Source organism: Pseudorca crassidens, chromosome 3 (assembly GCF_039906515.1).
Source record: "Pseudorca crassidens isolate mPseCra1 chromosome 3, mPseCra1.hap1, whole genome shotgun sequence".
Classification (NCBI taxonomy): domain Eukaryota; kingdom Metazoa; phylum Chordata; class Mammalia; order Artiodactyla; family Delphinidae; genus Pseudorca; species Pseudorca crassidens.
In genome coordinates this window covers 35,904,249-36,163,390 of record NC_090298.1, presented here as the reverse complement: position 1 = coordinate 36,163,390, position 259,142 = coordinate 35,904,249, and the positions used below count along the sequence as shown (strand labels likewise).

Genomic DNA, 259,142 nt, shown 5'->3' with positions numbered 1-259,142 from the left:
ATTATTCCCTCCATAGTGTTTCATAGCTGTATCTAATTGATAACTATTATTTCAGAGGACACAGTTACTGCTCTAATATGGGTGGTCTACCAAACTCCCAACCAGTTAATGATCTAGCTCTTCTTAGGTGAATTCATACATTGACATTTGCTCCTCAGCAGATAATTAGCTATTGTTTTGTCTCTAAAGTATATTTGAGTTACCCAGTGGAAGCAAAATTATTCAATTATTGTGATTTTCCAGTTTCTAATTTCTTATTCTCTAACATTTCATGTCTTTGTGGCATTTTCATTTCAGAAACATTATAAAGGCAATTCATTACTGAGAATACGTAGAACGCTCTTGAAACAAAAAAATCCAAGACTGTTGTCTTAGTCCAGTCCATTACGTGAATAGTAAACATGAACAACAAGTAACAAGATATTTTGAGTAGCACCTGACTACGCTACAAAAAAAGAAGAGGCCCTCAAAACAAGTTAGTGCCACTGGCTAGTCATTTGTGCTTCCTTTAAGTACTCTGTGTCAGCCATTCTCCAGGTGTGGTTCCAGGACTAAACCCAGTGTATTACCTGGGAAGGTTAGGAATGCAAATTCTTGGGTCCTTACCCAGACCAATCGAATTGTGCGTTTTAACAAAATGCTGATGCACGCTGTTGTTGCAGAACCATTGCCTAGATGGTGTGGTCTCAAGGCAAGGAGACTGGCAAGGAGCTACCAAAAGGCAATTTGCTCCATGTGTTTTGCCACCTTTTCCCATCTCCTGTTCCCCCACCCCAACCCCATCAAGGGCTGATGTAAATTACAAAAGGAAAATGGGTGTTTGACTTATGCTCTGTGCAATCCAATATCGTCAGCCACAAACAGATCTCATACAGAGGTAACTGTATTTTAGTGATCAAGGGTGTAGTCTGTGGAGTCTAACTCCCTGGTTTCAAATATTGGCTCCACTTTCACCAGCTATTTCTCATCTCCTCCTCTTAGTTTCCTCTATTTGTAAAATGATAGCTAATAATGTTAATTACCTCATGAGGTCGTTGAGATGATTAAATGTAAAGTGCTTGGCATATAATAAGTGATTCATAAATGACGCTATTGTTACAAGATTTTTCTCTCCTAGGCTGTATTTTGGTACAAATATCAAGGTGGGCATCACTTCAGTTGTATGTGTCATATTTAGTGTCGTATTAGGTTGTGGGAAAGTTGAGGAGAAAAAAATTATGAATTCACATGCTGCCTTCCTACGTACCATGTCAACAGAATTAATGAAGTAACATTTATAGAACATGTAGTAGTTTTAAGATATTCTGTAAATTCAGCATACATTTATGATAATGACAGCCTCTACATTTATGGTTTTAAAGCAATACACTTCTAGGCCTCCAAATATAATGGATCTCAGTAATTGGTGGTGATAGTTTTAATTCCTTCTGCTTCTCACTTGAATCCTTTATGACAAATTCTTTAAGAGCCATGGCACAGCTCAGCACATTACACATGAAAAACATTCAGCTTAGGTTTCTCTCTCCTGATATAACAAACACAGTGGTTAGTGTTAATAAATTCAAAGCTATTACGTTACCTCCAACAAAATCAGGCTAAACTTTTAAGAGGTCATTTACTTGTAATTTTACATGACAGTTATAAAACTGTTTCCATGTGAACACTTTAAAGACCATTTGTTTGGTCTTTAATTGTTCATTTGTTCGTTTAGAACAATCAACCCATGTTGAAGATGTGCATTAAAATCCACTTGATTTACTGGTTGACACTTTATCTACATCTAGGCCTCAGTCAATACTGTTTGCTTATTCAAAGTATAAAGTGGGTAATTAGAAGACTCTCATGGACTTCTTTAATCTTGAAATATTACTTCAAAACTGAATGTAGTTGGAGAAGCACTTACCTTTCCATGAAAATATTTCTACTTTCAATAGCAGGATGAGGATGGCAGCCTTTTTAAATGGTAAGACTGTAAGATCCTTCTGTTTTTGTACATATCCAAAAGATTTCTAGATTTTAAATGTATTGACATGAAGGTTCAGTTAGTTTTCCTTTGAATCTCAGATGATACATACAGTATAATAAAAAAGTATGTATTCAGTCTTTGTCCCTGGTTCCTGGCACTAAGCTCCTAGAACCCTGGCAATTTCCTGAGTTACGTCTTTTGTTATTCCTAACAAGCCCATACCTGAGTTTATGTAATGAGGTGACTTTAGGCTCTGGTCACCAGAGGAATCAACCATATGAATCAGAGGGCTAGAACTATCAGCCTCACCCCCAAGATCTCCAGGGAAGTAGGAGGGGCTGGAGAGAGTTCAATAATCAATGGCCAATAACTTAATCATGTCTAGGTAATGAAACTTAAGTAAACAATGTTAAAGGAGCATCTGGGTAAACACACCCATGTGCTGGGAGGGTGCAGCACCAGGACAGGACAGGGAAGTGCTGTACACTTCTCCCCCCACTTTGCCCTATGCATGTCCTTCCTCCCATCTGTTCCTGGTTTGTATCCTTTATAACAAAACCACACTCCTAAGTACAGTGCTTTCCTGAATTCTGGGTCATTCTAGCACATTATTGAACCTGGGAAGGGGTGGGAACACCTAATTTGTAGTTGGCCAGGCAGAAGTGTGGGTACCCTGGGGACTCTATTGTCGGCTGGTGTCTGAAGTGGGGGCAATCTTGTGGTACTTCTAATTTCTGGAATCTACATTAACTCTTGGTACTGTCAGAATTGAAGGAAACCCAGTTGGTGTCAGATAATCAAAGAACTGCTGTTGAACAGTGGAGTAGGGGAGATAGAAGAGGCTCTCCTATCGTTCTCCAGTGCTCTTGGGATTCCTATGATGACCAATGTCTGGCACTACTGCCCAGGTGTCACACTGTAGACCTAGCTAAAAACTCCAGTAGGAGTAAAGTGAGAGGAACAAAATACCCAGTTCAGTACAATATACATCATGGTTTTTAATAGCTGTTACTGTAAAATGCTTTATGAACTGCCAAGTCCTAGTCAACCTAAGGTTTACCACCAGTGGGTAGCTTTCTCTCTTCTGCAATCACATTTACTGGCATTTGGAGCACGCTGATACAGCCTTCACTTTTGGGAAAAGTAAAATGAACTATACCTGTCCCTCGAACCTGTTCTGAAAGGCCTTGCCAAATCTAAAAACTCAAATGATAATTTTAATGCTTTTCTGTGCCTTTGTCCCTGATCTCTACCTTGTGGTCAGGGCTCTAGAAAGATTATGTTTAAAAATAAACCTTGTTTCATACCTTGGCTTAAGGGCACAGCATGAGCTATTTTCAGCATTCAAAATTCACTAGATACTAACTAATAATTTATATACTTGAGACCACTGTTATGTCAGGAATGTAAACATTTCTTTAAACTACAACTAACTCAGGAACGTGGACATCTTAAGGCAAACTGAAAAATTCAATATGATATAATTCTATCATTAGTATTTTTTGACTTCAAAAAAAGAAAAATATATATATATATATATAAATAAAAATATAAGCTTTGTAGCAGATACCCAACTGCCAAAGAGAACAGACTTGGAAATGTTCATACACTTTGATCCTAAAATAAAAACCACCTTCTAATTCCTATTATCTTTAAATCCATGACTTCTCCAGTTGTGTGAAGCCATCCTCTTCAGTAATTTCATAAATGTGATACCATTTAACATCAGCATTACTAAAAGTCATGTTGAATTGATCTTTTAAATTTAACACACTAGTAAGTGGAGAAAGTATTTTTAAAATAGGCTGTACTAAAATCCCATTGGCTATTGTGCTCCACCATACAGAAGAGCAAATATCAACCTCTTCCTCCTTCCTTTCTTTTGAACTGATTTTTGGGGACTGGAGATGTGTACTGAGAATTTTATATCTCAATTCGTGTTATCAGTCATGTTAATACAGATGAGAAGACATCTCTGACCACGAACCAACTTCCACACTGGTAAGGTGAAAAAAGAGTCATGAACACATAATTTTAAAGTTTACTTTAAAAATGTAAATATCTCCCAATATTTAACAGGTAAAGAAAATAGCATATTGGTGTATGTGGTTGTTATATTTTATTTTCCAAGTAATACTGATTAAAAATATTTACACACCTACTTTTAAGTCCACAGTTTAGCACTCTTATTTGTATGGCTTTAAAAGTTATAGCACAAGATCTTTACATTAAGGATTGGGGAAAAAGATTCATTCAAAACAAAGCCTAATATATTATATACATGTTTTTTCTCTGTACTTTTAAATACATTAATTTTTAAGTGATGCTCATCTTTTTTTTCATCTGGTGGTAAAATACTAGTGCAACTTTTCATCAAAATAAAGTTTACCACAGATATAAGTGAATTTTCCCAATTGAAAATGGCCCTTCAGCCGCCACTGAATGAAATTTCTCAATCTAACTGAAGTGAAAAAGAACCGGTAGCTGTCACTGTAAGGAAAATACCGAGTGCTATAGCATGACCTACATTGCTCCTTGCAACACAAACTCTGAAAGACCCAGAGGCGCTTTACAGAAGTTTAGTTGAATTTGAAAAGGCACATGGGTGTGGTTGGTTTTTAAACATTCTAGAAATTTGCCGCCACCACCACCGTTTCTGTTGCAGAGATGACATCTGTGACTGTCAGGGTAGACAAGAGTGTTGTTCAAGCTAAAGAAAGCCAGAAGCCAAAATTTAACTGCACAGTAACAATGCACTTTTCTTCATGCAGCCTTGTGTTTCCTATATATTCAAATATTCTAACATGCATTAGAATACATAAACTTGTATTCTAATGATTTTATGTTTGATTTTACAATATGGGGGGAAAAAAACTTGAGGAAGGACATGACTGGGCAAAGAGAGAAGGGAGAACCCTTACCACAATGAAAATAGATACATTCGTACCCAACTATATAATAAGAATATAATCCATTTCAGTTTTCCAGAAATATACTTCTCAAAGCTTCCCATTCACTTATGGGAAAGATCCCTCCTCTGTGGCATCAAGTGGGGGAAAATCAGTTTGTTTCAATAGAAACAGTTCAACACAACAGGAAAGAGCTTAACTTTGGTCCACATGTCTGTTAGCTTAAGGACAGTCACACTGCCCATCATCAGTTCAAAAACTCAACACATAAATTTAAAAATATATTCATTTGTTATTTCATTCTAAAACTGGCATAGGTGTTCTGTTCTCATTTTCTGACTTTTCAACTTGGGAATCCACTGTTGATTTGGTCTCTAAACCCTCAGCATCTTCGTGATCTTCTCTGGCCGCCTCAGCAGCATCTGCTTGGGTAGGCTCTCTCTCCTCTTGGTTCATGATTTCAGGGGTCACTTGATCCAAGTCTGCTTCTAGAAGCTCAGTTTGTACTTCCATTGGCATCTGATTTACCCGTTCAACGTGCAGCTCCTCTACATGTACTTCGGTACCTTCTTCAGTCTGAATTCGACCCACTTCTAGATAACTTACCTGGACCTGTTCTGGAAGCTCGTTCATATGTGAATCGTGCACTTGGCTGTCCTGGAGCAGATCTGGGTGGACCTGTTCCACAGTCACTTGTGCCGAATCCACTTGAACCTGAAGCAATGGTAACACGTGCACCTTCCCAACTTGTTCTATAATAGTCATTGATGTCACAGGTTCAGTTTGCACACGTGTTTCTACTGAAAGAACTTCTTCAGTTACTAGACGCTCTGAAATATTATGAGCATCACTGAGATGCCTCCTTAATTCATTTCCTTGCATAAACCACAAGTCACACAAAGTACAATGGTTGGGTTTATCTCCAGTGTGTATTACCAAGTGATCTTTGAACTGGTCCCAGCTGTTAAACACACTATTACAGACCTGAAATAACCAAACATTTGGTGTTAACATTTATATTCAAACTGAAGGAAATATGGATGCATTTATTCTCTATAAGAAAAAAGTTGAAGATTTTTCTGAAAATGTTATAAATATGACATGTGTAACATAGTCTAAGGGAATTTCATAATTCTTTTGTTTATTTGATCTTTTACCTGATTAGCTAACAACTTAAATCCTTTTGGGGAAACATTTTAATATTGCCTATATTAAAGGACTATAAAGTAACACTATTATAATTTCTTCCGTGATATCAACATTAAGAACAATTTCACCATGTGGGATAAATACACACTAATCATGGAAGAGCCGCCAATTATAGCTGGTCTGCCTCCTCCACCCCACTCCTGAATTCTAATGATTGTTCTATGGTTAAGAATAACCATAGTTTCAGACTATGTTACTTAGGACATAGTTTTATTGACATTGGTATCATCTAGGGTTGGATAAAAACAACAACTACTACTATTACTATTCCCCCTTATGAAAGCAGGACAATGATGTTCTTTACTCTCATTTCTTTCTGAAGTTGTCAGCTCTATACCTTTGCTCTAGTCCGTCACCCTTCACCTCTAATGATTTCAAACGCAGACTCCTTTGCTAAGGACGGAATACACCCACACATACCTGACATTCATAAAGCTTCTTTCTTCCCTTTTTTGCCCCCACTCCAGTTTGGCATGCAGTCAGGTGACATTTGAGGGTGCTATTTCTAGCAAATCGTTCATGACAATTTGGACATTCAAAAGGTTTTTCACCTGTTAGAATAGAAAAAAAATCATATTGACAAATTAAGAAAAACAGAAAATGCAAAAAGTTTTTTCTTTTTGGTTAATTCTAATAGCACCTTCTTGAAAGAAGGATCAGAACTTATAACTCAGATGTTTCCACCACATCCGAAAGACTATTCTAAGAGGTGGAAATAGTAAGTTTTTAATGATTCTTGTGATTATATCTGTGCTCTGGCAAAGAAATAAAATTTGGATCTGAATATTGTTCCATGTTTTTGCATTTCTTAAAAAATTGTATATTTTCCCTTAGATAAAAATCAAGGTCAATTTCCTTTTTGGGGACATGCACCCCTCTCCATTCCACAAGCATTTTTTGAGCAATTATTGTGTTGCCAGGCCACATGCCAGGTAATGAAGATAAACTGTCCTTGTTTTTAAAAACTTCATATCATAGGCCAGAGTATTTCAGGAAGGTAAAATACATGAACATAAACAAATGCAATGCACCACAGAAGGCCTGTTACAGAGAAGAGGGCAATGGGAAATGGGACTGCAGCAGTACAGAGGAGGAGAGTGATGAATTCTGCCTGGAATGGAATGAGCGAAGGACAGGAAAGAAGTAGGTTATTCTAGGCAGAGGCACAGAAGTGTAAAACAGCATGGCAGGTGAGGGGTAAGGAGGGAGGTGTCATACTGACTCCCAGATCTCTGGCTTAGAATACCAACCAGAATAAAGAACAGAGGAGTCCCAGTAGGTTTGGAGTGGGATGTGCTAGGGAAGATTATAAATTCATTTTTGAGTCAGTGAGTCTGAGGTACTCAAAGCAAAGTGGAAAATCTGGTAGACAGTTACATAGACAAATCTGGAGCTAAACAGAGGGTGGACTGACATACAGATACAGAATCCAATAAAACATCCAGTTAAAACAGCAGGTAGATGAAGCAAGCAAAGAAAACAAAAAGAATAGCCAAAAGTAGAAGGAAAGAACACTGAGGAAAATTAAGAAAGAAATTTCAGGAAGATGAGGTAATAAACAGCGTCTAAGTGAACAGAAAGATCAGGTAGGATAACAACAGGGGATTGGAATAACTCTAGCAAGAACACTGTGAGTGGTATGGTGGAATCAGAAGCCACACTACAGTGGGATAAGGGAGCATGAGTGAGGCAAGTTAATGGAAACTGTCAGTACAGAAATTCTTTCAAGAAGGCTTGGAAGTAAAGAGGAGACATGGCTAGAGAGGGACATGTCAATAAGAGGTTCTCTAAGCCAGAAGAGAGTCATTACTTATTTGCTGAAGGAGAAGGAGAGAGTAGTAGGAATGACAGATGAAACATGGTCTTGGAGGAGACATCAAGGTGTGGGATTCAGGATTGGCCTTGAAGAAAAGGGAAATATCTTTCTCTGTAATAAAACAGAAGGAGACAACGAGGAACCACATAGTTTACAACACAGCTAGGTTGGGGGTAGGAAGTCAGACAAACATGTCATCTGCTGGGGTGGGGTGTGGGCAGAGGTCTTGAGTGCTGCACTGAAGGTCTAGAATGCCAATTAGGAAAGGAAAGATATAAATCAGACACCAAAACGCCTAACTTAAGGTCTGATAAGAATTTTTTCCAGCAGTGCTCAGCAGGGAGCAGAAGTAAATGACTGCAATAATTAGTTCCAGGATGTAGGGTTCAAAAGCCAAAGGGAGCTGGGCCTCGGTCCTCCACCCGCACCTGCTGGAGCCTGTTCGCGTTGACTGACCAGAGTCCGCGAATTCAACGCTCCGAGCCCGTTCGGACGGCCCCGACCCCCAGCTTTCTGTCCTTTGAAGGCACTAAGAATAATGTCCCTGCGTCAGTTTTTTACTAGAGCCAATCACCTGTCATGCCTGGAACAGGGATCGTACCCAGATTGCCCTTAGCCCCAAAAACCACGAAGTCCACATCTATGAGAAGAACGGGAGCCAGTGGGCGAAAGCTCATGAACTCAAGGAGCACAGCAGACACATCACAGGTACAGACTGGGCTCCCAAGAGTGACGGCGTCGTCACTTGTGGGGCTGACTGCAATGCCTACGTGTGGAGTCAGAAAGATGGTGTCTGGAAGCCGACCCTGGTGATCCTGAGAATTAACCGTGCAGCCACTTTTGTCAAGTGGTCCCCGCTACAGAACAAATTTGCTGTGGGCAGCGGAGCACGACTCATTTCTGTTACTTTGAGTCCGAAAATGACCGGTGGGTAAGCAAGCACATTTAAAAACCCATTCGCTCCACGGTCCTCAGCTTGGATTGGCATCCCAACAACGTCTTGCTGGCAGCAGGATCCTGTGATTTCAAAGGCAGAGTGTTTTTTGCCTACATTAAAGAAGTGGATGAGAAGCCAGCCAGTACGCCCTGGGGCAGCAAGATGCCTTTTGGTCAGCTGATGTCAGAGTTTGGTGGCAGTGGCACTGGCGGCTGGGTGCACGGGGTCAGCTTCTCTGCCAGCGGGAGCCGCCTGGCCTGGGTCAGCCACGACAGCACCGTGTCCGTTGCCGATGCCTCAAAAAGTGTGCAGGTCTCAACTCTGAAGACAGAGTTCCTGCCCCTCCTGAGTGTGCGCTTCGTCTCGGAAAACAGCGTCGTGGCCGCCGGCCGTGACTGCTGCCCCATGCTCTTTAGCTGCGCCGACCGCGGCTGCTTGACCTTCGTCTCCAAGCTAGACATCCCGAAACAGAGCATCCAACGCAACATGTCGGCCATGGAGCGCTTCCGCAACATAGGCAGGCGGGCCACGACCGAGGACCGCAACACGGCCCTGGAGACGCTGCACCAGAACAGCATCACTCAAGTGTCTATTTATGAGGTGGACAAGCAAGATTGTCGCAAATTTTGCACTACTGGCATCGATGGAGCCATGACCATTTGGGATTTCAAGACCTTAGAGTCTTCTATCCAGGGCCTTCGGATAATGTGAAGCTGAGCGAGCCTCCCAGATCCAGCATGAGGACGGACACGCTGCGCCGGGCAGCTGCGCCATTTGCATCATGGGTAGGAGAGCCGGCCGCCAGGAAACACTGAAGACACATATGGCGCAAACCTTGTTGTGTGTTTTGTTTGAGGATAATTGGTGAAAGCGTTGGTTTTTTAAAAGCAGCAGTGATTTGGGTTTTGTTTTGCTATTTCATTCCATTTTTTTTTTTTTTTTTTTGCGGTAGGCGGGCCTCTCACTGTTGTGGCCTCTCCCGTTGCGGAGCACAGGCTCCGGACACGCAGGCTCAGCAGCCATGGCTCACGGGCCCAGCCACTCCGTGGCATGTGGGATTTTCCCGGACCGGGGCACGAACCCATGTCCCCTGCATCGGCAGGCGGACTCTCAACCACTGCGCCACCAGGGAAGCCCTCATTCCATTCTTGACCAAAGCTTCTCTTTAAGTAGTTTATTATGGAAAATTGTCACACTAACTTAAAGGAAGGGGGGGGAGGTATGTAAATTGTCCGCTAAAAAATTAAATAAAAATACTGAATGTGGGGGGGGGGGGGAAGCCAAAGGGAATATGCTTAGAGTACAAGAAAAAGTGACTCAAGATATATACAATGAGGACAAGATAACGTCAGAAACGGGGCAATAAACTAGGTAGAAAGGGGTATGGAAAGACAGGAAGGCTAAATGAGGTAGACTCCCACAGTCAAAGTAAGGAAAGCAGTGAGAATTCAAGAGACAAGATGATGCTTGTAGAGAACAGGACTAAGATTTCAGAGGTGGAACCTCAGTGATGATCTGGTCCTAGACATGACCCTCATACTCACGTGGAACAGACACAGTCAAGTAACTCTGAGCTGTGTTTTATCCCTGACAAAACAATTATAGCTTATTTTTTATATAATTTTCATGAGATGAAAAAATTAATTTGAGAGAGAAGACCTAATCACCTAGAATTATTGTTGGTATAGAAACTCCTTTACAACTCCCCAAATGTTGGGAGATACTGCTAACTAGAATAGTTTTAATAGTGTATAATTTTTTACTATAAATGAAGCCTACAGATGAAAACTGTCATAACCTCTTTAAAGGGCAATTTGATAATATTTGCCAAGATTTACAATGCACATATTCTGTGACTTGGCAATTCTGCTGTCAAAAATTAAGTTATTTGAACATGTACACAAAGATTATGTACAGGTGTGTTTATTGCAGCACAGTGTGTAATAGTAAAAGACTAGCAACAACCTAAAAGTGTATCCACAGGAGTAAGTAAATTATGGCATACCCAAACACTGAAATACCATGCAGCCACAGTGAAAAAAATTAAGTAGATTCATGAATGTTTCACACATTAAAAAGAGTTCAAGATAAATTAAATGGCGTAACACTGTATTGCATGCTCCTGTTTGTTTGTTTCAAAACTTGTGTGTGTGTCTGTTTATGGTTACTTGAAAATGCAAAGAATATATCTGGAAGGACAAATAAGGAAACGATGTCAGTAACTGCTTCTGGGGATATCTATTTAAGTAGGAAAGAGATTCACTTTTCAGTGCACATCTTTTGAGCTTCTGCTATTTAAAAATTTAGTTTAATAAGCCCAATAAAATCTAGGAATTGTAAGAGATTGATTATACTTTAGATGTGTAGAAAGTACAGTCTTCCAAGTGCTTTTATCATTTTCTCTTATTTGTCACAACCCTGTAAAGTAGGCATCATTATTCTTATTTACACAGACAAGGAAAGAGGCCCAAAGATAAAGTTCATCAAGCTGACAGATGTCAGAACTGGAGCCTGGGAATTCCCTGGCGGTCCAGTGGTTAGGACTTGGCAATTTCACTGCCAGGGCCAGGGTTCAATCCCTGGTCAGGGAACTAAGATCCCGCGAGCTGCGCAGTGTGGCCAAAAAAAAAAACCAAAAAACAAAAAATAAAAAAAACCTGGAGCCTCAATCTAATTATGGTTTCCGGACCCAGATTTTTTCCTACAATTCCACACTACCTCTCTGGGCAACTAGGGAACAATTACTTGAAAACATGGTTACAGGTCATCTTTGGATTCTTTCACATGCGATGTTCCACAGGCATATCTGTCAATATATCTGGCTCTCTCCCCCCACCCACAAATCTTACCCTTCTATATTTTTCTTTCTAAATTAATAAACTTCCAATCATGTAGCCACCCAAATCAGAAAGCTGGGAGTCACCTTCTCTTTTACCCCTACATCTCACCAATCACCAAACCCTGTTGATTCTGCCTACTTAATGTTGTATCTCCAACCCTTTTTCACTATTACCGCCTTTATTCAATCCCCCATTCTTGTTTAGATTACTCCAACAGCCTTCGAATTAGACGCAGTAGGCTTCACCCACTCCAATCTATCCTGCCAGTTCTCTCTCTCTAAAGCATAAATTTAATCAGAAAACTCCCTGGCTTAAATTTCTTTAAAGTGACCCAGAGTCTTTCAAGATAAAAATCCAAACTCATTTACAGCACTTAAATGAAAATAACTACATGATCTTAGCCTCATCTCCCATCACTTTCTCTCTCGTCCTTGAACCACTGGGAGATCGTCCATGATGCCTAAGTGCACGCCACATGGTCAGCCCTCCAAACTCTTTAGCTGCATCTCCTGGCATTCGGACCCAATCCTCCAGTCATAACAACCTGCTAGCAAGTACTCCAAATGAGTGACTTATCTCTCCTCTATGTCTGTGTACACTTAATTTCTTTTGTCTGGAATGTTTATCTCCTGGCTAACTCCTTTTCCTTTGGGAGTCATAGGGTAAACCCTCTAGGAAGCCATCCTTGTCTCTTTCATCATAAACAGCACAAGCAGGCATTCCCATAAGACTCTGTGCTTACCTCTATCAGCACTTAGCTGATTGTGCCTGCTTGTCTCCCCTAACGTAACTTTGAACTCCTTGAAGGCAGGGACTCTAAAATTTATCTCCATGACCTAGCAGGCTGGCATTATCATCACTATTTTCCAAATGGAAACAAAGTAATTCAGGACAAGTAACAGCCAAAATTTTGCAAATCAAGCGTGGATTACTGTGCATGCTTTAAGAACATACAAGAAACCAAAGCACTAAACTAATGAAAGTATACAAAATATGAAATTGAGGGGGGTATATTATGTATATGTTGAGAGTAGGAAACAGGAACGGGACCATTTATCTTTACACTTAGTTTGTTATAAGTGAAAAATGATCCACCCTTTATTAACACAAACACAATTAAAAACTGTTTACTGGGGGCTTCCCTGGTGGCGCAGTGGTTGAGAATCTGCCTGCCAATGCAGGGGACAAGGGTTCGAGCCCTGGTCTGGGAAGATCCCACATGCCGCAGAGCAACTGGGCCCGTGAGCCATAACTACTGAGCCTGCGTGTCTGGAGGCTGTGCTCCGCAACAAGAGAGGCCGTGATAGTGAGAGGCCTGCGCACCGTGATGAAGAGTGGCCCCCGCTCGCCAACTAGAGAAAGCCCTCGCACAGAAACGAAGACCCAACACAGCCAAAAATAAATAAATTTATAAAAAAAAAACCTGTTTACTTATGTTCCTCTTGAATTTACTAAATCACTGATCACATATGCTGTCTTGTGACTAATTACTAGTACAATAATTGATCGAGGTTAAAAAAGACAATAAAAGTTCAGTTTGCTTTACATACTAAACTGTTCCTTCAAAGGGCATCTGGTTCTGTAATTTGTAACAACTACTTAACTAAGTTACTTAAGTTATCTCACATCATTTTGAAGGGAAACACAGACATAAAACATAATGTGGGGCTTCCCTGGTGGCACAGTGGTTAAAAATCCGCCTGCCAATGCAGGGGACACGGGTTCAAGTCCTGGTCCAGGAAGATGCCACATGCCGTGGAGCAACTAAGCCCGTGCACCACAACTACTGAGCCTGCGCTCTAGAGCCTGTAAGTCACAACTACTGAGCCCGTGTGCTGCAACTACTGAAGCCCGTGCGCCTAGAGTCCCTGCTCTGCAACAAGAGAAGCCACCGCAATGAGAAGCCTGCGCACCACAACGAAGAGTAGCCCCCGCTCGCCACAACTAGAGAAAGCCCGTGTGCAGCAACGAAGACCCAACGCAGCCAAAAATGGATAAAATAAATAAATTTAAAAAAAAACCCATAATGTGATTTAGCTCTATACTTTTCTGCTCAATCCAAGATACAATGTGCAGGGCTTGGAAAGCATATTTAAAAACTTCCAAAATGGTTTGCGTTGTCCTATTTTCAAACAGGTAAGTCACTAGGTAATGTTTTGGGTAAAAGAGACAATTGTTTCTACTTTCACACTGATAGGAAATAATATAGAAGTGATTATCTGTTGGGGTACTGGAAACTCCTATCAAAGTGTGCTAGTCACCAAGTAACATTTATTTACTAAGTTGTGCTGCAGGTACACCAATGCTTTTGCAAAACTAATCCACAGTTACCACAAACATGTTCATCAGAAGACCATTAACATAGGTGCTTATTTGTTTTTTAAGGACTAAAAACTATACCTTTAGGCAGTTTCCAAATATACCACAGGTCTTTACATATAATGTTTGTAAAACCAGAAAGCATTTTCCCCAAAGATTTCATGAATGCCTATTAGTTACCCCAAATTAGTTACCTTAAAGCCTTCTAAATTCATAGTGAGCCTTTAAGTAAATTAGGAGATTCCCTTGCTGTTCACTTATTTATCCAGTTCTTGAGTATTACTAACAAGGGTTTGAATAGTGAGGGATCCCACACTATTTGAATCTATGTTTTCTCAGTTTCAAGCAGTATGTAGCAAGCAACTCTGGACAGCAAGGGATCTACGAAAAAATTTCATCCAAAGTTCTCCAAACTCTAGCATCAAAGAGAAAGATTCTGAATAGTGTGGGATAACTATATTGTATTCACTGTATTAATAGTCTCAACAGCCTTAACCATCTCACAGAGTAAGAACTTGGGAACAAATGTCCAGAAGTCTGACACTTAGCACTCTGCAGCAAGTGCTTTCCCCACACCTTTGTCACAGGGGGTTTAGGGACTCCCCAAGATTCCAAGTCATTCGTGGTGGTAACTCCTGTGTATGGCACAGAAGACCTAGCAGAGAAAGCCTGGGGTGTGGGACCAAGGACAGGGACTCTGACAGGGAGAAAAATAGGCTCAGGGATGGATGCAGAACTAGAAGGGCCAGAGGTTCTAAGGCAGACTCCCTGGACATCTCCCTCACGTCTGGGATGGCTCTTAGGAGAGTACAGAGACCTTACACTTTTCATCTCCCTGGCTGTGCACCAGTCCTGACATGTTTGCCCTTGGAGAGATGAAGGAGATGGACAAATACTGCCTTCCTATCTGCCAGGTCAAAACAGATAACGAAATGTATGCAAAGGTATAAACATATTTGGGATTGTTTGCAAATGTACCCATCTATGTAATCTGTTAACATAAGGCAGGGAAAGTAAAAACAGTTAACAGTGAAGTTTCACTGTAATTAAAATCTCATAATCTATAACCGTTAATAAAGAATCACAACCGTTTTATGTATTTTTTTTTAAATTATAAAAATTGCCAAGATGTAAGAATGAAAATTACTTTCAAAGTTAGTACTGATTTTGCTTTGAAAGCGTAAATATTTCAACGAATATTATAAAAACACTGTGTGCTCAGCCGGCACATTAGGGAACACAGGAAGTGGTTCCTGTGGTGCTAATTAAAATAAGAAAAAAGGATTTAGACACTTAGCTTCAAGTGAATGTGGAAAATCTATACTTTTAACATAAAGTATTTGCTAATTACCTGTATGCTTTCGAAGATGCTCTTTAAAATGTCCAAAGTGGTCAAACTGTTTCTCACAGTACTGACATATGTGAATTTTTTTCCCAGTTCTTTGCTTCTTACTGACTCCACCTTCTTCAAGGTGGTAACAATTGAGGTGCTGTTTCCATGCGCTCTCCCGAAGATACCTTTTATTGCATATTTCACACTTGAAACTCTCAGTGGAGTGTGATTTCATGTGTTCCTTAAAATGGTAAAACAATTTAAATGAACGGTTACATTTCTCACAATGGAACAAGTCCTTCACATGTGACAGCTGAAGTTCCACAATTTCAATACCTTCTACCTGTTTGCTTGTGGGGTCAGAGGCACAGCCATCTTCATCTTTAATCTGCCCTTTTCTATCACCTTGACGGTACTTGCTGGTGATATCTGCCAATAATGCCAGAGCGGAATCATCAGAGGAACCTGTGCTCTGAATATACTTTATGGACTGCCTGGCAGTAGCCACATCCTCTAACGTTTCAATGCCTTCATCTTCCACTTCGATTGTGCCTTCAGCAATCTCCACCTCGATTTCAACAGGTTCAGATTCTGCAGACGGCAATGACTCAGTGATAACATTTGAAGTTTCTGCAATCTTTCTTTTTTTTGCTTCACTTTTTCCTGTGGTAGTTTCCTCTAGTGGAGCTGAGTTTTCTTTGTTCCTGAAATACACAATGTATGGATTAAAAAAATCTATAAGATCAATCAAAATCCTACCAGGCTTTTTGGAAGAATTGATAAGCTGATAATAAAATTTGTATGGAAAGGCAGAAAACAAGACTGTAAGACTTATACTACCCGATTTCAAGACTTACTATAAAGCTACAAAATTAAGACAATGTGAAATTGGTGAAAGAATACACATGGAGATTAATGGAAGAGGATAAAGTCCAGAAATAGATCTACATATATATAGTCAGCTGACTTCTGAAAAAAGGTTCCAAAGTAATTTAATGGAGAAAATACAAAACAGTGGTGTTGGAACAACTGGTATCTATATGGGAAAAATAAACCTTGACCCTTACTCTCATATTATACACAAAAAAATTAAAAATGAATCATAGACTTAAATGTAAGAACTGAAACTATTACACTTCTAGAAGAAAACAGGATAAAAATCTTTGCAACATTGAAAGATTTCTTAAATAGCACACAGAAAGCAGAGACTTTCAGCAAACATTGATAAAATGGATTTCATCAAAATTAAAAACTTGGTCCTTTGAAATACACAGTTAACAGAAAGGCACACCATAGACCAGGAGAAAATATTTGTAAACATGTATCTGTCAAAGGTCTTATATAGAGAATACAAAAAGAATTCGTACAATTCAATAAACTCAACGGCTTAAGACAACTGTTGGGAGACAATTCCCCGTGAGTCCCTTGTGTTTCTGTGTATCTTGTGAATTGACAGCTTTGGTTCTGGACTAGTTTTCAAGGATGTTTGCTGAAGAGCCAACAGCCTGGGAAGACAGAGTGGCTGCTACTGGAGAAGAGGACACCTTTACTTACTGTCCAATATAATAATGTTCCCCACTGTGGGATAAAGGTCAGGCAGGTTTGTTTGCAGCCCATTCTAAAAGATTTTGGTTTCCTAAGCTGGAGATCCTTCAGCTGTGATGAAAACGACCACATGCAGAGCACTCACCTGGGCCACTCTATGTTACCCCTGTGGGACTTAAGGAAGGGAAAAGTGGCACAAATAGAAAACTCATGCTGCCTGCTGTGCAGAGAATAATAAAGTCCTTCTTTCTGACCTGCGAGACCCGTTATCTTCTATCAGCATCCATGAAACCATGGCAGGATAATTTCTTGGCTTGCAAGTAGGATAAACACTCAGATCTCTCACAGATCTTGCCAAAGTTTGGCAACCAAGAACAGGATGCTGAAAAAGACAAGGCTTTCTGGAACAGGAAGGATGAGACCTCACAGAGCAAATGGAATTTGAAGAAGCCTACTAGAGCTGGCAGTAAACCTGTTTACCAAATTGTATGGTCAACTGGGCAATAAATGGTCCTCTACTTATTTGCCTATTGCTCTGAGTTCAACTGTGTGCCCCCAAAAGATATGATGAAGTCCTGACCCCTGATACCTGTGAATGCAACCTTATTTAGAATTGTCTTCACAGACGCAATCAAGTTAAGATGAGGTCATTAGAGCAGGCCCTACTCTAACTAAGTCTTTATAAGAAGAGGGACATGTGGACCCAAAGAAGAGAAGGCCATATGAAAACACTGAAGGAAGACGGCAATGTGAAGATACAGGAAGAGATTGGAGATATGCTGCCACAAGCCAAGGAACACCTGGGGCTACCAGAAACTAGAAAGGGCAAGGAAGGATTCTCCCCTAGAGGCTTTTGAGGGAACATGGCCCTACCAACACTTTGATTTAGGACTTCTAGCCTCGAAAACTGTGAGAGAATACATTCGTGTTGTTTTAAGACATGCAGTTCATGGTACTTTGTTATGGTAGCCCGAGGAAACGAAGACGCCTATTAATGAGGAAAAACTGAGAAGGTGGTTACAGGATGAGTACTGGGCAGTAAGTTTAAGGACAGCTGCTGGAATTGTGTCCCAGTTGCTGCAAACTTGCTAGGGGTGGGGGAGGCAGCGGAGGACTTCCCTGCCAATTGGGTGGTCAGCCTGAAGTCTGCCCACAGTAACAATTAACACTAAGATTCAAAGGGAGTAGGAGGGTGGAGACAGAGGTTCTGCCCCTTTATAGACAAGTTACTGCCACATGTACCTAAACCAAGTGTGCCAGGAGGGAAATTCACAACTGCTACAAGCAGAAACCAGTTGAGTCATTAGAACTTTGGCTGGTCCACATGGGAGATGAGGGGGCAACATAATGCTTGTAGAGCAAGGAAGAATTGCAACACCTGGGCCATCTCAGGGCTCAGCTCCTCCTGCGGTTTGTCATGTCCACCTGAGATCTATTTGGAGATGACTGTAAAAGGCTTGAGTTTTTTTTGCAGTGGGTCCTGGCTGCCACAGGGTGCTGTGGATGCTCTTGGAGAGACTTCTCTGAAGCAAATTCCTACGATGAGGCATTGACTAGCAAGAGTCTTCCTGCCCAACTGGGTTTATAATGCTGATGAAGATGAGTCACTGGGGAATGAAAAAAGGATCCAAAGTAATATAAAATTCTTTGGTCAGGCCTGCTGAAAAGCCCCCTTTTATGTTAGACCAGGAAAAAGTGTAAGAGATGTTATCATGACAGTGGGGCAGCAAATATCCAAGATTAAGCTACACTCTTGAAAAAAAGCCACCACTGCGGAAGTCAAGTCTGAGTCATCTAAAAGGCATAAATGACATGGCCCCAACTAGAAATCAATGTGGATGGGGCTACTGAATCAAGGGGTCCCCCAAACTGACACTGATAGTGTCAGTAGTGATGACTTTGCTGCCGGATAGAGGGCTTCGAGTGGGCTGAAAACACTGGAGGTTTGTTTGGCTGAGCCACGTGCAGCTCCAGTGCTGCTTGAAACCAAAATGTACCTTGCTCACTGGCAGAGAATCACTTTCTCCCTCCATACCACTTCCCCCCTTCTACCTTCCTGTTGCCTCTAACTTGACCTCACCAGCTTGGAAAAGGTAATTAGGGTTGGAGCCAAGGTCTCCTTGTTCCCAGGGGTGAACAGTGAAGACACCATGTATGCATCCAAGTATGCTGAGGAAAACTCAAGAATGGGAGAGGCTCAAACTTCCATGGCTCTGTTTTATCCAGCAGGTGTCCCACTCACCATCCCACCTGGTTCCACAGACAGGAGGCGCTTACATTCAACTGATGGGGCTTGGGCAAGGTTCACAGCAGGAAAGGGAGGCTGTCCTGACCCCATGGGTGGGCCTGATTCTACATACTGTTGTTGCTTTGACATCTGAATGCACAGCAGGGATTGGTATGGCATGTGCATTTACCACTTCTCATCCCGTAAGTACCAGATATGGAACATCCCAATTGAGAAGAGCCAGATGTAGAGAAGAGCTACTGGAACAAACTCCCCTAACGTTAGCCACCAGTAGCTGGGTCAGGATTTAGCACAAGTGTCTTATCTTTTGATATCTAAAATTTGTACTATACTGTTGATATCCTACTGACTGGCAAGCCAGAAGTCTCAGTCTCAAAGGCCCTGACCGTAGTGTTATGACACCTCTACCAGCAGAGGTTGCTGATAAATCCCAACAAAATTCAGAGGACTGCTCACCAGGTAAAGTTTCTTGGGACTAGACAGGCAGATGCACAACACTCAATCCCCTGCAGCAGTAAAAGAAAACCTGTTTTTTCACCTCCTCCCTCTTCCCACCAAAAATGAAACCCAGCATCTTACTGGACTTTTTAGGTACTAGAGACAATATGTGCCTCACCTGCGCATTCTACTTTCTTCGTTATATCAGTCAATATGCAAAACAGCATCTTTTAAGTGGGGCTCCAACCAACAGGCTGAATTGGAAGTTTCCATCAAGCTGTGGCACAGTCTCTACCTTCGGGCCCCAAAACCCTAACGACCTCTTTGAGCTGTTAGTCTCTGAGACTGACGCTTTTTGCAGATTAGAGCTTCTGGCAAAGGGAGGTGGTCTCCACCCCAAGGTATTCCCTGGATTTTGGACTTGCCAATTCCCTGACATGGCTACAAGGTACACTCCCTTTGACAAGAAAGGATTAGCTTGTTATTGCACTCTTGTTAAAAGTGAAGCCTGATCCATGGAAACTTGGAGGCTCTCTAGCCTGATACTGCCGTTTGGGAGTGTGTTAACTAAGACTTCATGACTAGCAAGGTAAGACGTGCCCAACAAGTCTCACTGGTCATAAAGAAACAGTGACAGTCAAGAAAGCAGCTGGTCTCTCGGCTTTACATGAGAAAGTGGTAGCTCCCCCACGCTGCTGCCCAAAGAAAGCTACTAGATCGATGGGGTCTTTGATTCACTGATGGTCTGGCTAAGCTGAAGGCTGATGGTATTCACTGGGCTGCTGCGGATGCTCAGCCTTAGCACCAACTTTGCAAAACCAAAAGTGGACATGGCTGCTCTGCTCAGAAGGCAGAACTCAAGGCTGTCTTTGTCGCTCTGGATGACACTCTCCACTATGAGCCTTGTTGTATTTTTACTGACTCTTGGGCTGTTGCAATGGCCAAGCTGTCTGGGAGACCTGCAAGTCTTGGCAGATTAGACACCCATCTTTCCATAACTGTGGAAATGAAGAGCAGCTATTGATTCAACTCTCTGGATAACTGATTAGACGCTCATGGTAAAAGCCTGTTCTCTGATACCAACTGGAATCAAGTTGCTTATCAACCTACACTGCCCAGACTTCCATCACTGCCACCTAGGCCCAACATTATTCTGAACATGGTGACACATCCACCATCAGAAAGTCAAAGACCCTATGCTTCTGATGGAGAAGTTGCTACCGCATGTCAGACTTGTGACACCTGCCAAAGTTGGCCTGTTTGTTTCATGGTGAATGAGGCCAAATCATACAGGGCATTGTGTCCAACTGTACCTGGCAGACTAACTACACTAGACCTTTCACCCCATCTCAGGGCTATCCCTGATGCCTCACAACTACTGACACTTTTTCAGGTTACACTGTTGCTGTTCCAGTCTGAGCAGTTGGTTCTGGCCACACCAGATGGCTCTTGAAACGAAGCTGTGTCATATGTTTAGCTTTCCGGACCATCTGCAGTCTGATAATGATGCACCAAAAGCTATTCAATTGGCTGTTAGTCAAGGTATTGTTAAAACTTCCAAGCTCCCTGCCATCCACAGATATTGATATTGTAGAGAATTACAATAGTTTCCTCAATTACTGACTCAAAAAGATTTCAGACTCTACTTCCCTCACTTCCTCCTTGTCCAAAAGTCCTAGTAAGGCAGTTTGGTCATCAAACTGAGCTCTACCCGGAAAAGGATCATCTGTTTTTAGCTGCCTCCTGGGTAATGATCAAGCCTAATGGGGTGTGAAGTTACATAAACCTAAATGGAAGTTCAGGATCTGTCCCGACCATTCTCAGACACGATCTTTTTCCTTCTGCCTAATGGCAACCCTGGGACAGCCTGGTTGGTACCACTTCCAGGTGACAGCCTGGTCAAAAGTGGGCCTAGCAGATTCAAACCTAGTTCAAGTTCAGCCATCTGGATTCTCTTACTGAATGGACATCATCTTAGATCCTAAGAATAATGACCACTTGGTTGAATATACTGCTTGCCAAGTACAATCAGATTGGCCCTTGTGAGCCAAAGTGGGAGACATAACGGGTCTCTTAAGTTTTATAAAATGTTCTTGTCCCTGACCATTCCAGATGAAAGGTCTGGGTAAGGGGAGGAGATGACTGGAAAAGGGATTGAGTTACAGCTACTAGAATAGGATACACTGATTTTGTGGAGGTGGAGGGAGAACCACCACCCTGGAACCTGGAGAGAAACCTCTTAGACTCCAGGAGGTATGGGGGAAGAAGGGACATTAAAAATCTTTGTTCTTCAGAACCGCTCTTAGAGCCTTCCTCAGGTAGGAAGAGGCTCTCATGCAGCTCTCCCCAACTGTTGCAACGTGCTGGATCTGCCATCCCACGCCAGAGGGCTCTGACAACTGGATCACCATCTCCCTTAACTTTACCGAGAAGTATTTTGCAAACAGCAGGGGATGGCCAAGCGTCCTGCATGCTCCATGCAAAACAAGAGACGTTGGCCCACTACCATTCCCAAAGCTGAGGCTCAGTTCGCGAGGTGGCTGACTGCCGTTCAGCTGGCATCCAGGTGCTCAGGATAAACAGAACAGACCGAACTGGCTGCCCTCAGACATTCAGTCCAAAAACAAGGCCTAGACCCAATCATTCTGAGCTGGGAAAGAGGGAGACAACGTTGGTGACAATGTCAACCTGTGCCCCTGACTGATGAAGGTCCCCCTTTGGGGGCACAAACAACTATACTTCCTGTATGGAAGCCAGGTACTAACTTCCTTCCCTCCCAAAAATATGCCTTGCAACTCTGAGGTGGGAAGAAGGGACCATCCAGTGTTTAGGGAAACACCACTGGTAGATCACTTTAGTTCTCAGATGACCATGGAGGTCTCTCCAAAATGAGCCTACCCTTGGGACTTCCCTGGCAGTCCAGTGGTTAAGACTCCGCACTTCCAATGCAGGGGGCGCGGGTTCAATCCCTGGTCGGGGAGCTAAGATCCCACATGCCGCCTGGGTGGCCAAAAGTGAGGCTACCCTTGGTTACTTGGGGGAGTGTCCTGGAGGAATAACTGACTTATTTATGCAAGCCCTACGGGCAGTTTTCTCTACAATGGGAGTCATCCAAATAAAAAGGTGGGGACTTGAGAGTCCGCCTGCCAATGCAGGGGACACGGGTTCGTGCCCCGGTCCCAGAAGATCCCACATGCTGCAGAGCGGCTAGGCCCGTGAGCCACGGCCGCTGAGCCTGCGCGTCCGGAGCCTGTGCTCCGCAACAGGAGAGGCCACAACAGTGAGAGGCCCGCATACCATGCAAAAAAAAAAAAAAAAAAAAAAAGGTGGTACAAAATTTGTGCCTGACTCAAGACAATGTGATCAATGACACTACTTGGGCTCTGGAAGGTATTCATGTCAGCCTCAAATCACTGGCCACGGTTATTATGGAGGCTAGACTTGCCCTAGACTTCCCCCTGTGGACCAATGCTCAGACTGTGCAATTGCTAAAACATCTTGCTATACTTAGATTAATGTTTAGGGCTAAGTGGAAAAGTCAATACACAAACTAAAGGAGAAAGCCACCTGGCTTTCTAGGGATTTGTTCAGTTGGTTGAGTGCAGGACCTTAGCCGGGGTAGGTGCACGCTTAAGCTTAGCACTGCAGGGTGGCCACATCCTGCTACTTGGAGTGCTGCTGATAGTTGTCTTAATTAAATCCAGTGTAAGAAAAACTGAATGGATTAGGTCCCAGTCCCCTATTTGTCACATTAATCAGAGTGGTCACGGAGTACTGTGCTCATGGGAAAATTCACCAGAAGCTAAAACAGTGTAGAAGAAAACGCTCCATGGATCCCTCATGTTTCTGCATATCTTATACACAAACACACTGGCAGTCTTTTGTTCTATCTTTCAAGGTTGTCTGTACAGCAAATTGCCTTAGAAAATAGAGCCTGTCTTCCACCAGAGTGGAGGGCAGGTTCATTTATTATACAGAATAATAAAGATAACAGCCCCTCTGGGGCAGAAGCTGGGCAGGTTTGCTTACAGCTCATTATAAAATATTTGGGTTTCCTAAAGCCCAGAGTTCCTCAACTGTGATGTAAACCACTGTGAGCACGGTACACACCGAGGCCACTGCATCGTTCCCCACTGGACTCAGGGCGGGGCGGGGGGGGAGCAGCATGAGCTTCATGTTGATATGAACATGAAACTCATGCTGCTCCATATGCTGTGAGAGAAATAAAGTCCTTTCTGACTCATGAGTTTCATGTTTTCTGCCAGCATCCATAAAAATGTGGCAGGCCAACTTATTAGCTTGCAAATAGGATAAAGTCTTCCACCTGTCAGTTCTTGACAATATCCCAATTTTAAAAACGGGCAAAAGATACTTCACCAAAAAAGATAAACAGATGGCAAAAAAGCACATGAAAAAATGCTCAACATCATTAGTCATTAGGGAAATGCAAATTAAAACCACTATATACCTACCAACTTGGCTAAAATGAAAAAGTATGATCATACCAAGTATTAGCGAGGCTGTGGAGCAGTTGCAACTCTCATACACTGAAAGTTGGAATGTATCACTTTGGAAAACAGTTTGGCAGTTTCTTAAAAAAAAATTAAATACATCTACCATACAACCCAGCTATTCCAATACTAGGTATTTACTGAGAGAAATAAAACCATATGTCCAAAGACCTATACACAAACATTCGTAGCCGCTTTATTTGTAATAGTCAAAAACTGGAAACAACCTAAATGTCCGTAACAGATGGTATATCCATACAATGGAATAATAATCGGCAATAAAAAGGAACCCACAACAACATGGACAAACCTCTGAAATATGACGCTAAGTGAAGAAAGTCAAAGACGAAAGACTACACGTCTTAGGAATCCATTTATATGACATTCTAAATAAGATAAAGCCACAGTGATAAAAATCAGATCACTGGTTGCCTGGGGCTGGGGATCAGGGTCAACTGCACGGTCATAAGAAAACTTAGGGTGATGGGAATGTTTTTATGTCTTGATTGTGGTGGTGGTTACACTACTGTGTACAATTAACAAAATTCAAACTCTACATTAAGATGGGTGAATTGTATTATATGTAAATTACATCTTAAAAGGCTGGGGAGGAAAAAATCTGTAAGGCAAATGCTTCTTCCTAACAAATAACAGGAACCTTCTCCTACAGTTTTAAATAAACAATGATGGAATTTCAGCAAAATAAGGTCCTAGTATTTTTTTTCAGTGCCATTCAAAAAGTGTACACTATATTCCAAAAATACTTGCATATTGCAAATGTGAGAAGAGCCTTATTCACCTTCCATACCTGCAAAACAGTTATACAGTAGTCTACTCAGTATAGAATTGCCTTCACCGGTTGATTTAAACACAACTACATTATGTAATTTTTATTCCTAAATTGTATAACATTATACACAGCCAATTATAAACAGCCAATATGTAATACTGCTATCTTTCTGAAGAATTCTTCAGAGTATACTGCATGCCTAACTGGTTCATGAAACAATTCAACATGCTACTATATTTATATTGTAAAGCGCTGACAGTTATAATTATTTTAAGGATCCCAGTCTTATAATAATAAACTTTCTAAAAGGTTCTAAATAGGCATAGTAAAACAGCTGTATCCAGCTGTTCTTACCCAATGACTAGACACATGAACTCAATTAAATGCCTACCAAATCCAACCTGGGCCGTTGTCACAGAATATATTCCAATGTTCTGTTACTCAGGACTTTCCCTGTAGTAAGATGCTACTCGCTACCATGAGCAGCAAAGGGACCACACAGAACATGTTTCCAAAAAGTTCTCATACAGGATTTAACCACAAATCTGATGTTGCCCCATGCATATATATTCCCCTAGTCTACCTCCACATTGAGAAGGTATGACCTAATCAGGTATATATCCTCAACACACCTCTATTTTGCTATCCGTGTCTTAGCTCTCTCTGCAGGAGAATACTGGCTTGGTTTTAATGGGCATGCACCCATCCATCCATTCATAAATGTTTACTGGACACCTACTATGTGCCAAGCACTAGTCATCAGAGAAAATATACACACCACGCTCTTGTCAGAAAAGTCTAATCTTGAACTCTGTCACCAAACTAATTAAAAGCTCATTAGGAGAAATAGTATTTTTGGATGACTACAGTTCAATTATTTCTTAGTTATTCTAAGTTATATCTTTTGACTGAACCACATCAGTGAGTCAGACTAGATCATTCTGTCCCATGTGAAACTGATTTTACCAAACTGCACATTAGTGTTATACCAATGACCTATATTGAGGGTCACAAGAAACAAAGCCAGGAGATAATAACAACTCCCATGCCAGACTCCATGCTAACCACTTTACATTCATTCATTCAACCCTCACAAATAATCCTATGTAGAAAGTACCATTTTTATCCCCATTTGACAGATAAGGAAACTGAGTAGCTGATAGCAGACCGAGGCAGTCTGACTCCAGAGCTCTTGTTCTTAGACACTACCATGCCACTATTCATTATGTAAGATGCTGAGGTCTTTATTCATTATATCACTTAATGTTTTCCTAATAACTTCCTATGAGAAATTGTGTCTTTTAATACCAAGAATGGCTCCTAAGCAATTGATTTGTTCTCATCTTATTATAAATAATGTAACTGAGGTGTTTTTTTCCCCTTTTTCTTTTCGCTTCGTACTTCAGAACTCAGAGCTAGACTCAGCCCATCTAGCAAGTGTACAGACTTAAACAGCATGCATTTTTGCCATCACATTTCTAACTTCACTGATTATCACTTCCACCTGGCCTATTTCTTATATCTTCACCGATTTCCTCACTTTTTTTTTTTTTTTTTTTTTGCAGTACACGGGCCTCTCACTGTTGTGGCCTCTCCCGTTGCGGAGCACAGGCTCCGGACGCGCAGGCTCAGTGGCCATGGCTCACGGGCCCAGCCGCTCCGCGGCATGTGGGATCTTCCCGGACCGGGGCACGAACCCATGTCCCCTGCATCGGCAAGCGGACCCCCAACCACGGCGCCACCAGGAAAGCCCCTCCTCACTTATTTTTAAACAGTACCATATTAATCTTTGTAAGCCAAACCACTTTTAGAGTAAGTCTTGGTACAATTAACAACCTGAATCCACAGAATAGATTATAGGAACCCAGAGAACCCCTAAAAAGATGCCTAGTCCTCCTTATTTTATTAGAAACAAAAGATGCTACTTGAGTTAATATTAGCACAGTTTTTACATAAGGACAAGAAATCAAGCGTGAAGGAAAGAACAATCATAACCAGTAGAACTTTATAGATCCTTAAATACATATTCTTAATTTCAAAACATCAGTTCTTTACAGCATGATACGTACAATACATTCTTGACTAACAGGGTGAACATGACTGAATATAACTATCTCTGCCTCACTAAGGAAATCAATCCCTTATGGCATGACATAATAAATTCTTGACTAACAGTCAGGGTGGACATGACTGAATATAACTATTCGTTCCCTATTAAGGAAATAAGTAATTACCTGACTTCAAGGGCTTTGATAGCTTCTAGCATTTGTAGAAACTCTGCTGCTTTCCATACATCGTTGGCTTCTTCTTCTCCTTGTATCATTAATTTTGCTGTATATGTGAACTCAATCAAATGACGAAAGGCCATTTTACTAACACCTGTAAAAAAAAAAAAAGACATGCATTAAAATGTATTCACATTGATTCAAATCTTGTAACATTTAGTAAAGAAAAAAATAGAAGCCCAATGTTTGGAAAATGATTAGTATTTGTCACTTTGGAAGATAATTTCCTGGCAGAATTCTCATTTACAGTATAATAATTTTGTAGCCAAGTTCAGCACTAACTAGCAAACTACTTTAAGATCTTTCCCAAAGACTTCCTAAGGCTCTTACAGAACAGTAAAATCTATCACTCAAATACACGAATGGCCTATTACATCAGACATGCTATGTTACCTGCCAGGGAGCTCTGTGTCAACTCAGCTCCAAAATCATCAACAGCTTTCAAAAGCTTAGCAAATAAAGTTCAGTACCATTCTGCCTTTATTTCAAGGTCCTTCACATTATTTTTCTACTTACCACTATTTTTCCTTCCAAATTTTAAACTATATCAAACCTACACTATATACTGATCCTCAAACAAACCCTTCACTTTCTAAGAATTTCCTTCCCTTCCTTAACACCCTCCATCCTGAATGCTTTATCACCTTACCTCGACAAATCCTACCACCCTTGAAGGACCAATTTTAATGCCACATCTTTAATGAACCTCTTTAATAGTTCCCTCAGGCTGAACTCTGTACCTGGTCTTATAGTTAAAATTCATGGACAACTCTTGACTGTAAGCTACTTCACGGAAATTTGCCTCTACACCCACCTCACAGTACCTAACACAATGCTTCCTAAAATGCAGGCACACAAAGTAGGTATAAATGGATAAAGGCCAAAGTCACTTTCAGAATTAAGCTTCCACAATTCCAAGCTTTCTTTGCAAGTTTGTTTAAATTTTGGCCCAAAATGATACTCTACTTCTTTGTGCTCTTCAATGCTATATAATATTGTTTCAGTGTGCTAATGCAAGGCTATGAAAAGCTATTGACAGGAACAAAGAGGAAACTCGTTTTTATAGATTTTTTTTTATGCTAAAAAAATGCCCAAGACCAAGCTGCACACAATATGCACAATTACAAATACAAAACAGGAATTTCCTGGTAGTCCAGTGGTTAGGACCCCACGCTTTCACTGCCAAGGGCGCTGGTTCAATCCCTGGTTGGGGAACTAAGATTCCACAAGCCGCCCTGGGTGGCCAAAAAAGAAAAAAAAATAGGAAAAGAAAAAATATTTTTATGTTCTTCCCATGTACTTTATACACCTGAATGTGGCCTTCAGGACAACAGTAAGAATACTGGTGGAATATCCACCATCTTCTATATGTGTTAGGAAAAAATATCGTTCAGGAAGCCAACTTTCAAGTTTCAGTTCAGTCTCTCCATGACTTGTGCAATCTGGGGCAAGTCAGAACCTCTGATCCTCAGAAAACTCATCTTCAAAATGCCTGAAAACAATCTGAATATTGAGAAGCACCATAAAATATAATGTAATATGACCAAGTTACATGCTACCAAATAAGCAAACTAAAAATGACTGGATTCATTAATGGCTAATTTATTGGGTCCCCTAATCTTTTTTCTCTTGGTTGTCTTATTTATTTATTTAGTTTTTTGCGGTACGTGGGCCTCTCACTGCTGTGGCCTCTCCCGTTGCGGAGCACAGGCTCCGGATGCACAGGTTCAGTGGCCATGGCTCACGGGCCCAGCCGCTCCGCGGCATGTGGGATCTTCCCGGACCGGGGCACGAACCCATGTCCCCTGAATCGGCAGGCGGACTCTCAACCACTGTGCCACCAGGGAAGCCCCTCCTGGTTGTCTTTTAACCATGTTCTTTATTATATGAGAGTAGCCTGAGAAACAGACAACTAGATTTTGCTGGGGTTTTTTTTAAGGTGTTTTGACCAAATATTTAAAAGTGCAACAGAAATCTTTCCTAAAAACAATGTGTAAATTTTTCCTGAAGCAGAATGAGATTTTGATTTTTAATCAAACACACATATGTATGCCTACTATACATATCAGACAGGACTCTAAACACTTTACAAATCATCAACTGACTTAATCCTCCCGACAACCCTATGAAGTACTATTATAATCCCCATTTTACAGATGAGGAAATTGAGGCACAGAGAAGTAACTTGCGAAAGTCACATAGTTATTAAGTGATAATACTAGAAGCAAACCCAGATGGCCTGACTCCAAAGTCCATGATGAAGATTTTTAAATACGATGATGGTAGGAAACATTCCTGCTTGGAAGCGTCTGAATACCCATGTCTCATTCACTACAAGACTGCAATCTTTTACTCCTATTTCCAAAGTCCCCCAAATCTCTTAAAACCAGAAGTTTTCCCATAAATTTGGCAGCAAAATTTGACCTGAACTGACATGAGGCTATTTATAATCTTTATCCCACTTAGAGTAAATATTAATAAGCTATGCTGCTTATTAATAATACACTGGATTATTATGTGCTTATAGGATATTGCCCCAGACCCCAGTGGGAGTATTATGTAATACACACAGTGGATTACCATAGAAAATTCTAAAAATTAGTAATTTCAAGAACCAACTGGCCTCCAAGAACTTGTGGACTTAGTTCTCAATCTTGGTTAATCAGAATCACCTGTAGACTTAAGCATGGGTCCCTGATCTCCAGAATCAAAACTGGGAGAGGGAACTCCTTTTTATAAGCACCCTGAGTGCTTCTTTTTTTAAATAAATTTATTTGTTTGTTTTATTTTGGGCTGCGCTGGGTCTTCATTGCTGCACACAGGCTTTCTCTAATTGTGGCGGGCGGGGGCTACTCTCCGTGGCAGTGCACGGGCTTCTCATTGCGGTGGCTTCTCTTGTTGCAGAGCACAAGCTCTAGACGCACGGGCTCAGTAGTTGTGGCTCGCAGGCTCTAGAGCGCAGGCTCAGTAGTTGTAGCGCACAGGCTTAGTTGCTCTGCGGCATTGGGGATCTTCCCAGATCAGGGATCAATCCCTGTCCCCTGCATTGGCAGGCGGATTCTTAACCGCTGAGCCACCAGGGAAGCCCACCCTAAGTGCTTCTTATGTGGCCAGTCCAACACTGGTCCTAGGAATAAGCCACTGACTTAATTAGCTAACAGGAACCAAACTTACAACACCTGCCCAGGTAAGTGAAGGGTTGGTAGATGATGTACAGCTGCAAAAATATTTTATACTCTATTAGGACTAGTTTAGTAACTTTCAAATTTCAGTCCATTTTCTCAATTCCTTACTCCTTTCATAATATACAATTTTTCTAAGGAAGTATCTAAGAAAAATGTTAATATAAACACCTTGACCTGAGTCATTTTTTCCCCTTAGGAAGAGGCAAAAGTGGGGGGTGGGCATTCTGGAATTTCTCTAGTCTTACAGAATTCCTCAACTGGTGGAAAACTCCTACTCAAATAGGATGTATGAATATGTGCTTGGATGCTCTGTCCTTGATATTAGGGGCTAAGATTTTGGACGCGATGGTAGAGTTGCTGTTTGAGAGAAACTAGGTGCTTATGGATCTGTGGTTTCAGAAGTAAAGAATGGATTTGGAAAATTGAAGGCTCGGGTTAGGAGAAGGCTGTTGTGTTCTGAACAAGGGAGTGAATGTCTGCTGAAGATTTTATATGGTGTGAATCCAAGTCACAAAGCTGCGGTGGGATGCAACTGGCTTCAAGGACAACAATTTTGACTTAAATCAAAGGTGAACCTGCAGTCCTAATCAAAGATAACTTACTTCACCAGGGATCCAGAAAACAGGGAGAGAGCTGGCTCAGCTTGCATCTAATGACAGTTTATACTCATAGAGCATATTTCAATTTAAATTCTCTTTACATACATTTGCTTTTACAAAACCCTATAAGGCAGTGGTTCTCAACACTGGCTGCATACTGGACTTGTCTTAGGGCAGTGCTGCCCTAACTTTGCTGTACAAAGGAATCATCTGAGGATTCTGTTCTGATTCAGTAGGTCTAGGGTGGAGCCTGAGAGTCTACAGTTCTAACAAGCTCACAGGTGATGCCCACGCATTACTGATCCTCAGACCACACCTTGAATAACAAGGACCTAGAGAACTTTTAAATACAGATGCTTGGATCTCACCCCTCAAAGACCGATTTAATTGATCTGGAGAAAAAGCCTGGGTATTAGTACTTGCAAAAGCTCCCCTGGTGTTTCTAGTGAGCGGCTAAAGACAAGAACCATTCCTATTTTACAGATGGGAGTTCTAGTTCTAGCTAAGATGAAGAATGCATACGCCACCCTATCTTGTCCATTGATTATAACTAAAAATTCTGAAAAGAATACATAAAGCAAATATACAAGGACTCCGAAGAAAAAACAGAAGCAAAGAGACTGGGGAGAGAAATCAAAACTCAAAGAACAGCAGTAAGTTTCCTGGTTTTATATTTTTCCTCCCACATAACCCAGCTTGAGGACAGCCCAACTCCCGTAACTGGGTAGCAGGTGCAGACAGAAAAAGCTACAGGAGAAACTCTTTCCGGCTAGAGAACCAGCAAAGGGGATGGAGAGTGTGTGGGGGTGGGGAAAAATAGCTGGTTTTTATTTTTCTCTCAGCCCTCCCTCAAGACAAGCCCCAGTCTGACGCTGCACATCTATGGCTAGTTGCCACCAAGCAGGCAACTCAACCCTAAGAAAAAGTTCTCTCTGGCTGAGAACTAGGAAAGAGATTATCATCTGAAGAGCATGGAGAGAATTCTTGTTATTTTCTTCTCTCACCATGTTATTATCCAGGAAATGGATTCCACTGCAGAAAATGTACGACAGCACAGGGAAGCTAACCTCCTAGTCTTCCAGCCAGAGGACCAGGAAAGGGAGCTCAGGGGAGCTAAGTACAGAGGCCATCAGGAGGGAGCTGGAGAGAGGTCCTTTAAATCTGCGTATGCAGTCTTGAGCTCACCACCCAGCTGCACGTGTGCAAAAATGACGTGAGGCAGCACAGCAAAGGCTTTGAGAATTACACTGTGGTGTGGACTACCACCCAGGTCGGCACACCTGGGACCTGAACAGAACAACAAAGGTTTTGAAAACTAAATTGGAATTGGATCCACAGTCTACACAAGGCAGTCTGAACCTAATCAGGTTGATTGCTAAAACAAAACAAAATCAAAACAACAACAAAAACCAAAAGCATTCTCCAGATGATTCTAACAGCACACAGAGGGTCAAAACATAATATTCAAAATGCCCATGACAGGGACTTCCCTGGTGGTCCAGTGGTAAAGAATCCACCTTCCAATGCAGGGGATGCCGGTTCGATCCCTGGTTGGGGAACTGAGATCCCACATGCTGCGGGGCAACTAAGCCCACCTGCCACAAGCTACAGAGCCCATGTGCCACAACTAGACAGAGAAAAACCCACATGCCACAACTAGAGAGAAGCCCAAACACGCAACAAAGAAACCTTGCACCGTAACGAAAGATCCCGCATGCCTCAACAACCTGACACAGACCAAAAAAAAAAAAAGGAAAAAAATAATGCCCATGACATAATCCAAAATTACTTGACATTTTCTGCAGATTAAAAGAGAAAAAAGGAAGCTAAGATGTCCAATGTTACACAACTGACAAACAGTAAAGCTGGGACTACAAGTCAGGTTTTCTAAATGCATGCCCAGGGCTTTCTCTACAGCCAGGTGACCTAGCCAGATAGTGCAGCAATTCCAAAGTTAAGGGCTTAAGAAGACATTGAGCCAAATTGATTCTTTAAACCTGAATCTGGCAAATAACAAAAACAGAAAGAATGTTTTTACATTTTTCTTTCTTACTTTCTACAGTTTAAATACTGAAAGTTGTGTGTCCTGTACTATAATGGACAGAGCACATCAGAAGTACAAGAGATAATCCCAAGGTGATTAGTCTTTAGAAGAAAAGACCCTACTTCTCCAGGTAGGTCAGTACTCCACACTCCACCAGCAATGCATATTCTAGCCTGGGCCACTTATTTTTTGACTTAAGATTCTGCCCAGAAGTTGACTCATCTTTGAAATCCTCCTTCTCTCTAAAGTAAACTAAACCACTCATCCTCCCTCCTTAGTGACACCATTCTGCAACAAAATTCTCTGCAACATTTTTTGCACTCCTTAACTGTTGCTTATCCATGATTAAATTTGCAAATTCTCTAAAGGCTGTCTTATTAATCAATTTCTCATTTCCTGGGTCTGGCATGGTATATTATAATAGGTATTAAATCTGATAAACAGCCCCAATCTATTAAGCTTTGACAGTGCACCAAACACTACGCCAGGCACTCTGCAGATGCCATTTCAATTAATCATTAGCACAACAGTACAAGCCTATTAACCCACTTTTCAGATGAAGAGGCAAATATGCAATTGAGATAAAGTAACCTGCCTGGGGTCTCAGTACCTCAGGTGAATAAATGCACAAAACTTTGGCTTGTAACAGAAACACCGTCTAGGCTGATGGATTCTCACTTTAGTAAGCTTTGAGGATTTCCATCATGCCTGTGCTCTCTCCATCACAGATAATCAAAGATAATCTATCTATGGATATCAGCCAGAATGCTAGGTAAGCTGGAACTATCAAAATAAGAGAATACTCTTAACTCTACGTTTTCTTTACTCCCCTAGACACCAAATTTTTCCAAGGGAATACTGTTTCTAGGCAACCCATTCATAACAGAGAATATATACACACTGAGAGAGATACAAAACCCAAACTCAAAAACCCTGTATTTATGTAGGTAAGCTGACTTATTTCCCACAGTTTTGGATTGAGGGGTAGAGGGCTAGGTATTGTAGCAGCAGAATTAATAGAACAAACTGAATCCCCTGCTAGCTGGGCAACCTCAGACAAGTAACCTTTTAGAGCCTACTCCCTGATACGTAAATTGGAAGTAAAACCACTTACTTCAAAGCACTGCTGTGAACCTCAGAAAATGCACACAAACTACACAGCATAATACCTGGCACTTGGTGGGCTATTATTACAAAAAGTCAAACAAGTATAAAAATTTCTATTTTAAGACAGTATCTAGTAGATGACCCCCTTCCATCCTAGACTTTCTATAGCCACTAGAACTTCTTCTGAATGCTACTTCAGTTAATCTTTCCTAGCCTTTTCCATATTATGACAGCCCATTTCACACTGTGCGTGTCATGCTGCTAATACAGAGGCCTGCAGCATCTGGACCAGTCTGAAACATAAGCCCACTAAATAAGATGGAAATTCACTTTTAATACATGTTTTCAAAAGACAGTGATCACTGGTATTAGCAATGAAAAAGACTCCTTTAAGAGACCAACCATTTAACGTAAGAGTTTTTCCTGGAAGATCATTTTACGAAGCACGTTACTAAAAGTAAGAATTCTCAGGTGTCAAAAGAACAATTTATCCAGTCACCGAATAGAAACCATTGATGCCTGTTTCCCATGGTATCTTGCTAAATTAACTGCCTAAAACTTCTTCATCAAATTATAATGCTTGCTAAATATTGTATTTAAAACAAGCATTTACCTTCTATCTCCACCAAAGGTTCCTGAGTAAACTCCTGAAAGAATTTGTAAAAGAACTTGCTGCAAGCAGCCAAAACAGCCTTGTGGGCCTTAAAATGGTGTCCTAGAGAAAAAACAAAATAAAATCATCATATTCACAAAACTCAAATATAAAACTATAAAACAAGTTAAGAAATTAAAGTAAAATAGGTCTTTTGTAATATAATTATAAAACTATATTCTGGACAGCTATCTTGACAAATTTAAATCTCAATTTGACATGAAGCAGGATCTTTACCTCAAGGGCCTTATTAAGTCAGCTTTATAAAGGCCACCTTACAACATTTCAGGAGGTACCACTTAAGTCAAAGGCATATCCTATTCAGTTGAAACTGCTAAATATAAACACAACCCAAAAGGTTATACGTCATTTGAAAAGAGAAGAAAAAGCCACAGAATAAGCACCAAGCTGGATGTGTTTGCTATGGAAAACATTTTAGTATGCCTAATATTTGGAAACTCAACCTACAGCAGACCAGCTGTAGGCTATAATAAAGTATAGCTTGCCTCAAGAAGTCTATTTTCACTAAACAGAAAAGATACCCAAGCTGGGTTTGCATCCATTATAATGACTACTCCTAAGACTGGTAAAGACCGCATTATATTTTGGGGGTTACCAAAGGGGGTACCAGTGCTGCAAAGGAATCTCTCACATTTTCCCTCCAAGACCATTTGGGAAACTAGAAAGAACACTTCCCAAATGACTCCTGTGAAAGACTGCTCAAAGCAGCTTAGCAGCAGAAGTCTACTAACCAAACATTTAGAGACATCCTCCCTATCCCCGCCACCTTGCACTCAAGTGTACAATGCGAACACTTGAAAAGGCTGCAAGAAGTTAAAATGCCATGATTATGTTGAAAGCGTGACTATCCTTCTGCAGCATGGTCTACGTGAAGGGACACTGATAAGTGTCCTCGGGTTCCAGAGCACACAGTCCGCAGACTTTCGATAGGGAGTCCACAGAAGGTGGATAAAAAAGGCGGATGGGGGAAGGGGAGAGAAGATCTGAAGCCACAAATTCGCTCCTCGGCCCACCACGCTACCCACCGTCGACAATCAGGGTGATGTCAGTAAACCGGTCCTGCTCTCGCTGTTCATTCAATCGGTCCAGGATCATTTTATGATGTTCAGGGAACTCCTGAAGGCATTCCATCGTCTCTTCGGCCTCCATGGCCATCGGGTTGTTCTACAAAAGAGGAGCATGATAATGTACACCCATGAGCTCGGGCTGAGGAACAAAACCCCTAAAGCATAAAACAACAAAAAACAAAACCCCAGCAACGCGAAAAGAAGGGGGGAGGGTGAGACAAGAGGAGAGGAAGGCGAGGGAAGAAAGAAAGGCGAGCCGGGCGGCCGCCGCGCGTTGGGGGCCGGAGCCGCGGCCGCGGGACTCCGAGCCTGACCTAATTGGAGTCGGGAGACGCGAGCTGGAGCGGGGTGGGCACAGCGCCGGAGGCTCCGGGCTCCGGGGCGCGCAAGTCCGGCAAGGGAGGAGACCCGACAGCCGCCGCGGCCCTCTAACGGCCCGCCAAGCCCTTCGGCCCGGCCCTGGCTCCCGCCGCCCCGGGACCCGGTCCGGCCCGCGGCCCACTACGACTCCCGGGTCGCCTCTCCCTCCCCCGCCCGCCCTCTTCTCCCCCGCCCAGACCGGGCCGGCACTCACTCAAGGAAGGAGGAGCGGCCCGGGCCTGCGCGTCACTTACGTCGACGTGCCGCGTCAACGCGTTGGGGTCCGGCTGACGCGGACGCCGACAGAGCGCAGACGAGGGAGTGGGCGGGCCACGCCCCCACCCGCCCTCCTCTAGTGGCGGGGCGGAGCTAGCTGAGGGGATTTGGCGCTCGAGAAGGGCAGGCCGCCCGCGCTGGGAGGAGGAAGTCGAGCTGTGGTGGGGTTGGGCCGGTTGCGGGCCTGCCTTTGTCTGGGTGGGGCTCCACCTTCCACCCACCCGCGCCAGACTCCAGGTGTGAGCACTTCCGACCCGGACCTTAGAATAAACTCGCAGCCAGATTCAGGTGTACCTTTATGCCGCTGCCCCCCCCCCGCCCCCTTTCCTCCCAAAGCCTAGGTCGGGACGCCTTACCTAGCTCACGATCCTTCCTCTCTCCTTTCCGTCCCGAAAGCCTTACCTTCTCTACTCTCCCCTCTCGGGGCGTAACTCGCCCCACACTTTTCCCTAACCCTGAACAGCGCCTCGCCCGCCATTTCCTCGCGAGTGCCCGGGCGCTCCCTCTGCTTGGGTCCGGCCGGCGCACGTGGGCTCGCTCCGAGACCCGAACGGCCGCGGCGCGGGCGGCGGCGGCCACGGGCGCGAGCACGTTCCGGCCGCCTAGGATCTTCCTCCCGGGTGCCCGCCCTCTCCGTGCTCGGCGGGCAGCACGTGTTTGCTGGGCTTAGGACCTGTAGCTGCAAGATTATTTACGCATGGTGCTATTACTGCAGCTCTCCATTCCCCAACCCCCGCGCTTAGAATGGCCAGTGACCCATAATCAGCCTCACGTGACTGGGTCATTCATTCATTCCTCTGAAATTGGCTTTGTGAGAATGAGATAGTCAAGACTTACTTATTCTATTCTCTCAAAAGAAACATTAGGATTAGGGAATTTTTTTTTACATCTTTATTGGAGTATAATTGCTTTACAATGGTGTGTTAGTTTCTGCTTTATAACAAAGTGAATCAGTTATACATATGTTCCCATATCTCTTCCCTCTTGCGTCTCCCTCCCTCCCACCCTCCCTATCCCACCCCTCCAGGCAGTCACAAAGCACCGAGCCAATATCCCTGTGCCATGCGGCTGCTTCCCACTAGCTATCTACCTTACGTTTGTTAGTGTGTATATGTCCATGACTCTCTCTCGCCCTGTCACAGCTCACCCTTCCCCCTCCCCATAACCTCAAGTCCGTTCTCTAGGAGGTCTGCATCTTTATTCCTGCTTTACCCCTAGGTTCTTCATGACATTTTTTTTTCTTAAATTCCATATATATGTGTTAGCATACGGTATTTGTCTTTCTCTTTCTGACTTACTTCACTCTGTATGACAGACTCTAGGTCTATCCACCTCATTACAAATAGCTCAATTTCGTTTCTTTTTATGGCTGAGTAATATTCCATTGTATATATGTGCCACATCTTCTTTATCCATTCATCCGATGATGGGCACTTAGGTTGTTTCCATCTCCGGGCTATTGTAAATAGAGCTGCAATGAACATTTTGGTACATGACTCTTTTTGAATTTTGGTTTTCTCAGGGTATATGCCCAGTAGTGGGATTGCTGGGTCATATGGTAGTTCTATTTGTAGTTTTTTAAGGAACCTCCATACTGTTCTCCATAGTGGCTGAACCAATTCACATTCCCACCAACAGTGCAAGAGTGTTCCCTTTTCTCCACACCCTCTCCAGCATTTATTGTTTCTAGATTTTTTGATGATGGCCATTCTGACTGGTGTGAGATGATATCTCATTGTAGTTTTGATTTGCATTTCTCTAATGATTAATGATGTTGAGCATTCTTTCATGTGTTTGTTGGCAGTCTGTATATCTTCTTTGGAGAAATGTCTATTTAGGTCTTCTGCCCATTTTTGGATTGGGTTGTTTGTTTTCTTGTTATTGAGTTGCATGAGCTGCTTGTAAATTTTGGAGATTAATCCTTTGTCGGTTGCTTCATTTGCAAATATTTTCTCCCATTCTGAGGGTTGTCTTTTGGTCTTGTTTATGGTTTCCTTTGCTGTGCAAAAGCTTTGAAGTTTCATTAGGTCCCATTTGTTTATTTTTGTTTTTATTTCCATTACTCTAGGAGGTGGGTCAGAAAGGATCTTGCTGTGATTTATGTCATAGAGTGTTCTGCCTATGTTTTCCTCTAAGAGTTTGATAGTTTCTGGCCTTACATTTAGGTCTTTAATCCATTTTGAGCTTATTTTTGTGTATGGTGTTAGGGAGTGATCTAATCTCATACTTTTACATGTACCTGTCCAGTTTTCCCAGCACCACTTATTGAAGAGGCTGTCCTTTCTCCACTGTACATTACTGCCACCTTTATCAAAGATAAGGTGTCCATATGTGCATGGGTTTATCTCTGGGCTTTCTATCCTGTTCCATTGATCTATCTTTCTGTTTTTGTGCCAGTACCATACCGTCTTGATAACTAGCTTTGTAGTATAGTCTGAAGTCAGGGAGCCTGATTCCTCCAGTTCCTTCTTTCGTTCTCAAGATTGCTTTGGCTATTCGGGGTCTTTTGTGTTTCCATACAAATTGTGAAATTTTTTGTTCTAGTTCTGTGAAAAATGCCAGTGGTAGTTTGATAGGGATTGCATTGAATCTATAGATTGCTTTGGGTAGTAGAGTCATTTTCACAATGTTGATTCTTCCAATCCAAGAACATGGTATATCTCTCCTTCTATTTGTATCATCTTTAATTTCTTTCATCAGTGTCTTATAATTTTCTGCATACAGGTCTTTTGTCTCCTTAGGTAGGTTTATTCCTAGATATTTTATTCTTTTTGTTGCAATGGTAAATGGGAGTGTTTTCTTGATTTCACTTTCAGATTTTTCATCATTAGTATATAGGAATGCCAGAGATTTCTGTGCATTAATTTTGTATCCTGCCACTTTACCAAATTCATTGATTAGCTCTAGTAGATTTCTGGTAGCATCTTTAGGGTTCTCTATGTATAGGATCATGTCATCTGCAAACAGTGACAGCTTTACTTCTTCTTTTCCGATTTGGATTCCTTTTATTTCCTTTTCTTCTCTGATTGCTGTGGCTAAAACTTCCAAAACTATGTTGAATAATAGTGGTGAGAGTGGGCACCCTTGTCTTGTTCCTGATCTTAGTGGAAATGCTTTCAGTTTTTCACCATTGAGGACTATATTGGCTGTGGGTTTGTCATATATGGCCTTTATTATGTTGAGGAAAGTTCCCTCTATGCCTACTTTCTGCAGGGTTTTTTATCATAAATGGGTGTTGAATTTTGTCGAAAGCTTCCTCTGCATCTATTGAGATGATCATATGGTTTTTCTCCTTCAATTTGTTAATATGGTGTATCACGTTGACTGATTTGCATATATTGACGAATACTTGCATTCCTGGAATAAACCCCACTTGATCATGGTGTATGATCCGTTTAATGTGCTGTTGGCTTCTGTTTGCTAGTATTTTGTTGAGGATTTTTGCATCTATGTTCATCAGTGATATTGGCCTGTAGTTTTCTTTCTTTGTGACATCATTGTCTGGTTTTGGTATCAGGGTGATGGTGGCCTCGTAGAATGAGTTTGGGAGTGTTCCTCCCTCTGCTATAGTTTGGAAGAGTTTGAGAAGGATAGGTGTTAGCTCTTCTCTAAATGTTTGATAGAATTCGCCTGTGAAGCCATCTGGTCCTGGGCTTTTGTTTGTTGGAAGATTTTTAATCACAGTTTCAATTTCAGTGCTTGTGATTGGCCTGTTCATATTTTCTGTTTCTTCCTGATTCAGTCTTGGCAGGTTGTGCATTTCTAAGAATTTGTCCATTTCTTCCAGGTTGTCCATTTTATTGGCATAGAGTTGCTTGTAGTAATCTCTCATGATCTTTTGTATTTCTGCAGTGTCAGCTGTTACTTCTCCTTTTTCATTTCTAATTCTATTGATTTGAGTCTTCTCCCTTTTTTTCTTGATGAGTCTGGCTAATGGTTTATCAATTTTGTTTCTCTTCTCAAAGAACCAGCTTTTAGTTTTATTGATCTTTGCTATTGTTTGCTTCATTTCTTTTTCATTTATTTCTGATCTGATTTTTATGATTTCTTTCCTTCTGCTAACTTTGGGGGTTTTTTGTTCTTCTTTCTCTAATTGCTTTATGTGCAAGGTTAGGTTGTTTATTCAAGATGTTCTCTGTTTCTTAAGGTAGGATTGTATTGCTATAAACTTCCCTCTTAGAACTGCTTTTGCTGCATCCCATAGATTTTGGGTCGTCATGTCTCCATTGTCATTTGTTTCTAGGTATGTTTTGATTTCCTCTTTGATTTCTTCAGTGATCACTTCGTTATTAAGTAGTGTATTGTTTAGCCTCCATGTGTTTGTATTTTTTACAGAGCTTTTCCTGTAATTGATATCTAGTCTAATAGCGTTGTGCTCAGAAAATATACTTGATACAATTTCAATTTTCTTAAATTTACCAAGGCTTGATTTGTGACCCAAGATATGATCTATCCTGGAGAATGTTCCATGAGCACTTGAGAAAAATGTGTATTCTGCTGTTTTTGGATGGAATGTCCTATAAATATCAAGTCTATCTTGTTTAATGTATCATTTAAAGCTTGTGTTTCCTTATTTAGTTTCATTTTGGATGATCTGTCCATTGGTGAAAGTGGGGTGTTAAAGTCCCCTACTATGAATGTGTTACTGTCGATTTTCCCTTTTATGGCTGTTAGTATTAGCCTTCTGTATTGAGGTGCTCCTATGTTGGGTGCATAAATATTTACAATTGTTATATCTTCTTCTTGGATCAGTCCCTTGATCATTATGTAGTGTCCTTCTTTGTCTCTTCTAATAGTCTTTATTTTAAAATCTATTTTGTCTGATATGAGAATTGCTACTCCAGCTTTCTTTTGGTTTCCATTTGCATGAAATATCTTTTTCCATTCCCTTACTTTCAGTCTGTATGTGTCTCTAGGTCTGAAGTGGGTCTCTTGTAGACAGCTTATATATGGGTCTTGTTTTTGTATCCATTCAGCCAATCTGTGTCTTTTGGTGGGAGCATTTAGTCCATTTACATTTAAGGTAATTATCGATATGTATATTCCTATTCCCATTTTCTTAATTGTTTTGGGTTCGTTATTATAGGTCTTTTCCTTCTCTTGTGTTTCTTGCTTAGAGAAGTTTCTTTAGCAGTTGTTGTAAAGCTGGTTTGGTGGTGCTGAACTCTCTCAGCTTTTACTTGTCTGTAAAGGTTTTAATTTCTCCATCAAATCTGAATGAGATCCTTGCTGGGTGGAGTAATCTTGGTTGCAGGTTTTTCTCCTTCATCACTTTAAATATGTCCTGCCAGTCCCTTCTGGCTTGCAGAGTTTCTGCTGAAAGATCAGCGGTTAACCTTATGGGGATTCCCTTGTGTGTTATTTGTTGTTTTTCCCTTGCTGCTTTTAATGTTTTCTTTGTACTTAATTTTTGACAGTTTGATTAATATGTGTCTTGGCGTATTTCTCCTTGGATTTATCCTGTATGGGACTCTCTGTGCTTCCTGGACTTGATTAACTATTTCCTTTTCCATATTAGGGAAGTTTTCAACTATAATCTCTTCAAATATTTTCTCAGTCCCTTTCTTTTTCTCTTCTTCTTCTGGAACCTCTATAATTTGAATGTTGGTGTGTTTGATGTTGTCCCAGAGGTCCCTGAGACTGTCCTCAGTTCTATTCATTCTTTTTTCTTTATTCTGCTCTGCAGTAGTTATTTCCACTATTTTATCTTCCAGGTCACTTAGCCGTTCTTCTGCCTCAGTTATTCTGCTATTGATCCCTTCTAGAGTATTTTTAATTTCATTTATTGTGTTGTTCATCATTGTTTGTTTCATCTTTAGTTCTTCTAGGTCCTTGTTAAATGTTTCTTGCATTTTCTCTATTTCCAAGATTTTGGATCATATTTACTATCATTATTCTGAATTCTCTTTCAGGTAGACTGCCTATTTCCTCTTCATTTATTAGGTCTGGTGGGTTTTTATCTTGCTCCTTCATCTGCTGTGTGTTTTTCTGTCTTCTCATTTTGCTTATCTTACCGTGTTTGGGGTCTCCTTTTTGCAGGCCGCAGGTTCGTACTTCCCGTTGTTTTTGGTGTCTGTCCCCAGTGGCTAAGTTTGGTTCAGTGGGTTGTGTAGGCTTCCTGGTGGAGGGGACTAGTGCCTGTGTTCTGGCGGATGAGGCTGGATCTTATCTTTCTGGTGGGCAGGTCCATGTCTGGTGGTGTGTTTTGGGGTGTCTGTGGCCTTATTATGATTTTAGGCAGCCTCTCTGCTAATGGGTGATGTTGTGTTCCTGTCTTGCTAGTTGTTTGGCATAGGATGTCCAGCACTGTAGCTTGCTGGTCGTTGAGTGAAGCTGGGTGCTGGTGTTGAGATGGAGATCTCTGAGAGATTTTCGCCGTTTGATATTATGTGGAGCTGGGAGGTCTCTTGTGGACCAGTGTCCTGAAGTTGGCTCTCCCACCTCAGAGGCACAGCAGTGACTCCTGGCTGCAGCACCAAGAGCCTTTCATCCACATGGCTCAGAATAAAAGGGAGAAAAAGTAGAAAGAAAGAATCAATAGAAGAAAGAAAGAAAGAAAGAAAGAAAGAAAGAAAGAAAGAAAGAAAGAAAGAAAGAAAGAAAGAAAAGAAAGAAAGAAAAGAAAGAAAGGAGGGAGGGAGGAAGGAAAAAAGAAAATAAAGTAAAATAAAATAAAGTAAGATAAAATATAATAAAGTTATTAATATAAAAAATAATTATTAAGAAAAAAATTAAAAAAAAAAAACAAAAACGGACGGATAGAACCCTAGGACCAATGGTGGAAGCAAAGCTATACAAACAAAATCTCACACAGAAGCATACACATACACACTCACAAAAAGAGGAAAAGGGGAAAAAAATCACAAATTTTGCTCTCAAAGTCCACCTCCTTAATTTGGGATGATTTGTTGTCTATTCAGGTATTCCACAGATGCAGGGTACATCAAGTTGATTGTGGAGCTTTAATCCACTGCTTCTGAGGCTGCTGGGAGAGATTTCCCTTTCTCTTCTTTGTTCGCACAGCTCCCAGGGGCTCAGCTTTGGATTTGGCCCCGCCTCTGTGTATAGGTCCCTGGAGGGCGTCTGTTCTTCCCTCAGACAGGAAGGGGTTAAAGGAGCCGCTGATTCGGGGACTGTGGCTCACTCAGGACGAGCCTGCGGCAGCAGAGGCCAGCATGACATTGCACCAGCCTGAGGCACGCCATGCGTTCCCCCGGGGGAGTTGTCCCTGAATCCAGGGACCCTGGCAGTGGCGGGCTGCACAGGCTCCCCGGAAGCGGGGTGTGGATAGTGACCTGTGCTCGCACACAGGCTTCTTGGTGGCGGCAGCAGCAGCCTTAGCGTCTCATGTCCCTCTCTGGGGTCCGCGCTGTTAGCCGCGGCTCGTGCCCGTCTCTGGAGCTCCTTTAAGCAGCGCTCTTAATCCCCTCTCCTCGCGCGCCAGGAAACAAAGAGGGAAGAAGTCTCCTGCCTCTTCGGCAGGTCCAGACTTTTCCCCGGACTCCCTCCTGGCTAGCCGTGGCGCACTAACCCCCTGCAGGCTGTGTTCACTCCGCCAACCCCAGTCCTCTCCCTGCGCTCCAACCGAAGCCTGAGCCTCAGCTCCCAGCCCCGCCCACCCCGGCGGGTGAGCAGACAAGCCTCTCAGGCTGGTGAGTGCTGGTCGGCACCGATCCTCTGTGCGGGAATCTCTCCGCTTTGCCCTCCGCACCCTGTTGCTGTGCTCTCCTCCGCGGCTTCGAATCTCCCCCCTCCGCCACCCGCAGTCTCCGCCCGCGAAGGGGCTTCCTAGTGTGTGGAAACCTTTCCTCCTTCACAGCTCCCTCCCACTGGTGCAGGTCCCGTCCCTATCCTTTTGTCTCTGTTTATTCTTTTTTCTTTTGCCCTACCCAGGTACGTGGGGGGGGGGGGTTCTTGCCTTTTGGGAGGTCTGAGGTTTTCTGCCAGCGTTCAGTAGGTGTTCTGTAGGAGTTGTTCCACGTGTAGATGTATTTCTGGTCTATCTGTGGGGAGGAAGGTGATCTCCGCGTCTTACTCTTCCGCCATCTTCCCGGAATCCCAGGATTAGGGATTAGGGAAGGATTTAAATAGCTGTCTGCAAGAGTAAATGTAATCATTATTTCAACCGACATTTATTGAGAGCCAGCGTTGTGCTAGGCGCTGTTTAAGGGACTGGGAATTCCGATGGTGAGCAAGGCCTATGTGGTTTCTGCCTTCCCAATCTTAGTATGATGGAGTAAATAGACATTCTGAACAGTGAATTGACTCGGTGCTGAGTGCTGAGTGTTATAAGATGTGAAGAACAGGACAATCTGGAGGTCAAGGAAAACTAGTGACCTATAAGAAGCAATATGAAGTCTGAGTGTTCTTAGCCAAGAACCTGCAGAGACACCAAGATTATAGCATTCCGAGAACTGAAGGAATGTTGCTGGGCAGACCCACAGGGGCCTTGGAAACAGTGTTAAAGATGTTAGATTTTCTTATCACAAAGGAAAGTCTTGGAGGTTGAACAGGATAGTGACATAGTAAATTTTACTTTTTAAAGAGAATTCTACGGATAATAGATTAAATGGGACAAAATAGAAGTAGAGACCAGTTGGGAGGCTGTTAGTAATCTAGATGAAACCATGGTGGCGAATGGGATTAGAAAAGTGATAGAGGGAATTGCCTGGTGGTCCAGTGGTTAGGACTCTGTGCTTCTGCTGCAGGGGTTCAGTCCCTGGTCCAGGGAACTAAGATCCTACAAGCCGTGTGGTGCAGTCAAAAAAAAAAAAAAAGGCAACTATATATGGATCCGTATAGAGCATGGAGGAGAGAGTCAACCTTAGAGATTTGGAAAAATTTAGCATAAAGTGGATATTGAAGCCATGGAAATAGATGAGATTGTTTTAGGAGAATCTGCAGGGATGAGAGACTAGCAGCTTGTAGGTTAAATTGGACTGCTGGTGGTTTAATATTATCATTATTATTCACAGAGTGTTTTTAAGACTAAGAAATTGCACCTAGAAATAGGCATTTTAGAAATTCCAGTCTAGACGGCTACTTGCCTATAAAATAACAATTGGATTAAGCCAAATAGAGATTGCCGTCTCTAAATGGGATTTGAACTATCTAGTTCACCATAGCCCCCATCACTTTTTAGTGTCTTACACCCAGTACATATCATTCATTTTTACTTGCCTTTTTCTGAAAGCATTTGAATTTGGACTCTCTTGGCCTTACAGGGTCAGAATGGAAGAAGGTGTAGAACTTTATCCCTGAGAAGTATCAACGTTTATGGGTTTAGTAGGAAAAAAAGAACCTGAAAGGACAGTATGGCAGCTGGAGAAAGGAGGAAAACCAGAGGAGTATGACTTCAAGGAGGTCAATGTTTCAAAAGACAGGGTATGATCAGCAGTGCGAAATGCTCCAAAGTGCTCAAGTTAAATAAGGATTAGGAATGTTCCATGGGGGGTGGGGGAGTCTAGGAATAAATAAGTAGGTTAAGGAATAATTAGGAAAATAAGTTGAGTTGACAATGACAGAACTCTCATTAAAAAATAAGGGAGGAAAGAAAGGAGTACTTGTAGAGGGTGATAGGTCAAGCCAGTTTTAGTTTTTGTGTTTTGGTATGGGAGAGACTTAAACAACTTAAATGCTGATAGAGAAGAATCCAGCAGTGGAAGATGATAAAAATACAGGAGGAAAAGGGGATAATTGTGCAAGAGAGGAAGAGACTGAAGAAGATGAAGTTGAGAGGATAGGTGAATGAATCAGCTTTAGATAAGAAGAAGAACATCTGTTAACACTGGAAGGATTAATAGATTTGGTGTTCTTAGGAGTGTAGATTTGCTTCCAGGAGGTTGAGAAAATTCCCGTCTAACTGAAAACCTCTATTTTCTCTATGAAATAGGTGGCCAGGTCATCTGCTAAAAGCCAAGATTAGGAGAAGAAAGGGGTGTGTGTGTGTGTGTGTGTGTGTATGTGTGTGTGTGTGTGTTGGGGAGGAAAAGTTTGAGATTGGGAGATGTATTAGTTATTTAAGGCTGTGTAACAAATTGCCCCAAAATGTAGTGGCTTAAAACAATATTGTTATTTCACAATTTCTGTGGGTCTGAGGATATCACTTAGCTGGATTTTCAGGGTCTCTCACAAGTTTCTAATCAAGATGTTTGCTGGGGCTGCTCTCATCTCAACTCTTGGCTAGGGCAGAATCTGCTTCCAAGTTCTCTTAAGTGGTTGTTGACAGAGGTCAGTTTCCCCTGGGCTATTAGACAGAGGACTTCAATTTTCTTTATACCACCTCCCTCCATTTGGGTCTCACAATAGGGACTGACAGCTAGATTCCATCAGAGCAAGAGAGAACAAGCAAGACAGAAGCCAAAGTCTTTTTTTTTTAATAGATTAAAAAAAATATGTATTTATTTATTTTTGGCTGCATTAGGTCTTCATTGCTGCAGGCGGGCTTTCTCTAGTAGCGCCGAGCAGGGGCTACTCTTCATGGTGCTGTGCGGGCTTCTCATTGCAGTGGCTTTTCTGGTTGCGGAGCACGGGCTCTAGGCACGCAGGCTTCAGTAGTTGTGGCACGTGGGCTCAGTAGTTGTGGCTTGCGGGCTCTAGAGTGCAGGCTCAGTAGTTGTGGTGCACAGGCTTAGTTGCTCTGTGGCATGTGGGATCTTCCCGGACCACGGCTCGAACCCACGTCCCCTGCATTGGCAAGTGGATTCTTAACCACTGTGCCACCAGGGAAGCCTGAAGCCAAAGTCTTTTTGTAACCTAATCTCAGAAGTGACATTCCATCACTTTTCTGTATCCTATTTGTTAGAAGCAAGTCACCAGGTGCAGCCCACAGTCAAAGGAAAGTAATCATACAGTGGTGGAACTACAGGCACACCTCGGAGATATTGCAGATTCAGTTCTAGACTACCGCAATTAAGTGAATATCACAGTAAAGTGAGTCACATGAATTTTTTGCTTTCCCAATGCAAACAAAAGTTATGTTTACACTATACTGTAGTCTACTAAGTGCGCAATAGCATTATGTCTAAGAAAACAATGTACATACCTTAATTTTAAAATAACTTTATTGCTTTAAAAATACTAACCATCATCTGACAACACAGGGTTGCCACAAACCCTCAAGTTATTTAAAAAACACAGTATCTGCGAAGTGCAGTAAAACAAAGTGCAGGGCTTCCCTGGTGGCACAGTGGTTAAGAATCCGCCTGCCAATGCAGGGGACATGGGTTTGAGCCCTGGTCTGGGAAGATCCCACATGCCACGGAGCAACTAAGCCCGTGAGTCACAACTACTGAGCCTGCGCTCTAGAGCCCATGAGCCACAACTACTGAGCCCGCATGCCACAGCTACTGAAGCCTGCACACCTAGAGCCTGTGCTCCGCAACAAGAAAAGTCACCACAGTGAGAAGCCTGCGCACTGCCACAAAGACCCAACGCAGCCAAAAATAAATAAATAAAAATAAATAAATTTTTAAAAAGTGCAGTATGCTTGTCCTAGCATGATCTTTGGCATGATCTTTGGGAGAAATCTTAGAAGCTGCCTACCACAGAATGGAAAGGGTTCAAATGGATCTTGAACATAATAATATCACAGTAGCATCAACAGGATCTGGTAGAAGTTGGTGACCTCGAATTTCTGTGATAGCAGTCTGTCAGACATCGTGATTTCCTCCAGAAGCATTTAGTAATCAGGTACCTAGAAGAATAATAAGGATGAGGACATAAGAATGAAGTTAGTGTTAAAACACAGTTCTCTGTGGTGCAGATTTTGTGTCAGTTAATAATAACCAGGTTTATAGATGTTCTCTGGAGTTAAAATGGATTCTTCAAACTTGAGGAGAGTTGACAAACAAAGGGTACTTCTGGCTACCATATTCCTGTATATGTTTTTTTTGTTGTTGTTGTTGTTTTGTTTTTGTTTTTGTTTTTTTTGCGGTACGCGGGCCTCTCACTGTTGTGGCCTCTCCCGTTGCGGAGCACAGGCTCTGGATGCGCAGGCTCAGTGGCCATGGCTCACGGGCCCAGCCGCTCGACGGCATGTGGGATCCTCCCGGACCGGGGCAGGAACCCGTGTCCCCTGCATCGGCAGGCGGACTCTCAACCACTGCGCCACCAGGGAAGCCCCATCCTGTATATGTTTTAAGGCAACATTGGGAAGGAGATAGCCTTGTGGTTAAGAGTTTGGTTTGAAAGATAGCCTGGGCTGAAGTCTTAGTTCAACTTAATAGTGGGGTGACTTTGGGCAAATGGTTTAATTTCATTTACCTTCCATTTCATCATCTTTAAAATAGTGTTGTTAGGGGAAGCAAATGAGATAATACATGGGGAGCACCTACATTAGTACCTGGTACGTAGTAAGCTTTCATTACATGGTCTTCATTGTTATGCCCCAGTATAAGGTTTATATTCTGTTTGCTATCTGCTAAAATTTTTAAAAAGTTATTTATGGGTCAAAAAATGAAATCTTTGGGAATTCCCTGGTGGTCCAGTGGTTAGGACTCAGTGCTTTCACTGCTGGGCCCTGGGTTCAATCCCTGATCGGGGAACTAAGATCCCACAAGCTGTGTGGCATGGCAAAAAAAAAAAAAAAAAAAGGAAAGAAAAAGAAAAAAATCTTCTTGTGGTTGCCCAAAGGAACTAAAAATCCAGGATGTCCCCAGTGAGCCCACAGATACAGCAAGCTGATAAAAGGATCATAACAAGCCCAGATTTTTCAGAGCGGCACATATTTTACATATGCCACAAATAAGAAACTGATCAAATTATTAGGGTTATTTCCTCCTTTTCTTCCTTCAGGCAACATGCTGGAACCAGGATGTCAGTATGTGCTTGAGGACAGTTACTTAGTTGCTTCCCAACTTGTAGATGGTGACCTTTATTCTTATACTAGTCAAACTTTAATGTTGGCTTGGAAACTCCAAATTAGGAGAGTACTCAATCATTACTGTGGAGCTGAGGAAGGCAGGACAGCAGCCGGATAGCAAAAATCACAGAAGACAGCAAGTTAAGCAGGGGATGACACACCAGACCTAGAAGTTTCTTTTCAGCATTGTTGCCTGAAGTGGCTGCTAAATCTTGAGTGTTCAAGTTCAGCTCTGGTCCCATCTTGGCATAAAAACAATATGAAATGAAATAACACCCAGGTGTGGAAGTGGTTACTATTCTCCTGGAAGTTGGAGAAACTCATGAATGCTGATATTGTCAAAGGGTCCTTTAGGATCCATGCACTGTGCTTTTATTGTTAAATTTTTATTGCAAGCATGAAACTCACTGAACTCTCCTTGGTCTCTCTGGATATTCCTGTTTTCCTTAACTTCTCAATGTTCATGTGCCCCCCCCCATTAATTTTATTGTAATTCTAATATATTTGAGATTAAATCTATTTTGTTAACATTTGTTTTCTGTTTGTCTTACTGTTCTGTGTTATTTCTCCCTCATTTCTTGCCTTATTTTGGATCTTTTTTTTTTTTTTTTTGGCTTCTAAGATGACTTCTAAATAGGACTGGAACTAGGGTAAGGTGAGGGAGACACTTGCCTGAGTTGCCAAATTTAAGAGGGGGTCAAAACTCAGAAATCAAGATAAATAGTATTCTCATATGATGTTTTTAGAAACAAAATGAATGCAAGACCTCTACTGCCAGGAAGATAGAGTAGATGTACTTTTCACTATTTCACTCACTAAGCACAACTAAAAACCTGACACTTTATGTAAAAAACAAACATAAGAAGACTCTGAAAGATTAGAAGAAAGAAGACTGACTAGGGACCTCAGAACCCGAGGAACAACACAGTGGTAACTTCCTTGAGTTTTCTTTTGGCTTATGTATCCCAGATTCGTAGGCAAAGAAGCCAGCAAGTCAGAGGTGCCAATGAACACACGAAAAAAAAACAACAACCCTACAATAGCCTGCTCTCTCTAGTCAAAGGACCAAGAAAGGGGAAGCCTCACAAGACATAAAACTTTTAGACAGAAACTGCTCTACTGAGGCCAAACACCACAGAGAAGAATGTGGTCCCACCGCTACCCATGGCAGCAAAGCTGAGTGAGGAGCCTAAACGTTTGCCTTCTCCAGGTTGTAGTGACGCATCCCAATTCCCCTCCTCTCCTGGGATGGTGTCACAGAAGGCCAAGTAGGAACCCAGATTTTAATCCAGACCCAGCAGTAACAAGGTTCCCCTCTCTCTCCTCCTGGGGTGATGTTACAGGAGGCCTAGTGGAGCATCAGGACTCTCACCATTATTCAGCAGTAAGAGGCCAATTCCACTGCAGTGTCAGTGAAGACCATGTGGGAAGCCACAACATCCGCTCCTGCCCAGTAATGACAAGGGTCAACCTCTTCCTTGGGTGTCAATGGAGGCCAAGTGGGGAACCTGGAGTTCTTCCTCCATCAGGCAGTAATAAGATGCTTCTTTCCTCTGCAGGAGCAGTGTCATAAAAACCAGTCAAAACAGAAGGTTTAAATAAAATCCAGAGTCTCATAACATGTGAAATATCCAAGTTTCAACTTAAAAAGTCATTCATCCTAAGGGGGAAAAAAAAATCACCTATCCTACCAAGCAAGAACCAAAAGATCTCAAACTATTTTCAATCAATAGATGCCAAAAAGATGGCAGAGATGTGAGAATGAGTAGACAGTTATTATCCATGATAAAAATGCTTCAAGGAGCAATTATGAACATGCTTGAAACAAATGAAAAAGAATACAAAGCCTCAGCAAAGTGATAGAAGATATAAAGAAGGACTGAATGGAAATTTGAGAACTAAAAATTCAGTAACTGAAATAAAAAGCTCTGTGGATGGGTTCAGCAGAAGAATGAAGGGTACAGAGGGAAGAATCAGAGAACTGGAAGATGGAAGAATCAAAAGACCTAGCATTAATGGAAGCTGAGGAGCAGACTTAGGGGAGGGAGGGAGGCAGTATTGGGAGAAGAGACTGTTAGACTTGGAATATTTAACTCAGGTTTTAGCATTGTTAGAATAATAAGACTTTATATACTAATGAAGTGGGGCTAAAATGACTATAAAAAGCAAAAGCATCTGTAGACATAGACATTTGTCCACCCACAGGCATATAACCACACATACTCAGAGAATAGTGAACAGATCTTTGAGTTACCACTCATTTTGCAAGACTTAAAACCAAAAGAACATATTTTCAGATGGTTAAATAAAGTATTATTCTGAAAAAAAAACTCAATTTGAAGAACAGAGAGAAAAATAGACTTTAAAAAAGAGAGAGAGAGAGAGAGAAAGAGAACAGAGCCTCAGGAATCTATGAGACTATAACAAAAGATTTAACATTCATGTCATCAAAGACCCAAAAGGAAAGGAGAAAGAGTGAGGCTGAAAAAGTATTTGAAGTAATAATGGCTGAAAACTTCCCAAGTTTGATAAGAGATTAAACCTATGGATTCAAGATGATGAGCAAACTCCAAACAGGATAAGTCACAAGAAATCAAAATCAAGACACATCATAATTAAACTTATGAAGCCTAAAGACAAATTCTTTTTTTTTTTTTTTTTTTTTGCGGTATGCGGGCCTCTCACTGTTGTGGCCTCTCCCGTTGCAGAGCACAGGCTCCGGACTCGCAGGCTCAGCGGCCGTGGCTCACGGGCCTAGCCGCTCCACGGCATGTGGGATCTTCCCGGACCAGGACACGAACCCGTGTCCCCTGCATCGGCAGGCGGACTCTCAACCACTGCGCCACCAGGGAAGCCCAAGACAAATTCTTGAAAGCAGCCAGAAAAAATAAATAAATAAATAAAATTAAAACTTACCTATAGGGGAAATACAATTCAAATGACTGTAGGTTTCTCATCAGAAACCAGAATGTCAGAGGAATGTGGCATAATATTTTTCATATTCCTTCTGTTCCATTTGCTATCTGCTTTTGAGATTCCAAATACCTGTGTATTAGACTTTCTACTTGCATTCTCTATGTCTTTGCCATCTCTTGCCTTTTCTCCTTGCTTTCACATGGACATTTTCTTCTGATCTTGAAGCTCACCGATTCTCTCCTCAGGTGTGTCTAATCTGTTACTTTATTGAGTTCTTAATTTGACTGCTATATATTTTAGTTATTTTTACCTTTTTGTTATCATTTCAAATTCTCTGAGTTTCTCAATTTTGTCTTTAATTTTCTTGTGCACATTAACAGTGGTTATTTTACAGTCTATGTCTCATTATCTGGAGACTCTGTGTTTCTTTGTTGCTTCTCGATTTTTTTATCATGTTGTTTTGTCTCCTTCTTAATTTTTTTATTGAATTCTGGACATTATTTGTGAAAATTTTTATAAATAATTTGAGGCCTAGGATGACTTTATCTTCCTCCATAAAGGATTTTTTAAAAAATCTATTTATTTATTTGGCTGTCAGGTCTTAGTTACAGCACAAGGGATCTTTTGTTGCGACACGTGGGCTCTTGGGTGGCGCGCGGGCTCTCTAATTGTGGCATGCGAGCTCCAGAGTGCACGGGCTCAGTAGTTGCGCTGCACAGGCTGTCTAGTTGTGATTCATGGCGTGCCTCCACAGAATATTTATTTTTGCTTTTGGCAGGCAGCTAGGGACATTGGTAACTGGGATAACCTTATCCAATGTCAGAAATAGAGGTGATTCAAAGATTAACTTCTTGCCCTTTGAGGAACAATCTACTTCTTGTTCTCCTTTAATCCTAGGGTATAGGTTCTTAACCCACATCAAAGCCTCTTCTTTGTCAATATTGTTTGGATTTTTTCTCATTGTCTGTTTCTGGAATGTTATAATATTCCATAATTGTCTATGCTGGTAATCAATATTTTGTACTTACTTGGGCCAGACAGAGTTAAAGGGGAAGTAGTGCCATGCCCTGGCTAGCATGAGGTGATAGTGATAAATAAGAGTTTTTCAGGTCTAAGGAAAACCACTGAGATAGAGTGAGGGCACATGGGTTTAGTGTGAGGATCCCTCTCTCACCACCAGGAGGTACTCCCTTTTGTGTAAGCTTTAGAGCCCAGAACATTATTTTTATTGACGAAGGTAGCACCTTCTTATATGTTCACTGGTTTCTTCTGAATCTTTTAAACTCCTGTTTTGTTTTGTTTTTTCCTCTGAGGATCAGGCAAACAGAGTCCTGCAGTTGATGTCAGTCAAAAAAGAAAAATAACATTATAGTGGGTATAAAGGAAGACATTGAGGATTGTGCTGTATGAACAGTCTGTTTATAACCTGTAGTGGGGAGGAGACCTGGGATGGTCTTAGTGCAGACTCTTAATTTGGATAGACTTCCAACCAAATAACTTGTCTTCCCTTGAAATAGATATAGCTCATAATCTCACTTCATAAGATGACATTAACTAGATGAAAAGAGGCAAAGTAACTTGTTCAATACATTTTGAACCTTTATTGAAATGAAATGATAGGAATAGCAGAATGGGACATGGAATTAGTTGAAAATTGAAGAATAAATGGAGTGAAATAATTTAGCATTTCCCCCCTCACCACTAAGTACTTCAATTTAGTATCTGTTTCTGGCCAAACCGTTGTTATTGTTGTTGATACTGGTTTGTCTTGAAAGATTCTCGCATAGGGCTTAAGAAAGCTTCAGGTTCACACAAAACTGAAATGGCCTGTTAATGTGTGTCTCTCTCCCCTTAGATTGCAAGTTTCTTGAGGGTTGAGACTATGTCTTGTTTGTGGTCTCTCAGGGGTCTCTCTCATTTTTGGAAGTTCCTCACATATTAAAACACCGAGAAATCCTGAAACAATTTTCCAAAAATTGTAGCCTGTTTAGAAATTCTGATTTAATAAATTTCTGCTTTTTCACAAATTAAGGTATAATATAATATAGTTATGCTTTTCCAAAAAAAATGACAGGATTTTTAAAAAGAAGATACTTAATAGTGCCAAACAGGGACAAAAAGTTAAAGTTGTAAAATTACCACCTTGCATTCCTGTCACTGTAGCTCTGTTTCTGAGGCCTTTCAAGTATATGACGTCTTAATTCAAATGGGCCTCCTGCCTCCTCTGGCTCCAACTCTTGCATTGGCCCTGGTCTTATTCATCTTTGTACCAGGAGCCTAGCACAGTTGCTGGTTCATAGCAGACATTCAACAAATGTTTGTTGAAATTTGTTTTTATTTATTCTTAATTTATTTTATTTTATTTTTCTGGGTCTTATAATGGTTTTTATTTAAATTTTTACTGGAGTATACTTGATTTACAATGTTGTGTTAGTTTCAGGTGTACAGTAAAGTGAATCAATTATACATATACATATATCCACTCTTCTTTAGATTCTTTTCCCATATAGGCCATTACAGAGTATTGAGTAGAGTTCTCTGTGCTATACAGTAGGTCCTTATTAGTTATCTATTTTATATATAGTAGTGTGTATATGTCAATTCCAATCTCCCAATTTGTCCCTCCCCCACACCCCCTGGTAGCCATAAGTTTGTTTTCTACGTCTGTAACTCTATTTCTGTTTTGTAGATAAGTTCATTTGTACCCTTTTTTTAGATTCCACATGTAAGCAATATCATATGATATTTGTCTTTCTCTGTCTGACTTACTTCACTCAGTATGACAATCTTTAGGCCCATCCATGTTGCTGCAAATGGCATTATTTTATTCTTTTTTATGGCTGAGCAATTTGTATGGAAACACAAAAGACCACGAATAGCCAAAGCAATCTTGAGAAAGAAAAACGGAGCTGGAGGCATCAGGCTCCCTGACTTCAGACAATACTACAAAGCTATAGTAATCAAAATAATATGGTACCGGCACAAAAACAGAAATATAGATCAATGGAACAGGATAAAAAGTCCAGATATAAACCTACACACCTGTGGGTGACAAAGGAGGCAAGAATATACAATGGAGAAAATACAGTCTCTTCAATAAGTGGTGCTGGGAAAACCGGACAGCTACATGTAAACAAATGAAATTAGAACACTCCCTAACACCATATACAAAAATAAACTCAAAATGGATTAAAGACCTAAATGTAAGGCTGGATACTATGAAACTCTTAGAGGAAAACATAGGCAGAACAGACTTTGACATAAATCACATCAAAATCTTTTTTGATCCACCTCCTAAAGCAAATAAAAACAAAAATAAACAAATGGGACCTAATTAAACTTAAAAGCTTTTGCACAGCAAAGGAAACCATAAGACGAAAAGACAACCGTCAGAATGGGAGAAAATATTTGCAAATGAAGCAACCAACAAGGGATTAATCCCCCAAATATACAAACAGTTCATGCAGCTCAATATCAAAAAAACGAACAGCCCAATCAAAAAATGGGCAGAAAAGGGCTTCCCTGGTGGCACAGTGGTTGAGAGTCCGCCTGCCGATGCAGGGGACATGAGTTTGTGCCCCGGTTCGGGAAGATCCCACATGCTGCGGAGCGGCTAGGCCCGTGAGCCATGGCCGCTGAGCCTGCGTGTCCGGAGCCTGTGCTCTGCAACAGGAGAGGCCACAACAGTGAGAGGCCCGCGTACCGCAAAAAAAAAAAAAAAAAAAATGGGCAGAAGACCTTGGGACCTCCCTGGTGGCACAGTTGTTAAGAATCTGCCTGCCACTGCAGGGGACATGGGTTCGATCCCTGGTCTGGGAAGATCCCACATGCCGAGGAACAACTAAGCCTGTATGCTACAACTACTGAGCTTGCCCTCTAGAGCCCACAAGCCACAACTACTGAGCCCTCGTGCCACAACTACTGAAACCCGCGTGCCTAGAGCCCGTGGTCCACAACAAGAGAAGTCACCACAATGAGAAGCACACACACCGCAACAAAGAGTAGCCCCCACTCACCACAACTAGAGAAAGCCTGTGTGCAGCAACGAAGACCCAATGCAGCCAAAAGTAAATAAATAAAATAAATAAATTTCTAAAAAAACATATGGGCAGAAGATCTAAATAAACATTTCTCCAAAGAAGACATACAGATTGCCAACAAACACATGAAAAGATGCTCAACATCACTCACCTCACACTGGTCAGAATGGCCATCATCAAAAAATCTACAAACAATAAATGCTGGAGAGGGTGTGGAGAAAAAGGAACCCTCCTACACTGTTGGTGGGAATGTAAATTGGCAGAGCCCCTATGGAGAACAGTATGGAGGTTCATTAAAAAAACAAAAAATAGGGGCTTCCCTGGTGGCGCAGTGGTTGAGAGTCCACCTGCCAATGCAGGGGACACGAGTTCGTGCCCCGGTCCGGGAAGATCCCACATGCCGCGGAGCAGCTAGGCCCATGAGCCATGGCCGCGGAGCCTGTGCTCCGCAACGGGAGAGGCTGCAACAGTGAGAGGCCCGTGTATTGCAAAAAAAAAAGTTAAAACTCACTTTTTTTAAAATAAAAATAAATGAATTTTTAAAAATGTCCTTTCAGTTTTAATTTTTCCACAGTCTTATCCCATTCCCAGACTGAAACATTTAAATTTAAAATTTTTTAAATTTTACTTATTTTGCTGATTATGTCCATATCACTAAATAATGTGTTTTTCCAGAAACTTATCAACTCATCTTCTGTGGAGGATAATTGTGCTAGATAATTCCATTTTCTAGTCTCCTAACTATCTGGAATTTTTTTTTAACATCTTCATTGGAGTATAATTGCTTTACAATGGTGTGTTAGTTTCTGCTTTACAACAAAGTGAATCATCTCTACATATACATATATCCCCATATCTCTTCCCTCTTGCATCTCCCTGCCTCCCACCCTCCCTATCCCACCCCTCTAGGTGGTCACAAAGCAGCGAGCTGATCTCCCTGTGCTATGCGGCTGCTTCCCACTAGCTATCTATTTTACATTTGGTAGTGTGTATATGTCCATGCCACTCTCTCACTTTGTCCCAGCTTACCCTTCCCCCTCCCCGTGTCCTCAAGTACATTCTCTAAAAACTCACTATCTTTTGTTGGTGGAGTAATAGTCTGTTTTTCTTTTCTTCCTTACAAAGTTCGGTATTTTCTAAATGTTTTACACCAAGCATGTACTATTATTAAATGTAAGCTCCATGAAGACAGATACATTTTTTTGTTTCCTTATGTATCTGAAGTGCCCAGAACAGTGTCTCACACATAGTAGATGCTTAATAAATAATTTAAAATTAATCTTTATAATGTAAAAAATAAAATGAAAAGGGATAAATGTATTAGAATTCCATTTCCTGCTCTTCCTGGATTGTGTCTTATTTTAATATAATCTTCATCCCTTCCTTTAGAGCACCTTTGGCTAAAAGGGTCAGCAGTGGCCATACCTGCACAAGTCATCCCTAGCTCTTGATTTTTCTTCCGCTCAACTTTACAAAGGTTTGCCTTCTATTCTTTCCTTTCACCTCTCCCAGCAGATATTTTTAGGAAGAGTGGTACAAAAGGAGTTTTCAGAAAAGTGGCATCAGCATCGTGGTGGAATACGATGTCCCTTGTTTTTGTCTTCCCCGTCAACAACATTAATTTGTCATCTGTTCACGGACAGAGGTGGCTTTGTGGGAGCTGTGGGATCTCATACCATATGCCAAGGGACCCAGGAGAAGTCTTGCCCACCTGTGCACCAGGTAATATGCATTTAGACCTTGATCCTGCCTATGGACACTACGGTGGTCTGTGATCTATCTCCAGCTTCCCTTGGTTGTGGCCCAGGAGCCCCTGGAAAGCACCGTTTTAGAAAATCACCAATGGATGACAAGACCCTTTTGTGGAAGTCCAGGTTTCCAGAGAAGTTCTAGCACATCACTGGAGGGAAAAATACACACACACACACACACACACACACACACACACACGAGTTTAGATGCATCAAAGGGTGTAAGAAAACAGCTTGACTTTACTTGCATCACCCCTCCCCCAAAGCAGCACAGTAAGGCCAAGAGAGGTTTTCTTGGTCTATGATCATCCTTATATTAAAATAAGATACACTGCTTCCCCAGCTCTGCAAGATGCTGACAAAGAGGCCCTCTCCCACTGTGGTAGCAGGAGTGAGCTTTGGTATATGGCTAGTGAGCATGTGCATAAAACCTGCCCAACTCTGCAAGCCAGAGTGTGCCCAAACTTGAGACTGAGCGCCACCTTTGGGAAAACAAAAGAGAGGCAGTCATCCCTAGGCCAGGTTCATTGCAGAATCCAGAGAAGGCATACAAGCTAAGAATTCTGCCACAAGACAGAGCAAGAAGAGTGGAGGAGGTGTACCTATAGCCAGTCTGAGAATCCCTAGAAGGACTGACAGAAGACATTTCTCTCCCAAAGGCAGTTAGTAAAGCCTGAAGGAGGTGAGTGCTATTTCAAATGAGAAGACAATGATGCAAAACTTCAAGGAACATGGAAAGTCAAGGAGTAACATGAAAACATGAAAGCATACAACACACTGGGAAAGGTAAGTATATAGTCAAATACTCTAACACTGTAATATGGTGGTGTGTTAACCACTTAACTCTAGTATAAATGTTAAAGGATAAGAGTGTTAAAAATAACTATAGCTACAATAATTTGTATGAATACATAGTATAAAAAGAGGTAAATTGTGACATCAAAAAGATGTAGTAAAAGGGTAGTTTTTGTATGCAATCAGTTATGTGATTATCAGCATAAAATACTGTTCTATCTATAAAATGTTTTATGTAAGCCATCTGTTAATCACAAAGCAAAAACCTACAGTAGATTCTCAAAAGATAAAGAGAAGTGAATCAATGCATACCACTACAGAAAATCACCAATTCACAAAGCAAGGCAGCAAGAGAGGAAGAAAGGAACAAGGGAACTATAAAACAGCCATAAAACAATTAATAAGATTGCATTAGCAAGTTCTTACCTATTAATAATTCTCTATTTGGAAACAGATTAAATTCTCCAATCAAAAGGCATAGAGTGGGGGCTTCCTTGGTGGTGTAGTGGTTGAGAGTCCGCCTGCCGATGCAGGGGACACGGGTTCGTGCCCCGGTCCGGGAGGATCCCACATGCCGCAGAGCAGCTGGGCCTGTGAGCCATGGCCGTTGAGCCTGCGCGTCTGGAGGCTGTGCTCCACGACGGGAGAGGCCACAACAGTGAGAGGCCCGCGTACCACAAAAAAAAAAAAAAAAAGGCATAGAGTGGCTGGATAGATTAAAAAAACAAGAACCAACTATATGCTGCCTACAAGAGACTCACTTCAGATAAAATAACACACATAAGCTCAAAGTGAAGGATGGAAAAAGATATTTGAAACAAGTGGAAACCGAAAGAGAGCAAGGCTAGCTATACTTGTAGCAAACAAAATAGACGTTAAACCATAAATGATAACGAGAGACAAAGAGGGCCGTTATGTAATCATAAAGAAGTCAATTAATGAAGAAGATATAATAATCAACATATACCCACCTAAACATGTTATTCAAATACTAACATATCTGAAAGGAGAAATGGACAACAATTCAGTAATAGTAGAAGTCTTCAATACTTCACTTTCAACAATGGAGAGATCCTCCAGAGAGAAAATCAGCAAAGAAACAGTAGACTTGAACTATACTTTATACTGAATGAAGCTAACAGACATATACAGAACACTCCATCCAACACATCCTTCTATCTGGGACATTCTCCAGGACAGACCACATCATAGGTCACAGCACAAGTGTTAACAAATTGAAGAAGACTGACATCATACCAAGTATCTCCTGACCACAGTGGTATAAAACTAGATATCAATAACAGGATGACAAATGACCAATTAAAAATATGTGGAAACATATTTTTAACATAAGTAACACACTCCTGAACAACATAAGCAACATAAGAAACATAAGCAACATAAGAAACAACATAAGAAACATAAGCAACATAAGAAACAACATAAGAAACCTAAGCAACACACTCCTGAACAAAAAATGTGTCAGCTTCCCTGATGGCGCAGTGGTTGGGAGTCTGCCTGCCGATGCAGGGGAAGCAGGTTCGTGCCCCGGTCCGGGAGGATCCCACATGCCGCGGAGCCGCTGGGCCCGTGAGCCATGGCCGCTGGGCCTGAGCATCTGGAGCCTGTAGTCTGCAACAGGAGAGTCCACAGTGGTGAGAGGCATGCGTAACGCGAAAAAAAAAAAGTGTCAAAGAAGAAATAAAAGGAGAAATAAAAAATATCTTGAAACAAACCAAAATGGAAACACAATATACCAAAATATATGGGATACAGCAAAAGCAGTTCTAAGAGGAAAGTTTATAGTGATAAATGCCTATATTAAGAAAAAACATCTCAAATGAGCAATCTAACTTTAAAGCTTAAGGAACTAGAAAAAAAAGAAGAAACTAAGCCCAAAGTTAGCAAAGAAAGGAAATAAAGAACAGAGCAGAAAGAATGAAAGAAAGACCACAAAAACAATAGAAAAGATCAAGGGAAATAGGAGCTGTTTTTTTGAAGAGATAAACAAAATTGACAGACTTTTAATCAGACTAAGAAAAAAGTGACAGAATAATAAAATAAGAAACATCAGAAATGGAAGAGGAGACATTACAACTGATACCACAGAAATACAAATGATCATAAGAAATTACTATGAACACCAAAAAACTGGATATCCTAGAAGAAATAGAAAATTCCTAGAAACATACAACCTACCAAGAATGAATCATGAAAAAATAGAAAATCTGAACAGATCAATAATTAGTAAGAAGATTAAATCAGTAATCAAAAACCTGCCCCAAAAGAAAAGCATAGGACCAGATGGTTTTACTCGTGAGTTCTACCAAATACTTAAAGAATAATTAACACAAATCCTTCATAACTCTTCCAAAAAAATTGAAGAGAAGGAAACACTCTCGAACTCATTTTATGAGGTCAGTTTTACCCTGATACCCAAGCCAGATACGGACACTGTAAGAAAAGAAAACTATAGGCCAATATTTCTGATGAATGCAAATGCAAAAATTCTCAACAAAATTCTAGCAAACTGAATTCAACAGCACATTAAAAGGATCCTACACTATGATCACATAGGTTTTAACCCTGGGATACAAGGATGGTTCAACATACACAAATAAAAAAATAACACACCACATTAAAAGAAGAAATGATTAAAATTATTAGATAATTTAATAGATTCATAAAAGTAATTTGACAAAATACAAAATATTTTTGTGATAAAAACTTTCAACAAGTTTGGTATAGAAGGAGCATACATCAGCATAATAAAGGTCATATATGACAAGCCATGCTAATACCATCCTTAATGGTGAAAGGCAGAAAGCTTTTCCTGTAAGATTAGGAACAAGACAAGGTGCCAACTTTCACCACTCCTATAAACATAGTGCTGGAAGTCCTATAGCCACAACAATCACGCAAAACAAACCAAAACAACAACAGCAAAAAACATCCACCAGGAACACTAGAAGTAATATTGTCTTTGCAGATGGTATGATTTTATATAATCCCAAAGACTCCACCAAAAAATTGATAGAACTAACCTACAAATTCAGCAAAGTCACAGGATTAAAAATCAACATACAGAAATCAGTTGTGTTTCTATATATTAACAACAGGTTATCTGAAAAAGAAAAAGAAAGAAGGAAAAAAAAAAGAAAGAAGGAAAAAAAAGAAATAAAGGAAACAAACCCATTAACTGTAACATCAAAAACAATAAAATATTTAGGAATAAATTTAACTAAGGCTGTGAAAGATCTGTACACTGAAAATTATAAGATACTGATGAAATAAATTGAAAAAGACACAAATAAATGTAAAATAGCCCATGTCATGCATCAGAAGAATTAATATAGTTAAAATGTCCACACTATCTAAAGCCTTCTATAGATTCAGTGCAACCCCTAACAAAATTCATTGACATTTTTCACAGAAATAGAAAAATAATCCTAAAATTTGTATGGAATCATAAAAGACCCAAATATCAAAGCAATCCTGAGAAAGAAGAACAAAGCTGGAGGTATTACACCTCCGGATTTCAAACTATACTACAAAAGATATAGCAATCAGAACAACATGGTACTGGCATAAAAGTAGACAAGTCGAACAGAATTGAGAGTGCAGAAATAAACTCAGGCATGTACAGTCAACAAATATGTGACAAGGGAGCCAAAAATACTCCATGGGGAAAGGATAGTCTCTTCAATAAATGGTGTTGGGAAAACAAGATAACCACTCTAAGAAAAGTGAAATTGGATCCTTATCTTACACCACTCTCAAAAATTAACTTGACATGGATTAAAGACTTAAACATAAAACCTGAAACCTTAAAATTTCTAGAGGAAACATAGGAGAAATCTCCTTAACATTGGTCTTGCCAAAGATTTTTTGGATACGACACAAAAGCCCAAGCAACAAAAGCAAAAATTAATATGTGGGGTTATATTAAATAAAACGCTTCTGTATAACAAAGGAAACAACAAAATGGAAAGGTAACCTATAGAATGTGAGAAAATATTTGTAAATCATACAGCTTATAAATGGCTAATATCCAAATACATAAAGAATTCATAACACAAAAGCAAAAAAAAAAAAAAAAAAAAAAAACCTAAGAAATGGTCAGAGGAACTGAATAGACATTCTTTTCTAAAGAAGACATACAAATGGCCAACAGGTACAAAAAAAGATACCAACATCACTAATCATGAGGGAAATGTAAACCAAAACCAAAATGGGATAAAACTTCATGCTTGTTAGAATGGCTATCACCAAAAAGACAAGAAGTAACAAGTGTTGGTGAGAATGTGGATGTACACTGTTGATGGGAATGTAAATTGGTGCAGCCATTATGGAAAATAGTATGGAGGTTCCTCAAAAAATTAAAAATGGAATGATCATATGATCCATCCATCCCATTTCTGGGTATGTATCCAAAGAAAATGAAATCAAGATCTTGATGAGTTATCTGCATTCCTATGTTCACTGCAGTATTATTCACAATAGCCAAGACATGGAAACAACCTAAGTGTCAGTCGACAGACGAATGGCTAAAGAAGATGTGGTATATATACTAAATGGAATACTACTCAGCCATGATAAAGAAAGAAATCCTGCCATTTGCAACAACATGGATGGACCTTGAGGGCATTATGCTAACTGAAATAAGTCAGACAGAGAAAGGCAAATACCATAGTCTCACTTACAGGTGGGGTCTAAAAAAGCTGAACTCGTAGAAACAGAGAGTAGAATGATAGTTGCCAGGGCTGGGATGCAGGGGAAATGGAGAGATCTCAAAGGGCACAAACTCCAGTTAGAAGGTGAATAAGTTCTGGGGGATCTAATGTACAGCATGGAAACTATGGTCAACAATACTGCATTGTATACTTTAAAGTTGTGAAGAGAGTAGATAAATACTCTCATCAGAAAAAGAAATGATAATTATGTGAGGTGATGAAGGTGTTAACTAATGCTACAGTAGTCATTCTTTCACAATATATGTGTATTAAATCAACACATTGTACACCTTAAACTTACACAATATGATATGTCAGTTACATATCAAAAAAACGGGGGGGGGGAGAAAAAAAAACCAAAATGTTTTTTGAAGAAAGCAGCACCGCCCCCTGGTGGCTGAATTTAAAACGGTAACGTTGATCCATCGTCTCAGACCAAGTGTGCAGATTTAGGCCACTGCAGGTTCCAGGTTTGCCCCTGAACCACAGTGTCACGGTAGAGCCTGGCGTGCTGCTGCCCCCTATGGTGAGTGGGCGGCAAAGGCCCCACTGCTTTTCTTCCAGCCTGAGGGGGCCCCAAACTTCCAGCCTGGAGGTTAACAAAGGTTGAAACTGGCTGGACTATTGAAACCACCCACAGTTCATCTCCTCCCCTCAAACCTCCCCAAATAATTGAGTCAGTCAGCAGGAATCGTCAGGTCCAGCACTGGGAGGGTGGGCTGAGATGGAGTCCCTCAACTGAGGTGCAGGACAGGAGCCCTTACCCAGTCAGCCCTATTGCCCTGCTTGCAGGGGTGCAAAACGAACACGACATAGAAAGTGGACAGAGTGGATCTTCTGGCAGGGACCCAGATCTAAACTGTCTGGGCTTTTTTGTTTCAGTTTTTTTTGTTTTGTTTTGCTTAGCTTTTGCAAATGAATTTTGGTGACCGTTGGTTTCGGAGGGGGCGACTCTAGCAGACAAAACTTTACGTCTGCATCGCAGTTTGGTTTCCCTCTCAATTCTACAGGATTTTTGACCCAAAGTTTCCTTCCCTCTCACTTTTCTTCTTTCTTCCAACTTATTTTTCTCCCTAGATTCCCCTGCTCTGATAACTCGGAGCCTCTGCACCATCGTCATCTTTTCCAAGCCTAAAACCAAGACCGTTGTGGCCTTGGAGGGGTGTGGCATAAATGCAGATGTGTTTAAAATGAGCCCCAGTTCTCCCTTATTATCCTCATCATTTGTCTCTGCCTCTCACAGATGCACTCGAGTCCACTGTCACAGAAGAGTCAGTGAAACAAATGCCTTATAAGGGATAGACCGACGGACCAATGGGACACAACATTGAGACTTAAAACAACTCTGCACAATATGGAAGCCTCAGTATCTCATAGAATATAAACACCACCGTCTGTGAGACATGCCCTGACTCTCCATATGTTAAAATAAAATTTTAAAAAGTCTTACAGTCCCTCTGCATGTAACCAATGTCCAGTGTTCTCTGGCACTCCCACACCCTCCCAAACCCCTGGACCTAAAGCCTATTGTTCCCCTGGAATGGGTGCTCTTCTCTCCCAGTGTGCAGGGAGCCTTTGCAACGCCCCCCCCCATTATCCCCACCTCCTGGTCTTTGTGTCCTCTTATAGTCTCCTTCTCTCCAGTGTGGCCTGGACCTGGTGATTTCCTTCCAAATGTAGAAAGGTGATTCCCTGCACTTTCTAGATTCTTTGTGTCCCTGTTGAGCAGGATGTCAGAGTTCCTCTTTCCAGGAGCTGAGGCTGAGGGGTTGGTGCTCCAGAGTGGTCATTTTTATGTGAAGTGCCTACAAAGGCCCCTGTGCAGGAGGAAGGGTGTTGGTGTATGTGTGAGTTGTGGAGGGAGTGGGAAGGGGGAAGGGTTGACTTAAGACTTCGGGGGAAAATTCCATGATCTGAGGTCTCTAAAATTTTCTGGGAGCCAAACACTACTTTTTGATTTTCTTCCCCTTGTACTATCTCCTATTCCCCTTTCTGCCTCCTTCCATTTTTAGGAGACCCACTGCCCTCCCTGCCCCTTGCCCCCTGCTTTTTTTTTTTTTTAATGTCTTTATTGGAGTATAATTGCTTTACAATGGTGTGTTAGTTTCTGCTTTATAACAAAGTGAATCAGTTATACATATACATATATCCCCATATCTCTTCCCTCCTGTGTCTCCCTCCCTCCCCCCCTCCCTATCCCACCCCTCTAGGTGGTCACAAAGCCCTGAGCTGATCTCCTTGTGCTATGCAGCTGCTTCCCACTAAGCTATCTATTTTACATTTGGTAGTGTATATATGTCCATGTCACTCTCTCACTTTGTCCCAGCTTACCCTTCCGCCTCCCCATATGCTCAAGTCCATGCTCTAGTAGGTCTGCATCTTTATTCCCATCTTGCCCCTAGGTTCCTCAGAACCTTTTTTTTTTTTAGATTCCATATATATGTGTTAGCATACAGTATTTGTTTTTCTCTTTCTGACTTACTTCACTCTGTATGACACTCTCTAGGTCCATCCACCTCACTACAAATAACTCAATTTCGTTTCTTTTTATGGGTGAGTAATATTTCATTGTATATATGTGCCACATCTTCTTTATCCATTCATCTGTTGTTGGACAGTTAGGTTGCTTCCATGTCCTGGCTATTGTAAATAGAGCTGCAATGAACATTGTGGTACATGACTCTTTTTGAATTATGGTTTTCTCAGGGTATATGCCCAGTAGTGTTGCCCCCTGCTTTTGAAGTCCTGACAAGGTAGAAAACTGGATGAGTTTTTTTTTTTTTTTTTTTGGTACGCGGGCCTCTCACTGTTGTGGCCTCTCCCGTTGCGGAGCACAGGCTCCAGACGCGCAGGCTCAGCGGCCATGGCTCACGGGCCCAGCTGCTCCACGGCATGTGGGATCTTCCCGGACCGGGGCATGAACTCGTGTCCCCCGCATTGGCAGGCGGACTCTCAACCACTGCACCACCAGGGAAGCCCGTTGGTTGAGTTTTTTTAAAGCTTTATTGAGATGTAATTGACACCATAATGCATACATATAAAGTGTATAATTTACAGTATATAATTTAAGGTGTACAATTTGTGAAATTATCACCACAATCAAGTTGTCTTGTGCCATTTTGTACTCCCTCCACACTGTCCCCTGCCCCCTCCCCCAGGCTACCACTGACCTGCTTCTGTCCATATAGATTAGTTTGAATTTTCTAGATTTAAAAAAAAAAAATGGTGTTTTTAAAAATTTATGGATTTGGGCTTATCTGGTGGTGCAGTGGTTAAGAATCCACCTGCCAATGCAGGGAACACGGGTTCGAGCCCTGGTCCGGGAAGATCCCACATGCCACGGAGCAACTAAGCCCGTGCGCCACAACTACTGAGCCTGCGCTCTAGAGCCCGTGCTCCGCAACAAGCCACCGCAATGAGAAGCCCGCACACCGCAACAAAGAGTGGCCCCTGCTCCCTGCAACTACAGAAAGCCTGTGCGCAGCAATGAAGACCCAACGCAGCCAAAAATAAATTAATTAAAAAATATATATTTTAAAAATTTATGGATTGGAAAATGAAGCCGTCTCTTTACTTTTTGCACAATTCCTCATCTACCTTTTCCTGCCAAGATCAATTTGTAGGATAATATGGAGTAGCCTTCAGGGAATTAATGAAATTGATGTATGGAAATATGTGAGTTATTAAAGTATTTTTCTCTGGACCCCGAACCCATTTTTCTGTGCTCTTGTATTGTAGTGCTGAGCTGGGACTCAGCAAGTCACATTTCCGCTTTGTCACCTAGCTCCAGAGTAGGTTCCCTGTTCGTAAGAAGCTGGAGGGAGACGGCTAGGCTGGAGGAGAGAGAAAGCACTTGCTTCTTCCTGGCTGCTTCCTGAGGATTTCCTGTTGGTTCCCACAAAGCAGCATTTTTCTCTCTAGAGGTGTAGTGAGCCTTTTCAAAGCAACAGCTGAACCCAATCTGCTGTTTTTCCTAACATATAGCTTCATGTTGTCCCCCTGGAAACACCACATCAGCTCACCCTTTCCTCGAAGATCTGGGCCCGAGCCGCACAGCCCCTGTGAGCTCAGAGAAACAGCGGCAGCTCAGTGCTGCCCCTGCCTTTCCAGTCTGGATTCAGCTCAGCAACACCTGTTCTTTACACTTCAAAGTTTAATAATCCAGTCTCTTGCTTCTGTTTCCCCAGCTGCCCTTGCAGTTGCTATCTCTGTGATATCTTAGATTTCTCTTTTTACTCTTTCAGTTACATAATTGATAGCTTTCTACCTGGTTTCCAATTCTATATTTTAATTTCTGCTCAAATAACTGGTGTGGTTTCTGTCACCTGCCTGGATTCTGAATATTATAGGAATAGACAGATGTGTTTATTTGATGTTCCTTTTAAAGAAAATACACAGAAGAAATTGTATACATAAAGATATGACATAGTGTTTGTAGGGGATTGAATGGTTGCCTCCCAAAAGCTACGTCCTTGTCTTAATCCCCAGAACCTATGAAATTAACCTTATTTGGGAAAAGTCTTTGCAAATATAATTAAATTAAGGATCTTGAGATGAGGAGATTGTCCTGGACTCTCCAGGTGGGTCTCAAACCCAATGACTAGTGCCCTTTTAGGAGTGAGGCAGTGAGAGGTTTTGACACAGAGGTGGAAGCAATGGACCATGGTGGCAGAAATTGGAGTAGTGCAGCCACAAGTCAAGGGATGCTGACAGCCACCAGAAGCTGCAGGAGACAAAGAAAGATTTCTCCCCTAGAGCTTTCAGAGGGAGTAATTACTGCTGACACCTTGATTTCAGACTTTTAGCCTCCAGAACTAAGACAGAATAAATTTCTGTTGTTTTAAGTGACCCAGTTAGTGGTAATTTGTTACAGCAGGTGCAGGGAACTAATATAAGCTATAAACTGCCAGGGAGAATTTAAAGTGGTGGAAGCTCAACTTTATGGCTTAGTGGATCTAATAAACCTATGCATAGTCACTTGGTGCCCAGTATTGGATATATTGAGTCATAAGGCCTAAGTGGCAAGTTGGCTATTTCTGCTGCCTTGTCCTCCTTTGGACATGATCCCTCTCTTCCTCTGGGCCCCATTCAGCATTCAGAGCCTTCTGAGTCACTGACTAAATGGGTTGGAGTACTATTGTCAAGAGTGTCCTATGCTGTCTTCAAAATTGAAAGAGGCCACAAGTGCTGTGCAGCAGAAAAAGCTAACATTTATTTATCTATAATGATTTTAAGCCTCTCTTCACACACTCTTTAGCCAATTTGTATTATATTATTATTTTTGAAAAATATTTATTTATTTATTTTGGCTGCGCCAGGTCTCAGTTGCGGCACGCAGGATCTTCATTGCAGCATGTGGACTTCTTAGTTGCAGCATGCGGACTCTTAGTTGCAGACGTGCATGCGGGACCTAGTTCCCTGACCAGGGATCGAACCTGGGCTCCCAGCACTGGGAGCGGAGTCTTACCTGCTGGACCACCAGGGAAGTCCTTGTATTATACTATTCTTTTGTGAATTGCCTATTCATATCTTCTGAACATTTTCCTTTGGGTTTCCTGCCTTATCATTTAATTTACCGAGGTTATATGTATATAGATGTAATAACTTGTGAATTTTAGACTTTGAAAATTTCTTTTCCTAGTTGTCATCCATCAGCTTTACCCATGTGTCCTTCATGGTATAGAAATACTTCTTTCTATATACTATGTTTGTCATCCCCTTTTGGAGAGTGTGCTGTGTCATTATTTCCAGGGCATACAACAATGACATACTTTTAGCAACTGTTGTCCCATTGTTTAATTTTTCTACATAATTCATAAAAGGAAGCTTATACTGAAGCATGATTCTTACCTGGAAGCTTCTCTAATAATTTCTGTATTTTCTTACCCTGGAGTTCTTTTATGCTCAGAGCAATCTGTAACTTTAAACTTGAAGGTAAGAATAAATTCCTGATTTTTTTCCTAAAAAATTGTGCTTTCTAGATTTATCTACTTGAAAGTACTAGGTGCAATTATCAACAAAATAGTATTGAGCACATCAATTTAAAAATTGTGGTTTTCACATACCAGTTACCAATGAAAGGAACCTAGTTTCCTTGGAGAAAAGACTGATTGCAGGTCTGGGGCAAGGAAAGTAAAAGTTGCACCTGGGACAATTCATTGCACCAGAAAACAAGGAAACTGTAAAAGACTATGAGATCATATGCCAGCAAAGAAAAAAGAGTGAGATTACAGGGCTGTCATTGACCAAAGATAACAACACTTGAATATCAAATAAAATAATGAGTAGAATTTATTTAAACACTCTCTCTGGTCAGGTTCTAGAGGACGCAGGGACGGAGTTAGGCATGCAAATGTTTATTGAAGAGTAATACCTATGAAAGGAAAAAAGAATGAAGGAAAGCTGTCAGACCGCTATGCAGATCAGACAGTTTCTGCCAGGCAAAGGGGTAGACTAATTCTAATATGAATGTGCTGGTGTTCTTACGCATCAGGATTCTGTCTGAACTTCAGAGCTTTAGATAAACCAAAGGGAGATGTTGCACACTCAACTATGGGGGCCAAAATACCTCTTTGTTCCTGCCGTGCTATTATAGTCATATATTGTGCAGCTTGTTGGTGACTGATGCCAAGCATCTGCAGACGGACCCCACTCTGGATCTCACCGAAGCGACTTCTTCCTTGTGCACCCACATCACTTGCTTGCGGTGCCCCCCCTCCTCCTTGAATTTCAGCTGTGACTGGGTTCAAACAATTCTGAGCTGGCCTCGACCTCAACCACTCAGGCAGAGCTCTTCTATTCTGGGTATCTTTGTGGGAATCTTCACCTCAGCTGTGAGTGTCCTAAATTGCCCCCGTAAACCTTGCAACTAGTTGAGCTTTCAATCACCTGCCATCTTTACTGTCCTGTTGTTTGATTTTTCTGTTTTGTTATTTATCATTTATTATTTTACCATGCTCTTCCCTCCTCCCTGCAGTTAAGCAAACAATAAAAATCTGGCTTTGAAGGGAGGCATCACATTTAGAACGTTTCTTTCTGGTCAGCAAATCAGCTATGGCAATGCTCATGGACTTGGCTGTATTCTGAATGGTCTCTTGACTGCCGCTTCGCTCTCTCACTAAGATGTAAGGACTGAAAGCTGTAGCCAGATTTTCATCTTTTTGTGTGTGGCTCCAATCACAGCACCTGTAACACGGAAGGACATCAAAATGTACTTCCTAAGTGTTGGGAATGACTGTACTTTATCACAGTAAAATAAATGTCTAGTCAAGGACATCAATAATGTAGCCACTGATGCTTTTGTCAACAGGTTGACACAGATGAAGGATATATTACAATGCAATACACCATGGATATGTTATGTTAAGGAAAAAAATCCATTTAGAGGGAAAAAAACCTCCCCTCAAAAGGCAGTGTTTAACATTTGTTCTCATTAAATTATCATTCTATCCATGATGATATTGATAATAATACTTGAGCACGTTAATTTCTGCCAGGTAATCCTAAATATTCATTTTTATTATTGAATGCATTCATGAAAGCTGCCTTGTTTATTTGCTTTCCATTTCAGAGGTGACAAAAGGAGGCCTAGAGGGAGGAGATAATCTGCTGAGGGTCACTCATCCAGAGACGGGTGGAACTGCCCCTGCACCCAAGCAGTTCAGTTTCTGGAGCTTCTTGTCGTGACTCTGGTCCAAACACAATTTGAAGTTCTTTGAATTGAGCAATTCACTAGGAGAGGACAAAACTGGGAAAGTCAGAAAGTCCAATTTGAGAATTAGGTCACCACCCTTGGCCCTCCTTTACATCACAAACCTTCCTTTGGCATTCCCCCACCCCTGCAAGCATTCCTTTGCTTGGAGATCTGGGTTTCCAAGTCTGTTCCAACACTAGCAGTATGATTTGGGGCCTTCTACACCCCATTGTCCCCCCAAACAGTTTTTTCCCCTTCGGGTGTACTAGTACTTTTCCTTTTCAACCCTAATCCCATCTATCATGAACAGATTTGACCATGAATCATTTTATCCAAGATGATTGGTTTTTGTATTAATATTATCAGGTCTTCTGATGCAATTATCTTGTAGGATTAATGTCACCACCCAAACTCCCGCTATCTGGCCAGGAGGCCAGAAGAGCATAAAAACTCGCGGGCTGGGGGCTTCCGAATCCCAGACACTCGGTATCGCCCGGTGTGAGACCCACGCGATGGCGCAGCCCTTTCCCGACTGTGAGCGCCGGGGCCCCAGACGCCGCCAGCCCCGAGCTCAGCCGACTCTGAGTCCTGGACACTCCCTTTCTACCCCGCCCCGTGCGAGCTCTCCTGGGACGGCCCAGACTTCGACTGGGAGATGCTTTCCAGTCCCTGCGGCGGGCTTCTGCGCTGGGACCGTTCGCGAAACGGACAGTTTGCTGGAGGCCGAAGCCCTCGCGACGGGACGCAGAGCCACCTGCCCCGGACCAGACGCGCGCGACGCACCCGGACCCAGAGACGCCCCAGGAGAGGCGGCCGCCGCCTCCGCAGCCTCCCTCGGCGGGTGGCACCGCTTCCCGGACGGACGAGCGGAGCCCAAGAACGCTGACGGCGGGGACCCTATGGAGCGTCGCCCGGCTCCTGCCCCCGGGACCCGCCGCACGTCCCAAGGCTGGTGGCAGCGGATCCGACGCTCAGTGGCCCGGAAGACCCAGGGCTGCCAGGAGCCCCGAGATTTGCGCTGAGTCCCTCACTAAGTACAGTCCCATTGGCAGTTTATGAAATGCGTATTACCCTGCAATGTGAAGATCATTGATAAAATCAATGTACAATGTCTTCTGAATTTGTATAACAAGATGAAAGATACATGCTATTGTTTTAATTTCTGTATTTTTTCATTTGTAGGAATGTGAACCTCGTTAAATAAACTTTAAAGAAAAGAAATTTATGCAAGATGATTGGTGTTTTGCTTTCAACAAAACTGTACAACTGAATTTTACCTGTTTGGGATGAGATTCCTTGCTGACACAGCTTAGGAGCTGCCCATAGTTCCTTGTCAAGTGGGCCTCTACAGGGGGCAGGGAGCCACAAGTTATCCTGCTTCAGTAAAGCAAGCAGGAGAGAAGAGCCAGACAGGGAGTGCCAGCAGGACACAGTCATAGCGTTTAAAATCTCCTCTTGAAAGTGACACTCCATGACATTTGCTATCCTAAGTGACATCTTCTTTTCCTCTGTGAGCTCTATCGCATATGCCCTGCTGTTTAATGGTTTGTTTCAAGTAACTGGGCTGGAGAATGGTAAGGAGAAACTCTCATCCTTAGTGACCCTTAGGTGAGACTAGCATGGACTTAGAGAAAAACTTTCCCTCCCTATGGCGGGCAGTGGGCAGGGTGAGGTGTTTCCAGAAGGCTAATGGCAAAAGAACTCTATTACTTGGTCTCAAGCAAAGTCAGCCTTTAAGTCTTGGGAGTGTGATTAGGGTGAGGAAGGAGCCAGATTAAGCATGAAGTCTTTCTCGCAGATAATTTTCCCTCTTGGTCTAGCTAAGGAGCTGCACTTTGCTCTTTAGTTTCAGGGGTTTTTCAACCCTCCACACTCACTCTACCACTAGGCTCAGCCCCTCACCACGAGACTCCAGATGCCCCAGTCTCTGGGCTACTTCAGTCTCTGGGCTACTTCAATGCCCAGCAGGGATTAGAGAAGCTCCTTGCTCCTGTCCCAGGAGCCCTATGTTAAAAAGGTTAACACATACAAAAGACATTCAAATGTCTTTATTAGAATGGTTTATTTAATTCATGATGGAAGGACGTGTGAGAAAGGAAAGATGTAAAACTTCAAGATAAAATATTGAGGGAGAATTTTCATCTTTTAACCGTATGGTCTCATCTAAAAACCATGATGAATATAAAACAACCATTCTCAAAACATCCTGAAGAGCAAAAGAAAAATGTGAACATTTACATATGTTATTAAGGACATCTAGATTCATTCTTCTAAGATTTCTAAGAGAAAAAGATTGTAATCAGTAAATATAATGTTGACTGTGATGTCCCTGTTGTATTTCTTTTTGTGGTTTTTAGGAACAGAAATGGAATAACTCAAACAGTTTAAGCATAAAATAATTTATTGGGGGATAAAAAAAATAACTTGTGGGGCCTCCACCGGGCCCCGCACAGCGGCCGCAGTGGCCCTCGGCGTGCGCGTGGCGCCTGTGATAGCGGCGCCGCTCTGCTCACGACCCCGGCCCCGCGCCGGTGCCGACCTCCTTGGCGCGGCGGCGTCGCCCGGTAGGGTGGACGGCGAGGCGGGGTCCGCGGCGGGGGTGGGCTCCGAGGGCCGCTGTGCGAGGACAGGCGCAAGGGCTGCGACTCGAGCGGCGAGGCTGTGGTTGGGCACGTGCTGCTGGAGGTTGCCGAGCCGGTGACCCTGAGCGCGCAGCGCCTGGAGGCCCAGGGCCGCGCCACCGTCGCCTGGGGCCGGAGCGCCGGCGCCGCGGACCCCGCCGCCGCCTCGGGGATGGAGAACCTGACAGTGCGCCTGAGCCTGCGCGAGCCCCCGGCCGGCGACGGCATCGTCTTACTACAGCCTGGAAAACATGAATTCCCATTCAGCTTTCAACGTCCATCGGAACTTTTGGTAACCTCATTCACCTGGAGATATGGAAGTGTTCAGTACTGTGTGAGAACGGTTTGGGAACGACCTGATCAGAAGGTTAAGCGGGAACTCCAGGTCGTCGGTCACATCGATGTCAACCCACCAGCATTACTAACCCCTGTATTGAAAACTCAACAGAAGATGGTTGGCTGTTGATTTTTCACTTCTGGTCCAGTCTCGCTGAGTGCCAAAACTGAAAGAAAGGGATACTGTAATGAAGAAGCTAAATCTATGCAGAAATAGGGAATTGTTCCACTCGTCTGATTGTTCCCAAAGCTGCCATTTTCCAGTCGCAGACGTATGTGGCCAACGTGCGCGGGAACCACATCGCCTCCGGGAGCACCGGCACCTGGAACGGGAAGACCCTCAAGATCTTCAGCACGGGACGCCGTGCTGCATCATCCGAGTGGATTACTCCTTAGCTGTGTATATTCACATTCCTGCTGCTAAAAAATTGGTGCTTGAGCTGCCCTTTAGCTTTGTGTCCTGGCAAGAATCTATCATCTCAGAGTCTCAACTCTGAAACCAGGTAATCCTCTCTAATAAGCTAAATTACTAGACATTTGTCAGCCTTGCCTGACGAGTAGAGAGTTTTTTTTCCCCAGTGAATGGAAAAGACAAGGACTGGACCTGTCTCCCCAGGGACCTGCCTCTCCTCCCATCCCCCTCCCTAAACACCATCACCAAACCCCTCCCAGCAAGATGCAGTTTTCTCCTTAATCTCGCGAGGCTCCGAGGCAATTTGCAAGGCAAATGAGTGTCTATCTCCACTTATCTGGGCTTGGATTTCCGATCTCCCGTACTAGACAGACCCTATAAAAGGCACACTCAGCATGGGGCTGAATCATTCGCCCCTTTGCTTAGACCCGCCACGCGTCTGGCCTGGGAGGAGGCTGAAGCCATGGAACCGCACGCGTACTACACCTGGGAAGAGCTGTCCTGGAGGAGGGCGCATCCAGAGCCCCACATGCCACCGGGCCTCAACCGAGAACAGGCCTGGGCCTGGGCTCTGGATAACTTCCCTGCGCTGAGCCGCCCCTCCTGCCAAAGCCCCCAGTTCTGCGGGGACGCCCACTACTGTGCATGTGGGCTGCCGCGGCGCGCTTGCCCCGGACACGCAGACGGTCGCCAGGCGGAGAGCGGCCACAAACGCTGGCGAGACCCACAAGCCCAGGAGCCAACGGCTGACCCGGGGTGGAACGACAGTCCCGTCAAGAAGAAGCCGAAGCCACACACCGCAGGGCACAATCGGGCCTGAACAGCCAGGAGATGCCCGCAGCAGCGGAGGCCGACAGACACGCGGCCACATGGCCTCCAGGAGCCCAGGACGATCCCCATCCCCTACCCCGAAGCTGCGGAAACCCTGTGGAGGCTTGAAACCCTGTGGAGCTCGGCAAGGAAAGGAGTCGCATTCTTCTGTCCGGCCCACGGTGCCCCTTCAACCCATGCCCTGGCCTGGACTTCTCCCCTGGGCCCCGCCTTGCTCTGGGATGAGCCTGGAGGACTCTGTGGGGCAGACCAGTCCTTAGTTGTCCCTCTTTTCCTGGATTACTGACAGCTCTCTCAATTAGAAATCTCTCTTCAGGGGATCCATACTGTCTTAAGGAGCTTTCTTGCAGTTGTACTCAGAATTGTCATGTTTCTTATGTTGATTCCAGTTATGAGCAATGATTAAAACTTGCTTCCCTATTCTCTGCCTGTGGATTGATTTGGGTGGGTAGAGTCAGGCCTGGAAGCGGTATAGGGGCTTCTGTGGCTGAAAGGGGAGCTGGGACCAGGGCCAGGGCTCCTTAAGATCAAAGAAATGTAAAGTGAAACCATGACATATAACTTTGACTACCACAGTGGTCTGTATTAATCTTTTCCATTTGTTCTAATATTGCTAAACTAGTAACTCCCCAAAGCAGCTTTTGAGAAATGAATTTGAAAGGGTCTTTGGAAAGCCAACGTGACAATATGCATTAAGCATTTCAATATGAATACCCTTGGGGACTTCCCTTGTGGTCCAGTGGTTAAGACTCCGAGCTCCCAACGCAGGGGGCCCCCAGGTTTGATCTCTGGTCAGGGAACTACATCCCGCATGCCATAACTAAGCCCACTCGCTGCAACTAGAGAAACCTGCACACACCAATCAAGAGCTTGCACACCAAAATGAAGACCCAGTGCAGCCTAAATAAATAAATAAATCTCAAATATATATATATATGAATACTCTTGACCCAGAATTCCAGTTCTGCAAGCCAGAAATTGTGGTTAACAGGCGATTTTCCAATATAAGATTAAAAATAAATGATAGTCATAATTGCACAGTTCCAAACTATGCTGCTCTTAGAGGTAGAATGGAAGGCATGCCTTTGAAAAGATACCCAGAGGCTGAATGTACCAGGCTGAGCCCTGGACAGGTTGTGACTGTAGCAACTAAGGGTGGTTCTAAGCAAGTTGGAAGGGAAAGCACTAAGGCACAGCCACCCATTAGGCTGAGAGAGGGCAGGGTTTCCAGAGCCTTGCCTATGTAAACGCTCTGCTGCAGTTCCTTCCACAAGTGCCTACCTTGGGAATTTGCAACTGAGACTTAGAATTTGATCATAATATGTACGTCAAGCATCAAGATGCCTCCCAATTTCTTGTTACCTGTCTCAAGTCTATGTGTAAAGGGATTTTCTCATGTCTCTTCCTGGATTGACACACAGCCACACAGTCCCCACTGCAGTCCACCCGGATATTCCCAGCTCCTCTATAAGAAAACTTTGCATCACTGCTGGTCTTCCCCTGGATGCCAGGACATGGTCACCAATAGCACACTGTTGTCTGGGCGCTGGTTCCAGAAAAAGGGTGCTCTGTTTCAGGATGCATTTCTTCTAGTGCCCATTCTTTAATCCCACCAAGTATCATCACACAAGGTTGAACAGCTGTACCAGTTTTTATCGAAGGATTGGGATAACTGAAGGAAATTACACAGCAGAAGGGAAAAATTTAAACTAAATATTGAATTTTTTTAAAGTTATCATTACTGAGAATACCTTATGACCTACTATAGAAAATGAACCTCTTTAGAATTCGTTTCCTTACAGGGCACGATAATGGTTCCAAGGAGAATCAGAATGTTTACTGACCCTGTGCACTAAACAGTGCCAACCAGGTTTCCCAGACTCTCCAGACCACAGTTCTCCCTTAAAAATTGTGGACCCGTGGCTGTCACCTAATTGTGCTGCTAGGGCTGAGAGATAGCACTGTGGTTTTCCTCTTAGGAGCCTGCGTTTTGTTTCACTTCTTTCTCAAAAGCAAAAAGATTAGCAATAAGAAGACAATCCAGGGCTTCCCTGGTGGTGCAGTGGTTAAGAATCCTCCTGCCAATGCAGGGGACATGGGTTCGAGCCCTAGTCCGGGAAGATCCCACATGCCGCAGAGCACCTAAGCCCGTGCGCCACAACTACTGAGCCTGCGCTCTAGAGCCCAGAGCCACAACTACTGAGCCAGCGTGCTGCAACTATTGACGCCCACACGCCTAGAGCCCATGCTCCGCAACCAGAGAAGCCACCGCAATGAGAAGCCCGCACACCACAACAAAGAGCAGCCCCCACTCGCCACAACTAGAGAAAGCCCGCGCGCAGCAATGAAGACCCAACACAGCTAAAAATAAATAAAATAAAATAAATTTATTTTAAAAAAATAAGAAGACAATCCATAGGCAAGACCTCCTCACCCCAAAACTGGAATCACAACCTGCAGGAAAAGGAACCCATTTTTTGAACCATATAGTTAGGATCCCTGAGAATATTTTCCCCACACTAAGACTGTCCCTGACTCTCTCACCAGAAGGCAATCCCTGCCTATACATGTCCTTGTTAACTCTTCTCACAGATCTATCTATATTCTTTCATGACACCCTTTTCCCTAACAATAGACCAAAACTTATTTTTGGTATAGGTGGAAAAAGAAATGGACTTATTTTATTCTAAAATCCATCTACTTTATTTCACATCCATTTCAATGATTATTTGTGGAATCTATAAAATACTCTTTCTGCCTTCCCTTCTTGAAATCACCTCATTCCTGTCTTGAGAAAATAGCTACCTGGTAGATATCTTGCTATTTCACATGCCCAATATTGAAGGATGAGTTTGCTCCGTGCTGGTCTATACGGTCAGTGGAACTTTCCTATTTTTGATGCTCAGAAAGGTTGTTTATGAGTGAAACTTTAAAAAAATAGGTGAGACATTGTACTTGACATACGCTTTTCTTCAAAAAATAAAAAGGAAAAAAAATAAAAGAGTTGGGGAAATTCTACAGATTAAAAGAAGTATTAAGACCTCCCAACTACATGTAATGGGTAGACTTTATCTGAAATCAGTTGTTCCCCCCTTTGTTGGTGACTGGTATTGGTCATCTGCAGTCTGACCGCATTGCTGGTTCTCACTGTAGTGGCTTCTTTCTGCTGCGTGTATAACACAGGCTAGCTGCTCCTAACCTCTGTGGGGAAAACCAAATGCCACTGGTGTTCAAACAACTTTCTGAGAAGGTTCTACACCACCAGGGCCTATTAGCACCATGTTGAGCCTTCAAAGGAAACAGTGTTGTTGTCCTTGCCTTAAACCCGGCCAAGCAGAGCTTTGTGTCTTGAATATCTGTATTAGATTCCCCCAAGTCAGTTACAGTCACTGCATGCTGGTCTAATGAACCCCTTCAACTCACCACTATTGGCTGCCTTGCCCAGAACTTCCAACTCTCTGCCTCTTGCATTGTCTATACTTTCATCTTCTTTAGTTCCTTATTTCTCATTTTTGGTTTTGATTCTCTTCCCTCTTTTCTCTGTTTCCTTATTTCTCTTTTTTTTTTTTACAGTTACTGCTTTAAAAAATTAATTAATTAATTAATTTTGGCTGCATTTGGTCTTCGTTGCTGTGTACGGGCTTTCTCTAGTTACGGCAAGCAGGGCCTACTCTTCGTTGTGATGCGTGGGCTTCTCATTGTAATGGCTTCTCTTGTTGCTGAGCACGGGCTCTAGGCACATGGGCTTCAGTAGTTGTGGCATGTAGGCTCAGTAGCTGTGGCTCGTGGGCTCTAGAGCGTGGGCTCTGTAGTTGTGGTGCACCGGCTTAGTTGCTCCACGGCATGTGGGACCTTCCTGGACCAGGACTCGAACACATGTCCCCTGCATCGGCAGGTGGATTCTTAACCACTGTATCACCATGGAAGTCCCCTTATTTCTCATTTTTATTGATACCATTTCTTTTTACCTCAGCTCATGGAAAACACAGGCTTTGCTGGGAGTCATCTTAAACGTTAGAGTTTTCCTTCCTGTCAGAGAATCAACTTCCATAAGGAAAAAGTTTTAGCTGTGTCCTCATGGTCTCTTAACTGTGACTTTGCTCTCCCCTTAAAATTCAGCTCTGCCAAAGCAGGACCCAGTTCTACAGCTCTGTGCAGCACCATCACAGCAGCTTGCCCATGGCAGGTTGTCAAAACATGCTTGTTAAAAACTCTGAATTTAACTGACTTTGTTACATTGAAGATGAAATACTGATCAAGGAAGTCTAGGCTTAGAGGCACTGACATGTTTGCAAACAGAACGTCTGAAACAGCTCAGGAAGGATGTAAGGGAATACGATTTCACTATAGATCTGACACAAGAAGGAAAAAACAATCCATTCAGATTAAACACACACAAAAAGACAACATTTTGAGTTTGTTATTCATTGATGTTATGTTTAATATCCATGATCATGTCACTAAGAATGACAATGAAAATAATAATAATTGTAATTCAACAACTTATTTTCTGCCTGGGAATATCTAATTACATGACCTTTGTTATTGAATTTAATCATAAAAGTTACCTTGTAAAATGTTAAATTTTAGCTACCATCCAGGCAAAAACATGAGGATAAGAGAGGTTAGGTAACTAGCTGAGTCATATAGAAATAATAGACAGAACTTGTACCCAAACAGTCTGCATCTAGATCTCTAGACTTTGAGCCCTCCCCTCCTACATGTTGGCTGGAAGTCTGAAGCAATTTTAACTTAGAATTGAAGATCAGAGTGTCAGTCTGACCAGCAGTGTGATTTCATGCAAAGATGACTAACTTTTCATTCTGATCATCTGGGTAAAATCTGATGGTACTTTCCAAGCAGAAGGGCTCTGAGAATCAATGGACATACAGTTAACTAAAAGTGTCGGGCACATAGGATACTTTTCATAAAGGAGTAACCTTCCAAAGAGCTCGTCTTGGCAGAGTCGCTGTACCTGTAATTCTTTAAAAAAAAAAAAAAAAAAACCAAACAACAACAAAAATTTAATTCTATCAAATCAACAAAATCGATTCAACTTCGAATAACTCCATCCAAGATGATTGGATTTTCCCCTAATCTCCTCAGGGCCCGCCTTCTGAAGCAATTTGAAACCTGAGAAAAACGACACCACCCATCCTAATATCCTCTGGTTGGACAGCTAAAAAGTTGGACGGGAAGGTATAAATTCGCAGGGAAGGGATCCCTGAAAACTTCTCCTCCTCTCAGGGGCTGAAGCGATGGAGCCGAACTTCCCCCGCTGCATGCGCGAGGCCTGGGATTCCGCAGAGGAGTCCCAGGAACCAGAGATGCTGCAAATCTTGAGCTTAGCGGACCCTGAGGAATGGCAGCTCCCTTTCTATCCTACGCTGGGCCAGCTCTCTGGGGACGACGAGGACTTCAATGGGGAACAACTGTCTACCGCCTGCGGGCGTCTGCACCCACACTGCCCGAAACACCGACCCCGAGCGCAGAGCACCTGCAGGCTGAGCGCTGGGCCGCCCGCCCCGGACAAGACGCCCACGACCCGCCAGGAGCCACAATCGTCCTCAGGAGGTGGGGCCGCCGCCCACCCGCAAAGCTTCCCTGGGCGGGTCTTGCGGCATCGGGAACCCAACATCTGGAACCCGCGACCTCTGACCGCGGGGACCCTTCCGGAGCATCGCCCTCCTCCTGGCCTGGAGAGACACCACCGGACGTCCCAAGGCTGGTGCCCGCGGACCTACACGCAGTGGCCGGGAAGACCCTAGGCTGCCTCTCCCGCCGCCTTTGGACCCAGGAGCCCTCATCTCCGCTGAGACCCTTCATTGGATGATCCCTTGCGACAGATGTTATTACAATAACACCTCTCCGTTCAGCAATCATGGAAGAATTCGTCTTCAGAGACATTTGTGAAGTTTTCTTTCGCTTACTTAATAAATTATACCAAATTCCAACGCCTTTCTCTCTCTTACTTTGGCTTTTGGGGAAGGACCCGACGCAGGGGCGGGGTGGCCGGTGCCACTTCTCACCAGGGACCCTCAGTCCCCTGATTTGCTGGGCGGGGGGAGGCCGGTGGGGTCTCTTGGGCACACCGGGTGGCCAGGGGTCCAGCATAGGCGTTGCCAAACTGGGTCACACGTGCTGGGCTCCGAGACATCCAGCAAAGAGCGGCCAGCAGCCCTGAGAACTCCGCTTTGCCCGACGAACGCTCCTGCGCCCTCGCCCTGACCCTGGCCCTTCCAGTCCATCTGTGGGGCCGTCCAGTCACCTTCACGTTGCTCCACGGCCCCCAGCGCCTGTCGCCGCTCCAAACGCATCTAGAAGCATTGGCCTCGGGTAGCGCAGAGCCTCCCGTCTCCCTCAGGCACTCTCCTGGGCGTGTCCCTTCTTCCTGCTCGCCCCAAAGCCGACTTCCAGCCCCCACCTCAGAGTTGACCTACAGCCAGAGCGCTGGGGCCCCCGGACAGGAGAAAACTAGGGATTGTCTTTTGCGGCGGGGCGTTTCTGCGGCCAGATTCTCGAGCGGTTAGGCTCGCGTCACTTCCCAACTCCAACCTGGCGACTTCCCAAGGCGCCTGACTTCTCATTACCATTCGGAGTTGAACTAGAGTGTCCACCCAGTCCGGGGTTTGAAACGGGGCCTGAGAGAGCAATGGCAGGCAAAGTGTAAGTGCTTAATAAATGTCAATACAATTATACTGAGAATTTCTCAACTGCTGTGATTTTTCTGGGGGCAAAATCCTTCACTGGGATTAATCTCACAGGAGTCTGAATGTGGGGACTCCCTGCCTCGGGAGCAGTTTCCTGGAAACCCTTCACCTCATCGCTCTGGTTTCTGGCATCCCACCCAATCTCACCCTTTCTCTCCTTTCCCTGCCAGGATTCCATGGGCCACCTGTGCAGCCTGGATGCTGTGGCTCAACCAGTATGTAACCCTGGCCGGTCCCCAGGGAATGCAAAAAATTATCCTTTCCACCCATCTGTTAGACCACAGGGTGATAGTTTACTTTTTTAGACCCAAACGGAACTTTTCCATTGAGGCCTGAGCATGGGAAATATACAGCTCATAACAAGAGGATGCAATGACATGGGTGTGTGTTGTAGACACTGCTATGTCTTTATTAATGTACTTTAATTTCCTACTTTGTCTTTTATTTCTTAAAGAGTGTATATGAGAAATGAAATCAGTGAGAACCGGAAATAAAGAAATCACTTTTAAGTTTCATCCTCCCTTCTTCAGTAGTCATTTCAAATACTTAATCTCTTAAGCAAATAAATGAAATAGCCCTTGAATTCATGGAAAGACACAATTGTCTATAAGCCCACTTGTCAGGAGTCACCAGCAGTATTTGGAGTACAATTCTACAGTTCCTTTAGCGATTCTAAAATCCAAAATTTTATGCAACCTACAATTTGGTGTGTAAATTTTGGTACAAAACTCATTTGACAGCAAAATATGGCATAGACTGATGTGAGGCCGTAGTGTACTCTATCCAAAGTAGCGTGAGTATTCATAGGAATGACTGATTACTGGGACTGTCCTAGACCATGCAGACAGGTACACTCTACCAGGCAAGCTCTTATTGTCACTTTATAATTCCTTACATTTTAAATTATAACACACATCTAGACCCCAGTATTTTAATAAATATATTAGAGTATCTTTAATATTAAATAATGTATTAGCAATATCTAAAAATACAATTATAGGTTGTTTTTGGTTGTAAAGTTGACTAGTAGTGCTGAATACTGTAGAAGTGCCCTTTGCTGGTAGAAAGCTGGAGTCATTGCAGTATTTGATCATCCGTAACATTGTCAAAGAAAATTCTGTTCTGGAATAGATTGCTTCTGCCATTGCCTGTAACTATTTCTAGTAATGGGGTTTGCATGCTCCATTTTTTCTTTTCTTTTTACTTAAAAATTTTTTTTAAATTGACTTGTATTAGTCACCTCTACCCCTGCCCTTTGTACTTCCCAACAGCTAAAACAATGACTCACAGTATAAAGAGAATTTTTTTAAGCTGTTAGGTTTTATTATCAAAAAAGATTGTTTTTTCTTAAAGAAATGTTTTTGTGTAATTTTTAAGTAAGGGAAAGGAATTTTCACAAATGTACACAATGTCAAAATTTCTTACATGATTGCTAATTCATGCAATTCAATATGGGGCATGTGGAGCGCAAGGTACCTATATGTAGCTATTTCCTCAAGTCTAGAAATGGATAATTTCAAGAAGGGAAGGCAGGCAGGGGACACAAAAGCACGAATAAACTAATGGGACTACATCAAACTAAAAGGTTTCTGCACAGCAAAAGAAACTATCATCAAATTGAGAAGGCAACCTACTGAATGAGGGAAGATATATCTAATCACATATTTGACAAGGGGTTAATACCCAAAATATACAGAGAACTCTTACATCCTCTTAAGGTTTTAACTCAAGTTATACAACTCAATTTATATGATTTAAACTCCAAAGAAAGCAAACAACCTCCTTGAATAATGGGCAGAGGACCTCAACAGACATTTTTCCAAAGAAGACACACAGATGGCCAACAGACCCATGAAAGATGCTCAGCATCACTAATTATCAGGGACATGCACATCAAAACCACAATGAGATATCATCTCCCACCTGTCAGAATGGCTATTCTCCAGAAGACAGTAAATGACAAGTGTTGGAGAGAATGTGGAGAAAAGGGAACACTCATATACTGTTGGTGGGAATCTAAGTTGGTGCAACTACTATGGAAAACAGTAAGGATCTAAAAATCTAAAAATAGAAATCTAAAATCTAAATCTAAAATCTAAAAATAGAAATACCATAGGATCCAGCTTTCCACTCCTGGGTATACGTCCAGAAAAAACGAAAGCATGAGTTCAAAAAGATACATGCACCTATTTATAATATCCAATACATGGAAGCAACCCAAGTGCCTAAAAAAGGATGACTGAATTAAGATGTGGTAAGTATATACAGTGGAATATTGCTCAACCATAAAAAGAATGAAATTTTGCCATTTGCAGCAACATGGATGGACCTAGAGAATATTATGCTTAGTGAAATAAGCCAGACAGAGAAAGACAAATAGTGCATGATATCACTTATATGTGGCATCTAAAAATAATACAAATGAATGTGTATGCAAAACAGAAACAGACTCACAGATATAGAAAACAAACTTGTGGTTACCAGAGGGGAGAGGGAAGAGTGAGGGACAAATTAGGGGTATGGGATTAACATATACAAACTACTATGTATAAAATAGATAAGCAATGAGGATATACTGTATAGCACAACAAGGATTACAGCCATTATCTTATAATAACCTATAATGGAATATAATCTGCAAATATACTGAATCACTATGTTGTATACCTGAAACTAACATAATATTGTAAATCAACTGTACTTCAATTTAAAAGAAGATGTGGTATATATACACAATGGAATACTACTCAGTCATAAAAAGAATGAAATCCTGCCATCTGCAACAACATGTGGACCTTGGGGGTATTACTTTAAGTGAAATAAATCAAAAGATAAAAGACAAAAACTATATGATTTCACTTATATGTGGAATCTAAAGAAACCCCAAACCAACCCCCCCCCCAAAAAAAACTGAAACAAAAAAACTGAACAAACAAAACAAGAGAACAGATTGGTATTTACCATAGGGATGGGGGTTGGGGGCTGGTTGGAATGGGTGATGGGGGTCAAGTGTATGGTAATGGACGGTAACTAGATTTTGAGGATGATCACTTTGTAATGAACACATGTGTTCATAATGCTGTACACCTGAAACTTCTATACCAATTTTACCTCAATAAAAAAGAAGGAAAGACAAAAAGAATATTTTATAGATTTCATAAGTGATCACTGATATTGATGTGAAATAAATGTAGATGGATTTTAGAATAAAATAAGCTTCCTTTCTTTATCCACTATTCCTACCTACAGGATATATCCAAAGTCATATACCTAATGAATGCCTACACAATCTATTCAATTTACTTTTCTTCAGGAAGGAAAGATAAAAATAATATACATTTCCTGGAAGATTTGGGGGAAATAATGTGGCTTCAAAAGAGTCCCTGTCCAGCAACAAATCCAGAGAAATGAGCCTGCACCCTGCACTGCAATATCCAATCTAGACAAAGAACAGATAAATACTATTTATTCTAGTAAATAGAGAGCCTTATTTAGAAACTAGAATGGAAACTCCTGAAACCAGAAATTTCAAGCGTCTCTGTAAGTGGACTCTAGGTGTCTAGATGGTGGATCCTGAGAGCAGGAGCAGCTTCGAATGGCAAGTGATTATTGGGGGAACTTCAGAAGTGGTCCCAGGAAGCTGACTGCAGCTTTGCTGTGCTAAGTAGCAGAGATATGTCTGTTCAGGTGTGAACAGTGAATGGATGTTTGCATTGTAGAGAAAGGAAGGTGCCTGGATGGCTGTAACACACAGAGGAGTGAGGTTTCCCAATGGGGAGGCCGATTCCCTAGACAAACACCTACTGAGCAGCCCTCCAGCTGACATCTCTCTCCCTCCAAACTGTGCAAATCATGGCATTAGTTCCTTTCAACTTCCCTAGACAGAAGCTGCTCACTAAGAGGGGAGATGATGTATTAGGGGATCTTCAATTTACACACTCCAGATTACACTGTTATACTATTTAAATCAAATTTTACTGTTCTCTAGTGTCTTGGAAAAGCTTCTTGAATAATCACAATATTTTTCTCTTCCACTTTATTTTGTATCTACCCTGGAAAATACAGTGTCATAACAGAGAAACTAAATAAACTAAATATGGGGTCATATAATCTGAGAGAGTGAAGAAGAAATTGTGAACACACCTTCAAATACCATCAGTTAGGTCTTCCCTATCAATTCCTTGGCTACATCTATGGTCAATCTGATAACTGATTAGGTCAATATCATATATTTGAGTAGTCAAAGTCAGCAATTAAACTATTCGATCAAATCTAACACAAAATTTAAATCTTTCATCATAATTACCTATTAAGTATGATTGGATGCTAGCAGAGACAGAAGACTCTGAGATTGCTGTGGTACAGATATATCTCACTAGGGCCACAGAAAGCCAGTATCTGCCTTCCCTCCATCAATGACCTTATTAATCTTTTTCTAGGCTGAGCCTGTGAATTGGATGTTCTCTCTCGATGATGAGATTTTCCTTCCTCTAGATTTTCCATCACACTACTGAGATCTAAGTTGAAAGGACATGCTCATATCTCTAATTATGCTATTTTGACTCTTCAAGGTAAGTATAGTACCCTCCCAGTTACCTTCTTTCAATTAACTTAGAAAACATTCTTTATAGCACTTATACTAAAAGAGTTCTGTTTGCTTATTTATTGGCATGTTTACTGTCTGTCCCTCCCATGAAACTCAGACACTTTAGGACTTCCCTGGTGGCGCAGTGGTTAAGAATCCGCCTGCCATTGCAGGGGACACGGGTTCGAGCCCTGGTCCGGGAAGATCCCACATGCCGCGGAGCAACCAAGCCTGTGTGCCACAACTACTGAGCCTACGTGCCTAGAGCCTGTGCTCCGCAACAAGAGAAGCCACCGCAATGAGAAGCCCACGCACCGCAATGAAGAGTAGCCCCTGCTCACCGCGACTAGAGAAAGCCCACGCGCAGCAACGAAGACCCAATGCAGCCAGAAATAAATAAAAAATTAAATTAAAAAAAAAAGAAAGTTAGACACTTTATGGCAGGTCCCATGTCTGCTGGTTGATGGCTTTAGCTCCAGGATCATGTATACATGTAGTATAATATTGGTGCTTAGTAAGGCTTTGGGAATGAAAAAGGAATGAATATAGAAAAAAATATTCTCCAGCCACAGGCTGAACAGAGGAAGATCAGATATCACTGAAAAGGAGAAAAATAACTCTTGGGAGGATTTATTTGTTTGTGTTTCCTTGCTGCTTCTCAGAAATGCTGGTAAACATGCTGTGAGCATCAAATGCTGGGATGACCCAACCAATCAGATCTGACCAAAGCCACATTCAGCTCGGTTTTATTGGATGTCATTCAGAAGAGTATATTAATTTGCTTCTTCTCGGGGGTCTGGTATCCTGAAGCAATGTGCACTGAAGGTTAACACCAACGTCTGTGTTTCAGCATCTTAATTCTGATGTCTTAGATCTCCTAGGCTAGAGGACATCTGCTTCCTGCTTCTCTCTCTTGGCCCAGTCATGCTGTTTCACGGTGTAAGAGAGTGAAGGTTTGGAACTTCATCTGTCTTGCTGTGAGGGTTCGGTTGTCTACAAGCAAGAGGCAGGAACCTGGCTACTGCCTTCCCTGCTCTGGGTAGTAGCCTGGGTCTGGATAACCTCCAGGGACTGAGCAGAGGCTCAGGGGAATGCTCCACTTCTGGTAGGATAGGACCTACAGTGTGGGAGAGACATAATGAGGACTCAGAGACTTTCTCTGTGCCATGAGTAGTTTGGAAGCTCCCAAAAAGGCCTGCCTGGGAGTAGACACTTGGGTTCCTGCCTGGTCCAACTTCAGCCCCAGAGAAGCCGAATATGGCAGATCAGGTGGCTGCCTGGATCCGGAAAAGCTACAAAACCCCGGTACAGGTAGTCACGGGGTGCCCACAGGGCACGGACCTGGAATTCTGCCCTCTCTAAGCCTACCTGGTTGGCTATCTCAGCGCTTTCCCCTCTAACTTGGTTAGAACCATCCCCTTGAATTCAAGTCCCATTGCTACAATCGCCTCCTGCCCAGTGTTCTAGTTCCCCTACTGTACATTTGTTCTCTGGGATATCTTTTCAAAATCATGCCTCCCATTTTATTTCTGGGGCTGCTTAGTTTGGGATTGTGCAAATATGCCTATTGTTTATATATTTTTTTATCCTGTATTGGAAAACACGTCCATTTTTTAACCACAATTTCAGGCTTGTAGAACTGGAATTCTGGGTCAAGAGTATTCTTTTTTTTTGAGAATTATTTATTTATTTAGGCTGCACTGGGTCTTCGTTTGGTGCGCAGGTTCTTGATTGGTGTGTGCAGGTTTCTCTAGTTGCAGCAAGCGGGATTAGTTGTGGTATGTGGGATCTTAGTTCCCCGGCCAGGGATCGAACTTGGGGGCCCCCTGCGTTGGGAGCTCGGAGTCTTAACCACTGGACCACCAGGGAAGTCCCCAAGGGTATTCATATTGAAATGCTTAATGCATATTGTCACGTTGGCTTTCCAAAGACCCTTTCAAATTCATTTCTCAAAAGCTGCTTTGGGGAGTTACTACTTTAGCAATATTAGAACAAATGGAAAAGATTAATACAGACCACTGTGGTAGTCAAAGTTATATGTCATGGTTTCACTTTACATTTCTTTGATCTTAAGGAGCCCTGGCCCTGGTCCCAGCTCCCCTTTCAGCCACAGAAGCCCCTATACCGCTTCCAGGCCTGACTCTACCCACCCAAATCAATCCACAGGCAGAGAATAGGGAAGCAAGTTTTAATCATTGCTCATAATTGGAATCACCATAAGAAACATAACAATTCTGAGTACAACTGCAAGATAGCTCCTTAAGACAGTATGGATCCCCTGGAGAGAGATTTCTAATTGAGAGAGCTGTCAGTAATCCAGGAAAGGAGGGACAAATAAGGAGTGGTCTGCCCCACAGAGTCCTCCAGGCTCATCCCAGAGCAAGGCGGGGCCCAGGGGAGAAGTCCAGCCAGGCAGAAGAAGGCCTCCACTGGGGTGACTCAGGCTCCAGGCCAGGGCATGGGTTGAAGGGGCGCCGTGGGCCGGACAGAAGGCTGCGACTCCTTTCCTTGCCGAGCTCCACAGGGTTTCAAGCCTCCACAGGGTTTCCGCAGCTTCGGGGTAGGGGATGGGGATCGTCCTGGGCTCCTGGAGGCCATGTGGCCGCGTGTCTGTCGGCCTCCGCTGCTGCGGGCATCTCCTGGCTGTTCAGGCCCGATTGTGCCCTGCGGTGTGTGGCTTCGGCCTCTTCTTGACGGGACTGTCGTTCCACCCCGGGTTAGTCGTTGGCTCCTGGGCTTGTGGGTCTCGCCAGCGTTTGTGGCCGCTCTCCGCCTGGCGACCGTCTGCGTGTCCGGGGCAAGCGCGCCGCGGCAGCCCACATGCACAGTAGTGCGCGTCCTCGCAGAACTGGGGGCTTTGGCAGGAGGGGCGGCTCAGCGCAGGGAAGTTATCCAGAGCCCAGGCCCAGGCCTGTTCTCGGTTGAGGCCCGGTGGCATGTGGGGCTCTGGATGCGCCCTCCTCCAGGACAGCTCTTCCCAGGTGTAGTGCGCGTGCGGTTCCATGGCTTCAGTCTCCTCCCAGGCCAGACGCGTGGCGGGTCTAAGCAAAGGGGCGAATGATTCAGCCCCATGCTGAGTGTGCCTTTTATAGGGTCTGTCTAGTACGGAAGATCGGAAACCCAAGTCCAGATAAGTGGGGATAGACACTCATTTGCCTTGCAAATTGCCTCGGAGCCTCGCGAGATTAAGGAGAAAACTGCATCTTGCTGGGAGGGGTTTGGAAATTCCGAGTGGTTTTGGTGATTGAGTTAAAGGAGGGGGATGGGAGGGGACGAGGGTCCCTGGCAGCTTCCATTCACTGGAAGAAGCCTCACTACTTGGAAGGAACAGCTATGCATATCACACCTCAGGTTCTCTTCTTTTAGCACAACAGAGTGGATGGACCAGTGTTAAGAGGTGAAACAGCCAGGTTCCATCTTTGCCAGAACACAAAGGTAGTTCATGCTGCAGCTGGACTGAGATTCCAGGTTCTCCTACTCCCTCATCAGGTGGGGAGATGAGGAACGGAGTGATTAGGTAGGGGCGGGAAAAGGAGAGTCCCATGCCTACTTAGAATTCTAATACTTCTATTTTGGTCTCCACTAGCTCAGCCGAATCAAAGGGACACCTCAAGTTTGCCCTGATTTTCAAAGCTACAGGGCACGTTGAATTGAGTGAACACCATGTTTTTAATCGTGTTTGTTGGTAGGGCCCCTTTCCTGTTTTATGTAATTATGGACATTCTATCATTAGTGATTCTCATTTCTCTGCTCCCCTTAGGTGTAATTTTTCCTATTAATAGCTATTGTATTTTTAATGTGTATTTGGTATTTTTCAGTGTTGTACTATATATAATACTGTTTTGCGTGCCCACGTATTCAATTCATGTAAAGGAAATGTGTTCTATTCTGATTTTATTCATTACTTTCCATCCGTTTGCTAATTTACAAGATCTTTATATGCAAATTTCATCTGCTGCTTCCAACTCATGCCTATTCCCCTCTGATGAGCTTCTGCCACACTTTACCCCTCCACTGTACCCCAGGGGACCTTCAGATTGCTACTGAGTTACCATTACCGTATGGAATCATCTCTTATGGATCAGAGAGACACTTTCTCTAGGATAGGTACCCATAAGCACAATTGTGGCACAGAAAATGTATAAGCCCAATTTAAGAGAGTACTACTACCAGATCATTCTTTGGGATGACTGTGTTACAGCAGGCAGGTAGATAGAGGAGCAGAGGAATGGGGGCAGGCGCCGGGTGGCAGGAAATTACGCAGCTTGTAAACAGCAGGGGTCCATGGGCAGACAAAGAAAAGCAGGAACCTCCAGACTGACAGGAAACCACAAGTTTGGCGTGATATGTGTCCTGGAAGCAAAGAAAGGTGAGGAAAGGTGGGAATGTCCTGCACCTGAATGTAACCTGTTGCTCATTATGCTCTCATTACAATAAAATTATCCTTGCAGATAAGAAGTACCCATCATCTTTTCAATTATGTTCGCAGCCACCTGTGCGATGCCGTTCGCTCTCCAACTCTAGCACCTTCTCTAGCTCCCCAAGCTCCAGCTGAAGGTGAAGGGGGGTAAGTAAGAAGGTCTCCATACCATGGCTCTTACAAAGCAGACTGCCACAAATCGACCGGTGGAAAAGCACCAAGGAAGCAACTGGCTACCAAAGCCACTGGCAAGAGTGCGCTCTCTATTGGAGGGGTGTAGAAACCTCATCGTTACAGGCCTGGTACGGGGCATGCCCTGAAATTAGATGTTATCAGAAGTCCACTGAACTTCTGATTCGCAAACATCCCTTCCAGCATCTGGTGCAGGAAATTGCTCAGGACTTCAAACCAGATCTCCGCTTCCGGAGTGCAGCTATTGGTCCTTTGCAGGAGGCAAATGAGGCCTATCTGGTTGGCCTTTTTTTAAAACAATAAATTTTATTTATTTATTTATTTGGCTGCGTTCGGTCTTCGTTTCTGTGCGAGGGCTTTCTCTAGTTGCGTCGAGCGGAGGCCACTCTTCATTGCGGTGCGCGGGCCTCTCACTGTCGCGGCCTCTCTTGTGGCGGAGCACAGGCTCCAGATGCGCAGGCTCAGTAGTTGTGGCTCACGGGCTTAGTTGCTCAGTAGTTGTGGTTCACGGGCCCAGTTGCTCCGCGGCATGTGGGATCTTTCCAGACCAGGGCTCGAACCCGTGTCCCCTGCATTGGCAGGCAGATTCTCAACCACTGGGCCACCAGGGAAGTCCTGGTTGGCCTTTTTGAAGACACCAACCTGTGTGCTATCCATGCCAAACGTGTAACAGTCATGCCAAAAAGACATCTAGCTAGCGCGCCGCGTATGTGGAGAACATGCTTAAGAATCCACTAAGATGGGAAACATTTCATTCTTAAAAAAAAATTCTCTTCTTCCTGTTATTGGTAGTTCTGAACGTTAGATATTTTTTCCCCCACGGGGTCAACAGGTACCTAAGTATATGATTGCAAGTGGAAAGATAGGGGACAGAAATAAAATATTGGCAGTTTTTCCATTTTCATTTGTGTGTGAATTCTTAACATAAATGCGGGGTCATAAAGCATTAATGCAAGTCAAAATGTTTCAGTGGGGCTTCCCTGGTGGCGCAGTTGTTGAGAGTCTGCCTGCCGATGCAGGGCACACGGGTTCGTGCCCCAGTCCGGGAAGATCCCACATGCCGCAGAGCGGCTAGGCCAGTGAGCCATGGCCACTGAGCCTGCGCATCCGGAGCCTGTGCTCCGCAGCGGGAGAGGCCACAACAGTGAGAGTCTCGCATATCATTAAAAAAAAAAAAAAAAAGTTTCAGTGAAGAAGTTCCAGCAGTTCAACTTTATAACAATTATAAATAAACCTGTTAAATTTTTCTGGACAATGCCAGCATTTGGATTTTTTTAAAACAAGTAAATTTCTTACTGACTGAAACTAAACGGTGTTTGTAGCATTTTTATCATACAGTAGATTCCATCCATTCACTATACTTTTCTGAGTTGTCCTACATGCAAATACATGTTTTTATTGTTGTCTGTCTTCTGTGCTGCTCCTGTAAGTTTGCTATTAAAATACATTAAACTATATTAAAAAAAAAAGGTACCCATCATGCACCGACGCCATGACACTTCTGATCTAAGCTAAATAAAGACAAAAAGGCCTCCTCCCCTCGGGAAGATGGAGCTGGGATGAAAATCAGGGAATATGACCCCCAAACTCCTCCTTCCCTAGTGAATATTCTGCCCCTTCATTTGTATGCCCCTCATAACTGGCTTGCCAAAGAAGCCCAGGGCAGCAACTCCTCACCTGTCTGCCTGCTCTCCTTCTGAGAGTGTATTCTTGCTTAAATAAAATCTCACTTTACTTTCTTAACCTCCCTGCTTCATCTCCGAATTCTTTTGCGACGAGACAAGAACCTTAAATTCACTGGGACCAAATGCAGCCTTGACAGACAATAGTGCAGGAGGATTACAGATTATGCATACATTCCCCACATGTTTGGTATGACCCAGCATTCTACCTCATGCCATGAGCTGCATGGTTCCAAATAGAGCAGCTATGGTGGGTGTTCTGATTCAACATTTTTCTTTTTTGATTTCTGACAGTGTCTCTCTTGAGGGGCCAGTTTACAGTTTGGTTCTCAGAGTCTTTTCCCAAGGAATGTTCAGTCTGATGTCTGCGTCTTCCTTTTCCATCAAATTTCAGTTATCTTCTTCCTCTAATAAATCGCATGTGTAAACAATTCCAGGGTTCTGTTTGTTTCCTAAAAAGCATAAAATAAATAAAACAGTGACAACACACTCATCTTCATCCTTACTAACTTATTACAATCTTCTTTCTTTAATTAACCTCTTAGAAACGAATCTATGGGCTACCCTGGTGGCGCAGTGGTTGAGGGTCCGCCTGCCGATGCAGGGGACACAGGTTCGTGCCCCGGTCCAGGAGGATCCCACATGCCGCGGAGCGGCTGGGCCCGTGAGCCATGGCCGCTGAGCCAGCGCGTCTGGAGCCTGTGCTCCGCAGCGGGAGAGGCCACAGCAGTGAGAGGCCCGCGTACCGGAAAAAAAAAAAAAAAATCTAGGTGCCCTGAATGAAATATGTATTTTTGAAGTTTACTTTCTGCGTTCAGGGTATTTTGAGGATGTTTGTTTTGTTATGATCATGATTTTTCAATGAGAAAAAAGGAAAAAGAAGAAAAATTCCTCACAATATTTCATCTTGAACTTTGACAGTTTTCCCTTTGTACGTGTATTTCCATCAAGAAATAAATAAAATATTTAAATAATGACGTTTTGTTTCTTTTCTATGTGTTACTTTAATTAATGTAGGATCCCAGGACAAAGCCAGGAGCTCTTCTGATCTTTGCTGGTCACTAAACTAGCCCAGGGATTGGGGCATCAGGAGTCTGAATATGGGGAGGGGCCAGGAGTGGTGGTAGATGAGGGGCGCAGGGAATGGAGAGGAATTGAAACTGAAGATGGAAGAGCAGCTCCTTAGCTAGACCCAGAAGGAAAATTATCCAATAGGAAGGCTTCTAGCTGAACCAGGATCCAGAGCCACATTCGTCTTGGTCCCAGATTTGAAGGCTGACTTTGAGACCAACAATTGGAACTCCTTTGCCACTGGCCACTCTGGACACCCATCTCATACACACACCAAGCCTAGGGCTAGGAAGGGCACCTGCCCACACACCAAGAGGAGGAAAGAGCTTCTGGAAGTCCATGCTAGCATGACGCTCGCAAAAGTCAGGATCAGAGATCTGTCCCCTACCCCTTTTCATTTGCAGACTACTAATTGGATGCAAATCATTAAGAAGCCAGAGGAATGAGGTAGAGATGCCAGAGCACCTGGAAGATCTCAGAAAGGCCCCTGAGGAGGGCTAGGACCCTAGGAGGTACAGGAAGACTTAGTTGGGGTAGATCCCAGACCCAGTGACGTTCTCAGAGATCCTGTCTGCCGGATCTCCTAGACGACCAGTGCACGTCTGCAAATTTGACAAGCAGCCACCTGGCCACCTCCGTGTGCACAGGGGACTCCACCACCCTCCTCACGCCCAGGAAAGTGAGAGCACCAGCCATCTCCACCCCTGCACCTCTTCCATCGCCAGCAGTCAAAGTAGGAATAGACCTGAGAAAGAAGAATTTCGCATTTATGGACAATTTTATTAAAAGAGCAGAAAAAATGGGTACACATTGTTTGAAGACACAATGTCGCTCATCGTGTGAGCAAACGGAGGGATGTTGCTGCAACTTCCATAGCCGAGGACCACCCAATGAAGGGTTTCAGCGGAAATCTCACGCTCCTAAGCGCCGAAGATGGAGGCAGCCCGTATTCTTACAGGTCTCAGCTCGTCGGAGCCGCTGCTACCAGCACTGGGACGTGCGGTGGTGGCTCCCGGGGCAGGAGCCAGGCGATGCTTCGAGGGGTCCCCGCCGTCAGGGTGCTAGGGCTCCACTCGTTCATCCTAGGAAGCAGCGTCACCTGCTGAGGGAGGCTGCCTGGCTGTGGCTGCGGAGCTCCTCGTCATCGGCGGCCACCTCTCCCGGGGGCTCCTCTGGCTCCTGGTGGGTCGCGGGCATCCCGTCCTGGGCTGGCGGCTCTGCGCTCCGCCTGGAGATGGTCTGGTTTCTGAACCCTAACGCAGAGGCTCGCAGAGACTGGAAAGCAGTTTGCAGTTTAAATCCAGGTGATCCCAAGAGAGGTGGCTCGGGCGGGGTGCAGAATCTGTCGATTTTTAGGCTGGGGGCGTCTTTGGCGCTGGCGACTCTTTTGCGCAACCCCAGGCCCGCTGCTCACCACCGGGAAGTTCTATTCCAGCACGTAGCTCTCAGACCAGCTGACACAGAGCACCATGCTAGCAGTGCTGGAGTAGAGACTGAAGCGCAGGTCCCTCTGCCCAGGGGAATGGCCGTGGAGGGGACGCCTAAAGGATGGTCTGGGATGTGGGAACCAGGAGGATTGGGGTTTCGGCTTCTGATCCTATCCCACGGTGAGCCGGCTCTCTTGGGACCTCCAGTGAGAATTGCTTTCCAGTCTCTGGGCTTGTGCATTGCAACTGTCGGCGACACAGACCCAGATCGCAGCGCATCCAGTGGCGGGGCGCAGAGACGGCCTGGGACCGACCCCTGCGACCCGTAAGGATCCATAAGAGGCGACCCCAGGAGAGGCGCACGCCGCGGAGACCCGTTGATGACGGATCTCAGAACCTTTCCAGGCGGGGTCGCCCGGCTCCGGGGGCTGAGCACTGGAGCCTGAGATCTCTCCTGGTGTGGACCCTTCCAAGCCTCATAGCTCAGCTCCTGCCCGCAAAGAGCCACCATCACCCGGCCCAGTGCTGCTGGAATTGGAGCCTGCGCCTCCGCCGTCTGCGCTCCTAGGAGCCCTGAGACTTCCGCTGAGACCATTCATTGGACAATGCCTCTGGTTTTACTCACACGGGATGGGAGGGCTCAACAGAATAGGCTTGTGGAATAGATAGAAACAGCGGACAAAGAGAAACCAGAAGGCTGCTAAACTTTGGAATCCTAGGAACAAGAACAAGCTAGCACAAAGAAAAGAAAATTCCAGGAAAAAAATTTTAAATTTAAGATCAGAGTATCGGAAGGTTTGAGAATATGAAAGAGAAGGGTTGAGAGTAAATAGTGTAGAACAGGGAGAAGGCAAGAAAAAAATAGCATGTAAATGGAGCTTGTAGACTGAAAAAAATGCACAACATAAAAGTTGAGAATTATGTTTTATTCAGTGGACTTTCTGAGGACTTCAAGCTGGAGAGGCAGCCTCTCAAATAGCTCTGAGGGACCGCTCCAGAGAAGTAAGGAAAGAGCCGGGATATATGAGTTTTGCAACGAAAACCAGGTAGTCGGAACATCACAAGATTACTGTTAATTTTTAGAAAACCGATTTCTCAAGTTAGTGAATTTAGCGCTTTTCTATGTATGGAAGATGCAAGAGTCGGGGCTCATTGGAAACATTTCTTTGACGTGCACCTTAGCTATCTAAGGCCAGTATCCTGTTCTTTCCCATCTTGAGTTCCCTCAGGACTCACCGTCTGGGGTGGCTGTAGTGCCTGATGGCTTGATGGCCCCAGCATCCTTTGTTTGCTGTTAGGGTAGGCAACATTTTTCATCCACAGGCTGTGATGAAAGAAATTGAACAATAGGAACCGAATATCATGTGTCTCTGATGTGGTAACTGTTGAAAATTAGACTGTGTCAATTCATAATTTTTTTTGAGTGGTAGATTTGTCAGTTTAATGCATTATTGTAAACAAGTAATAAATGTAAATGTATGCACCATTTGGGAAAATGTGTCTTTAACAAAAGATTAGGATTACTCTGTTGCTCAATATCATGTTTCTAATGGGGGAAAAAAAGGAAAACCTCTAAGTATTCTGTAACATTTAAAAAATTTTATTTATTTTATTTTATTTATTTTTGGCTGCTTTGGGTCTTCATTGCTGTGCGCAGGCTTTCTCTAGTTGCGGTGCTCGGGCTTCTCATTGTGGTGGCTTCTCTTGTTGCGGAGCACGGGCTCTAGGCCCATGGGCTTCAGTAGCTGTGGCACATGGGCTCAGTAGTTGTGGCACATGGGCTTAGTTGCTCCGTGGCATGTGGGATCTTCCCAGACCAGGGATCGAACCCGTGTCCCCTGCATTGGCAGGCATATTCGTAACCACTGCGCCACCAGGGAAGTCCCTTCTGTAATACTTTTACTCTGAAAACATTATGGGTCAAGGAAAAAAAAATGTGAATGGAGGGAGAATTTGGCAACTGTGTGTTTGGCAGGCGACACTGCAGTCATTTAAGGATGTTTTATTCTATTTCCTCACATCTTACTTTCTTGCAACTTTGTAAAGATAGATGAGGCAACTCTCTGAGCCATAGTTTCCCACTGAGGATGTGAAGTACTTTGCACAGCTCCTACCTCAGGAGTTCAAAGTTAATGATATGGTTTTCTTATTCTTTAGCATTTTACCACTTGTTGTCCTTGCCCTGGGCTTCTGTTCCCAGTTGTCCAAACAAAACTGAATGTAAATTCAGAGCGTAAAAAGAAAAAGATGAACACAAATGTTAATTTTTGCTCTCTCTCCCCTTAAAAAAAAAAAAAAACCCTAATAAAAGTTAAAAGATCAAGAAGTGGGGGAATAATTTAAAATTTTTACAAAAGGTTAAATTCCATAAATAGAAAAAGTTCTTTCAAACAAATAAGAGAGATGTGACTGGGTTCATTAAATTTTTAAAAAATGCAAATTAAAACAATGAGATATAATTTAGACTAATATATGCTAATATGTGAAACTTTTCATTATAACCAACGTTGGTGAACTAGTAACTCCCAAACACTACTGGTAGGAATGAATTTGATAGGATCTTTAGAATCGTAATATGGCAACATGCATTAAACATTTCAACATCAATACTCTTTTGACTGGAAATTTCTTTTCTTGTATAAGCAAGAAATTATATTTAAAAACAAACGTGTTTTTCAGTAAAGGACTGAGAAAAATAAATCATGATGCATCCGCACAGTCTAAACGTATGCAGTCCTTAGAAATAGAATGGATGCATTATTTTGAACATACATCCCAGAGGTTATCATTATAGTATGGGGTCCTCAGCTCTGGACAGGCTGGTGGCCGTAGTACCAGGGTTTGGAAGGCACGGTCTGAGTGGGAGGGGAAATCACTGGGGTTCCCATACCCAGCTACGAATAGAGAAGAACAGAATTCCAGGACCCCTGCCTCCGTGAGCACTGTCTCTCGGTTCTGAGTCCAAATGGGAAATTCTGGCATTTCTCCATCACATGCAGCTACTTTGTATGCAGCACTCTCCTGTACTGGAGCTGAATTAGGCTCAGACGGGAGCGCCAAGACAAGACTCGGTCCCAGAGCCCCGAGCACCTTGGAACCAAGCCCAGCCCAGCTGACCCCCGCAGGAGAGAGGGACCCGGCCGAGGAACTCGACGGCCCCAGTGCTCCAGCAGCTTCCCTTGGCCAGGCCTGCCAGACCCGGCGGCGACAGACAGCAGGACATCGAGACTCCCGACAGCCGGCCCCCTTCTGAGAGCCGCCCTCCTCCGGTCCCCGCTTGGTGGAGCCACGAGCGTCTTCTCTCGGGCTGCTTGGAGCGGTTTGGTCGGACCCTGCGCACCTTGAGCTGCGGCTGCTGCAGGTCCATCTTCGGCGCCTAGGAACCCTGAGATTGCAGCCGGAGTTTTGGGCACTTGCCCCGTGAAAAGATTCTGGGTTACAAAACCTGACCTCTTGCATGGAATAAAAATGCAGTAAGACCTAACTTCCGAGTTCGTTATCAGTGTTTGCTTCTCTTTCCCCTTGAGTTTCTCGTTGCAGTTCTGGTCGCTCAGCACTTGCAACTTGCTTGTTGGACAGCGAGCGTAGGGAAAAAAAAATACTGATGTATCCGCTATTTCGCCCAGCTGGTCGTTTGCCCGTGGCAGTACCGCCCGTGTTGCGGAGCCGGAGATCGCTCGCCGGCTGGCAACAGCGGTAGTCGCCTCCTGCGGGCGCTCGCGCCTTCCCGGTACTTTTAAGCGTCCTGGGACTGTTTTCTGGGTCGAGCCTCTGATTGGTGCACCGGGAGGGCGGTTTCCCCGTCCATCCGGAAGTGTTTCCGAAGGAGCGCGCCAAACCCGGTCGTGTTTCTGGGCCACAGGCGGGTTGACTCTTTCTCGCCGGCGGCACAGCTACTTGAGCAGCCCCGGGTGTTTTCCTTGGCAAAAGCGGTAAGCTGCACCGAAACCGCTGGTTTCTCGCCCTCTAGTTCCATCGGAGTGCGGGGCGTGGCGAAGCTCTCCGCTGCAGAACCCCTAAATTCGGCCAGGAGCTAACTGGGTCCTAGCATCGCCGCAGCCCCGCCTTCCCACGCCTCATAGTAGTATCCCTTGGGGGTGGCACGGAGCCCCTGTTCCCGTTGGCACTTTCCGCGGTTGTTCTGAGCCCGAGGGTTTTCTCTCACAGAACGCGTTTGCCTAGATGTGATTACGGTGAAAATAAGGACCTTTTTTTAACCTTTGAAATTTTGGTAATTACTTTGGGGGTGTCCAGACTGCACGGTTTGATTATAAGTGATTACCTTGTTCCATTTCCAAAGAATGACATTCTTTAATTCCTATCAGAGGCATTTTCAAGAAATAACATAAATTTAAGTGTTGCTTATGTTTATGAGATAACGTAGATTTAATTTTGCTTAGGCGGCCTAAACGGTTTGGTTGGCTCTAGTTATTTTGAAGCATGGTGGATTGTACATTCATTTACCGTTCTTCATTAAAGGTACTGAAGTTTTAAATTTTTGTATTGTTTTATGTACACCTTTAAGTAATTAATTTTCAGTATATTAGCTTATTTGGAAATGATTTAGATATTCAAGGAACATCCATCATTTAACTTTGTATAAACATTTATGTTACTTATAGCTACTTACATTGCTGTGTATTATGTATATGTTTGGATTTGATATTAGACATTTAACTGTCATCTTAGATTATTTTTCTTGCTGACAAATTTTGTTAGATAGAGATAGTATGAGCTTATTTGACCAGTAAGCTCATGTAGATAAAGTTTTATGTTTGCTTTATAGTAATCTTTACAATTCTGAAGACATGGGCATTTTATTGAAACCTAAAAACTTAAAGTAGCCTATATTGACCAAAGATTATTCCAGGACATATGAGCTTGAAAAACCTTTTGGGTTAGTTTCTATAATTCTGAGAGTTCATGACATAATTTATATAATTACTTATTTTTCTTTTGCCAATTAGAGATCTTTAAACATATCACACATACATAACATACATACTTACATATACATAAACCTTTAGATACACAGTAACAGATTTACACAAACAGACATACACAGATTGTAGATTTGTAGATATTGTAGATTTTATTTTAAATTTTTAACTATGTGTCAGGTGCAATAATACAAAACTCAAAAGATTAGCTGATTCAAAACTGTGATGCTGGGAGATGGATTAAGTTAATGTTACCCATTTAGATGGCTAAAGCTTTCTACTCATGTTTTTTTTTTTTCCATTATAAAGATTCTTTTAGTGAAGCTATTTATGGAATCATTTTGTCTTTTAGTAGCTTCTGCATACAAATGAAAGAATGAATTCTATTGCCTCCAGAGTTTTTGGGATTCTCTCTGTTTTTCTGGGAACCCTGAAAGTGGTCTCATGTAAAAGTTCCCCGAAGTGGCCACAGTAATTACAATTGTTGATGAAAATTCAGTTAACAATTAAGTTAAGAAGAAAAAAGGCAATTTTATTTGAGTCAAACTGAGGATCATAACGTGGGAGACAGGCTGTCTGAAGCTCTGATAACTGGTCCTGCTGTTAGCAAAGACACAGTCATTTACATTTTTGAAACCAAGGATCCTTCATCAAAATGACATACTGACGTTTTACATAAAGTCTACCAAAGATACACAGTCTAGGTAAACACAAATGAATTGAGCAGTAAGTCTCAATGACCACCTACAGAGTTGGAAAGAATGCTAATCTTTAAGAAGTCACATTGCTAGCATCGGAAGAAAGGAACAAATTGATCTTTGCTGTGGAGCAGCAGGCATTCCCATCTTTGAGGAGGTCTGGTTAATATGTGATGCAGATGCATTAGGGAGGGAGGAGGCTGAAGTGAAGAGAGAAGAGAGAATTTTATGCTTTTCTTTACCTGTCTTAAAATATAATTTCCTTTTTCACTTTCCCCTTTTGATCATTAATCTTTAGATAGCATTAGGTGATCAAATATTTGTTCCCCCAATAACAGGGTCTTTGCTTATTTGCTCTGGATCCATCATGTCCCTCAGTCTTATTACCCCAGTTCTTTCTTTCCTTTTTAGGAGTTATGCTAGTAGAATGCCTGGCAAAGGCTGATAGACAATCGTGCTCCAACAGACGCTTACAGCTTTTTTTTTAAAAAAAAATTAGGTCCAAACCATATTTGTGTGGTGGGGTCAAAATTCTCCGTTTTTGTTACCGTATCTGTCTTCTTTAGTAGCAATTTCTTGAGCTTATAGATGACATCTTTTACTGGATTAGCACGGTTAACAGAGAGCAGTGGACAGAAAATTTCAAGGCTTTATGGCGTGAGTATTTAAAGCTGCGTGTTTGGCTGCAGCATCAGCAAGCTGATTTCCTTTAGCTTCCATAGTGTCGGTTTGGAATGTCCTAGTGTCAATAATTGCTAACTGTTTTTTTGGCAGTTGTATAGCAGTTAATAATTGCAATCTGTTTTTCATTTTTTAGGTTGTCCTGAAAAGGTTAAAAACCTCATTGTTCCCATAGCATTCCAAAGTTGTGTGCCACTCCAGAAGGCATTGCAACTGTCAGTATAAATATTTGCTAGCTGGTCTTTAGCAAGTTGAAAAGCTAAGGTTAGGGCAATTAATTCAGCTTGTTGTGCTGACTTTTTCTGGTAAATAAGAGCTTTCACTTATGTTCACTGTGAATGTTATTGCATATCCAACTCTATAATGCCCCTGCTTATCCTTTAAGTAGAACCCATCTGTAAATCAAATTAGATTAGCCTTATGAATAGGAGCTTCTTGTCATTCCTGGGAACAAGATGATAATCTGTTAATAAATGCAGTCGTGATTGTCTTCTTCCTGTAGTTCTGGAAGCAAAGTTGCAGGCTTAAGGTTATTACAGAAAGCAACAATACTGCATAAGAAACTAGTCGGTTTACAGAAGTGCTGAGTGTGGTGAGAGTTTAGAAGGACTCAACTGAGTGTGGAGCATAAATAAAGAATACCCCCATTGCTATTTCTTCAATAGTCTTATGTAAGAGTGAAATAGCCCCCATACAAGGTGGAAGTCCTTTTGCTACGGAATCAAATTTAGTTTCAGAGCATAAAAGCAAGTCATCTACAAACATTTTTGTAAAAGCATCAGAGTAAGACAACTCTATAAGTGACAAAACACTTAAAAAACATGGCTAAAGACCTGATTACAATGCAGTTGTTAAGGAAATTTGGCTATTTCTGTGACATACAACACTTTAAAATAATAACTAGAAATATGACTGAGAACATACCACAACATTTCAAATTTTAGGGAGTTCATATAATTTCTAGAACATTAGAACCTTCTAAGAAGGTTTATCATTACTTATTTGACAATATTTCCCATGTAATTTAACATAGCAAAAAAGGCTAATTAGTTTAATATCTCTCTTTGAGGTGTTCAGGGACCCTCTGAAACATTCCGAAGTTAACTAGAGGTCAAAAGAACATTTAGAATTTGATTTGAGGAAGTTTGTCAAAGACACCAAAAGGTTTTTGTTTCGTTTTTTTACATCTTTATTGGAGTATAATTGCTTTACAATGGTGTGTTAGTTTCTGCTGTATAGCAAAGTGAATCAGTTATACATATGTTCCTATATATCTTCCCTCTTGCGTCTCCCTCCCTCCCACCCTCCCTATCCCACCCCTCTGGGTGGTCACAGAGCACGGAGCTGATCTCCCTGTGCTATGCGGCTGCTTCCCACTAGCTATCTGTTTTACGTTTGGTAGTGTATATATGTCCATGCCACTCTCTCACTTTGTCACAGTTTACCCTTCCCCCTCCTCATATCCTCAAGTCCATTCTCTAGTAGGTCTGCGTCTATTCCTGTCTTACCCCTAGGTTCTTCGTGACATTTTTTTTCTTAAATTCCATATATATGGTTTAGCATACAGTATTTGTCTTTCTCTTTCTGACTTACTTCACTCTGCATGACAGACTCTAGGTCCATACATCTCATTACAATTAGCTCAATTTCGTTTCTTTTTATGGGTGAGTAATATTCCATTGTATATATGTGCCACATCTTCTTTATCCATTCATCTGATGATGGACACTTAGGTTGTTTCCATCTCCTGGCTATTGTAAATAGAGCTGCAATGAACATTGTGGTACATGACTCTTTTTGAATTATGGTTTTCTCAGGGTATACGCCCAGTAGTGGGATTGCTGGGTCATATGGTAGTTCTATTTGTAGTTTTCACAGCAAGATCCTTTTAGACCCACCTCCTAGAGAAATGGAAATAAAAACAAAAATAAACAAATGGGACCTAATGAAACTTCAAAGCTTTTGCACAGCAAAGGAAACCATAAACAAGACCAAAAGACAACCCTCAGAATGGGAGAAAATATTTGCAAATGAAGCAACTGACAAAGGATTAATCTCCAAAATATACAAGCAGCTCATGGGGCTCAGTATCAAAAATACAAACAACCGAATCCAAAAATGGGCAGAAGACCTAAATAGACATTTCTCCAAAGAAGATATACAGACTGCCAACAAACACATGAAAGAATGCTCAACATCATTAATCATTAGAGAAATGCAAATCAAAACTACAATGAGATATCATCTCACACCAGTCAGAATGGCCATCATCAAAAAATCTAGAAACAATAAATGCTGGAGAGGGTGTGGAGAAAAGGGAACAGTCTTGCACTGCTGGTGGGAATGTGAATTGGTTCAGCCACTATGGAGAACAGTATGGAGGTTCCTTAAAAAACCAAAAGGTAAAAAACAAACAAACAAACAAAAAACCCAAAAGGTTTTAAACGTTTGGCTAAGTAGGATCATAGTCGCTGTGAAACAATAGTCATTTAACCAAAGTGACAATAAAAAATTTCAAAGGCAAATACAGAAAGTTACAACAGATTGCTTAAGAGTTAGTAAAGAAACTTTACAAGCTATTTATCAAAAGATTGATATTTCAAGAAAACTTTTTTCTCTTAACAGAGTAAGGAAACAATTTCTAGTTTTGTACAACTTTACTATCAAAATTCATTCACTTGATTAAATTCAGTCTATTCTTAGTCTTTCCTGACCATGCATAAAACTCTTTTTACAGGGTTCCTTTTTAAAAATTTCTTTTATTAAATTTTTTTTTCTGATCCATGCATCCTTCATTCCATCACCAACGGCTGTGCTGCATCCAAGCAACAGTACACAAACTGGCAACCAACTGCAATTCACCTGTACAACGATCGGAGGCTTACAGTACATTTAATGCTTTTAAATTTGGAAACAAATTTTGTTAATAAAACCAAAGAACCCTCAAACCCAAACCCCCAACCAATCAAGTAGTGTAGCAATTTTAAGCATCTTACACTTCTGATGCTTACTGGAGCAACTCCAGTGTGAAAACCCAAATAACTCCTAAACTAGAAAGATTAGTTTAGTGAAATTTTAATTACATAAATTTTTCAAAGCATAAACTTGTAATTTTTTGTCTTGGAAGTGTTATTAAATTTTTAATAGAAAACATAGGAATAAAAACATATTAACAGGGTCTTCCCTGGTGGCGCAGTGGTTAAGAATCTGCCTGCCAGTGCAGCAGACGCAGGTTCGAGCCCTGGTCCAGGAAGACCCCACATGCCGTGAAGCAGCTAAGCCCGTGTGCCACAACTGCTGCGCCTGTGCTCTAGAGCCTGTGAGCCACAACTACTGAGCCCACATGCCACAACTACTGAAGCCTGTGCACTTAGAGCCCATGCTCTGCAACAAGAGAAGCCACCACTATGAGAAGCCCATGCACCGCAACAAATAGCCCCCGCTGTCTGCAACTAGAGAAAGCCCACACGCAGCAACGAAGACACAATGCAGCCAAAAGATAAAAAAATAAAAATAAAAAAATGAAAACATATTAACAAAATGTAGGCAATCATTTACATTACAAACAAGGAATTTGCAGTTTGTTGTTGTAGACTGACAAAAGAAAAGTACCCATTAAGAATCTATGCACAATGTAATTGCAAATATGTACAGTACTTTAAAAAAGCCTACAAGGAGGACTTTACAGAAGGACAGTCGGCTAGGTTCTTTGTTAGACCAACCAGACAAACGAAATATAAAACTCTGTGGACTAGTAATAAGTTTACTCTTAAAAAAAAACCCAGGGCTTCCCTGGAAGCACAGTGGTTAAGAATCTTCCTGCCAATGCAGGGGACACGGGTTCGAGCCCTGGTCTGGGAAGATCCCACATGCTGCGGAGCAACTAAGCCCGTGTGCCACTATTGAGCTTGCGTTCTAACTAAGCCCGTGTGCTCCAACAACTGAGCTTGCGCTTTACAGCCCACGAGCCACAACTACTGAGCCTGTGTGCCGCAACTACTGAAGCCTGCACGCCTAGAGCCTGTGCTCCGCAACAAGAGAAGCCACCACAATGAGAAGCCCACGCACCGCAACAAAGAGTACCCCCGAGGGGCTTCCCTGGTGGCGCAGTGGTTGGGAGTCCACCTGCCGATGCAGGGGACACAGGTTTGTGCCCTGGTCCGGGAGGATCCCACATGCCGCGGAGCGGCTGGGCCCGTGAGCCATGGCCTCTGAGCCTGGGCGTCCGGAGCCTGTGCTCCGCAACGGGAGAGGCCACAACAGTGAGAGGCCCGTGTACCGCAAAAAAAAAAAAAAAAAAAAAAAAGAGTACCCCCGCTCGCCACAACTAGAGAAAGCCTGTGTGCAGCAACAAAGACCCAACGCAGCCAAGAATAAATAAATAAATATATTTTTAAAAAACCCAACCAGTTTCCTTTTGTTTAAGAATATTCCAAAAAAAAGAATATTCCAGAATATTCTTAAGAATATAATTTATAATAATTATAATGTTTATATGGTTCCAGTTGATGAAGCTGTTCACAACAGTTTCAGTAAATTACCCTTTAATTGATTGGGGGAGAGATCAGCATGTTAACAAAAATTAACGAAGGAATTTTCATCACAATGGTTTCCAGTTACACTATCACAGTTTCACAAGTGGATTGGGCCCCTGAATCCAGGGGCTGAAAGAGAGCTGCAGGTCAAATACTGAGAATGAGGATGGAGAGAGGTTGAGTCCTGCATAAATGAATCCTACTGTGATGGGTTAGGTAGAGAAAGGGATGTGAGCATCCTTTTTACAGCATGAGAAAACGGTGCCCCCACTCAGCTCTCATTCCCATTCTGCAAAGCAATGAAGCTGGAAATCACAATCAGTTTAACATGTGTGAGTTGGCAGAACCTCTAGATACAAAAGACCAAGATGTCCTCAGCTCTCTCACTGATTAGGATGCCTGAAAAGCTGGGCACTTCCTCGTGATTACCACGCCATGACAGCTATCCAGTTAAAGGATGTGCAAAACAGAGGACTCTTGTAGATGAGATAAAATCAAGTCATCCTGAGGAATTAGGAAGTTCGTGAGATATGAACTGTTTTAGTCTTTCTAGGTATTGTGCATAAAGCTCTATGTCATTATGTCTTTGACCCAGAGGGGCTCCACGGCCCGGGAACAGCGTTCATACATGGCCAGGCCATGGGAGAAATCGATGACCTCGTCCTTTGTACCGTGAATGACCAACACGGGAGAGGTGACTTTAGATATCTTGTAAATGCTGGGGAAAACATCAAAGCACTATGTTTTCCTGGTATTGGGAAAAGCCACACGCAATCCAGGCATCAGAGGCGAACGGAGAATTACGGCTGCACACTCATACCCGGAGGCCAGGTGTACAGTGGGGACGGTCCCAATGCTCTGACCATACAGGATGATGTTCTCAGCACTTACGCCATACCAGGTGCGCAGCGCCTGCCACGTGGCGTCGATATCAGCGTAGAGGTTCTTTTCAGAGGGCTTGCCCGAGCTGACGCGCCGTAGCCGGAGTAGTCGTAGGAGAAGATGTTGCAGTTGATGCGCGAGCGGAGGCCGATGTATCACAAGGAGCTACACGTCTGGCCCAGGTCCACGGCACTGCCGTGGGAGAAGAGCTGCGTGTAGCCGCTGGAGGGCGCGCAGCGCACGAACATGCAGCCGAACCGGTTGTCCCGGGCCGTGCGTGAGAAGACCTCGACGGCGTCCAGCTTGCGCCGCGAGTACTGCCAGTCGGCGCGCTAGCTCAGGTGCAGGCTGCAAGCGCCGGGCCCCGTGCCCTCCTCGGGCCGCTGCTGCGCGGGCTAGGCTGCTGCGCCGGCTGGGGGCCGCGCTGCTCGGGCGCCAGCACCGTGTAGGTGGGCTCGGGCTGCAGGAAGGCCAGCTTGGCGGCGATGCGGCTCGGGCAGGGCGGGCAGCAGAAGAGCCAGCACAGCTCTCCTGGCGAGAAGCCGTTCATCCTGACGCCTGGTTCGGGCATCGGGGCGGCCTCGAGCGGCCAAGCAAGGCGGCTGCAGTCCGTCGGCCCTGCGGCAGGAGGAGGAGGAGGAGCGGAAGAAGAGGCGCAGGAAGGGCGAGGCGGGGCTGGCCTGGCCGGCGTAGCGCTTCGAGCCGCGGCGGGTCAGCTGCGGCCCGGGTGGCCGGACGAGGCGCAGGCGGCCGGGGCCCGCGCGCAGCACAGAAAGCCGCGGGCCACGACTGCTGCTGACACGCCGGCTCCAGCGCGCCGCCCCCAACCCCCCTCACGCCCGCCGCCTCCACTTTCGGGTTATCCAGGGTTCCTGTTCTTAGATTTAAATTAATTTCTACAAACACACCACTTCATAACACAATCTTACAATAAAGCAGAAAAGATATTTATTAATAGTCTGGAACATATTCTGTGTCTCGGTAATAAGAGGTCAAAAGTAGGTAAACATAAATTCCTTTAGCAATTAATGTTCAGTATTTTATCTTATTAAAAAATGATCTAGAGGGAATTCCCTGGCGGTCCAGTGGTTAAGACTCCGGCTTTCACTGCCATGGACCCAGGTTGGATCCCTGGTGTGGAAACCAAGATCCCACAAGCAGGGAAGCGAGGCCAAAAAAAAAAAGATCTAGACATTCAATGAATTTCCATCATTTAACTTAATTTAGCAGAACTCTAAAGCTTCAAGTTACCAAATACCTGGAGAAACTGTTTTTAGGCAGATATAAAACGTAATTATTTCTAAAGAGCTCACCCAAAAACTTTTATTTATCTCTATTTCATTACTTATGAAAATATCATACCAAGTTAATTTTATTGTTGACCAATTTTATAACAGAGATAACATGAGCTTACTGATTTTCAGTAAACCTAGGTTTAGTATAGTATATTGTATGGTACATTAAAAGTACTATACTTAATGTTGATGACTCTAAGTACATGTCTGTATCAATTAAACCATCAACTTAATCTTATTTTTATTCATTAAAAATCCTAGATCATGTGATTCTTTAAAAATTTTGGGCTAGTTTATGTTATATTTAGAAATATTTGATTTGTAAGTGCTTAGTTTTAAGTCAGCTCTTTAACAAATTAATTTCGATAACACCATCCGAAGGTAGACACATATTATATATATAACATACACACAAACATATGAATATCCAGAAAGACACAGAGATCTCATAGTTTTCCTGCTTGAGTTTAGAAAGGTTTCTTTTCCCTTTTATTCTCTCAGTTTTAAGTTCTAATTTAGCCGGAGCTGTAGTCTCAGGCGATGAGCACTGTGTTTAAATTTCAAGGGCATGGTTAAGTATTATAAATCCAAGCTTTCCCCTAGAAATACTTTTATTCTCTGAGTCAGAATTTTGGAAACATGTTTTATCAAGCTGGCTTTCTCTGCTTATGAAAAAAACAGTTTTGGAATGTCAGAAGAGCTCTATCCTGGCCATTTAAGAGTTAAGATAATGCTTACAAGTGTTGGCTTCGTTCCAATTGTACACGAAGCCAGCTGGCATTCCAGTGCCTGGCTGTCCATCAGGGAGCTGTAGAGCCTTTGAAGCATGTTTTCCCATTACTAATTTGGTAGTCTAATTTAGATATGATCTGAACAAATTTCTCAGGGCAGTGTGATGAATGCCATGTGTGCTGCTTCTGAGCCTAGCTCCCCAAGGAGTTACCCTGGGGTCGGTTCCACTCTTCTGTGTGTCTCGGTTTCTCCCTCTGACAGTCTAAAACTGCCGTGAGTGCTTGGAGCACTGGGTGATCAGCCGTAATTATTGTGCATCCCCATGAGCAGAAGTTACTTAATGGTTGTAGTGGGATCCCCTGTGGGACCACTGCTAGTCATGAGGATTGACCCTCAGACATCTGCTGGGTTCCCAGTTGCCTGAGAATGCCTTGTGGCCGCAGGAGCAAGGGTCCCTTTTCTTTTGAGCTGCAGGCTAAGTCTCTCAGTTCACTAGCAAACATATATACAACATATACACCATATACACATATACACCACATATACACAATATTTCCAACTTAAGCCAAAAACTTAAAAAGCCAGCCAAGCCAGTTCACTCTAAAATTCCCCCTAGGTCCTTGCCTAGGAAATGTCAGTACATCCCTGGGACTCCAAGTCCCAAGAAAAATAGCTTGAGTAAAATTTAGGATGTCACTTAAAGCAGTGATGTCCAGACATCAGGAGAACTCACCGAAGCACCTGAGGAATACCTAGAAGCCTGTGGGGCTCAAAGGGCCGGCGCTGGTACCAAGCACCGGTTCGGGGTAGACTCCAGGTTTCTACTGGTGGGTGTCTCTGATATCCTGCCAACTATGCCAAGCAAATGTTTACAGAAATTCAATTAACAATGAAGATAAGAAGCAAAAGAGAATTTTAATTCAAGTCAAACTGGGGATTATAACGCAGGAGACAGACACTGAGAAGCTCTGAGAACTGTTCCTCCTGTTAGTAGAAGGCACAGTCATATACATTTTTGAGACAAAGGATCCTACAACCAAATGACATGCTGACATTTTACATAAAGTTCACCAAAAATACATTGTCCAGGTAAACACATACAAAGCAAGCAGTATGTCACTATGACCCCCTATAGAGTTGTGAAAGAATGATAATCTTTAAGAAGTTGCATTGCTAGCGTCAGGAAAAGAAAAAAAAACTTTGCTATGGAGCAGGCATTACTGTCTTTGAGGAGGTCTGGTTGATGTGTGATACAGATGCACATTAGGGAGGGAAGAAGGAGGCCAAAAGGGGTGCAGGAAGGGAGAGAGAGAGAGAGTTTTATGTTTAAATTTAATCATCCGATAGTTCACCCATTTTCCCAAAAGGCACAAGATTGTATTTCCCGTTTTGGACCAAGTGGAACCCATCTTTGCCTTTAGATTCCCTAAGGCAACTTAACTCTGCCCGTTTTTCAACAGCGGTTCAAAAAACGTGGAATCACGAGTTTTCCCCCTTTTGAACAGAGCAGGGTGACTTACCAAGAAGCTTCCACAAAGGTCCCTCAACAGAATTGGAGGGCACAACACAAAGGGAGTAGAGCTGGGTTCCCAGATCAGTCACAAATCAGTGAGCACAGTGGGTTCCAGCATCAGTTACTCACCAGCCTCCGGATTCTTAATGGGTCGTCTTTCCATCCTACTTTTAACGACAGTAATTAAAAGAAAACTCAGAGTTTTACTGGATATTGAGGAAGAAACAAACTGTTCGCAAAAATGAAGATTTCAAACTGAAAACTCGTATGAAGCTCTAAGGCTTGACATCTCCGGGAAGCTTATAAAATAAACAAGAGGAAGTTGTTTGACCTTTACAATGATTGGCTATTAAATACAATGGAGGTTTCCAGAGGTCAGGGGATTGGTTAAAGTGATTATCTTATTCCGTTACAGGAAGACAAGGGTTTTTTGTTTTTGTTTTTAAATGATTTTCAAAGGTATTTACAAGAAATAGCTTGAGTTAAATTACCCTTATGTTTTGAAATAAACTCGATTTAGTTTTGTTTACGTGGCTTATTCGGTTTTGTTTGCTGGGGGGGGGTTTCAAACCTGGTTTCTATTTTATTTCATTTCACCCCACTTCATTCACCTCATCACCAGCAGCTCCCATCTTTCTCGGTGTGAGCACGGCTCAGTTCTCAGTGTCCGCAGTTTCTAGGTGGCAGCACCCTCGAAAGCGCCAAAACGGACATTTGACTTTGGCCACAACGCCGCTATCTGCGCTGTGCCTCCCTTGCTGGGCCCCGGCACCCTTAGGCGCTCTGTGTCAGTGTTTGGTCGGTCGCGGTCCCGGCAAGTGCACTAGGCCGGCGTTTTCTCAGAAGTAGTTTCCACTAGAGTGCAGCCGGAGCTTTCTCAGGGTCGCAGCCCCGCGGCCTTCCCCATCCCTCGCAGCGGGTGGCTGGCAGCAACGCAGTTGCTTTGAGCCATTTTCAAATAGCGAGTTCCGCATTAGCTATGCTGCACATTTCACTCATGCTAGTCGGAGTGTGCCCGGGAATGCGCTTTGGAGCGTGGCAAACACCGATTTAGCGAGAGTGACAGCGATCATCTAATCCTAGGACTGCCCCTTTCAACGGTGTTTTGCTGTTTGTTTCTCGTAGGGCTAGTTTCTCTGAACGACTGGCTTGTAAAAATTCTTTTCCGGTGTGTTTTGCTCTGTTGTTTTGTTTTCACATGTATCTTCATTTTAGGATTTCTTATGCATTTGTAGCATTTTAATTTACATGTAGTTTTCTACCGAGTTCCTGAGTGTGTCTGCGCTCAGCGGCAGCTCCCTGGGCCGCCTGCGCCCGGGAGCGGAGGAGCGCCGCTGAGTCTCGGCCGCGCTAGCGCCCAGTTCCGCTCGCCGCGGGTGCTGCGCGGGGCCCGGCTCCCGCCGCCCAGTCCGCGTTTTCTCAGCCGCACTTTCGCCAGCAGCGCCGAGCGGGCGCTTTCACTTTGGCCGCCACACTCAAGGCACCAAAGGGAACTCTTCTCCCTCGCGTGGGCCTGGGTCCTATATGCCGTCGCCTTCTCGGTCCTAGCACCGCTCCGTTCGTGGCCAGCCGGTTCAGCGTCGCGGCACCGTGATTCGCGCCCGTCTGGCGCTCCGTTGGCGTTTTCGTTAGGAGTGAAACGGGCCGCCGTTTTCCTGACACAACGCGAATTTGCACCCAGTGGGTGTCCAGCAGGCTGCAGCACCGTTCCTTCCTCCAACCCCGAAGTTTCTCGGCCGCTGACCACTAGTTTCTCAGAGTTTCTTGGGGACTTTCCAAGGCGCCAGGCGCCTTACCTCGCTGAAGAAAAGGGGAATTCAACTAGAGTATACGCCGCGTGCGGGGCTGACATGGGGCACTGTTGCGGTCCCGCACACACCTGCGAACTCCCCCGGAGAGGAACCAGCACCAAGGAAGAACACCAAGAGCCAGTGTAGATCAAAAGTATATTAGTAATAGGCGTTTATTAAGCACAGAAACACAAACCGATCGATCGGGGCCTCTCCCAAAAGAAGGGTGAGACCCCGAGCCTTCACACAGGTGCTGTTTTATACCCCAGGGTAAACAGGATGTTCGTGCTAATCTTAACATCTCGGGTCGGCCACCTGGAACTCAGAATTTTCCTGTTCACAATATGCTTGGCAAGCAAAGCTCAGTTTTCCCAGAGGCTGTCACGCGGTTAGCAATAAAAGCAATTTCAGTACAAACAGTTTCAAACCAAAGCATTCCACCATTGATTCCAGGCATCACAATCTAAACTATAAGTTCTGGGACAATGTGTCTCGCCACATTCCCCCCTTTTCTTGTAAATCAATCAAATCCTGGATTCTGTTTCATCGGTATCTAAATGAGCATATGTCCTTCTTAAAGCTAAGATTTTTATTTCACTAATTTTTTGCTTAACAAACTTAACGAAAGCATTAAGTATACAGGGCCCAACTAAGAGTCCCAGGAATAAAAGGATTACTGGTCCTGCTAAAGCTGAGAGAAGAGTAGTCATCCAGGGAGACCAGGTATACATTCTTTGGTACCAAGGCTCAGAGGCCTGTCGATTCTTTTCTCTTTCTTCGATATTCTTCCGCACAAGAGCAAGGGAGTCTCGCACTACTCCCGACTTATTAGCATAGAAGCAGCATGTTTCTCCTAGAGCTGCACATAACCCACGCTCTTTTAAGTAAATCTAGTCCCCTTCTATTTTGTAATACCATCTCGGCTAAGGAGTCCACCTGATCCTGTAGGGTTGTAATAGATGCAGTAAGATGTCGTAAGTCAGCATCTATCAAAACCTCTAAATTCCTCAAATGTTGGTGGCTAGTGATGAGTCCCGCGGTTCCTATAGCCGCGGATCCGGCAAAACCTAGTCCTACCAACAGGGGAATCAGAATAGGTACCGCACGATGAGATCTTCGGGTCCCTAGCAGGTGGGCTCTTCCTTCAGTCCCTCGGAATAGATAAATCTGGGGTAAAATATGAACTAAAATACAGATGCTGCTAAATTTAGTAGAGCTTACACAAGGGGTGATGTCTTTCATACAAGCAAACCAAGTTCCCCGGGGGGAGCGCAATATATATTCAAAACCCGGCGCACTGGGAATGCTTATAGTATGATTACAAATATCATGGTAGGGTGTTAGGGTCACGTTAAACCCTTCACGAATTACACATGTTCCATTTCGCTTTACATCTCCCAAAGTTACATGGGGGTCTTCCCAAGAGCACCCTCTTGCATCTGTTGTGTTGCGGATGTGAGTTTCATTTTGTCCTATTGAAGCCCGAATTGCTAGCCCCACATAATAGGGGGGCTGTGGTTTGTAACAAAGCCAGCAGTCCTCAGCCAGTAAAGGATAAGTTTTGTTTATGAGGACATGTGCTTCTTCTACTTGTTTAAGGAGGGTGTCCTGAGGTGATTCCTGCAGAAGGGTACTTTGGGTAGGAGGAGGCAGTTTAGCCTCCTCGTTGGGGGAACTCAGGGCTGTGACTGGATTGAAAACGGGTGCCTGAGGTCGGTATTGATTTCTGTTTGGTCCTATGGGATTTAGTGTTCGAGGCTTTTGTACTCGTTGGAGTGTGAATAAAGCCCCAGGGTCTGGACCATATATATATAATCTTATTCCCCAAGTTTGCCCCGTTGTCCATACCTCAGAGCTTGCTTCCTTAATACACAACTCCAAAGGGTTACATTCCCTTGGGTTTTTGCAGGTGGTACTTTGAACCCGCCATAAGGTGATCAACGGGTCCTTATTAGTTACGCAGGGGGCCAAAGTTTCACAGCCCCATGCTCCACAATAGTATTCTTCCTCCAGGGCACATTCTGGGCTTCCCTCCCTGGGGCAAGCGTACCATTGGGTATTTCTAAGGGCTTTGGTTACCTCAGCACTGTCACAGCCATGGGGTTGACTCCCAAATCTTCCGTAGCCTTTGTGGCCATAACCTCTAAGACTGTTCCCGGCAATATCACAAAGATTGAACCTCAAACAGGGCCGAGTTGAAGAGGTTTCATTTTTAGTTATAGTGAGGCCCGTAATTCCATCTCTCAATTCCCAGACATAAGGGTACCCTTCTGCTAACAATATGATTCCTCCTCCATTTGGTCCTCCCCCCAAAATTTTCAATAGTTTCCATATTAACAAGACTTGCGAATAATGCGCAGCTTCAGTGGATCCTGCGGATGAGCCTGGGCTTTCCATGTTGAAGGTTCTCCTTCTGGCTCTCCCGCTGTGTGGTCCTTCTTTATCCTGCTGTAATGGATCCAAGTCCGCACGCCGTCAACCTTGACTGCGGTCGGGGTGGTCAGCACAATGAGGTGAGGTCCTGTTCACTTGGTCTCCAATGTCTGGGGGTTATGTTTTTTTCACCCAGACCAAGCCTCCAGGCTGTAAGGCATGGGGTACAGCAGGGGGTGATGTAAAAGCGTCTTTTAACAAAGGTTTAATAAAGTCTTGAAACCGTTGCAAAGCTAGAAGAGAAGTGATTAAATTTTCCCTCTCTGCCAGCAGATGGAGCTCTTCCCTAATCCTAGGCAGAAGAGGAGGAGGAACACCAAACATAATTTCAAAAGGGGAGAATCCCTTCATATAAGGGGTGCATCGGAGCCTCAAGAGGGCCAGTGGGAGGACATCTACCCAATTTTGGCCAGTCTCTGTAATTAATTTTGTCAATGTCTCCTTCAAAGTCCTATTCATTCTTTCTATCTGTCCTGAGCTCTGGGGCCTATAAGCGCAGTGTAATTTCCATCTTATCCCCAGGGCCTTACTAACTCGCTGTGTGACCTGCGCTGTAAACGCTGGTCCATTATCTGTCCCTACCTGAAGCGGCAGTCCAAACCTTGGTAAAATTTCCTGCAACAATTTCCTTACTACTATTGAGGCTGTCTCTTGTTTTACCGGCCAGGCTTCCACCCATCCAGAAAAAGTGTCTATGGCAGTAAGTAAATATTTATATCCATATTTTCCCGGCTTAATTTCTGTAAAGTCCATCTCCCAAAATCGGGCAACCTCATTTCCCCGGTACCTCTTCAAATCCTGGTGTGAGATGTTGGCTCCTTGGTTCACTTGAGCACAAGTCATGCATCATCTTGTAATCTGTTGTATCTTCTCCTTTAGTCCTGCTATTCGAAAATGTTGTTTTATTAATTCATATAATTTGGTGGAACCCCGGTGGGTCCCTTCATGTAGACGATGAATCAATGTTTTTCCCAAAGTTTCCGGTATGAATACTCGCTGGTATTCATCTTGGATCCAATTCTTCCCTTCTGCCTCCGTTAATCCCCCCCCCTTTTTTTGTAATCCAGTCCAAATCTTTGGGGGAATATTTAGGAAACCGAGGCAGCGATGGATCTGGAAGTAAATTGGTAAGCTTGGGCTTTTGAGTTAAGACCTTAGTAGGAGTTCCCATGGCTGCCTGTCGGGCTGCCTGGTCAGCGAGTCTATTTCCTTTGGCTATTGGGGTTTCATCTCTTTGATGTCCGGGACAATGTACTATAGCAAGTCTTTTTGGTTCCCATATTGCTGCCAAAAGATTCAGTATTTCTTGTTTATTTTTAATGGTCTTACCTTCTGCAGTCAGGAGGCCCCTCTCCTGGTATATCTGTCCATGTACATGGGTTGTGGCAAAAGCATATCGGCTGTCTGTGTATATGTTAGCGGTTTTGTCTTTTGCCAGTTGTAAGACTTTTGTAAGTGCAATCAGTTCCGCCCGTTGGGCTGAAGTTCCGATGGGAAGGGACTGTTGCCAAAGAATTTCTGAAATTGTGGTGACGGCTGCTCCAGCTTTGCGCGTCCCTGCATCTATTAAGCTGCTACCGGCAGTGAAAAGAGTCAATTGAGGATTTTGGAGTGGAATGTCAGTCAAATCAGATCGCAGGGTAGTGTAGGTCTGGAGGGCTGATAAGCATTCGTGGGGCTGGAAATCTTTTTCTTCTGATGATTGAACCGTGGTCGGCAAGAGAGTTGCTGGATTCAATGTTGATGTAATTTCCAGAGTTATCCTGGGTTGGTCCAGGAGTAATGCCTGATATTGTACTATTCGAGCATTAGAGAGCCAGCGCTCAGGTGGGATACGCAGCAAAGTTTCAACTGCGTGAGGAGTAAAGACGTTTAAGTTCTGTCCCATAGTCAGTTTATTAGTATCTCGCACCAGCCAGGCAGTGGCGGCTATCTGCCTTACACAGGGTGGCCAGCCGGAGGCCACAGGATCCAGCTGTTTAGAGAGATATGCTATGGGTCTGCGCCAGGGGCCTAGTCTTTGGGTTAGCACCCCTCTAGCTACTCCCGACCGCTCGTCGATGAAAAGTTCAAATGGTTTATTTGGATTTAGGAGTGCTAGGGCTGGGGGTGAGGTCAAAGCCTCCTTGATGTTCCTAAAGGCAGCGGCCCGCTTTCCTGTCCAATCTCCATAGTGGTTCCTTTTAATGCTTCATATAAGGGCTTGGCCAATTCGGCAAAGCGTAGTATCCATAGACGGCAGCATCCGGCTGTGCCCAGGAATTCCCCGAGTTCTCTCCTGGTCTTAGGCTCAGGGAGTGCCAATATGGCCTGTGTCCGTGATTTCCCCAGCCATCTCTGTCCGTCCTTCAAAATATACCCCAAATAAGTCACCCGATTTCGGCAAATCTGAGCTTTTCTCGTAGAGATTTTATAACCAAGTTCCTGTAGCAATTTTATTAGTCCTTTTGTCCCCTTTCAACATTTCTTAAATGTCTCCCCTGCTAAGAGTAAATCATCCACGTATTGCAAAAGAGTCACCTCAGGGAATTGGTTGTGGAAAGGCTGTAAGTCACATCGTAAAGCCGTACTAAAAAGGGTAGGGCAGTTTTTAAATCCTTGGGGTAGTCGAGTCCAAGTCAATTGGGTTGGTTGTCCCTTTTCATTTGTCCATTCAAATGCAAATAGCGGTTAGCTCACAGGAATGGAAAAGAAGGCATCTTTCAAATCAAGCACAGAGTACACTTTGCGTTGTGGAAGAAGTAGGCTTAAAAGCGTATATGGATTTGGAACCGTAGGGTGACAGCCACCCTGTCATTTACTGCCCGCAAATCTTGAACAGGTCTATAGTCATTACTATCAGGTTTCTTCACAGGGAGAAGGGGGGTATTCCATGGGGGAATGGCAGGGGTCTAGGATTCCTTCCTTCAAGAGCCGTTCGATGTGAGGGGTAATTCCCCTCCTGGCTTGGTCATTCATAGGATACTGCCGTAACTGAATGGGGCAGGCTCCCGCCTTCAGTTCGATGACCACAGGCACTCTATGTGCCGTTCCCCCAAAGGGATGGTTTTCAGCCCATACTGTGGGGAATTCCTGTTTTAATTCAGCAATAAGGGGGCAGTCCGGCCCCAATAGCAGTCCTTCTTCTTGCAAAGGGACCGTAATTAAAATTGTGGGTATCCTGTCTGGTCCGAAAGCAAATTTGAAGCCGCCTTTGTCAAACTTGATACTGGCTTTTAACAGCTGCAATAAGTCTCGTCCCAAGAGGCCTTCATATGGGCAGTCAGGCATGACCAGGAAGGAGTGGGTGACTGTTTGTCTGCCTAAGTCCACCTTGCGGTTAGTAGTCCAGGAGCATTGCTGGGTTCCAGTAGCCCCCTGTACAAGGGTGGTACCGGGCAATTTTGGTCCAGAGTCAGTTTGTAAAACCGAAAAGGTGGCTCCTGTGTCTATGAGGAAGGTCTTGGATTTTCCCCCCACTTTAAGGTTTATCAAGGGCTAGGGGTTGGGGGGTGGTTAGAGCCCTGACCCCTTCAGTCTGAATCTATTTCCAAAATCTTAGGGGCAGCTGGTGACTGTTCTTTCTTGGTCACCAAGTCTGGGCATTTATTTTTCCAGTGGCCTTCTTTCTTGCAATAAGCACATTGATCTTTCTTTAAAGGCACACGAGGGCCGGGGGTCCTTCTCTCTTTTGGGTTGGAAGCCTGCCCATTTCCTATCGTTAGGCCTATCATTTAGGACTGCCGCCATTACCTTAGATACCTGCCTCAATTGTCTTATTTCGGTGTTATCTCGATTGTTATAAAATTTTAAAGCTATTTCCACCAATTCTGACAAATTTTTCCCTTCAAATCCATCTAGTTTTTGTAATTTCTTCCTAATATCTGGGGCGGATTGGGCCACGAAGGCCAAGTTAACAGCCCGTCTATTCTCAGGGGCCTCGGGATTGATAGGAGTCCATAATCGGTAGGTTTCCATGAGCCTCTCTAAAAAGGCTGATGGGGACTCCATTTGTCCCTGAGTAACTTCAGTGACCTTAGACATGTTAGTTGGCCTCCGTGCCGCCGCCCGAAGTCCTGTCAACAGAGCCTGGCGAAAACGGGCAAGGGCCTGTCCCCCCCCCCCCCCGCTCTGTATTGGGGTGCCAGTCTGGCCTGATTGTCGGGAGGACAGTCTCAATGAGGTTTAGATTCTCAGTTGGTCGCCCATCTGGTCCCAAAACCTGTTTTCGGGCTTCCCTCCGAATCTTTTCCCTCTCCTCGGTAGTAAATAAAACTTGTAACAGCTGTTGACAATCATCCCAAGTGGGTTGTAACAAAAACTGTCTCCAGGAGAGAAATCAAGGCCTGTGGTTTCTCTGAAAAGGGAGGATTTTGCAATTTACAATTATAAAGATCAGTAGTAGAAAATGGCCGTATGTAAGAAAGGGTCGAGCTTCCCCCGGTCGGGAAGGCCGCTGACGCAAGGGGAGGATGGTTTGGGCTGATTCCTTGATTTGTCTCCTAGAGCGAGTATGATGTCTCTTTGTTTGGTTCCGCGGAGTGGACTCCGTGGAACTAGAATCTGCATTTGGGGAAACATAAGGAGGGGGAGGTGCGGAAACTTCAGGAGGAAAGGTTTCCTCTTCTTCGGCCTCCATGAGTGGGGCTGAAAGTCCTTTTGGATCGTTTGAATCATCCTTTTTATCTCTAGTAAGTTTTGCAGAACAAATCTTATTTTTGTTTTTGGTGCAGTTTTGGGGGGGGGAGCCAGGGTTTTAGCCATGTTGGCGGCTCCTCTACCAAAACTCGCCAACTTTCGATATATGGAATCTGATCATCATGAACCTTAAATACAATTGCCTCAGTGGCTACAAGAGTAGGAAGGGAAAAACGTACCTTCGGATGGCCATCCCACACCAAATGTAGGCCATTCGAGTTCACAGAAAGTACGTAATTTTCCCGGACTTACTTGACTTCCATAGCCCTTGGCGACCTGCCGAAAGTCTCCGAAGTGACTTAGGACGAGTCCCAAGGGTGCTGGGGTCTTACTCTTACCTTGACCCATGCTTACTGTTGGATGAAAAGTTAGAACAGAGAACCACAAAATCCAAACAAAGATAAAAGCGAACACAGTAGTAGCGGAAAGCAAATAGGAAGACCAGTGACCTGACAAAAGAAGGTCCCAGTTCAAGGTCGGGAAGTTAGAATAACGAACCCGACGTTGAAACCCCAGCGGGGGATCACGGCGTCCCGTGATCTCCCCTGACTCCGGACTTATAGCCGCGTCCGGCAAGTCCCTATGAGTCTTAGAAATGTTGCCGGCAGCCCAAGTCTGATAACTCACCCGTTGGAGATGCAGGCGTGGTCGTCGAAGGGAGGGACCCTGTTTCAGATCTTTAATCTCCGCTTCGGAGCTTCCAAAGACAGGGAGGGACCCTGTTTCAGATCTTTAACCTCCACTGTCCGATCCCGGACGAGCCCCCAAATGTTGCGGTCCCGCACACACCTGCGAACTCCCCCGGAGAGGAACCAGCACCAAGGAAGAACACCAAGAGCCAGTGTAGATCAAAAGTATATTAGTAATAGGCGTTTATTAAGCACAGAAACACAAACCGATCGATCGGGGCCTCTCCCAAAAGAAGGGTGAGACCCCGAGCCTTCACACAGGTGCTGTTTTATACCGCAGGGTAAACAGGATGTTCGTGCTAATCTTAACATCTCGGGTCGGCCACCTGGAACTCAGAACTTTCCTATTCACAATATGCTTGGCAAGCAAAGCTCAATTTTCCCAGAGGCTGTCACGCGGTTAGCAATAAAAGCAGTTTCAGTACAAACAGTTTTAAACCAAAGCATTCCACCATTGATTCCAGGCATCACAATCTAAACTATAAGTTCTGGGACAATGTGTCTCGCCACAGCACTGAGTTAGAACCATGTCCAGCACAGTATAAACGCTCGGTTAAGGTTAACTACAGTTCTACTTATAATTGTTCTCCTACTGCGATTTCTCAGGGGCAGCAAAGTTCAAGAGGATTGAACTCGGCGGTGTCTGAAAATTTGTACTATCTTCCCTGGGAGCTATCCCGTATAATCTTCTCACCTCGCTTTACTAGTTTACGGCACCGCAACCCAACCGCACCCTCCCCCTCGTTTCCCTGCCAGGATCCCATGTGCCGCCGCTGTAGACGTGGGTGCTGTGACTCAGCTGTTACAGAAACCCTGGCCTGTTAACTGGGAATTGCAAACATATTATTTTTATAATCTGTTGGACCACGGGGTGATAGTTTACTTTTTCAGACTCAAAGAATTTTTCCAGTAAGGGCTAGCTTGTGGAACATACAGCTTTAACAGGAGGGCTGCTGATGTGTGTTGTAGACACTGATAGGCCTTTATTAGAATACTTTGGGTTTCTACCTGTGCTTTGTATACATGAGGAACGGAATCAGACAGCACGGGAAATAAATGACATTCTTGAATTTAATAAAATTTTCATTTAATCCTCAACATTTCCAGTTAGTATTTCAAAATACTTAATTTGGGGAGAATAAATGAACTATCCCTTGAATCGTGGTGAGAGTGATTTATCTGTATCAACTTGTTTGCCATTATTACTGGTAGTATTTGCAGTACAATTCTACAGTTATTTTGAGCAATTCTAAAATCCAAAATTTTCTGCAGACATACCCCTTTGAGTTTAATCTAAGAGGTTAAAGTGTACTCTATATCCAGTTAACATGAATATTAATAGGAATGGGTGATTACTGGGTAATGTCCTGACCCCACAGGCAGGGTTACTGTCTTGCAGGGCAAGCACATATCATCACTTCATGATTTACACATTCTGAATTCCAACCAAAATAATTTCTGAGATGATTTTGTGGACCTGTAATTTTTCTAGTTATATAGAAATGAAAAACAGAAATGGAATCATGATATACATACCATTATGTAACTAGCTCTTTTTTACTTAATATCTTGTATCTACATAATAACATTGCATTTTTCAAGTGTATATATTCCATTTTGGATTCAATTTTTAAAATTTCTAATATCTTATTGTTACAGATTTCCCAACATCCATGTTTTGAATTTGATCATCCTCAACTTGTGGGAATTTTGTTTGTGTGTGTACTACAGTGACCAAAAGTTAACATTATGTGTCAAGAATATGTTCGTTGTGAATTTAATTCATATCTTTATATTCTCCTTTAAATTACTGTACCAAATGTACTTTCACTGCATTACAGAAAATGTATATTGCCCTACAATGTCATGATCATTGGTGTAATAAAGTATGTTTTGAATTTATATGTTTGTTTAATATTTTGTTTTTAAATTTTGGTGAGTTTGAACATCATTTTACTCTATTTTAAAAGAAGTTCATGCTATTTTATTGCATTATGCTTTCAACAGATATTTTATAGCTATTTTTTTGGATTAGGTTTAAATAGACTTCATTTTACCCTATTCCCAAAAAACTGTAGGTGAAAGTGAGAAGAATGGCCAATTCAGTTATAAATAAAATGAACGAAATTTTTAACTACAGTCAACTTCTAATTGATATAAAAGTTGGGACAAAATCCACTAGTTACATTATGCAATTACTGTTTTATGAACCCTCCTCTCAAATATTCTTACATTCTCATCCACCACTATGTCTTTGCTTATGTATCTGGGTTTTATTCAAAGCCCTTGTACTTGCTAGCTATGTGATCTTGAGTTTCAAATGAAAAATGCAATATTAATACGTGACATCTATGGAGTAAATATTTAAATCCTAATACTTTATGTCATAGAAGATGATTGGAATAAGTGAGGATACCTTTGTTCCTCTGGATAGAACCATGTAATTTAATTCTTTTGGAAGAATACTATAATTATGGACTTGATGACATATTTATGATCGTTTAGAAAATAAAAATGAAGTAACTATGGTTCAGGCCTCCAAAATGGAGCCAAGTGGGCATTGTGGATATGGTTTCAGGCACCTTTCTGCATCACTGAGAACCTGAACTTTCTGAACTGTGTCAAATTCAAGGACACCACCAGTCCTTTTCAAAACAATACCTGCTAGCAGCTGCTAGCCCAACCTTGTAGTTTCAAAGTTCCTCCCCTTCACAACTATGTAAAGATTTCCAACACCAACCAAACCCTGCTTAGCAAGCATTCTTACTTCTTGCCAAGGCCAATCCTAATTATCGAAAAATAATTCATGTAACCTTGCTCTGTTTTTAAGCTTCCCCCATTTTCTAGTTCATCAGAACACAATAACACAATTCAAGTGCTTTCCTGAATCTATGCATCCCCTACTGCAGTCCTAACAAACCCCAAATACAAGTTTTTTTTAACATCTTTATTGGAGTATAATTGCTTTACAATGTTGTGTTAGTTTCTGCTTTATAACAAAGTGAATCAGCTATACGTATACATATATCCCCTGTGTTCTTGGAATTTTTGGTTAACAGACTTGTGCACTTGCACAAGCTCAAGCATATAAAAGTCTAGCACAAAGGGCTCACTGCTAGAGGTTGAATTGTAGGTGATGGCAGCCTTGATCTATTCCAGAAAAGAATCTCCTGTAACAGTCAAATGGATGATCAAATATTGCAATGACTCCAGGATTACACTGAGCAAAGTGCACTTCTACAGTATCCAGCATTACTATTCAGCTTCATAATTGAAAGAGCCTATGATGGTGATTATGTATGCTCTAACACACTATCTAAATATTAAAGACACTCTAAAATATTTACTAGAATCCCAATTATATATCAAAACAACGAATAGTTTCAGCAGAAAGAAATTTACCTAAGTCCTTATCCTTAAATGTTTAAGAAGATTCCAGCACCTTGATTCTTACAGAAGTTAAGTCAAATGCACCCAGCATGGTTCATCATTATGTCTTACATGATTTAAGGCTTTGGCTAGTTCTGTAGATGGTTTCTTCATCTGGTCCTTCAGTGGTTACCGGCTGCAATAGTCATGGTTTCCAGCAAAACAGAATCAATATAAAGGAGATTCTCAAGGTATCCTTGAGCTTGTGCAAGTGCACAATCCTTAAATATGGTTTTCTTCCAAAAGAAACAAAGGCCAAAGTAGAAAATGAAAGTATTTTAGAATAAAGGCATATCAGTGTCCACAACACACATCAGCAGCCCTCCTGTTAAAGCTTTCTTTCTGTTGGCAGTCTTAGAGTCTTCTGTTGTCTCATCATTGGGTCTTTCCCCCCTTTCAAAGAAGCTCTCCAGCAACGTTTGTTTTTTACTCATCTTGTCTAGGGCTAGCTTGTGGGCTTACCAAAACTGTGACTGAGAAAAGTGTGCAGTGTGGGAAAGAGGCATGGATGGAAGTGGCAAATAAAATAATGGGTGGGCTGTGCGCAGACTAAAATAAGTGTCGGATTCTGACTTAAAGCCTGCCACCAGATGCAGCTGTACAACTGAAGTACATCAACTCACTTGCCACTATAAAGCCTGCCACCAGATGCACCTTAATTGTCACTTGCCACTCACTGATAGGGTTTTGATGAGTCTGCAAGCAATTGATTTATTTATTATCTCTCTGCTAATGATGATTTGTATTTGCAGCCGCTCCCCAGCACTAGCATCACTGCCTCAGCTCCACCTCAGATCATCAGGCATTAGATTCTCATAAGGGGTGTACAGCCTAGATCCCTTGCATGTGCAGTTCACAGTAGGGTTTCCGCTTCTATGAGAATCTAATGCCTCCGCTGATTTGACAGGAGGAGGAGCTCAGGCAGTAACGCAAGTGATGGGGAGCGGCTATAAATACAGATGAAGCTTCGCTTGCTCGCCTGCTGCTCACCTCCTGCTGTGCGGCCTAGTTCCTAATAGGCCACAGACCGGTTATCCGTGGCCCAGGGGTTGGAGACCCTTGTCCTAGAGTAATGAAAATAAAGGCAATAATAAACTAATGGGATCTAATTAAACTTAAAAGCTTTTGCACAGCAAAGGAAACCATAAACAAAACGAAAAGACAACTCACAGAATGGGAGAAAATATTTGCAAATGAAGCAACCGACAGGGGATTAATCTCCAAAACATACAAATAGCTCATGCAGTTCAATAAGAAAAAAACAAATAACCCAATCAAAAAATGGGCAGAAGATCTAAATAGACATTTCTCCAAAGAAGACATACAGATGGTCTGTTTTGTTATGTTTGTTCCTTTGTTTTTTTAGATTCCACATATAAGTGAAATCATACAATATTTGTCTTTCTCTGTCTCACTTATTTCACTTAGCACAATATCCTCTAGGTCCATTCATGTTGCCCCAAAGGGCAAGATTTCATTTTTTGTTTCTGAGTAATATTCCATTGCGTAGTTATACCAAATCTTCTTTATCCATTCAACTATTGATAGGCACTCAGGTTGCTTCCATATCTTGGCTGTTGTGAATAATGCTGCAGTGAACATAGGAGTGCATATATCTTTTCTATTCAGTGTTTTTGTTTTCTTCAAATAAACCAAGAAAAAAATGTAAAGATTTAAATATTTAAAAAATAAAATAACACTATAAAATAAAAAATAAATTTAAATGAAATAAAATAGTAAAAATTAAAATTCCTAAAGTTGCATATAAAATATTAAAATTTTAAAAATTTTAAATAAAATATGATAAATTAAAATAAAATAGACCATGCTTGAAAATCCCCCAAGCGAAAGTATTTAAGCCCCCTAAGCAAAACTAAATCTATCCTACTTCAGGAACATAAGCGAGACTTAATTTAGCGCATTTCTTGTAAATGCCTCTGAAATCCATAAAACAAATGTCATCCTACAAAAATGGTACAAGGTAATCCCTTTTAATCAAACCCTGCAGTCTGGACACCCCCACCGTAGCTACCAACCTTTGCTAGGGTTAAGAAAAGTCCTCATTTGCACTTTAAAGCCATCGTGTAACATCATGCCTTTGAGCTTCCTACTAGACTTGGGGCAAATGTGTTGGCATTCTTAGTAGCATTAGAAAAAGCACCATTTAAGCTCTGTTTACAATAGCCAGGACATGGAAGCAACCTAAGTGTCCATCGACAGATGAATGGATAAAGAAGATGTGGCACATATATACAATGGAATATTACTCCGCCATAAAAAGAAATGAAACTGAGTTATTTGCAGTGATGTGGATGGACCTAGAGGCTGTCATACCGAGTGAAGTAAGTCAGAAAGAGATACGCAGACGTATCTCTACTACTTGGCAAAGCAATGCTGCAGTCAGCTTGTGGGGATCGCTGCTGATGTTACCCAATAATCACCTGTCAGTTACCTGTTCCTGCTCTCAGCATGCATCATCTAGACACCAAGAGTCCACTTATGGAGGTGCTTTACATTTCTGGTCTCAAGAGTGTTCCCATTCTGGTTTCTAATGTAAATTTATTTACCTCTTGCTTCTGTTGATGAAAATTCAATTAATAATCAAGCTAAGAAGAAAAAAGAGAATTTTATTTGAGTCAAACTGAGGATTACAACCCAGGAGACAGACTGTCAAAAGTTCTGAGGACTGTTCCACCTGCCAGGAACTAGATGTGCAGTTTTATACATTTTTGAGACAAATAGTTATGTCTCATATTGAGAGGTTAACATTATACATAAAGTTCATCAGGGATGTTTTGGTCAGTTGTGCATGTATACAGTGAGTTGTTAGGTCAATGTGTGTTTTGAGTACCACAAAAACAAAAAACAAAAACAAAAAAATTACAGTGCTGGTGTCAGAAAAAGGGACCATTTTTCTCAAAGGTTGATTGCATCCTCCTGCCTTGAGAAGGTCTGGTTAATGTATTATGCAGAGGCACATTGCAAACTGGGAAAACCCCATCCCAAATGGGGACATGTTATGTGGGTTTCAATTCTGACCTAGTTTGTCCTGCCATAGAGAAATTTATTTTTTTCCTCATCAGTTCTCTAGATTAGATACTGCAGTGCAGTGTGGAGGCTTATTTTTCTGGATTTGTCACTAGATGGGGACTCTTTTGAAGTCACATTATTTTCTCCATATCTTACAGGAAATGTACATCATTTTTATCTTCCTTTACTGAAAAAAACAAATGGAATAGATTATGTGGGCACTCATTAGCTATATAAATTTGGATATGTCTCTCTAGGTGGGAAGAATGGATAAAGAAATGGAGCTTATTTTATTCAAAAATCCATCTACATTTATTTCACATCAATTTCAATGATCATTTGGGAAATCTACAAAATATCCTTTCTGCCTTTCCTTCTTTTTTTATGGAGGTAAAATTGGTATATAAGTTTCAGGTGTACAACATTATCATTCAACATCTATGTTCATTACAAAGTGATCATCCCCAAAAGTTTAGTTACTATCCATCACCATACACCTGACCCTCTTCATCCATTTCAACCACCCACAGCTCCCATCCCCTCTGGTAACCACCAATCTGTTCTCTGTGTCTATGAGTTCATTTCCATATCTCAACTGTTGTAAATAACACTGCTGAGAACATTGAGGTGCATCTATCCTTTCAAATTAGTGTTCAAATTAGTGTTTCAAATTAGTGTTCTTGTATTCTTCAGATGAATACCCAGAAGTGGAATAGCTGAACTGTAGTTCTATTCTTAACTTCTTGAGGAATCTCCATACTGTTTTCCAAAGTGGCTGCACCAATTTACATTCCCAGCAACAGTGTATGAGGGTACAATTTTCTTCACATCTTCACCAACACCTGTTATTTCTTGTCTTTTTGAGAATAGCCATTCTGATAGGTATGAAGTGATATCTCATTGTGGTTTTGCTTTGCATTTCCCTAATAGTTAGTGATGTTGATCATCTTTCATGTGTCTATTGGGTCCTCTGCATATTTGAAAAATCAGGTTGTTTGGGGGTTTTGTTGTTGTCAAGTTGTATGCGTTCTTTATATATTTTGAATATTAACCCCTTGATGGATATGTGATTTGCAAATATCTTCTCTCATTCAGTAGGTTGCCTTCTCATGTTTTTTTAAAATTATTTATTTATTTGGCTGCATCGGGTCTTAATTGTGGCACATGGGCTCTTCATTGTGGTGTGCGGCCTTCTCTCTAGTTGTGGCAGGCGGGCTCCAGAGCACGCGGGCTCAGTAGTTGCAGGGCAGGGGGCTTAGTTGCACTGCAGCGTGTGGGATCTTAGTTCCCTGACCAGGGATCAAACTCGAGTCCCCTGCATTGGAAGCCAGATTCTTTTTTTTTTTTCCGGGCCTCTCACTGTTGTGGCCTCTCCCGTTGCGTAGCACAGGCTCCGGATGCGCAGGCTCAGCGGCCATGGCTCACGGGCCCAGCCGCTCCGCGGCATGTGGGATCTTCCCGGACTGGGGCACGAACCCGTGTCCCCTGCATTGGCAGGCGGACTTTCAACCACTGCACCACCAGGGAAGCCCAAAGGCAGATTCTTAACCACTGGACAACCAGGAAAATCCCAGTTGCCTTCTCATTTTGATGATAGTTTCTATGGCAGTGCAGAAGTTTTTAGTTTGATGTAGTCCCACTAGTTTATTTTTGCTTTTGTTTTCCCTGCCTACCTTCCCCTCTTGAAATCATTCCATTTCTAGACTTGAAAAAATAGCTACCTGGTAGATACCTTGCTGTTTCACATTCCCAATATTGAATTACATGAATTAGCAATCATGCAAGAAATATTGCCATCACAGACATTTGTGAAAATTCCTTTTGCTTGCTTAATAAATTCTACAAAAATTCCAACATCCTTCTTTATCCCATGGGTTCCTGCTTTGGCTGTTGTGGAAGGACAAGGAGCCCAGGCAGGGGTGGCTGGTGCCATTCAGGTTCAAGACAGTTAAAAATAAAAGAAAAGGAAAAGGAAAAAAAGAAAAGAAAAATAAAATGAAAAAAAAAAAGGAACACATAAACCCCATTACTAGAAATATTTACAGGTAAAGGCAGCAGCCATCTATGCCAGAAAAGAATTTTCTCTAACAATGAAATAGATGATCATATACTGCAATAACTCCAGCTTTCCACCAGCAAAGGGCACTTCTATAGCATTCAGCATTGCTTGTCATTTTCATAACCAAAAACAACCTAAATTTATAATTTTACATATTGCAAATACACTATTTAATATTAAAGATATTCTAATATATTTAATAAAATACTAGGGTCTAGATGTATGCTATAATTTAAAATGCAAGAAGTTATAAAGTGATAATAAGAGCTTGCCTGGTAGAGTGTACCTGTCCACATAGTCTAGGACAGTCCCAGTAATCAGTCATTCCTATGAATACTTGTGTTACTTTGGAGAGAGAACACTATGGCCTCACATCAATCTATGCCATAGTTTGCTGTCAAATGAGTTTTGCACAGAAATTTACACACAAAAGGGTAGATTCCATAAAATTTTGGACTTTAGAATCGCTAAAGGAACTGTAGAACTGTACTCCAAATACTGCTAGTGACTCCTGACAAGTGAATTTATAGAGAACTCTGTCTTTCCATGAATTCAAGACCTATTTCATTTATTTGTCTAAGAGTTGAAGATTTGAAATGACTACTGAAAAAGTGAGGATGAAATTTTAAAATAATTTATTTCTTTATTTCCAGTTCTCACTGATTTCATTTCTCACATACACTCTTTAAGAATTAAAGGACAAAAAAAAGAGAATTAAAGGACAAAGTAGGAAATTAAAGTACATTAATAAAGACATAGCAGTGTCTATAACACACACCCATGTCATCGCATCCTCTTGTTATGAGCTGTATGTTTCCCATGCTCAGGCCTCAATGGAAAAGTTCCGTTTGAGTCTAAAAAAGTAAAGTATCACCCTGTGGTCTAACAGATGGGTGAAAAGGATAATTTTTGCATTCCCTGGGGACCGGCCAGGGTTACATACTGGTTGAGCCACAGCATCCAGGCTGCACAGGTGGCCCATGGAATCCTGGCAGGGAAAGGAGAGAAAGGGTGAGGTTGGGTGGGATGCCAGAAACCAGAGCGATGAGGTGAAGGGTTTCCAGGAAACTGCTCCCGAGGCAGGGAGTCCCCACATTCAGACTCCTGTGAGATTAATCCCAGTGAAGGATTTTGCCCCCAGAGAAATCACAGCAGTTGAGAAATTCTCAGTATAATTGTATTGACATTTATTAAGCACTTACACTTTGCCTGCCATTGCTCTCTCAGGCCCCGTTTCAAACCCCGGACTGGGTGGACACTCTAGTTCAACTCCGAATGGTAATGAGAAGTCAGGCGCCTTGGGAAGTCGCCAGGTTGGAGTTGGGAAGTGACGCGAGCCTAACCGCTCGAGAATCTGGCCGCAGAAACGCCCCGCCGCAAAGGACAATCCCTAGTTTTCTCCTGTCCGGGGCCCCAGCGCTCTGGCTGCAGGTCAGCTCTGAGGTGGGGGCTGGAAGTCGGCTTTGGGGCGAGCAGGAAGAAGGGACACGCCCAGGAGAGTGCCTGAGGGAGACGGAAGCTCTGCGCTACCCGAGGCCAATGCTTCTAGATACTTTTGGAGCGGCGACAGGCGCTGGGGGCCGTGGAGCAACGTGAAGGTGACTGGACGGCCCCACAGATGGACTGGAAGGGCCAGGGTCAGGGCGAGGGCGCAGGAGCGTTCGTCGGGCAAAGCGGAGTTCTCAGGGCTGCTGGCTGCTCTTTGCTGGATGTCTCGGAGCCCAGCACGTGTGACCCAGTTTGGCAACGCCTATGCTGGACCCCTGGCCGCCCGGTGTGCCCAAGAGACCCCACCGGCCTCCCCCCGCCCAGCAAATCAGGGGACTGAGGGTCCCTGGTGAGAAGTGGCACCGGCCACCCCGCCCCTGCGTCGGGTCCTTCCCCAAAAGCCAAAGTAAGAGAGAGAAAGGCGTTGGAATTTGGTATAATTTATTAAGTAAGCGAAAGAAAACTTCAATGTCTCTGAAGACGAATTCTTCCATGATTGCTGAACGGGGAGGTGTTATTGTAATAACATCTGTCGCAAGGGATCATCCAATGAAGGGTCTCAGCGGAGATGAGGGCTCCTGGGTCCAAAGGCGGCGGGAGAGGCAGCCCAGGGTCTTCCCGGCCACTGCGTGTAGGTCCGCGGGCACCAGCCTTGGGACGTCCGGTGGTGTCTCTCCAGGCCAGGAGGAGGGCGATGCTCCGGAAGGGTCCCCGCGGTCAGAGGTCGCGGGTTCCAGATGTTGGGTTCCCGATGCCGCAAGACCCGCCCAGGGAAGCTTTGCGGGTGGGCGGCGGCCCCACCTCCTGAGGACGATTGTGGCTCCTGGCGGGTCGTGGGCGTCTTGTCCGGGGCGGGCGGCCCAGCGCTCAGCCTGCAGGTGCTCTGCGCTCGGGGTCGGTGTTTCGGGCAGTGTGGGTGCAGACGCCCGCAGGCGGTAGACAGTTGTTCCCCATTGAAGTCCTCGTCGTCCCCAGAGAGCTGGCCCAGCGTAGGATAGAAAGGGAGCTGCCATTCCTCAGGGTCCGCTAAGCTCAAGATTTGCAGCATCTCTGGTTCCTGGGACTCCTCTGCGGAATCCCAGGCCTCGCGCATGCAGCGGGGGAAGTTCGGCTCCATCGCTTCAGCCCCTGAGAGGAGGAGAAGTTTTCAGGGATCCCTTCCCTGCGAATTTATACCTTCCCGTCCAACTTTTTAGCTGTCCAACCAGAGGATATTAGGATGGGTGGTGTTTTTCTCAGGTTTCAAATTGGTTCCGAAGGCAGGACCTGAGGAGATTAAGGGAAAATCCAATCATCTTTGATAAAGTTATTTAAGTTGATTTTGTAGATTCAGAGAATTAAAGTTTTTGTGTTGTTTGTTTTTAAAGGAACAACAGATACAGGGCTCTGTCAAGACAAGCTATTTTAGAAGGTTACTCCTTTATGAAAAGTATCTTGTGTGGCTGACACTTTTAGGTAACTGTAAGTTCATTGATTCTCAGAGCCCCTCTGCTTGAAAAGTACCATCAGATTTTACCCAGATGATCAGAATGAAAAGTTAGTCATTTTTGCATGAAATCACGCTGCTGGTCAGTGACAGAAGTCAGACTCCCATCCTGGTCTTCTGTTTGTCAATTTATAAGTTAAAATAGTTTCAGAATTTCAGCCAACATGTAGGAGGGGAGGGGTCAGGTCTAGGGACCTAGATGCAGACTGTTTGGGTACAAGTTCTATTATTTCTATATGACTCAGCTAGTTACCTAACCTCTCTTGTCCTCATATTTTTGCCTGGATGATAGCTAAACTTTAACATTTTACAAAGTATCTTTTATGATTAAATTGAATAACAAAGTCGAGTAATTAGATATCTCTGGCAGAAAACATGTTATTCATTTACAATTATTATTATTTCATTCTTAGTGATATGATCATGAATATTAAACATAACATCAATGAACAGCAAACTAAAAATGTTGTCCTTTTGTGTGTGTTCAATCTGAGTGGATTGCTTTTTCCTTCTGTGTCAGATCTATAGTGAAATTTCATCCCTTTACATCCTTCCTCAGATGTTTCAGACTTTCTGTTGGCAAACATGTCAGTGCATCCAAGCACAGATTTCCTCTATCAGTCATTTATCTTCAACGTAACAAAGTTAGTTTAATTCAAAGTTTTTAACAAGCATGTTTTGACAACCTGCCATGAGCAAGGTGCTGTGATGGTTTCTGCACATACAGAGCTGTAGAACTGGCTCCTGCTTTGGCAGAGCGGAATTTTAAGGGGAGAGCAAAGTCACAGTCAAGAGACCATGAGGACACAGCCAAATCTTGTTCCCTATGGTAGCTGATTCTCTGCCTGGAAAGAAAACGCTAATGTTTGAGATGACTCCCACCAAAGCCAGTCTTTTTGCATGAGTTGAGGAAAAAAGACAATGGTAGGATAAATATGAGGAAAGGAAACAGAGAAAAGCAGGAAGACAATCAAAGTGAAATAAAAATGAGAAGCAAGGAAATAAAGTGGATGAAAGTATGGACAACAGAAGAAGTAGAGGGTTGGAAGCTCTAGTCAGGCAGTGGTAAATTGAAGGGGTTTATTGGAGCAACATGGAATTTTTGCCGCTAACTTGGGAGAATCTAATAAAGACAGAAAGCTCTGCTGGCCATGTTTAAGGAAGGGACAACAACACTATTCCTTTGAAGACATGGAGCTATTTAGCTCTGGTGGTGTAGAACCTTCCCAGAGAGTTGTTTGAACCCCCGTGTAATTTCCCCCAGAGAGGTTAGGGACAGCTAGCCTGTGTCATAGATGCATAGCAAGAAGCCACTACAGTGAGAACCAGCAATGTGGTCAGACTGTGGATGGTCTATATCAGTCACCAATGAAGTGGGGATCACCTGATTTCAGACAGTGTCTACCCATTGTTACATGTAGTTGGGGTGTCTTAATATCTCTTTTAATCTATAAAAGTTCCCATTCTCTTATTTTTTCCCTTTCAATTTTTGCAGAAAACGGTATGTCAAGTACTATGTCCTACCTGTTTTTTAAAGTTTCATTCATAGATGACTTTTCTGAGCATCAAGAATGGGAAAGTTCCACTGACCCTGTAAGCCAGCGTGAAGCAAACTAACCCTTCAATACTGGGCACGTGAAATAGCAAGATATCTACCAGGTAGCTATTTTCTCAAGACAGGAACGAGGTGATTTCAAGAAGGGAAGGCAGAAAGAGTATTTTATAGATTCCACAAATAATCATTGAAGTGGATGTGAAATAATGTATAGATGGACATTAGAATAATATAAGTCCATTTCTTTTCCCACCTATACCAAAAATAAGTTTTGGTCTATTGTTAGGGAAAAGGGTGTCATGAAAGAATATAGATAGATCTGTGAGAAGAGTTAACAGGGACATTTGTAGGCAGGGATTGCCTTCTGGTGAGAGAGTCAGGGACAGTCTTAGTGTGAGGCAAATATTCCCAGGGATCCTAAGTATATGGTTCAAAAAGTGGGTTCCTTTTCTTGGGGGTTAGGATTCCAGTTTGGGGGTGAGGATGCCTTGCCTATTGACTGCCTGTATATTGGTAATCTTTATGCTTTTGAGAAAGAAGTGGAACAAAATGTAGGCTCCTGAAGGAGGAACCAGTTATGTCTTTCAGCCCTAGTAACACAAGTAGGTGATAGCTGTGGGCCCACGTGATGTAAGGAAGCAGTATGATCTGGAGAGCATGGGAAACCTGGTTGGCACTTTTTGGTGTGCGAGGTCAGTAAATATTCTGATTCTATTTTTGAACCGTAATTGTGCCCTGTAAGTGGAATTCTAAAGAGGTTCATTTTCTATAGTGAGTCATAGGGTACTTTCAGTAATGATAACTTTAAAAAGGAAATCAATATTTAGTTTAATTTTCTCTCTCTTGATGTGTAATTTCTTTCAGTTACCTCCATCCTTCTGTAAAAATCGATACAGCTGTTCAACCTTGTGTGATGATACTTGGGCAGTGTGATGTGTGATGATTAAAGAATGGGCAGTAGAGGAAATACATCCTGAAACAGAGTAACCCTTTTTTGGTACCAGTGCACAGACAGCAAGCAGTGTGCTATTAGGGTGACCATGTCCTGGCATCCAGGGGGAGAGAAGCAGTGATGCAAAGTTTTCTTATACAGGAGCTGGGAATAGTGGAGTGGACCACAGTGACGACTGTGATGTAATGGCTGTGTGAATGATCCAGGAAGAGACATGAGAAAATCCCTTTACATGTAGACTTGAGAAAGATAACAAGAAATTGGGAGGGAAATTGGCACCTGGAGTACATGTTCAGATCAAATTCTAAGTCCCAGTTGCACATTCCTTGGTAGGGACTTCTGACTTGGCTTGGGTAAGATGCCAAGACCTAGACCATCAACCAATAGCCAGTTAGCAGAAAGGTTAAGCCTTAACTTGCCTACTGCTGCAGACATGGATGGGGAAGTGGGGAGTAGTTTTTAAAATGGGAGAGGGTTTCCTGCAGATATATCATAATTTATTTTTTTCCAATCCGTTACCGAAAAGCACATTTGTTTTTTAAAGTATGATTCCTTGCTTGTAAGAAGTGGAATTCTGGGCCAAAGAATACACAGTGAGATGCTTGATGTGTATCTGCATACAGTATTGCCTTTCCAAAGACCCTTTCAGATTCATTCCCAAAGGCTGTGTTGTGGAGTTACTACTTTACCAACATTGGATCAAATGAAAAAGTTTAATATAGGTCACTAAGGTAGTCAGAGTTATGTCATGGTTTCACTTTGCATTTCGTTGATGTTAATGAGCCCTGACCTGGGTCCCGGCTCTCCTTTCAGGCACAGGCCCACCTGTACCACTTCCAGTCCTGACTCCACACACCCAAATCAATTCCACAGGCAGAAAATAAGGAAACAGGCTTTAATCATTGTGCACAATTGGAATACATAAGAAGCATGAGTACAAGACTCTGAGTACAAGAAAGCTCCTTAACACAGTATGGATCCCCTGAAGAGAGATTTCTAATTGAGAGAGCTGTCAGTAATCCAGGAAAGGAGGGACAAATAAGGACTGGTCTGCCCCACAGTGTCCTCCAGGCTCATCCCAGAGCAAGGCGGGGCCCAGGGGAGAAGTCCAGGCCAGGGCATGGGTTGAAGGGGCGCCGTGGGCCGGACAGAAGGCTGCGACTCCTTTCCTTGCTGAGCTCCACAGGGTTTCAAGCCACCACAGGGCTTCCACAGCTTCGGGGTAGGCGATGGGGATCGTCCTGGGCTCCTAGAGGCTCCTGGGCTCCTGGAGGCCATCTGGAGGCCTGGAGGCCGCGTGTCTGTCGGCCTCCGCTGCTGCGGGCATCTCCTGGCTGTTCAGGCCCGATTGTGCCCTGCGGTGTGTGGCTTCGGCCTCTTCTTGACGGGACTGTCGCTCCACCCCGGGTTAGCCGTTGGCTCCTGGGCTTGTGGGTCTCGCCAGCGTTTGTGGCCGCTCTCCGCCTGGCGACCGTCTGCGTGTCCGGGGCAAGTGCACCGCGGCAGCCCACATGCACAGTAGTGCGCGTCCTCGCAGAACTGGGGGCTTTGGCAGGAGGGGCGGCTCAGCGCAGGGAAGTTATCCAGAGCCCAGGCCCAGGCCTGTTCTCGGTTGAGGCCCGGTGGCATGTGGGGCTCTGGATGCGCCCTCCTCCAGGACAGCTCTTCCCAGGTGTAGTATGCGTGCGGTTCCATGGCTTCAGCCTCCTCCCGGGCCAGACGCGTAGCGGGTCCAAGCAAAGGGGCGAATGATTCAGCCCCATGCTGAGTGTGCCTTTTATAGGGTCTGTCTAGTACAGAAGATCGGAAACCCAAGCCCAGATAAGTGGGGATAGACACTCATTTGCCTTGCAAATTGCCTCGGAGCCTCGCAGATTAAGGAGAAAACTGCATCTTGCTGGGAGGGGTTTGGAAATTCCGAGTGGTTTTGCTGATTGAGTTAAAGGAGAGGGATGGGAGGAGAGGAAGATCCCTGTGGAGAGAGGCGCATTCCTGGTGGTTTCCATTCACTCTCTGCTTGGGAGGCACACCTAAGCAAAGTCACTGGGTTGGAGTGGGGAGTGCAGCGATCACGCCCCTCCCGAATCCGAGAGCGCTCAGTCCATCCTATCAGGGCAGGGTGGCTGGTCTCCCCGGCCACTAGTCCAGGGTCGTTATCCCCTTGGCTTCCACGCCAGCAATCTCACAGCAGGTCAGCTCGGCCAGTCGCTGGCAGGCACTGGGCAAGGGGGTTGCAGAGGGTCGGAGGGGTAAGGGACACTTGCTGGGATTTGGTTAGCGCCTGAGGAAGCCTGAACTTCTGGGCAAGTTCGGGGAGGGTGTGGGGGGAATGCGGTGGAGGCGGCGCCAGAGCTGCCTGCAGATGCCTGGAGAGCCCTGAGATGGACTCGGGGCCAAAAAGGGCCAGGGCCACGGAGGAGGGACGCTTCCCGGGCGAGTGAAGTCCTCGGGGCTGCGGGCGGCCCCTCTGCTGTTCTTGGAGGCCCAGCCTGTATCCGGGAGTCACACGACAGGCCACGCTCCACCATCCCCGGCTCCGTGTGCACAGGCGACCCCAGCATCCGCCGGCGCCCAGCAAAGCCGGTGACCCAGTATCCCGCCCGGGAACCGGCAGCGGCCACCGCTGCCCGTGAGCCTTGTCTTCCCAAATAGACAAACCAGGGACTCACGGGACAAATAACAGACTGTGACATCGTTTTTCGTCATCTTTACTGACTAGCGAAAGGAAAATTACAGGAAAGGGCTCTGAAGACAAAGAGCTTCCATCCTTGTGGAGCAAAGGCAGAGACGATGCTGTAACATAATTTGTCCGCGGAGATGAGAGACTCAGCGCAAATCTCGGGGCTCCTGGCAGCCCTGGGTCTTCCGGGCCACTGCGCGTCGGATCCGCTGCCACCAGCCTTGGGACGTGCGGCGGGTCCCGGGGGCAGGAGCCGGGCGACGCTCCATAGGGTCCCCGCCGTCAGCGTTCTCGGGCTCCGCTCGTCCGTCCGGGAAGAGGTGCCACCCGCCGAGGGAGGCTGCGGGGGCGGCGGCCGCCTCTCCTGGGGCGCCTCTGGGTCCGGGTGGGTCGCGGGCCTCTGGTCCGGGGCAGGTGGCTCTGCGTCCCGTCGCGAGGGCTTCGGCCTCCAGCAAAGTGTCTGTTTCGCTAAGGGTCCCAGCGCAGAAGCCCGCCGCAGGGACTGGAAAGCATTTCCCAGTCGAAGTCTGGGCCGTCCCAGGAGAGCTCGCACGGGGCGGGGTAGAAAGGGAGTGTCCAGGGCTCAGAGTCGGCTGAGCTCGGGGCTGGCGACGTCTGGGGCTCCGGCGCCCACAGCCGGGAAAGGGCTGCACCATCGCGTGGGTCTCACACCGGGCGATACCGAGTGTCTGGGATTCGGAAGCCCCCAGCCCGCGAGTTTTTATGCTCTTTTGGCCTCCTGGCCAGATAGCGGGAGTTTGGGTGGTGACATTAATCCTACAAGATAATTGCATCAGAAGACCTGATAATATTAATACAAAAACCAATCATCTTGGATAAAATGATTCATGGTCAAATCTCTTCAAGATACAGATTCCGGTTGAAAAGGAAAAGTATTAGCACACTGGAGGGGGAAAATGTTTGGGCGGACACTGGGGTGTAGAAAGCTCCAAATTGCTTTCTTGGAACAGAAACCGAAACCCAGATCTCCAAGCAGAAGAATGCTTTCGGGGAGAAGGAGGCGTGTGGCGGAGAAGGGGGCCGAATGCCAAAGGCAGATTTTCCAAGTGAAAGAAGGGCAAGGGTGGTGACTCAATTCTAAACTTGAACTTTCACTCTCCTAATGTTGTCTTCTCCTGGTAAATTGCTCAATTCAAAGGAATTAAGACTGTGTTCAGACCAGTGTCATGACAAGAAGCCCCAGAAATGGACTGCTTGGGTGCAGGGGCAGTTCCACCCGTCTCTGAATGAGTGACTCTCAGCAGATTATCTCCTCTCTCTAGGCCTCCTTTTGTCATCTCTGAAATGGAAGGCATTACAAAGCAGCTTTCATGAATGTATCCAATCATAAAAGTAAATAGGTTTACCTGGCAGAAATTTATTTGCCCAATTATTACCATTATCATATTAACGATATCATCATGGATACAATTCGAATCTTAATGAGAATAAATGTTAAACACTGCCTTTTGAGGGGAGTTTTTTCCTTGTAAATGGATTTTTTCCTAGGCATATCATATCTATGGTGTATTGCACTGTAATGCATCCTTTTCAACCTGTTGAGAGAAGTATAAGTGGATACATTGTAGATTTCCTTGACTAGGAATTTATTTTACTGTGATAAATTATAGTCATTCCTAAGACTTAGGAAGCACATTTTGGTGTTCTTCCCTGTACCGGGTGCTGTGATTGGAGCCACACACAAAAAGATGAAAATCTGGGGGCTTCCCTGGTGGCGCAGTGGGTAAGAATCCGCCTGCCAATGCGGGAGACACGGGTTCGAGCCCTGGTCCGGGAAGATCCCACATGCCATGGAGCAACTAAGCCCTTGTGCCACAACTACTGAGCCTGCGCTCTAGAGTCTGTGAGGCACAACTACTGAGCCCACGTGCCACAACTACTGAAGCCCGCATGCCTAGAGCCCGTGCTCCGCAACAAGAGAAGCCACTGCAATGAGAAGCCCACGCACTGCAACGAAGAGTAGCCCCTGCTCGCCGCAACCAGGGAAAGCCTGCACAGCAATGAGGAACCAATGCAGCCAAAAATAAATAAATAAAATAAATAAATTTTAAAAAAATGATGAAAATCTGGCTACACTTTTCAGTCCTTACATCTTAATGAGAGAGCAAAATGGCAGTCAAGAGACCATTCAAGAATACAGCAAAGGGACTTCCCTGGTGGTGAAGTGTCCACCTGCCGATGCAGGGGACACAGGTTTGAGCCCTGGTCCTGGAAGATCCTACATACTGTGGAGCAACTAAGCCCTGTGACACGACTACTGAGCCTGCACTCTGGAGCCCGCGAGCCACAACTACTGATCCCGTGTGCCACAACTACTGAAGACTGCGCACCTAGAGCCTGTGCTCTGCAATAAGAGAAGCCACCGCAATGAGAAGTCCAAGCACCACATGGAAGAGTAGCCCCCGCTCGCCGCAACTAGAGAAAGCCCGCGCTCAGCATCGAATACCCAATGCAGCCAAAAATAAATAAATAAATAAATTTAAAAAAAAAAGAATACAGCCAAGTCCATGAGCATTGCCATAGCTGATTTGATGACCAGAGAGAAACAATCTAAATGTGATGCCTCCCTTCAAAGCCAGATTTTTTTTGTTCCCTGTCCTATACAGTAGGTCCTTGTTGAATATCAATTTTATGTATAGTAGTGTGCATACGGTAATCCCAAACTCCTAATTTATCCCTCCCCTCCAGGCTTTCCCCTTTAGTAACCATAAGTTTGTTTTTGAAGTCTGTGAGTCTGTTTCTGTTTTGTAAAGAAGTTCATTGGTATCATTTTTTTAGATTTCACATATAAGTGATATCATATGATATTTGTCTTTCTCTGACTTCACTTAGTATGATAATCTCTAGGTCCATCCATGTTGTTTCAAATAGCATTATTTCATTCGTCTATATGGTTGAGTAGTATTCCATTGTAGTAGTATTCCATATATATATACATCTTCTTTATCCATTCGTCTGTTGATGGACATTTAGTTTGCTTCCGTGTCTTGGCTAGTGTAAACAGTGTTGCAGTGAACATAGGGGTGCATGTATACTTTCAAAGTATGGTTTTCTCTGTACCTATGCCCAGGAGTGGGATTGCTGGGTCATATGGTAGTTCTATTTTTAGTTTTTTAAGGAACCTTCATACTGTTCTCCATAGTGGCTGTACCAATTTACATTCCCACCAACAGTGTAGGAAGGTTCCCTTTTCTCCACACCCTCTCCAGCATTTATTGTTTGTAGACTTTTTGATGATGGCCATTCTGACCAATGTGAGGTGATACCTCAATGCAGTTCGGATTTGCATTTCTCTAATAATTAGCGATATTGAGCATCTTTTCATGTGTTTTTTGGCCATCTGTATGTCTTCTTTGGAGAAATGTCTATTTAGATCTGTCCAGTTTTTGACTGGGTTGCTTGTTTGTTTTGTTTTGTTTTTGATATTGAACTGCATGAGCTGTTTGTATGTTTTGGAGATTAATCCCTTGTCTGCCGCTTCATTTGCAAATATATTCTCCCATTCTGTGGGTTATCTTTTCGTTTTGTTTATGGTTCCCGTTGCTGTGCAAAAGGTTTTAAGTTTAATTAGGTCCCATTTATTTACTTTTGTTTTTATTTTCATTACTCTAAGAGGTGGACCCAAAAAGATATTGCTGCGATTTATGTCAAAGAGTGTTCTGCCTATGTCTTCCTTTAAGAGTTTTACAGTATCTGGTCTTACACTTAGGTCTTTAGTCCATTTTGAGTTTATTTTGGTGTATGGTGTTAGAGAATGTTCTAATTTCATTCTTTTACATGTCGCTGTCCAGTTTTCCCAGCACAATTTATTGAAGAGACTGTCTTTTCTCCATTGTATATTTTTGCCTCCTTTGTCATAGATTGATTGACCATAGGTGCGTGGGTTTATCTCTGGGATTTCTATCTTGTTCCATTGATCTATATTTCTGTTTCTGAAAGCCAGATTTTTATTGTTAACTTCAGGAGGAAAAAGACCATAGTAGAAATAATAAATGCTAAGTAACAAAACAGAAAAATCAAACAACAGAAGAGACAGTAAAGATGGCAGATGACTGAAAGCTCAACTAGTTGAAAGTTTTATGAGGGCAGTTTAGGACACTCGCAGCTGAGGTGAAGATTCAGACAAAGATACTCAGAATAGAAGAGCTCTGCCTTGGTGGATGGAGGATGAGGCCAACTCAGAATTGTTTGAACCTAGTCAAAGCTGAAATCCAAGGCAGAGGGGAGGCACAGCTAGTGTGTGGTGTGGGTACACCCAGAAGAAGTCACTGCAGTTGAGATCCAGCAATGGCGTTCGTCTGCAGATGCTCAGTATCAACAACCAACAAGGTGCAAAGTATACGACAATAATAGCAGGGCAGGAATGAAGAGGTATCTGGGCACTCTAATATGTGATCGTTATATGTCCTGAAAATATTCACATAGTACGCTACCAAAAATGGTTGTTAGGAAGGATAGTACACGGAAACAAGAAAAATTTCTATTCATTAGATTACAGACTGGGAGACCGTAATATCAAAGTCTAAAATTCAGAAGTACTGAATATCTATGTACAAGCAATGTCAGCTCTGCAAATCAAAATGATAAAGCAGGCAACGCAGAGGAAAAATGTGAAAGAAGGTAGCAACAGTCAATCCATATTTGATCAACACAGAATGTCTAAAACTTAAATGGAGTCTGAAAATCATTATATGTAAGGTAAATATTAATTAAAACTGTGAAAGCATCGAAAGGGAAAAAATTAGAAATGTAGATTATGCAAAGAGCTGGTGAGGATTTGCTGTGAACTGACCTCTCAAGAGGCCTGGTGTTACTATTAATTCTGAAAAGCAATATGGCAGTATTTGTGGAAGTTATGTAGGCTTTTGTTCATTGTCCCTCTAAACCCCCTCCAGCATCTATATCCCAGAAAACATCTCATACAGGTCCCTAAAGTACACACATAATGGTGTTTATCTCATTTTTGTTTGTGATAAAGGGGAGTTGGAGGCATCCATGATATGTATGTAAAAGGCTGTGTATTCATTCTATAAAATATTCTGCAGCACTTAGATGAAATAAACAAGTTTTATATATATAGCTATATTGATTAATCTTAAAATTATAATCATTAGTGAAAAATTAAACAGAAAGAGACATGTGTCAGCGTACCATTAAATACATTAAAATGCATTCATACACTCAATATAAATTATATATGGAGACACATAATTACATTTAAAATCCACTAATTCAATTAGTTATCTCTTGCTCTGTAACAAACGACTCCAAAATTTAGCAGCTTACCAAAAATATTTATTATCTCACGGTTTCTGAGAATCAGGAGTCTGGAATAGCTTAGCTGGGTGGTCTTGCTCAGAGTTCCTCATGAAGGTGCAATCTGAAGCTTTGCCTTGGGCTGGAGGATCACCTTCTAAGCTCCTTCTTGATAAGAGGTCTCAATTGCTTAACACAAGGGCCTCCCCACAGAGCTATTCATGATGTGGCAGCTGGCTGCCTCCAAAGGGGATGATCTAAGAGGGAGGAGGTAGCATGGTAGAGTGATCAAAATGGAACCAGTAGCATCTTTTGTAACCCAATCTCAGGAGAGACATTATCATTTCTACCATATTCTATGGATCACACAGACCAACCCTGGAACAATGTGGGAGGGGACTGCCCAAGGCTGTGAATACTAGGAGGCAGGTATCATTGTTGGTCATCTTAGAGGCTGGCTATGAAGTCACTTTAAAGTTTAGTCCAAAGGAAGAAAATGTAGTTGCAACATAATTCTCAAGGGTGATAGATAATACCATTAACGCTGCAAAAGCACCTATGAAGAAATTGAAAAACTATGCTCACATTCCCCAAAATCAAAGAAGTGGAAAAAACTGGGATATACATAGTTTGCCTACCATAGGTATTTTAAGTTGGTTATAAGCACTGCTATCGAGAGTGGGGCAGTAGACATATAATTCAAGTAGAAAATTATGGCTGCTATATTTTGAAGAACATTAAATTATATAAGTTAAGTTTATTATGCACAGAACGTTATACAACATAAAAATTTCACTTCTAGCAATGTATTCCACCAAAAAAACCCTCCATAGAATGGAGATTATTTGAGCCAAAAAGTAAAAACAAGGAAATGTCTAATATAGGAAATTTGAAATAGAATATTTTTACACCCACCAAAAAGGGTATGTGTAGTTGTTGAAAGAGAGAATTTCATTACATAGTCATTTAAAAAATTGGCCAGGATATTAAGAGGAGAGAGTTAGTTACATAATAATGTGTATATCATGATTTCATATTAACATGTAACTAGGAAAAATACAAGTCCTCAATATCTTTTACGAAATACTAGGGTAGATGTACTTTAGGATTCAGAATGTAGAGGATTTTAGACAGATTAGAAGGTGCATATCTTGAGATAATATAACTGTGACCATCCCGGTTTGGGGTAGCATTCTGTAGCATGTCATTGATACTCATGGTGTGGAAAGAATGAGTATTCATGCTAACTGGAGTAAAGAAAGAGCATAATATACATTCACCTAAGATCAGATCTGTTTTGATATCACATAGTTTGGGGGCCAAACTGTGATCTACAAAGAGTAGATTATAAGATTATATTGTAGATTATATTGGACTTTAGAACTATTGCTAAGAAATTGTACTGCAATCTCTGTGTTATTGGCCGGGAGGACTGTAGAATACTGTCCTCTCTAAGTACATTGAGGGACTATGTATTCACTTTTCATCTCCTCTCTCCCAGTGATCAGTTATTAGCTTGGAAAAAAGAAACAAATGGTAGAGTTAAAAGTAAAGATAGAATTTCTGGCAATCTTTTATCTTCAACAATTTCTCTTTTTTATGTGCACTTCTTAGAAGTAAAGATCAAACAAAAAAAATTGAAGTATTTAAGTAAAGGCACAGCAGTGTCTGCAACATACCCCAATTTCTCAGGTGGTATAATTTATGTTTCACAGGCTAACCCCAACTGAAGGACTCAGAATTGATTGAAATAATAAGAATATCAGCCTGTGGTCCAACAAATGGACACAGACAATACTTTTTCAATGTTCCTTGGAAAGGCCTGAGTAAGTTACAGCCTCAGCTCCAGTGAAGGTGGCCCAGGAAATCTCTCAACAGGAAATGATGGAAAGGGTGGTGTGGTATCTTAGAAGGTGAAGAGGGGAGAGGCAAAGGGTTTAGGAAATAACTCACAGGGGAGAAAGTGTAAACTTTGAAGAGCCACAGAACTAATGCTGGTGAAAATCTTACTCCCCAAAATTTCTAGAAGGGAGCAGTTAGAATAAAATTCTAGTTAACATTTTTGAGTTTACATTGTGTTAGGTGTATGCCTAAGGGAGTGTGGCCATTAAACATTGATATGGTGGGTTCCATAATTATCCTCCATTTTCTTAGTGAGGAAAATAAAGCAGAAGGGATCGGCTCACTTCTGGAAGTCACTACTGAAATTCTGTGGGTTTTGGCAGGCAGAGGTAGAGCAGTGAGGTGAGAAGTGTCCAGTTATTGACAATTTCCATAGACTATAGAAAGCCGCTCCACGTTTCAGACAAGCCTAGACAAATTCCTCTCACTAATTTTCTTCCCATATCAGAAAGGCATTGCCTGATTGTAGAGAATAGATTCCATGAGGTTAGATCATAATTCAAGGTCACAAAGCTGCTAGTTCATGCTGTCACTGGACTGAGAACCTAGGTCTTCAAGCATATGTATCAGGCAGGGGAATTAGCAAAGGAATCATTATGTTAGGTTGGGAAAAGGAAAGTCTCATGACTACTTAGAATTGTAATTTTTCTATTTTTCTCTACACTAGATTACCTCAATCAAAGGAATATTCAAAATTGTTATGAATTTCAGGGGCTTCCCTGGTGGCGCAGTGGTTGAGAGTCCGCCTGCCGATGCAGGGGACACGGGTTCGTGCCCCGGTCCGGGAAGATCCCACATGCCGCGGAGCGGCTGGGCCCGTGAGCCATGGCCGCTGAGCCTGCGCGTCCGGAGCCTGCGCTCCGCAACGGGAGAGGCCACAGCGGTGGGAGGCCTGCGTACCGCAAAAAAAAAAGAAAAAAAAATTGTTATGAATTTCAAATCTAAGGGGCCACTGGGTTGGGATGTCACATTTTCAAGAACGTTTTTTGCTGATCCCTATCCTCTTTTATGTAATTGTGTGTATTCTATTCTTATTTATTCCCCTTATATGCTTTCCCTTCGTCTACTGAAATTCTTGCCATGAATATTTTATTTAAAAAGTCTCTTCTTGTGTCAGTCTTGTAATATGTTGTTTATTCTTTTGTGTGCTTATAATCCATGTAAAAAGTATTAGGTTATACATGTGATTTTACTTAATATTTCCCACTCAGTTGCAATTTCCCAAGATCTTTACATGGACATTTGATCTGCTGCTTCCAAGTCTGGCACGTTAGCCTCTGATGTGTCTCTGCCACTTTACCTATCTACCGTCCCCAGTGGGTGCTCAGATAGCCACTTAGTCACCATCACCATGTGTAATAGTCCCTTATAGGACCTGTGAGAAAATTTCTCTAGGATATGTACCCATGAGCAGAATTGTGCCATGGAAAATGCATAGACCTAATTTTACTGACTTTTGCCAGGTTGTTCTTTAGAACGAATGAAGCATTTACCCTCTAACAATAGTGCATGAGGATTACTTGATGCGCACATTCCACACAAACACTTGGAATGACCCCAAATTCTAACATTTGCCAGGGGCTGCATAGTTCCTGAGAGAGCAGCTGTGGGTTGGTGGCCACAGATGCAGTATTTTCTGATTTTTGGCAGAATCTCTCTTTGTGCATCAGCCTGCAGTGTGCTGAGAGTTATTCTCCGATTTTCAGTCTAAAATCTCTGTTCACCTTTCTTCTAGATTTTAAGTTATCTTTATCTCCTAATAAATCCTTTTCTTCTTAAACTATTAAGTGCATTCTTTTTTTTTGTTGCTAAACACCAGAAAAAGAAACAACAATGACAAAACATTCAACTTTACACTTTTTAAAGCTTGTTGCAGTCTCTTTACCTTTTAATGACCTTGATAGAATGAATCTAGATTTTCCTCAGAACATATTCAAGTATTCAAGTTTTTTCCCCCGTTTTCAGGATATTTTGAGAATATTGGTTTGACGTTGTTCATTTTTATTTATTTATTTATTTATTTATTTATTTTTGAAGGCGAGTGGCCCCAAAATATGGAGTGGTTAGTTTTTTTTAAATTTTATTTTAATTAATTAATTTTATTTTTGGCTGTGCTGGGTCTTCGTTGCTGTTCGTGTGCTTTTCTCTAGTTGCCGTGAGCGGGGGGCTACCCCTGGTAGCAGTGCGCAAGCTTCTCATTGTGGTGGCTTCTCTTGTTGTGGAGCACTGCTCTAGGCACGCGCTCTGCAGTAGTTGTGGTGCGCAGGCTCAGTAGTTGTGGCTTGCAGGCTCTAGAGCGCAGGCTCAGTAGTTGTGGCACATGCGCTTAGTTGCTCTGCTGCATGTGGGATCTTCCTGGACCAGGGCTCGAACCCGTGTCCCCTGCATTGGCAGGTGGATTCTTAACCACTCTGCCACCAGGGAAGCCCCTGTTCATGATTTTTAGATGAGAAAAAGGGAAATGTAAAACAAAACCCCCAAATTCTTCTCAATATTTCATCTTAAAAATTTAGTTTTCCTTTCTTATAAGCCCTTCCATTAAGAATTAAATAAGTTATTTAGGGCTTCCCTGGTAGTGCAGTGGTTAAGACTCCACGCTTCCCACGCAGAGGGCGTGAGTTTCGGGAACTAAGATCCCACATGCTGCGCGGTTTGGCCAAACAATTTTAAAAAATACATAAAAAATAGCTTTGATGATTTCATAAAATTATATAGGTAAGGTGATAGCTTCTGACACAATATAATTAATAACCTTAGTAAAGGTATAATCATTATTATTTGATCAATACTATTATGATAGAAGGATAATCCCAATGAAGAACAAATGGCTTTAAAAAATATCCCTAGATAGATTTTTACATTCTTATAGGGACCCAAAATAAAATTGTAACAAGTATAGCCACCTTCCACTTGGCACCTTCCATGACCAAAGTTTACTCTCCAGTGTTATAAACTTAGCATAATCATTAATTTAACAAGCCTTAATTGAGAGCCTGCCTTTTGCCAGGTTTTATGAAGAGAGCTACACATACAAAGACAACTAAGGCCCGTTTCCCCTCTCCTGCCTGAAGCAGGTGCAGAATTCTGCAGCCTCAGGGCTGCAGCCTGAACCGCATCAGGCGCTGCGGGATTTCTCCTCGGGGGAACGCTCGGAGCAGGCTGGAAGGCGGGTGCAGAGCTGAGCGAGGTCGTGAGCCTGGGATACATAGCGATCCGAGGGCTTAAGGGCCGGGGCCTTTTCCTTTCGGGGCCCTTCATTTTCTACGTATTTTTAAAGTTTTCCGAATTTAAATCACCCGCATTTGGTCAATAATAACGAACAAGATTTGTCCGTACAGGTTTTATAGACTGTGAGGGAATGTTTTTCAATGATAATTTACCCCCCAGCCCTAAAGCAAGTAATTTCGTTGATTTATTCGTTTAGATGTTAAGGAGGAGAACAAAAAACTCAGTTAGATGGGAAAGTGCAAATCCTTAGCGCTCATCTGTTTGCCTTTCATGTTAAGCCCTGACATGTATTTGCAACTATTAGCTTGCATTTCAAATTTAAGTTTGCTTAAAATAAGACTAGTGACCCAACTGTGCAACATTATTAGGTAATGATAAGAAACAAAAGACATTCACATTAAAAATGAGCAAGTGACTAGTAGCTATTAAAGGAAAAAAGCTTAAACCTAGTGGAAGAATGGGGAACATAAAGAGAGTAGATCTTAACTATTTTCAACACACACACACACACACACACACACACACACGACTTTGTGAGGTGAAGGATGTGTTAACTTGATTATGGTAATCATTTCACAAACATATACAGTATGTTAAGTCATTGTGTTGTACATCTTAAAAAATAAATTAAAAAAAAAGAATGGGAGCACAGAAAGAAGTTTGAACCAGAGAGAGACACTTCCTCCAGATGAAACAAATTTCCTCCCTGTTCTCTCCCCTCCTATCACCCAATCACTTCTGACCACACAAACACAATGCACACACAGCCTTGTCAATTATTCTAACAATTCCAACACCAATAATGTGATAACCCAAATCATTATAATTTGGGGGCAGTGTTTCAAATCTTAGGTCTATCCCACTAGAGAGAAATTGTAACATCACTGTCTTTTAAAGTCATTTGAAACAGTTCTGCTTTGTGTGGTTGTGATGCCAACTTGTTACACATTTAGGATCTTTTTTATCCACTTTGGTTTCAATTTTAAGAATTATTTTACATAATTATAAGCAATTTTTAAAGTATTCAAACTTTTCCCAAACCAAAATCTACAAATTATAGTCAGAGGTGTTTAGCTTCTATCTACATGATATATATAAGGAGAGAGAGAGCCTGGCTTCTTCTCCTTTGGCTACAATCCTTCCCCCATCTTTCGGGATTCCATAAGGGAGCTCTCACTACATCTTATTGGTAAAGGACATAATTTGTGATGGAAAACTGAAATTTCCTCCTCTTCCTTCCCACATTTCTTATTGATTTAGAGTGAGAAAATGAGAGGGGGGGGGAAATAAAGGTAGAGGGTGGAACAGGAGAAAAGGCATTCCCTCTCAGGATTAAAGCTACTTAATTTTGATTCATAATTGACAGCATTTGAATAAATGGATTCTACTCTTCTGGTTTCCTACCAATAGATGTGAAAAGATAAAGACTCTTCTCATCTCCCATTGTTTATAGTTATTTTGAGGTTTGTGAAAAAATGTTTTAGAAAATAGAGAAAATACTTAAAACATGGCTGGGGTAGGAGATAGTGGTAATTCATAAAATCTATTATTAATCACTCTAGAGATCATTGAACCTAAAATGTAAAGGCATGAGATCTAAAGACGGTTTTCACTGCCTAAAATAAAACTCTTTGTTTTCCAGCATCATCAAAACCTCAGAGTCATTCAGAAATTTGAAACTGCAGTCTGACTGCTGTCTCTGGACCACAGTCTGGGAGATGAGTGTTTGTGACCGATTCATAGCAGACACAGTGCAGAACTTTGTTAATACCTAGATATTATCCACCTCCCCATGCCCAACTGCCACACTCAAAACACGTCCATTCATACCTCCCGAGGCGGAGCTTTCCTTCTCTCCTTTGCACAGGTAAGTCAGTGCTGCTGCAACAGCCAGCAGGAGGGCCTGATTGGTTAATGGAAAACAGAAGAGGCTTTCCCTCCCCCCGCCCCCCCGCCCCCGCTTCCCGCCTTGTCCTCCTATTGGGCCGGATGTAAGCTGGGATTTGTAGTCGGCCTTGCTTCTCAAAGTGCGGTCCGCAGAAGGAGCGTGGGCCTCGCCTGGGAGCTGTACTGAATCCGCAGCTCGTTTTAAAGTCCCTGGCAGGTGATTCGTGTTCACGTTACAGCTGAGAAGCACTCTACAAGACTGGGTGCTGAGAGTTTGGGAACCAGCTCCTTGTAAGAGGCCCCGGGGACGCAGAGGAGGATGCGGTCGTCCGATCCTCGGGCGCCGGCTGGAACGCGGATGGCGCCTCGCTGCTCAGCCCACAACCATGGCTCCTGAGAGCTGTCGTTTGCCTCCTGCTGAGCAGCGGCCGAACTGCCTGCGTGATTCCGAGCCAGCTGAAGCCAGAGGCGGCTCCTAGAGAAGGGGACACCTCAGGCAACAAGTACCACGGTATCTCTCTCCTCTTTCCCCTCCTCTTCCCCTGGCTCTAAACGTGAGGACAGTTACCTTTGTGTTTTTGAGAATTACTGTGGGACTGCTAGTCTGCGATAGTTTACATACAAATTAAAATCGTTTGATTCTTGTTGGACAGATTGACTTAGAGGTTGAATCCAGAGGCAGATGGAAAGATCCTTATGAGTGGATAAAAATAAATGAGCATGAATGGATATTGAATTTTTGTCAAATGAGTTTTCCATATCTGTTGAGATTTTTTCTTTTATTCTTTTAATACATGTTATATGGTCAACTTGAGTTATATTGGTCAATCTGTCCCTAAGATACACCCAATTTGGTCTTGATATTACATACATATATGTATGTATATATATGTCTGTGTGTATATATATACACACACGTATATATGGCTGGTTTTAATTTCCTGATATTTTGTTTAAAATATTTGCATTATTTTTCATAAATGAAATTGGCTAGTGGTTTTCCTTTTTTGCAATATTCTTTTCAGTTTTTTAATCAAAGTTATTCTGGCCTTACAAAACGAGTTGGGAGGCTTCCCTGGTGGTGCAGTGGTTGAGAGTCCGCCTGCCGATTCAGGGGACACAGGTTCATGCCCCGGTCCAGGAAGATCCCACATGCCGTGGAGTGGCTGGGCCCGTGAGCCATGGCCGCTGAGCCTGCGCGTCCGGAGCCTGTGCTCCGCAACGGGAGAGGCCACAACAGTGAGAGGCCCGCGTACCAAAAAGAAGAAGAACAACAAAAAAAACGAGTTGGGAAATGTTCCCTTTCTCCAGTCTTTGGAAGCTTGTGCAAGTGTAGACTTATTTGTTCTTTTAAAAAGTTAGCTTCCTGGAGGGATGATGTTGAGGGCAATCAATCATGGTAAATAACAAGGCTTGGTTGGACCCCAGCCCCCAGATCTTGCCGGGGTAGGGATGGATACATTCTGAACCATGAATGTCACCATGGCTAATTCTGTAATGTTATGAAACATCAAAACCATGGTCTTGTAATACACTTTGTGGCTTAAATAGAATTCTTGCACAGTGAATTCAGATTTTTTTCAATGAAAAGTTTTTTTTCCTCTACCAACAAGAATGAGTTATAATATAACTTTACTGATACTAGATAACTGTCAAATCTGTCAAAACTTAGAAAGTGTCGTACTTGGAAATTTTATGCAAATTCAGTATTTACTCTTTTCCTGAATACATTGTGTTTTTATCATAATAATCATAACACCAAAAAGCAACGATATTTAAAACCAAGCCCTATAAACCGGGGCTCGAACCCGTGTACCCTGCACTGGCAGGTGGATTCTGAAACACTGCACCATGAGGGAAGTCCGGTTCCGGCCTTTGGTAGCTTACTCTTTTGTCAACCACCATCCCTTGTAATTCATCTGGATTTACCGGAAAGGGACCCCGATGCTTTCTCAATTCTTTTTTCTGGTGGCTTCTTTGGGAGCAGAAGATGAAGTTCCCTAGATCCTTGGTATATACTACACCACTTTGTTGCTCATTCATTATCTCACTCTTTGAGCACCAAATCAAATCCTGGAAGGAACTTAGGAATTAGGTGAAGAACTGGAATAAGATCAGGTTATTAGGACTGGGGCTCAAGTGATTGGGAACTTACCTGTGGCACTTATTATCCTCCATCAAGGAGCAGATGGCAGAGGGACCTGAGATGCAAGAGCAAATTGGGAGCTGAGGTCGACGCTGGGCACCCATCCCTGGTAATCCTGACAGGTGGTGGGAGCTTAATTAAAACCATTGAGGGCTTCCCTGGTGGCGCAGTGGTTGAGAGTCTGCCTGCCAATGCAGGGGACACGGGTTCGTGCCCCGGTCCGGGAAGATCCCACATGCCGCGGAGCGGCTGGGCCCGTGAGCCATGGCCGCTGAGCCTGTGTGTCTGGAGCCTGTGCTCCGCAGTGGGAGAGGCCACAACGGTGAGAGGCCCGAGTACCGAGAAAAAAAAAAAAAAAACACCATTGAAGTTGGGGAGGCCTGGGGTGGAGGAGGCAGTAAGGCACTGCAGCTGTCTTGGCTCCCAGCCCGTTTCCAACCTTGATGGCTTGAGGACAGAGGGAGAGAGATTAATCTTGGGGGGAGATGGATTAATCTTGGGGGGAGATGGAGGGGCTTCTGGGAGAACTAGCATAGATACAAATGGTAAAGGAAGAGAAAGGAGGTTGGTGAGCATTTCTACTGGAAGTACTGAGACTCAGGAATCACTCTATTAGAGTGGTGTTTCTCAGCTCTAGCTGGGGCTAGAATCATCTGGGGAGCTTTTAAAACATTGATGCCCGGGCACCACACTCCAAGATTCAATCATTGTTAGTGTGAGGACTGAGCACTGGTGTTGTCTTTAAAACTGCACAGGTGGTTCTAATGTGCAACCAAAGTTGAGTACAAACAGCATTACCATCACCTGGAGCTCATTAGAAATGCAGACTCTTTGGTCCCAGATCTACTGGATCACGGTCTGCATTTAAACAAGATCCTAAATTGATTTGTATGGCCACTAAGTTTGAAAATCATTGCCTCAAAGGAAAATGGTCTTTAGGCAAATGGAAACTGGCTAGAGATGGGGCTAGGCATGGTTTCCCTTCCAGGCCTAGCCTGTTTTCCCTTCTTTATAAATGATCCCTTTTAGCTTCTTTCTTCATCGTCTTCTCCTTCTCTTAATGCTCCTCTTCTGTAATCCTTGAACCATTTGATAGATGTGCCACCTTGTTCTGTTTATAGCCATCCCTTTCTGACCGCCCCCATCCCCCGCCGGTTCTTCCTGGCCTTGAATTCAGATGAGTGATATACCAGCATTCGGATACACCCAGTCCTTTGGTATCCACACCTACTCGGCAGAGAGGATCTCTGTGGCTGGGTCATCAAGACTACATTTTGCTGTACATGGGTCTCTATGATCCCCTCCTGCCCCAGCAGAACTGTTTTATCACAAATATCTCATCCCCAGCCTCAGCTCAGCTGTGTGAATAGCCTGTTGTTCCCATTTCCTTTGTATCTACCATCTGCTGCTATTGCCTAAGCTTCTTTTTTTAATCCCCAATTCATTCTCTCTCTCTCTCTCTCTCTCAATATATATGTGTATATATATATTTTCTCTCTCTATATATAATATGTATTATATATATATATTTAATTCAGGATCCAATCCAGGGTTACACATTGTATTTGGTTGTTTCAAATATTTTAATGGCTGCATAATATATTATTTTATGGATTATAAAATTATTTAATCACTTTCCGTAATGCTGGACTTATAGGTTGTTTCTTTTTTTAATTTAAAAGAATTTTTATTTTATATTGAAGTATAGTTAACAGTGTTGTGTTAGTTTCAGGTGTACAGAAAAGTGATTCAGTTATACATATACGTGTATCTATTCTTTTTCAAATTCTTTTCCCATTTAGGTTATTACCGAATATTGAGCGAGTTCCTTGTGCTATACAGTAGGTCCTTGTTGGTTATCTAATCTTTTTTTTTTATTGGCCACACTGTGCGGCCTGTGGAACTTCCCCTCCCGGGGAATGAACCCGCATCCTCTGTAGTTGAAGCGAGGAGTCTTAACCACTGGACTACCAGGGAAGTCCTGGTTATCTATTTTAAGTATAGCAGTGTGTACATGTCAATCCCAAACTCCCAATCTATCCCTCCCTGCCACCCTTTCCACCTGGTAACTATAAATTTGTTCTCTAAGTCTGTGAGTCTGTTTCTGTTTTGTAAATAAGTTCATTTGTATCTTTTTTTTTAGATTCTGCATATAAGCAATATCATATGATATTTGTCTTTCTCTGTCTGACTTACTTCACTTAGTATAATCTCCAGGTCATTGTTTCTTAATCACAGCAAACTTTGAGAAATGTTTGTACAATGATTTTTCCACATTTCAAATTATTTCTTACAATTGATTGAAATTACTGGGTGTGAACATTTTTTAGAGCTCTTGATACCTATTTCTAAATTGTTCTCCAGAAAGGTTCTATTAAGTTATAACCTCAATAGTATGTAATAATGCTTACCTCAGCTCAGGTTTGGGCAGCACTGCATAGTAGTGTTTACAATTTTTTGCTAATTTAATTGGCAACAAATGGTTTCTCTGATTTCTTACATGTTTAAAGATACTTGTATTTTATTTTTATTGATATATAGTTGATGTATAATATTATGTTAGTTTCAGGTGTACTACATAGTGATTTGACATTTGCATATATTTTGAAATGATCATCACAATAAGTCTAGTAACCATCTGACCCCATACAAAGTTATTGCAACATTACTTACCATATTCCTTATGCTTATATCACATACCCATGGTTTATTTATTTTATAACTGGAGGTTTGTACCTCTTAATCTCCTTCACCTATTTTGCTCCCCCATCTCCCCTCTGGCAAATACCTGTTTGTTCTCTGTATCTATGTGGCTGAGTCTGGTTTTGTTTTGTTTATATGTTTTGTTTTTTAAAATTCCACATATAAGTGAGATCATGCAGTATTTGTCTCTCTCTCTCTCTGACTTAGCATAACCCTCTGGATCCATCCGTGTTGTTGAAAATGGCAAGATTTCATTTTTTAATCACTGAGTAATAATCCATATGTATATATATATATCACATCATGTTTATCTGTTTATCAGTGAACACTTAGGTTGCTTCCATATCTTGGCTATTTTAAATAATACTGCAATGAACATTGGTTTGCTTATGTCTTTTGGGTTTTTTTGCTTATATCTTTTGTTTTCTTCAGGTAAATGCCCAGAAGTGAAATTGCTGGATCAGATGGTAACTATTTTTAATTTTTTTGAGGAACCTCCATACTGTTCTCTGCAGTGGTTGCACTAATATACAGTCTCACCAACAGTGCACAAGGGTTCCCGTTTTTCACATCCTTGTCAACACTTATTTCTTGTCTTTTTGATGATTGCCATTCTGACAGGTGTGAGTGGAATCTCACTGTGGTTTTGATTTGCATTTCCTTGGTGATTAGTGATGTTGAGCATTTTTTCCTGTGTCTGTTGGCCATTTATATATCTTTGGAAAAAAGTCTATTCAGGCCCTCTGCCCATTTTTAAATTGGATTGTTGTTTGGATGTTGAGTGGTATTAGTTCTTTGTATATTTTTGGATATTAACCCCTTGTCAGATATATCATTTGCAAATAACTTCTCCCATTCATAGGTGGCCTTTTCATTTTGTTGACAGTTTCCTTCACTTTGCAGAAGCTTTTTGGTTTAATATAGTTCCATTTGTTTAATCTTGCTTTTATTTCCCTTGCCTGAGTAAATCCAAAAACATATTGCTAAGACTGATGTCAAAGAATATATTGCTAATAGGCTAGAGGGAGCATTCCAAATGGTGCTTGCTAGCACTGGTGGAGCTCCCCAAAATGGTTGCCACCAGCATCTCCATCCACAGGGGTAGTCCCTGTTGCCTCCTGGCTCTCCAGGGGGCTCTTCAAGATCAGCAAATGGGTCTGACCCAGGCACCTTTCAAATTACTGCCTCCGCATGGGGACTTGGAACATGTGAGATTTTGTGTGCGCCCTTTAAGAGCAGAGTCTGCTTCCTTAGCCATCTGGTTCTCCTGAATGTAAGCCCCACTGGTTTTCAAAGCTAGACCTTCTGGGGGACTTGTTAGTGCAGAACCCCTGGGCTGGGGAGCCTGATGTGGGGCTTGGTCCCCTCACTCCTTGGGGAAGAACTTTATGATTGTAATTATCCTCCCATTTGTGGGTTGCTGACCCAGGGGTGTGGGTCCTGACTATACCTTGTCTCTGTGCCTCCTATCCATCTCATTGTGGTTCCTTCTTTATATCTTTAGTTGGAAAAGTTTTTTCTATTAGCCTTCAGGTTGTTCTCATAGATAGCAGCTCTGTAAGTAGATATGTCGGTGTGTCCATGGGAGGAGGTGAGTTCAGGGTCTTCCTACTGCACCATCTTGGGCCACCTCCCTGTCCTGTTGCCTAAGCTTCTCATTGCTGCCACTTTGTGGGGGTCTAAACTGCCTTCTTGGATTCCTTCTTCTAAATTCTTAGGTTAAAAAACATCTTTTATTATTTCATCCTCAATACACATCATAAAATATGAGCCATTATAGAAGATTTCATGAGCATTCAGTATGGTCTTTTTGGTCTTTAAGTCAACCCTATGGGGTCCTGGTGTTTCTTGTCTGGCTCTCCAACTAGACTGGGAGTGTAAGGAGGATGGGAACCAGGCTGCACTCATTTTTTGGGTGCCCAGGATAAAGTAGATACTGTATGTCTGTTAATCTCTATGTCTGTTACTTGAATTTGACTATGTTTAATGGACAGAATTAGTCCATTAGAAAAAAGGCATGATCAATCTATACGCAAAAGGGAGGAAAACTATATTTTTTTCCATCAACGTTCCTGAAAGCAGAGGATTAGAAATTATCAGCATAAGAATTATAAAGTAATTTCACGGTATATTTGATTTAAAAAGTCAAAGTTATCCTTTCACAGCAGGAACACACTAAAACTCTTTAACAGCTACTCTTTTTGGGGGGGCATTTATTCTTCATTGATGCTAAGTTTCTACCTTAAAAAATAACAAGAGGGCTTCCCTGGTGGCGCAGTGGTTGAGAGTCCGCCTGCTGATGCAGGGGGACACGGGTTCATGCCCCGATCCGGGAAGATCCCACATGCCGCGGAGCGGCTGGGCCCGTGAGCCATGGCCGCTGAGCCTGCGCGCCCGTAGCCTGTGCTCCACAACGGGAGAGGCCACAACAGTGAGAGGCCGGTGTACAGCAAAAACAAACAAACAAACAAACAAACAAAAAATAACAAGAGATACTTTACTGAGCACTTTCTTTGTAGCTGGCATTTTGGAAAGCAATTTACCTGTTAACTCTCTGAGGCAGGTTCAGACTTACGATGGTATGACACAATTTTTTGACTTTATAAAGGTGCAAAAGCGATACACATGCTTTAGAAACCACAATTCAGATTTCAAATTTTGATCTTTTCCTGGGACAGCAATATGCCACACGATACCCTTATGATGGCAGTGGCAGCACAGCTCCGAGTCATGCGATCATGCGGGTGAACAACCAATGCACTTACAACCATCCTGTACCCTTACAACCATTCTGTTTTTCACTTTCAGTACAGCATTCAATAGATTGCACCAGCTGTTCAACACTTTATTATAAAATAGGCTTTGTGTTATATGATTTTGCTCAACTGTAGGTCAATGTAAGTGTTTTGAGCACATTTAAAGTAGGCTGGGCTAGGCTATGATGTTTGGTAGGTGACATGTATTAAGTGTATTTTTGACTCACAGTATTTTCAACTTGCAATGGGTTTCTCAGAATGGCATCCCATCATAAGTTGAGGAAGATCTGGGATCCATACTTGCACTCAGATAGTTTGAATCCCAGAGCTCAGGATCTTGTAATTTTGCTCACTTGCACTTAAAAAAAAAAACAAAACTGTGCCCTTTTATTGGGATGTTCAGAAGTAGAAAATGAAAATAGGTAGATGTAAGTCCATCTTAGAGAGAGAGGGGTTAGTGTTTTTCCACCTGCCTTTCTCTTACCTCTCCCCACTGCCCAACCTAAATACCAGGTTGCTCCCTCTTCCTAGAATAAGGCTGCTTGGAGACTTGAATTCCACTCTTGCCCCAGCATTAACTAGTACTGTGAATTGAACTTCGTGCAAAAAATCAGACAAGTGCTACCTGGAAGAGACGCCATGAGAAGTAGACACCATGAATAGTCTGGAGCAGACTTATAGCATGATTAGAAGCTGTGAATAACTGCGCCCAAATGGCCTTTCTTTTTACCAGGCCCTGTCCAACTCTGCTTCTGTTCCAGCCCATACTACAGTCAATTCAACTTTGAAAAATATCATCTAGGATGGTCCAATTTCCCACCATTCTGCCCTCTTTTGATTTCTGACACTTTAAGAGGCCTAGAACAAACTTCATTTTATCTCTTAGCCCAGACACACTGCTTCTTTAGGCCTGGAGACAAAGCGATGGTACAGCTGTGCCTTTCCTGTAGACACCAGGCTTGGAATTCTGCAGTTGAGGAGGCAGAGCCTCAGGCGTCATTAGCCCTATCCCAGGAATCTTCTGGGCCAGTGGGCACTGCATTATTACCCCAAGCTGGGTGATCCCCTTCAGCCACAGCCCTGAATTCTTCTTGGACTTACTCCACTGTTTTTGTGGGCTGTCATGGTGGGTGTTGACATTGCTCTCTGGTGACATTGATTTAAAAATGGCAGAATTGATGGAATTGAGGGGGTAATTGGGCCATTCCATTATGGAATCATTCTTACTAGTTGCAATTCCTGGAGTTGCTTTCATAGGGAAAACCAAAAATAGAAAATTAAAAATCAAAATGTGGGTTCCACTGTCCAAGATTTGTCTCCAGTACCCCTTTATATAGCTGAAAAACACTCATTTAAAAGTACCCACCTTCAACTTATTCTTTTCCTCTAGCTCAATTTGCATAATGAAAGGCAAATCATTAAATAATCAATCTGCTAAATAGCTTGCTGGAAGCCAATTTGCCATATTTACTTGCTTCTTTTAATCCTTTAGCTTCCTGAGCAGTTCCTGAGCAGTATTCTTATCAACATTTTAAAGAATACTGAACTTGTGTCTGTCTCAACTGTTTTTTTTTTTTTTTTTTTTTTTTTTTTTTTTGCTGTACGCGGGTCTCTCACTGTTGTGGCCTCTCCCGCTGCGGAGCACAGGCTCCGGACGCGCAGGCTCAGCGGCCATGGCTCACGGGACTAGCCGCTTTGCGGCATGTGTGATCCTCCCGGACCGGGGCACGAACCCGCGCCCCCAGCATCAGCAGGAGGCCTCCCAACCACTGCGCCACCAGGTAAGCCCTCAACTGTTTTTAACTTTGAAATAAATTTACTGTCAGTAGATTTGAAATAAAAGATTCCTAGAAAAATATCAAAACTGACCCTTTAATGTTAAGTGCTAATGGTACAAAATATAGAGAATGAGCTTAATTTTAAAATATGTATTACATGCATTTCCACAAATATTCATATATGTGAGACAAATATATGAAAATGTCAACCAACAGTGGTGTTAGTACCTGTTGAAATTATAGGTCATTTACTTTTTTCGTTAGTATGTTTTCATTTTACATGTTTTTCACAATGAGTACATATTATTTTTGTAATACTAAAAAGGGTTACCACAGGGATTAATATGCATTAAATATAACAAATAACTTCTGGAAATAGTCCTGCAAATTCCAACTCTGCCTCTCACCAGCTGTAGGACTTTGGGTAAATTAAAATAATCTAACCTCTCCTAGCAGGTTTTCTTACTTGATACACATGGATCATAAATTTCTTCCTAGTGAGGATTAAATGATACCACCTGTAGGGACTCAGGCACATTCAATAATGATTCTTTCTTTCGTTAGCGAACCGACCTAGGAGTCCAACCCTTAATCTAAGGCTGTGTAGCTGTAACCGCGCCTTCCGCGCTGGAGAGGGGTCGGGCGTGGGGCCCAGGCGGCTGCTCCTGCGCCGGCCTGTGCCGCTGCCTCCTTTCGCTTCTGCACCTTGGTTGTTGGGGTGATGCTTTCTCCCCGCCGGCCTCGGAAGGATGAGGTGCAGTCTCTTCCCCAGGCTCCGCGAGTTCTCGGTGGGTACAGGTGGGAGACCGGGATCCGCAGCGGGTAACTGGGAGGCGGATGGCGCCCTCCACGCTCCCGGGGTGGCGGGGAAGGCATGCAGGGCGGGGGCTGGGGCGCGGGGTGGGCTGCCCGGAACTGTAGCAGGAAGCCTCGGGGTCGGTGGGGGGGGGTGCCCGACGCTAAGAGGCCTATAAGGGCTGGAAAAGTTCCTCCTCTCAGAGGGCTTTAGCCACGAGCAGCTGGAACCGGGAGGTGGCCGGGCCGCGCTCAGGATTGGGCACGCCCAGGGCGCGCGGGTCGCGGAGCGGGCTGGGTGTCAGCCGCTCCGGCCCCTGCGCACTCGACGCCCCAGCGCAGCGTGTCTCCTGGTTTCTCCCGCTCTTCGTCCGTCCCCGGTCCCTCGGCTTCCGTTTACCACCCACCCAGATGGCTGGAGCCGCTGGCCTCTCTCCTCCAGGGGCCCACGGAAGCATTAGCAGCGCCGCAGGAAGAGAGCGAGGGTTCTTGTCTCTTTGGGGCCGCCCGGGGGCTGCGCTGGCTCAGGGTGCGGGGGGCGAGGGTGGGGACGGGGTGGGCTCCGCGCTATTCCCGAAAGTCGCCGGGGATTGGCGGCCACGAGGGGCCACCTAGTGGACAGCGAGCGTCGGAGCACCGGCGGGCCTGAGCTAGGGTGAGCGGGTGAAGCCGGAGGGCAGAAGCTTATCTAGAAAGGGGCAGCTCCTCGTAGGGGCGGCTTTCGGAAGAAATTGAGCTCTGCGAGAGGTTGGAATATTCACCTTCTTCCTTCCCCACCGTCTCCTTTATTCTCTTCCAGCGCATGTTCCTTTCTCGGGTCGCCCTCCTTGGCGTTTTCCATCCTCCCCCGAAAAGGATGCCGCGGGAAAGGAACATTCAGATCCTTTAACATTCATAGGTTGGAGTGTGAGGAACGTTCACCTTGAAGCTAATGAGACTGTAGCTTTCAGGGAGTGTAAAATTTGCAAAATTGAGATTATTTCCCCCTGTTTTTCTGAAAGGACCTCCCCTCGCCGCCCGCCGCCCCCCCCCCCCCCCCCCCCCGCCACCGTTATATAAGCTTTCTGCTCCACAAAATCTTGATGCGCCTTTGGCTGGAGTCTTTGGAGCTAAGATTGTATGTGAAGGAGGATTTCAAAAGATGCGGCTGTAAAAGAGGTGCTGGGGAGAGAGAAAGAGAGAAGGAACTAGAATGCCCTGATGGGGAAGGGAGTGGTTTTAGAGTAAAACGCAAAGCTCAGGGTGACCCTGAGAAGCCCCCGTATCTCCTGCTTTCCTTTCTCTCTCATCCCTGCTTCCGGTCCTCCCTCGTGCTTGTAGTTAACAATACTGGTTTATACTTAAAATTTTGCTAAGCAAGATCTTACTTTGTGTCCTTGTCACATGCAAAAAATAAGGGAGTGAGAGGAAACTTTTGGAGGTGATATATTTGTGGCATAGATTGTGGTTTTACCACTGTACACTTATCTCCAAACTGATCAAGTTGCATATATTAAATATGTGTCGGTTTTTGTATGTCAATCATACCTCAATTAAATGGTTTTTTAAAAAGTTACATTCACTAGTCTAAAAACTTTCCATATCAAGAGTTTAAAATGTATATGACTGTACTGACAGAAATGAAATTTCAGAGACCATATTAATAAAACTTATTTCATTTAGAATTCTAGATCCAGGCAGCATCTTTTGGGAAGAGGGCAGGAGAGAGAATTATCTCCACAAGTACTGGTGTAGCAGTCTTACCTGTATTAATGTGTCATGAGCTGTGACACCCTGTGTGGTAGACAGAATAATGGCCTCCAAAGATGTCCATGTACTGATCCTCAGGGCCTGTGAATGTTACGTGGCAAAAAGGGACTTTGTACGTATGATTATATTAAGGAACTTGAGAATAGAACATCCTGGATTATCTGATAGGCTCAACGTAATCACAAGAGTCCTTATAAGAGGAAGTTGAAAGGATCAGAGAGATCTGAAGATGCTTGCTGTTGGCCTTGACAATGGGGGAAGTGGTCATGAGCTAAGGAATGCAGGTGACCTCTAGAAACTGGAAAAAACAAATAAACGGATTCTCCCCTAGAGCCTCCAGGAGAAATGCAGCCCTATTGATACCTGGATTTAAGACTTCTGATCTCTAGAACCGTAAGGTGATAAATTCATGTTGTTTTAAGCCACGAAGTTTGTGGTATTTTTTTGTCACACCAGCAACTGGAAACTAATCTACCTGGTCTGTTCCTTGACATTCCCTTCTCTCATAATTGTGTATCAGTCATACCTTTGGCTGTTTCTAAGACTCTCGATAACTTCGCTTCCATACTCTTACTTTTAAACATCTCACCCTCTGGCCATCTCCTTCTGTTTTTCCAGCTCGTTTTTCTCAAGTACCTGAACTCCTACAGTTTCGACCCCACCAGGGCCTTTAATTTCTTAATTCTACACCTTTTTAATTTCTCCCCTCATGTCTTCTCTTTACCCAACTTAAATTCCATGTTTAATTATTATATCTGCACTCTTGCATAAACCCTCAACATCTTTGCCCCTTTACCACCTTGTACTTGGTGAAACCACGACCCTGGTTAAGTTCATCTCTCTAATCATGCCTGTATCTTCACAGCCAAAAATGCCTGAAGAAAAACACACCACCATGCTCACTGACCTAACTTTAAATTCATGACTACCAGCTTCAAGTTCTCATCTTACTTGGCCTCTCTGTAGCATTTGACCCAGCTGTTTACTTTTTCCTCCTTGAAATGTTTTCATTTGTATACCAGCTTTCCCTGACCTTTCTGATGGCTCTTCAGTTCAATATCCCCCGCTGATTCCTCTTTATCTACCTGCCAATGGGTTGAAACATATCGAATATGTGAAAATTCATAATGATATTACAAAATAACTCATTGCACAAAATTGGAAGTTTTTAAACACACCAAATAATTATTAGGAAACTGGTAAATAAATGTTTGTCCTGATTTTTCTTCACAAGCCAAATTTCAGGGTAAACATATAGTGATAAGGAAGTGTTCCTTCTTTTATAAGAAGTCCAACTAGTAAAGGTGGAATGTTAAAATTACAATATTGCCATTTTGTAATTTTTCAGTAACGGATCTAGATAATATCAATCAACAGCTCCTAAAGCCATTAGGTGAAAGTCTAATGGGGAACTTTGGAATAAATGGGTTGGCCTGAAACCGCTAATCAATTTTAACTTTACCCAAAGGGGACAACCAGACAACATGTACCTCTTGAAGTAATACAATAGGTGTATGCAGCACGATTTATTAGGCAGTCTTGCCAAAAAACTCAAACTCAAACCTGAGTCGAATCCAACTTCAGATCTAACTACTGATTTAGAAAATGGCACCCTGGGAATGCAATTAGCCAAATGAAGAATGTGGAGTATTTCACAGGAAATTATAATGGAATTTCTTTAGTAAATATCAACGTAAAAGAGAAAAAAGCTGTTACAGATTTAAAGAGAGGGATACAGAGAGTTAAGAAACACACTGACTGTCCTAACCTGGGTTCCCTAGAAAGTAGAGGCTGAAGCAAGAATTAAGATGCCAGCAGTTCATTTGGGTTGTGCAAGCTCTGGTGATTATGAGGGAAGAAAGAGAGGAAAGGGAAGACAGTAAGCAAGGTGATGGGATGTTATCATTGCTGCCTCTGCCTTCACCAGGAGTGGGGAAGACACACAGCAGATGACCCAGCAGGTTGGGGGACTTGGCTTAGGACTTCTCCGGCTGGACTGTGGGGAGAAACAGCACCTTGGATGGTATGCCGAAGAAAGAATGATGTCTCCAATTTCTCATTGGTCAAATTTTCCCTTTCAGGAAGCTAACTCTCTTGCACTGGGGTTGTTTCGTCCCAGTCTTCCAGGCTTTTCAGGATGTTAGATTCCATACTTGGTGGGCTTGTGTTTCACCCAAGACCCAAAGTGGCATGCCAACTAAGGAGGAGGAAGGAGGGTAGTTGAGGGCATCTAAGAAAATGCTTAAGTTTGTGTCTTAAAATTTTTCCCACTTAAGATCCACTCACACCTTCCCAATATATCCAGCTCCCAAACCACAATATGGGGATTCCCTTTTCTTCCTTGGGAACAAAAATGTCCTCACTCTTTGCCTGTAAGGAGAGGTTCAGGTCCAACTTGCCACAGATTCTTCTTCAAGGCAGCTGATCATGGTTTCCTAGAAGAGGAAGGCAAGAGTTAAATCAAGTAACGTTCCCCAGTTCTGTGGCTGCTTTCAAGGCAGTCGAACAGTTCCTCGATGTTGCCACCAGGTGGAGCCATTGGACCAGGCCGGATTCCTAATGCCCTGAGTAAGGATGGTGGATACGTAGCAAGTGTACGTTATGAGATAACTGGTATAAGAAAACTTTGGAAAATGTTTCCAATTAAAAGTACACTAATTAGGGCTTCCCTGGTGGCGCAGTGGTTGAGAGTCCGCCTGCTGATGCAGGGGACAAAGTATACTAATTAGTAAAGTGTTATTAAGACGGTATCTACTTTCAAAATCTTTAGGTTTTGTGGTGGGTGAGACAGGGACAAAACATTTTGAGTACAAATGATTTCTTTTCATGTCATTTCAACAACACTTATTAGAAGATTAAGTGTCCTTCCCTGTGCTGGGCCTTGGAGCTACAAAGACAAGACAGATATCAAGGCACTCATAAACCAGCAGGGAAGAAAACACAAAGGCGATTACAGTATATTCTGCTAAATATAAAGACAAAGATGTTAAATAGATGTTGGGGAAGATGGAGAAGGACCCAGCTTCAGGGAGAACACTCAAGGAAGATTCTCGGAGCAGATGACAGCTGAACTGATTATCATTTAATTAAGGAGAACAGCGTGGGAAAGGCACAAAGTAACAGAGCAACGTGGATGGGTAGGTGACCTCCTATGATAAGTTCATCATTTCAGGGAGCATAAGGACCCAGGCTGGGAGTGGCAGAGGACAAAGATGGGGACTGAGGTGGAAGTCCAGTTGCTAAGAGCCTTGTGTGCTCTATTAAGGAGCCGTGCCCATAGGGGCAGGCAGACAATGTTTCCAAGGAGGAAAGCAGGCTGACAGTTTACACATTACACCTGCAGGAAGGGGTCTTTTGAAGGAATAGGTTCACTTCCCTTTGTTCTCAAAACACACTGCCCTCTCTTTTTATCACTTTTATTAGGAACAGAAATCCAGAGCAATATTTTTCCCCTCATTCATAGGCCCTAAAAAACTGTATGAGGGTGATGCTAAAAAGCAACTGATACTTGGCTCTGCAGCTAGGCAGGAAATGGGGACTAATGGGGAAGAGCAAACTGGAAACCCCCTGCTCTAAAAGCACAGTTCTTTGGGAAATTGTTGTCACAGAATAATTCAACACAAGTATTCTTGGACCCTTTTATTTTTTCCAGAAAGGCAGAATATTCAGGGAATCTTCAATTTGTGATGTCTTCCTTTAGTTGATGGGAACCACGGAAACATTTTAAGCAGAAGGGGGACATGGTCACATTCACATCAGAAAAGTTATGGTGGTGTTTCTAAGGAGGGTGTATTGGAAGAGGCCATAGGAGAAGCATGGACAGTTGTTAGGGGCTTATCGAAATCGTCTAAGTGACTGGTTATGCAGATTTGAACTTGGGCATTAGTGGTGGGAGTAGAGAAGAAGCCACAGGCGTATATAGCACATAAAATATTCAGGCCTTGGTGATGAACTGACATAATTTGATATAATTGGGTTTATATCTACCAGCTTACTGTTTGTTTTCTATTTGGCCCATAGGTTTTATGTTCCATTTCTCTTCATTTCTTATCTTCCTTTGGAATATCCAAATATTTTTCCATTATTTTCTTTATTGACTTATTGGCTATATATTATATTTTGGTTATTACAGATTATTGGTTATATATTATATTGTATATTGGTTATTACATATGTTATTTATATATTTTTAGTGATTACACTAGGGATGAAAACAAACTGGACTTATTTATTTAATATGATATATATTGATTTTACTGTTTTCCTTTTTTCTATTAACATCAGTATCTAGGTCATCTGTGGGTTTAGTTCTATTATCTGTTTTTTTCCACTTAATTATAGATATTTTCTTGCCTTGTTACATATCAGTTGATTGTGTACCAAATAGCACAGAAAAAGAAAAGGTAAGTAGAGCCTCCACCAGAGAGGGTTCCCCTTCTCCTTTCTTAGGCAGAGGGAATGAGGGCTTATCAGGGTTTGAGGAAAATTGAAGCTGGGTTGCAGTCTGTCTGTGCCCCATTTTCTGGGGCACAGAAGGCCCCAGAAACGGACAGAATGGACAGAAGGCCATTCTGTCTTTTACATTAAGAGCCATGCTCGTCTCCATCTGCAGCCCTAAAGACTGAGGGAGACCCAGGTCTGTTCTTCAGAAGTTCCCACCCCTGCTCCAGCGCCCCCTGCTCTGTGCAGCTCCTGTCAGATGTCCTGAGGGGGAGAGTAGCCATGGGCTTGAGAATGGGCTTCCCTGCTCATGAGTCTCGTTGCCTAAATGGCATAAGTCATTCTGCCCTTTAGAAGCTTTCTGGCCAACTCCCCAACCTCTCGTTCAGCCCCAGAACTTGGCAACTGTCACCTCGAAAGAAAACCCTATGTATTTGAGGCACATCAAATTTTCCATTTGTCATTTTAGTCCCCCTATTTTCCCTGCAGAGGCCCTTGGCCTGAGCCAAGATTGAGTCTGTTTGCTCCACCTGGAATTGATAAATTTCCCTGTGGGGTGTGAGTGTGTGTGTGTTTTGAGGGTTGTGGCTGACGCTTGTAAGCTCATCTCAGAACACTTCTTTTTTCCCTGGAATTTTAGCTTGTGTAGTTTTCTTCGATTCTACAGCTCTGTGAATCCCCTGCAAATACTTTTATATTTCCAGCTTTTTCCAATTCTTACGGTGGAAACATTGGCCTGCAAGATTTACCATGCTCTGCTTAGAAGCAGAGTTCTCCCATTAACTTGTAACATACTTACATTCTTTCCCTAAAAAATTGCCCTGGACTGCATATCACACTCTAACTTTCCCATTTCTCCTGTAATTCATAACCAGTTTTTTAAAATAGTTGTCTATATTTGCTCTCATCTTTTTTCTCCCTTTCCTAGTCACATTTCTGCCCATTGCAGTCTGACTTACACCCGCCCCCCCAAACTTCTCAGAAAGTTCTATTTCCAATGCCACCAAAATCCTTTCCTAGTCACTGTGTCCAGCGTCTACTTTTCAATCATTATCTTGCTTGACTTCTCAACAGCATGGGAACTATTGAGCACTCTCTCTCTTTCTGGAAATGTCTTCTTTCCCTAGTGTCTGTGATATCACATTGTCATGCTTTTCTTTCTGCCCCACTAGCTATCCTTTGTCATTCACTAATGTCGGGTTTCTGGTCTACTCCTTAACTTCTGGCATTCTTCAGGATAATGCCTTCAGTTCTTTTTAATCCCTCACTGTAGCAGAATAACATTTTTTAAATAACATTTTTTTGGTCCTTTTTACTCCATACATTTACTGCCATTTAATCCAGACCAGGGCTGTCTAATGGAATTTTCTGAGATGGTGGAGATATTCTGTGTCTGTGCAGGACAGTAGCCACCAGCCATACATGGAGAGTAAGGACTTGAAATGTGGGTAGTGTGACAGAGGAACTGTATATTTAAAAATTTTTTTAATATTATTTTTTGGCCATGCCACGCAGCTAGCGAGATCTTAGTTCCCCGACAAGGGATTGAACCTGGGCCACCTCAGAGAAAGCGCTGAGTCCTAACCACTGGACTGCCAGGGAACTCCCCGACAGGAACTACGCTTTAAATTCTATTTAAGTCAGATTTAAATAGCCACGTGTGGCTAGTGGTTACTATATTGGGCAGCCCAGATCTAGACCAGGAGGTATTCATTACTTTATGGAAGAGACATCTTATTAGAAAAATCAGCAGAGACTTTTGTGCCTTTGTGTGGGGAATCATGGCATTGAAGAAGTCAGGGGAATTGGAAGGAAGATACGGGCTAGATATTACATCAGAAGGCAGAGGTTCCTGGCAGGGAGAGGCAGGGGACGTGGTGAGGAGGGGTCCCTGGAGCTGGAGGTGGGGCATCCGATCCAGCATCGGCAGTCACGTCAGTGCCTCCTAACGGTCTGGTCTCCATTCGGGTTAGTTCACACCTTGGCTGTGCAGAGATACTCTGATGGCAGGCCTGTCTCTTGCATCCTCATTGACAGCAGCCAGCATGTCACCTGTGACTGTTCAGCAGCAGAGACACCATTCTGTGCCCTCATATTTTGCTCAGTAACAATCTGACTTACCCCCCACGTGGATAACATACAACAGCATGTAACGGGGATGCCCAAAGTCGTCAGCCTTACTGCTTAAAATATTAATGTAAGTTTAAAAATTTAAAAAAGTTAGACTTGCGTTTGTTTTTATCTGTTGCTCTCTGGGACAGTCCCTCCGTGTGGAGTGGGCTTTTGTTTTCCCTTTGTGATCTGTTGCTAGTTTCCGGTGCAGATTGCTTTGTTTTGTTAAGTCCGTGGATGAACTCAAATTGAAACATACCAGGTCCCCTTTCCTGCATGCCCTTTGCTACTGAGCTGGTCGCCTGACTGCTGCTTCTACTTCCTGTTTTTCTCTGAAAACGGTATGTGAAATCTTGGCTTTCGGCCGTTTTTCAGACTGGTTTAATGCACATGTCACTGGAAATCCCCAAGTGAAATTTCAGTAAAAGGACTTAATACGTCTGAAAATCAGAGGGGGAGGTCAGTTCCTGAGATGGAGACTTGTCGCCTGGGAGTTCATTTCTCGTGGGACCTACCTTCCAAGTCCCCACCTTCACCTGCTGACTGTCTTCCAATCAGTCACCTACCCTCCATACATTCATTCACCTCACACTTACTGAGCACATACTAGGTGCCAGGCCCAGTTCTAGGTGCTGGGCGTATAGAATTTCATAATTCAATATCTCTGTGCCCTCATGGAGCTTGCATTCTAGTAATGGAGAAAGAGCAATAAATAAATACTTTTCCTGACATATTATATATGTAAGAAGGAATATAAAAACATTAAGTGGGATGGAGAGTAAGGAGACAAGAGTGGGTGGTGATTTAAGAGAGGAGTTAGGGACAGTCTCTTTGGGAAGGTGACATTTGAGCAGATTGGGACCGTGGGAGACTATGAAACCTGTGAATGTCTAGGGAGAAGGATGTTCCAGACAGAAAGGCCAACCAACACAAGAATCAGCTTGGCTCGTTCTTTTTTTTTTTTTTTGGCCATTTTTTTTTTTGTTTTTAATTTATTTACTTATTTATTTTTGTGTGCTTTGGGTCTTCATTGCTGCTTACGGGCTTTTTCTAGTTGCAGTGAACAGGGGCTACTCTTTGTTGTGGTGCACAGGCTTCTCATTGCAGTGGCTTCTCTTGTTGCAGAGCATGGGCTGTAGGCACGCGGTCTTCAGTAGTTGTGGCATGTGGGCTTCAGTAGTTGTGGTTCGCAGGCTCTAGAGCACAGGCTCAGTAGTTGTGGCACATGGGCTTAGTTGCTCTGCAGCATGTGGGATCTTCCTGGACCAGGGCTCAAACCTGTGTCCCCTGCATCGGCAGGTGGATTCTTAACCACTGCGCCACCAGGGAAGTCCCTTGGCTCGTTCTAGGAAAAGCAAGCAGGATAGTTTGGCCAAACTGAAGGGAATGAGGTGGAGAATGAAAGGAGTTGCAGCTGGAGAAATAGGCAAGAGCCAGATGTTTTAGACCTTATCGGATGTGATAAGGTGTTTGGGGTTTATTTAAAGTATTATGAGAGGCCATCGAAGCAGGGGTGAGACAGATCTGATTTATGTTTTAGGAAGAGCATTCTGGCTGCTCTCTGGAGACCTGACCATTGAGGAGTGAAAAAGGAATCAGGGAGTCCAGGTGTAGGACTATTGCAGTGATGTAGGTGGACTGTGGTGGTTGCTTTGGTCTAGATGGTGGCAGTGGAAGTGGTGAAAGGTGGTGGGTTTGGAAGTTTGAATCCAATTTGATGAATTGGATGTGGGCGGAAAGGGAAAAAGAGTCTCCTATATTTTGAGTCTGACAAAGCAGGGGAATGTTTATTGAAATGAGGAAGGCTGGAGGGAGGGCTGATGAGGGTGAGGCGCTCACCAAACATAGACAGCTAGAGATATGGCCTGGGAATTTAGGGGAGAGACCGGAGATAAAGGTGTGGGTTTGAGATTCTTGAGTGTCTAGATGCATTTAAAGTCCTGGATGTGAGTGAGACCATCCAAGGGGAGAAAAGCATATACGTAAGAGAGCTGAAGGCTGAGCCCTGAGATGTTGGAAGAAGGAGGAGGGGTCATATCTGAAGAGTTTTCAAGAGAAGGGGGGTGATTATCTGCTTCAGCAATGCTTCAATAGGTCAATTAAGACCGAGACCACCCGTTTGTGGACAAGATCAAGTTCAGGGAAGTGGTAGGGGTGAACACTTAATCAGTGTGGGTTGAAACCACAATGAGAAGTAAAGAAATGAAGATACAAGTATAGACAACTCTGTTGAGCTGAGAAATGAAGTAGCACTTGGAGGGAGATGAAGGGCCTAAAGAGGCATCTTCGCTTGCTAACGTTGAGAGATATTGCAGAATGGTTCTGCTTTCAGAATTCATTTTTAAGAGCAAAGATACAGGGCTTGGAGGACAGAGCTTGCTCCCTGCTCCCAGCAGGGGCACTCAGAAGGGACTGACTTTTGCCTGAGAACTTAGCTTGGATAGAAGCAATGGAGCCCATTGACTGGGTCCAGCATAACAACTCTGCTGGGCAGATTGGGCTGGTCTTCAGATCCCCATTTTGTCCTGAAGTTTCACTGTGAACTTCTAGTTGGTTGGCCTGGTCATGCAGCCTTCAGGAGCTCCACATGTGTACCCCACCCCCCGCCCCAGTTATTGGTGTAACAATCTAAGCAGCTGATGTGTCGTTTTTGAGATCTATGGACTATTACAGGTAGTGGGGCCGTGTTCTGGGTGAGAGTTCAAGGGCAAAGGACACATCCACGTGCTTCCTTCTCAAGATGGGGTTAACAAGGGAGGATCTACTGGAGTTGTTCTCTCTCTCCCTCTTTACCTTCTCTGCCCTGTTTGTGAAGGAGAGTCTCAAGCACACCCTCTACATCTCCATTCCACAAGAAAAGTAAATTAACATGGACTGACCTCAGCTGAGGTACTAGCCATAAGAATCCCATTAGAGAGTGTGATTAAAGCATACGGATGAGAATAGAATATCCCAGTTATCTTATGTTTTAGTGGACATTGTACTAAACTAAAACCATGGTATGACCTTGATCAAGTGTGTTATCATCTTTGGGCTAAGTTTCTTCACCTACCAAATGAAAGTTTGGGGAGGACAAGACAGTATCTAGAGTCTCGCTGGCTCATCAGGCTGGAGCTCTGTGACGTATACGTTTTGCGGTTGCGGTGTGAGTAGAGCTGTGGTTCTCAACCTTGGCTGCACGTTAGAATCATCCAGGGGAGCTTTAAAAATTCCTAAGCCTCCCCGGTGATCCCAGTATGCAGCAGGCGAGGGAGCAGGACCACGTTAGAGCCATGATCACCAACACAGGCATCGCCTGGCAGCTGGTTAGACACTTGGACCTACTGAATTAGAATTTGCATTTTATCAGGATTCCCACGTGATTTGCATGCACTGGAGGGTTGGAGAGGCTGCTTTAGGGCTTTGCTGACATCCACTGGAGACAGCAAATTTTAAGATTTCCCTGGAATGAATTGTTAAATCAAATCAAAATGCCAGATGTCACTTTAGTAAGTCAAATTTGTGAAGAACCAGCTTTGTGAACCCGGAGAACAATACCCAAGAAATGCATGATCATTCCCTTATGAGTAAATCGTGACTACAAGACACATAGTAAACTCATTCCTTTTACTAGAAAAGAATGAAAATTGCTGGTGAAAGCACCTGACTTCTGTAAATATATTCTAAGATTTAGCTTTCTGCATGCAGATTTTCTTTCCAGTTTAATTTCTGGTATTGAAAAATACCAAAATTAAAAATAACTCGAGTGTTCCCAATGGGGGAATAGTTAAATAAATTATTACTACATTCACTCAGTTGATTTTCAAGCAGGTACAATGAAGTTTTGGAAACATGAAACAAGACCCATGTCAATGTTTAGTTAAGAAAAATGAAGAGCAAGGTATATACTTGTATACACAGTCTGATGACAACTATACAACAAAAACAAAACAAAAACAAGCTCAAGACTATGCAAGGAGAAAAGACTGAAAAGATATGCGTCTAAATGTTAACAGTTTTCCATGAGTAGTAGACACTTTTCTATTTTCAAAATGTTTCTAAAATAAATGTTCTTTTATAATTTAACCCATCCCCTTGAACAACCCAGAATTTGTAACTTTAAAAAAAAAACCTCCTGCCCTCTGGTCTTCATGAATTGTCCACAGCCCACTTACCTGAAACATTTTAATCTCCTGCCCCTTATCCCTAAATTTCACAGAAATCTGATAGAGGAAAACACAATCATATAACATGATGGCTACATGATAACAGTTACGGCTTCTTTATGTGGCTCTGTGAGACTCATGCCACCATTTGAATTCTCTCCAGATCAATTTCTGCCTCAGCAGTTCATAGTAATGGCTATCTTGTGTTATGTGATTTTCTGAGGGAGGCTAAGTAATTACTGCTCACGTGTACAGACATAATTGCTGTTCAGGAAATGTAATTAAAAACAAAATCTTCTCTCAAGCTAGAAAACCTCTCCACAAAGGTAGAAGAGAAAGAAAACAGTTTTATTATTGAATAAGCATTAAACCAGAATTCAGTGAGCATCCCAGGCAATCCACTAAGAGATTGCCAAGACAGAAGGAAATCTTACCCTCTTGTATAGTCAAGTGGATACAACCTGTTACATAAATGTTTTCTAGGTAAACAGTAACTAGTCCTGATTCACTTTGTTATACAGCAGAAACTAACCCAACATTGTAAAGCAATTATACTCCAATAAAGATGTTAAATTAAAAAAAAATAACACTAGTCCTCAGAAAGAGGAATTAACACCATTTGCCACACACAGTTCATCCTAAATTTACCTGGTAATTGGGATGACCATCGGTGTTAGCTAACTGGCTTTACCTAAAGGAGAAACAAACTTTATGACATGAAGTTTTACAATTTAAAGCAAGGCACCAGCTCAAGTTGGGCTCCTAGCCTCTCACAGGGACGGGGGCCCTATCTTTCTTGATGTTTCCATTTCCAAGAGGTCCTTGAGAAAGACATTCCTGGGTCGGAAAACTGACAAGAGGCTTATTTAGCTTTTAAAAATTTGTACACATTACAAAGAGAGAAAGAACTTACAATGATAAGTTTTCTAAAGTACATGTTCTAAGAGAAGGGAAGGAGAAGATGTCTCTTCCCTTCTTTTCAACTGGGAGAATTAAGCTTCTTGTTATTTTTTTAATTGAAGTATAGTTAAGTTACAATGTCGTGTTGGTTTCAAGTGTACAGCAAAGTGATTCAGTTTATATATACATATATGTATATATATATATACACACACATATATATTCTTTTTTATATTCTTTTCCATTATAGGTTATTACAAGATATTGAGTGTAGTTCCCTGTGCTATACAGTAGGTCCTTGTCATTTACCTATTTTTATATATAGTAGTGTGTATATGTTAATCCCAATCTCCTAATTTATCTCCTCTCTACCCCCTTTGGTAACTGTAGGTTTGTTTTCTATATCTGTGAGTCTATTTCTGTTTTGTAAATAAGTCAATTTGTTTCACTTTTTAAGATTTCACCTGTAAGTGATATCATATATTTGTCTTTGTCTGACTTACTTCACTTAGGTCCATCCATATTGCTGCAAATGGCATTTTCATTCTTTTTTATGGCTGAGTAATATTGCATTGTATATATATGTGCCACATCTTCTTTATCCATTCATCTGTTGATGGACACTTAGGTTGCTTCCATGTCCTGGCTATTGTAAATAGAGCTGCAATGAACATTGTGGTACATGACTCTTTTTGAAGTATGGTTTTCTCAGGGTATATGCCCAGTAGTGGGATTGCTGGGTCATATGGTAGTTCTCCTTTTAGTTTTTTAAGGAACCTCCATACTGTTCTCCATAGTGGCTGTATCAATTTACATTCCCACTAAGAGTGCAGGAGGCTTCCCTTTTCTCCACACCCTCTCCAGCATTTACTGTTTGTAGATTTTTTGATGATGGCCATTCTGACCGGTGTGAGGAGATACCTCATTGTAAGCCTCTTATTTTTAATTTGCTTTTGTCTTTACACTGCCCACAGCCTTAACTGAACTTTGTGAGAACAGTCTCTTGAAGGCTCTTACTGTATATTAATCGGTAGCCTGTGCTTCACCCCTCCACCTGACTGACCCCTCCAAGAAATGGATTAAACCAGTGGAAGCCCTTCTGATACTTGATTGTGGTTTCCCATCCCATTGGCTTTGAGTGTGATGAGTTTTACTTGCAAAGGTGAGTAGACCAGGGAAAAGTGAGGGGTAAATGGGTTTTACCTCTAAAACTAGGGGTGCTGCCTCTCTGCTCAGCCTCTCCCTAGGTTTCTTACCTCCATCTGAACCCAGTGATGCTTGGTACACTGCAGTCATTTACAAAAATTTTCCTTCCATAGAAGCCCAGTCACTGTGCAGTTAACAATAATGTTCTCCATTTGTGTCGCACTTTACGACTGAAGAAGCATGTTTACGTCTATAATTATTCTAAAGGTTACAACAACCCTCCAATGTAAATGTTATCATCCGCATTTTCTATAAAATCTGCAGCATCCATTTATACTTCAGATGTCGTATTTTAGAATTTTTTGTTTTATTTTCCATATATAACTTTAAACTTTACTTTCAAATTAAAATATTAAAGAAAATTTTAGAAAAAGGGAATGTTCTTCTAATACTTCACTAATTTGCCTAACAATGGAGGCATGAAGTAGCTTCCTCTGATTTGTGAATATAAGATACATATGCATAAAATCAGCAATTATCACTCGGTATATGTGATCTAAAAATACTGAAAGAGTAAACAGTGTTTAATGTTCACCACTCAGTATTACAGCCAAAGAAGATTAAACTTAGGCATCAAAATGAGAGGGAAATTCAACTCTAAGATGTGATAATCTCATCAGGACAAATTACACTTAAATGCTTCCTATCTAGAGTTCTAGAATTATTCCCAGATCAGTTCGTGGGGTTATAGTTTTCTTTCTAAAGCAAAGTCAGTAGGACTTCATTTGGTTTTATCCAGAATGATTTAACTGAATAGAATGCCGAGTTAAGAATTATTTAAATCTGGACATGCTCATAGAAGCAGGGAGCAGTGGGTGGACTTTTGAAGACAGAGGTCTCTTTAAAACTTCATTTAGGAATGTAACCCCCTGCACCCTCCTTCCTCAGGGCTAGAGTCATCCCCTTTGTTTTAGACGATCCAGTAACCATAACAGATGAATCCGCAAAAAACTCTTGTTTATTACCTATTTATGTATTAACATTTTTTATTAAGGTATGATTAACATGTAAAACTCCAAACATATTTAATATATACAACTTGATGTGTTTGGGGATAAGTGTACATTTCTGGAACCATCACCATCAAGTCTATAAGCGTATGTATCACTTCCCAAAGTTTTCTCTCGCCCTCTTTATTATTATTATTATTATCATCATCATTATTTTGGGGGGTGAGAATAGTTTAAGATTTACCTTCTTAGCAGATTTTAAGCATACCATATAGTATTGTTAGCTGTAGGTACTATGCTGTTTAGTAGGTCTCAAGGACTTATTTATCTCATATAACTGGAACTCTGTACCCTTTGACCATCACCTCCTCATTTCCCCCCCGCCCCCCCCGCGCCCCCCCCCCCCCCCGCAACCACCATTTTACTCTCTCCTTCTGTGAATTTGACTATTTTGCATTCCACAAGTAAGTGAGATCATAGAGCATTTGTCTTTCTGTGTCTGGCTTGTTTCACTTAACATAATGTCCTCCACATCCATACATGTTGTCACAGATGGCAGGATTTCATTTTTCTTTTGTTTTTTTAAGGCTGAGTAATGTTCCACATATGTAGAATATATACCACATTTTCTTTATTCATCTGTTGATGGACATTTAGGTTATATCCATATCTTAGTTATTTGGAATAATGCTGCAATGATCATGGGCGTGTATGTGTCTCTTCAATATCCTAATCTGAATTTCTTTACATAAATACCTAGAAGTGGGATTGCTGGATCATATAATAGTTCTATTTTTAATTTTTTGAGGAACATTCATTCTGTTTTCCAATGCTATAAACTTGTCTTTTAGAAAACTGCTTTTGCTGCATTCCATGAGTTTTCATGTGTTGTGCTTCCATTTTTGTTTGTCTCAAGATATTTTTTTGCTTTTGATGTCTTCTTTGATCCATATGTTGTGCAGGAGTATGTTGTTTAATTTTCACAAATTTGTGAATTTTGCAATTTTCCTCCTGTGATTGATTTCTAGTTTCTCAGCATGGTGGTGAGAGAAGATACTTGATAGGATTTCAATCTTAAGTTTGTTAAGACTTATTTTGTGGCCTAACACATATGATCTAGCTTAGAGAATGTACTGTGTTGCACTTGAGAAGAATGTGTATTCTGCTGCTGTTGGGTAAAATGTTCTTTATGTGTCTGTCAGGTCCATTTGGTCTGTAGTGTTGCTCAAGTCCACTGTTGCCTTATTGATTCTCTGTCCGGATGATCTATCCATTGTTGAAAGTGGGGTATTGAAGTTCCTTACTATTATTGCATTGCTGTGTATTTCTCTCTTCATTTCTGTTAATATTTGCTTCATACATTTAGGTGCTCCTATGTTGGGTACATATACAGTTACGATTGTTATGCCCTCTTGATGAATTGACCCCTTTATCATTATATAATGACCTTCTTTGTCTCCTGTGACAGTTTTTGACTTAAAGTCTATTTTGTCTGCTATAAGTATAGCCACCCCTCCTCTCTTCTGGTTACCGTTTGTGTAGAATATCTTTATCCATTTCTTTGCTTTCAGCCTATGTGTGTCCTTAAAGCTAAAGCCAGTCCCTTATAGGCACATATAGTTGGGCCTTGTTTTTAAAATCCATTCAGCCATTCTATTCTTTTGGCTGGAGAATTTAATCCATTTGCATTTAAAGTAATTGTTGATAGGTTAAGACTTACTATTGTCATTTTATTAATTATTTTCTGACTATTTGATAGTTCTTTTGTTTCTTCCTCTCTTGCTGTCTTCCTTTGTGATTTGATTTGTTTTTCTGGTGGTATGCTTTTATTCCTTCCTCTATCTTTTGTTCAAATACTACAGGTTTTCCCTTTGTGATTTCCATGAAGCTTATCTAAAACATCTTATAGTTATAACTGTCTTTTTAAAGCTGATAACGTTTATTTTTTAATAGAAATAATTTATAAACTGTAGAGAAAATCCTCAAATATCTTAAACTCCCCCTCTTCCTTATTAAAGGAGTCAAAGAGGTCTGTGTGGTGGCTGGTTGGTCATCCAAGCTGGAATTGGGAGGCCCCAGGCTCTCAGATAGACCAGGATAGCTGGAACTGTCTAATACCTCTTGAGTAGATATGTATGAGCCTAGATACTGGCTAATCGCTGGTCTTCATCTCCATCTTCATCTTAAAAGGATGTCTCATCTTTGCTCCAAATCATGTGAGTTTTGCCCTTGATTAAAAGATGTGTCACTAGAATCTATACAGTAGTTGCCCCATTTCTTGCCAACCTTAATAGCTCTTCCTTAAAGAAGGCAGATTCTTACTCAAGATGGCAAACTGAGGATATATGTTTGTCTCTTTTCATTGCTTTATTAAACTAGTAGCCAACAAATAATTTAAAAAATCAAATAAATAAAAGTAAAGGGACTTCCCTGGTGGTGCAGTGGTTAAGAATCCACCTGCCAATGCAGGGGACACGGGTTCAAGCCCTGGTCCGGGAAGATCCCACATGCTGTGGAGCAACTAAGCCCGTGCACCACAACTACTGAGTCTGCACTCTAGAGCCCGTGAGTCACAACTACTGAGCCCACGTGCCACAACTAGTGAAGCCCACATGTCTAGAGCCCGTGCTCCGCAACAAGAGAAGCCGCTGCAATGAGAAACCCGTGCACCACAAGGAAGAGTAGCCCCCGCTCGCTGCAACTAGAGAAAGCCCGTGCCCAGCAATGAAGACCCAATGCAGCCATAAATAAATAAATAAGTAAATAAATTTTAAAAAGTAGATAAGCAACAAGCATATGTAAAAAAAAAAAAGTAAAGATAATGGAATGGAGGTATCAATAGATGAGATATTTCAATTACTATTGCAAGTTGGGAAAGATAAGAGAGGAGGAATTTGCAACCCAAGGTGGGAAAATGCAGTGAAAAAGGGAGTTTTCTGCCATGGCAAACCCCCAAAAGTTGTGACCTTGTTAGCAGGTAGAGAAGGGGGTGCTGAAGCACAGTGTTTACTTAAAAGTCTGCCTATAAAAGCCTGTGCCCACTGGCTTCCCATTCCCTCTCTTATGTCTCCATTTGAGAGCAGGTAGCTGTAATTTACGTCCTGAATAAAAACTGAGAGGTTTTTTCCCTAAAGAATTTGAGCATGCAAGGAAAACTGGGGGCTACTAACATGTGTGTCAATGCTTTTCAGTTATGTTTTTCTTCTTTTTCTTTTTTTAAAATTTTCATTGGAGTATAGTTGCTTTACAATATTGTGTTAGTTTCTACTGTACAGCAAAGTGAATCAGCTATATGTATACATATATCCCCTCGTTTTTGGATTTCATTCTCATTTAGGTCACCACAGAGCATTGAGTAGATCCTTGTGCTATACCGTTAGGTTCTCATGAGTTATCTATTTTATACATAGTATCAGTAGTGTATATATGTCTATCCCATCTTCCAATTCATCCCCCTGCCCCGCTTTCCCCCCTTGGTGTCCATACATTTGTTCTCTACCTCTGCGTCTTTATTTCTGCCTTGCAAACCGGTTCATCTGTACCATTTTTCTAGATGCCACATATATGCGTTAATATATGATATTTGTCTTTCTCTGACTTAACTTCACATTGCATGACAGTCTCTAGGTCCATCCACATCTCTGCAAATGACCCAATTTTGTTCCTTTTTATGGCTGAGCAATCAGTTATGTTTTTCATCCTTCCTTCTAAAATCTCGTTAATGGATAAACTCTGCTATATATACACAGAGCTTTTACTCAGTCCTCCTATTCAAGAGAAAACTAGTGGTAAAATTATTTTGAAGTTATACTTTTGTAGCCAGACAAAATATGAATCATTGTCAACAAAAACGAAGACTTTTCAGACATTCAGTGGCTCAGACATTTTTCTTATGCACTATTTCTGGAGAAGTTACTTGAGGATGTCCTAGAAGGAAATGGATATGAGAAGCATGTAGGCAGCATATGTGGGATATAAGGGAGACTGGAACTCTAGATCAACGAAGAGAGTATTTAGAAACTCTGGGGGGAAAAAAAAATGTACATCCTAAAGCCAAGGTCCAAATTTGAAGCAAACAAACAGACAAAAATGCTGATGATTTTTGAGGAATGAATAGCCTGTAAGAAGGGAGAAGCCATTAGATCTAAACTTCAGGATCATTTGGACGTGAGAGAAGGAATTGCAATCCCAGGACATGGCTTGGCCTTGTAGTGATCAATATTACATAGGCATAACAACATAAGTGTTCCTTATTTGTTTTCAATTTTTAAAATCAACATGTAGACAAAACACAGATTTAAACATCGTGGAGATGGGCGTTGGTTAGGTCTGCTGCCTTGGTCAGCCCTTAGCAAGAAGTCCCTTGGGCAGCAGCAGAACTCTTGAGGGTTCTTAAAAAGAAGAAATCTGACCAGGACGGATAGTAAGTCTGTGTGACAGTCATGGGGAAGTTTCTTTGTCTTGTAGGGAAGGGGCTGGAGTTAGGATATTAATGATGTGCTTCTGGCATTAGCAGGAAATAGAAGCCTGAGTGGGAGGAGATTCAAGACTCCCCTGATCTGGTGTGACCCTCATCCACGTTTTGAGAGATAAGAAAGGCCCTGGGGAGCTGGGTTCTCTCTCCCTTCTGCTGTATACTTTGCCCCAATAGCTGGACCGTACTCTTTATCAGAGACAAGAAAATGTTTACTATCACAATGAATACATGTCTGAGTATTTTGTGTCTGATGATCTATTAACCAATGGGGTATGTGATTCCTCACAATAAAAGTTTCAGGTCAAAAATTAAACATTATTAAGTTACAGTTGTCCTTTTAAGAAATGTACTCGTTACACAAATAATACTTGTTCGTTATAAAATTGGAAAATACGTGTAGAGGAAAAGAAATATTCACTATAATCTAGTCTTGTAGGCTCAGTTGTTTCCACTGCTGTTTGTTGATCGCTATTATACGGAGAGCTTGTTAAGAATCCCCACTTCTTGTCTCTAATCCAGAACTACTGAGTCGAAGTTCCCAAGTGTGAAGCCTGAGAATCTGTGTTTTAGAAATTCTGGTGCAGCAAGTTCATTGATTTTGTAGATTCTACCACTTTCTCTGTTTGCAAGTAATTTTATTTATTTTTATAAAAATTTGGGCTAATATTGTATATTACAACAGAACCCCAATCCCAGTTAAGCAAAAAGAGTTTACTGGCTCCTGAAAGTTCTAAGGTTGGTTCTGACTTGGAGAACCACTCAATCCAGGGCATCTGCTACCTTTGCCATCTTTAATTTTTTTGGAAGTTAAGGCCCTTCTCTCCCTTAACGACTCTAGGAAGAAAAAGTCCAGGTGTCAAGGGAATGAGGAACTTAAAATTGGTCTGATTCACTTGTTTGGCCTACGCAGTTTGGAGTCAGCACCGCTTGAAACACGTGGAGTTGTTTTCCTATGAGAAAGGGAAATTCTGTTAGTGGAAGAAAGAGGAGATGGACATGGGCTAATCAGACAAAAACCGCATTTATGCAGCACACTGCACACTACACTACACAGGTTCTGCTTCCTGCTGCTTCCACCTAATATATACTCATCACTTTTTCATGTCATCAAGTATTCTTTGAAAATCGGATATCTGATTACCACTTAATATTCTACTTAATACTAACACTGTATTAGTTATCTTTTGCTGCAATACAAATTACCTCAGAATTTAGCAGCTTAAAACAACAAATTTATTATCTCACGCAGTGTCTGAATCTCAGGAACCCTTGAGTGGCTTAGCTGGGTAGTTCTGGCCCAGGGTCTGTCATGAGGTTGCAGTCAAGCTGTCAGCTGGAGCTGCAGCTCTCGAAAACTTGACTGGGATTGGCGACTCCTCTTCCAAGCTCACTCACATGGCCATCGGTTGTAGAGTGATCTAAAAGAGGAGAGAGAAAAGAGGGGAGGGGAGAGAGACAGAGAGACAGAGACAGGGAGACAGATAATGCACCCTCACCTGAACTCTCCCTCCTTCTCTGTCTCACTCTCCCAGATCACTGGTTCCTGCTTTCTGGCATCACCTCTCAGATAAACTCCTTGCACCAAGTGCTTAACTCAAGGTCTGATTTCAAGAGAATACTAAATAAATCAGTAGAGTTTTATAATTATATAGCAATCATCCTGTTGAATTAACTGTGAAGTCCCAGAAAAGACCAAGGATTCTTTGCTATTCTATGAAATATGTGGGACATTGTATACATTCTTTGTCTTATTATGCTTTTGGATTAAGAACCATCATTTCCTCATTTCCTTTACTTAACACATTACAACAGGCTACGTAATAGATGCTAATAGAAAACATTACTTCCCAGATAGGAGTTTTCTGAGCTATGTGTTTCAAAATTCACAAGGATTTTCCTCCAAGAAAAAGAAAGTAGCTTAGATCCGCCATATGTAGCATCTTCTCTCTTGAGAAATCAAGGCCTCTAGCTCCTTTGGCAGGCAAGGTCATTAGGGAATGAGATACCGCCATTTAAACAAGAAGGGTTTACCCTGGCTGCGGTCCTCATTGGCCCAGACCTAGAACATGCCAAAGCTACTACTCAGGACAATTTCCAGCTTGCTGATGTGTCAACAAAGTACAAAGAACAATCTGACGTCTCCTGGGCTGACCATGTATCAACCCTTACAAGTTTACGTAGAATCTAATTGCTTGAGGAGTGACTTTAGAACAAATCTCAATTACCCTGGGCATATGGGAGAAGGGGAGGGAAGACATCTGTTCCATCAATGCCCTTCGTCCTCTTTGAACATGTCTTTAGAAATTATGGCTATACCTTACTTTATGCAATAGAAATCTACATGAAAAAATTCTGAGTTCGTCAACATGTTATCACTGTTTAAAGTCACTCTGCTTATCTCTAAACGCAAATGGTACACATTAATTATGCACAGATTTTTGTATGTAAAAACTTTTTTAACATCACTGTAAAAATGGAGGAGAAGGAAGAGGATGTCCATTTACTCGTGCAGAGACGGGATAGCTTCAGATTTAGATTTTATCCTCATTAAAATTCTCAACATTCAGAAAGGATGCTAGCCAGTCACCCAGAACAGCTGTCAGTTAAAATATTTGTGTCAGAACTAAACTGAAAATACAGTTCCCAAGGGACTTGGTAGAACTGTAATTATAAATTTACTGTGACTCAATGTATATTGAAAGGTTAAGGTGAAATGCATATACAAACGCTAATTTTTAAGCGCTGAATATTTTGGTGAAGTGAAAAATCTATCATGTAAGGAACCCCTCTAATTTCTGCTTGGATTTTTAAAATATTGGATTACATGGTGAGTCACTGTTAGTATCTCTATTACTGAAATGAATTCACATAATTTTAGCTAAAAGCAAAAAAACCTTGGGAGTCTAGTAAGTTAGCATTAGAGTAGGCAAGGGAAGATACAGTTTTTAAAATATATATATATATATTTATTTATTTGACTGTGCCGGGTCTTAGTTGCTGCACGAGGGATCTTCGTTGCCACATGTGGGATCTTTGTTGTGGTGTGCAGGATCTTTTAGTTGCAGCATGCGGGATCTAGATCCTTGACTAGGGGTCGAACCTGGGTCCCCTGCATTGGGAGTGTGGAGTCGTACCGCTGGACCACCAGGGAAGTCCCAAAGATATGTTTTTTTTTTTTTTGCATGGCTGATCAAAATTTATGTGTGTGTGTGTGTGTGCGTGTGTGTGTGTGTGTTTTCGGTACGCGGGCCTCTCACTGTTGTGGCCTCTCCCGTTGCGGAGCACAGGCTCCGGATGCGCAGGCTCAGCGACCATGGCTCACGGGCCCAGCTGCTGCGCGGCATGTGGGATCTTCCCGGACCGGGGCACGAACCCGTGTCCCCTGCATCGGCAGGCGGACTCTCAACCACTGCGCCACCAGGGAAGCCCCTGTTTTTCTTTTTTAATCTTTATTGGAGTATAATTGCTTTATAATGTTGTGTCAGTTCCTGCTGTATAACAGAGTGAATCAGCTATACATATACACATATCCCCATATCCCCTCCCTCTTGCGTCTCCCTCCCACCCTCCCTATCCCACCCCTCTAGGTGGTCACAAAGCACTGAGCTTATCTCCCTGTGCTATGCGGCTGCTTCCCACTAGCTATAGGTTTTACATTTGGTAGTATATATATGTCCACGCCACTCTCTCACTTTGTCCCAGCTTCCCCTTTCCCCCTCCCCGTATCCTCAAGTCCATTCTCTATGTCTGCATCTTTATTCCTGCCCTGCCCCTAGAGTCTGTCATACAGAGTAAAGTAAGTCTGAAAGAGAAAAGCAAATACTGTATGCTAACACATATATATGGAATCCAAAGATACATTTTTTTTTGAACTACAGTCTTAAAGAAATTTCTCAGACTTTCTTTACTACTTTCAAGGAGTATCTGAAGACCCCAGATTAAGGCTAACTGGTTTAGATCACTTTTCTATTTCTTGGAAGTCTCTCTGGGTCATTTGGTGCCAATCAAGGCTAGGGCCCTGGTAATTCAAAATTATCACCCTTTCAATGCCTATCTTGTAACCTAAGATCATAAAATAGTCTCAGAGAGAGGGCCCTGACCATTGGGAGATGAGTTCATAGTTGAGTCCATGCTGGAGGTAACTCTTTACCAGCAGATTCTGCAGAGAAAATGTTTGATTAGCATTTTTAGACTGAAGTTCCCGTTTGTGAGGTCAGAGTTGGCCTGTCTGCTGCTCCTGCCTATGCTGGGGCCTGATCATAAGCCGGCAGTAGGTCATAAGGAAGCTTTTCTTCAAGCCTGAGACAGATAAGTTTTAGTCTTTCCGCTTTTACACTCTCCCTTCCCCCATCTTCCCATGCTCCCACCTGCACCTCCAGCCCCACCATGTACACACCACACGCATATTCGGGCCTCTCTCCAGTAGAGGGAAGTAAGACATCAGAAGAGCCCTGAATGCAGTCCTCAGCTTCTTTCTCTCTCAACACACACGCACTCACACTGTTTGTCCTTAGGAGCAGGAATGGACCAAGGACATGGTTTGCTAAGCCCATGTCTACAAAGCGCTTTCTCATTTTTGACATCTAATGATTCCAGATGTGGGTTATACCTTGAGAAGAGCTAAATATTAGAACAAACGTGCTCCCTTCCTTTTCTGATCTTTTCTTTCTCATTGAAAGGGCTAAATGTTGAATTCACAATTTTTATTTTTTATTTTTTTTAAAATAGATCTTTATTGGAGTATAATTGCGTCACAATACTCTGTTAGTTTCTGTTGCACAACAAAGCGATTCAGCCATATGCATACACAAGTCCTCATATCCCCTCCCTCTTGAGCCTCCCTCCCATCCTCCCTATCCTACCCCTCTAGGTCATCACAAAGCACAAACTCTGCAGGCCAGAAGGGAGTGGCAGGATATACTTAAAGTGATGAAAGAGAAACACCTACAACCAAGGTTACTCTACCCAGCAAGGATCTCACTCAGATTCGATGGAGAAGTCAAAAGCTTTTCAGACAAGCAGAAGCGAAGAGAATTCAGCACCACCAAACCAGCTCTACAACAAACACTAAAGAAACTTCTCTAAGTGGGAAACACAATTTTTAGAGTGAAGCCAGGTTATCTTTCTCTAGATCAAACACTCAGATTTTTAAGTAGTTGGCCTTGGTCCTTAAAATTTGAGTTTTTTTCCCTTCCAATCCTCCCTTTAAAAAATATCCATAAGAAAGATTATTTTTGCATTTTGGGTAGTTAAATTTAGGACAATAATAATTCAAAAAACGTGTGACTGTATCTTGGTCAATAGGGCAGCAGCTGGAATTCCAGCATAAAACTCGTCAGTGGGGCAGACGCCATCTTGTTTCAGCAGCTTTTGTTTTGTTTTGTTAGCTCTATGGCTGTTGACAAAGCATCAGTTGCTGTAATTTGATACTGAATAATTTTCAGGGTTAATTTTCTTCCTTTTGTCTCTCATTTTTTTTTTTTAAAGTTTGAAGTCATTGTAGGAGGATTATTAGATACGTCATCCCAGTGAGGACGCCGCCGTCCCAGGGATTCTGCTTCCATCCCAAGGACAGCTCTGCTGCACTGTGCCTGTCACTTTCAGTGCTCTTCCTACTGACCCTGAGTCCCCTATGTTCCAAGGTTAAATGCTTGAGAAAGAACGTGATAAAACAGCCTAGAGAAACTTAAAGTTTTGAGCTCTCTGTTCTCTGGCCTTGGACCCAGTTCCCCTGTAAGATCTTGAGTTTAGCGGGCCTGAGAATTGCCAAAGACGTGAAGCTAACCGGCCTTTGCTTTCTCCTTCTCAGAAGAGTCTTCTTTCCCCAGGTTCCTGACCCTCTAGCTTTCTCCAGGAATCTGAAGTTCAGTGACTGATCACAGCTTAATTAATGATAGTAGTAAGCAGCGCTGAGTAGCTCTGGTGTTGGGCGCACGCACTCACTATGTTAGATACTGTCTCATTTAATCCTCAAGGAAACCAGTGCAGATTATTATGTTAATTTGTGGATGATGAGGTTGAGGTTCTGTGAGGTTCAGTGGCTTGTCTAAGATCATTCAGCCATTAGAGCCTGGATTTGACTCCAGACTTTGAAGTGTGTTCCCTGCAGGACACCGTGAGAATGATCACATTTCTCGGGGGCTGCAGGACAAGTACCCGCATGCAGCATAATTAAGAGGCGACTGAGATACCGCCTTCGATCCAGGCTGTACCATCACTTAGGTGTGTGACTGGGCAAGTCTCCTAACTCTTAGAACACCAGCGTCCTCCTCTACAGGTGAGGGGTTCAGCCACATCTCAGGCCCCTGCTGTGCCAAGGCTCTGGTGTCCCCCAAGTCTAGACACAGGAAGGAAGGAAGCATTGCATCAGTAAGCTCCTGGGCCAGGCGAGGATTAAGTAGTGGAGGGAAGGCTGACCAGGTTTTCCTGCATTCTTGAAGGCTTAGATGCAGGCTGGACTCGGATAACCTGCTCATGTAGATGAAAGATGTGTGCCTGACGCAGGCTGGGGACAAGTCTGAGCGAATCTCCAGGGATCGTTGTCCTTTGGGCTCTAGTTGGTGGAGTGAGAGCTGGAGGCCCTGTTCTGAGCCCTCAGGGCACTCCCTCCCTATGTCCTTCTCCTCCCCTTTAGTGCACCTGGCCTTGACCTGAGGTCCCCAGAGGCCTCTGTACCCCTCATGTGGGAGTCGACAATGCCAGGGGCAGGGTGTAGGTGGGGAAGGAAGGAACTGATTGGGATCTGGGCTCCACACAAATGGATTCCCCTACTTGCCATTGGGAACCAGAGCCTTCTGCTACCTGGAACCTCATGTTCCTGTGCTAATGAAGTCCTCTTCCCACTCTTCCCAGCGCTCCTGGCAGTGCAAGGGACTTACCTGTACCTAAGCTTTCTTTTTTTTAAATTAATTTATTTTTATTTTTGGCTGCGCTGGGTCTTTGTTGCTGGGCGTGGGCTTTCTCTAGTTGCAACGAGCGGGGGCTACTCTTTGTTGCAGTGCATGGGCTTCTCATTGCGGTGGCTTCTCTTGTTGCGGAGCATGGGCTCTAGGTGCATGGGCTTCAGTAGTTGTGGCCCGCGGGCTCAGTAGCTGTGGCTCATGGGATCTAGAGCGCAGGCTCAGTAGTTGTGGCGCACAGGCTTAGTTGCTCCGCGGCATGTGGGATCTTCCCGGCCCAGGGCTCAAACCCGTGTCCCCTGCATTGGCGGGCAGATTCTTAACCACTGCACCACCAGGGAAGTCCTGTACCTAAGCTTTCTGCATCCATCCATATAACTCACCAAGAAGAACTTTTTCCCAAAGCCTGTGTCCCATGCCTACAGGTTGCGCTCTGAACACCCAAGTAACAATAAAACTGTTACCAAACTAGGTTCATTTGCCCGATGTGCAACAAGCCAGACATTGAGATGCTGAGGTTTGCAGCAGAGAAAGGGTTTATTCATGAGACAGCCAAGTGGGAAAACGGGAAAACAAATCTCAAATCGGCCTCCCTGAAGGCGAGGAGCTTGGGATATTCATGGGATAAAGCTGAGGCGTGGGGAGTGTGAGGGAAGGTGATTGGAAATAAGAAAAGGTGAGGTAATCATTGTCCTGTGCAGGTGCAACTAAGCTACAGGCTTTTCTCATGGGCTACATGTTCAGAAAACGGTGGTGTTAGCACCTTCTGAGGGTGAGTTTTGGGCCCTCTGATGTCAAAAGGTCATGGAACGGAGGCTCGTGAATGCCCAGTTGGAGGGTTGGTGGTCTTAACCAGTCCTAACTGGCTCGAGCTCAAATTGGACACGGTTGATTCCAAGTTGCTGAAGAGCAACTTGGGCAAACAAACATCTTATTGTTTAGGCTGTGTGACACTCGGAGTGTTTTGCAAGTTTTTTGTAGCGACAACTAAAGCGAGCTTGGTCAGTGAAGGCAGGTTACAGGTTTAATGGATTCTAACTGATAATTACCGTCCATTTCAAAGCTACCATTTGTTGAAGGTCTAAGTCCCAGGCATTTTAATAGCAGCCTTAGGTACGTTATCTAACTTGATTTATTCCTCACCACCCTGTGAGTCAACTAGCATTACCCCATTTGCTTATGGGAAAACTGTTGCTCAGTTACCCAGCTAGTAAAAGGCAAACCGGTTTTCCTGATTGAAAGAAAAGCATTGCCTTCCCAAGGCTATTTATCATGACCTTGCTTTCTTAGCTAAAAGTTAAAACACACATTCTGATCAGATACAGTGTACACCGGGACCCTCTCATAGAATATCTGAGGTCATTATTGTCCCAAATGAACTGGGAGATGTGTTCATACTCATAATTCACACTGACCTCTTGTCCCATCTCCCACACGCCCCAGTTCGGTGGGTGGGTATCAACCAGTCATTAGGAAGGAAACAACATGATGAAATAAGTCATCCCAGTCAGGCTGCTGTGTTGGTTGTGTTTTGTTTTCCTCTGTGGGGTGAACAGGGGAGGGCCTCAAATCGTGGAGTAGCTCGAGAATTGTTTTGGTTTTCCTGTTACTGTTTTTAGGTGGAATGTCAGCATATGTGATTGCTAATTTGACAGACACTCTTTCTTTTCCTCTTTCTTCCTGAGCAAGGACCCAAAGGCCCAATATTCCAGCAGATTCAAAGCCTACCACTGTCTGCACTCTTCTTAGTACAGCACCATGTGGTTGCCTGTTCACTTCTTTCTCCTCTTTAATAATAGACTTAAAGGAAGGTGATTAACCCGAAAGAAACCTCGAGTTGGTGGGGTTTCTGGCTGAGAGGGTTTTCTGATTCCTCTGAAATCACACACCAGGTGGGCATCCACCTGCTCTAGGAGTGAGTAAAGTGAGTCCTGGGCTTAAGGAGAGCTGGTGAGCTTCCCAGTGGGGGAGGAGATGATAGACCCAGGGATGCTGGGACCTCTCCACCCCCACTCAGTTATCTTTTGGTTTATACCTGAGGCAGGTGGCCCAGGCCCTGAGGTGTCTTAAAGTAATAGCTTGATGGTCTGCTCACCAAGACTGCCATCCCTGGACTGACTCCTGGTCTCTTACCGCTGCAGGCTGAGACCTGTGCCCCTCCACTTCCCGTGTTCAGCTCTGACCCCTGGGCTCTTGCTTCTGCTCTGCGGCTTGAGGAAGAGGAAGCATGGGAAAAGGAAGGGTGTTGCCCTGGAGGAAACAGAAGCTCTGCAGAGTCTAGGGGCTTAGGTGACTGGCTCAGCCGTTCTCACTGAGGTAGGGAGTGGACATTCTGAGGGTAGATTCTGGATCTTAAATATTTAGGAATCTGAGGGTAGAAGAAAGGGTACGGGAGAAAAGAAGAAATCCATCAGACCAAAAGGATCTGGTAAAAGAGGTCCCAGCACTGCAATTAGGGGACCAGTGTCCCAGACCTAGTGAAGGGGGTGAGGAGGGCGACCATGAGGGTGCCCTCACATCAGATGAAAGACTTTTTATTTTATACCAAGTTACTAACTTTAGATTTGTTAATCTTCCACTGCACAAAATATTCGAATTTTCTGTCATCTTTGCTGTTTGTTCATTTCTGGGCACCTTTTAACATGGATGGGAGAAAGGGTGTGAACACATCACAGCCCCCATGCACAGGCATATTTATTCTTAATAAACCACCGAGACCAAACTCATGGTGGGCACAGGCGACTTTGCCTTTGGTCAAGTCTCTGAAGCTGAGTTTCCTCCTAGGAAAGTGTGGAAGAAAATACCCGCCTCATCTTTCACGTACAGCTGTTGTGAGGATTCAGTGGGTTAACAGATTGTTCATTTATGTTTTTTTCAACAGATATTTATCAAAAGCCTACTCTGTGTCCACCCTCCTCCAGAGTTTGGGGGTTCTCAGTGAACAAGATAGACGAGGACTCTGATGTCAAACCACTTACATTCCATAATGCATCTGTGGTTTTCAATATTTTTTTTAAAAAATTTAAAAGTTAGATGCAATTATAACCATACCTGCAAGTCCACTATGTAAAATAAATAAAAAGGAATTAAGAGCAGGGACTTCTTCCAGCCCCAGTTTCCAGTGAACTTTGGGAGCACTGTTTGAGAACTACTTCTAGAAATTTCTTCACATGCACTTAGCGTGTGAGAACACAGTGACTCCCGATTTGGCGAATACTGTGTGGGTAGGTCCACCCAGACCCCCTATGCTGGCTAAGACGAGAGCAGAGGGAGCCTTTACCCTGGGCCTGCAGGGCAAAGGCAGGGAGTAATCATCAGTGAGAGCTAGTGAGAGCCGCCGCCAAAGGAAAGGCTGCCCGTGGCCACTGTGGCTTCGGCAGAGGGATGTACCTGCTGCCAGACTGAAGCCTGGTCGGAAGGGGCTCTATCGCTGCATCCTCCCTCCGTCCAGTCTCCTGCCAATGCGCTCCACGGGTGGAATCCATCCAGAAGCTGGAGGCAAGGAACCCCTCCTGATGCAGGCACAGAGCAGGGTGGGGCGAACGGAGAACACCTGTGACAGTGCCCTGTGGTGTGCCCTGCGTGTGCAAGGTGCTGCAGATACGAAACAGGCGAGCCGCAGCCCCGTTCTAGAATGCAAGTCAGTAACTCCAGGGGAGCGTGATGAAGACTTGTGCCGGCTTAGAATCACGGTCTAGATGAAGATCAAATGACAGCTCAAAAAGAGTCTAGAAGTGGGGATCCTTACACATAATATGGCTTCTACGCAACAGTAGCCTCTGAACCAAAAACCTGATATTGATATGCGATACCGTTCTTGTCTTTTTTTTTTTTTTCCTGACAGGGTCCTCTCAGGGAGATGCAGACAGTGATCCTTAAATACTCAGCAACCTGGCCTCCTGGTCATTAAAAACTGTTGTACTAATAGCATTAAAAGGTGTCCTCGATAACGTAGTAGTAAGGAGGAGGGGAATCCCCCCACTGCACCCCACCCACGTGCCACAGCAGCTCATGACGTCCTGTCGGCTCAGAGCAGCTGCAGCTGTGCAACACGTGATAAACCACGAAGCAAGGTAGTACGTGACATCTGCTACTTAAATTGTGGAACCTAAGCCGCAGCTCAGTGGGTTTGGCACACATGGGGTGGCCGTGTGTGTGTGTGTGTGTGGTGTGGTGTGGTATGAGATTTTGAACAACTGAAAACGAAGATAAACTATGTGGTTGTATGGATTCCCTCCTGCATTAGATGATTCCCTTCTCATCTCAGTGCGTCTCCATCATGATGGGAGTAGATGTGGAGGTGGGTGAGGTAGGGCTCCTGTCACCCCACCCAAGCACTGGTTGCCCCTGTCCTGCAGTGACTGTCAGAAGGCAGATGCCAAGAAGCCCAGGGGATCTGCCAGTTCCCTGACCCCCTGTGGGAGCACCTGCCCGGCAAGAGTGGACAAGAAGTTTCATCCTAAATATTGTTGCTCATTCTCAAATTGAAACTCCACTGGTTTCAATTGCTATATTTAAAAAGGATAACCAACAAGGACCTACTGTACAGCACAAGGAACTCTGCTCAATGTTATGTGGTAGCCTGGATGGGAGGGGAGTCTGGGGGAGAATGGATACATGGATATGCATGGCTGAGTCACTTTGCTGTGCACCTGAAACTGTCACAACATTGTTAATCGGATATACTCCAATAGAAGATAAAAAGTTAAAAAAAAAAAACTCCACTGGGATTGTTAGGAAAAATTGAAATAAATTCTCAAATAGAGGGATGAAAAGAATTGTTTTTCTTCAGAAAAGATTTGTTGATTTTTTTAAATGCCAGCAAACTTGTGGCCAAAGCATCCAAAAAAGACTCCGAGAGTCCATGATTCTGATGTGATTTTTGTAAGAATTTGAAACTAAGTCATTTCATTGCGATAGGAAGGTGGTTAACTGACCTTCTCTAAGAGTCAGCTCTTTAAGGAAAAGGGAGCTCACACCTATTTTGGCAACGTCCCTCCGTGCCTGAGACCCTGGGAAGGTGGGGAGGTTTCAGTGAACTTCGTTGGCTCCCTTTGCAAAGCAAAACCAGACAGGGATGGCGTTTGCAAGTTCCTTTCTGAACAGCAAGTAAGACAAAAAGATCAGAAAGTTCAGTTTGGTACATAGACTGTTCTATTCTGACTTTGTTCTCAGAAGCTGCTGTGTTTCTGTTCACCTGACTGTGCTTTTTAAACGTGCACAAGAGAAAAGTGATCCAGCTGGGAGTGGGGAGGGGAAAGGAGCCCCAGGAGGTGGCAACAGTGTACACGCGGTTCAGCAGCTGAGCCAGCACGGCCAGGAGCATGAAGGGTGACAGCGTGGGTTCTCGGGGCAGATGAAGCCTCTGCTCAGCTTCCGTCCCGGCTGCTCCGTGTGAGGAGAGCTGTGGTTCCTCCTTGTCACCAGGGACGTGACAGGAACGAGGTGCTCTGTGTTTCCGAGGAAAGAGTGCAGTGAACCCATCTGCAGTTTGTCTTCTGCGGTTCCTTATCAAGCAGTCAGAGACGGCGTGCTGAGAGTATGAGGCTTCCTGATTGTCTTTCTGTGACTGTGTAAATGGTACAAGTTTTCTGAAAACTGGAGGTTTAAAGGGCCGGTGTTATTAATGGAAAAACTGGCTGGAAGAATGCTTTTGGGGTTAAATGCCAAAACACAGCTTCCTTCTCTTTTCCCCTTTGAATGGAGTTGACCCATTTAGGTACTGAGAGTTGAAAAATGAGCCATTTGAAACTGCAGCTGGGCCTGCCAGAGAGGGAGGACGGCTGGGAGCCCCTGGCTCTGGGTGCAGCAGCTGGGGGAGGGGGAGGGGGAGAAGCAGGGCCCAGATTTTCCTCACATGTAGTCCCACCGTTAGCACAGAGGAGGGAATCCCCTCCCCGCCTTCCTGTTTCTCTCCACACACATCCACACCATGATGCTGCTTCATGATCCACGATGCCTGGGTGCTGCTCCGCCATTAGTGTGTGCCTTGGGCAAGTTAGGGAACTTCCTGTGAAAGGGAAGTCATAATAGTCTTCAGGCATTCTGAGGATTCCTTGAGACAATGCACTGAAAGCTCTTAGAACTGTGTAGAAAACAGTAGTTTCTCAGCCAATGCCTGGCTCCTGCTGCTGCGAAGCCCTTTTGATTTCCCCGAGGCCCTTTGATCACTGGCTTGAGGGTGAGGCGATCCTGGGTACAAACAGCTAACTGGGAAGTGGAGAAGAAGAATTTGTCAACAGAATCCTCTCCTTTCTGGAAGCTGGTGAGGTGGTCAGTGACAACAGCTGATTAGGAGACCATAGTAAGCATTGAGGATGTAGTGATAAGGGACCCTTGTTTCAATGTATGTTGTTGATCGTGCCACACAGAGGTGGTACTTAGGCCCACAGATCTGTAGAGGATGATAGGTAAGAAAGAAGTTACCTAGATGCAGAGAGAAGTACATATAATGAATAGCAGTAGACAGTGAGGAAATAGCTATAGAAGGTTAGGATTAGCACCAAAAATCGTGACTTGAGAAGACTTCATTTTGGCTTGACCTGAGGCTGTAGAAATGACTTTACTTCCCCCAGGAGAACTGGGAACTGAACAGAGTGAAACTGGGAAGAGTTGCAGGACTTTGTAGGGAGAGTTTTGAGATGGAAAGGGTTAAGGCCAGAGATCAGGCAGAGAAAATCATTGCTGTCACTTTCACCATCAATAGCAAATATTTGCTGACTCTCTAGACAATTTTTGTCTCATAAGCAACATACTCATGGACTTTGAAACCAAACTGTTTACATGGAATAACCCTACTTGTATAATGTGTTTAATTTTTCAGATCATAGTGAAAGCTTTTATATTCTAAGTGACTGACTGAGGGGATATGCATGATGAATCTGCACTGAAGAGAAAGGCATAGGAGAAATAGGGTAAAGGTTACAATGTTAGTGAGGTCCTGGCCCCCCAACATGAAATTCTCCTTTAGCCCCTATGGCAAAGATAGTGCAATGTGTTCACCAAACTGTATACATTCAATTCCTGAGCAAACAAGAAAATCCCATTTCCCACCAGATGCTCTTGCATCTAGCTGGGACCACAAGACTAGTTCTGGACAATAGAATATTAGTAGAAGTGATACAGCCACTCACGTTTCCTAGATCTTCTACTCTTCTTTTTCCTTTCTAGGAGGCAGAGCCACAGATGGAAGGAGCCTGGATCCCTGAGTTAAAGCTTAGAAGAAATCCACCTGGGAGAGCCACCCAATGAACATCAGAATGTGAGTGGACTAGAAATAAAACAGCTGTGGCTTGATGAAGTTTTAGGGTTGGTTGTTGTAGAAGCTAGTGTTAATGATCCTCAGACAGCCAAAATAACCAATATTGGAATCCTATCATTAGAGTAACCATGGTGTTTTGGAGCAGTAATAATTTCTTTTGCCTTAAGATTTGGGGAGGTTCCTGTTAAAGTGCGAATATAGAAGTATACTATATTAAGTGATTGAAATTCATGATATTTGCTGCAGTCAGAGACACATGAAAAGGCACAGATTTGTTCATTTATTTATTCAGTATTGAACAGGTGCCTACTACGTCCTAGGCAATGGCTAGATGCTAGAGGTACTAACAGTTTTTCTGATTGGTCGTTTGTGAAGGGCTTGTTGATTGGGATAGAGATTTTTTAGATCTAAGTGAGAAACATCCACTCTCTGGGATGTCTCCTTCCTAGTTTTTGTTCCTCAATCACACCCAGGAAGGGCAAGGGAAGAGTTCCAAACTACAAGCGTCTGAGCTTACCCTTTGTGGCACAAGTGGAGACAACTCCCTGGTAGAGAGGCCCTGGCCTGGGAGCAGGGAGGACAGGAAATTCTTGTGCGCCCAAGTCGGTAGGAAAGGACTCATTTATGTTAAGATAGGCAAGATAGGAGCCGGGAGGACTTATAGGGAGCTTGGGATTCCTTGGAATTAGAATCTGTTAGAAGGTCTTGATGTCTAAAAATGATCACTGGTATTAAAATAAGCAAACAAAAGCAGTGCGATTCTTTTCCACCTATAGATATATGTCCTTTGGAATTCTTTCTGCTTTCTTAGTATGGTGGAGATTCTGAATAATGGGGTTAGGGGCTGAAGCAGAATTCTAAAATATCGTGTGAGCAATTTCCATATTTATAGAAAGAGATAAAAAAATCACCTAAGCATTGACATTTGTTTCACTTTTATGCATGAAGTCCTCCTTAAGAGAAGGATGAGTAGCCTTCTCTCAGTTATCAAAGATGAGACTCGAATAAGCTGATATCCTGAGAAAGGGGACAGAACATTTTGTATCTGATGATACAAGCCCTTATCCAAGCCCTTCGCTTGGTAGGCAGAGTTCCGGAGAAGGGGAGACCAATTACATAAAGAGATCAGGCCTTCCTATGAGGAAGAAATGGGAATGCCCTGGACCTGCTAAAGGTAGATTAGAGAAACCTTTAGGCTGAACTGGAGTCTGCTGACGGGGAAGGACAGCATGGACCCTAAAGCAGACCTTACCAGGAGGACAAGGGATCCAAGACTCAGTGCAGGGGTCTAAGGATTTGGGGTAAAGGCTGGTTTCAGGACAGAGTGTGTTGAAGGCAGGAACCCCTCCTAGATGACACATTCACTCTGGCATGATTTCAAGCCTTTGCAGAAAAAGTGGCTAAGCATCAAAGGGTGGAAGAGCTGAAACCTTGGAACTATAACCCAGAGCAGGGACAAGCAATCGTTAGCTAGAGCAGGGCCAAGAGTGACAGTGGTGCTAGGCCGCTGATGACAGCGTCCAGTTCCCTCTCTCCCTCTTTCATCATTGGATTCTTGGACACTCCTTGTGCTCTTGGACAGTAAGTGGTGTGTATTGTGAAACTGTGAGAGGGGGAGCAAGCAGTGCTTGAGAGGACATGGCAGACATGAAGGGTATGTGAAACTTGGAACAATTAAGTAAGAAAAAATCATCATCATATTTTCACTCACAGTAGTTTGCAGGAGGTCATATAGACCATGTCAGCCTTCAGTATATCTAAATGAAGAATGGGATGGAAATCGAGCCCCTAAGTACACACATGAAAGGAGTATAGGATTCGTAGCTGTGGTGAAACAGATAATTTCATGGACGCAGAATTTGTGGCTGCCTTTTGAGCCTGGTCTGGCCTGAACATGTGACCAAGATGCATAATACATTAGCAGAACAATGAGATCTGTTCACATATCCAAGCTAGTTTTGAGTTCTGCAGAAACAGAAATCAAACTATCATCATTGCAGTACTGACTTAAAGGAGAACAGCAATTCATTTAAAACAGGTTCTTCAAAACTGGTTAACATACAGACTTCTTTTTAAGGGAAAATATTTTATAGATTTCCACCACTGACAAATTATCTTTACTATAATGATCTGGTCTTTCTCCCTTTCTTTCTTTCCTTTCTTTTCTTCTTTTATCTTGTGCTTGGGGCTCATTGAGATTCTTAAATCTTGAGTTTCTTTTTTTTTAAATCAAATTTGGAAAAATTTCAACCGTTATCTATTCCAATATTTTCTTCTATCACCACTCCACCCCAGTTAATCCAATAACATAAAATTATGTTGCTTGAAGTTGTTGCACAGGTCACTGACACTCTGTTTTATTTTTTTCAGTTTTTCCCCTTTCCCAGGGATTACTGTCCTGCACAACCTGGTGTCCAATGTCCGAAAATCATTGTTTTATATATTTTTACCCTGTGTTTTAGTAGTTTCCGGCAGGAGGGTACTGGTGCTGGCTACTCCATCTTGGCTGGAAGGTGAATGAACCATCAAGAGCCACTTTCAAAACCTCTCTCAAAAAAAGGAAACCTTTCTCTCCCAGAAGCCTTCAGAAACCTTTCTCTCCCAGAAACCTTTCTCTCCCAGAAGGCTTCTCCTTCAGGTTCATTAATCATTCACGGTCATGTGTTCACCCCCGTAACTCTGGCGGCATGTGACTAGTTCTGTGCATACTGCTCACACAGTCCACCTGCTTCCAACCCTCCCTGGCCGCCAAAGTCCTGCCTTAGAGAAGCACAGTCTCATCACAGACCCTGTGAGAATTTTGTGCACCAGGAAAAGCCTGGCTACTTGAAGGGTACCCGTGGGACCAGCAGTATGGGTACCACCTGGAAGTCTGCTAGAAATGTAGAATATCAGGCCCTACCCCAGCCCACTCAATCAGAATCTGTATTTTCATAAGATACCTGCATGATTCATGTGCACGTGAAAGTTTGAAAAGTGCTGTGGTTAGATCTCGGTGTCCTTTGTGACTTCTCAGAGTCCTCTCCAGGGTAGTGGTCCTTTAACCCAACAGCAGGTGACCTGGGCAGTTTTGATCATTCCAGTGAGGTGTGTCTAACCATGTTAGCAACATTATGGCTGTTGTTAAGGTTGTGTTGTCAGCAAATGTGTCTTCCTCAAACTCTTCACAACTTGGATTCACAACTTGGGGTCATGCAGGAGGACTTACCTCTGAAGATCCCAGAAGCCTGGCTGCATTGGATAGGCACAGGCTAGACATGAATAGCCCGGGGGTGTGGCCTCGAATGCCAGAGGCACTGCACTTTGCTGTTCTACTGGGGTTAAATCAGGTGGCTATAAATCATGATGTCATTGTGATCGATACTTTCAGGATCTTCACAGATAACATACTTCTTCCTGTAACAGCTTAGGAATGTAGGCATTATCTTAGAGAATGATGATAGTGATGGGTCCAAAATTTGATTTTCAGCTTTCTCATTTATTAGTTGTAAGATATTGGGCAAGAAGACTGATTTCTCTAGCCCTCACTTTCTTGTAAATTGAAGGGATTAGACTGCTATTAAAGGACTCATATCCCATTAAAAAACCAACCAACCAACTCTAGCCAGGCAGAGTTAGAGTGATACTCTCTTTACAACAGCTGTAAAGGTTGACTGTGCTCATGCAGAAGACACTTTGTATCAGTTTATGAAAACTGCCCAATTAGACCATGAAAATGATAAACATAGACTGACAGAGACTTGGAAAGGACTTTGAAAGACTACTAAGATTATCCTTCCAGAAGCATCTAAGTGATAATCACAAAGGTCACTGTGACCTGGTGAGACAGGCTGTAACTATGAGCCTGACTCACGTGCTCAAAGTCCAGATGCCTCACAGGGACACACTGCTTACAGAAACAGAAAGGAACATATCATGTACTTCTGCTTCTGCAGGTGGTGAGGCCCTAGCTAGACAAATATGAGCTTCGCTGGTTCAGCTTCTTCTTTGTTTAGTGAAGGTTCAGCGATTGTGGCTTGATATGTGATCAAGCAAAACCTGTCAGTTAAAAGCACCAGAAGCTTCTTCTTTTTTTAAAAAAAAATTAATTGCAAAATATTTCAAAAATACAGAAAATAATAGATACTAACAAATACTAACATTTGGTCCTATTTCCTTTAGATCCTTTTCTCTATAGAAATTAATTACACCTACAGTTAGTCACACCCATTCCTATGTTCACTCTAAAACCATGATTTTGAAGTTCTCTGCCTTTAAAAGTAGAGATTGTGGGCTTCCCTGGTGGCGCAGTGGTTGAGAGTCCGCCTGCCGTTGCAGGGGACACGGGTTCGTGCCCCGGTCCGAGAAGATCCCACATGCCGTGGAGCGGCTACGCCCGTGAGCCATGGCCGCTGAGCCTGCGCGTCCGGAGCCTGTGCTCCGCAACGGGAGAGGCCACAACAGTGAGAGGCCCGTGTACCGCAAAAAAAAAAAAAAAAAAAAAAAGTAGAGATTGTAATTTGATAGCGGTTACTGTTACAAAAAGAAACATACTCTAAAAAGTCAAAAATTGATATGCCTACACTATTTCTGAACAAAATAATGACTTTAGAATTCTTTAATTTAAATCACCTTCCCCTTCTTCTATTTTTTAAGTATCTTAGTTTTACTTCATTTAAATTCCTCTCTTCAGTTGTCATTATTATTGTTGTTATTTCAAACAGTGAATGAATATTTACCAAAGTATCAATATTCACCAAGTTCTTTGATCCATACTGGTTTTTGCTCTCCACTCATTCCTTTTCTGTTCAATTTCCTCTTTCTAAAGTACGTTCTTTAGTAGTTCTTTCAGGGACTGTTTGAAAACATACACGCTCAAACTTTATCTCTCCTCTTGAATGATACTAGCAGATATTTTTCCTCAGCACTTTCTATTATTTTGTGGTCTTTGTTTTTTCCTGTTGAGAAGTCTGCTTTAGTCTAATTGTTACTTTGTAGGTAATCTGGTTTTTTTTGTTCTGAATACTAAAATTTTCTTATTTTCAATGGTGTTCTGCAGTCTTACCCGGGTGAATCTAAGTGTGGCTTAATTTTTACTTGTTTAGCTTAGTATTCATTGTGATTCTTAAATCTGAACATTTAAGTCTTTCATTGATTCTGGAAAATTCTTATGTGACTGTTGCCTCTCCCCAGTAATTCTTTTCCTTCTTTTGTGACTTCTAGACATTGTCTGAACTCCTCTATCTCAGTAGTTAATTTTGTATACTTCCTGGAGAATACGGATTCTATCCAGTACAGACTCCCACTGATTGCTATCCCCAAGCTACAGATGTTTTAGTATATGTAATATATGCACCTCTTCTCATTTCGTTACCTCAATTTAACTTAGGTATCAAGACACAGGTTTTGGTGTGAAAGTCAAGTTCATATCTGTGTTCCATTTTTACTAGGTGTTATTTTTTTTTAATTTTTAAAAATTTCATTATTTTTTTTTTTTGCTGTACGCGGGCCTCTCACTGTTGTGGCCTCCCCTGCTGCAGAGCACAGGCTCTGGACGCACAGGCTCAGCGGCCATGGCTCACGGGCCCAGCCGCTCCGCGGCATGTGGGATCTTCCCCGACCGGGGCACGAACCCGCGTCCCCTGCATCGGCAGGCGGACTCTCAACCACTGCGCCACCAGGGAAGCCCTAGGTGTTATTTAACAATTTCCAAACCTCAGTTTTAGATTTGAACAGAGGTGCTCAATGGAGATAAAAAGTATGTACTTCTTAACGTTGTTGTGAGGCTAACATAAGATAACATGCGTAGTACTTAGGCTGGTGCCTGGCATAGTAAGCGTTTAATAAAATGGAATAATTTAAAAATTGTCATCATATCACCTGCTCAAGGCAAATCCCTACACCTGTGTTTGGTGTCCATCTCCTCTGCAATTTGCAATATTCTCTTTTTCTCTAGTATTTTCAGCTTCTTCACCTCTACTAGATCCCACCTCACAGACTATAAAAATACCCAGGTTTCTTTACTTCCAAAATAACGAGTTCTATCTCCATCCTGAGATCTCCCTCCAGTTACCACCCTTTTATCTTCCTTTCTCCGAAAGGGCTTCTGCTACATTCTGCAAATTATCCTTCCCAAATCACTTTTTTTTTTTTTTTTTTTTGCGGTACGCGGGCCTCTCACTGTTGTGGCCTCTCCCGTTGCGGAGCACAGGCTCTGGACTTGCAGGCTCAGCGGCCGTGGCTCACGGGCCCAGCCACTCTGCGACATGTGGGATCTTCCCGGACCGGGGCACGAACCCACTTCCCCTGCATTGGCAGGCAGACTCTCAACCACTGCACCACCAGGGAAGCCCCCAAATCACTTTTCAACCAACTTTTTGTCTTTTTTCACAAGCTTAGCTGTGGGTTGTAAAATTCTGTATTTTTTTTTAAGTCTCACTTTTGCACATAGTCAGCCACTTTAATTATGATGATAGAGATAATAACTGTTTTGAGACTTTGCTTTTTTCTGGGCATCAGGCTAAGTGCTTCATTACCATTGTCCCATTTAATCCTCATAGCAATGCTTTGAGGCAGGAACAATTATTATTCCTGTTCTACAGATGTTGAACTTGAGATTTAGAGAAACTGAACAACTCGCCGGAGTCATGTTGCTAGTAAGTGAGGAGCTGGGACTTGAAGCCAAGGTTCCTTGAAACCAACTAATTGGAATCACTAGATGAAGCCAACTGTGATGCCTGCCCTACTTTTAGGATTCCAGCTACATCATCCAATCACAGTCCTTAGTGTTTAAGCCTGTCAGGTTTTCTGATATTTGTAGCCTGTAGTGTCCTGTAGTTGACCTAGGCTACCATGCTCTAAGTCCTTGAAGGGCTGGGTCTCTGGTTTGCTTCTTTATTGTTAATTTGTAATACCTAGCACGATGACTGGAACACAGTAGGTATTTGAATTTATCTTGAATGAAAGAAGAAAGTTTTTATTCTTTACCATTTCAGCACATTTCATCAGAACTATTCCATTCGTTTGAACATTTAATCCAATGATTCTTACTTGAGCAAAGAGGTGGCAGAGCCCCTCTGAGAAGAGGGGCTCATGTCTGGATCACCTGGGAGAACTTTTCAAACCTATTTAGTTTTCCACTGCCATTTTGATTCTCCCCTCTATGGGGCATGTTCTCCAAGTGTACTGACTGAGCCACTGAAAGAAACGTGTTATAAATCTCCTGTGTGTTAGGAGGGCAAAAAACTTTAGAACCCCTGAAAATCAGGTATTGTGTATGCCTGTTTCCACGCACACAAATTTTGTTGTTTCAAACAGATTGTAAGAGCTTATCAGGAATTCCTTCTTCATCTTGGAGAGGTTAGACTCATAGAAAGTAAGAACTGGAAGGGACCTAATATTATAAGAGCTTATCAGGAATTCCTTCTTCATCTTGGAGATGTTAGACTCATAGAAAGTAAGAACTAGAAGGGACCTAATATTATCTGATACACTTTTCATATTTCAGTGGTAAGGAATCTGAGGCCTTGAGAATTTAAGCGATGCTCCCATAGTTGGATCCTTTGCAATGGCCAGCAAAGTGTTAGGCACATAAAAATGTGCTCAATAAATACTCATTATGTGGATGAAAAAATTAGAAATAAAAATCAGATTGACATCAAAGTTGTCCTGCTTTTCTACTCTGCCTCGGAGCAAAAATGCTCTATTTTAACCACGTCCAATCACAAATGCCCAGTCAGAAAACTATTAATTGGACCCATCCTGTCTCTGCTATTCTCTTGTCCTTGAGTTCTTGGGGTATTATTGTAAGATATACTGTATGATCTAGTGCTTATTGTTTTTAATATTTTTCTGCACATTTTTCATATCTCTCTGCATTTTGTCTTCTGCACATTAAATGCTCTGAGAGTATCTTACTTTGTATTGCTTTGTCTCCCTTCACCACCCCCAATCCTGGAACAGCTGGGATTCTAATAATGGTTAACTAAGTTATTTTTCATTGATCACTGATAGATTAACTGATGCCTAATGTCCGAGTAAAGTTGTTATACAGGTGACATTTACCTTTTTTGAATTGAATACTGTCATGTGACGTAGTTTTAAAAGTAAATGAGTGAGTGAAGGTTAAATTCTCTTTTAAGTGTAACTGTAGCAAAAAGCACATCGTGCTGACTTGTTCTTAGAGACTCAGAAGTACATATTTTGAGTGTAGCTTCCTGGTATTTACAAACACGTGATCTTGGTTTGCAAAGATTAGCACATTTGAGAACGATGTATTATTTACTTATTGCACAATCACAAATCCACAGCCTTGTGAATGTTAATATTTTCTGGGAATGATAATAGACTTTGGAAAGATAACAGCTGCAAAAACAGTCAGAAGTTATCCACAGTTTTGGAGCCTGAATTCTCTCGCACAGGAAAAGACCAGCACGAAGAGCCCAGAGTGGCAATAAATTAGCCTGGGAGTCAGGAGATTAAGAGTTCTAGTTCTGCTCTGGTTCAAGCCAGCTGTGAGACCTTGGATAAGCCTATAAATCTTGCTGGGCCTATAGCTTCTCATCTCTGAAACCAGAGGCTTGAATTTCAGGTGATTGGTAATGTCTCTTCCAGTTCTAACATTCTCTGATTTATTTGAATCAACAACCATTGTGATAGGAAGAACATGTAATGGTGATAGTGTTAGCACTGGAAAGATGGGTTGTAGAATGGAGAGGAATAAACTCGTGCTCTTTTGATAGAGGAGGGTCTTAATCCTTCAACCTAAAAGTTTGAATTTCACAGCATCTGAACTGAATATTTATGTAGTTATTTCACTGTTTAAAATGATTTTGAAGTCCATAGATACGTCCAGCTAAACATTAAATGAGTGAGACCAAGTTATAACTGGATGAGTTTCATAGAGCTGGGAACTTTTCCAACTAATTCTCCATTAGTTGTTTTGTATTCCGGGACCACAAAGACCACATCTTCATGGTCTCCATCACCAAAACTTTGTAATCATTTCTGCAAAGGTATCACCCAATTCAGCCAAAAGTCCACTTGATGTGGAGGGCAGTGTGTGGCTAAGAATAACTGTGGCTTTGTGAAGCCTAGTCTGGCTGACGACTCACACGCCTTTTTTCCTTTTTTTGAGGTTGTGGTTGGTTGCTCTTTCTCTGCCTACCTCTGAGGGTCCTGGGTCAGTATCGTGTGATGAGCGAGCTTGTGAGCTCTTTTCGTTAAAAGATATTGAGACGTACTCTGGCTGAGCAATGGAGGTTTGGAGCGAGGATAAGCTACATATAGGGAGGACAGACTTCTAAAGTGGCTCCACAGAATATTCGTGGAAACCCAGGAACGGCTGGGGTGACAGGTTTCAGGGAAGGAAGAACAACAGGATTTGGGAGGCAGAAGAGCCGACAGAGATCTGCTAGCTGAGCTGCCTTGCTGAATCCTCAGCACTGGAGCTTGTGCCCTTCACTGGAGCATCGCCATCGTGTGACTGGGTCATGTTCTTATCTTTGCTTCTCTTTGTGTGTGGTCGCTTCTCCTCTCAAAACAACTTCCTCAGGCTGTTCTTATTTCCCAAGGCAAATTCCTGAGACAGAATCTACCCATCTAACTGATAATCAGCATCTCTGTTTTGGGCCGTGTGCAGAAAAGAGTTAACACAGCAGGCCTGAGACTGCTCTCTTTGGAAAGGCCTGCTTGCAAGATTGGCCTTTGGCTGGTATGTGGGTGTTTCTGCTGTTCTCAAAACTGAGAAGGGTGGTTCTCTGTGCCTAGACTGTGTGCAAACGAGGATATTTATGCTGAGCACCTGCTTTCCTTCTGGGAGTCTGGAATTTTGATGCATGCTAGGCAGAGAGTGCAGATGTGACCAGTCCCCAGTAAACATGTTGAATGTTCTGTCTCTACTGGGCTTTCCTGGAAGAAACATTGCACACATATTACTACATTCTTCATTGCTGGAGAAAGTAATGTGTTCAAGTGTGTCCCTTCATAGAAAGAGAGCATAGGAAGCCTGTGCATGGATTTCTCTAGATTCTGCCTGTCTTTTTCCATTAGGATCTGGCTGTGTATCCTTACTCCATCACTGTAATAAATCTTAACCATGAGTCCAACTATGTGATGAGTCCCTGTAGCACATCTCTGAATATGGGGATTGCCTTGGAGATCCCAACACAGGCCACCTCAGAGGACCCAGGCCAACTTAGGTCTTGACTGTCCTTGGGTTAAGAGTTCGACATTGGTCCCATTAATTGCATATGGGGGAGGGGGGGTGGAGTCGTGCTTGATCTCTCCAGCTTATGGAATGGTCTGAAGCAGTGGTTCTCAACCCAGGCTGCAAAACAGAATCTTCTGTGATGACTTAGAAATTAGACCCCATCCAGGATTAATCGGAACCCTGAAATTAGAATCTGTGGGGTGAGCCTGGATAGTGGCATGTTTTAAAAGCTCTCCAGTGATTCTAATGTGCAGCCAGAGCTGGGACTGCTGGCCTGGAGCAGTTTTCCTCCACAGGGCTCCAAGTGGCGGTTTCCTTTGCAAGGTGACTGTAGGCCTGGGAGGCACTGGGATTCATCTGGCCAGCACAGTGCGCATTTTTCACATGAAGAAATGAAGACCCCGTGTCTTCAGGCATCCCCCCAAAATGGGTGGAATTGCTTAGCTGTAATTGGGAATTGTGTCATTTTAGGGGTTCTGCTGAGGCATCTTTATAGCATAAAGTTTATGTTGGTGACCTTCTGTGCTTCCAAACTCTGGTAGAAAAACCAGCAGAAAAAAAGACATTAAAATATACATAGCCAGCTGCAGCAATGTATTGCCATTGACACACAGTCCTGAACATGGACTTCCACAAAATCGCTCTCTTATGAAATAAACAGTCACATGTGTTTCTCAGGGTGATTCCAAGATCCGTGTTAAATTGTTTTTCTTGATTAGAGAGATTCTCACTTTGTCTTTAGAAAAGCTGGTTGTCAGGAAAGCCCCAGTGGGTGGTATTATAGTGACCCTTCCGTTCCAGTGCAGGGAGCCCAGCAGCTGACCTTGGAGTACGGCGGGGTGGGTTCCTCACAGCCTCCAGCGCCAAAGCTGCTGCACGAACAAGCTCCAGCTCCCTGGAGCAGCCTTCATTCGGTTCATCCGCCTTAATGCAATGTCCTGCTCACGCTGGACGCCTGGCAAATATTTGTTGAGTTGACCTGAGGTGATAATGGAACTACGGGAAGAAAGAACTGCTGCTAACCGGTGGGAGCTCACCGCCCTCCCTCCCTGTTTTCCGTAGAGCCCAACGCTCTTCCATAAAGTGCCACTTTATGGATAAAAGCAGTTCTTTTCTATATGGAAGCAGCCTTGGACTGCGTGTCCTTAGGAAACATCCTGATGCCAGGTTAGGATGGAGTCTTTTCTTCGTGATAGCTGTAGAGTATTTGTAAGAGACTTGAGTACCTATGGCGCCCTCCCATCCCCCTGCACGGCTTCCGATGACCCTTGCACAGTTGGAGATAAACAGGACTTAACTTCAGCCTCCAGCCTCCGCTTTGGAATTGATATCTTTCTTACCCACACATGCTGTGTATTCTCTCAAGCTGTTTACCTCCCCTGCTTTAGGAAGGGGCTTGAAACTCATTCATTCTAAGAACTTTGGGTTTAAATACCGTCCTGAGTTTTTGCACTTTAAGAACCTCAGTGAGCAAAGCTTCAGGTGGAGGAGGTTGCTTTTGGGGGTAGTGGTGGTACAGGGGCACTGAGGCAGTGACTTCCGGTACCCTTGGCAGTCTGGTTGGAGTCCCCTCCTGTAGGCTATAGGCTGACCGCATCATGGGGTGGCCTGGCTCTGACTCAAGACATGTGGGCCTGGGGCATCCTGACCCTTAGAACCACTGCTAAGAGCACCAGCGGAGGAAACCCATGTTCTGCCACCACCATGTCGTCTCCAAAGCATTTCGTTTCGCCATTCCATTTTGTTTCCCTTTCTGCAAGCTAACCAAGGCATCTGGCAGCTGCAGTGCAGAGTCAGCAGGAACAGTTCTGTTTTCTCTTTGCCACTGGCACCGTCTCAAACTTGAACGAGTTCTCAATCCCCAACTGTGCTTTTGGAAGTCTTCCAAACGCAAGGAGGCTGCTAAAAGACCAAGTCTTAAAGCGGCATGAAATTCTACACCAAGAGGCCTGAAGAAAGGTATTCAAGTGAAAACACCATGAAACCAGAAAACAATATTCTTTTTTTTTTTTTTTTTTGCGGTATGCGGGCCTCGCACTGCTGTGGCCTCTCCCATTGCGGAGCACAGGCTCTGGATGCGCAGGCTCAGCGGCCATGGCTCACGGGCCCAGCCGCTCCGTGGCATGTGGGATCTTCCCGGACCGGGGCACGAACCCGTGTCCCCTGCATCGGCAGGCGGACTCGCAACCACTGCGCCACCAGGGAAGCCCGAAAACAATATTCTTATATGTGGGGTGCTTAAATACCCAGAAACAGAACTTCATAAACAGCTAGTAATGAAACTATACCAAGCATGAAAAAAAAAAAGCAGACTGTAAAAATAGCATGTGCAGAATGACTTGTTATAGTAAAATACAGGCTATATAAAATATACAGACCATTTATTGTTTGTTTACTATGTGCCAGGCACTTTGTTAAGTGCTTATATACTGTACTTTATTATATATTGTACAACTGACAAAAACCCAGGAAGGCAGTTCTTATTATCCCCGTTTTATAGATGAGAAAATGGAAGCTCATGAAGGTTCCAGCTTGCCCAAACTTGACCAAAGTCCTGTGGGAAAAGTCCATGCTCCATCAGAATATTTTGAACCATTACTATATATATCTGCAAGGATAAATCATTGGTGATAAATCATAATATTGGTTGATAAAGGATGAATGATTTTTATTTTCTTCATTTTGCTTATGTATATTTTCTAATTTATCTCCAATGAACATCTTTTCTTAACAGAAAGTTTTTTTTTTAAATGAATAACTTATACCAAATACCGAATAGTTTATAGATGAGTTAAATATATTTACTGTGAAAGGATGATTAAAAATTTTTGGGAGAATTCTCTTTATTCCTTTCATGAAACTATAAAGACTTCTAGTTATTAGTTTGCTAGGGCTTCCATAACAACGTACCACACAGGCTGGGTGCCTTAAACAATAGAAATTTATTTTCCCACAGTTCTGGAAGCTAGAAGTCTGAGATCAGCATATTGGCAGGGTTGGTTTCTTCTGAGGGTCATTGTCTTTGGCTAACAGATGGCAGTCTTCTTCCTGTGTCTTCACGTGCTCTTTCCCCTGTGTGCGTGTGTCATAATCTCCTCTTCTTATAAGGACACCAGTCATACTGAATTAGTACCCGTCACCCACATCACCTCATTTTACTTTAACTATCCCTTTAAAGGCCCTGTCTTCCAACACAGCCACATTCTGTTGTGCTGGAGGTTAGGACTTCAACATATGAATTTTGGGGTTACACAGTTCCGCTTGTAACAACTTCCATGATAGAAATGTTTGACCTAAATAACTCAAGAAATTAAATTAACACCAGTGATGAAAACAACATTAGCCGAAGTTTGAGGGTATCCTGTGTCTTTTACTCAAATACTTCATTTGTGAAATAATATTTTTAGAGTAAACCTTATAAGACTTTCCCAAAGACTCCAAAAAGAGCCAAAGAAAGGTCTAATGATGATAATACAGATGTGCAATTGTCATACAATAGGAATTCAAACTCCTACAACAATCATCATTAAATCATCTTTATTAGTGGTCTGAACTTGTGACTCTGAAATTTCTCTCTTCCACATTTCATGAGACATATGCATCATTTTAGCTACATTTCTAACCTCCAAGTGATGAGACATAAATTCTCAGGCTGCTGTATCTGAAAATGCCTTTCGTGCATTTTGTTTTCCCCTAGTCGTTTGCAGTGATGAATGGTTCATTCAAGCTTAGGAACAATGGAACAGTATAGCAATGACCTCAGAGATGGTACAAACTGAAGGGAAGAAATTCCACTCCCTGCCCCCATCTTTGACAAGATCAACAAATTGTGTATACAGTATTAGGACCAGGCAGAGGATGGGCTCTTTCTCCAGAGTCCCTGATGCTGGTGGTGACTGGCCAGAAAGGAAACTCTGAATGAACCTTGTTCTTTTTCCCCTGTGGCTTTTCCTCATGCCTTTTCCACTAGCTTGTACACTCTCAGAGGTCTAGACCTGCTTCCTACCTGCCACCATCCACTTCACTCTCTGGCTTTTCCTATCGCCATCTCTGCCGGCCAGTTGAGTACTGTCTATCCAGCAAGGTCTGGTCAAGAACCTCTTTGGGAATTCATTTCTTTGGGAATGCCTTCCTGGACTGGACCTTCAATATTACTGCCTTTCTTAGATATTTGTAGACTTGTCTAGAACGTAGCTCCTTGAAGACAAGGAACTCTTCTTGTCCCTAATATGACTTTATCTTAGTAATGCTCAATAAATAGGTACTAAGAGAATGAATAAATGAGTGAGCCTCAGATAATGGGGCCTTTGCTTTTGGCAAAGTTTCTGTATTAGAAATATATTGCTATATAACAAATGACCCCAAAACTTGGTCACTTAACATAACAAACATTTATTTTTTCTCAGTTTCTGGAGTTAGGAAGCTGGGAACAGTTTATGTGAATACCTCTCCCTCAAGGTCTCTCTCAAGGTTGCAGTCAAAGTGACAGCTGGGGTTGCAGCCTCATCTGAAAGTTCAACAGGGGGAGGATCTGGTCCCAAGCTGGCTCATGCAGTTGTTGGCAGGATTCATTTCTTCGCTGGCCATTGCACTGAGGGTCTCCCCCAGTTTCTTGCTACATGGACTTTTCCACAGGAAAGCTCGCAGCATATCAGCTGGCTTCCCTCAGAGCTAGGGAACCAGTGAGAGAGGGAAGAAAGATGGAAACCAGAGTCTTTTTGTAACCTAACATTGGAAGTAACATCCCATCACTTTTGCCATATTTTATCCCTGTCCCACCAGCACTCAAGGGAAGGTAAATTACACAAGGCCATGAGATCCAGGAGGAAGGGATCATTGGGGCCTGCTTAGCAGCTGCCTGTCCCAGTTCCACTCTCAACAGGCATTTTTACTTGCTGCACTTGGTACTTTTCCCTCTAGGCAGTGAGTTTTAACCCCATAAAACAGGCTTCTGGGGGACCCAGCTCCGGGCTAGGTTTATAAATGCAAAGTCTGAATGAATGACTGTTCCTTTAATTTAAAAAGGCCTCAGAAAGATCCAGACATTTGCTCCTGCTCCTCTTTCATTTTCGTGGCACTGACTGGGCCTTATCTTGAGTGATTGGCCTGGATTTTTCGCTTTCTTTACTCTTTACAGAATTATAGGCCGAACTATAATTCTGGGTTTCTTGTTGATCCATTACCCTTGTAGGATTTCTCCCACCATGTCACTATGAAGGCCATTATGGTTTCAAACTGACCAAACTTTTAAAGTCCATCCAGAAACCAAAAGGAGAAAACTTTGATTTTGTAGAATGCCATTGCATGATCTTGATTTAGGTTGAGAGGATTTTTAGAGTCGGGGTAAGAAATACTTATGCTCCAAATATCAAATTCCGACCACCAGTTGTTAATTCAAAACTGAACAGGGTCTGCCATATTAAACATGTAATATTCCATTAATGTAGACAGTTAGCAGCTCTTACAAAAGGACCAAAAGTACTAGAACTGGACGTTGAAGACTTGGCTCTTAAACTTGCTGTGTGATGTTAGGAGAATCATTGAAACTTCTGCCTTGGAGTCCCTATATAAAGTGAAGCTAATAATAGTGAGCTTACAGTATATAATTTATATCCACCAACAGTTTAAAAAAACTGCTTTCCGTCATCACAATTGGATAATCTATTTTTAAAAGATGACAATCATGTTGACTTTTTTGATATATGAAACTAGTGGCATGAACTAATGTTTTTTATTTTTAAATTTTATTTTATTAAACTATAGTTGATTTACGTGTTAATTTCTTCTGTACAGCAAAGTGATTCAGTTATACACACACACACACACACACACACACACACACACACACACACACATATATAGTTCTCTGTGCTATAGAGTAGGACCTTGCTGTTTATAATGTTAAGTTTTTGAAAAAGTTAATCAAAATATGGAGAGGCCCATGCTACTAATGGTTAAGAACAGAGTCTACAGAGCACAACTTTCAAGTTTGAGCCAACTTTCTAGTTGTATAACTTTGGGCAAATTACTCAAACCCTCTAGGCTTCAATTTTTCTCACCTGTAAAATGGGATAGTAATAGTAACTTTCTCATATGATCAATAGAGGTTAAATAAGTCAGATATAAAGTGCTTAAAATGGTAACTGGTACATAGTAAGTTCTCAATAAAAATTAATTTTCTTATGTGCATATGAATTACAACAATATGTGAGTGCAAGCCTTTAGGCAAACAATAGAAGTAAATTTGGAGGGGCTATAGTTAGGCTATATGTCATTTGTGCTTTTTAATTTTCTGTAATATTAATAGCTAACACATATTATACACATGTAAAGGTAAGACATTATCTAATTCTCATGTCAATCTTGTGAAGTAGTTACTACTCCCATTTTCAGGGTGTAGAAACAGACAGAGGTTAAATTGTCATTTTGCCAATAGCAATGTGGAAGGGATGGAACCCAAACATTGGTTTGGACTCAGAATATGTGTTTTTAGTGTATTTGCTATGTTGCCTTGTATAATGATGCAATTTAGTAATATTAATGAACAAATTGTTACTGAGTGTTTGCTATGTGCCAGCCACTTTCCTAGGTACTGAGGCTGCAGAAGTAAATAAGACGGCCATGATCCCTGATTTTAGTGGGGAGACAGATAATAAACAAACACATAAATAAATACCTAGAAAACTCCAGAGTATGAGCTGTCCCATGGATTAAAATAAGATGGGGTGATGGGTAACTGGACAGTTATTTATTTATTTTTTGTATATATTTAAGTTTATTTTTTAAATTTATTGAAGTATAGTTGATTTACAATGTTGTGTTAATTTTCTGCTGTACAGCAAAGTGATTCACATATATATATATACACACACATATTCAGATATATATATGTGTATATATATATCCACACACATATATTCAGATATATAGGTGTGTGTGTATATATATATCCTTTTTATATTTTTTCCATTATGGTTTATCACAGAATATTGAATATAGTTCCCTATGTGCTATACAGTAGGACCTTGTTGTTTATCCATTCTGTATATAAAATCTTACATCTGCTAACCCTAAACTCCCACTCCAACCCCCCTGCCTTTGGCAACCACAAGTCTGTTCTCTACGTCTGAGTGTGTTTCTGTTTCATAGATAAGTTCATTTGTGTCATATTTTAGGTTCCACATTTAAGTGATATCATAGGGTATTTGTCCTTCTCTGTCTGACTTCCTTCACTTAGTATGATCATCTTTAGGTCCATCCATGTTGCTGCAAATGGCATTATTTTGTTCTTTTTTGTGGCTGAGTAATATTCCATTGTATATATGCACCACTTCTTTATCCACTCATCAGTCAGTGGATATTTAGGTTGTTCCCATGTCTTGGCTATTGTAAATAATGCTGCTGTGAATATAGGGGCGCATGTATCTTTTTGAGTTATAGTTTTGTCTGGATATAATATAAAATTTACCATTTTAACCACGTTTAAATGTACAGTTCAGTATTGTTAAGTATATTCACATTGTTGTGACCCACAACACATATTTTGCAGGAGTTTGCAGGATGGGAATTCTAACCTGATTGCTCACAACAAGGCCTTCACTCGTGGGGACTCAAATCTCAGAACTCATGAGACATTTGCCCTGGTGGCACCCTAGTGAAATCAGAGATGCTGGACATACCACTGCAAACCCCAATATGTAGCAGTGTGTGGCTACTTAATTGATGCTCAGCTATTTAGAAACATATAAGTAAATGAAGGAATACAGCCAGTTTTTTTGCTAAGCAACGTTTACCATTGTATATAGACTCAGCTCTTGTGGTATCAGTATTGGACTAAATGATATTTTGTGTGTAGGTACAAAACGGCCAATGTGCATCCTCCAAGGGCTTAGGAATGCCAGAGAAATTGATTGCAAGGCTGTTTGCTGGACTTTTCTTCAGAAAAAAAGGAACGTATTGTTTTCTTTCCCTATAGGCCTCTAACTGCTAGGCATAAATTTCTTCTCAGACTTTCTGGAAAACCTCGCCCCTGGACTAAGATGAAAAAAAAGAAAACTCCAGGCTTTTCTTGGAGTAAATGCAAGTAAGATGTTGACTGAACTCTTCAGCTCCAAGGAATACTCTGTTCACTTTTATCAAAACACATGATTACCTGGCCTCGGGCCTGAGGGGCTGTGTCTGGGCTCTGCCAGTGGAAACCCAGAAAGATAGGAGCCTGCTGAGAACCTGCCAGAAAGTCAGTTATGTATCTGTTTTCCCCCAGGCTGTCACGCCAACTCACAAATTCCTTAATTTAAATATCTTTCCCTGACACAAACACAGAATCTTGCTAAGACTCTTGACTCCTTTTATCAGTCACTTCTTTACTTTTCATAGTGACCCTAAATTGCATTACTTTAGGAAAAACAACTCTCCCTTTTCTCAAGACAACAACCCACACATAGTAAGTAATTATGGTCAGCAAGACGGCAAGGTGTGAGTTTTAAGTCTCCCTTGAAAGCTAGGAGGGTAGCTGTGAGTCTGGCAACAACCTTACAACATTTTCAGTTGAGTTTGAGCCATCTTCCACTTTCAAACTTTGCTGGCCAAGTGGATCAGTGGCCTGTCCCAGGTCCTTTTTGAGCCCTTGGGCTCCTGCAAGAAGAGGGCTGATGGTTGAAAGGGCAGAGATTGACCTTTGGAGAAGCTTTTCTGCACTGTCTAGGCTGCACACTGCCCCTCTTGCTGCCTTCCAATCACTGTGCACTAAAGTGATTTTTGAAAATCCAAATCTGATCATGTTACACACAAACTCCCACAGGTCTACACAGCCTGGCATGGCCTGGCCCCCGTGCACGTCTCCTGTTTCATCACTTACCCTCCGCTCCGGCTATCCAGACTCAGTTCCTTCCGTCAGCCGTGCTCCCTCCCATTGACGGTCTTTGCACTGCTCTTCTGTCTTCCTCCAGCTGTCTCTGCCCCACTCCTGTGCCTCATTTGGACTGCAGCTCAGTTGCTACCTCCTCAGGGAAGCCTTCGCCAACCCTACGGACCAGCTCCTTTCCCTGTTTCCTACTGTCTGCTACTGAGCACTTGACATTTGTTCTGCCATCCGAGTATAAGCTCTATAAGGGTAGGAATGGGTTGTCTTCTGCTTTTATCTTTTTTGCTTGCTTGTATATCCAGTACATAGGAACAATGTCAGCACTTGGATGCTCAATAACTGTTTGTTGAATGAACAAAAAACACATTGTAAGGACAGTGACCAAGATACTACAAACATGGTGTCTTCCCTTCTTGGGATTCCCTGGAATTTTTGACATACTTTACAAAAAAAAAAATGCCATTTCTGGGTAGTAGAGGGAAACAAATCTTATTTGTTTTGTGAGCAGAGCTATAAAGAAAGCAAATTGCACCCAACCAACAAGTGACAGGAAACCAGGTGTCTGACTAATTATTTCTGGTCCTTTTTACTGGTCAGTTTCAAAGCAGTTTAGCTTAATGAAACATAGTAGATACTTACTGAGGAACTTTTATGTGCCAGGTATTGGGATGGTGGCTGCAGAGGATACAAACTGAGTAAGACACACTTTTGGCCCTTAGGAGTTCATAATCTGGAAGGGTGACCAAAAAATAAACAAATAGCTGGAGTAGAGGCAGAATATGGTTTTAACACCAAGAGCGGAAGGTGTCAAAATAGTGCTGTGAAGGATCTAAGGAGGGAAGGATTTCCTGGTCTGCCAATTCCTGCATCAATCCCAGGATGGAGGGGGTCATGCGGGCCAGCCTAGGCACGTGAAGAAGAGGCAAGACATGAAGGTCACTGTGGACAGTGCATTTTCTCTCCCAGCCTTAGGGCATCCATAGTCCAGTTCCTGAGGTGAGGGTAGCTTGTTAAGATATTGTGTCATTTGATAAGACAGACAGAAGGCTATGTGTCATGAGTTCTTTTTACAAAGTTGTTAGGCAACAGAAAACTGGCCATAGTGGCGTAATCAGGTGGAGACTTATTTTTCCTCACATATAAGAAGTCCAGGAGTAGGCAGTCTGGGCTGATGTGGGTGCTTGAGAAATCATCAGGTTTCCAGCTCCTTCTAGCTTCTTGCTCCGGGCTCTGGGTGTCATCATCCCCAGGGTACAAAAGGGCCGATCCACTGCAGGCTGTTCATTGGCATCCCAGCAGAAGGATAAAGAAAACAATGAATGCTAATAAATGGAAAGAAAAACTTCCCTAGGGATCCCCAGCCGACTTCAGACTTCCCCTCCATCTCATTGGTTAGAACTGTGTCATACAGATACCCCAGTGGCAGGATTGGCTGAGAAATGGAGGCTTTCTTTGGTTTCTGTCTGTCAGTCTGAGCACAGAGCAGCCTAAGGACAGACCTGAAGGAGGAGGAAGGACCTGGATGTCGGATCGGCAGGTAGTGGTACCCCCATAGCTGGTGCTGCTACAATTCTCATTTTACACATGGAAAAACCCTAAGTATTGAGAGTTAAGTCACAGTTGCCCAAGGCCCCTAGTTAATAAGTAGAGAAACTGGACCCAAACCCAGGCAGTCTGATTCCAGAGCCTGAATTTTTTTTTTTTTTTTGCGGTACGCGGGCCTCACTGTTGTGGCCTCTCCCGTTGCGGAGCGCAGGCTCCGGATGCGCAGGCTCAGTGGCCATGGCTCACGGGCCCAGCCGCTCCGCGGCATGTGGGATCTTCCCGGACCGGGGCAGGAACCCGTGTCCCCTGCATCAGCAGGCAGACTCCCAACCACTTGCGCCACCAGGGAAGCCCCAGAGCCTGAATTTTTAACCCCGTGCTAGGATTTGAACTGGGGAGTAGAGGGAAAGGGCCTGTGGGGCAGGGGGACGGTGTTGACAAAGTGGGGAGGACCAGGTGAAGCTGTAGAGCTGGATAGGGGAGCCGCACCCAGGAGTGGTGGCAAATAAGGTGAGAGAAGTGGTTTGGCTTCATTCCGTCTGCCTGGTTAAGCCTTCAGGGTCATGAGCCTCGTCAGTCCTGAGATTGAAATAATGATGACATAAATAGGCAAGTGTTGGCAAGAAGTGAAAACCTTGTCCAGAAGGCAAAATCCAGGTCAGTGACTATGACCAGGGTCGGTACATTGGGAGATGCCAAATGTGGGCAGAGCCAGAACCCACGGTTTGTGGCAAATCAAGGTTGAAGCTGGAACACGCTGAGAAGCGGCAGCCAAGGTTAGGTCCAGCCATGTTCTGAAGGTTCAGATGCCTCATGGTCTTAAAGATATAGGAGCTGGAGGCCAGGGTCTGGGTCTGATGGTTTGGGGTCAGAGGGTTGAAGAACTGGAGCCCTGGTATATTACATACCTAAGGCCTGATTCATTTTATGGCAATATTTGTCCATTCCTGCACCTTTGCAACATTGTTGGCACGTTACTCAGCACTAACTTTCAGCCCCTCTAGTTAAACACAACATTCAAGAGGCTGTGATGACCCCAGACTATGACAGCACCAGAGCACGGCAGAGGGAAGTGTTTTCCATTGAAATGTATTACTTTCAGATACTAGCTTCACCTGTGTTATCTCCCAGGGTAACTGGAGTGGGAACCCAAAGAGAAAGGTAGAATTCAGAAGGAGGGAGCTGGGCAAAATGGTAACCTCATCAGCTTTAGACTATGTACTTTTCTGTGCAGTTCCTGAGTGCAGAGCTTGTACCGCGAGAGTTCAGGTTCATGTGGGGAGACTTCACTTACAATGTGGGATGCTCCATGAGAGAACATGGAGGGGCGAGCTCTCGGAGGGGTGAGCTCTTCATTCTACAAATGTTTGCGTAGAGGCTAGAAGACTGCTGAAGAGAGAGGTTTCAGAAGTGTTCCTTGTATGGAGTGTGAGGATGGAGTTTGAGGGTTTCAAATCTGCATTTCTATCACTGTACAGCATATGCTCCTCTGAAACTAATCTGATTTTTAGACTCCACGTAGTAATCTGAGAGCGCTTCTGTCCTGAGTCAGGTGGCAACCAAACGGTAGGAGGGATTGCAGAGCCGCCTTCTGCCTGGTACCAGATTCTTCTTCCTCCAATAGAAAAACCTAGCAGTTGAAGTATTTTGGAAAATAGTTATGATGACTATTCTCCAGCAAACAAGAGCGTGGAATTCAGCTACAGGTGCTATGCATTTGTTTAAATGCACCAAGCCTCCGCATGTATGTGCCTAGCAAAAACACGTATATGTATACACATATATACATCCATACGCATCTATGAAGGAAAGTGAATTCATGTTTATTGTAGCAGTTAAGCTCTTGAACACTGGAACTGTTGAGTTTGAATCCCAGCTCCTCTGCTTTTCCAGATCTGAATCTGGGGAGAGTTACTTAACCTCCATTTGCTTCAGTTTTCTCAACTATAAAGCAAGGGTAATAGGCTGTTGAGAGGATTACATGAGCTATTACCTTGAAAAGACTTAGGACAGTGACAGGCACACAATAAATGATAGCCATTCTGTTATTGTAGACTTCTTAGCCATCATTACAGTAGACTTTTTAGCCACCACTACTATAGACTTCTTAGCCATCATTACTATAGACTACTTAGAAAAAAGGACATAAGCACAAAGAAGAACTAAAACACCCTTATACTAAAGGAGAACCACTGTTAATTCTATGTTCCCAGTCTTCTTTCACGTGCTCGCCTTCTGTTTACTGTCACTCGAGTCACACTCCAGTGTCCAGGGTTCCAGGGCATGTGGGCCTGCACACACAGACGCGTGCACACACAGGCATATACGCACACTCACACCTTTTTATGCTTCTTGCAAAGATTAGACTATGTGCTTTCATGGTTAAATAACCCTGCACAAGTATGCATTCAGGATTAAGCTATGCACTAAAAGATCAAAACTTACTTTAAAAGTTATTATGGAGTCATGTTTCAAAAAGAACAAATATTTTGCCATTTTTCCATTAATCCTCAAATCGAGGAAAGTGTGTGTCCTACTATTGGCTGCTTTGTTGAGTATATATTTGAGTTACATAAACATGAAAGACCTTAGAACTGAAACATGCCTCATTTATACAACCCGTGTTTCATTTCAAAAGGGAAAGTGAGTGTATCACCAGCTGTAATTATGAATTCTCGGTGAATTGCCAATAGTTTTTCAAGGAGCTAACACGTCCCTTTTCCCACCTTGTTCTGCTTCTGTTGTCCTCACTTTCCTTCTCCATGTAGAGAAGTCAGGTGGGCCTCTGCTTACTTGTTTATCTTTGAGAGGGGTGATCTTTCCCTTCTCTGACAGTTTGTGATTTTAGGCTCCTAGAATGCGGTAAAGAACCATAGATACTGTTATACAGATCAGAAAGCTGGAACAGAGGGTGATAAAGTCCCAGTTTCCAGGGAGAACTAGGAGTGGGTATGTCTCCTGTTTGCTCTCTGTCCTCCAGAAGGAACATTCTCTACCCAGTTTCTTCACTTCATCACATGATGATTCCCACAGGCCCAGAGACCATACGTCTCATCAGTGAAAAACGTCACCCCATAAGTACATGGTAGATGATGTGTGATGATGACAGCATGGCTATTTATATTCTCCACAGTTCTCAGTCCTAAGTTTCATCATCTGACCCTCCAGGCCTCATTTCCTTCGGCGCCGACCTTGCTGCAGCACTGAGTAACTGGGAATGGCCCCCTTCCCTCTCTGATAACCATTTGCTTTATCCCAGGCCTTTCTGGAGACAAGGAAGATTTTATTGGGAGGACTTAAGGCACAGAGGAAGTGATTTTTGTGCCCTTCAAACTAAACCATATAGATGATTAATTACCTGTCTACAAAGACAGCTGGTTCCGAAAACAACTGCTTTATAAAATAATTTTTTTAGAATGACATGACTGCTTGTACCAGCACTAGAGGGTTAATAATGGGGCAATAAAGGAGAATTTAGCGCTAAATATGAGTGTTGGCCTTTAACAGCTAGGATGGTCCCATGCTATCAGCATTACATTGAAAATAAGTTGTAGCAAAACCTAGTCTGAAAATGCCAAGGGAAACTGAGGTGCCATGCTTCTAGGTGGTGATTTAAGGATGTGAGAAAAGTAAAATTCCTTCTGCACTCAGGCTTATATTGCTAATAAACCAGAATTTAAAAGATGCATTCATGTATGTTGATACATAAAACAGCAAAGAAAAACATAGAGCAGGAATACGTTCCTTAATATACAAATAATGTTTGAATAAATTTAAAAAGATTAATAGTAAAATAGACAAATGGCATGAACTGGCATTTCACAGATAAGAGAGTACAAATGGTCAACGCTAGGGGCTGAATTGTCTTCTCCCAAATTTGTATATTGACGTCCTAACCCCAGTACCTCAGAATGTGACTGTATTTGGAGATGGGGCCTTGAAAGAGGTAGTTAAGGTCAAATGAGGTCATATGGATGGTTCTAGTGCGATATGACTGGTGTCCTCATGAGAAGTGGAGATTAGGAAAGAGGCACACATAGAGGAAGACCATATGAAGACACAGAGAGAAAATGGCCATCTACAAGCCAAGGAGAGAGGCTTCAAATGAAACCAGCCCTGCTGACACCTTGATCTTGGACCTCTAGCTTCCAGAACTGTGAGGAAATAAATTTCTGTTATTTAAGCTGCCCAATATGTGGTACTTTGTGATGGCAGCCCTAGCGAAGTAACACAATCAATAAACTTACAAATAATGAAATAAACTCAAATTAAACAATAATTTGACAGTGGAAATAAGTACTGCCATGTACTTTTGGGTGGGAGTATGATTTGGTATACTTGGAAGGGCAATTTGGTAATAGCATTCAAAATTTGAAATATGCATTCCCTTTCACCAGCAATTTTACTTCAAGCAGAAATTATGTGTCATTCACAAAGATACATATAAAAATATGGTCAATTAAATTTTTTTTTTTTTTTTTTGCGGTACACGGGCCTCTCACTGTTGTGGCCTCTCCCGTTGCGGAGCACAGGCTCCAGACGCGCAGGCTCAGCGGCCATGGCTCACGGGCCTAGCCGCTCCACGGCATGTGGGATCTTCCCGAACCAGGGCAGGAACCCGTGTCCCCTGCATCGGCAGGTGGACTCTCAACCACTGCGCCACCAGGGAAGCCCCAGTTGAATTATTTTTAATGAGCATTATACAAAACTACCTGGTCTGAAATTATTACACTTACTTGACTATTCTTTCAGAAAATTCAAAATATTTGCTTTAAGATTCTATGATAAAACTCTTAATATTTGAGAAATCATCAACACAAGTCCTGGAAGACTTTTTGGTATTATGTAAACTGAAGTGGCAAATTAAGACCACCAGAAAATTAACGTAGATTGTCTTGAAATATCCATCTAACTGAGATATTTCAGTTTTTGTAGAGTTGAAATGTTTTATTTATTATCTTTTTGTATAGTTGAAATGTTTCAACTATACAAAACTGGCCTCTTTGCAAAATGGATAGCATGGTACACGCACAACAGAAAGCTCTCTAAGTTTTAAGGAAAATGGGCGTAAAAGGTTTTTAGCAGCTAGTCTAAGGCATTATTAGTGTTGAGAAGGAATTCATCAGACTGACCTATGTTTTCCATGTCTAGGATATGTGAAGAAATGAATATTCACTTGAGCTGCATTGGCAATAAGAATTACTTTGGGCTGTATTTTGGAGAAACTGCAGACACAGGAGAAGCTCTGAAAACTGAGAAGTTATTCTTTTGTAAGGGATATTTACATTTATAAGGGAAAACTTCTGTAAGGGTATCTCCCTCTCTGTAACAAGAGGGGGAGGATAACCGAATCTAGAAACTTATCAATGGAGAAGACAATGACCTAAATCTGTGTAATAACCTTACCCTCGTTTACTGTGCTTTCCCCAGTAGCCTCCCATAACTAGCTCCCAACACCTTCTTTTGCCTTTAGCTGGAGGTGGTATTTAAGGTGGTGACTTGAGCCGTTTCTGGGAGTTACTCAGTTTTTCTGAGTATCTCCCATGTATACAGGAGGTACACGTGTTATTAAACCTCCGTTTGTTTTTCTCTTGTTGCTCTATCTTGTACTACAGGGGGTGTTTCAGCCAAGAACCTAGAAGGGCAGAGGGAAATTATTTTTCCTCCCTTACATGTCATCTGGAGGCTATGTGATGCCCCCTTGCTTCTTGTATGTTGGTGCCAATTCTCTGTCCTGTGAGGAGCTGCAGGTGCTGGCTCTGGTTTAGACAAGTTTTTTTAAAATTAAAAAAAAATTAATAACATCCTAATTCAAAGAAAAATTCTTCTGATGTCTGTTACTCTCTGTGCTCAGTCCTGCATGAAATTTGGCACTCTATGTAGTTACTCCCTTAATTGCATTCATGTTTGATATATCAAACAGTTCTCCGATCTGTCAACTTGAGAGCTTGAAGAAGAGCTCCCCGCAAAGCATATTTCATATGAATCTCAAAGGCTCACATTACTCCTTACCTAATCCAAACTGCTGGTCCATGCCTTCCTCTGGCCATTGTTCTTAGTTTGCCTGCTTACTTTGAAAGCATCTCATTTTTTTCCTGGGTACCCCTTGCATAGTCAACGGCTTACCTTTAAACATGGATGCTCAAACAATCTTATACTGGGTACGATGTATAAGGTGAGGTCTAGGGCACCTTCTTGTACATGAAAGTGGAGGAAGAATAATTTAGATCAAAGGGTCCATTTCCCAAAATATTGGAAAAGTCTTCATTTCCCTTTGTATGTAAAACACCACCTAACAACCAAGTTAAGGGGGTTAATATTTTATATAGGCCCTTCATATGGTAATGACGCTTTTTAATAATTTGAGATATCAATGTTTTACAAATGTTAATGGATCAATGTCATATCATCACCTGCTGTAGCTAATAAACTGATTTCTAAAATCACAGTTCATAGTCTTTTTCTCTTTTAAGTATATAATGAACTCACAGGTTCTTAGGGCCCTATTCTCCATGGAAGTCACCAAGACCCCTAAGAACCTGAGAATGCTTATTAAAAACAGGGATTAAATAGATGCATAAACCTTCTGGGGGAAAATGATAAGGATGTGGAAGAATGAGACAGTACGAAGAAAGATTCTTTACTCCAGGGCTGGAAGTTGTGGGAGATGAGATCATTAGGATAAAGTTCAATTTGATAGGATATAGTCAGTAATCTTTTTTTTTTTTTTTTTTGCGGTACGCGGGCCTCTCACTTTGCGGCCTCTCCCGTTGCGGAGTACAGGCTCCGACGTGCAGGCCCAGCGGCCATGGCTCACGAGCCCAGCCGCTCCGCGGCATGTGGGATCTTCCCGGACCAGGGCACGAACCCGTGTCTCCTGCATCGGCAGGCGGACTCTCAACCACTGTGCCACCAGGGAAGGCCCCTACAGTCAGTAATCTTAAGGTTCATTGTATGGTGGTGCCTGGAACAACCTATCAGGAGATTTTAGTCATTCATAAAAATTGAAACAAAATATTTTTCTAGACAGCGCTATGATCAGCTTTGCTGGGGGCTTTGGAGGTAAGAGTGTGAAACCTAAGGTAAAGTGCCTGTTGAACTTGTGCTAACCTACCCTGCTGGCCCTATCTCCAGGCTGGGTTAAAACGCTCCTCTTTTCATATCCAGGGTTCCTACAGAACCTTGTGCTTACAGCCATCCTAGACATTGTCTCACTTTGCAATGTGTTTTCACTGCTTACATGTCTGTCTCTTCTATTAGATTTTGAGGTCCTTAAGAACAGGGAACTCAGCATTGTGCCTAGCATAAGCACCTAATAAATGTTTGATCTTGTTCAATTTAATGTAATTTGATTTACTAGTCAATAAAGGTTTGTTTGAAAACTCTGCTTTCTTAAGTATGCTGACTAGACCCAGATTGCCCAGCACAGAAGGGGCTGTTAAGAATGGATTCCCGGGCTTCCCTGGTGGCGCAGTGGTTGAGAGTCCGCCTGCCAATGCAGGGGATGCGGGTTCGTGCCCCAGTCCGGGAAGATCCCACATGCCGCGGAGCGGCTGGGCCCGTGAGCCATGGCCGCTGAGCCTGCGCGCCCGTAGCCTGTGCTCCGCAACGGGAGAGGCCACAGCAGCGAGAGGCCCGCGTACCGCAAAAAAAAAAAAAAAAAAGAATGGATTCCCTTCAAACCCTCCTCCACTGTTGGTGGGAATGTAGATTGGTGCAGCCACTATGGAAAACAGTATGGAGGTTTCTTAAAAAACTAAAAATAGAGTTACCATATGATCCAGCAATCCCACTCCTGGGCATATATCCAGAAAAGGCAAATTTGAAAATATTGAAAATATAACTAATTTGAAAATATACACGCACCCCAGTGTTCATAGCAGCACTATTTATAATAGCCAAGACATGGAAGCAACCTAAGTGTCCATCAACAGATGATTGGTTTAAGAAGATGTGGTATATATTTACAATGGAATATTACTTGGCTATAAAAAAGAATGAAATACTGCCATTTGTCATACTAAGTGAAGTAAGTCAGACAGAGAAAGACAAATATTATAGGATATCACTTATATGTGGAATATAAAAAATAATACAAATGAATCTACATACAAAACAGAAACAGACTCACAGACATAGAAAACAAACATGTTTACCAAAGGGTAAAGAAGGGGAGGGATAAATTAGGAGTATGGGATTAACAGATACAAACAACTGTACATAAGTAAATAAACAACAAGGATTTACTGTGTAACACTGGGAACTGTAGGACTCCCTGGTGGCGCAGTGAAGAATCTGCCTGCCAGTGCAGGAGACACCAGTTTGATCCCTTGTCCGGGAAGATCCCACATGCCGGGGAGCAACTAAGCCAATGCACCACAACTACTGAGCCCACTCGCTGCAACTATTGAGCCCGCATGCTGCAACTACTGAAGGCCGTGCGCCTAGAGCCCGTGTACCGCAACGAAGAGTAGCCCCCGCTCGCCGCAGCTAGAGAAAGCTCGCGTGCAGCAACGAAGACCCAATGCAGACAAAAAATAAATAGGTAAAATTTTTTAAAAAATTGGGAACTGTATTCAATACCTTGTAATAACCTATAATGGAAAATAATCTAAAAAATATATATCTGAATCATTTTGCTGTATATCTGAAACTAACACAATGTTGTAAAATCCACTATACTTCAATTAAAAGAAACCCATGGATTCCCTTCAAACATTGCAAGCTCCCCATCATCTCTTTTTGCCATCTGGGGGTTTTAGCTATAAACTGACCTAGACACAAACACTCCCAGGCGCTTTGCTTTGGAGCTAGCTGCACATTTGCAGGGAATTCTCTGGCACAGGAGGCAGCTGCTAAGCCACATGTGAAGGAAGGTGGTGATGGTGAAATACTCAGTTTCCTGCTGCAGACAGACCCAACATGACTATTTACATTTGTGAAGAAGATGAACTATAGGGGGATTATCTGCTTCATACAAATTTTTTTCACACGGTTCTTTTAAAAAACAAGTATGTATATATGCATTTTTCTTTTCCTGCAGAAAAACTAAGCATTTCACTAGATTCTCAAAGAGATCTGGGACCCCAAAAGGTTAATACCTACTGCTTGGTGTGAGTAAATAGAATTTGGCTTTCAAATGTCAAGCTTTTCCTTTTTTTTTTTTTTAAAAGAAAGTTGCTGCTTTATTCAATAGTGCTTTAAGTGGCAGAGGAATTTAGAACCAACCCACTTTATGGAGCCAAGTGTGGAAGGATTCTTTTTTTTTTTTGTCAGCGCCACGCGGCGTGTAGAATCGTAGTTCCCCAACCAGGGATGAACCCGTGTCCCCTGCATTGGGAGCGTGGAATCTTAACCACTGGACCACCAGGGAAGTCCAAGTTTCTACTTGGATAATTTCTTTACAGGAAAGATAACATCAGAGCCTCTTTGTACTTTCTGCACCTTGTACAGCAGTACTCAGCCCACAGCCATCAATAGGGGTTTGTTTGGACAAAATGCATCGGTAGTGAAAGCGAGGCTTACTTGAAAACCATCACTATCCAGGGCTGCTGTCATTTGAAATTTCTGCTTGCCTTACCTATCATGCGTGTGCTCATTTGTAGCAGTTAGTGGAGAGAATGTATCCCTTTCTGAAAGGGTAGGAATTTTCCATTTTATTTGTACATTTTGAAATTTCCATATCCTTTTCCATGTTCAGCTACTATCACAGCTAACTTATTTGTATGGTACTTAAATTTGTAAAGAATTTACAATAGATTGTTAAAAGCTTCTGTGGGATACCTAGGTCTTCCTGGGAGTGGGACTTCTGTGATGAGAAAAATGAGACCTGGCATCTCTCAGAGAAGAGGGCTCTTTCCTTATTCCTTTCCTTAAATGAAAAAGAAAAGAGCAGAAGTCCTGTGAGATCCCACAGAGATTCAGGTTTTAACCACTGCAAAATAATCTAAGTAGGTCTGTAACAGCAGGAAAGATTTGAAACACCAGGTGACTTTTCTAACAAAGTTCACACAGTTTGGGTTAGGCTAGCACCTGACCACTACAAAGTAAAAGAAAAAAAATTTTTTTTCTTTTTTTAAAAAGACAGCTTACCTCGCTGGCTCAGCAAATGTTTTTCCCTATTATAGTTTGGAAAAGAGCATAACTTGCAGGCCTTCTTACCCTTAGCCCTTCCTCCCGCCCCCGACTGTACCATTAAATCCTAGCTACTGGGGTGTCTAAAAAGGATAGGGAATAAATCAGTAATTGCAAAAACTCTCCCCCGCCCCCGTTTTGTGCATGCCAGCACTTGCTACTTTTTAAAAGTTGGTTGCAATAATCAGTCAGAGGTTGTCTCTGCTAGCCAGGTCACAGCCTGAGTGGGCATTGAACTTTGGACTATAGCTGAGGGGCGAGGTAGACAACAGGGACTATAAATATGCGAGTTTCTGGCTGTGGCTTTGTGGAGCTGCCCCAGCTGAGCGAGAGAAAGGAAGCAGCAAGCTAGTCGGAAGGGCTTGTGTAAGTAGAAACTTCGTGTTTTTCCAAACTTGATTCCTTGACAGTTTGGTAAATGATTTGATTTTTGAGTCTTGATAAAATGTTTCTGTCCTTAGAATAGATTTGAAGAAAAGAGATGGGTAAAGAAAAGTAATACAAAAGAAAGAACAAAAGAGTCTAAACGCCGAGTGCAGTGGGGACACTAACAATTCTTGCTGATTTTTGCCCTGCTTTCTGCACAGCTGAGGATGAAGATGCGGGCAGAGGAGGCTGGAGAAATTGAATTCTTTTCCTCTGCAAAAAGTTGTGATGTTACATAGGCAACATTATATATTCAAGCTTAAATATTTCCTGCCGAAATGCAGAGTGAGAGCTCTAGGGGCAAAACAGCCTGTGGGTTTGAAGAGCAGAGACTGAGATATGGCCTTTCTACAGTGCTGTAGAAATGGCCAGGGATATTGTGAGCAGTTTCAAGGTTAAAAAAAAAAAAAAAAAAAAAGGGAGAGCAGGTTTGGTCCACTGTGCGGAAGTGATCATCCTTGAAAGAGTTAAAACCCATGTCAGAATCGGGTGATCTGCGATTAAACGCAATGCCTCGCAGTTTACGTGGTGATGGGTGCTTTCAGGAGAATGAGGGGGGACCCTCAGATGCGGGTCTGAAGGTTAGGGGAAGAGGGTGGAAGAAGTTTCTGCGTGTTTTGCCTTTTGATGGGAAATTTTAAACAAATGTAGCTCTGTATGTGGCCAGTGAATCTAGGTTTTGTGATTGAAAGTGGTGAGATTAGTGAAATTCATAACTACATTTTAACGGTTATTGCATCAGCTTCCAGTAAATCTAGTTTTGTTATTTATCTACATTATTTTATATAGTTGTCTGACAGCTGTAATTAATCAGAAGTTTATTATGTAAAAAGTGATTTTAAGGAAACAAAGTAGAACAGCCTATTGATTATAGTAACAGAGGAAAATCTGAAAGTGTGAACTCTGTAATCCACTCTGCCAATGGCTTCTGTTATTTTTTCATCAAAAAAGTAAATGAGAGCAATGGGTGAGATAACCTTTTCATTTGTATTCACTCTCCAGCCAATTGGAATGGTATGCAAAGTAAGGGCGCCAGGCGCTGAGTTTATGCTGGGGTCTATAACTACTGAATTTATATTCTAGAAAGTAGGGAAGATCTAGCCATTCTAGTAAGAAACAAAATAGCTTGAATAATTTTGATGTTTTCTTTGTCATCTTAGGGCATTAAAAAAACCCAGATCCTGGCTACTATAGTTACTAAAGGTGACCCAGCTAAAAACGGTCAATATATTGCAGTAGCTAAGAGGTCATGTGTTGGAATAAGTAGAACCAGTTTGAATCCAGTTTCCCTGTGACTTAGTACCTGTGTGGACTTGGGCAAGATGCCTAAGCTGTCACTTAGCCATAGTTTTCTCAACTGCAAAAGGAGATAATGGTCACATAGTTGTAAGGATTAACTGACATGATATTAAAAAAGTGCTTTGTGCTACCTGCAAATAGTTGTATAAATGCTCGATAAATGGTAGCTATAAGAAGGATAATTGTATCATCAGTATAAGTACTATCCTAAAGAAATTCCCTAGATTTAGTCCAGATATATCCTCTCCTTTTTTTAAGTATTGGAATTTTAAAGATATTAGAATAGTTGGGATGGCCTTAATAAATTATTTAATTTATCCTCTCTTAACACCCCCCCCCCCTTTATTTCTCTTCCTTTAGTTAGGCTCTTACCAAGATATTCTATATAGCTAGGAATTTTGTGGTGTCAAATAATGTGAAAGATAAGCAGGTTTTTAAAAGTTCTCTCTATAGCTACCAGTGCATTAGAGCCCAAATCAATCTGATTTTAGCCTTTCTACTCCCCTCTTAACCCTGGGCTCACTCTAGGTAACTTATCGTTAGCTGCCCACCCTCCCCCCTGCCCAAGTACTTTTACTTTTTTAATCCCAGATCAGTGCCTGAAAATGTGCCAACTTCCTAGTTCTGGAATTTTGTCCTGATCTCTCTCCCTCAGACTTTTTTTTTTTTGCGGTACGCGGGCCTTTCACTGTTGTGGCGTCTCCCGTTGCGGGGCACAGGCTCTGGACGCGCAGGCTTAGCGGCCATGGCTCACGGGCCCAGCCGCTCCGCGGCATGTGGGATCTTCCCGGACCGGGGCACGAACCCGCGTCCCATGCTTCGGCAGGCGGACTCTCAACCACTGCGCCACCGGGGAAGCCCCTCTGACTTTTATATCAAAATGAGCCTGATTACTTTATCTGATTCACTTAGTGTGTCTTAAATAAAAATTAAATCATGTTTGCATAAATGTATGGATTTTTCTTTCTCTGCTTATCTCTGCTGAATATGCTCTTTTTTCCACCACCTGTCTACAGATCACGTGTTTTATTTGTACCTCTCTGCAGAGAGCGCTAGCCCTTGTTTTGGGAATATTTCTTGTCATGTATTTAATACTTGTACATTTCTTGTCTGAGTATTTCCTACTCAGAGGGGTCATCTTTTTTACCCAAGAATGTGCTATCTAGTCACAGGAACTTCCTGAATGTAGTGGTAGCCAAGAAGTAGACTAATCGAGTGTAGATTCCAGTGAATCTTAAATGGTACAGGGGCCAGTGATTTGCAGTACTTCTTCCTGGTCTGGTGTTTTTTCATTGGTTGGTGTTTGTCTTGGATGTGATAGCAACATTTTGGTAGGCAGTAACATCTGAATCTCTTCATGTTGGTAGACTGCCCTCACTGCCACCTTCTTTCTTCCTGGGTTCTCTTCCCGTGCTGTCTTTTCATTTCTGTGGAGAATCCCCTACTTACCCTTTCCTTTCTTAGATTGGTGGAGGATAGAGAGAAGCAGGCAGAACTTGGTGTGTCTCAAATAAAAATCAAATCATGTTTGCAGAATGTTACTTGGTTGTAGAGGCCACATTCTCAAAATTTCCTTGGACATGTATTTTCTCCTAGACATATATCTTCTACTAGAGAAGTACTTGGCTGCCTGTTCAGGCAGATCTCCACTGCATGCTTACTAAAGTATCTTGCTAAGCCAGATAGTTAAGAGGTACTTTGACAGCTTCCCTGACTCTGGCTGATCTTTTCCCCTTTACAGGGAGATTTGGGGCTAAGAGGCCCAACGTAGTGAGTCCAACAACATGGAGACAGAATCCACTGGCTAGATATTTGTACAAAGTAGAATTGTACCTGCTGGGTTTATAGAAATTCCTTGTTATGACTGTGAAGATGACAGAAAGGTTTTCTCTTTTACAGAACAGCCCCAGCAATGTGGAGAGGCCTGGGGCTGGCCCTGGCTCTTTGTCTCCTCCCCACGGGAGGAACAGAGAGCCAGGGGCAGAGCTCCTTTTGTAAGCAACCTCCAGCCTGGAGCATAAAGGATCAAGACCCCATGCTGAACTCCTATGGTTCAGTGACGGTGGTTGCTCTTCTTCAAGCCAGCTGATACCTGTGCATATTGCAGGCATCTAGGTAAGGTAGTCTTTCTGTGGTCTAGCATTTCTTAAGGGGATAGCTATTAAATACATACATACATAAAATAAAATAAAAATAGAGAAGATATTTTTATTAAATTGCATTTTTGAAAAACTATACAAGTTTGCCTAGAATATGTTAGAGGAAAGAAGACTAGGAGGGTGTTTACAGTTGTTTTCCTGGGGCTATGGAAGCTTCTTCTTCTTTTTGTGTACCTGTATTTTATAGTACCCTACTAAATATGTACTACTTGTGTAATGAAAATGTTCTAAATTGTACTGTTGGAAATGGATTAGTTGTTTCAATATAGGAAGCAGAGACGAGAGCTTTGCTAGAGTAGAATGAACACTAGACTTGCCACCAAAGGTCTTGAGTCATTTAACAAATTTATAAATATATATTTGTTGGGTTATTTGCCAAATATTTATTGGGTACAATTCTCTGTAACTGCGAGATGGCTTAAAAATATACCCTTCACAGGATTAATTTGCGGACTAAATGAGCTGATGTTTGTGCAAGCGCTTAGCATATTGTTTTAACTGAGCATAAGTGCTCAATAAATAATTAGAAAAACAAAAGTTTTAGTCTTCTAAAACAATGCAAAAAAGAGGTATGAGTTAAGTAAAAAATAACAAGAGTTTCATTTAGGAAAATAGAGTGAGGAAAAAGGGAGAAGTCACTAAAATAAAATTAAATGAAATTATTCCTTTTTTTGTATTTTTTCCAAATATTTTAGATTGGAAGACCTGCGAGTAAAACTGGAGAAAGAAGGATATTCGAACATCTCTTATGTTGTTGTTAATCATCAAGGAATCTCTTCTCGATTAAGCTATGTGCATCTTAAAAATAAGGTTTCAGAACATATTCCTGTTTACCAACAAGAAGAAAACCAAACAGATGTCTGGACTCTCTTAAATGGAAATAAAGATGACTTCCTCATATATGACAGGTGTGTACACACATGTATACATATATGCATACACACCCACCCCCCCCAATTAAAAGATACCTGCTTTGTATTTAATTTAATAAGTAATTTAAAATAACACATCTGCTTTTATTACCAAATACTCAGTTTCAAAGTGAGCCCGTTCAAATGTTTGGTTTTAGTATTTTTGAAATGACTTCTTTTCACACAAGGGAATTCACCACTCCAGTAGGGAAATAAAGAAAATTGACTATACTTTTTTCCCCTGTAAATTAGCATTCTGATTAAATTAAAAAAAGAATCAATTTGTACCTCACATACAATTCTAACTTAAAAATTTTGCAGATGAATAACCATACTTTGCAGGCCACTTGCTTATCTCTAATCTAATTACTAAATTTTAAGTTTACATGCCTGCATTTCTGAACTATAAAATATGTTAATTATTTAGGTATAATCGGCATGAATCTGCTTTTCATTCCATGAATGAGTAAAACGTTTGTATTTTCAAGGAACCTCAACGCATACATTATTTGATATCACTGGGACTTCCTTGGTGGTGCAGTGGTTAAGAATCTGCCTGCCAGTGCAGGGGACATGGGTTCGAGCCCTGGTCCGGGAAGATCCCACGTGCCGCGGAGCAACTAAGCCCGTGTGCCACAACTACTGAGCCTGCGCTCTAGAGCCCACGACCCACAACTACTGAGCCTGCGTGCCTAGAGCCTGTGCTCTGCAACAAGAGAAGCCACCGCAATGAGAAGCCTGAGCACCACAAGGAAGAGTAGCCCCCACTGGTCGCAACTAGAGAAAGCCCGCGCTCAGCAACAAAGACCCAATGCAGCCAAAAAATACATAAATAAATAAATAAATTTGACATCACCAACATTTCTAGTTGGTGCTGGTTTTTTTTTTGGCTCTTCAGGAATGGTAAGCCAGACTCTGCCAAGGCCTAAGACCTACTTGGTCTTACTCTAAATATTTTTAATATTACATGTCATTCTTTTAGGATTGCAAACTTCTTATTCTGTTGCAAAGTATAACCCTTTGATAGTCATATAAAATTGTATATACAGGGTAAAATAGGGGTAAGAAGAACATTTCAACTCCACTATTTCTGAAAATGCCAGGCGTTGTATTTCCATTTCTTTCACTGTACTGAAATTTTTGTTGCATCAGATATTTTTTTAAATCAGTGGGCTACTGGCCAAGACGTGAGGATCTTTTTGTTATGCTGTGGTTTCTTATTGTGTGGAATTTGTGCTGCTTTAGCAGTTATGAAAGGATCGTGTGATTTGCAGAGCCCAATTTATGATGTCAGTGGTTTGAGCATTGATAGAATTTACAAGTCAATTACAAAATTGTATTTGACCAAGTCACAGTAACTAGATTGCATAGTTTTGACATTATTTGTTGTGACATATCTATTTCACATTTCAAAATCAGACTCACTATAGTCTTGTCATGACCTGACCTGGTATACAGTGCCAGGGAGGTTGTTTGGACCCCATTCAAGGAAATTTACTGAAGTTATGAAAGGGTCTTAGTTATAAGACCATTGAACCTACAGTACCTATCCCAGATGGTGCATGAGTATGATCATGATACAGAAAATATTGTAATGACTTTGTTATTTTTTTCAGATGTGGCCGCCTTGTATATCATCTTGGTTTGCCTTATTCCTTCCTAACTTTCTCATATGTAGAAGACTCCATTAAGTCTGTTTACTGTGAAAGTAAATGTGGAACCTGCTCTCTCAAGGTATTTTTCTCAATTATTTTTACGTGGAGAAAAGAGGAAATCTTTTAAGAACTATTTAAGTAAGTTAGTGTTTCATGACTAATTAGCTAGTCAATGTTTCTGTTGGTGTACTAAAAATAAACTACAACAGTAATTTTTATTAATATAACTACATATGCTTCCTTTTATGTAACATATACTTTAAAACGTCTTTTCAAGATCCATATTGCTGCTTTTATCTAGAAGAAGTTTAGAAAACAAAAAAATCAACGTAGATTACGTATTTCAATTACCACCGAATGCTATTGCATGAATATAAGTACTTAAAGAATTCAGCCAACATAAAATACATTATTGCAATATTCTGAATGTGCTCATATAAGAGCATAGTGATAGCAAAGATTATGCATGGCATTACCTGAAGTGGAATTGGGGCCCAGATAACTACTTAATTTACCAAGAATGTAAAACTGTCAGCTTTAAAAAAAAAAAAAAAAAAAAAAACTGTCAGCTTTTCTGTGAAGCCCTTACACAGTGCACTTGGAATTACTGCATTTATTTCACAATGGAATAACTTTTTTACTCATTACTGATATTTCTCTCTTAACAACCATGAGAATATTTATTCCTTGTCATGAGAGACACTATATTTACAAGTGGTTTATAAAAAAGATACTCAAGGAATTGATTTTAACTTGTATTAACTAAACTTCTTTTCCTCTCAAACTGAGAAGGAAAATAATTCCAAACAGTGTTTCCTTGACAGAGCAAGTGGGCAAAATTCGAACTCAGGTTTAAAAATAATCTTGAATTTTTATTTCTAAAATAAAGGAAGCTCTGCTTCCTTTATATTTTTCCCAACTCTAAAGAAAGCCATTCAGATTTTAATGAATCACTTAAGTTGTTAAGAAGCTCAACAGTTTAATTACTCTAGTTATGTCATTTTTCACATTTTAATCTTCATAATAATACCGTGAGGGTTATTTTACTGCTTTTACAGATGAGGAGACTGAAGTAATGCAAATAAAGTATTAACTCAATGTCTAACTTATACTAAGTGCTTAATGAATGTTAGCAATATTGATTCCTCATTTTTGGGGACTTTTTTTTCAGCATTCTGCATTTTCACAAATGCCTAATAGTTGTAAATATACCTAGGTATATTGAAACAAAGGTAGAAACAATTCTCATAACATGTGTAAAGTTTACAAACATCTGTAAATAGAAATAATATATCGTATTATCTGATATGTCAAATCAAATTGGAGTTTTTCTATTTCATTGCATCCTAGATGCCACCAATTATATGACACATTATTTATGTGTTATTAAAAACTGCTGTCAGTTAGAGTAGGATACAATACTATAAAACTATCACTAGTAGGATGCATTCTAATTTTAAAGATATTAAAATGTGAAAAAAATACATTGTAGAATCAATGAAATATAATAATTGGTTTTTTGGAACCAATACGTATATCAAATTGTTTGTTTTTAATAAAACACTATTAAGTTCTCAAAAGTAATTCAGAAACAACCAAAAAATGTACCATTTATTAGTTGTAAGCTAAAATCCAGTGGAATTTATAACTTTTCAAAACCTTCAAAATACCAAATCATATCACTTAGTGAGTGTTTGAATTTCTTATATGTTACCTTTAAAAATCATTTTTTCACGCATTCCTGCTAAATCTATAAATTTGCTGGTAAGTGATTTATAAATTTATTCCAGACACTGGAATATGAAGACTTCTGTAAAAATGTATCTTTGGCTACTGTGGAAAAAACAACCGAGGCTCCACAGCCCCATCACCATCACCATCACCATCACCATCACCATCTTGAGAACGGTCATCTTTCAGAGTATCCAAAACCAGAAGCACCAGATAACCCTGAGCATCCCCCTCCTTCAGGTCTTCATCGCCACCATAGGCACAGGGGTCACCAAAGACAGGGTCACTCAGAGAACTGAGATGCATTACAACTTTCTTTTCCACAAAAGAAGCTCTGACGAAGTGGATGCATAAATCAGTTACTCTGAAAATTTCCCAAAGATTCAGAATCAGCTCTGAGTAGCTGATGATGACACTGCCGACATCTGATATTTGAAAAAACAGGGTCTGCAGTCACCTGACAGTGTAAAGACAACCTCCCCTCTTTATGTAGCTGACAGGGCCTTCTGGCGGAGGAGCACGTCACTGAATCTTGACAGTGACGTTTGCCTCCAGCTGCCTGCCACGCAAGTCAGCAGCTCAAGCCTACAGAAGCCAGCACCAAATGAAGCTGAGAGAAGAAGGCAGAAATGTGAAAATGACCTTCAGATTAAACATTTACAATCGGATGTACTGCCTAAGTCAGTCTAGACAATTATATCTCCAGCATTTTTATAAGCTACCTAATTAATAGTGATCCAAAAATAGGAATTGGATTTGTGTACACATGGAGAAATTGGCTTCCACATTTTAAAATTTAAGTCAAAAAATGTTTACCCCCCAACCATATTTTTATTACAGGGCAGCTGAAAGGTGGTTGCAGCATTTGGTTCATATGTTTTTCTTTTTCTTTCTCCAGCATTCTACTTGCATTCATGAGAACAGAAACATAAACTATGACCTAGGGGTTTCTGTTGGATAGTTGGCAACTTAGAATGGAGGAAGAACAACAAAGACATGTTTTCCATTTTTTTCTTTACTTATTTCTCAAACAATATTATCTTTGTCTTTTTAATCTTACGTTTTTAACAAATTAAACCTTTAAAGAAAGAAGTGATTTCTGTCTTTTCAGATCCAGAAGTACTCATACATGAATATTTTGCTATGATTACATTTTAGATATCCATTTATACTTTTTTTACATCCAAGACTCATATCTTGATTTTTACTATCACATATGAATGAAGTCTTTATATCTTGCTTTCTTTGTCTAGCATTGTATCGTACTCTTTAAAATTTAAGATTGCCAGTCTTGAAAGATAGATGGGAAATGATAAAAGAATGTTGTCCATCTCTTGATTGCTTAGAAAGTATTTCCATAGTCAATGATGGTTCAATAGGTAAACTAAGTCCTATAAACCTGAACTTTTTTATGGCTGATACTATTGAGCAAGAATGCAGAACACGATTGGCAAAAGTGTGCATTTGTTTAAATAAACTCAATGAAGTTTAAAGCTGTCTTTTTGTTTTCATTGTAATTACTTAGTACGTTATATTGACAATAGAAGTGAATTTTCAATTGCTTTTAAAGAAATTAAATAGCAACTAATGAATTTACTTCCATACTCAAAACCGTCTACGCTTAAAGTAAGAATCTTTGCCAGCAAGTTTAAATTGAGAATCTTTGCTAACAGAGAGGCGTTGCTCTAAATCGTGAATGGTATTACGAAGAACTGCAATCTCCTTGTTTTTTTCTTCTTGAAGATGCTGAAGCTTCTAAAGAGAGCAGAAAAATTTTGTTATTGCAGTTCATAAATAATAAGATTAAGTACAAGGAACAACAGAACAACAGCAAAAACTATGCTTCTGGTTTAAGTAGAAGTAGGTATTAAAAAAGATACCATATTTTGAAAGGTCTATAATTTTGCTTTTGTGGGATTTAATGGGGTAAAACTGGTACAAGGATACAAAAACACACATTAGCACCATTTGTTTTAGTTTGTTCCATTCTCCCTATATAGCTTGAAATTATAAACCATAAATAAAGGAGTTGAACAAGAAGTAATCTGTATCTGAGTACCTAAATAACTTCAGAATAGTAAATCAGCCTTAGTTCAAAGTACATTATGGAATTCCTTAGATGGTCCAAAGAGTCAGAGGACTTCTCTAATGTTTTAATTTACTACTAAGATTTACTAGTTTAAATTGAAAGAGACTTATAAAGATTATTAAAAATCTAATATCTTTATGATATATTTTAAGGAAAACTGTTAAGTATGTTGTTAGTAAATATAACCTTTATGAAAACACACTAAGAGAATTAATTTTTTTAAGCAACAGCTGTGCAAGAAAAACTCACATACCCTTCTGTAGATACTGTGTGGCAAAACAGTAGAATCTGGATATGATTTTGATTTAGTTTGAACTCTTGCTAGTTTGGCATCAAACTGAATCAAGTTTAAAAAGAAAGTTGAGAACATTCTAGTTAAACAATTAGAAACAAATGTTTCTGTAAATATAAGTATAATCCATTGTATCCTTAGACATATAATCTGTAATTCAAGTGTATTCACTGTATAACAGAAGATAGAAAAGTCTTTAAGAGAGAATAAGGAATACCCAAACAAGATTAACCCTGGCTGCATTTTAAAATTACCTGGGGAGATTTTTTAAAGAACCAAATACCTGGACACTACCTTAGAAATTCTGGGGTGGGGTCAGCATCATTTTTTTCTCAAGACATCTGTTGATTCTATCATGGAGGATTAAGAATCTAGTTAATTAGGGTTGAGAATCTAGTTAACTTAAAGATACATAAAAATATTTTCATGTTACTATGAGTGTACTTTGTAAAGAATATGTAGTATAATCAACAGTCATGGGAGAAAAACATATACCCTTCTGCAGAAACTTTGAGGCTAAATAGTAGAATTTGGATATGATTTTATTGATTTAGTTTGAACTCTTGCTGGTTTGGCATTAAAGTGAATTGGGTTAAAAAAATTCTCATGGGCCATTGTTACAGTCATATTTTTTGCAAAATCTTCCATTATAATTTTTCCTTCAGGTTGAATTTAATGTAGCCTCACTGTGAACTAAGAATAAACTCTGTGAGATTGTGTTCTGGTTTGGGGAGAGAAATGGATTATAGTTATAATGAAGGTAAATAGCAAAGAGTTCTGTATATCAAACAACAAACTTGGGCTAGACCAGTGACAGGGCCAGGATGGCAAACAAAATGCACATTCCCAATCAGTGGATTAGAAGTTGATGGCCAATCTTGAAACACAGTCTATTTTATATCAGATGGCCATCCATCCCTCACTGTGGTTTGTGGGTACACTTGACCAGAAGGCAGGAACAGCATCAAAGAGCCTCGAAAGTCAACATCAGTCCCCTTTTGCTCAATAATTGTAGAATCTTCAACACTGTATCTCACCACGCACCTCAGGATACCAAACTTTAAAGAACATGAAAACTAGGTTATCTTAACTAAGTAGGTGAATTCTAACAACGTAAGGTAAAGTGGGAGTCAAGCTGAGGGAAGAATGATGGAAAGGGAGATTAGAAGGATCTAGACAAAAATGTAAAGGGCAAATATATTGTCAAAATATCAATGTCTTTGAGATTCTGACATCTAATTAAACAACCAACTGAGAAGGCTTTTGACCCAAGAACCGGAACCTCAGCCTTTGAGATGCCCTATTTAAAGTCCCTTTAAAAAAATCTGGTTTGTCTGCCTCTATACTTCTACATATTTATTGGGAACAAATCAGTCTCTTTTTATTTTAAATAAAGAAAAAGAAATTTCCAGTTAGTTCACCAGGGTTCCACAATTTCTGCTGAGGAGAGAGTAATGTTTAGGATTAGAAACACTCTCCCCACAGCTGGAATGGTAGTCCTAGAAAGGCTGCATAGACTCAGCTGTAAAATGCAGGTAATATGAGTTATCTGTCTCTGCTGTCAGAGGAAAATACCCTCTCTGGAAACCGGGACCTTTTGAATGACTGAAGAGTCCCACCCTGAGGCCAAGTGCTGAAAGGCAGTGTAGCTAACAGTTGTCTGTACCAGGTTGAAGCATTGCATGTGATGGATGAAGAATGAGCATGTGTGAAGCCCTCTCACAGGGTTGTTTCTAATCCTGAAATTTATCTCACTCTGATGACAAATAACCAAAGTATGGCCTAGACTAAGGGATGCATCCTCAAATCTAGCAGAGCCTTAAACTTACCTCTAGCTGTAGTTTGATTATTTCACTTTGTTTTTCCTTTTCTTGAGTTCTTAACTTTGCATTTAACTCTGAGATTTCCACCTCCTTTTTCTCTATCAGTTCTTTATTCTTTTCTTCACTTAATTCAACTGCATAAAAACATAAATTCATCTTAACATTTCAAAAATCTTAAAAGATTTTTTTTGAATTTTAAACAATCTACAAGAAAGTGGAATTTATTAATAAAAACATGTATTTTAGAAACTGTTTACATGCAGGGTAGCTTTTATATATTTTTCACAAGCCCCTGAAAAATGCTTGCGATGCAAAGGTTGCCCATTGAATGCTTTTGAATGAATAATTTGTACTCTTAAATATCTAGAGAATAATATTCTCTAAATGCCTAGAGAATAAATAGGAGATTTAATGGTTAAAGAGGGACACATCCTGGGTTCCTAGTTATAGAAGGCCTCAAATTACAGGATGACTAGAACTACATCAGCTTTTTCTGGCTCCCTCACCATTTCCCTTCATAAGCATTTTGTCCAATAAATTTCTTTGACTGTCTACTCCGATCTTGTTGGCTCCTTGGAGGACCTGAGCTAGCACAAGAAAACAGGTATGATGGGGCACTTACTGCTTTGTAAGAAACGAGGAAGCCATCATTAGTGGTATATGGAGTACTGGTAGTTCCTAGTACACAACGGGGGTCTGATTGCTGAAGATTTTACCAGAAGTAATCTGGGGGAAATGTCCTGGTGGAGGTGAATGCCTTGCAGGTGTAATAGTTCAGGCATTTGAAAGATAGAGGGAAACAATGCCCACAAAGACAGTAGAGTTGGAGAGTTACTGCTAAATTAAATTGACATCCTACTGAGGGATAATGAGAAACAGCTGTTAACAAGAATTTAACGATTTAAAGAATAGGTGTGGCTAATTATTAGAGAAATGCAAATCATAACTACAATGAGCTATCACCTCACACTGGTTAGAATGAGCATCATCAGAAAATCTACAAACAATAAATGCTGGAGAGGGTGTGGAGAAAAGTGAACCCTCTTGCACTGTTGGTGGGAATGTAAATTGATACAGCCACTATGGAGAACAGTATAGAGGGTCCTAAAACACTAAAATAGAACTACCATATGACCCAGCAATCCCACTACTGGGCATATACCCAGAGAAAACCATAATTCAAAAAGACACATGCACCCCAGTGTTCATTGCAGCACTATTTACAATAGCCAGGTCATGGAAGCAACCTAAATGCCCACTGACAGACAAATGGATAGAGAAGATGTGGTACATATATACAATGGTATATTACTCAGTCATAAAAAGGAATGAAATTGGGGCATTTGCAGAGACGTGGATGGACCTAGAGACTGTCTAGAGTAAAGAGTAAAGTAAGTCAGAAAGAGAAAAACAGGGCTTCCCTGGTGGCACAGTGGTTGAGAGTCTGCCTGCCGATGCAGGGGACACGGGTTCGTGCCCCGGTCCGGGAAGATCCCACATGCCACAGAGCAGCTGGGCCCGTGAGCCATGGCCGCTGAGCCTGCACGTCCAGAGCCTGTGCTCCACAACGGGAGAGGCCACAACAGTGAGAGGCCCGTGTACCGCAAAAAAAAAAAAGAAAAAAAGAAAGAGAAAAACAAATATCGTATATTAATGCATATATGTGGAATCTAGAAAAATGGTACAGATGAATGGGTTTGCAAGGCAGAAATAGAGACACATGTAAAGAACAAACGTATGGACACCAAGGCGGGGGGATGGTGGTGGTGGGATGAATTGGGAGATTGGGATTGACATATATACACTAATATGTATAAAATAGGTAACTAATAAGAACCTGCTGTATAAAAAAAATAAAACTCAAAAAAAAAAAGAGAAAAGGAAAACAAAACAAAACAAAAAGAATAGGTGTGAGAGCCAGAGGGACTCTTTGGTAGCTTACAAACAGACTCTCACCAACTCTAGTGGAAGAGCAGGTAGAGCTGAGCAACAGAAAATCTAATCATTAAAGTTGCAGAACTCCAGAGATGTTGAAATGTTCAGCCAAAACAGGTCTGCTATGCTAAATCAGGGTCCTAGTTGGGAACACCTAAGATCCTGAAAAATAGGACAGGAACATCTGGATAAACACCTGTGAGGATGCTGGCTGTGACAACTCCCCTAAATGCTCGGAAATTGCAGACCTACTTTTTCCTGTTAAGAACTAGCACTAACCTAGCTGATGAAAGATGCTGCAGAGGCTCCTCTCAGAAGATGCCCTTCCCTCCTCTTTTGGCTGCTAGGCCAATAACTAGGGTTAAAGTGCAGTATAACCTGGTTGGGGGAGTGCTGGGGCTGATAAGGGGGGAAAGTGATTATACCCCAGAGAGCCGCAAGAATTAGCTAGGTTGTATTGGAAAGAGCCATGTGAATACCCTTGAGAACAGACTTTGAGGGTGCTGGATAGAAGAAGACTGAAAGTAAGACTAGGTAAGCAAGAATTCATTGACTTGAAGATATATACTCTTTAGGGACAGGGGACATAATACCCTAGCAAGGACCTAGGATATGGGACAAACTCTGTTAGAGTAGCCTTAGACCTCTAGAGAAAGCCCTGGCCAAAGCTGAGTGAAGTGGGTATACCTGAGATGCCCTGGCAGATAGTAGAGAAAGGCATAAGGAGGCTCTCGAAAGTTGGCATGCTTGAGTGGATATGTTATGTGAGGCAAGATAACTCAGCAAAAGATCATGTTCCTTAGGAGGGCCCAGAAGACACACTATTAACCAAGACCACAAGGAATGTGCTGGTGAGAGAAAAATCAGCACCACCAAGAAGTTCAATGGTTGCTCTCATCTGCAAGCTTGGGCTGACAGAAGAGGTGGGTATAAAGTTGGGCTCATTAATATCTATGCGGATGGTGTCCCCCCTCCCCCACCAAGCTGTAGAAGCCAGATGATGGTGCTTAACTGCCAAAACCCAGGAGGCCACAATTATCATAATGAGCAGGAAGGTCAGAGAGCGGCCAAAGGGGCGTGATTTTCGACAGTTGTAGAGTTAGTTAATAGATGAGCAACCAAGCTGCTTAACACCTAGTACAAAAGAATCCAAATGGAGGAACAGGAGGCTGAGGGTACATGCCCCAGTTAAAAATTATTATCCTTTGCTCGGTTCCCCAGTCTGAACCACGTTTTTGGTCTAGAACCCGCTGGCTGAAAAGACACGGTTAGGTCCCTAGGAGGAAGAACATTTCAACAATCCCTCTTGTAGGTTTCTCCTGAGGAAGAAACATCCACAAGAACCATGGAGAACCTGCTACCTGAACTCCTATGGAGAAGTAGGTATGTGTAGTATAAGGAGGGGACAGTTGTGGCCATGAAAATGCATCTTTCAGATCTCCAGCTTCAGGGAACATAATTGGCTCATTGTCCTCATGACCATGTTTATGCTGAGCTCATGATTCCCAAGAGCTGCTCCTAGCCAGTGACTGAACTTGGCAGGGACACTAAGGCAGACTTGTTCCTGAGAGTTGCTGAACTTGGTTGATGGGCAAATTTGGCCCAACTTTGCTGAAACTTTCTTATAAGTGTGTCACAGTCTAAGACTTCTGCCCAACACACCTTCCTTTCTTCTCTTCTTCACAGAGGTTAGACCTGTATCATAAACCCACGGCTAACCCCGTCTCCCCCAGTTCCCTCCCTATCTACCCTCACAAATGTCTGCCTTAACAAACCTCTTGAATGTCTAATTCTGTCTAGGCATCTGCTTCTCAGAGAACCCAAAGAAACTGCAAAACTCTTTTCTAAAATGACTATAATTTTGTAGTCCCACTAGTAATGTATGAGGGCTCCAATAGCTCCACATCCTCACCAACACTTGGTATTGATAGTTTTATAGAAGATTTTAGCAGTTCTAAGAGGTGCAATGTGGTATCTCATTGTGGTTTTAATTTGCATTTCCCTACTAACCAATTATGTTGAGTGTGTTTTCATGTGCTTACTTTTCATCCGTATTTCTCTGGGGAAGTGTCCAAATATTTTGCCCATTTCCTTACTGGGTTGTTTCACTTCTTATTCAGTTGTAAGAGTTCTTCATAGATTTTGGACATAATCAGCTATGCATTTGTAAGTATTATCTCCCTGTCTGTGGCCTGTCTTTTCATTTTCTTAACAGTGTTGAAGGACAGAAGTTAATAGTTTTGAAGAAGTTCAATTTAGAACTTTTTTTCTTTATTTTTTGTACTTTTTGTTTCTTTCTAAGAAATTGTGGCTAACTCAGGGTCACAAAGATTATCTTCTATGCTTTCTTCTACTTGTCTTATAGATGTAGGTTTACATTCAGACTTACCATACATTCCAAGTTAATTTTTGCATACGGTGTGCATCTAGGCTCATTAAGAAAGTTTTTAATACCTTTATGAAACCAGTTAACTCTCAACATAATTTCATGAGACTTTGCTGAAGGAAGAATATTTCATTAGTGAAATTATATTCAATATGCTGAGTATATAAATATCAAAGTTAACTATACATTTTATATTAATTTTACAATGATATTAACTATTTCACATTAAATAATGTTAAGTGCAAACTCCATGAGTCCAATTTCTAAGTGTTATAATTTATATCACATAAATATATATAAAGGAACAAAAACTAAATTCAAATGTGTCAAGGCAATGTTTATTCAGAATACTGGCAATTACTGAAAAAAGTTTATATATCTGTGTAAATTGTTTTATGGTATCTTAGAATTCAGTAAATTTTAAAACTTACCTTTTTTCTGCATATCTTGATAAAGTTTTGTTATTTCTGTCTTATGTCCCTCCTCTTTGATTTTCATTTCACTCATAAGTTTGGCAATACTATTCTTATATTCCTAAAGATTAAAATATACATTCATCCTTCAATTTGAGTATGTGTAGACAACTTTTGATTAATTAGAAAGATGAAATTTTCAGTTTATATTAATTTTTGGTATATAATCATATCTAGAGGGGAAAGATATTGTTCATTGTTTGAATGCTCAGCTTTGAGAAGGACCAATTTCTGGTCCAAGTAGATAGAGACCATCTAGAGACAATGATTTTTTTTTTTAAATTTATTTATTTATGGCTGTGTTGGGTCTTCGTTTCTGTGCGAGGGCTTTCTCTAGTTGTGGCAAGCGGGGGCCACTCTTCATCGCGGTGCGTGGGCCTCTCACTATTGCGGCCTCTCTTGTTGCGGTGCACAGGCTCCAGACATGCAGGCTCAGTAGTTGTGGCGCACGGGCTTAGTTGCTCCGCGGCATGTGGGATCTTCCCAGATCAGGGCTCGAACCCGTGTGCCCTGCATCGGCAGGCAGACTCTCAACCACAGCGCCACCAGGGAAGCCCCCCCCCCCCTTTTTTTTTTTCGGTACGCGGGCCTCTCACTGTTGTGGCCTCTCCCGTTGCGGAGCACAGCCTCCGGACGCGCAGGCTCAGCGGCCATGGCTCACGGGCCCAGCCTCTCCGCGGCATGTGGGATCTTCCCAGACTGGGGCACGAACTCGTGTCCCCTGCATCGGCAGGCGGACTCTCAACCACTGTGCCACCAGGGAAGCCCTAGAGACAATGATTTTTTATCTTTGCCTCTGAATTCTCATCACTATGTTCAGAGCATATCATAGATGCTCAAAATATTTTGTTTAATTGTATGAATAAATGCCATGACAGCATTAAAATATGTCAAAAAAGCGCCAAAGCTATATTTTAAAGCCAACTTTAGGCACTGTTTGATGGTCTGTGCGCTTACCCTAATGTAGGATGAATCCCTTTGAATGTGGGCTGAATTTCTGTTTCTGAAAATTGTATAAACATTCCTAATTCCCAGAAGGAGGTTAAGCATTACCTATGGTAAGGGTTACTTTTATGGGGAGGCTAAAGAAGGATGAATTTGGGGTTTGAGAAGTGCTCAACAGCCTCCTGAGGTTAGTTTCTTAGGTTGCTGAAGCATAGAAGTTATTTATTATGCTAATACGGAGAGTGGCATTGAGAGAGGTGTTGAGAGAGAAATCCTCCAAAGATAAAATTTACAATTTTTCCAGAGGTATGTTTCTACATAGAGAAACCACTTACAGGCAGGAGAAAAGGAAAGCAGGAAGAATAAAAGTGAGGTGGGATAGTAAGAAAGAGACAACGATCAAGGCAAGAGGCCCAGAAAAATTTCTAAACACCATAAAAGCAGGGACTTTGTTTTTACTCACTGTTGTATTCCTAACTCCTAGTGTATATCCCTTGATATATATTTTTTGAATGAATGAGAGGGCAAATAAGAATTAAGTCAGAGGTTCTTAGCCTAGACCCAGTGAATAGCTCCTCTAGATTATCAAAAATTCAAGGGGATATAGTCAGGAGTCCTACTTGGGCTATGTTTTTTTGCCAGGCAACTTGGAGGAATGGCTGAACATATCCAACCATTGCCTTTGATTAAAGCTGGGCAGATGACTAAAGGGGTGACTCTCATAAACTGCTATTTTTCCTATGTTTGTATCTAGATTTCTACATGGGCAACTATAGAGTGCCTTTCATAAACTTCTCCTGACTCAGATGGTTGCATTAAGCAGTTGCTGCCCTGGGAAACCACAAGAGACAAATCTATGTATCTTTTCCCCATTGACTTTGCCACCTGAAATGTTCCCATTAATTTGGTAAGACCCAGGATTTTCACTGCAGCCTTGAGGCATAAGCCTATCCTAAATGTCTGGGCTGGGGCCAGGCTGTATCTAATTAGGTTCTTCTCCCCTAGTTTAGCCTGTGCCAGCCCCAAGGAGTCCAATCCTTTCTTCTTTTTAAGAGGACAAAGTTCCAACAAGTTATTCTTAGTTGCCTTCTTTTCATTTGCTTTCTGGGAACTTTAAATTCCAAGGGACAGCTTCTGGTTATATTTTTGTTCTTATAAAACTTAATAATTCTTAACATATTCCATAAATATGGCCGTTAAGTAACTCCTAAGTTTGTTTCTAGGGAGTGGTTCTCCATATGTTTTGGATGTGCCTGGAGGTTTTGTACTAGAGAATTTTCATTGGATTGAGGTGATCTTTAGTTTGCTTTGGACAGCGATTAATAAGTTCAGAATCTTGGATCATGGCATTTTTCTCTGTAATTCCCATCCCTCTGAAAATTCATAGTATTCTAGATAAAGCAGTATTCTATGATGACATTTTAGAAGAGAAAAGAGGCAAAAATTTTCCTCCTTTCACTCTGTCCCAGTTACACCCTGACTTCACATTTATTGTTGAACTCTAGAGGCAAGATATGAAAATGATGGAAAAATAAAGGAAACAGAGGAAAGGAAAAATAAAGGATGGGATATAATCCAGAGATATTTAAATTATTTCAAAATTGGTGATGAGAAGCTAAATTTTCCAAGAGCACAGTCGGATGCCATTCATTACTCCTGAGTATTACCCAGAAGCCCTGGAAGGGTTACAGAATTAGCCTGTATTTCTTCAAAGGCTCCCCAAGTGAAGAACCAGATTGAAATAGAGATGATCCTTCAAGTTGAAGTTCTAAGCTGGATACAGATCCAAGTTGAGTTTTGGAAATCTTAGGTCTGCCAGAGTTTGACATGTTGGCTCTTAGAAGATGAGAAAAAATTAGCATAATAAACTTCCCACAGGGCAGAGGGGTGGGAGCTTACATTTACTGAGGACCTTTTATGTTCTAGGTACTGTGTTTTATGTTCTATAATTGCCATCATGGCACTGCTCTTATAGGAGAGAAGAAAACATAGCAGAGGGTATGTTGGCCCTTGGGAGAAAATTAATTGGTGATCCACATAAAATGCTGTCTTCATTTAGACGGTACAATAAAATTGCAATAAATTACTCAAATCATAAATATTGAACACATTCACTTTATTATAAAAATGTTTTAAAGTGCTAATTGAGTATATTCTATAGTAAAAAGTCTGGCACTCCCATATATATTTACTCTAAAAATTTTGGCTGTCTTTTTTTTTTTTTGGCGGTACGCGGGCCTCTCACTGTTGAGGCCTCTCCCGTTGCGAAGCACAGGCTCCGGACGCGCAGGCTCAGCGGCCACAGCCCATGGGCCCAGCTGCTCCACGGCATGTGGGATCTTCCCAGACCGGGGCAAGAACCCGAGTCCCCTGCATCGGCAGGCAGACTCTCAACCACTGCGCCACCAGGGAAGCCCTTGGCTGTCTTTATTAATGAAAAAAACTACTTTATTTTTTCTAATTTGGAAAGACAATGCTCCACAGGGATCTGATTGAATATGAAGACACACAAACTCACCTGTTCATGAGTTTTTAACTTTTCTTTCATAAGATCAGCATTTCTTTTTAGTTGTTCATTTTCACCTGTGTAAAAAACATCAGTGAATATCCTAATATATAGAACTTTTAAATTAATATGGGAATATGTTTAACATTTCAAGTTTCCATTCATGTATGTATTCAACACATGCATACAGCATCAACTACACACCAGGCTCTGTGCATGACATTGGGAATGTTGAAACAAAAAAATTATTTCTCCTCAAAGAACTTACAGCCTAGTGGTGAGACAGATGTGTAAACAGTTATGATATGCTATGATAATTGCTCTGTAATGGCAGTGTGTCTGAAATATGGCGGGGAGCTGTGGAAGAAAAGCTAAGGTCAGCTTGAAGTCAGGAAAGGATTTGTAGAAGAGGAACCACTTGAGCCGAGACTTAAATGATAAGTTGGAGGAATGTGTTCCAGATACAGAAAACTGCACAGAAGACTTTGGGCTTGAGTGAATATAGCACATTTGGGAAAATTACAATTCAAATACAGTATTGTTGGAATGTAAATTTTAAGGAGAATGTGTTAAATAGGTTGGAGATGTAGCCTAATAGGAGGTAGACATATTCTATATGAATAACTTCGAATTTTATTTTATAGGTTACAGAATCATGAAAGAATTTTGAACAGTGAAGTGAAATGATTAGTTACATGTTAAAAAGATTATCCGGCAGTGCAGAGGATGAATGGGGGTGGGGGTTGACCCCAGAGGAATGGATATCAGTAACAAGTGATCAAGTAAGAAATAACAGGAGCCTAAATTAGGTCACTGGCAGTAGGAGACAAAAGGAAAATAAAGATAACTATTTAGATGATAGAATTAACAGGAGACTTAGTGACCGATTGGATAGCAGAGGCAAAAGAGAAAAGGGAATGTTTGCCTTCTAGTTTTCTGATTTGAGTGGTTGAAAACTGTTCATTGGTTTGGGAAAAATTAAAAGAGGAAGATTTTTACGAGTGAAGTGATGAATCTAGATCTTTACCACACCAAATTTGAAATGCTTGAGGTATCCAGAAGAATATTTCTTGTAGGCTGAGAAACATTTAGAGGTGGCCAAAGGAAGACTATCCTATAAAGAAGACTAAGAAGAAGTGTCCAGAGACGCAGGTGAGGGTGTTACTAAGAAAAGAGAGTTTAAGGGGGTTATAATCAATGGCAATAAATGCAGTAAAAAGATAAAATGAAAGAACTTTGAATCTGAAAACTTTGGGAGATGTTCAATTGTTCTAAGTTGAAGACTAGGTGAAGGTAAGGAAATGGAGAGAGTGAGTGCAGACTATTCCCTTGAGATTGGATTGTAAAAGGAAAGAGTGAGGGTAATTGGAGGGAATAAACCCAAAGTCAAGAAAACTTTGTCTTGTTTGTTGAAAAGGTGGGAGAGATCTGAGTTGTTTAAGTGCTGAGAAGAATGGCCAATAGAAAGAGGGAAATGAAAGAGAGAAAAGAAGAGACAACTGAAGATGCAATATCCCAGAAGAGAGAGGTGAAGAGAGATGAAAGTTAAACCCATGCAGAGAAATAAACTTTGGATAAGAAGAAGGATTTTCTTTTTCCTAAGCTAATGAGGAAGGAAGGAAGGATATGCCTGTGTATGAATACATTGGAGGAAGTGCAGTGGGAAGCAGGGGTGGTAGATGACAGGAAATGAGGTAGTTTATACCTGACAGCTTTCAATTTTTTCTGTGATATAGAAAGTAAAGTAGGTTGAAAGAGAAAGAAACATTTGAAGTTGGGGGCTTAAAGGATGAAAATTTAAAAAGCCAAGATAAATTAAGGGTATAAGTGATACTGGGACTCAAAAATTAAAAGGAGTCTGCAGTGTATGATTTTTCACCAATAGCCTTCAGTAGTCTGCAGTGTATGATTTTTCACCAATAGCCTTCAGTAGCTGTAGCAATGTAAGTAATACAGTGTATGGTTGGATTGATCTGTATTTGAGGATTAGTATAGTTTGTATTGCAGAATGGGTGAGGGAAACAAAACTACTGTCAAAAGAGAAGATGAGTGATATCCTAAGCTAGAAAGAAAGGGAGGTTTTAGCTTTCAGCAACATTATTAAGAACCACAGTTGTATTTATATAATGCCTTTCCATGTAAAACTTAAATAAGAAAAAATGAAATTAATTAAAATGTAGTTTTGCATCTTTAATTTGTCCTACTGTTTCACACCTATCATAATTGACATTTTTTGTATATAACCAAAATGTTTCTCTTGATGAAGGATGATGGAGAAGGAGTGGTGCTTCACAGTTTTCTGTATTCACTCTTGTTAACCTCTAGGTGTTTTTAGGAAAATCAGATATACTTAGATCAGGAAAGAGCCAATCCTGGTATAGTGCGTGATGAGAGTTCAAAATAGAGTCAGGATCTCTACCTGAGCCAGATATTAAAGGTGTTCAGAGCTAAAATTAGGCCAGAAGTAGGATTGGAGCCAGGACTGGAACTGGGAATCAGTATGAGATAGAGGTCAGGACTTGAGTTCAGTGCCCAACTGGGATCAGTGACAGGACTGAATGAGACATTAGACCTGGATAACAATAATTCCAAGTTCTGTATTATCCACACTCTGTCATATTCACAAAGTAACTTGCTGGGATATTGATTGGGATCACTTTGAATCTATAGAACAAGTTGGAAAGAACTGACATCTCGACAATATTGAATCTTCCTTTCCATGAACATGGACTTTCTCTTCATTTAGTTCTCCTTTGACTTACTGTATCAAAGTTTTGTAGTTTTTCTTATATATATCTTATACATATTTTGTTAGATTTATACCTAAGTATTTCATTTTGGGAGGTGCTAATGTAAATAGTATCGTGTTTTATTTTTAATTTTTAATTTAAAACAATTTATTTATTTATTTTTGGCTGTGTTGGGTCTTCGTTGCTGTGTGTGGGCTTTCTCTAGTTGCGGCGAGCGGGGGCTGCTCTTCGTTGTGGTGTGCGGGCTTCTCATTGCGGTGGCTTCTCTTGTTGCAGAGCATGGACTCTAGGTGCGCAGGTTTCAGTAGTTGTGGCTCAGAGCCTCTAGAGCACAGGCTCAGTAGTTGCAGTGCATGGGCTTAGTTGCTCCGTGGTATGTGGGATCTTTCCAGACCAGGGCTCGAACCCATGTCCCCTGCACTGGCAGGCGGATTCTTAACCACTGCACCACCAGGGAAGCCCCAAATACTGTGTTTTAAATTTCAAATTCCACTTGTTCATTGCTAGTATATAGGAAAACAATTGACCTTTGTATATTAATCTTGTATAGCTCAACCTTGCTGTAATCACTTAGTTCTAGAAGGTTTTTTTTTGTTGAATATTTTAGATTTTCCATGTAGATAATGATGTTATTTTTATTTTTTTGCGGTACGTGGGCCTCTCACTACTGTGGCTTCTCCCGTTGCGGAGCACAGGCTCCGGATGCGCAGGCTCAGCGGCCATGGCTCACGGGCCCAGCCGCTCTGTGGCATGTGGGATCTTCCTGGACTGGGGCACGAACCCGCGTCCCCTGCATCGGCAGGCGGACTCCCAACCACTGTGCCATCAGGGAACCCCCCCATGACTCTTTTTGATTTATGGTTTTCTCAGGGTATATGCCCAGTAGTGGGATTGCTGGGTCGTATGGTAGTTCTGTTTTTAGTTTTTTAAGGAACCTCCATACTGTTCTCCATAGTGGCTGTATCAATTTACATTCCCACCAACAGTGCAAGAGTGTTCCCTTTTCTCCACACCCTCTCCAGCATTTATTGTTTGTAGATATTTTGATGATGGCCACTCTGATCATGTGTGAGGTGATACCTCGTAGTTTTGATTTGCATTTCTCTAATGATCAGTGATGTTGAGCATCCTTTCATGTGTTTGTTGGCAATCTGTATGTCTTCTTTGGAGAAATGTCTTTTTAGGTCTTCTGCCCATTTTTGGATTGGGTTGTTTATTTTTTTGATATTGAGCTGCACGAGCTGCTTGTAAATTTTGGAGATTAATCCTTTGTCAGTTGCTTCATTTGCAAATATTTCCTCCCATTCTGAGGGTTGTCTTTTCGTTTTGTTTATGAAAACTCTCTATTCTTAAAGGTGCTTAAATATATCTTATTTTTTTAGATTTTACTTTTTTTTCTAACTTACCTTTCAAATTATGTTGATATTCAATGGTCTGTTGTAGCCCTTTTATCATATTATGAAGAGTAGCACATTCTAAAACATAAAAGATAAATTTATTTGAATATTATTTGCTTTCATTTTGGAATTATTATCTCAAAGTTGAGACACTTAAAATAATATTTAATTGACAATTATGAGACCTAATAAAGCAACCAGATATCTCAAAATAAATTATATAATAAATACCTTTTAATCACTCTTTAAGCACTCTTTAAGTCAAATGCACTCCAGGATTTAGTAATGAGTTTTCTAAGGCACGATAAACCCAGTATGTAGGGATTCCCCACCATGTGACTTAGCAACATCTGCCCTAGAAGTAAGGCACATTTGGACATGTCTGGAGAACTATGAGGTGTGTATCCAAGTGAATTTTCCATAAAAGAACATTCTAAGGAAAGAGAGTCAAGGAACATTAAGTTCTGTTCGAAAATAGAGCTGATGAGGTGTCATTTGGGAGAAAATAATGCTTTTCTTCCTCACTGTTCTCTAACCTGTCCTCTTTGCCTGAGTCCTAGAGCAAGGGAGTAGCAATAAAAGTAAAAACTCAGTGTGCTGAGTTACAAGGCATCAGCAACTTTGGTGCCAATGTCTTCTTGCATAATGGGAGATGGAACCTCCTTTGCAAGCATTAGTGCCCTGACATGTGCATATAAGCTTTCAGTATACCCTTGGTTATCACCAGCAACAGCTGATGGTAGCAACTTCTGTAACTTTAATCAGTCCACTTGGCTGTAAGCTCCAGGATAGCAGGGACTATTTTCTTTTTTACTATTTCTCCTTAGTACTTAGAACAGTTGTGGTCCATAATAGTCTTTCCATAAATATTTGTTAAGTCATTGATTGATTGACAGGCAATATCATAGTAAGAAAGGAATAAGTGGAGAAACTGTGGTGTGAAAATAATATTGTATTGATATTCAAAGTGCTTTGCCAATATTAAATCATTTAACCCTCTTAACCTTATGACATTGGTCCTAGTATTTGCCTCATTTTACATATGAGGAAATTGATACGCAGAAGTTTAGCAAATTATCCAAAGTTATAAATAGTAGATGGTAGAGCTACAACGTCAACTCCAGCAGTCCAGCACCAAAGTCAATGATTCTAACTACTTTACTACCACCAAGAAGACCAGCGCAAGACCACTTCTTCAGAGTAATTTGAGTAGGTGGGAGGCCCTGGAAAGGGGGCAAGAACAGAGCCAGAGACAGACTCTGTGATAGTTATTGCTATCACATTTTTACTATAAATTTGAGAAACCCAGGTTGTACTAGTTTAAGTTTATAATTATACTAGCTAAATATATAATGATGAAAACTTCATAAAGAATAACAATATTTTTAAAAAGAAAGATTGGGGCAATTTCATTCTTATGTGCTTGGCTTAACAGCTAATAAATATGGAACCTTATGCTCTTTCTTTTTGTTTTAGAGGCCCACGGCCGATATTCAGGCACTATGCATTAGTGTGACACACTGACTAGTTTCCATTTTAGTTGGGTATCTGTTTTGATGGTTAAATATTAAATACCACATTTGTGTCTAACAATAAAAATTGTCTAGGTATAATAAAGTACTATTATTGAATGTTTACCCTGCCAGGCATTACACTAAGTACATTATAAACATCATAATCAGTATTCCATCTGATACTGAGAAGTTGGTATAATTACTGTGATTTTGCAAAGGGAGGAAGTCACCCATAGATGTCTGGTTACTTAACAAAGATTCCACAGTATATGGAAGGTCTAGTTTTGAACATAGGTTTTTCGCATTTCAAATCCTGTGCTCTTAATTCAGTACTTCCTCAGGAATTGTAGGATATGCTGATGAAACCATGAAATTTGGAATCAGAGGAACCAGATTAGAGTTTTCTTTACTTTGTAGCTATGACACACTGGGTAAGCTACTATTCTCATATATTAGACTGTTCTGACAAACAAATGAAAAAATATACTTTCTAAATTCACTCACAAATATTCAACATTGTTATTGTTACTATTTCTCTCCTGTGTCCCATAACAGTTTGTATATATTGCTTTTCTCCATTGTTCACATTACATTTTAGTTATTTGTGGTTTCTCCCACTAGATAGTGAACTCTTTCAGGTAAAGATATTTATTTTGATATTCCTTGCTTCTAAAGTGGTAACTATTTCATAGGTGTTCAATAGTTTTTGTATTTATTAACTAACTGAAAGAACCAGTACTGTGAGGGGAGAATTCAAAACTTCACCTTTCAGTTAGAGGTCTTGCACTCAGTCTCCATGTACTTTTTTCAACTACACTAATAGAAATGAAAGTATTTTGTAGAAGTTAAAATCTTTATGCAAGTATAAGGTTCTACTCCTCCCCATTCCCCCTCTACCTTCCCCACCACCAGCTCAGACAAAGTTCCCACCATCATCCATTTTTTTTCTCTTGCTGTTTCTCAGTAATAGAATGATGGTTAAGTGACAACTGACATTACCTACTTCATGTATGGTATTGTATTAGCTGCTACAATTAAAAATGGAGGCATAGATCCTGCCATCACTTGTCTTTGTGCCTTTAAAAGCATGAATCCAGCATTTATGAAATATGGTACCTCAGTAATCAGCAAATTGAAAACAGAGCCCTGAAACTGAAAGTATACTGAATGTTCCCAAAATGTGTATTTTCAAATTTAGAACACAAGGTGGCTCTCTCAACACACCTTTTTTTTAAAAAAAAAAAACAAAGGAAACTGGCTCAATAAGGAATTCTTCAAAAGGTATCAATAGAATACCATTCATTATTTTAGAATAATAGCTTTTAATTCTCTTTGCAAATCTTTACCTGCATTATCATTTCTGTTGGACTCTACAGTGTAATTTGAAGTATACTATCCTATCCAATTCTTAAAAACTAGAGCTCAGAATATTAAGCTACTGCTTATACTGTATAATTTAGTAAATCAGTGATTATTTTGAGGTCACATTTAGGCTCTATCATTAACAAGCAATTTGGGCATTAATATCTATTTCATAAAGCAGTTGTAAATATTAAATACAATTATGTATGAAAAGGTTTTTTTTTTAATAGTATATGATCCTCAATATCAATATTATACCATCTTGAGCTGGCAAAGACATTGTTTATCTGGTATCAAGTGAAGAAAATAAAATATCAAGATATCATTCTTTATTGTTGAACAAGTCCAATCATTATATGTAGTTTGTTCTTCCTCTCTAAGTGAATTAGTACACATTTTGCTTTCTAAGATATCATTCTCACTTGTTCTTTCACTTCTACTGCGTATTATTCAGCAAAAAGGCCATTAGATTTAGAATAAGTATAACTGGATTTTAAAGAAGTATTTGATTATGTTTTTCAAGTAATACATACACATGAAACACAAGTTTAGTGAAAAGTGACTATCTCGCCAATCTCTGCCCCAAAACTAGCCAGTTTCCTTCCCATCAAAGCAAGCACTGTTACCGGGCCATTGTTTAGCTTTCCAGAGATATACAAACATATAGGGGAGAGGGTGTTTGTGTGTGCATTAAGACACATTTTTATAAAAATGATAATATACTGTTGTGTACATTGTTGTTTTCATTTACTATATGTGGGAGATTATGTTATATCATATAAAGGTAGTTCATTTTTTTATCAGTTACATAGTATTTCGTTAAATAAACATACCATAATTTATTTAACCAGATATCCACTGGTAGATGTCACTCTTGGAAAGGCTTTCTCAGTTTTTAAAAACATAAAAACAAAACCCCCTATATTCTCTTCTAGTTTTTTTTTTTTGTGGCTTCATTTTTTGACCTTTAATTAACTTTATTTTTTAGAACAGTTTTAGATATACAGAAAAATTGGGAAGATATTACAGAGAGTTGCCAAATATTCTATACCTGGTTTCCCCTATTATTAACATCTTACTTTAGTACAGTATATTTGCTATAATTAATGAACCAATGTTGATACACTATTATTAACTAAAATCTATGCTTTATTCTGATTTTCTTAATTTTTACCTAATGTCCTTTTTCTGTTCTACGATTCCATCCACAATACCACATTACATTTGTTTATTTATTTATTTATTTATTTTGCCATACGCGGGCCTCTCGCTGTTGTGGCCTCTCCCGTTGCGGAGCACAGGCTCCGGACGCGCAGGCTCAGCGGCCATGGCTCATGGGCCCAGCCGCTCTGCGGCATGTGGGATCCTCCCGGACCGGGGCACGAACATGTGTTCCCCGGCATCGGCAGGCGGACTCTCAACCACTGTGCCACCAGGGAAGCCCCACATTACATTTAGATGTCATGTCTTCCTTGGGTCCTCTTTGCTGTGATAGATTCTCAGAGTTTTCTTGTTTTTGATGACCTTAACAGTTTTGCAGAGTACTGGCCAGGTATTTTGTAGCATGTCCCTCTATGTGAATCTGTCTGATGCTTATCTCATGATTCGAGGAGGTTATGGGGGGGAAGAACATAGAGGTGGAGTGCCATGTTCATCACATCATAGCAAAGGTATATACTATCAACATTACACCACGTTGACCTTGATTACTTGCCTTAGGTCGTGTATGTCAGATTTTTCCACTATATAGTTACTCTCCACCACCTCCTTTTCCATTCTGTATGTTTCCCTATAGTGAAGAAAGTCACTATACACAGCCCGCACCTGATGAGTGGGGTGTTATGATATACCTCCTTGAGGCCAAGTCACTTACATAAGTTATTTGGAATTCTGCAGAGATTTATCTCTTCATCCCCATTTATTTATTTAATCATTTATTTTTATCAGTATGTACTCATGGATATTTATTATATACTTTGAGTTATAATCCAATACTACTTTATCTATTTTGTTGCTCAAATCATTCCAGCTTTGGTCATTGAGAACTTTTTCACCTGGGTCCTTTATCCCTTTAACATACCCCTATCATTGTGGAGTTTTTATTTTCTTTTTGAGCACTTTCTTATTTTCTGGTACTACAAGATGCTTTAGACTCATCTTATATATTTCTTGCCCCAGTCTTAGAATCAACCATTTCTTCAAGGAGCCCTGGTTCCTTTTATTATAAGACGGTATTAGAAACCAAGATCTTGGTGCTAGGTTCGTTTGTTCCTACTGACTTTATGCCCTCTCAGTTGACGTAGTGAGGAATTATATGTATACAGCTTCTTCTTCTTTTTTCTTTTTCTGATGCCCAGCTCTTTATTAGTAAGGACCCTCGGTCTGGCAAAGGGAAGGCTGGGATGGACAGGACTAGCATCCGTCTAGGGGAATCTTCCTGGTTATCAGGTGGCTTCTGCACGCAGGTGTAGAGGAAATACCTTATGGACGAGACCCCCCCACAGGGCACCACTGTGACTGGCAAGCAGCAGAGGTAGGAGGGGAGCCCTAGGCACAGCTGGGCTCCTGGGACAGCAGGGCTTCCATGCTGGGCACAGACGCATCTTTGGGGAACTTCTCTAACTTCCAGGCAACAGCGTTGCAGCACACAGAGCCCAGGTGATGAACTTGGACTCTGTTGAAAACAGCGGTTGTCAGCGGGCTAGGGCAAGGCCTTCCACAGGAAGACGTAAAGCAGGTGCATCTGCGTGCCATTCATCACACACTTCTGGAAAAGCGTGACCATCTCTGATGAGCTTGAGGGAATTCAGGCTCTCTTGGTACTTGGTGTTCTCCTGATGCCTGGAACTGGTTGCATGGGAAGCCCAGCACTACCAGGCCTGGGGCAAAGTTGCCACTGCAGCTGGTTCATCTGAGTGCAGTCTCAGACCTTTGTGCCCCAGAGAAATGCCGCTTTCTCAATGAGTAGCACCGTGCCAGGCTGGGTGCCCAGGCTCCCAGGCTCCCTGAGGGCTGATGGGTGCACAGAGAAGGTGTAGGGCAAGGAGAGGCAGTGTGGATGGCGGCTGCTGGGAGCTCAGTTGAGCGCATGGCGTGGACGTCCAAGAAGTGAGGGGAGAGCTTCAGACTAGGACAGCCCATTTTTAACACTAAAATTTTTGACCCATCTCACATTTCTTCTGGTGTAATTGTGAGGCAGGAATTCAACTGTACTTTTTCCATGTGTTTGAAGACCTGGACTGAGCCTTGGATTTGCCATTTCTTTTTTTTTAAGATTTTTTAATGTAGAGCATTTTTTAAAAAGTCTATTGAATTTGTTACAATATTGCTTCCGTTTTATGTTTTTGGTTTTTTGGCTGCGAGGCATGTGGGATCTTAGCTCCCCGACCAGGGATTGAACCTGCACCCCCTGCGTTGGAAGGCGAAGTCTTAACCACTGTACCGCCAAATCCAGGGAAGTCCCTGGATTAGCCATTTCTTAGCTGACTGGACTCAGACAGATTACCTTCTTTTTTTTTTTTTTTTTGCGGTACGCGGGCCTCTCACTGTTGTGGCCTCTCCCCTTGCGGAGCACAGGCTCTGGACGCGCAGGCTCAGCAGCCATGGCTCATGGGCCCAGCCGCTCCGCAGCATGTGGGATCCTCCCGGACTGGGGCACGAACCCGCATCCCCTGCATCGGCAGGCAGACTCTCAACCACTGCGCCACCAGGGAAGCCCCAGATTACCTTCTTTTGTTCATGTTTCTTCATTACCAAGGTGGAATAGTAATACCAGTCCTATCTGTCTTTCAGGTTTATATTAAGGATAAAATGAAATGATAGTCTGGAAAGTTCTATGTGAATTTAAAATATTTTACAAATGTAAAATCACTGTTACAGCAAAAAGCACACTCATTAGAATTACTATTTCTATAGGCAGCAGAGAACTAACCTTCTTTAATTGCGACCTCCTTTGTTTGCATTGCTTTCAATAAACAGTTAGCTTTTTCCAACTGCATATCCAATATATTGTTCTTTCCACTGTTTTCTATCATCCTCTATAGAAGAAACAGAATACATATTACCACTAAATCAATGCTGCTCTTTTGATTTTTTACCTAAAGATATGAAGACTAATGAAAATACAAACCATTTAATACCTGAGAGTCTAATAATTAAGCCTGGCATATATTCTTGAATAAGCCAACTTTCTAATTTATCTTTAATTTAAAGAGTAAGATGATAAAAAGTTAAAACAGATGAACACTTATGAAAAGTTATAAAAAGTAAAAATATGATCTAATTTGAACCTCCTTCTTTCCAACTATTCAACCTCCAGTCCTTCGATGAACAATTCCTTATAAATATTTCCAAAATATTTTGTGACTATACAACTATAGGAAAGGGTCGTATTTACTCTGTTCTGTACCTTGGATGTTCCACTTAGTACTATTTTCTTGGAGATGATGTCACATAAGCACATAAAGGTCTGCCTCATTCTTTTTAACAGCTGCATTGTTTCATTCATGAATATAATTTATTTAAATAGTTCCCTACTGAGGAAGATTTGTGCTGTTCCCACTTTTTGCTATTATAGACAATGAATAAATATTCTTCAACATATCTCTTTGATATCTTTGTGAATAGTGAAATAGCTGCCATGTATCCTTCAAGCACCTTCAAAAATCATCAATTCATGACCTGTCCTGTATCATCTATACCTTTACCCAATCCTAGTCTCACCACTTTTGAATTTATCTCAAAGCAACTCCTTGACATTATATTGTTCCATCCATAAATATTATCATTTATATGCATCTCTAAGAGATGACTCAAAAATACAAGGACAGTACCATTATAACATCAAAAAATGAACAATATTTCTTATTTAAAATGTCTAAGAATATAAGAGCTAATTCCAAATTAATCTTCAAATACTTTGTACAAATTCTTCTCCCACCAAAGTGCTTATTTCCTTCTCTTTCTCTCTTACTTTGGTCAGAATCACTTGGTTAAGAAAACCCAGGTTCATCGTTGAAAAAAAAGCTCATGTTATCTCAAAATACCCATTGTCACGAAAATTCTTGCATTATGGCAATACTAAATTGTACAGAGGAAAAGAAGGAATAGAGAAGGATGATAAGAAAAGGAGAGAAAATAGAAGTAGGTATTATTCCCGCTCCTATTCCTGTTTCACAAATCCACCTCCCAAGTCTTTAATTTATCCATCTACATTTCTCAACAGCTATTCCTACTCCTCTCCCAGACACAGGAGGAGAGAAAAAGCCTAATATATACTTGTGGGTATGGTCTACCATGTAATTTGTCCAGAGTTGGGGAGGGGGATTTTAATCAAGTCTGCTTTTAGGCAAAAGAGAAGAAAAAGGGAACAAATAAAATAGGAAAGACTAAAAAATTAAGAGTTAGTCATAATGGCAAGAGACTGAGGATTGAGTCTACTCCAATTCTTACTAAACCATTCTTGAATTTATGGACATCCTGGGTACTTACACACGTATTTCCCCTTTAAGTTTAGCAAAAGTGTATCAATTATTAATTCCCTTGCCCCACAAACATGTTGATATATTAGTATAAACGAGCCAAAACCACATGTTTTAAATACAGATTTTAAAAATGAGAGAGAGGGGCTTAGCAAAATGCATTTCCATTATTTTTACCTTGCTTATTTTTTTGTACATTTTTTTTCTTCCCAACTCCCTCCATTGGCAAAATCTGTTCCACTTTTCCTTATATTCTACAACTGTTTGATATCATTACATACCTTTTCTATCTGTGAGAAGTCATTTATAAGTTTGTCAATATTCACGTTGCTAATCTTTTTCATACATCCTTCACTGCTTTGATTCATATCTAAACTAATGAAGAGTAGTGTTAAAACAAACAAACAAACAATATACAAAGCATATAATAGTGGTAATAGCTCAAATACTAAAGTTTCTGTATTCCACTCATGGGGTACCTACTTGAGCTCCATTGCACTCAGAGAATTTTTATTATACCCCCAGTATTAACCATGGTCAAATGAATTAAGGTTTCTCCACTCCTCTCCACACCCACACCAGCCAAGTTTTCTCTAAACCAATCTAAAATTAGTGCAATGATATGTGCATATGTAGAAATTATTTGTCCCTATTACACAAAAAACAAATTATGCCACTGTTCAACTCTCATCTCTTTGCCATCAGTATGGCTGTACTTAAAATCTGATGCATTACTAAATCTGATGCATGACTTTTAAATATAGGTGTTCTCAATTTAAGATGTTTATAATATTTAATTATCATGCCACAAATATTTTTTTGCTGCATTTCTTGGTAGTCTGCCTGTTGCTAGGAATTGAACTGTGTCACCTCCAAAATTCTTATGTTGACGCTCTAAACTCCAGTGTGACTGTATTTGGAGATAGAATCTTTAGGAGATAATTCAGGTTAATTAAGGATAATTAAGGAATGAAGTCATAAAGGTGGGGCCCTAATCTAATAGGACTGTGGCCTTATAAGAAGAGGAAGAGAGAGAGTGCTCTTGTTTTCTCTCCACATGTTCACACTGAGGATAGGCCTTGTGAGCACACAGTGAGATGGTGGTTGTCTGAAACCCAAGGAGAGAGCCCTTGTGAGGTATCAAGCCTGCTGGCACCTTAATTTTGGACTTCCCAGCTTCCAGAACTGTGAGAAAATAAATTTCTCTTGTTTAAGCCACTCAGCCTATAGTATTTTGTTATAGCAGCCTGAGTAGACAATACAATTATTGAATATTTTTCATATTTTGTATGGTAACCTGTTTGGTAAATAAAGGACATAAGGAAATTAATATGCTCAAAGCAATTGCTAAGTATTTCTATTCTCTTATTTTGTATAAGAATACTTTGGGATATAGCCAACTAATGTTGAAGTGAAGAATGAGTTTCAGTTTTAGTTCTATGGAACCAATCACAAGAAATTCTGCAGAATTCCAGAGGTAAACTCATTTAGTTAGGATGAAGAAATTGACTTTTGCAAAACAGTAAGCATTTACATTTGAGTCTAGAAGAATCAGGATTAATATAATCTAAAAGTATGAAATACTTGTC

General features: G+C 42.2%; 4 protein-coding genes, 2 long non-coding RNA genes and 3 pseudogenes across 11 annotated transcripts; 5 read left to right on the top strand and 4 right to left on the bottom strand.

Annotated features, from left to right (window-relative positions):
• Positions 1–3,993: 3,993 nt before the first annotated feature.
• On the bottom strand, positions 3,994–37,031 carry ZNF131 (zinc finger protein 131). 6 transcript variants are annotated; one of them, XM_067730620.1, is made up of 8 exons: positions 36,814–37,030; positions 35,780–35,918; positions 34,695–34,796; positions 27,096–27,240; positions 15,673–16,033; positions 15,348–15,570; positions 6,505–6,635; positions 3,994–5,859 (listed from the first exon to the last, which is right to left on the bottom strand). In XM_067730620.1, the coding sequence occupies exons 2-8, from the start codon at positions 35,907–35,909 to the stop codon at positions 5,173–5,175; spliced, it is 1,779 nt and encodes a 592-aa protein (XP_067586721.1). In that variant the 5' UTR covers positions 35,910–35,918; positions 36,814–37,030; the 3' UTR covers positions 3,994–5,172. The 6 variants fall into 6 exon arrangements, with proteins under 6 accessions (XP_067586721.1, XP_067586718.1, XP_067586720.1 ...); XM_067730617.1 differs by having other exon boundaries at positions 15,348–16,033; XM_067730619.1 differs by lacking the exon at positions 36,814–37,030 and adding an exon at positions 36,396–36,508 and having other exon boundaries at positions 15,348–16,033.
• On the top strand, positions 8,309–9,768 carry LOC137221257 (actin-related protein 2/3 complex subunit 1A pseudogene; annotated as a pseudogene).
• A 35,687-nt stretch (positions 37,032–72,718) lies between the features above and the next one.
• On the top strand, positions 72,719–74,701 carry LOC137220970 (arrestin domain-containing protein 4 pseudogene; annotated as a pseudogene).
• A 6,004-nt stretch (positions 74,702–80,705) lies between these two features.
• ANXA2R (annexin A2 receptor) lies at positions 80,706–81,215 on the top strand. Its single transcript, XM_067730211.1, has one exon. The coding sequence runs from the start codon at positions 80,706–80,708 to the stop codon at positions 81,213–81,215; it is 510 nt and encodes a 169-aa protein (XP_067586312.1).
• An 18,117-nt stretch (positions 81,216–99,332) lies between these two features.
• LOC137220666 (uncharacterized) lies at positions 99,333–221,313 on the top strand. The gene is made up of 7 exons (XR_010941733.1): positions 99,333–99,466; positions 149,128–149,352; positions 149,612–149,883; positions 190,273–190,330; positions 193,599–193,689; positions 212,827–212,990; positions 219,438–221,313. It is a non-coding gene; the product is annotated as an uncharacterized lncRNA (long non-coding RNA).
• LOC137221255 (uncharacterized) lies at positions 100,986–111,352 on the bottom strand. Its single transcript, XR_010941950.1, has 2 exons — positions 110,940–111,352; positions 100,986–103,754 (listed from the first exon to the last, which is right to left on the bottom strand). It is a non-coding gene; the product is annotated as an uncharacterized lncRNA (long non-coding RNA).
• LOC137221254 (alpha/beta hydrolase domain-containing protein 17C-like) lies at positions 103,765–110,022 on the bottom strand (annotated as a pseudogene).
• A 3,287-nt stretch (positions 221,314–224,600) lies between the features above and the next one.
• SELENOP (selenoprotein P) lies at positions 224,601–234,094 on the top strand. Its single transcript, XM_067730614.1, is given in 5 exon segments — positions 224,601–224,786; positions 228,045–228,260; positions 229,000–229,212; positions 230,832–230,949; positions 232,661–234,094. Coding segments are annotated over 4 exon segments (1,128 nt in total). The 5' UTR covers positions 224,601–224,786; positions 228,045–228,057; the 3' UTR covers positions 233,255–234,094.
• Positions 234,095–234,129: 35 nt separating this feature from the next.
• CCDC152 (coiled-coil domain containing 152) lies at positions 234,130–257,973 on the bottom strand. Its single transcript, XM_067730615.1, has 7 exons — positions 257,835–257,973; positions 256,005–256,110; positions 245,063–245,127; positions 241,558–241,660; positions 236,812–236,939; positions 234,944–235,027; positions 234,130–234,356 (listed from the first exon to the last, which is right to left on the bottom strand). The coding sequence occupies exons 1-7, from the start codon at positions 257,919–257,921 to the stop codon at positions 234,207–234,209; spliced, it is 723 nt and encodes a 240-aa protein (XP_067586716.1). The 5' UTR covers positions 257,922–257,973; the 3' UTR covers positions 234,130–234,206.
• Between the last annotated feature and the right edge of the window lie 1,169 nt (positions 257,974–259,142).

Excerpts from the sequence above, each read along its gene's own strand:
- ZNF131 (XM_067730617.1), bottom strand. The coding sequence starts at position 35,909 with ATGGCCATGGAGGCCGAAGAGACGATGGAATGCCTTCAGGAGTTCCCT. Across the intron at positions 27,241-34,694 it reads ACCTTTGGTGGAGATAGAAG|GTGTTAGTAAAATGGCCTTT; the intron begins GTAAATGCTTGT and ends TTTTTTTTACAG. Across the intron at positions 5,860-6,504 it reads AGAAGCTTTATGAATGTCAG|GTCTGTAATAGTGTGTTTAA; the intron begins GTATGTGTGGGT and ends TGGTTATTTCAG.
- ANXA2R (XM_067730211.1), top strand. The coding sequence starts at position 80,706 with ATGGAGCCGAACTTCCCCCGCTGCATGCGCGAGGCCTGGGATTCCGCA.
- CCDC152 (XM_067730615.1), bottom strand. The coding sequence starts at position 257,921 with ATGAATCAAAGCAGTGAAGGATGTATGAAAAAGATTAGCAACGTGAAT. Across the intron at positions 241,661-245,062 it reads AGTTAAAAACTCATGAACAG|GAATATAAGAATAGTATTGC; the intron begins GTGAGTTTGTGT and ends TTTAATCTTTAG. Across the intron at positions 236,940-241,557 it reads TCAAGATATGCAGAAAAAAG|TTGAATTAAGTGAAGAAAAG; the intron begins GTAAGTTTTAAA and ends GTTTTTATGCAG.